Consider the following 288358-nt stretch of genomic DNA (forward strand, 5'->3'; position numbering starts at 1 on the left):
AGCGACACCCGCCGGCCATTTGGAAGAACTGCAAGGCGCTCCGCATTTAAAATGCAAAGCTACAGTAATCACCACATGTAACAGTTAGAATGACCACTAGAGAGAGCCAAGACAGAGGACTGTGTGATGAGAAAAAAAGATCTTCAGTGGCATCCTCGACATTTCTATATAAATCAGTTTCTCAAGGGTTTCAAGATTCGGAACCGAATTAAACATCCCATTAATGCATTTAGTGATTCTTTTGGTCCTATCCTTATTCTGGGATATTTGGAAGCATCCTTTACAGCTCCTCTTACAGCATTTACTTTTCAAGTGGGGTCTTATACAGACACTGACCAAGTTGAAACCTGCTTAGCAGTAAACAGATGCCAGGCATATACTGTCCACAGTCAATAAAACATATCCAGAGTATAACATAAAGCCCAGATATTTATTTATATGGATATTCTTTGCCATTGCACTTTTGTTATTTAACATAACTCTCCCAATGTCTGAGCACAGAAAAAAAGTAAATTGTTTTTCAGTTTAAAAACGATTTGTTTTAACTTAGAATTTAAAAAACTTTAGTTCATTAAACTTAAAAATATAAGTTTACACAACAATTATACATCACATTCATGCAATAACGTTTATGTTTATTTTGAATGTTTACGAAAATATTTAACCGAGTCACTTAATTGTTTAGGTTGAAACAACAAGACAATTTTTAAAGTGTTGAAATCAGATCTAGATGAACACGGGTCTTCCTGGTACAAACTTTTTTTTTCTGAGCAGACTTACTGCTGTAACATTGCAGTATCCATTGCATGTTTGTCTTTTAAATAAAAATAAACTCAAATCCAAAATCAAAAGCTTTAAACAAAATAGGCTATAAACAAACTGATATAATGGTGTATTCAGACTTGTTTTAGATATATTCATGGCCGGACTTTAGTTGTTTTCGGGGCCCCCGTACTTTTTAAAATTGTGGGTTTGTTAACATTAATAAAATATATTCTCCAATGACTAACAATGACACTTGTTCTGTTCTTGTTCTGTCGATGTGCGCGCGCATTGCCTGCCTCTAAAACCCTTCTATCAAACGTCCTTTGAAGTCCTGCTTGCAAATGTCTTCTGGTCAATCTGCTTGTTTTATTATCCAACTCGGGTCCAATATAAAAAGACAAAACTAACGCTACTGTTATTAGTGTTAAATAATATATATGTATATATATATATAAATATATCAGGCCGGTGTCATTTCCCTTCACCATAGTAGGAAAAAATTGCGATCTCTAACAAAGACTGACGTTTGCACATGCACTAGCAGACCTCCGTTACACTTCGATCGATCCGCATGCAAGTAAAGTTAACGCAATTGTTACTGTTTATTCCTAAAAGACAAATCTTATGAATACACCTTGCACAGGGCGACCGACCAATCACAGCAGCCTGAGAAGCGGAAGTTCGCTGATATGGTATGGGTGGGACATCTTCACCAAGTGGGGAACCAATCAGGACAGACCTGTTCAGCTTTACCAATGAGAGCGTTTTGGAACGAGGGACTTTATATAGACCTGAAGAAATCCAGTCGTTTTGAGAGAAGAGGGACAGAAGTGAACAATAGACTTGGAATATGTAAAATATAAAGCGTTTTTGGAATTAGAAACATGATCATCCATAGTTAATCACCCCAAAAACATAATCAAAGCCTTTGAGACAGCTAAAGACTGTGTCCTTTAAATTTAGGTCTTTGTCCCGTTTTACTTTGGAGTGTAAAAAGTGGCAATTTAGTCTGAATTATTCATAAATTGTTGTTGTTGTTCAATGAATTGAGGAAAATGTGTATTCTTTGTATTTGTTCATTTGTGCATATTTATCGTTTACGATATGTTAGCTAAATTTCTTTAAAGTGACTGTAATGAATAAATGCGAATGGGTTGAAGACTTGATGAAATGACATCCAGTACACAAAAGCATCATGACCAAGAAGGTTGATTGGTTGCTGGAGTCATTCGCAGGGAATGAATGCTGGTATGGATCATACAGTCTCAGCGTTGTGGACATAAACCAATCACAAAGCAAGAACTTTTCGAGCGACAAGCTCTGGCGCACGAATGTGGCGCATTTTACGCGCTCAGCAGCGGGAACGGATGCAGACTTGCCAAAATGGGAAAGAGCAGTATATCGACCAACTCTGGTCACTAGGAGAAGGAATCGACAGAAACCTCGTGGACACTGTCCTAAACAAGGCAACCGATGAAGCGCTTTGGTGAGGACAGATGGAGATATTGACGGATAAAGAAGCTGACGGGTTTAGAAATGTCAAGTGTTGAGCAACGTTCCTAAAGATGGAGAACGATACAAACCACACACAAGACCGTACGCACAAAACGCAGGAGAGTGAGGAGGGAGACGGACAGAACAGTGCGCGCGCTCTACTTGGGTTCGTACTCTTTCTTCTGATCGTCTCCACGCTCCTTGGGAACACGTTGGTGTGCGCCGCCGTGGTCAAATTCAGGCACCTGCGTTCCAAAGTGACCAACTTTTTCGTAATTTCTCTGGCAGTGTCTGACCTCTTCGTGGCGGTCCTGGTGATGCCGTGGGAGGCGATTTCCGCGGTGACGGGCACGTGGCTCTTCGGCCGGTTTTGCGGCATCTGGATCGCCTTTGACATCATGTGCTCCACCGCATCTATTCTAAACCTGTGCATCATCAGCCTGGATCGCTACTGGGCCATCGCGAGCCCTTTCCGCTACGAGCGCAAAATGACCCACCGAGTGGCTTTCATGATGATCGGGGTGGCATGGACCCTGTCCATCCTCATCTCCTTTATCCCAGTTCAGCTCAACTGGCACATGGCAAACGACGAGGAGGAGGGCGCCGCGGGCAACGGCACCAACTATACCGACAACTGCAAAGCCAATCTGAACAGGACTTACGCCATCTCCTCTTCCCTGATAAGTTTCTACATTCCCGTTATCATCATGATAGCCACTTACACGAGGATATTTCGTATTGCGCAAACACAGATCCGCAGGATCTCCTCTTTGGAGAGGGCAGTGGAGCACGCGCAAAACCACCACCAGTCCAACGACTGCTCCCACGAGAACTCTCTCAAAACCACATTTAAGAAAGAGACTAAGGTTTTAAAAACACTCTCCATCATCATGGGGGTCTTTGTGTTTTGCTGGCTGCCGTTTTTCGTGATTAACTGCATGGTACCCTTCTGTCAGTGCGTAAGTGACACCACGTTTACCATCTTTGTTTGGTTCGGATGGGCAAATTCCTCCCTAAATCCCGTCATTTACGCATTTAACGCAGACTTCAGGAAAGCATTCTCGTCTATTTTGGGCTGCAATAAAATGTTCCCTAGCACTGCAGTTGAGACGGTGAATTTCAGCAATGAACTGGTTTCCTATCACCACGACACGACGCTCCAGAAGGAAGCGCAGCCGCTGGCCGTGCAACTGCCGCACGCCGTCTCCAACACTCGAGAGGAGCAATGCCTCCCGTTTGATAAGGATTCGATGTCGCGGAACCATAAAAACCTGCTGTTGCCCAACATTGCGCAGCTCGAGTGCGACGGGGAGATTTCCCTGGATACGATCACACCGTTTACCACTGGACTCATGGAGTGCGAAGGACTCCCTGGTCAGATCATTAATGAATGAAACTGTTAAAAAGCGTTGCATTTGTTCAAAATGTAATTAATGCTGGTGGAATAATGATTATTGATTACTAAGCAGAGTTTTAGATCTCTATTTATTGATCTTAAAAACCCTTCTTACTTTTAGTTGACATGTCCAGGTTAAGTATCCATGGTCCCACAGCATAGCCATAAAAGTGCATGAAAAGCTTTTGGATTTTTTATCTGTACTTTTTGATCACTTGTCAGCTTGGAACATAGAGAATCATTTGCATAGTAGACGCATAAGGTCTATTTTCATCAATTTTGAAGGTTAACATTTACATGAATGTATAAAGGAGAATGTAATTGTAACTGGTTAACATGCTCATTTACATTTGCAGCATTTTCAATTGTGTAATTGTCATTGTTTTGCAATGTATGACGATTGCAAAATAATGTAATACATGGTCAGTCTGGAAAATGTTGTTTTACAGTAGTTAAAGATAAAGTATCTCACACCACTGGGCGGATAAATTTCCCAAAAGTATTTCATGTCAACCTATTTCAAACTGATACATTATGATGTCACATAATAACATATGATATTCCAGTTGAATGTGATATGTTGAATTGCAGCACAGTAGGTCACCTTCCCAAAGCTGTTGAGTTTCTTTAGAATTATTTATGTCTCACCTCCTCCCTGTTTCTAACCTACTATACTGTATTATATAATGTGTTCCTGAGCAAATGAAGAGTATACAGGCATTCGGGCATTAAGATAACAACAGCTTAAATCTCATCATTATCTTCCCGTTGTGTAAAAAGTGATCACGTAATAAACAATACATGGAGATTATTTCAAGGTTGGTTATTCATAGCAAGAAAGTAAAATTTTGTACACAAAATAAATCTTAAAAAAAGAATGTTTTGTTTTGTCTCAAAAAAATTCACCAAATTGTATAACATGTAAAAAATAATAATTGAGCAGTTTGTGTTGCTTCCAGTCAGATGTTTTTCAGCCTTGCGAGAGTATTCAAAAGCTCTTCAAAACAACTCGAAAAGACAAATAAATTAAGATGATGCTCCAGGCTCCACCTGGCAGAGAGTGTTTCATCTTGTCAGAACAAAGGCTTTGAGTCGCACTACAGCCTCAATCTGCCTTGACCCACTGAGACCCCGAAAACCCCCCTATGACCTTGCCAACTTACTAAAACACACAGCTGTGTTTATAAGATGACAATGCTATGTAGAAAGATGCCATTTTATCCAGGGGTGTGATTAAAAAATAAAAAGCATGCAGATGAAACATATTCCACCAATTGTTGTCCAAACTGTCCTAAAACAGTTCAAGTAATAGTTCACCCAAAAATGAAAATTCTGTCATCAATTACTCACCCACAGGTTGTTACAAACCTGTATACATTTATTTGTTTTGCTAAACACGAAGGAAGATATTTGGAAGTATGTCAGTCACCAAACAGATTTCATCTCCCATTGACTCAAATAGTATTTTTTTTCCCTGCTATAGCAGTAAATGGGGGATGAGATCTGATTGGTTACTGACTTTCTTCAAATACCTTCCTTTGTGTTTAGCAGAAAAAAGAAATTTAGACAGGTTTGGAACAACATGAAGGTGAGTAAATGATATCAGAATTTTTATTTTTGGGTGAACTTTCCCTTTCAGTGAGAGTCTGAATGAGGCACTGACAGAATAAAAATCAGAATAACATTAACTCAATTTTGTGTGTTAATTATACATAAATCTATAATGGACTTAACAGGAACAAAATGCAAAGTAGCATTACTGAGACAATAGATAACAATTCTTTAAGACAGTAAACATTTGGTTGTATCAGGTCTGGATCATTTTTCAGTTTTCACTGTGTGTGTTTGTGGAACGAACAAGTGTATGTGGGTGGCTGTGCCAAGGCCAGAAGGTAAATCTAAGAGGACTTCTGACAAAGAAAGATGTTTGTAAAACATCATCATTTTTCGAAAACAAGTCTGATATTTCCACACTGGTCTGTCATCATTGTGATATCACATCGCATTCTGTACTCGCTGTAATTAGCGTTGAATCCTTAGCTTTCATCCTTGGACCTCTCAGACATCCATAAAAACCAGGTGAAATGAACAAATAAGAAAGGAAATGACAGGTTAATGATTAGATAAATACCACATGAATCACATGCCGGCTTATGAAGGCAGAGATCATAGGCATTGAGGTAGTAAATAAGACGAAGACTAAATCCTAATGAACGTTCATTTAATGTCCACTTTCCCTTCAAAAGCTGTGGAAGGACATGTAATAAATATCACAGAAATAAACCACCTTACAGATATAGTGGCACTGTAATTTATTTCTGCAGCTGTGGACCGCTCACTCCAAATGAAGAGTGGTCAAGAGACAGAAGGAAAAGCCCAATTCTCCGCCGGCAATTTTAGCCCGAGAGACTGAACTGAACCACAGAGGACAGAGATAGAAAGAAATCCGCCAATTGATGGCAATAACATTTAGAAAAGGTTTTTAGAGTTGCTTTATTTCCAATAGCTTTTTTCATTTCTTCAGAATAACATCATGTTTCTATATACGAATGGCCTAAAATGAGAGGATTTTGTAAGGTGCTAAGGGCAGGTGAGAATTTAAGTTTTGCATTCTGAGAAGGTCATGATGATAAAAGGGAAATCCAGGGTCAAAAAACATAATTTGAAACTGAGGATTATAAATAATGTATTTATGGTCACTATGTGATATTGAAAAAGATACACGCTTATTGACCTGAACCGATCTGAAATCAATTATGACCACCACAAAGATGGAAAATGAATCAACCTTTTTATTAAAATTGAATGGGTTTCTTTATAAATGAAAGATGAGTGGCACAGATAGTCAAATCCCCCTTGTGTTTATGCTGCAGATAGAAAAGTTTGATTTGAAATTCAATATCATGCCTCATTTCAGCTAGCTTCTGTACAAAAAGCCACAACAAAAAGTTCTGGCAGACGTTGGTGAAATAAAGGAAAAACACACACAGGGAGAGAAAGAGGGAGAGAGATTATAAAACACTTTAACACACTTTTTTTATTACTATAATTATCACACACAACTGACGATGTGTCGCATTGATGGGAACCATACAAAGGGCATTATCAGCAGCACCTCACCAAAAGGCATCTTTTACTCAGGGAAATGTGATGAAATTGAGACACGCAACTCTGAGATGTCTCTCTGATAACGGCAAGCAAAGGTAAGTATGCTATGTATTTCTATAATCATTTATGCCCAAACACAGAGGATGCCTACCCTACGAAGCAGACCTCCTTTCCTCTATTCATATTCTTGACTGCTTCCCCCTGCATAAGGCGTGGGAAATGTCCTATTGGTCATTTCAACTGTGCTGAAATAGTGGGATTATAACAAATAGTCCTATTAAGTGAATATTTATTTTTGTTTGTTTCCATACAGTACATGGACCAGATTTTGTCATGATAAAGCACACTTAAATTAAATATTGAAATTGAGATATAGAGAAAGAAAGAGGTTTTACCTCAAATGAGACTGGAAGTTAAGAAAATAAAATGATTAAAATAAGGCTTGTTTATACAACATTAATAATTATAAAACCGCATGCCACATTTCCTCTCCCGGAAGGGAAAGATTTACTTACAACAGTAAAGACTGACCAAGACTTCTTATCTTATATAAAGCACTCTGAACATTGCCATTCCTTTTACCTGGAATGCAGCACATTAACAAACATTCCTGTCAAACAACCTCTTCCCCAGAGAGCTTATGTCTGATCGAGACTGAGCAAGTCTTATTTCTATTGTTTTGAGGAATTTTTAATCGAGCTGACAAATTTCAACCCTGAGATGCATTTTTGATTTGTGACTCCATTTTCTGTGAATTCTGCAGTGGTTGTAATGAATTTTTTGTCTTGAAAGCATGCACACAATGGGTCTTAAATTCAGCAGCTATAAAATGTTCTGAATGTTTGCTATTGGCCAAAATGCTTCTGAAAACATAATTACTTTTCTGCATCACTTGAAACCATAAAACTATAGCTGTCCTTACAACAACAATAAAAAAAAAAAAAGGAAACTGTGTAAACAAATGTCTGAAAAACATAGCAAACTCAATTGGGTTTAGTACAGCTATGAACATATGGCATAAAGAATTATGCCAAACCTGTGTATAAAATCTGAATGAATACATACAATGTAGCCTAAAACATGTGTTGTTTATTGTGTTTACTTCGACCCGCAGTTTGTGGGTTATATTCATTCAAGTTCATGTACATGATTTTCTACATTTTTTGTGTCAGTTAGCACAAACTTTTTTTGTGACACCCATCATAACTTTTTTCATGTCACTCAGCACGACTTTCAATAAACAGACTGTATGGGTATTTACATTAAAATATTTATATAGCCAGATATCAAAGGAAGTCTTACATATTTATGAAGGTGGCCGATCAACACCTTTACCTCACCTCAAACCCTAAAATCACAGCCGCAAAGGCGAATTTGACCAAAACACACAGATTTTTAAACCTAACGTCACAGGGGCAAAGTCAAATCATAATAAACAATGTACAAATGAGACCATAGGAGTTCACACAGATGAGTCACATCGTGAAATATGAATTTCCATCAGATTGTACACAAGGTGCCTCTGTAAAAGCCTGATAAAAATCACCCAACGGCCTTCGTCTTTTCATCACTGTTTAAATCAGACCTTTTCATCCAATTTCTTCCAATCCATCTCTCTTTCTCACTTCTCCTTGATACTATTAGCCGACAGAGCTAACTGTTGTAGTATTGTGAAGCACAGTTTATGTATGTGCTGTAAACGTGTACATGTTTGAGGTACTGGTTGAGAAACCGCTTTATCTAATCGTACCTGAATGGAACGGCAGTCGAACGATGTTCCTCAGGATGTTCCTCTGTTATTGGTATTGAACTTTGAGGTGGCGTTTGCATGCTCCCTTACAAAAGAGAAAACCCAGCCAATTGGTCCGTAAACGTGTCATTTTCTAAACACATTTTCTATTTTTGTGTCCCACAAATAATTAGAACATGTTACACAGCTGGATGTGGTACAGGAGAAGGGAATAGTTTTCAGTGTGTAATAAAATGATAGGTTTTTAATTAAATTACAATGAAGGGCTGAGGAAGTACAAAGATGAAGCTGGTTAAAAACGCAAACAAATATTTGCGGAGTGAAAGTAATCTGGAAAGTTATAAGTAGTTTTGCACACTCACACATTATAATGCAATCTGTTCTTAATCACTGCACAATTTATAGATCCTTCAAGTGATATTTCAAGATGAAGTGAAATCCTTCTTTCATTAGTCATCATCATATACAGTCTATAATATAACAGAGCTGCAGGTGTATTTACAGAAGCACTCGAAGAGGAGAAAGCTCAGCTCTGGAAAAGATTTCCCAGGGGACGAATGCTGTTTTTTCCCAGCGTTCTTTGCAGCATCTTAAGTGACTAATTCTGTGTAGTTTGCTCCATTTTAACTGGCATCCCATCACTGTTCCATTGAGATGAAAACAACACAAATAATGACAGATACTGTAGATCTACAGGAAACCCGCATCAATAATGCGAGACATTCCAAACAAATGTCAGACCCACAAAACTGGCTATGCTCTAAATACCAAACTTTTTGTCCTAAAACTGAACTTGATACTGCAGAAGGTCATACTGAGACTTCCTCAGGATACATACTCCTGATGTTCCAGGGGCGTGTGCCTCATAATACTAGGTCATTTCGACCGTGATGACTCTCTCTTTGTCTATTGAGATACATCATTATGTGGCTGTCTGAGAGAGTAAGAAACTCCATCACTCAACAACGCAAAATCAACACAACAGGGCGGTGTGAGCTTTTCTATCAACAAGTCAATCAAGCTGCCCTCCGAGACACAAATGATATCCCATGATTATCTAAGACTGTGAGTTTTATCAGGAAACAAACATACAAGCACGCATAATATCAACATACAGTCATATAAATACAGTGCTGTTGTTCATAATAATAATGACATTGACAGCAACTGCATACCTACAGATTTTTTCAGCAATTGGCTGTGTAACCATGGCGATAGCAGCGGCACAACCTGAGGGGTGTTGTTGGCGTAATAAATAGATTGACGTTTGTGTGTGTGTTTACGGGGGTGTGTAATTATCATCATTCGATTTTTCTGAGCACCACTCTTGTGCTAATTCTATATGCTCTTTAATTGGACATCCGTTTACTTGAGTTTCTTCAGGGGCATCATAACTGACCCTGAAAGAACATCTTGACCTCATCAGATCTTTAGGTTGAAGCAACTTTGATTTGTTAGCTTTGAGTAATTGCTTCAGCCTTTTTTGCCAGAATAAATGATTAACTATTATGTATACATCTATTGGATACAAGCTGTTCAATTTCTTATTATATATATAAAGTTGATTAAAAAAGTTTTTTTTCTTTTATGTGAAGAAAGCACTTCACCTGGCTGCAAAGGATGTAACTTTTAAACTCTGTTTCTGGGATTCACATTTGGCCTTTTATAAATTGCTTGATTCCTTCTAATTTCATTGTGACGGCTGGAACACCCTCATCAAAATCTGCTTTAGTTAGCTATTGCTTGATGCACCAACCAACACGAAACACAAGAAATAAAAAATATTTTCAAAGACAGAAACTTTGCAGATTTAGTTAATACAGAATGATGGTGTATGAATACATTTTTACATTTTCAAAAGTTAAATCAAGCAGAAATAATGCATTGAAGTGGTTGTGTGTCATTATGTTAAGGATCTATTGGCAGAAATGCAATATTATATTAGTAACTGTTTCTTCAGATGTTTATAAAGACCCTGTAATGAGGCAATTTCTTACCTTATAATGAGCTATTTCTATCTACACCGCGAGTACCCTTACATGGAATTCACCATGTTGTGAGTAGTCCTAAAATCTCCTTCAGCAAAGGCATCTTAGCTCTGTGTCAGCCTCCGTAGTGCACCGACTTTAAGGCTTCAACTGAAGCTAAACTTTTTCTTTAACAGTTTGAGATTATGTCACTCCTGAAACAGTTATATGACGCATTTTACATTTTTGTTGCATTGTAGATCCTGAAGTATTTATTGGTGGTAGAGTCTGTGATCAGTGAAGGTCAGTTTATTGTCAAGGATAACACTTCACAAACCTGGAGATAATGACCAGACGACCTTCACCAGAGCTTCAGAGGGACCGTGTTGGAGGGTTTGCTTAGAAAGAGCGACTTTGTTGTCAGGTTTTATCAGGTGATTTAAATCAATATTGACTTAATGTAACATGACTCAACATTTTTGCAGTTGTTTAGAAACAAATAAAACTTAAAGTGAGCTATTAGTCAGTTATGGTGACCCACAACTCAAATGTAACCTCTGCATTTAACCCATCCAGTTTGGTATATATGTTATCTAGCGAAAACGTATCACACAATCAACACAAAATGATGTTAAAATGAACAACACAAAAATGTGTTAATAATTAAGAGTACAAAAAGTCCTTCCTTTTAAAATAAAAGACTAAAAAGTTATTCTAGAAATTGTGGTATTATGGTTGAGTGTTAAATAGCAAATCATTTGGTTACCAAGCCAAGCATTTATTTGACACAATGATAAATATTTTTTTTTAACACCTCAACATTTTTATTATTTATGCATTTATATAATATATTTTGGTTGGCTGTAACCTTAAAGTCTGCACAGAGTATTCTGAACATTTGTATTCTTTATTTAAGACAATGACTATCATTTTTTTGGCTGAAATGACAAAAGAGATTGTCAATAGAACGAGACATGCACTAAATGTAATGTGAAGTTCATATTTGACTCAGATAGCACACTTACTAATAATTTGTTTTATTCTTTAAAATGTTAGGCTGCTAAATACGATTTAAGCAATAAAATAGGCCATAAACATAGCCTGACCTTTTACTTTCACAAAAGTAAACTATATCAAACATCTAACATCTACTCCAAGAATCCCACACAGCTGGTCAACAACAAAATCAATTTCAGATCCATCAGAGGTCATAAGGAGGCGGTTGACAGCACCAGCCGAGGTCCTGAACCTCTCTTCGGGGTGAAAAAGGGGAACGCAGCCTGCTCCAGAAAAAAAACAATACTCCACATTGCATCTCGACTGGACTATGGCCTTCAAGACTTCCCTGACCCTACACATGTCGATCTTTCACTTCGAAGTGAAGTCCTGTAAGTGGGGTGTTGTCATGGTGACCACATTCACAGGGTGATGGGTTTTTCATTTACATAGCAGACGGACGCCGTAGACATCTGAATTCCATGCATCAGATTCTGTTTGATAGGCACACGGCTGTCCAAAGTGTCTCAGCCTCCGTCTGATTCACAATTAGATTCTCCCCCATCATTAGCGGCCCGCAAGGTCGACAAAGGGTGCATCTCGCCTGCTCGGTAATCACCGTCAATGGGTCTGGATGGTGCTCACTGATTGCACAAATCTTCAGCAGATAAACTGAGGCTGAGGCTGTTCCTCATCAAGGACTCGTGTAGTGTCATCAAGCGCTCGCTGAAGAAGTTTTGCTCACATATTAGGGAAAAATATCAGAAGCAAGGACTTCTGCATTACACAAGAGAGGAGAAAAGTGTCTGAATGTCATTAATATGGAAAAGACAGAGCGACTTTTGATGATGCGTCTGTTGACAGGCGCTGGGGACACTTCACTCATCTTCCGCTCAGCATGCTGACCTCTCCACGAATGCAGAGATTACATGAATTCAGCTTTTCTATTAACACATCAAACGCATACTGTAATTATGTTGCTCACTTTTTCATCGTGAGGCATTCAGTCATTGGCAATTATTTTAGCAGTGTTACATGACATAAGTTCATATCATGTGAGTCCTTAACATCCTACAACATGCTGCAACATGTGCATTCAGTGCCCCTGAATTGAAACTTTTGTAGGTTTATTTGAACTTTTCATGGTTTTCATTTCTTAATAAAGCAAATCCTTTTAGAATATTAAACACAATATACTTGCAAAGTCTTTATTTATCAAATGAACTACACTTCATCGATGAAATAATTATACATTTACTTTTTTTGCATTTAAAGTTCAAACATATGAAATTTAGCAGCATCTAGTGGTTAGGTCACGAATTGCAACCAATGGTTAAGATGTCATCACGCTTTTGTTTCTTTGCAGAAGGAAATATCATATATACAAAACGCGCTTTGTAGAGCAGTTTGTCCGTTTAGGGAAACTGTAAAAACAACAAGGCAAATTCCAATGTATAGTAAGGGGACCTGCAGTGTATGTCAATAGAAATAGCTCATTCTAAAGTAATAAAAACATAACGCCTTATTATGTTAGGTCGTTATACACCTCTGAAGACATAATTGTGTAGGCCTTTATTATATTGCATTTCTGTCAATCGATCCTCCAGAAATCTTAAAAGATAAGCGAATCATTTGTATTTATGAAGACATAAAATGTGTGAAATTCTACTTATGGGTAACATTTACAATTACAGCTAGTTGGGTAAACCCACACACACAGGGTGAATTCAGCACAAAATGGGGATTCATCTCAATGTCAAAACAAAGCCCTATTTACCTCAGTTCACCCACCACCAGAGGGTGATGTTGCTCCTATATCTCAGATTGTTGACAATTCCTTCTAGAAACTAATAAGAGGCGAAAACAAAAACCCTCACAAATGCTCCACATTCTTCTCATGCATATTCAGAAATATGCAGAGTGTTTCAGGGCCAGAATTCATACTCACATTTTTTTTTTCTCTTTCAATGACATTTAATCAGTTGTGCATGAGCCACTTGCCATCCAGAAGGCTACTGATTCATGGCGAACAAAACGCTGAAGTGAATTAAGTTTTTTATTTTAGATAGTTTAACAATTTACCCTTATTCTCCCAAAGAGCATGAATTAGGTCTATCTAGCCATCAAAGAAAAACAGCAGATTCTGGTTATGAAATGTTTTTCATGCAGAAAGACTTTCAGTGTGGTCCACATTATTTTGAGGACTTTTGCTAAAAATTAAGTTCATTAAAGGTTTGAAATAATTTAAGAGTGACAACGATGAGATAATTTCGTGAGACAATGACTGTGGCTTAACATTGGGTCAGCAGCTGAGATGATGACTTTATCTAAAAATTGCAAATCAGAAAAAGACATGACCCAGTCCCACAGGCACAGACTATTCTCCCAGTAATGTATTTGCAGTGTACTTTTTTCAGAATTAGATGAAAGACTAAAGTGTATCCTCTAGGAATGTCTGGATGCTAATTCCTCCCAGAGATTAAGTGGGAGATGGAATAACAAAACTAAACAAGAACAAAGAGACAAAACATTGTTTGATGTCTTTAAACTTGTAGTAATTAACAGAAACTCAATATTTGTTCAACGTTATCCAATTATTTGTTATTTGTTTTCTGCGTCTGTTATTTGTTTAGGCAAGTGCTCATATTAAGCAGTGTCAATACATTCTAAAAAAGTACTATATAGCAGTAAAAGTGGTTCCCCTATTACGAGCAAAAAAACACTTTTTTTAGAGCGTGTTGATCGTTTTTGGAAAAGGAAGAAAGATGAAGAAAGTGAAGCCTTCTGTGAGGAGACAAAGCAGTGCAGGGAACGGATGGGGTGAGGGGAATCCATTTGTCTTCTCAAAAGATGGGAGGGGCCAGATTCTGGGAGGTTTAGATACCCTGTTGATGCCCCCCAAAAGCGTCCAGCATCACCCCTCCCCCAGTCACTTCATCCCTCAATTTCATCCATGAGTTCTACCCCTTCTTTCTTATTGTTCTTCACAAACCTCTCTCCCTCACAGTCCAGGGGGAACGCTGCGCTTGGTAAGTTACAGCTTTATCAATAATTATTTAAATATGAAGCTCTATTGAATACAGATGCCTTGAAGCGGTAAATAAGAAGAGGGGAAGCATGCATACTATCTATGCTAGTTTTTGCTCTCACTGTTGTGTAGGCAGGTGCTAGGGGAGGGATTTGATAACGGTGTATTTTTAGGGCTCTGACCTCACAAATATCCATAAACTGTATTTGCACACACATATTGCATGTAGACATATTTCGTGTGGGTTCTGATGTTATTCCTCCGCTGAATCCTTACATCTGTTGTAAAGTAATGAGAACGAATATATACAATTTCTCTTCACATTTTAATACATCTGCCTCATGCATATGTTTTTCATGTCTTTGCAGGAATCTGTATATCCTCTTAGTTCTCAGGCTGCTGTGAACTACTCAAAACCAGGAATTTCTCTCTGTCTACAAACTTTCATCCCAACAGCCATGAAAGGGCTGAGTCTGCTCTTCACCCTTTCCCTCCTCTTCCTCCTGTCTTTATCTCAGGCAAAAAAAAAGTCCAAGCAGCCGTCAGATGCAGTAGATGTGTCACATAGCACAAGAGTGAAAGCCTCACTGCCGTCAGGTCAGCTGAGCACTAAAGATGGGCATCGCTGTACCTGGGAGGCTGTGGAGAGAGGCACCAACATCCTCCTAATGATGAGCTGCTCTATCCCTGGGGAGGAGGGGAGTAGACCTCCTTACACGTGCCAGTTTGCCGGGAAACCATGGGAGTGTTTAGCGTACAGCAGCCAGTCCTCCCGGTACTGGAAGCAAGTGATGAGCAAATTAAAAAAGCGGAATAACGCTTGTCAGGGCGAGAAAGTTGTGAAAACCCGCCTGTGTAAGAAAGCTCAGAGCGCGGCCCACATGAAACTCACGGAAAGAAGCGAAGATGATACAACCACACCCATGAACAAGGAGGCGGGGGACGAGAGCAAACGCAAAACAGAGGTATCTGCAAGGAAAGGCAAAGGGACAAAGAAGGAAAAGGAAGAGAAAAAAGAGGAGGATGGGATTGGAGAAGTCTTTAACGATGGATACCAAAACACAGAGCCGGACGTGAGCTACTGCGCAGAGGGATGGAGTTCCGTCTGCCGCTTCTTCGTCAAGTTTTTTGATGGTTAAAATACAACACGGGGCTATCTGAGATGTTTGGATGGACCTTGTGGATAAAAAAATGTAAATGCGTCAGAAATGCATTTTTTAGTCTCCACAATGGATAAAAAAACCCAGTTGTAAAAAGGAATAGATGGATTAAATATAGTTTATTTTGTAATATTAAAAAACACACTAATCATATTAATTACTTACAAGATCTGTTTAATGTATAATGTCACATCTGATTTATGTTTTTGTAGATATGAATCTACACATTTGTATTCCACACATCACATTTCTTTGACATTATCCACACTGTAGTATATCATTTTTGCAAACACAAAAATAACTCAAACAATAAAACCAAAAATGATTAAAGGCCCCGTTTTTTCCCTGTTTTCTAACCTGATTGTGTTTTTCGGGTGTTTGACAATGGATGTATGAATGGATGATTTAAAAAAAACCTGTATATTTCACATATTTCAAGTCTATCGTCCACAGCTGTCTCTCTTCTCATGAAACGACTGGGTTTCTTCCAGTTTCTTCAAAGTCCCGCCTTTGTCGTGATTGGTTCCCCGCTTGAGTGAATGTGTGTATGAAGATGTCCAACCCCTTCCATGTCAGCGAGTTCCGCTCCTCAAGCTGTTGTGATTGGCCGGTTCCCTATTAGTGCACGTGAATTCATAAGCTTTGGCTTTTAGAAATAAAAAATAACAATGAGGCCAACTTTTTGGCTCATTCCTTTGGGCGGAGGTTATTTAAAGCGCTCGGTATAGTACTGACATCATATACTCGGGAAGTAGGGGGCTGTAGTCAATTCCAGCCGTTCACTGTAGTCCTGTGAATTCTGTTAAAGACAATACCTCGCTTGGAATTTAAATTTGAGCTTTATCCTTTAGAGGTATTATTTATGCTATAATAGCAATATTACGTACTAACTAAAGTTTGAAAAATGCGATCGCGGGGAAAGGTCGCTTTAAATAGGCGTTTGGATCTTCGGCTAAGCTGTCAATTTTTTATATATTATTCTTGAAGCACTAAATGGACATTGTACATATCCATCCATCCATCCATCCATCTTCTTCCGCTTCATCCTGGGCCGGGTCGCGGGGGCAGCAGTCTAAACAGGGATGCCCAGACTGATTCTCATTCACATTGTACAATTCATAATGCAAAAAAAATTTGTTAGATTTATAAAAGGGTTTGGCATTCACTCATTCCATCATACATCACATATAAATTGCATTGCTTAAAAAGTCATTCAACATTTTAAATTTTATGTGACTCAAGATACAAGGCCTCATACTCTACCTATATTGCATATAGACCTACTGTTTGTTTGTTTGTACATAAGATCTATTCAGTTCTATTAGATTGCAGTAATAGCTTTGTCTGTTGTGATCTCAAAGTCAATAGCTGCCTCGCCATATTGCTGCCCAGCAATGACAGACAGAGAAAATGGAGGAGCACCCACACAACTGTTCAAATCGATGAAGTCTTCCACCTTCACCTTCTTACCGATGAGATGGCCAATTTGAGAACAAGGGGGGAATAATTTTTGCTTTTTTGTTTCATTTTCTTATCCATTCAGAATTGCCTGCGACATTACATTTAATAAGCAAGTGGTGCAGTTAAATTGTTGGTTAAACCGTTTAGAGTCATTTATTGAAGGCTGCTCGCTCATTGGTCTAAACCAATCTAAACCAGTCAAGCGAGTGATGGATTTTACAATATTATGCTCAGAGACACGAATCGATTTTGTCAATAGACTCACTGAGTTCAGTGTCAGGTTTAATACAGCCGAATACCTTCAGATTAATTTCTTCTGTTAGGGAAAACTTAAGATAGTAGATATCTAAAAGCATTCGAGGCATCTTGCCTATATTTAATGAGAACTAATTGAATCTTTATATTCCATGAGTCAATGAGAAACAAACTATATGATTAGGCCTATTAAATAAAGAGGCTTATCAAAACAGTATTTATATAAATCACATACATTTTGGACATGTAATAATACAACACATTGAATATTGTAGTAATGTTTATTATTTCCGAGCAGGCCTGCATTTGAAGAGTTTGATTCTAAAATGAGATAATTCAAAATTCTTGTTTTTGTGTTAGTTAGTTGTGTTTTTTTAGATATTATGGCTTCAATCAAAACAAATCAACCTCAGTTTGATTGATATTAATTGGAATGCACAACACAAGGCTTGATCTTTGAACACTTTTAATTTTTATCTCATTTTGGAACCAAACTACATTTGTTCTAACGCAAACAGGAGAAATATTTTGAAATAATAATTTGCTTGATCTGCTGAATACGTGATTTGGTAAAAGTACAATGCTATGTATCATCTCCGATTACCCAGTTATAAATCAAAATGAGCATTATGGATAGGAGAGGGAGGTTTTAATTCTCTATTTAGCTTCATAGAGCTCTGTCTTTGCTACTGTTGCTGTATAAGGCTTTGTTTGTTCAGTTGATTTGCTGTGTGCCAAGAATAATATTACTTCAGGTTAATAGCCATTACAATCTCTCCAGAGACAAGAGAAAAGGAAATGTGATTTATAGACATATTAAATTTCTAACTAATTTGTCATTGACCAAGAGCATAGATCACAATAACAACAAGCAAACAATTTAAGAAAGTTAGGAAGGCTAATTATTTTTGGGCTGCACTGTTTTACACATTTTTTTTGTGTCTTTTGTTATCTTTTTACTTTTGGACAATTTTTCCGTTGTTCTGTTACAGGGCTGAAATGTTTCTGTTACAGAAATGTCCTCTTAATTAAACAATCAACACCCACTGTGTTTGGAGACAGAATCCCAATGAGTGAATCTTCAGCATAGTCTCTCTCTCTCTCTCTCTCTCAAGACTGGCTCTTGATCAGTGTACATAAATCAAGTAGAACAGGCATTTAGCCAGACCACCCTTTTAAGGCCCCCTTTCTCATCCCAGTCTACAGGGAGCTGCACCAGCCTCACCATATCCAATCGGCCCCCATGAGAATCACACAAAAGGTCTCAAGATGTTTCCCACATTGGAGCAGTTTTGTTTGTAGTGGAGAAGTGACCCATCCGGACACCCTTGCAATGTTTTATTCTCTAACTATGCATTGAGGTGAATTGATTCAAGTTCTGACGAATGAAGCCTGCAGAGAGTAACCCAGAACACTTAAAATTAGTTCTAACATATAAAGGTTAAAACCCATGCGTAATGTGGAAACAGGTCTGAGTGGCAAATTGCCTAATAAGAAAGTAATAAGACACCGTATCAAAATTTTAATTTAAGCAACACGTTTTCTGCATGCTAGGCATCTTGAGTCAGCCTGGAAATGGAAATGTCAGCCAAGACACCATTATTAGTTTGATTAATAATCTTGAGATCATTATGAAGTAAGCAGCAAACTTTGAAGTTGATTTATAGAAACAGTTTCAGAGCAGCACAAACACAGCACTTGTTAAATATGCATATAACAGGAGTAAAGAAATACATTAATAATGAACGACATCAGAATTAAAATTGTTTTTATTTAGTTGGCAATGTTTTTACCACTCTGACCAGAGGACAACAGTGCTCCCTGCTGGCAGAGAAAGGTTAATGCAGATAAATTATTGAGAACTTCCAGTTCACACATTAATGCACATGCAGTTAAATGTCATATAAATTCCAAAATTAATATCAGTTGTTTTGTTTACGAAAATGTTTAAGATCAGTTCGAGCTTCTACGACAAACCACATACTAATCCTTATTATCAAGTTTAGTTACACAGTAGTTGTCACGTCGGGCGTTAGCATTCATGCAGTTGGCACTCAGCCATGTATGCACTCAATCTTATATGCCCTTTACCGACCTTTCTCTGAAACTAAACACGGAAGATCACTGATATTACAAAATCCGCATGTAAAAGATGTCCCAAACACACTTGGCAAAGCATACTGACCCGTTCCAGAACTTTAAGAACAACAGATATGTCCTTGGTAATATTATTAGCCTTCAAAATATACTGTTAAGAAGGTTGCACATGAGACACAATGCGCTGCGGCGCATCCCGTCTCGAACAGCTCACAAGTATCGCACACCGGAAACATTCATTCTGTATGTGCAAGTTGCATGGTGCCTAAGTTAAAAATCTACTCCTGGTGCATGTTATTTTTATTAAACAATCTGTGGTATTTCAATGTTATTTAATCAATAGGCTCCCTAACGCGTTTGTAAATCCCTTATTGTCTGTGTCTGCAATTAATGTAGAATTGAGTAACACATAATGCTTTTTGTATTAATGAGCTGTTTTTTCGTCATTCCCAAACAGATAAACATATTTTACAATCTATAGGATGAAGGATTTTGTACAAAAAAAGATTATGTTGACAAATTACATGTATTAATGTGTGTGGCGCGGCAGGGTTATGAGCAGAGTCCAGAGCTGTAGCGGAGCGCCACAACCAGACCGTCACAGAAAACAATTAAGTTGTATTTGTTTACATTAGTTAACTACATTATTAGCATGACTAAAAATAATTACACAACATTGATTAGTTAAGATAATTGAACTGTTATCAAACAAATAAAAAAAAATCTTTGATCGTCATTTCTTATAGGCTGACAGGGAAAGGACCTATTCAATGCTTTGTTTTTTCCTTAAAAATAGAATTGTTCTTCAAAAATTATTCTGATTTTTCGATAAACAGATTACATACTAGATGATTCTATTGAGATAAATTTGTTGATACGGCACAGTGATTGGCAAGAAAAAATGTAAACGGCACACCATGTCAAAAGGTTGCCGACCTCTGTTTTAAACATACAAGGGGTCAGAAGGCCTATACAAGTTATCTTTTGTGAGAAGACAGAGTAAATTAGTATAAACACTATAACTAATAATGCAGGAAATTACATAAATACATGAATGTACATCTTTTCACAGTGCTATCAACAAAAACTAATTCAACGTAAAGGACAAACACCCAGGGGAAATTAATACCACCATATTACCCTGAAAAGGCCTGCAATTATGCAAGAACAAAATTGCCTAATGGTTAGAGAGTTGGACTTATGACCATAAGTTTGCTTCAATTTTCCGGGCCGTCTGGTAATGCCAGAGGTGCCCTTGAGCAAGGCACCTTTCCCCTACTTGCTCCCCGGGTGATGCAGTGATAGCTGCCAACTTCTCTGTGTGTACGTGTGTTCATGACATGCTGTGCGTGTGTTCACTACTCACTGGCTTGGTTAAAAGCAGAGGTCACATTTCGGGTATGGGTCAGGGTCACCATATCTGACTAATAAGTCACTACACTTCACAAAAGAAAAACAATAAACAAAATCACAGAAATACAAAAATCATATTAACCAAATGAAACAAATGTCCTTGATGATGATCTGCTGTCATGATGGGTATTGATGGGTTTCGTTCATGTTGTTGTGAAAAACATCTAGTGACTTTCTACCCACCATTTAAAAATAGGTAACATCTAATGACTTTTTCAGTTCTAAAACAAAAATTTAGTTTGTCATTAAATTATTTCAAATGACAATTTATAGCCTACTGACCTGGTCAGGGGAGCATCTGGCTCTTTGATAGGCTGAATTGGGTCATGTGTTTCTGCCGATTGTTTCATTCATAAGTCTGTATGTTCTAGAGTGAGATATAAATAAAACTAAATTGTTGGTTGTGTTATCATCGACCCTGCACACAGAGTGATGTGTTCACATGTTCCAAAGAAACAGGTCTACTGAACTATTTAAAGGCACATTAAAAGACCAAGACACAAATTGTTTTGTTTCCACAGGTTGACCCAGATCAATTTTGGAAAACAAAATGATCGATTGATTACACTATTGTTATGGAAAAAGCAGGCTCGGAAAACGAAAGAATGGATTGTGTCACTGTAGTATCCACCACATATGTTTCTTTGCACTACAAGGGAATTGCATGTTTGATTTGGCAGCACCACACATTTCATTCCAGACTTGTGTGCCAAGTGGAGTTTGGTACCACAACACAGGGCATATTTTGCAATTGTAATGTTATCCTTATGCCAGAGAAGCTGAGCAATCAGATGCAAGCCGAAACTCTGCAAGGATTTTTTTTAGTTCATTTTAAAATGTCAAACTTTGTTTAGCAGGGGTCTTGTCATAGTGGTCTCTGGTGGTACTGCAGGGGGATTCGACATTTGTCAATTATTTATGGTCATATATATATATATATATATATGTATATATATTAGCTATTTGTTGAGTGTCCCTCCCACAGTATATAATATTTTATTATAAATATGAGTTATAAAATATAATTCTTGAAATGCAATTTAGACTATTTGTTGAATAAGGTCTGTTTTCTTTGTTTATCTATTCACCAAATAGTCAGATAAAAGCAATGAGATCCCCATCTTTTACAGAACTATGGGCACAAAAAAACCACGAGAGGTTGTTTGAGTAGTATACATGCAATAGGAAAATTATAAGCAGAATTAGATTACTACGTCAAAGTTCTTCAAGAAATGTTCATGTGATTGGCATGTGGGTATGTGATAGAGAGACAGTGTGGAACTATGTGTCTCAGGTGTTATATTTACATACACTAAACACATGTCAGGTCCATTTGCCCCAGTAGGATGATAACTAATCACCCTAATCACCCATAACACATTGAACAGCCCAGCATTTGCTCAAAAAAGAAGTAAGTAATGATCATTAAAGTGGACATCAGGTCATCACTCAATCAAAGTGTTTCATCCATTAATCATTATACTCACCATGAGGGTGTTGATAAAATCACGCAGAATCAACATCGACAGCTGTTTTAATCAATGTTTACAAACATGCACTGATGTATCCTGCAAGAATTAAGGACTTTGACATGCATCCGTATGACCTGCAGTTAAAGGGCTAGTTTAATCCATATCATGCACCAGGGGCAAATATTTGACTGGACAACAAGATGGGCCCACATGACCTTTGGACCTTAAACACACCCAGATACTGTTGGATCTTCACGCCAAAGCTATTGATTGAGTTCGGTTTATCCTAATATTAATCTAAGATAAACTTGAAGTCTTCAAAAATAAAGATAAACTTGACCTACATCCACACAGAGCACAAACAACAACGGTCAATAGATTAAATCCGGCAGGGGTCCCTGTTTACTCTCATGTCGAATGTATTTTAATGACTGAGGCATGTTATCAGAAATCAGCGACAAACGATTGGATTGGCCAAGCCCGATCTATTTCGATAATGTTTGGTCGGGGAGAATTCCTGCGAATCAGTTATTGGCTAGCTGTTGTTTGATTTGTTGAATATGTAAATGAGCAGGGCGAGCTTTATTAAAGGACGAGCTGTGGTAGTTGGAGCTCAAACCGCTTCGCAGTGCGGAGTGGGTGTTTCAGAGGAGCACAGCAGGTGACGGAACTGGAGTGTAGGCTTGAAACATCGCAACTTGAAACATCTGTATTTAAAGCCCCCAGGACTTGCTGTCAATCGCCTGCTATGTGCTTTTCTCAAGACTTTTAAAGCCACGTTAAATTAAAGCACCTTTTCATGAGTCCTGCAAGGTAAGAAAGTTTTGGAAAGTTCATTATAGTAACCACAGCTTAACTATGACATTTCTAGTTAAAATAGAAGGCTGATAAACATCTTAATGTAACGACAAATTTTTTTACTACACTTTTACTGAAAATAAAAGCATTGTTCATTGTTGAAATATCGATTGATGATAATGAACCTACCTCATATAACATACTGATATTGAAAAGTGACAAGACAACGATTCGAAGACTGATTTGCATATATCTGATCAAAACCTATGTATTAAATGTACTTTTTTTAGTTCAATGCTCACGAAATTCTTTACACTTCGTGTCATCTGTGTTCTCCTTATAAATCCTTATAAATATTTTTATGGTAAATATCCTTAAGACATTAAACTCAATTGTCCTTGTTATCTTTTTTTTGTGGACTTAGAGTTCTTCATATGCTCAGTCCCCCGGTTCCAGTTATGCCCATGGATGTTGGTGTGCAGCTCTACATCACCCATTCTCCACCCCTGTGCAGCTTCCTGAGCTCCTATGAAGACTTCAGGTCACATCACCTGGTCAATAGCTGCTACAAACCCCTGAGGCCCTGCCTGAGCTCCAAAGCCCACCTGGAGCCCCCCTTACTGGGCTGGCAAACACCAAAATCCAAGGCCAAGAAAAAGGTTGTGTTTGCAGATTCCCAGGGCATGTCGCTAACAGCGGTGCATGTCTTCTCCACCTTTGACAACAGAGTACCCCCTAAACCCCGCCTGCATTTTGGCCTGGAAGATCTGGAGAAAGTCACAGCAACTCTTCGAATAAGCTCGGTCCAGAGCCAAATTCTTGATTTTCCACAGCCGGCTGGAGACTATCTGGACTTCCGCAGCAGGCTGTTGAAAAACTTGGTTTGCTTGGAGAACTGTACCCTGCAGGAACGGGCCCTCACTGGCACGATTAAAGTACGCAACGTGGCGTACGAAAAGTCTGTGCAGGTGCGGATCACATTTGACATGTGGAAGAGCTACCAGGAAGTGAAATGCACCTTTATGAATAATGTCTATGGTTGCCAGGATACAGACACATTCTCTTTTGCCATTGAATTGCCTAGCTATGTGCCCCCTCAGAATAGGGTAGAATTTTGCATTAGCTATAGAACTGGAGACCAGACATACTGGGATAACAATGAAGGCCGAAATTACGGACTGGTTTCAACATCTTTGCAACAAAACAAAAAGGGGAATTCATCAACGCAGTCAAAGAAATCAGAATCTTGGAAGACAGGCAGGAAAACAGACAAAGGGGTTAACAAATTTGTTAGTCCCCTTCACCCCAAAAACATTATTCCCAAATGGCAGTGTTGGGAGGACTTTGACACTAGTAACCCCTACTGGTAATTTATGCTGTCATAAAGAACCCAAAAACAGATTATCCCTAATGTTTTATCAACTTTATCAGTATTAAGGTATAACAGAAAAAGCATATGACCTATTTATTTAAAGCTCTTATAATAGTTTATGTGCTGTCTAACATAAATTTCCATGAGATGTTTGTAAGTCAAAAGGGAACAGTGTTTGAAGAGACATCAAAAGTAACCCTTGTTTATTTTCCAAATTAATTACATTAGTTGCAATGTAATGTAAATATTTTGCTAATGTAAAACTTCATAATCCCTTCAATACTGTAAACCAGACCTCTGTGGAGTAATAGCACATATTTTGATTGGTTCATTGAATAAAATTTGCCTTAGTCTTAAATGCCTTTGTGTGCCACGCATGCAGAATGTGCACTATTAAGAAAAATAGAAATCTAAGTGAAAAGTCTAATATTTAATACTTTAGGAAAGAGGAACAGTTAGTTTGCAACCAGGAAGATTGTCCTTCACATTGAAAGGGTAAAGTTTACTTGGTTACGAACTGTAGAAGGTAAAAAATAAATTTAATAATACATTTATTGTATTTAATATTTTCTCAATGAAAATGTACGAAAATCAGTTTATCAATGCATCTGTGCTTCAAAGTGCCTTTTTTGTTTATGTTTGTGTTGGATATGGAAATCTTAATGCTGGAATGAAAACGATACTGTGCCATCGGATTCTGTTGCAAAGGAATATGTGATGTGTAAAATGTTAAATTGTTTTAAGTGCAATTCAGTAAGACAGAGCAGAATGGTTTGTGATGTCTAGATTCAAAGATGTCTAGATCTTGACAAGATAAGAATGACTGTATTTTATTAGGGATCGAATGGATGTCTGGTTGCATGTGGTGGAATGTTTGTAAAATAAATAAATCACATTGTCAAATTCAGTGTCATTTTTTTACTTTAAACTCAAAGTATCAAGTGATAAATCTTTCAAAAGGCTCTTCGATAACATAGATTACATTTTTGCTTCATAAGAACCGTAAACATGTTCTGTTCCACAAAAGGTTCTTTGTGGTAAAAAAAGGTTCTTTAGATTATAAAAAGGTAAGAAAGAGATGGTTCTTTAAAAAACCTCAGACTTAATGGTTCTTTGTGGGACCAAAGATGGTTCTTCTATGGCATCACTGTGAAGAACCTTATTTTAGCAGAGTGTAGTTCCATGAAGGCCGGTTTGAGTGCACAAGAGAGTTTGCTGTGAAATCAACGAGTATCCATCTGGTCTGCATAATTTAAAATCTTTCTTAAAAGTGATCTAAAATGCCAAAGCAAAAATAAAAAAAGACTAATGAGATTGCTTTAATATTTTAATGTAATATCACAATATCCTATTGAGATTTGTCTAACTTGCATATTTTCCTCCTTAGAAACAAACAGTAATAATCTAATTTAGAATAATCTAATTAAACATTTTGGAAGAGATCTAACTAATGTCTTAAACTGAAAAAATGTTTCACAAATTTCTCGTTATTCAATAATCTCATATGTCTATGTGTCTCATTTTTGTCAATTATGACATTTGCTGAGACAGAGACATAGGTTGTCACCCAAACGCTTGTTAAGATCTCTGACAACCTTTGACATCAACACCATCTCCCTGCATGTACTGAACACATTGTACAAAAATACTACTGTCATGCCAAAACTATTTTAGCTGGTGATCATTAATAAAAGTACTGAACAGTGGAACATCATGTTCATAGAAGAGGTATTTGCAGGTTTTTCCAATATCAAGATCACTGTACAGGACATGATAATATTAAATCGACTGTTTTCAATATTTAAACAGACTACCTGCCCGCTAGATCCCATCCCCACTCATCTCTTCTATGACATCTCTCAATCGGTTGTTCCCAACTCATCTCTCAACACTGGACACACTCGTCTTGCACTCTTCAAAGAGGCCCGTATTACCCCGCTACTGAAGAAACCCACTTTTAATCCTGCACTGTAAGAAAACTACAGACCAGTATCCCGCCTCCACTTCAATGCTAAAACTCTCGAAAGTGTTGTATGTAACCAGCTCTCATCCTTTCTCACCCAGAGACCTCCTGGACAGTTACCAGTCTGGTTTCAAAAGTGGGCATTCCACTGAGACCGTGCTCCTCTCTGTCATTGAAGCCCTGAGCCTGGAAAGAGCTGCCTCTAACTCATCTGTTCTTATCCTACTGGATCTATCTGCCGCCTTTGACATTAAAGACTCATCACAACTTCTCCATTCAACTGGGCTCATCCACCATCACATCTTCCAGAAAGCCCGGAAACCTGGTAGTGGTGATCGATGATCAGCTTAACTTCACAGATCAGGTTGCCAGCACCACCAGGTCCTGTAGAGTCATCCTCTACAATATTAGGAAAATTAGACCCTTCCTATCAGAGCATGTTATGCAAGTCCTAGTCCAGGCTCTTGTTCTGTCCAGACTGGACTACTGCAATGCGCTACTGGCTGGACTTCCAGCTTGCACAACCAAACCTCTACAGATGATCCAGAATCCAGCGGCAAGAGCGGTCTTCAATGAACCAGAGAGTACACGTCACTCCTCTCTTCATTAAGTTACATTGGCTCCCTATAGTCGCTCACATCAAATTCAAGACTCTGCTCGTGGCCTACAAGACCACCACTGATTCGGCACCCCCTTATCTTCACTCCCTAATGCAGACGTGCGTTCCCGCCAGATCCCTGTGCTCTGCATACGAACAACGCCTTGTGGTGCCGTCCCATAACGGTAAAAACTCTCTCACGTAGGTTCTACTTATGTGGAATGATCTGTTAATGTAAATGTGGTATGTTTTAGTTCAGTAATAGTATGTTTTAAATAAAAACCCATAAGAAGCACTAAGTTAGATAAAAAGCACAAAACATGCATCTTGCAATGCATTATCACACAGCATTGGAAAATTGTGAGTCCATTTAGAATATAGGAAATATGTAAAATTGTCTATTTTATCAGAAATTAACTTTTTGTTAACATTATACATGAAAGACTATCATACCATGTATTCTATATGTTTCTTATTTTCCTGTTTTATCTGATTTCTTTTTGTTTTTGTTTTCTATTTCCCTGTATAACTTGCCTGCATGTGGTTTAATATATGTTAACTGTAAGCCGCTTTGCAACGATGCAAAACTGTGAAAATCATTCTAAAAATAAATTTGCCCTGAATATATTTATTAGCGATATTAGAAAAAAGTTAATTTTGCAACTTTTTTGTTCATGCATAGTATCAACACGCCCTTACTACAGAACCACAGGCTAAATAAACTAAACACACATTTCCGAAGTGAAGACACAATTTATAAAACTTTATATTTTGTACTGCAGTTATGTCTGTGACATGTCTAATAATCTTTTATGAGACTATTGGATCATTATGTAAAACTTTTTCCCAAGAATGTTTATTTACACTTTGCATTGAATTTAGGATTGTAATCATTGTAGATAATGTACCTTAGATGTGATTTTGATATACTTAACTAATGGTTAGCTATAAACATCAGGTGACTGATCATTATTGAGCTCATCCTTTTTTAGTCTTCATTACAGGGAATTTGCCTTAGTGCCCGTTTTTCATGATTCCAAAATAGAGGTTTTGCAAACATTGGAAGAGTGGTGTGAGAGAGACTTGCTCTGGGCGGGAGCAAGAAGCAGCCACAGAGATGGCAGGAGAACAGAAGAGCATTATAAATACGTCAAGAACAAGAGACCCTCTCTCTTAGTGAGAAAGAAACCAGAGCAGAGCAGGGAGTGGATGTGTCCATACAGCTGTGATTTTCTGCTCTGAAAAGACCTTTCCAGCCGTAAAGGGCACAGAGAGCATGTTTTTCCTGTGCTGGCTTTAGAAGTGGTAAAATTTTATTTGCCTTTTTAATTCCTGTGCACGGATTGCAAACATGTGCTTTGTGACAGAGTTTTGTGGATGTGTATGTGTGCAGGTTTAGCTATACTTTGAGGGTCATCAAAAGGTCTAATGTGGAATATTTTGGAGGATCTACTTACAGAAATGCAATATAATATACACAACTGTGTCTTCAGAGGTGTATAAAGACCTAATATAATGAAGCGTCATGTTTTCATTACCTTAGAATGAGCTATTTCTATCTACATACACTGCAGGCCCCCTTGTATGGAAATTGTAGCCCTTAACGGACAAACTTCTCAACAAGGTGCATTTAGTAAATACATTATCTCCTTCGGCAAAGAAGCGGAAACGTGACAAAATCTTAATCCTGTGTCAGCAATCGTAGTGCTTTGAAATGGTAGGGTGAGCGGTGGAGTGAGCCGTTAATTGCAATTCGCAACCTCACCACTATTTTTCAATTTTATTCAATAACAATGTCAATGGGTTTATGTGTGGCATATACTATCCAATCTATAAGCAATTTAAGGCTTTTGTGTGCCACAGGTAGATGAAAGTTTGCACGCTCCATCATTTTTTAGACCAAGCGGAAACCTGTGTAAAACTGTCCCTTTAATATCACTTCGATAACAATAACGAGCAAAACTTGTGGGACTCTTTAAAAAAACAGTTGTTTATCATTTTTATGATCCTCTTTCCAGCAATTGTGTCACACTGTAGTGATTTGCCATTTGATCTTCAACTTTTTGTAGAGGGACTTTTTACTTAAAGGAAGTAAACTGATTACCAACAACTGGAGTTTATTCAAACTCCCAAAGTCCTTGATGTTGGATGAGGTTCCTCCTCTGCTGACACTGAACATTCAATATATAATTCTAGATTTGCATTTTGCAACAACGCTTTCTTTATTTTTTCCCAACTCTGTTTACGGGTTGTGTTTGCAAGTCCATGCTCAATGAGTCTTTGTGCGGGTCTGATATGGCGTCATCCAGCAGCATAAATGGACTGGAGACTTTTAGTTTTGGAAATAATTTTATCAAGCGTCAGTAATGTGGAAATTATGAAGTCTCTTTTGGCTTTATAAACATTTTCAGCTCAGACCAGTTCAGATTTAAGGCATGGGGGAAAGCGTGTAGAATATAAAACAAAAAGCACTTTGTAATGAGAACAAATAATGCCAATATATATTTTGCTTGAGCTGGTTTTACCCAGCATTTGTGAATATGTGTATATACACATACATATGGAGCAGCTGCATTCAGGTCATGCAGTTATTTTGACAAATACCTAACGCTATCACTAAAAAGTCACAAATCTTTTTCATTTACACTTTATTTTCATTTAATAGATGAGAATATCAAAATATCATGTTGTTCTATAGAGACACACACACAGGTTCACTATTGCAAGATAATCCGAGGTTGCATGATACATGATGCAATATCATGCCAGACTGCAATTTACTACACTTACTACAGCTTTACAATTGAAATCAAATGATAAGACATTGTTTTTAGACAATATTTATAAAGATAATAATCATTAAAATGTATACAGTATTTAGAGGAAGACTAAAAACACTTTTTTGTCTTTGGTGAACTAATCCATTTTAAGGGAAAAGCATGTGTTTTAGGATCAATGTGAGAAGGGAACAAAGAACCAAGAACGAAGCTGAATTGTAATCTTAGACCTTTTAGTGTCACTCACGTGAAGAGGGCATGTCTCTGTCCACTTTATCTTCATGACCAAAACTGTGATAACCCAAAGCACACTGGCTGCCTCATTCATGTGAGCAAATATTGCTTTGTTTATGTTGGAAGCCGATGAACACTTGGAAACAGAAATAGCATTGTGACATAGATGTGTGTATAGGAGTGTATCTGTGTCTGAAATTGAACACAGTTATCTATTTACATGGCTTTTGGCTTACATGGCTTTCGAATAAAGCAACCAAAGCAAAAGATAAGTGTTTGATTGTGTATTAAAACTCTAAATATAATATTATTTTGGGAGAATTGATATGGTTATTAAAGCTCAAGACAGCACTGCCTCTGGCGGTCTCCCACTTAGTCATAGAACCACAGTTACGGCAATAACTTACGTTTTATTTCCTTACGTTCCGACCACCAGAGGCAGTGCTGTAAGCACTAGTGGAAGATAAATACCTACGCAGTCACGAGGGATCCCCAGGTTGAACTCCAAGTTGAATGACATATCTCAAATAGTAAAACTCCTTTAAACGCTGCCCAAGATTTTGCCAAAGCACAAATTTTCGTATAAACGACACACAGCATTTAGAACAGAGTACCCAGCCCTCTGTGAACACTCCAAGAGGCCGGGTGGACCCAGGGGCCACACCCACAGGTTCAGTCGATCTGGATGTGGGTGACATTCTCGCTCCTCCAACAGGCACAATCTGGTCTGCTGGATAGAAGGCAAGGTGGTCCTACTACCAGTGAGAAGAGAACCTGAAACCAAGCTGTGAGCCTCCCCGAAATGTAGCGTTGAGTGTGACCAGCACGAAGATGCCCTACACCCCTCACAATTGACCTGATTGGCTCCAGAGTTGGGACAGCCAGCATGGTGAAAGAGTTGAAAGTGAGACCTATGAAGTCGGTGGACTGCCTCGGAACAAGCTTGCATTTTTCCCAGTTGACAGCGATTCCCTTTGAAGTGGTTCAAATGTCGCCTGAGCGAACTTCGAAAAATCTCTGGGAGCTAGAACTACAGCCAGGCCGAAAGGAAGGACCCTGAACTGAAATGTTTGACTCTTGAATGCAAACAGAAGGAACCGCCTGTGTTAGGAGCAATACGAACTAAGAAATAAACATTCGGAACGGTAAGAATTTAAGAAAACGATTCAATATCCACAGGTCTAAAATCGGTTGAAACCTACCGTCTTTTTTTGTGAACAGAAAAATGCAGATGAAAAAGTGCCAACTAACATGAGGCTGTCTCTGTTACAACACATGACCCGGTTTCCCTTAACTCCCCCAAGCTTACGGCCTATCCTACCTCCCTCAAGCCCTGCTCCAGTGGCCACCATTCCCTCCTCTCTCTGCCACAGGTCCACCCTCTTTTCTCATTCACTTCAGCAGCTTCCATAACGGTGCCCATCAATGCCCCGGTTCCGGAACCACCCCCCGTTTCCTGCAACATCAGGATGCAGAAATTCAGGCTGCTGGTGCTGGACGCAGACCCTCTACCAATGCCCTTTCGACCCTATTCGGAATTGATCTTTGTAATGTGGTTCAATAAAAGGAAGGAAGGAGGCGGGAACTGACCAACATTTCTTTAATAAAAATAAACAAATAATAACACGGAAATAAAAGACCGGCAGCCACCTCACGGTCGACTGCCAGCCACAAGAACATAAATACAAACTTAAAACATGTGTCTTGGCCCAGTCCTCTCTTGTCAGCAGTCCCGTTGCTCGTCCCCGATTTCCTCCTTGAGATATTTCCTCCCGCCTCACGGCTCCCGTCCCGCCATTCTCACCACAATCTTCAATTGAACCACCCTTTAAAAGCCCTTCTAGATGTCTCCCTAAATCCATCATTCAAACTGCCTCCTCCAGGACCCTACTTTCTTACCTTACAGCAGTGGTTCCCAACTCTTGCCCGCAAGATCCATTTTCCTGCCGCGTTTAGCCCCAACTCCTATATAAAACACCTGAACAAGCTAATCAGAGTATTTATGAATTGATGCCCTCAACTTAATGCGGCGCTGCGCAAATCTATCACATATGAGATTTAAGTACCCCGATAGCGATTCAAGTTCAGATTACTCGGTACGCATGTGAAGCATTCTCACAGTACTTTCATGCGATATGCTAAACAATATGCTGAACAACCTCACACACCATAGCTCCCAAGCATCCATGTTTATCAAAAGCATACAGAGAGCCAGACTCACCCACCCAGATGCCAGACAACCCATCACCATAGATGTTCTGACAAAAAGCATTACCACCCAAGCATTTCTCAGATGCTCAGAAATCACCACCACGTCCAATTGTGATACCTCAGTTCACCCTACCATTTCGGATCTATCAGTGCACGATTCGAAAACCATCTAATATTTTCTCAAGCGAAGCAATACTCATCTGGCCATGAGGGGCCATTTCATCTATATGTTCAATCCCTAATGCAGCCTTATCAAACCCTCATAGCCTACGGTACCTCCGCTTCAGAGGATCACAAGTTAAATCTCCATATGACCTCCTCTTCGCAGAGGACTTAAATCAACCCGCCACACGCTTCTGTTTCCAAAAACATAAAAAATCCATTTTGCTCCATTACGGCATCATCGCAGATCACTTCTCCAGCCATTCTTTCCGCATCGGCACGGCATCCACAGCCGCCCAAAAGGGCCTCTCACAGCCCCAGAGCGCTCGGGCGATGTTCATCCAAGGCTTTCAAAAGTTATGACCGGACAGATTGCGCCCTCATTAGAGAAGCACACTGGACCCTCAACAATCAAATAGTTTAGCACCATCAACCATCTATCAAGCTTCTCCACAAAGCCATCAGCAGTAGCGCTGCACCAGACCTCACCCCTTCCATCTCATAATCTGCCACAGCAGACACCACCTCTCAAGCAGCCAGTATCACCACAATGTGATAAATAAAATGACTTAAATATCCTAATTTAACTAAAGCCTGGTCCAGATATGAAAAACCTTGTCCAGGAAATCACCCCATAGTGTTTTGGAGCTTTGAAGTTCATGGTGGACAATCTGAGAAACTCAGGAACCAGACAAGTAAAAAAAGAGAATAACATGCAAAACATGTGTAATTTATGAATATACAGTACCTGAAAATTAACAGGAGGATGGCTAACCGTGCGCTGATCCATTCGAGACTCAAAAAGATAATACGTTCTTCAATGTCTGATGTATTTATTTGACCATTCTTAGATTTTTTATGTTTGTTATACTTTGCTAAATATAACTGATTAGACTTTCTTGGAATTTAACTTGTGACAATTAAGGTTCACCTGGATTAATTGAATCAAGCTGATGAACTTTTGGTGACCCACTTAAATAGGGCGAATGTTCTTTGTTATGTGAGCACTGAAGATAGCCATGTGTTGAAACATTTGCTCGAGTGTCTGTTTTTATTCACTTGCACTTTGCACCTCTTGCTCGATGCGGTTTATATAATAAAAAATATAAATAATATAAACAACATGTTTTTGTAGACATTCTGAGTCTCGAGTGGATCAATGTGCAGTTGGCCACCCTACTGTTCATTTTCACGTATTCTACTGGCTCTACGCACCTGCAGTACAAGGATTTTACATTTCCTATTTGGAGGGCTACAATATTATAGTTATACAGTACATACATACATCCATACCCCCATGGCACCCATATTAAAATCCGTGGATCTCATTGCAAGTCAGGAATTTCAAACTGCCGGTGGACACACACATTCTTCTTTAAGAAGATGTTTCAAGGTTACTGTTTGTATTTGAGTGGGCGTGCAAGTGATGGGAAAGTTGAAAGAAAAATATATGCTCATTAAATCAGTGAAAGAAGAAAGATAACGAAATATTTGCAAGGGCAAAAAAATATAGAATCAGAAAGAGAGAGAGAGAGAGAGAGAGAGAGAGAGTATGCTCTCTTTTTGTTTATTTGTTGTTAGCAGGGGAAGGCCTTTTTGTGTGTTTTTGGAGTAAGGCATCTGGCTTGGCTCCTGTCCTCGGCTAAGTGACCCACTTACACACAGTCCATTAGCCAATCACAAACCATGCAGGTACCTCACACTCTTTTATCAACAAGGATCTTATATTAACATGGACTCTGCTCTTATAACAAAACAGCTCTAATGCCGCTGCTCTGTTTGTTTTCCCCTCATGTCTCTCTCTCTCTCTTCCACATATGATTGCATACTGTGATTTTATTGGGCCACTGCTGGTTTAATTCTTTACGTTTGCCGAACAAATTAACCCTAAAATAGAGTCAAGGTATAGCTTACAATTTTATATATTCATTTAGCTGACGATTTAATGCAAAGAAAGAAATGAGAGAGTGTTCAAGCAAGCATTATGTCAACAAATTATAGCTTGTCTAAATGTGGGTTTCCTCTTGAATTTAACCCATGAACTTGATGTTGTTTATACCATTATCTGAAAAAAGGAATATCCCTCTTTCACTAATTTTTCTGTTGTAGTTGTTAGTCAAAAAATTCTGTTATTTCTGTTTTATTATTTGGAGGAATAAATTTAAATCAAGGGCGTAATCTGTGCACAGTTCTTGTTAACCTTACTCGTGTACCAGGGAATTATTTATGCCAGTATGATCTGCATGAGTAAATGTTTTTACAGGATATATTTTATCACATGCCAATTTTGATCAATTAATTGCTTGATTACCCCAACAAAATGAATTGGGTCATTATTTATAGAGCCTCATGGACAGAACAGGCCATTAACAGTGAGGTCCGTATAGTCAACTGAAGCATGAACAATTCTTTCTCCACCATTACCAGACTGGGTTCCAGGTTCCTTGCTTGACTAGTCTTACACACCGCAACACACACACACACACAAACACACAACTTATGAGGTCTAGACAGAAAATGTATTACTCAAGTCGAATACTATACACACATACAAAGGGATTTTAACCCATATCTAATCCACATACAGTATATGCAGGTCATTTTGGATACACGTGGCATTTAACATTGGCAGTGCACTTTAAAGTAAAGCTGACCCGGTAACTTCTGTATTGTGTCTTTAAGAAATACACTTCCCCTTAGCTTAAAAGAAGGGTAGGTGATTCCCGGACATTTTTTTTATTTATAAGTCTTTACATATATTTACATATAAATACTGTCAGTGGAAGGTGCTGGACCATGAAATGTTCTTCCAATATTTTTTTAAGCTTGATTTAAGCATTATGAGAAGAAGTCTGAAGTCTGTCTTTGTGTGTGCGTGCGTTCGTACAAAACAAGTTTAAATGCCAAGTGGCATACTCAGAGGCAGGCAACCTTAGATAACCCTTACATGACAGGGATGTTTTAATATGTCATGCCACTTTTGGAATTCTGTTACTCAATATTGCATCTCTTGATATTTGAGGTCAATATTGAGGTGAAGCAGGCTTTTTATCAAGAAATTTGAGCAATTTAAATATTGTTGCATTATTATTATAAGCAATTTTACAAGTTTTTGTTAGAGCAAATTTAACAGTAATAAATTGAACATTTAAAAAACTTTGAGAAACGGCTAAATGGGTTTACTTTCAGATAAAACGGAAAATCTCCTCATAAAATAGGCTTGTAGTAATCAATCAAAGCTGTCCATTTCAACACTTTAAAGGTCTAGTGTGTATTTTTTGAGGATCTATTGACAGAAATGCAATATAATATAGCCTGCAGATGTCTTCAGAGGTGTGTAAAGGCCTAACATGATTACGCGTTATGTTTTTATTACCTTAGAATGAGCTATTTCTTTGTAAATATATTTTCTCCTTCGGGAAAGAAGCGAAAGTGTGATGACACATTTGTCCTGTCAGTTGCTGTAGTGATTCGAAAGGAAGGGACGAGCGTTGGACTGAGCCGTTGGTTGCATTCTCAACCTTACCACTAGATGGCACTAAAATCTCCATATTGCTCCTTCAAACTATTCAATTTCAGAATTTTTTGTTATTTAATGGACTGATCGATATACACAGTTACAAAAAAGGTGAAGTAACATGCAGCAGTTTACTAATTAAATGATTGCTTAGTTACAACGGATATCTTAAAACATGCCAGATGTTGAATTGCTGCAAAGAAATTGTTAACTGTAACAAGATACAAAGCTGTGATCTTACATCTGTTAACAAAGCACATGTGGTTGAAGACCTAGAAAGATACAGCAGCACTTACCTTCAAATGACAAAAACACTATGTCTAAGAGTGACTTTAGCAATAATTGAATATTTATTTCATTAAGTGCTTATTTCAGTAAGCTGTGTCAGGAAATAAATATTGCAGCGTAAAGCTGGCATCTGTATGTTTCTTTTCATGTGGATGATTTTGGCACTAGCACTGTTTCATATTATTCTAGCCATGACACAGTCTCTCTGTCAGCAATACGGGCAATGCTAAAAACATTTCACAGGTTAGTGCAAGCTTTGCACTCATAGGCCAAAAGATTTGCAAGGAGAGACCCGGCTTTCAAAGACCTGTGCCAGCCATGTTTCAAAGGCACACTGGGATTGTTTCGTTTTTGCCTTTTTAATCATTATAGATCAGTTCTTTGTTTTACGTAAATAGCTTTGCACAAATGAAATGCTGCATGTATTATTAAAACATATGACTATTTTTATTGTTCTGTTTCTTGTATTCCATTTGTGGGAAGGAATACCGCACACAAAGCCTGCGACATGTCTGGTGCATAAACTCAGCAGCCAAAACAAGACAAACACACCAAAACGCCAAAAATACAAAACAGCACATTACGTAACATTGATAAACATTGATGTTAATTTAGATCATTATCTGCTTTGTCAATTTTATTTTTTAAAAACCATCAATATAAATTCAAGCAGATGGGTTAAGGAAGAAACAATGAACATATCAACAATGAATGATGAGCCAGTCAAAGTCTTATAATATGTTTTTAATACCTGGACTTTGTCTCCCCCTAATGGGACAGCAAAAATATGTATACATGGACAAGGGCATAAAGTTTTTTTTAGTATAAGAATATTAAGTATATTAGTTCTAAATCACTTTAAAGGTCTAATCAACTGTCATTTCTTCAATCTTGAATAGTTTAGAGTATATGAAAAACGCTTCGAGATCTCATTTATTTATTCTCGAGCTGTCATTTATTTTTCATGTTTAGTCACGTCTCGACTGAACCTGAATAAGTAGCCTTTTTTTTCTTCTACTTGAATATTTTCAACGTGCCAGACCATAACGCTGCTTCACTGTAAAAATTACTTTAAAACTTTAGTTCGAAAGCATGATCAAATAGGCTATTCAACTTACATCAAATTGTCTTTTTTTATGATATTAAACTGACTTAAATAATGATGTTGAAAAGTTTAACCTATATGAAATGCAACTAAAAATTCAAGTGACTTTTTAAACCAATTTCATTTGAATTAAAAATTTGAGCCTAACTAAAACTAAGTGCAATTTTTACAGTATTCAAAAAATACTTACTCCAAACAGCAGGGGTCGCTAAACATTAGCACAGACTTAAAACAATTATCACAGTGGAATATTTTTTCATTATATAGCAAAAGTTTGTAATGGTGTGTTGAATGTGAAGTCTGTGCAAGATGGGATGCATTTATTTATTTTCAACCAATCCAGTTCTTTGACGGTGACTTGACAGTTCAGTGGTCATATGCTTATTTAATCACCAGGGGGCAGAACAGAGAGATCTTAGAATGTGAGTAAAAGACGTTATTCACCTGTCAGCAAGATGCATTCATGTGCAGTGGCCTGGATGGTGTGAGGTTGGATTGGAGGTGATCCATTAGAAGTGCTGTGAAGCAGAACAGGGTCATTCATTCTGGATGAAGAATCATTAAAAAGTCATAATAATATTTTCCGTACCATGACAGTAAATGGGGGATGAGATCTGTTTGGTTATTGGTATTCTTCCAAATATCTCCATTTGTGTTCAGCAGAACAGCACAATTAATACAGGTTTGGAACAACCTAAGGGTGAGTAAATGATGACAGAATTTTCATTTTTGGATGAACTATCCCTTTAAGGCCGGGCCTGTAACTTGCACACAGTTGTATATAGTGGATTTATTACAATTCCATAAAAATAGCCATGATTTATGTAGAAAGTCATGTATCACATGGACAGGTTCACAATTTTTACTAAAATGTTTACTATACGCAATTTAATGTAGAAAGGACATTTAAAGATTTAATACGCAGTACTACTGCAGACTGTTGAAGGACTCTGAGATGCAGACTGTTAAAAAATCCCTGAGTTAACAAGATGTATAAATGGTAATTCCCCAAAATGTGTACTTTTCAGGTTTCACTATCATCTTGGGTGTGTTTGTCCAAGATATATACAAGAAAACACACACATCAATGGCTCCATGTGACAAGACATCCATTTCATTTAGCCCTTAACTTTAAACTTAACTTGACATCATATGATGTCATTTTTAAAATGTGTGTTGTGATGTCATTCCCAAGGAAGTATGGTGAAGTCACTGCTAAATACGATCATATTGGTCTATGCTCTGTACCTAAATATGGAAGCCCATTTGACCTACAACATTAACCTTACAACCTAACTGGAAGATAAGGTGAGAGACGTGGAGACAAATTTTTTCACAGTAGCTTCTTGGGCAAGGCATGTCCCTAATAGAACTTCCATGTTGACACGGTCCAAATGAATCACAAAGCTACCAGAATACACTCAGCGGTCAGCCCGGCTATCTGGCCAGTAATAGATCTATAAGAAAATAGTTGCATAAGTCATGAAGGAGGTGCAATGACTTTGAATTGCATGAATGATGCAATTGGCATTTGGATACTAGAGGCTAATACACACAGTGAATGAATGATGCAACTTGAAGAAATTAAAGGAAAGAAAACAAATCAAAGACCAGTTTGTGTCCCACTGCCCTTCCTCTGCTATTCTGTTTCAGAACATTTTATGTTAAATAACTAATATGTCACACTGATAAAGCTAACCATGACCATATATTAATAAAGAAAAGAAAATGTGACATGTTTAAAAAACAAGAAATGTTGTAAATTTTTCTAGACCATCGCATATTTGGACAAAACAGCATTTTTGCATTGGTGTGTAATGTCCTAATGTTGGGGGTCCAGTCTCCATTCTCTGTTTATCAAATGAGCTGTGAATTCTTCAACTCATTCTGACTTTAAATAGGAGCTGTGACATGCCATGTTAAGAGAGAAAGAAACACCAGCCAGCTTTCTTTGTTTATTTACATATGTGTAAATGAACGTGACTGTGCACAAATGGTTTTAGCAGTCAGTGAAGAACAAATTTATATTTAGATTGAATGACTTTTCCTCTAAATCACACTACAGTAAATGTCACAGAGTATTTTGGGGGAAGAGATTAATGTCGCAATTTACAAAATCAAGGAACGCTTCCCATGTAAACAACTAAACCACCATTAATAGTTTTTGGTGGATTAAGTGTTGCTGTTACCCTACATGAAGAATACTTAAATGACCTTAGTTTTCGTGAGATGAACAGAAGGGCAAACAGACAGCTGAATAAGAGATGCACAGACTAACAGAGGAATGCATGTCACATTCCACTTCCTTCTGTGTAAGTGCTAGATAGACAAGTGAGTGAGAAAGTGAGAGAGAGAGAGAGAGAGAGAGAGAGGCAGAGAGCTGGGCATAGAAACTGTGCTAAAAGAAGGTACATTCCTGTCTTTGTTTTTCATCGTCTATGGTGTAAGCTCTTATGGACATCGATCACACGATGATATCACACTCATGGAGTGATGATTTTGAACAATGCCTTTCAACACCTTTAGAATTTTTAAGTCTGCTATTCTGGGTTTTTCTGCATGCTTTAAAAATGTATGTATAATACCGCTTAGAGTGTAGATTAACTAACACTAACTTAACTTACACTATAGGTAAATGTTAAAAATATATATCTAAATGTTTGAAATAATTTATAAAGACAACACATTAATTTCTTTCATTGGAAATCTAAAAATTAATCTATCTTTTAAAGACACAGAAGCCCACCAGTAAATGATTATATTTAAAACATTTACTTAATTTTCATAACATTACAGCTTTATTATTTATTGCGCCATCAAAATGTCATTGTACCGACATGATACAGAGTAATAAATCTTTCCAGCACCCCAAAAAAGGAGAAAATCCCATTATGTTTTTTAATATTTAATGTTTAGTAATTAAATAATAATAATAGGTCATGAATAGCATCAGGAAGCTTCTTCATGTACAATGAGACCATCTACAAGGGGAACACAAAGCAGGCAACGGGAAGTATAAAAAACAAATAAATTACCCCAAGCAGCATCATCTATTAGGAAAAAGACAAGCATTGACATAAAATTTTATGACTATAGGTTCAAATATACATAAGTGCTTTAACATACAAAAATACATTGTATTTATAATCAGAGCTCAAAGACACTTTATAGCTGATTTGCATTTTTTTGTGGGGAGGAACTTGGATTTTGGAGAGCAGCCAGTGGCCTTTGTCCTTAACAACAACATGAAGAATTCCACTGCTGAACAGAGTGCAAATGCAAGATTTTTAAGATCTATTGCAGTAGATCATGTTGGTAAAACAGATGCTGATCGGACGTTAAGTGTTTAATTAAACGAGTCATCAGAAAGATCTGATATTTCCACTATTGTACTGTAAATGTTTTTGAGAAATTGTTTGATTGCTGTTTTTACTTGAACTTTCGAAAACTCATTGTTAATGACAGCCTTCCTACCAGAGAACATTGAACAAACCCTGGTTTCACCAGTTATCACCCCCTGAGATGACCAAAAGCAAAGGAATTGTTTTATCTACTCTTTCTATATGCGCCATCAAATGTAGAGTATAATCGGGCTTAGCCACGCTCAATGCCTTAAAATGGTAAAAAAATGGTAAAAATGTTACTAAATATGTTTGGCAACTTTCAGTTTGGTGTTAACCTGGTGTTATTTATAAAGGCTTAAATGTAATAATTCAACTAAAGGCTACTGCACATACATTAACCATTGACATTATAATGTAAACAGACTTTTAAGAGTTAACCCATTGCCTCCTATAACCTTTTAAACTATCAGAACTAATCCTTAAGACATGAAACACCCAGTACTAAAATACTTAAAACAACATAATGATTGAATTACAAACTCTCTAAACATGACAATTACTTGATCAATTTACTGAAGTATCAGTTTAAAAATTGTCAAATCAAAAATGGAAATTCTGTCCTCATTGTCATTTCAAAACTGACTTTTTTCTTCGGCTGAACACAAAAGAAGATATTTTGAAGAATGTTGGTAGACGCCACTCATTCGCTTGTATAGGTTTAATGCCCATACAGTGAACGGGTAGCGGCGCTGTTCGGTTACCGATTTTCTTCCAAATATCTTCATTTGTATTCTGTTGAGGAAAAAAAGTCATAAATGTTTGAAATAACAACTGGGTGAGTAAATGATGACAGAATTTTATTTTGGTTGAACCATCCCTTTATTTCCCTTTCTATATCAAATCACTGGCCTATGCATAGCGGTTTCCTGACTCACATCTTTTCAGAAACCTTTCAGATTTCTTTATATTTTACGTAACTTTAAACAAATAAATCAAATCTTTTTCAAATATAAAATAACTGTATATTCCCTCTACATTGTTAATGAAAATATGTTTTTGTCTCAATAATTCTGATCCAAATATTTCAGCATCAACAGATGAATCTATAGCCGTATTTTGCAAGAGTAAACCACTCAAAATACACTGGAAAAGTTACATTATTGACATTCAGTCTGGGTGCAGGATTTGATTGGAATATCTTATTATGAGCATTTAAATATAGTTTCTAATTAAACAGGCAACAACGGAATGTTTACTGCTTACAGCCTGTGAGCCAAAGCTGTTCTGCTAAAGATACAGCTGGTGCTCCTCAGTCATTTCCTGTTCATTGAAAAAGTGCTTTAAAAAAATGACACTTCTCAGTAATTTGCTGTTTAAAGCATGTCTGGCATTAGTTATTGTAATGCCATTTCAAATGAGATAAAAATCTAGTTAGGGTAAATGTAAGATTTGGCGTTTGATTTGTGTGAGGGAGAAACGCTTACACAGAGTGCCTTTCAGTGCAGTTATTTTGGGACATCTATAGACCTCTCATTCAATTCCAACTGAATGAGATCCATCAATACTTCAGACCAGAGCCAAAAACACCATTGGAGAAAAATGACAGCGTGTGTGAGGGAAGATGAAACAAGCCAGAGAAAAACAGAGTATATGTGCCTGTGAGAGTGAGAAAAAGAAAGGGACAGAGAGGGTAACACGAAAAAGTGTAACTGAATTTATAAAAACAATGAAGGTGGTAAGAGACCTAACAGTAGAAAAGGAGAGCGAATGAAACAGAGATAGCATAGCAACAATACGGCGAGACATTTAGATTCGTCTCTAGTGCAAACTCTCAGACAAAACGTCTAATAAAACCATAATCTAAAATCAATTAAATCCTCTTATCTTCTTAAGTATAATTCCAACCTCATCCTAAAATTTCTCCTCTCTTATCCAGGTTGCAGTTTTTGGGGTGTGTTTTAGTTTACTGTCTGTGCTAGATTGGTGTCACAAAATCCCAACAGGCTTCCCTACGCTAAGGCGTCGTCATAGAGACAACATGCGGGGAAAGCTTTGGAGAAACGTCATTAGACTTGATGCTGCGCCAGTGGGCGGAGCCACACCTGTAAATCAGGAACACGAAGGAGGGAGGAAACACGGATAAGGCTTAAGCAGTGCACAGGAAGAAGAGAGCAGTCCTGTCAGTCATGGGGCTTTGTGTTGTTGTCTTTCAACAGAGGCACAATCATTCTGTTATTTTGCTTTTTGTTTAACTGTCAATCTCGTGACATCAGTCTGTACAGATTGGAGGAACTTCCAAAAAGCTTTAAGTGCTTTTTAACCAAAGTCGATCCGTGGACGGTATTCGAGGACCATGGGATAAGCCTGGGAAAAAGAAAACAAAACAAACTTCACATTTTCTTTTCATTTAAGTGCAGTTTCAAATTTATCTATCTCGCCTTGCTGACACTCTTACTTTGTCAGCGTAAGTCGAGGACACAAGCCTAAGGGCACCGATGTGTCCTCTGATTTTGTGTCATCGTCTAGTGTATGTGTAACTGGAGAAATATGACTCACAGATCTGTCAGTAGCTGTGAGCATTTTTTTTTCCTTATGTCCCCCCACAATCACCACCAACTTGACAACAGCTGTTCACACTTCTCATGAGCACACACACCAACATATTCAGGGTCAAACCAACTTTCAATAATTTAATGCCCAACTTTGGAATCAAACGAAACATTTTCAAAGTGAACTTAGTAAACACACATACACTTACGCTTTCTCCCTGTAATCTCCATCGAGTGCGGTAGATGAATTCAAGGGTGTGGTCTTTGCCCATGATCTCGCCATTACATAGAACGTCGAGCTGCAAGTACAGTTTAAATGTATGCACATTTATTGAAATGATGTAAGATAAGAAAACTAAAAAACAGATATTTATAGATGAATTACTAATGAACAAACACATGAATGCTTCATTTATGTATGTCTATGTAATCCTATGTAAAGCCGTGGAAAAAAATTAAGATTAAAAAATTAAATTTTCCATTTAATCAGCATTTCTAGATGTTTTGTGGCCATTCTAGCCCAGTGTCTATTGATATTGACTTAATAAGCCTCAGTAGGGACAAAGTCATCCAACAATAATGTTAAAAACTGAACATAAAAACTGTGATAATAATCAAGGTTATCGAGTTTTGAACCTTTCCTGAACACATGTAGAAATATAACTGTTTTTGTACTTCCTAAAAGTAAATATTAACTTGTTTTCTGTGTAAAATTTGAGGTCTGATAAAATACAGAACATATTTTCTGTTATTTTGACCCGATTCTCCAGTTTTCATTTTCTATAAATATATCCAAATAGAAACAAAATTATTTGAGATTTGGGAGAAATATTGTTAGTAGTTTAACAGAATGAAACAAAAATGATCATTTTATACCAGTATTTTACCTCATAAGAGCTTGGCAGCTTCAATTTTACACAGAGGAACTTCTTAATGGTTCCCACTGTAACACGAGTGGAGCAACGGATGAATTTCTTCATTAAACCCTGTTGCAAAGAGACAAGTAACAAGTTGTAAACACACATACATGCATCCAAACATATACAGGCCATGTGAAGCGGCCCCCAAAGGAGATTTCTGAAAACTTTTGTCATACATTAAAATGCCTTTGTATTTAATGCCTGCATTAAATACAAAGAATCAAAGAGGCATTTGCAAACAAATAACGCTAGTGTTTTTCTCAGAATGATCTTAACTTTTTTAACAATTTCTGCAATTATGTTAAATGCATACATCAACATAAACATTACTGCGCATGAGCACTTTTGTGACCCCAACTGAACTTCCGGTACAGTTTTACAAACAATATAGTGCCTGAAAATTATTTCTGACTACAATCTAAAGAAACCGAGAAGAACTGTTACTTGGCTAAACTTCATTATTTTGAATTTCAAAATATTTCGAATTTAGACTCCGATACCGAGCTCAAAAGCAAGATGTCAATACACCATGTGGTTTGTTTAAATGCAAAACAACTACTGTTTGTTTGTCTTTCCTAATTAGCGTTCCTGTGGCTCATTGGTTAGAGCATGGCACTATCAATGCCAAGGTCATGGGTTCGATCAGGGATTGCACATATTCAGAAACAAAAATGTATAATACAATATAATGTAAGTTGGTTTGGATAAAAGTCTGCCAAATGCATAAATGTAAATGTAATTACAATACATGCCTCATTAATGATAGTTTGTTGTCTAATCAAAATACATTTTTGCACATGGCACAAGTGTTCAAGCACTTTTAGAGAGCTAAAATATTCAACTATGTCGTCTCAATGCACCTTTACTATGCTTTCTCCAGACTGGCCATTGTTTCGCAGACAGTCCAGACAAATAGCGATCTGAGGATCACTTCTGTGGTAGTCTCCACCCTTTCCATCATCTTCCTCTTCGTCGCTCAAGCAAGGCTTCTTAGCCCTAGGGCCATCTAGAAAGCACATGAAATCTAGATTTTTAAACAGTATTAATAATGGTGATGTTTTATAATAGTAATGTTGTTTGTGACTTTGTCTGTAAGTATAGATCTCATGCGTCTATACATGTTTAACATGTTTAACTGTTTTAAATGTACCTGCTCCATTTGATTTGAGTTTATTTTTTCTCCAAAACTCACTTTCCTGTTGTTCTTCCTCTAGTAAATAAACACAATCATTTAAAGACAGCACATTAAGAATCACTTTATGAATTTAGGAACTCTTACTAACCAAGACACAACTGCAGTACAATCTGTGTTTAATTACTGAATATCAATATCTTAATATGAACATCAGTGCTGTGTCCAATATAGCTTCTGGAAATCTGTATGTGCGAATATTTTACCGTCTCTTAGTCCAGGCACCAGCTTGAAGATAATCTCTTCTAAGGTTTTATCTAGTCTGCGAAAAGAAAAGTCAGGAAACCATAAAAAACACACATGAAGTGTTTACCTAATCGGTGTGTACGAAAGAGTGTGTATGGGTACCTCAGCATCTCTAAGGGGTTGGTTTCATGGACCTGTATTCCACACTCCGGGCACTCATTGCTCTCTTCAAAATGCTGAACAATACAACTCTTACAAACTGCATGGAGAAAAAGAAGAAAGACAAGGAGAAAAGGAACAGAATTAATGTCATAATAACCTGAAGATGTATTGGAAATATTTGAAATGAACCACACAAACACCCTGACTCCTGTCCACCCTGACATATGACCTATTACACCAACAGCAGGAGTGATTGGACAGGAGGAAAAGAGAAAGAGAGTGGGAAATGAATGACTTACAGGTGTGCAGGCATTCTGTGACAGCAGTGGGCTTGATCAAATATCCACAGCAAATTGCGCAGGTGATGTGCCGGTTGAAATCACGGACCAGGTGCTTTCGCTGGGTCGCCATCTCGACTCGAAGGTCACAGAGGTCGGGAGATCACAAGCTGGAGTTACGGCACAACCTGAGGTAGCCAGTGCGATTTCATTCTTGCCTCTGTTTCAAGGCAGTTGGAACACAAATCTGAAAGCATGTTTGTTCAGACAGTGACCCTAGTTAAAAAAAAGATATGATTGATCTGTGTTTAGGAGGAAACACTCAAATTCAACTTTCACATTACATTTCATGTCTCCTTTGTGCAAGCAAGGTGTGAAAGATGATTACACCACAAATTCGGTTTTAAAAGCAGACATGAGCTATACCCCTGAATCAGTAGAGAAAGTGAGTTCTTTTTCAGTCTGACAGCTTCTTGGAAAGTCCCTGTCAGAAGCTAAGAGTGTCCCATTTCAACCATTTATTTGAAATGTTTTCTTTGGCTTGATTTTAAAGTTGTGTGGTCACTGAATAACCACTAGATACAGCCAGGATACTGAGGTCATCTTAAGCGCACAACAAGGTATTGAAGACTATTTAACAGAATCATTTTGGTGCTTATTTACTCAAGCAACTCAGAAAAGCAGATTATCGAATAATATTTTTGTGGGTCAGCAATAAATCCTGTATACAGGTATGAAGATAATCACAGGTGCTGCCTTTAAACTTCATTGCAAGCATACATGCACTGTTACAATGTGGCCGAATCACATTTCTCGTGGTGACGTAAGCTCCGCGATGATCTCTTATTTACGTAATGTATATATGCACACAACAGGAAAACATCAGCTCACAAGCTGCTACGCGATTAAAATCAGGTGACACGGAACATCCGTTGCGAAAGCGACAATAAACCGACGACCTTTTCGCAAAAAGGTTTTCACAATCGCGCTGCGTATCACACGCGGTTACAGTCCCGTTATCTCATCAGAGCGAGCCGCGCGCACAGGCGTCAAAACTGCGTGACGTCATCTCCATGACAATTTCAACACATGGTAAGTTGAGCTCGTCTCGCGACGTCGTGTTCATATTCTATATTTACGTATCTGTCCACTCCACTAGAGCTGTGAAACGGTCACATAGCCACCGCGATACCACATGACACAATTTCTCCCCTCCCCAAACTTTACACACACACTCCGGTGCCCCCCGACGCGATAACGTAGCGCAGATTCCCACGTTCCATGGCCATCCGAAATACACTTACCGCTATGAATTCCTTTGCGTCGCTCAGTGCTGGGTTGGTATTAGAGGCTGAAAAAGCGTTTCGTTATGAGCTAAAAGAGTCACATCGTTACAGCCCGGCGGTGGATATAGCGCGTGCAGGCAGTGCGTGGCTGGTAAACTCGCGGCCGACACGGAACTGGCAGTAGCACGCGCAGAGAGGAGCGCTCGCGCAGGGAAGGGGCGGGGGACGCGCGAGCCTGTTTACCCCGTGATGTAACAGTTAGATGTATTAGCGAAGAGTTTAGAAGAGTTTCTTAACACACTTGACATTATCAAGAAAAATGTCATAAATAGATCAAAATCATGCTAGTGACAGGCACCGTCTTTTTACTCTGATAATATTCTCACAAGTAAACATATTTATAAAAATGCCAACATTAATGAAATAACACCCTTAAAAAAGCAGTTAAACAAGTTTAAATAAGTTTATTAAAAATTATAGTCCATACACATCCAGACAAAACATTTGTGGATTACTCAAAATCCGTATACAAGTAGCCTCGTTCTCCTCTTAAGGTTAACTCATTCTTTAAACTCCCTGGCTCATCTACTCCGATTTCTTTTTATACTGTATACACAGGGTCGGATTAACACGGTGACGGGCCCACTGGGCACTAGACCAGTAGGGAGCCATTGGAAATTGAATGTGTATATTTTTTATTTAGTTTATTTTCTCAATAAAATAGCGCTGAATATAGGCCTACTGTGGAATAAAGGTAGGGACGGATGATGACTTCAAAGGGTTACCGCCAAGGGCCCCCCTCCAACAATTTTTTCGTTTTTTCCTTTAGCTGCTCATTCACAGTTATACAAAGTGAAAGTTAAGATGATAATGAATATTAAAACCATTCTCGATCTGCCTCAAATGCCTGCACTCTTCTAAAAAAAATCTATACAGGGTTTATAGAAGTATAATTATAGCTACACAGTGAAAAATCTCAATTCTCACCATAAAAGCCCCGTTGACACATGTCTGTAAACATCAAATTATCAAGCAAAATATTCAGAACGCAATGCAAATGTGCTGTTATTCAATTCATAAGTTAAAGTTACACAAAAATATGTGTTGCAATGATTTGTTGATTATTTCATTTTTTACAGGGTATACACAGAGGCCTTGTATATGCACTGTAAAAAATAAACCGTACATTTTACGGTAAAAAACTGGCAGCTGTGGTTGCCAGAACTTAACCGTCAAAAAGACGGTTGCACCGTTATTAGTAGTACAGGATTTCACCCACTTTTACAGTTCTTAATTGTCTTTTTTACAGTTCATTACTGTCCGATTTACTTGTTTATGCCGTAATAAAAACTGTTTATTCCAGTCAAATTCCAGGGTTTACATTGTATTAATTACGGTTCATGACTATATTTTTTACAGTTCATAACAGTCCAATTTACTTGTTTATGCTGTTCTTAAAACAGCTTATAACTGTCAAATTCCAGGGTTTACATTGTATTAATTACGGTTCATGACTATCTTTTTTACAGTTCATAACAGTCCAATTTACTTGTTTATGCTGTTCTTAAAACAGCTTATAACTGTCACATTCCAGGGTTTACATTGTTTTATTTACGGTTCATAACCATCTTTGTTACAGTTCAGCACAGTCTAATTTAAAGTTTGTTGTTATAATTACAGTTAAACCCTATAATTATTTGCTAAACATTCAGATTTAACCTTTAAGAAACTAATATATAACTGTTATACTAATTCATAAATATCTTACATTTACTAACCTAAATCAAATCATCAAAACTCATCAAAATCTATAAAAGACAAAGACATCACTGTGGTCCCATTTTTAATAAAGTCTGGCAGGCATTTAAAACAACAAATGACAGCCTTTTCTGTTAATGTGTGGTTCAATTAAGGTCAGTCAGTCCAATGCATTAAAATCATTTACCTAACTAAGCTCAGTTCAAAATGAGCATGTTTCAGAAAAGTTAACATGAACATTTACAGTATAAAAAAGTAGAATGCAGCACAACACAAGTGCTTACAGAGTTGATTATATGACTAAACTTGCATTAACAATGAACATTCCAATGTTTAAGTGACAGTTAACCCAAAAATAGATCATTTACTCACCCCTCCTGCCATGTCAAACCTGTATATATTTATTTGTTCTGCTAAGCACAAAGGATTATATTTGCAAGAATGTCAGTTATCAAAAAGATCTGCTCCACCATTGGCTCCCATAGTATTTATTTTCCCTGTCATGGCAATAAATGAGGGATAAAGTCTGTTTGGTTACTGACATTCTCACAAATATAGCTTCCTTTTGTTCAACCGAACAAAGACATTTATACAGGTTTGGGACAACCTGAGGGTGAGTAAATGATGGAAGAATTTAAATTTTGGGATGAACTATCCATTGAGAGAGTATCAACTTTGAAACAGTCTGAAGACCACCTTTACGAAGTCTCTCGCCATTCATGGTCAGAAAGGTCAGAGATTAGGGTGAATACTCTTGGGTTGACTAGGAGTCGCTTTTTGTTTTTCTTTTCCACCACCTTTGTTCCCTTCTCCGGATTGATGAGGAAAAAACACCTTGAAAAAAAAAACATTTGCAACTCTGTAAATGAAGCCACACTGAAATTAATCTCCCCACCTGAGTCTCTTTACATACCTTTGCAGGAATTCGAGAACTGACGCCAGTTCTGTAGGGTAGTGAATGTTGAAGCTGTAATAACTGCCCAACATTAGGCAAACAGCAGAGATGAAAGAAGTGATATTATCATTCACAATCTTGCGGTCCACAGCAAGCATGAAATGGACAGCAGCATAGCAGGAGGGTCCTGTAGATAAATGTAATATACATAGTTATGAACAAGTAAGATAATTCTGTATTTACATATTTGTCAAGAATATCATACAAAATCTTGTTTCTGTAGTACTGCCCTGAAATAACTATTTCACATAATATATTTTATAAATATTGGAAATAACCCAGATATATAGTTTAGATTTATTTAAACTGAGTTATTAATCTGTGTTGTTGAATATATGTAAAAAATATATTATGTGAAACAGTTTGTTTTGTGCAGAACTAATTAAAAACTGAAATTTGTATGATTTGTCTCATTTCTTAAACTGACTGATCAACAAAAATGAAAATTGTCTCATTTCCTCACCCTCTTGTCATTTCTAACCTTTATGACTTTCTTCTGCAGTAAACAATTTTAAAGAATGTTGTTAACTGGCCCCCATTCACGTGTTGGTTTTGTGGCCATACAATAGAAATGAATGGGCGCCACAGCTGTTACTTGTGTATGTATAATTTGTATTTAAATGATCTCCTTTTGTGTTCTGCAGAGCAAAGTTATTACATAAAACGATAAGAGGGTGAGTAAATTATGGCAGAATTTTCTTTTGTGGCTGAACTATCACTTTAATCTCCATCATTATTCCTACTCTGAAAGGGAAATGTCAATTTATAAACTTAACTTTATAGTTCAACCTTTAATAATTAAAGCTTAAGGGTTCTACTTTATATTAATAAAAGTTTTACTTACCACACACAATAATGCAAGGTGTCACAGGCAGGTTTTCCAACTCTACATCCTTTGCGAGGCTTGTCTCTTCTACATAACGAAGGAGGACCTCCTCTTTCTCGTCAAAATAGGAGAGAAGTAGAAGAATCATATCTTTTACATCCTCTGAGCAACCATTTCTCTGTCCTCTCAAAACTTGTAGTTTTGCAACAGCCTGTAAGACACGCTTGTTCTTGTTTGCGCAAATATTCCTCATGAAGTGCAACAACCGATTTCCTTTTCTGTCAATGCTTTCCAGGAAGGTCTCTTTAAGTGGTATTCCTGTGAGGTCTTTAAAGTGCACTTCCATTCCACTTTCCTGAAACAAAAATGGCCACTCATCATTGAGGGTTTTCATGTCTTTTCCTTTGTTTATATCTTTTCGTTGACAGTAGTATGTAGACCTCATGAGATCCTTCACTTCTTTTTCATTCCAGTCAGATGTTTGCGAAAGACTCTTCATCTTCTCTTTTTTCAACTGCAGACTCTCGGCAGTTTCACTGAGTGGCATAAATTTTACTTCCCAATTAACACAGCCATATGTATCTTGGACCACAGCTCTTTTTTCAGGTGTGGCTTCCTCAGTGTCAAATTCATCTGAATCATGAACACGCTTTTTTATTTTTGGTGTGCTGGTCCTTCTTGCATTTTCAACTCTGGTTTGAAATTGTTTGACCAAGGAGTAGTATCCAGGACCAATCACACTCTCTTCAATTACATCTTGCAAAGACTTTGGATATTTGGCAACCATTATTTTGGCGACTTCTGTTAAATTCTTCCTACTTGGACAAGCACAAACTTTCATCATGGCTGCAATAACAATCCTCACCATTTCCCTGCGCAACTGAGGACTTGGCCTTTTCTGTCTCTCAAGTGCCTGCATTAATTCCTCAGGAAAGTTTTTCCATGGGACTTCGAAGCTGTCCACCCATTTCACACTAAGAGGAGAGGAAGTCCTGGAAGATGAGGATGAAGAACTTTGGGACAAAACAGATCCTTGAGATGGACAGTGTTGCTGCCTTGGGGTTTCTGAAATTTGTGCTGTAAAAAAAGTCATATGCACCTACTTAGTTGGACCATGAATAGTTAAACCAAAAAGAAAACAATCATAACAATTTATTGCCCTCTTATAATGTCTAATCAGGTACTCATTTAGCACTACAATGGTTTAGTACATTTTTTACAAACTTGGTTTTACAGTTGCTTTAAGGTCACAATTTTTCAATCACAGTTAACATAGATGATGCATATCATTAATAGATACTTAATACAGTTAATTTTAATAACAATAAGAAATGTCCTATATATTTATCTGACCATTAAGGTTTTCGTAACTGAAACAAATGCATGGACTTACTAGTCTCCTTTAGAACAGAAATACATTTCCTGGCTTGAATTGGCCTCAGTACAGCTACAAGATCTGATTCCTGAAGAAATCGGAAATCTTCTGGGGTGTCAACTCCAAGTGATTTTAAGGTGTCCTCAAGAGATTGTTTTGTTGTGATTGGAAGGTCAGGTAATATAACATCAATGGCACTGGTAATGCTTGAAATGTTCATCTCGGATTCTCCCATTTCTGAAAACAACCACATAACAATGGTTCAATTAAATACACCTTTAGTATGATAAAATAGAGATCAACAAACATATTCAGTGTGACATTACACTGTGTTTTAGTGGAATAACCAGTTTTTCATTCATCACATATGAAGTTAAAGGATAGAAATCTGCCAGGTCATTGATGTTCACACATTGCATTACTTCAGTCTGATTTGTCAATGCGTGCAAATGGTATTCAGGAATGAATTTTGCTACAAACTTTCTCAGGAGAAAATGAACGACATCATCTTTTATGAGAACAAGTGCAAGTTCTCCAAACTCTATCGAGTCCGTATTCTTTGTCACAAGGAACTGACTTTTTTTGTACAATGTACCCCTGTACATTACTTCTGCTGACACTTTGGTATTATTCTCTGTAAAACCAAAGTGCCTCACTGCATCTTTAACAGAATCACCGTACAGCTCTTGGTAAAATTCAGTGCTGTTTTTTACTCTTAGAGTTGAATCACACATGGGCCCTTCTGACAGATAGGCCTGGAACATTTGATGCCTTTCAGAGAGAGTGAAGCACAAGTTTTTAAAATTCTTCAAGTTCCTAGCACATCTTTTAAAGTAACTGTGCTTACTTTCAAAGCGCATCGTCCACAATCTGATTAAAGGACCCAACTTTAAAATCAGTGCAGGGTAGTGTCGCAAGTAGTGATGCTTAGGCTTTAGTCTATGTCCTGGAAAGAGAGAGAATCTACAAGACAGATACTCTTGGATAAGAACATCAAGGTATGCAACATCAGGCAATGAAATCCTGTGCGCACAAATCATCTCAACAATATCTTTCAGCTGAAGGGTCAACTGCCAAACATCATCCATGGGCTCTTTCACCTTGTCACCCATGATCACAGGTTAAAGTCTTAGAAAATTCCAGTTCTGAATAGCCTGACCAGAAAGCTTTACTCCATTGGAGCTCACAGTACATGGCTTACTCAATGCATCAGATGCACTGTATTTAAACTGCTTAATGCGTCTATTCAAAATTGAATAGGTGAACCACTTTTTCTGCTTGATGAAGTATTTCAGGTAGAGGGCTAAATCATAGGAAAGGATACCCTCAAAAATGTCGTGGCCTAAACAAGGTGGCAGGCCAGGCATGCAAACATTGAAGTAATTCAATGAATTAAAGATTGACTTACATGTTATACCTTCAACGTTTTGGTGTCCCTCAGACTGTAAAATGTCTACTGCTGAATTGTAGTTTTCAGGAGTGCGTTGAGGCCCACATGCATTTGGATCCGTTTGAAAATCCCTTCGTGCTATCCGGCAATACCTGCAGAAATATTCAGAAGTACTAAAATTTTCTGTGAATCCCCCGACATTGTGTGACCCCAAATTGTCACCGGCAATGCACAAAACAGTCCCTTTAAAGGTTTCCTCTGCCACAGTAATTCCATTATCTTCCAAGTCCTTTAAGTCTGCAATTAGCCTTGAGAAAACTTTTTCATGTCCAAAGTGTTTGAAATCTTTTTCTCGACACAGCATTACAAGTGACATGTGGTCTGTACTTGATCTTATATGAGGTGGTAAATTAGCTAGAGACATATAAACAGCTAGTACTTTGTGCTTGCTTTTTGCTGAACCTAATGGGTTCACCACCTCAAAAGAATCTTGATATAGAATTAGTTTGAGACACGATGGGTTTTGAGAAAAGAACTCATTGTTTTTGTATACCTGACCATCAATGACATCACAAAGCACATCTGTGCAGGGTAAGCATGTATCCTGTGCAGCACATTTCTGCCATAGGTCAGACTCCAGTAAACTTCTCAAAGTGTCTTTCAGTGGAACATAGTGGGCAAACCTCTGTGACCTTGTTTCATCTGTTCCTAAGTACAACTTTACAGGTTCTGTGTATCTGAACATCTCTTTAAAAGTCTTTGTCCTTGAAAAATTCGTTCTCATTGGTCCATCATGACAAGTGGTGAATATGTCAGATTCCTTCACAACATCACATACTCTACCAATGTTCTCATCTGTTAAATCTAAATCATTTTTCAGGAATGCACTCAATTTTTTCAAAGAATATGTCTGTCCCAGTTCATGTATGCTCTGCATCTCTTCAACAATATTTTGTATAGTTGATGCTGGCAGAAGAAACTGCCCATGTAATTTCAAGTAGAAAAGACTAATATTTCTGAGAAAAAGATCACTGAAATTCTCTGCAAGATGAACTTCACCTTCATCAGTCTCATTTAATCTCTCTGTGGGGCCTGTAACTAAAGGTTCAGTTTCAAAAGACTGAGGAACTGTCTCTCTATAAAGACCACGTATACTGCTCAAAGAACACTGTCTGTGCTTTCTTGAGATGTGGGAAGTAAACGACGACTTTACAAAGAAAGTATGATTACATCCTGTTACCGGACATGTCACGACACGTCCTTCGGCGATATGTTCCTTTAAGTGAGCGAGTAGTGCTTTGACATCCCGACACTGGTGTTGGCACATAGATATATTACATCTTAACACCGCAAGGGTATGTGTAGTAGCAACACGTGAATCTATATTATGTTTACGGTAAAAATGAGCCTTAAATGCTCCGTGTGAACGAAACGATTCGTGGCAATCTATAGCGGCACACTTGAACACGCACCGTGGCTCATTACGGTGAAGTTTGATATGTAAAACATGCTCCCTAAGGGTTTGCACTGATATCCCACAGAACTGACAGCTAAACATTTCAATTTAGTGAACAAAAACACACCCTTCTACTGTTTCAAACACAAATTATGTTTTACATTATGGGCTGGACATCGTGAAATCAGGGCGGATGCTCCCTTACTCGTATTTAAAACGACGCGCTAAAACTGTTTGACTCTACTTAGCAATGTGTGAAGTACATAACAAACATATATTTCACACAGTATTTCTACTGATCGAGAGCTCTCACGTTTTAGAGTTTGCAAGTCTGCCTAGATGCGCTGGCTAGTTAGATTCGTTTATGCGCCGTGAAAATAATGTGCATTCGACTCGTGTTTAAAATAGCATACTGGTAAAGCTTTTTAATCCAACTTACCAACGTGCCCATATATATATTTATATAAATATATAGACAAAATTTGCATTGATTTGAATTTCAGCTCCTACGGTGCTTCACCAGAACCGTCACTGATGAAATGAGGGAACGCAAACATTACGTTACGCTGCGCTCGGCGCCAAACGAGTATTCAGCCAATCACTTCCTTTGTTCACGGAGCCAAGATGCAAACTATATCTTGATTGGATGATATTTAACGGTTATTTTTTGAAATGCTTAAAACATTTAAAATCACTGTTAATTACCTAAAAGTTATATTTAAATTCTCAAAAGTGACAAATTTAAAGGTGAATCTTTTTAGGGTTTTAGGCAGACAATTTAACATTAAAAGTTGAAAGAAGTCATTATATTACAACTTTACACAGAAAAAGATTATTCTATCACACATATTTTAAAACTGGTTATGGTGTGTCCTGCATTGTGGTGTTTAAGTGCACCCTCCATGGGGGGGGGGGGGGGGTAAATATGTTAATGTATTTTAATAAAAATAAGTTTATGACAAAAAAGTATTTTCCTTTCTTTTTATGGCAAATAATACAGTTAACTGTTAATTTTACTACAGTAAACCGTATTTCAATATGTTTTTATCTGTTATATTTACAGCCTTTCTCCGTATAGCTAATTTCAGGGTTTCACCTGTACATTATACGGTTTTCACGTGATATATGAAATACGGCCTTTTTCTGTAGCATTTCTACGGTATTTTACCGTTAAATTTACAGACATTTTTTACAGTGTGGCTATGGGATCCATAGAGGTGTGCATTACTTTCGAATATTTCAACGGACCGGAGGCAATAATTCCACTTGTACCATGGTTACCAAACCACAGGACATTGTTCAAATATTTAATTTCAATGTTTGTCATGTTATCCTCTTTAAAATGCTGTTGATGGTAGGACTTATTTCATGCGCATCTCATTTCCGTAAGAGCGAATAGACTCGGATTCTTGAGCCGTGTTTGTGTGTTATTTGTTTCTCGTATTGTTTCTAACTTCAGCATTAAAAAAAATAAACTTTTGTAAGAGTAGGTCTATCAAAATATATTTGTTGTCAGAAGCAGCTTGAAGAGGAAAACGAACCAGTGGTCTAGGCCAGGCCTGGTTCAGATATCGTCCTTAACTGCTGTCGCTTCTCCTTTAATGGTTTCGGAGCCGCCTCCGTGAGAGATGCGAGACCGGTGCAACGCGCATCTGACGCGAGTGCGTCCTGCTCTACTTAACAATGGGCCTCATTTATGAAAAATTGCCATTTATCAAAATGGACGTGAGCGGCTGCGATCACGAGAGGTCTCAGTTCGTTTTCGTTTTTCGTTTAGTATGACAATGTAAAAATAGATTCCAATTCGATTTCTTATTTTCATTACATTACTAAAGTATTTTATTTTCTGGCCATATTATATATTTAAATGCTTGAAATTACAAGGTTGACGGGTGCTTTTGTGTACAAAACTTTAATTAAATTTTAGGCAACCTAAATAATTTACGACGATTAAAATGCACAGTTAAAGGTAGCCAAAAACATTTTATAAACGACAATCTAATCAGTTTACTTATATGCAATGGGTATAGCTCCTTGACAAATACGCATTCTGCTAAAAACAGACAAAACGCATGATTCAATTTTTTGTATTTGTGCGGTGTTCGCTTGGGGTGGAAAACGCGCACTGGGTCTCCAGGCTGGTTTGTGGGGGCAGAAGACCGCTGTTTTGGTTCTTGCCTCTGAAATATCTGATAGAGGTTTTTTTAAGTAAACACAAAACAGCGTGTGCTTCATTTAAGCAGCCCGAAATGCAAGATTTGCGGCATTAGATCCTGTTTGGAAACATGCATCCGTCATCTCCGCCACACACCATTTTCTCTTAAAATTAATGAAAATTGTACAAAAGAACACTTAATACACATTTGAATGCGCCTCAAAAAAGATCATTAAGAACAAATTTACACCTACATTCGTTTTTACATTAAAAGGTTAAATTGAGATTTCCTTTACGAATGTTTGATGGATCGCAGGTCAACCCGTGCGCAAAATGATTTCGGGGGACGGATCTGCGCTCGTCTCTACGTTAGATTGATAAATGAGGCCCAATGTATTTCTTGTTTTTGAAATGCTTTGTTTATTGAAAAGACAGTAAACATGTTTCTATTAAAGTTTGACATTATGAACGTCAGATCAAGAACAGGGTGCTGTATGAGGTGGTGTTCTGTACACTAGTGGTTCTCAGCTCTGGCCCTCAATATCGGCTTCCTACCGAGTTTAGCCCTAGCTCTGATGAAACAAACCTGAACAAGCTAATTGGAAAATATTCTTGCGGGCAGGGATTAGAACCACTGCTATAAGGTTTCTGCTTAAACTTGGCGAAGTGATATGGAACTGGTCAGCAGACCTGGAACACCTTCATAGGTGTCCATTTAACTTATTGCATACCCATAGAACGTTTGATAATCAATAAGATTTAAGCATTCAGCAGCCCAGTAGTATAAACATAGATAAACATTTGTTGCACTAAACGCGCTTCATTTGAACCCTTTCCGCTCCGCTATCACTGCTTCTCTCCCGCCAAAGACACGCCGCATGAATAGCAGCAAACGCTTAATTCAACAACACGCAGAGCAGTTAAATGGAAACACAACAGTAAACAAAAGGCAGCAAATTTTTAAAGCATTTGTATCCATCAGTCTGTTAACTGTTTGCTATATATCTCTCTAACCTTTCAACCAGATTTGGGATATTTTATTAACCATAACATTTTTATCTACATTTAGCATTATTGATCAGTATGTAAACATTTTGACCCTGGGAAAACCCATGGTAAAGTCTCATAATGGAATTCATTAGTTAACAAGCAATTTTTTAAGGATGGAAATACTTATTTAGGTATACCTTTGTTTTTCTGTTTATGATGAGCATTTATTTTGTTACAATACATTTGCTGTTTGCATGTTGTCAGTAGTTTTTTTATTTACAAATATTAATTATCAGACTTCTATAAAAAGGGCATTCCCCTAAAGCGACAGAGCCTACAATACATACATAATGTGGATGTCAAAATATAAAATAAATGGCCTGATAAAATATCATATTTAATACATTACATCCCACTGGGCTTAAATTGTTTAATATTTGTTTATTTTCAAAAAACATATTGTCCGGACATTCGTTTGGAAGAAAATACAAAGACCGGACCTATTGGAAGTTTAATTGAATACTCCTGGAATACAGTCTTGTGATACAGCTGGATTTAGATTGCGTTGTGTGAGAGAGTTTTTTGAGGAAATCACAAAAGACCTCTCAGCTAAGTTAGAAAGAACTTTTTTATTAAGATAACGTTAAATTCTGAATGAAACATCATAATCCGTCCCTGGCTGTACACCTCTCTTACAAATCATTTATAAATGAATAGGTTAGTATAAATCAACTAGAAAGCCATCAGACTCTCAGTGTGTGGGTGATTGCTGTACTTCGAAGTGTGTGGGTGATAGCACAAGATCTGATGGGTGAATGGTGATGTTGCCTACTATACATACATTTTCTTTTAATAAGAAACACAAATGGGTCCTACAGCTTTGAATAATGTAAACACCCTCCATAAGTGTATGTTGCCATGGCAACACATCAGTGACGTCAACCTATTTAAATGGATTTTAACAGGACAAATAAGACACAACTATATTTGCATAATATTTGCTAAATAGTAGCACATTGTGTACACTTAATAGTAAGTTGACTACATTTATAGCAGCATTTTGTCTGAATATTAGATCTATGAATATAAGTCCTATGAATATAAAATATGTCCGCCAACTGGTTATATTGTATAAACAAGCCGTTATTTCACCAACTGTATAGAAAATGTGTTCAGAGACATTGAAATTAATGGGCTTCATTGCAGCATTTGGAACTCCATGTAACGAGTTACTTTCACATTCCATTCTTCCTATGGACATCTATGTGAGTGTCGTAACTCTGTTTTTCAATGGCTCTGCTCCTGAGGGTTCTTCTTAGATATCTGCTCACCCCGGTACATAGTGACATAGACAATGGCCATTTGTAAGTGTTGTGTGCTGATTTGATTTGTGACATCCAAAAACACTGATGAAACTGCAGTTTTAATTTTTATTCTGGGGATTTGTGCATCACACAATGGAATTAGGCCTATATGTTGTATTCCTGTGCCATTTTGCCATGGGTGTTTTTAAAAGCCTCCGTCTGTGAATGCGTATTTAGAGAGATTTTCCTCTCAAGCGGTTGGCTGTTCTTCAAATCTTTCTGATTTCACTTGCCATGACACGGCACTATTTATAGAACTGCTTAACAAAGACGAAAAAAACTCAAAACAGTAAGACATAAGGGAAAAAACCGAGGAAGGGATCACCTGCCATTTGAAAGACAATTCTCACTATTAAGTTGTTAGCATGCCTGCCATATTGGCTGTTTATTGGTAGCCTGCTTATAAAAAACATGTTCTGCATTACCATACTCTGCATCCCTAATCCGATCCAATACCTAAACCTAATGACTACCTTAATAACTATTGATAAGCAACAAATTAAGAGTTAATAGGGGAAAAGTTATAGTTAATCGTTTGTTAATAGCGAGAATTGCTCCTTAGTGAAGTGTGACCAAAATATGTTTACTTAACTATTGTGTTGTATTGGTTCACACTGCCACAAAAATCCTCATGGAATCCAATATTTTTAAGTCTGATCTGAGCCACTTCCATATGTAGTCGTAAATCAGATACCTCAGTCTGAATCGGTATTCATGTGACTTTTGCGTCATTGTAGATTGACATGCATAACAATTCTGCCAGATTTAACCCCTATGTTGTGTTCACATTCTGCCAGTGTTCGTGGTTTATGTTAAAATGTTAACTTCATCCCAATTACAAGCAATATAAACAGGATGTATGGTTAATATTGGCCCTGTACCTTTGTTATGAATTTAAGAATACACATTTTTAATGGGAACGGCAGGGGCAGAAGCAGAAGCAGTAAACGAATATCTTTATTCTACAATGTTATCACTCAATTTAAAATAGTTCAATGTGGAAAAACGTATGATTTTTCACCATAATGTTTCAGGCGTTCTCGCTTATCATTGCATATGTCATTCCAATGCTTTATTGGTAGAAAACATTTGCATTTCCAATTTAGTACCAAGTTGGCTGTAAAAGGTACAGAAAAAAAGAAAAGAAAATAGGACTACAAAATATATATTTTAATAGGAGGTGTTTGTTGTTTAAAAAGAGGTTGAATGGAAAAGATGAAAAGTCAAATTCAATTTACGTTTATTGATAGGACAAGAATTTATGAAGTTTTAAGATGTATGTCTATTTGTAATGCACGTGTCTGTAAGGGTGCATTTTATTTAGTTGGAATACATTTATGTAATTGTGTTTAAAGTCCCAGTGAAATAAAAAATCCGGATGCCTATTTTTTCATGAAATATTCCAGCGTTTATTATAAATAGTTAATCAATGTGGGTCATTCTCTTTTAAAAAATTGTTAGCCCTCATAATCTTCAGTTAAGATCTGAAAATTGTTTTGTCATATTGCATCGTGCAATATCCAGTGACAAAATTTCTTATAATAATGGATTCAATTCAAGACAAGACAATGGGACAAGTGCAATGGCTAACGTTTTAAATCTGATGCATAATGTTTGGCTACCGAGCTGTAAAGTGCACTTCCATCAATAGAATGGTATGTGAAAACCCTGGGATTATAAAATTGTGGAAACTGTAGGTTCTGTACCTTCATTGTTTCCTCTTCGTGTCTGAGCCTCCTTTTAGTATGTTTTTATGTGTGTTTGTGTGTGTGTGTGTGTGTGTGTGTGTGTGAGAGAGAGAGAGTGTGAGCACTGAGCCCTTTTTGCTCCCATTCATGCTCTTGATCTTGCCCTCTTACATCTTTCTCGCTCTCATCCTCACACAATGACTGCACAGGCACAGATAAGACTGTGTTGATTCAATAAAAAGAAAGAAACAATGAACTCTTAACCTCCCACTGTGATTACAGTAAAAGATGAATACAAAGGTAGAAATAGAAATAGAGCGAGAGGTAGTTAAAAAATACATTCAGAAAACACATTCTCAAGCACTAACAGGAAATATACAGTTGCATTTTAGAAAGTGAACAGCTTTGTGGAACCTGTCCTGTACAAGAGCCAGCGTATGAGGTGATGTCATTATTCAGTGCATGACAGCTGTATGCAGTGATGTGATGAAATTCTCAGGACCGGAATGGTTAAAGTTTCTATATAGGCCCTTTTGCCTGGTCCATTGACAACACTTTCAGTTTCCTGTCCTCCTTCACTAACTGTATCGTGAAAGAGTGATCAATTTTGGCTTAGAAGAAGGACACAGAATACAGACACATACATAGATGTGTGTTACTGTGTGCAATTGATGCACACTCAAGTGTGTGTCCATTTAGCGATTAATATCACTTCAACAGCTGCAAGAGAGGTCATAAAAATAAATTCTCAAAACCAAATGTTCATACCAATGGCGCACACACATTCTCTACGCTCTCCTTTTTTTGTGACTGGTTTGGAAACACACCAAGGACCAAGCAAAGCCAAGTGAAGTCTCAGAAACCTCAAACCCATACATCTTCTATACATCTCAATTAAATTAATGTGTTATATTGCCTTTTCTTTGACATATTTTCAATACAGGGTAGACAGAGTTTAATTTGCTCTGTTTTGTTGGAGGTGAGCAGCTCCATTAACTTAAACATTCATTATACCACCAAAATACTTTCCAAATCCAACATTTCCAGGAAAAAGAGACCACAGGTTCATACTGTATTTCAGTGTGGTTATATCAGCAAACAACGTGAGGATAGAGGGAAAAAACAATAAACAGATAAAAGCAGATCGAAATACAAAAAACACACTCACTATGTGCCTAACTCTTGTTCTCTGCTCATTAAATCCACCTCAAAAATCTACTGAGACCTCACACATCTGAGCCCCTGTGCTATGGAATACGTATTTGATGTACGATTAAGGTGGAGCTGGTTATGTATGTAATGTTTTTCCAAGGTAACTTCAATGTATTCCATGTGTAAAAATTATACATTTTGTATGCATTCTATGTTCCCTTGTATCCCATAACCTTGATATTATACTCTTAATCAACAGTAAGTAGCTATGCTTCCATAAAACCACAGGGCTAAAGAATATAAATATGTTAATGAACAAATTAGGAATACCCTCTCAGATGTGGGGATTTAAGTGATTTTAATTGGGTTCTTGCACTGATTGTTGTTGTGTTTTCTTCTCTTCTTCATGTTGTCCATTAGATTAGAATTGTGCCTGGATTTAACAAAAGTCTAATGAGGTATTCCATTGCATTTGTTAAAGGGCAGTGAAAGAGCATGAACCAATGTTACTTCTGTCATACAAAGTTCCCGAGCGCACTGAGAATGTTCAGGTGATGAGGAAATAGATGTCTGTGGTGAACACATTGATGGGATCAAGTGATCAGCATGTAAGCTTTACACAATTGTCATTCAGAGGAAGGGAAGATATTATCTTACAAGAACGCATGGGACATGGGCCACAGCTGACAAAATACAAATGCCAGGCCAGAAATTTCCAAAAACATCTTACCATCACCTCAGAGCATTCCATTCTGCGATTGTAAGAACTTGATTCCACATTTTAACATTTTATTTTCATGATGTTATACTGTCTATATGATCTCTTTTTGACTTATCTACTCCGTGGATGTACTAATCTGATTTGAGATTTAATCTTTCAGATTGTTTGCTTAGATTTCAGTTATAAGCAGTACACTAAGAAGAGTAAACAGCGCAGAATATTAGCAAAACATAACAACAGGATGTTTGATGTTATTTCAGATTTCAAGTTTTTGTTTTGAAGTCTCTGACACTGCCTTTCGGACAGCAGCAGAACATTTATCCTCTTACCTCAAATCATTCAGGTATACATCCTCTCTTGCAATTTATGTTTGGTTATTGAAATCCCCTAACAATGAGGTATCACTCGCAAGAAAATCATGGAAGGGTATACATTGAGAAAGTGGATGTAAATTAGAGTCATGAAAAGGCCATGAATGAGTTTTTTCAAAGAATCGCCAACGTTGTCTATAGGCCTATGGGTCAATGACATACAGTATCATGACCTAGTGTTGTCACCAATAATATCAATAATTGTATTAAATTAAAAATAACATATATCTACAGTATGCTTAAGTGAATGGTATTTTTAAAACATTTGTATCAATTGTATGCGATTTTCATGAAAAATAAGTTATTTTACTTTGTTAATTTAAGAACACGAAATAATAGACGAAAATATAAAATTATTACCTACCAAATCTCAAATAAATGCAAATACTTTGCTTCTAAACACTATAAAGATTTGTAAAAAAAAGAATCGCGGTCCCACCATGTGACATTTTTATGGCTATGCAAAAAACATTGAAATCACTTAATTTATTCTGCATTTGTGTGCATACCACATTCATAACGTTTGAATATCAGCAATAGATATTATTATTTATTTTGTATTTTAAAATTGGCGTGTCGAAAATCCTTATACGTCATACGTGTGTGGACAGAAAGAAGTTGCCTCTTTGTGTACATTCTAATATAAACCCTAGAACTGGACAGTTGTTTTGGTCTGGTGCCTGTTTGGTTCCACAAAAATAAAAACCATCATCATATCAATAATAACCAAGACAGCTGTTACACGTGCTGCAGAAATACAATCACAGTCATTTGCTAGAGAAAACATTTGCCAAGGCTAGTGGGTTAGAGTATTGAATCTGTGCAAACCCTCAGTGATATTAACAGATATCCACATAGTAATACGCCGTAAATAACCCTTATTAGAGAATCCTTCAAAGCCAACTACTAAATATATCTAAACCTCATCAGCTGTCAAACACGCACCCATTTTGTATAACGCAGAACAAGCAATGTGTGAGGAAACAAGTGGAATGTAAAAACTAGAAACTGACTCAAAACCAGTTACAGATTGTTTTTGCATCTTACTATGTGCGAGTTTGCTAATGATATCATTCTGGTGGCAGTTTAGCACCACGGAGAGTGTTAGAATGATGACGTCAACTTCAAAATAAATAGCTTATTTAAACCATGATTCACCTATTCATTCTCAGTATCTGAGAGAGCCTTACTGCTTTCTTTCAGTCCCAGTGCAGAATTTAGAAGCACAAAAATGCTGCATTGCGGGGAATAGTTTTCATAGGTGATAAAACAGGAGCAGGCATATTATTAGCTATTTATTTTAGAAAAACAAACCGTAAATAAATATATAAACAATACACTTGACATTTTCTTCAAAACTGGATTATGATTCAGAGGCACATAAATGTGACCATGCTTTATTTCTATTCTGCTGCCTGCACAAAGCATAAGCCTGCAATTGATCCACGCTGTTAGCTGTTATTAAAAGCAGCTCTCTCCCATAAAAAAAGCTTTACACCGCAATGTGATTTATATGACTATTAACAGACTCATATTTCCAGGACTGTTGCCTCATTGTAATGTGGTAGTACTTCAAAACACCTATCTGGCTCACTGTCCTGCAGGGTAACAGCTGCTCTTTCTGAATAAGGATCAAAACTTATGCTAGCCTAAATCAGATTTTAGGGTGGCCCATGACTTTACTGTTTAGTTCCTTTAATCACTTTAAGCCTTAATGCAATATTAAGACAAAATAGTGTAAAAACATCAAACATTTTTATTTCAGCAGTTCTGCTATTAGGATATACTAAAGTAGAGAATAAATTGATTTAAAAAAAATGAAATTAAATGAAAAATACTAACCACTTTCCCTGTGTTTAATTCGGATCCCAGAGGTCTCATGTTAAAATCTAATCGAAGAAATCTACTGACAAACAGTGTTTTAATTGGTCTTGTTTAAAACAAAACATTTAACACTACAGTTTCTCAGACGTCCAATTTGATTTGCTTTCAACCCACAGTTTGGTCAAACAGGGATACATGCAACATCCAGGATTACACAATGTGCAATATCAGGGGCCTTGCGTTGTCACCATCTGTTGAAGTCTTTGACAAGATCTTTTTTCAGGTCACAAATGGCAGGCAACTAAGTTTCATACAAATGGTCAATATATATATATTTTAAATTGATCACTTTAGTGAAGTGTTTACAAGTTTTGGTTTAGGTCAAATACATGTGGTTGAACCATAGACTATAAAATATCACCGGAAGATTTCTGTGGTGCTGTTTTGAAGCTTAAAGAGGGCGGAGCCGGCCGGCGGCATCTTAGCAGCGCTCACTCCCGAACAATCGAAAATGGGCACAGAGGCGGGACATGGTTGAGCTTAGGCAACCTGGTTGCTGAAACCACTTGTCCCTCTGGTGGCCACACACCTAATTTGCAGTATTTAAGTTAACGGGGTGAGTTAAAAAAACAAATTCCCCTTCCTTACAGTTGTCATGAAGGGTAAAATGAGTTATATACCAAAATATTTTGTTAACATGTTTGTTTTTCCTTTAAAGTTGCCCATTTTAACATTGGGGCTCAATGAGATTCTGTCAGTTGATGAATTGCAGTTTAAGTCAATTCCGTGTTGACTTTACGAGAGAGATCGGAAAGCTGCTGCTTGGGTTGAACGCATAGTTTAAAGCCCATGGTTAGAGCATTCATTCATCCCCAATTTGTGTGGTGGAGTGTTTAAAGATCATATGCAAAAGGTTACAGGTTTGAGCTTCAAAAGTAGGGATTTAAGAAAGACATTTCTATTCACTTTAAAAAATACACTTTTACTTTATTGGTCACCGTCATATCATGAGTCATGGCGTTTGGTCGTTCTCATATTGATAGAATTACTAAGTGTCTCCTTGTAAGGCAAACCTTATTGTCAACCTCAAACCCTTACGAATCATCTTGCATTTGATTTTGATTGATGGACTGCAAGCTCCACACCCTTAACAGTAAACCTCAGCTGTATCATTGACTGATCTTATGAGTGGTCACACTTGTGCGCCTGCTTATCTCGCGGTTTAAGGGAATGAGTGCCTTGCAAAACACCTGTAAAAACACGCCTGGTGACAGATGGAATTAGCTCAAATCTATCCATGGACATCTGTCCATAAGAGGTGAGGAGGTATCATAGACTACCAGGGATCTATTAAAAGCCTATATTACTGTCATCACAGTGTATTGTCGTGTAAGAAGCTCCTTGACATCATTCCATACCTTTCATGCTCACTCCAATCTTGCACAACATGAGAACGGTCAGTAAAAATAGTGAGCATTAACAGCACATGACTGTCTACCGTCAAGTATGTAAAAGGACGAGAAAGGTGACATAATACTAATAACAAGCCAATGACATGTGAAAACAAAGAAGAACAAAAAAAGGGATTTTTATGTAAATAAAGTTCTCGTGAGGAAACTGACAAATAAATATTTTTAATCTTTAATCGCTGCACTTTGTTCTTAAATAGAGGTCAATGGATGTCATATTTTTTGGGTGCATGTGTTTTGTAAGTAAAACACATAATTTAAAACCTTTTCTATTGGTTAAATATAACAAATTAACTTTTATATTGAATTTTGTTGTATTGCGTAATTATTTTATGCCTCATTGTGTCATCAATTTAGCTTAATATCTATATTATAATATTATTGTAATGGTCACTGTGACTTCTTACCCACATTATGGTGAAAATAATGACCTCAAGCTTTGTTAGAATTAATTACAATTTTTAGTAGCATCTTGCACCCACCATTTTCAGGAATTTTGACAAATATTTACCGATATAAAAATGTACATCGAATAGTTTATGCCAATGTCTCACTTTTTTATTACTTTTCTCACGCGCAGAATAGGCTATGCCGTCATGTAGTATACGATCATGCACCTGTTGCCCACGAGCATGTTCAGTAGTCGCAGGTCAGAGTGAGTCTAGCTACTGGTAGGCGCCGTCTATACCAGAATTCAAGCCATGAGTTCCTGACTTGTGCGGTCATCACTTGCTCAGAGAATCAGGAAGGATGAATTAAGGTGTCTCGTGCCATTGGAATTTTGTGGGCGGTGAAAAAATCAGACAGCACTCAAGCAATACGATCTAACTTCTTTGGTCAGCGTCAGAGACAAGAACTATATATATGAGCAGTGATGGAGCGTGACTGATCATATCATCAGGGAACTGAGCAGGCACACTGATCACTGTGGGACTTATTAGCTTGAGAGCGGACTACATCCCTCACCACTGACAGCATTACAGGAAAACAGACACTGAGGACAGAGAGCTGAAATAACAAGACCACAGACATGGGACTGCTACGTGTTGAAGACCTGGTATGTTTGTGCTGATGTATGTAAGCAATGTTGTGTATGCAGGTATGATTCTGGCTGTGATCTTAAAGGGACAGTTCACATAAAAATGAAAACTCTGTCATCATTTACTTTCCCTCAAGTTGCTCCAAACCTCTATACATTTCTTTGTTCTGATGAACACAAAAAAGAAGAATGTTTGCAACCAAATAGTTTTGGGGCACTATTAACTAATATGGTATAGGAAGAAAACTATTATGGTAGTCAATGGTGCCCAACTGGGTCCGACATTCTTCATAATATCTTCTTTTGTGTTCAACTCAAAATAGAAATGTATACAGGTTTGGAACAACTTAAGGGCGAATAAATGATAACAGTTTAATTTTTTGGTGAACTATCCCTTTAACATGTCTAAATGTTAACATAGATAGCTTAATTTTAAGATTTATGTGTGTAGACATTTGTCCATCACAAACATAGAGACAACAAAAATATTTTTTTTTCTTCTAAATATTCATTTATTGTATTAATTTCCTATATTAATACTGTATATTTATTATATATTTTAAAATATATAAGTAATACATGCTACTATATTACAATAATATTACAAGAAAAAAAGACATGAAAGCAAGCAAAATATTGGGGGTGTTGATGTTATTAAGTATCTGTCAGTGATATAAAGGATCCAGCTGCACAGGCCTTTCCTTCTATTTTAAACAACAAATGTATTAATCATTTATTTTGATACACAAAACAGCTGAACACTCCCTCTGCCCCACCCAGCCAATCAGACGAAATTAAACTACATCTGCTTTAAACTACATAGCTCTACTTTCTCTGGAGACTGTTTAATTCTAGAAACGGTATATGTAATAATAAATGTACAGTAAGTGTGACAGCTGTCATGTCATATCACAGATCACCGGGAAGAGAGGCGAGGGAAAGGAGGAAGGATGTGCCTGTGCAGAGGTGTTTCTTGCAGGAGAATATGAGACCACCATCATTCAGGAGAAACAGGATGGTCTTCCGATACAAAAGGACCCAAAGGAAACCTCCCAGAATGACATCAAACAGTGCGAACAAAGTTTCAAACTCAACGTATGAATGCATACAAGTTTACAAGAATTGACATGACTCGACACATTGAAATCAACAACTTGCAAAGTAATATGTATCATCTTTCTTTGTGTTAGGTTGACCGGTCAGGGCAGTTAAAACTAGAGACTGTCGAGGACCTCTTTAACATTCTGCAGCTGAGGAAGAGGAGGAAGGAGAGAAAGATTCAAGTGCAAAAGAAACAGCCAGAACCAGAAATCCTGGTAAGGGAGCTAAGTATATAATGCAATAAATTGATTTCAGAGCCTCAGTTTATATGTTGATTATATCCCTGCATTTTTCAGCCGGAGACAGTTGACCAGATCACGTTTCTGAAGGCTGTAACAGAAAATAAAATGCCTATGGTTGAGAAATATCTCTCGGATGGTGGGGATCCCAATGCCTGTGATCATGTAAGTGTAAACAACCATATACATACATTGGCAAAGGCTTTTGTCGTGCATTTAACTTATCAGTTTTTATTAGAATGTGTGTTCCTCATGAACCCACAACCTTGGCTCATGAGCGCGCTTTACCAATTGAGCAACAAGAACAAAAGTACTCCAATGCAATGCATGTACTGTATGGAGTTAAGCTTTCGCTCACACTTTCTCTGTTTTCTCAGTTTAAGCGCTCAGCTCTGCATAAGGCCAGTGCACAGGGTCACATAGACATCATGAAGAAACTCCTGGATAGTGGAGCATCCTGGGAACAAAAAGACAAGGTAGAACAGATGTGGCTGTCTTCCAAAAACACATTCCTTTCACTTATTGCTCCATGTTATAATTCCTAGACACCAATTTGTCATCTTTTCTCTTTATGATTCTTTATTAATAAATGTTTGTAGCTGGATGCCACAGCTGTGCACTGGGCCTGTAGAGGTGGAAGCCTGCCTGCCCTGGAGTTTCTACTCAATGAAGGAGCCAAATTCACCTCTAGAGACAAGGTAGATATACAGTACAGGCCATGCAGAACACCAGATGGTCTTTAGAGACTGATAATAATGTCTACAAATGATGTACATGTCTCTTCATATTAAAAGGACATACATTATATTCAACACATACCTGTAAGTGCACTAACTAGTGTTCTTATTGTGTATCTGCAGCTATGTAGCACTCCCCTCCATGTCGCAGTTCGGACGGGACATTACGAGTGCGCTGAGCATCTCATTCACTGTGGAGCTGATGTAAATGCTAAAGACAGGGTGAGATTTTTTGCACTTTATTTAAACATATAATTTTTGCTTCGTTTTTACAATCACTGACACATGCAGGATTATTATTCTGTCTATTTAATGCTAATGTCCTGTGTTTTTCCAGGATGGAGACACACCCATGCATGATGCGGTGCGGATAAATAGATTCAAAATGATAAAACTGCTGATGATGTATGGAGCCAGTCTTAATTCCGAAAACAATGTAAGTTCAATCAGGACACATAAAGCCTAGAAATACAAAATATTTCCTTGGTGCCATCTTGAGGGAGAGTGAATCATTACAAGATTCTGCTCAAGAGGATCTTTATACTTACTCCATGGGGGGAAATATCAAATGTGAGAAGCAGGATATTTAAAGCTAAAGAATGTTTTTGTCTATTTGTTTATATCAAAATAAATAAAAAAACACTCTACTGTATTCCTTAAAAGTTTAATATGTACATGTATACAAATTTGAATAATATATCTTAAAACTGTGTTGTTTGCAGGATGGAAAGACACCTATGGAGACACTGCATTCATGGCAGAAAGGAGTAAAAAACATCCTGAATAATTTTAATGAGGAGGCTGAACCAAAGTCAAACGACTCAACTTCCTTCCTACTATTAAACTAGACTTTGTTCTTTCTTTCTTTCTTGTTTAACAGTCAAACTGAGCAGTGCTTTGCAATAGTGAAAGATAATTGCATCGATGACTCTAATTGCTGGCAATAGAGCATCAAGATCCTTAATATTTTTTTCACCAAAATATTTTGAGAGAATGGAAATGTCAAGTAAGTGACAGTGGGTGTTTCTTTATTTGTTTATTCAGTCTATGTATTTATTAGCTATATTTTGCATTACCCTTATGATCTCATTGACCACATGTATAAAAAATGTTCATGACAAGTTTGGATCTATTGAGACACTTCATGGGCTGCTGCACTTGTAGACAGACTGGAGACAGAAATGATACAGAATGTGAATGCAGGTCTGAGAATGTTTAGTTATGTAAAGTTTTTGTGATGGATATTATTTTTGTACATTAATTGTTTTGTAATTTTGGAGTCAACTGAGAAAGAATATGGAAATGGGTAAATGGGCATCCCTTTCAATATGCACCATGGTGAAATGTGTTAATGCAAAATGTTATTTCCCCTTTAATTTAACTGTGAACCATTTTAATTTGCTGTATTTAAATAAAGTGTTTTGGTATTTGTGCTTTACACATTTTTCTGGGTCTTTGTCTGTTTAACTATTATCAGTGTATATATAAAATATATACAACGGAAATATCAATCCACAAATTAAATTAAACAGTACACAAACCGGCAACAATCTAAAAATGCGAAATGCACACACTCACCTCCACCACAACCATAACATAACGATGTGGGCTGCGCATATTGCTACGCAACTATGAGGTTCACGAGTGCACGCTCCCAGCAGCCTTTGCTGTTGATCCGCCTCTTCCGATTGGTGGAATTTGAAAATAAGTACGCGCGACTGTTTGAGCGATGAGACGACGCAAATAAAACCCATCAACGAAATCTAACGTAATATTACACACAATTTTATCAATTGACAGCCCTGTAAGTCGATTAAATTATCTTGTTCTATTGTCTTGTTCTGAATTGTTGACTTTATGTAGTCAGTTGAAATTCTGTTGTTGTGTTCGTATTGAAAGTGTCAGATTTCTGCCAAACCTTAAATGTCCGGAGAATGCCGTCGTTTGATCACACAACACCACAAAGTCTATATAAAACATTAATCGTTGCAACAAACAATACAATGCATTTAAATCAAATGTGATAAATGGGTAAAGCCCTAATTATTTATCCGCGTTACAAAATCTATTATCACAAACTCTTCTTTAGTTACCTTTAGGTTTGTTGTTATCTTTTTATTTACAGCAGGATGATGGAATCAGGGCTAAAGGATGAAACGGCAAGACCTGAGATGATAGTTGTGGAAGATCTCAGGAGAAATCTGTCCTCGGAGTTCGGCGAGTGTTCAGATTTGCAGGTCAGCTGCCAGCCAGCCATGGGTTTATAAACATGAGGATTTTAACATAAGTGAATCTGTTACATGATCAATGGAAGGGTTTTATGTTTTGGTGTTTCTTTTGAAGGACCCGGCTGACCTGGAGAAGGAACACTTGAAGGTTTATCTTAGAATAAGGCCATTTTCAGCAGCTGAAATTGAGAATGGAGAATCACAGGTAAATAATGAGAGAAAATTATCTATTTGGGGCACTTGTAAAATGTTTGCAACTTTATTGAGCCGATGCCTACAATGTATATATTCGTAGTTGATTTCTGATATGCCTCTCCTTTATCTCTTTTGCTTTTCTGAAGGACTGTGTGGCCATACAGCTTCCAGAGACTGTGCTTCTGAAAGCCCCACGATCGTCGCTCTCTGCCAGACTGAGTGATAAATCGCTGCCAGTTACAGCTCAACGTTTTCAGTTCTCTCAGGCAAGATGATCCACCAGCACACTTGGTTCATGTAGTGATGGATGATGTGAGCTTGTAGATTTTCCTGTTTGACAACTCCTTTTTCATCTCCCCTATTTCAAATTAATCTTGAGAAAAATACAGTTTTAGAACACATGTTGTGCTCTGTTTGGTCGTTTTGAGTCTTAAGGTTTGTTTGAATGTTTGACTGTATTTATAGGTTTATGGTCCAGAGACTAGACAGAAGGAAATGTTTGACGGCACAGTGAGGAGTCTTGTCAAAGATGTTCTGGAGGGACGGAATTCTTTGGTGTTTACGTACGGTGTCACCAATGCAGGGAAAACTTTTACTTATTTAGGTGTTTATATTTTGTTTATTTACATAAGTACATTTACATACTATATACACCACATCAATCTAAATCCGTTCTGAATTTAGCAATTTCCTTGGTCTTGTTTGATGTTGCTTTTTGGTTTGTGTCACTATGTATATTTGCAAAAAAGTATTTCAAATGAATTTATGAATAATGTTGTGATTGTGTTAATGCTTCAGGTCCAGATAGTAACCCAGGCATCCTGCCCTGTTCCCTCAACATGATCTTTGGCAGTTTAGAGAGTCGCATCTTTAACCAGATGTGCCTGAAACCCCAAAGGTGCCGAGATTTCATCAGACTCACCAAAGAGCAGCAAAATGAGGAAGCAGCTAGCAAACGCAACCTACTTAAGCTCTTCAAAGAGGTACTGTAACAGAAAAAGACATCAGTTTTCTCAGAGACACTACAAGGGTGTTAAACTCACTTGTCTTCCATTCTTTCTAGACTGATGCTCACAAGAATACATCTTGCCAAAGCTCAAAGTCTGATCTTGAAGGTACAATACTAATTAAATTTTTGTCATTTTCAAAATTTGTTATCAGTTATCTGTTTGTATTGCTTGTATGGGTAGTAAATATTTTTGTGCTTGTCCATCAGATGGTTCATCTTTGTGTGATATAAGCAGTACAGCGAATGAGAATAGTTTTGCTCTGGCTCTGGATATGGACATTCACACCAAGTTTTCTGTCTGGGTCTCGTTCTGCGAGATCTACAACGAGAACATTCACGATTTATTGGAACAGAATGCGAGCACCACTTCACGGAGAACAAACCTCCGCCTTTGTCAGGATGTCAAAGGCAACGCATTCATCAAAGGTAATGGAAGACCTGCTGCTGTATTTCAAACTACTTATTCAGTCATAATGTTCTTGGAACTGCAAAATAAATTTCAAGTTTAATTAGTGAATTAAACAGGAAAATTTAGAGATATGGAGACTTACACACAGTTTTGGTTTGAAATACAATATCCTTAATGCAGCTGTCTGTGCAATAATGTACGCTTTATTGCAAAACAGCAATATTTCTGCATTAAACCAATCCAATGAATATTTTTTAGTAATTTGAACTGCATTACTGGTGGTGTATAATGATATTAGTATATTAAGTTTTTTTTTGCAATGTTTGATTTATTTCAGAATAGGGTGAATCAAGGTACTCTTAATGTGCAATATTAAAGCTGGCCAGTTGTTGGAGCTAGTGCAACAACAAAGAATACTGGACTATTACAGCATTCAGACATCTAAAAAAAGTTCTTATAATCACACTTGTGTTGTTCCAATCCCAAATGTTTTAGGTAAAACTGGTTGTCTGTGCAATAACAAAGCTGTACATGTCCTATAATATAAATTAAATTTTAATTTGAAGGTTACCTCATTTGTAAGTCGCTTTGGAGGAACGATATGCTAAATGACTAAATGTAAATTAAGGTTATAGTATGCTATCTGTGAGTTGGAAACATAAAAGTTTTAGTTAACAGATATAGGATTGGTGGTGTTGGTGTTAAGCGGGTAAAGATTGAGCCTTTAATGTTTGTACAGATCTGAAGTGGGTGCAGGTGAACAGTGCTGACGAAGCATTCAAAGTGATGAAACTAGGCAAGAGGAATCAGAGCATCTCCAGCACTAAACTCAACCTGCTCTCCAGCAGGAGGTAACTGTGCATAACTTATTCTGTTATTTCATGTTATTCAGGATTGGTTCAGCTCCGTAAGAATCAAACAGATTTCTGTATTTGATTGAATGTACCTCACTCCCTCTTATTTTTAGTCACAGCATTTTCTCAGTCCGGATATTAAAAGTCGAGGATGTGGGAATACCCAGAGTGGAGTCAGTCAGCGAGTAAGTCCGTTTGTCTTGATTTGGCCTCTCTGCAGCCTGTTTATGTTGAGTTTCTAAAAGCGTGTCGTGGTTCCAGGCTGGCGCTGTGTGATCTGGCTGGATCTGAGCGTTGTGCTAAGACCCAAAATAAAGGGGATCGTCTGAAAGAAGCTGGAAACATCAACACTTCTCTGCTGAGCCTGGGAAAATGCATCAATGCACTTAGAAATAACCAGCAGGCCAGGTGTACTGACTTTTCTTTTTTCCTTTCCCATCATATCATTCCAATCTTTCATTTTTATAATCTCATTATTTGTTTTCACTTTCAGACAGCACGTTCCGTTCAGAGAGAGTAAACTCACTCACTATCTGCAGGGTTATTTCACTGGCCGGGGTAAAGCCTGCATGATCGTAAATATTAACCAGTGCGCATCCATGTATGATGAGACGCTCAACGTACTCAAGTTCTCTGCCGTGGCTCAGAAGGTGTGTGATGTGTTTATGCATCTGTTATTGGCTTTTTTTAACAGCTTATTTATTAAAGGGATAGATCATCCAAAAGGTAAACAAATTCTATCATGAATTACTCAATTACAATTACTTCTTTGTTGAGCACAAAGAAAACTATTTAGAAGAATGTAAGTAACTGAGACTTCTGGGGCACAATTGAATACCATTAACTGTTTCACCGCCATTGACGAGTTATCTCATCATTAAAAAAAATAACGCTTTCCCACCAAAGACGAGTTTTTACGGCAATCAGTGTTGGTACCGTTTTACAGCAGGTGGCGGTATTACACACTCTTGGGAAAAAGTGCAGAATCCCAGAACCTAGAACGAATATGTTTTAGCGGTTTTGAATGATTGTTCTGAGTGGAATCTGGGTGAAATCTTTGAGGAAAAAACGTTAATTATCTCAGCTGTTTAATCAAAGTGAAACCTACCCACCTCACGGAGTGATAAAAAACGAACAAATGAAGACGGAAGAATACGGTTTCTTTTGTTTGAAAGCTGAGACTCAGTTCTTTCATTTGACATTGTTTGTCCAGAAAATTTACTGTGAGCCATTAAAGTTGGATGAAAATGTAAAAAAATACTGGCAAATGCAAAGAAATTTAAAAAGGTTTGGAAAAACTGGGGGGGTAATTCATAACAGAATTTTCCCTTTGAAAGCTAACATTTCTGCGTTGATCTACTTTGTAAGGGGCTATATTGTGAACTTTGAGGCATAATAGATTGTTTTGCTAGTATACCTCAGTTAGGGTCACTTTAGAAATGCTGCAGAGCTTGAACAAATCCTTTATGTCGTGCATCAGGTGGTGGTCCTGACCACCAAAATTGTTCCAGTGGTGGTGAAGAGGAGTGCCAGAGAAGTGTCTTTCATCATCAATAATGTTGATCGCCGGGCACTGCGCCGCAGCTCGTTGGTTAGATGGGACCCCAGCCTAGAAGATGTCCAGGAAGATTCTGACACTGAGGAGGAGGATGAAGAGCAAAGTGAAATGGAGGACACCATACAGGATGCTGAGGACGAGGGAAAAGAGACTGTCCTGCTTGATAAGCAGGTTTATGAGGTAATGTTTGGCAACTTGAACTGTAATTTTAATCAAATTGTGGTGCAGGTGTTATCATTTATAATAGAGGGTATGGACATGTCATCACTTTACAATGTGTGCTGGCCGGAGCGTGCCCTCCTGGGTGGCAAAATGACTGCTTACAATATCAGGAAACGCAGTTCCAGGCAACATTTCAGTGTCCAGGAACATCCGATTTCTTTGTAAGTCGTAGAGATATCGTAAGGATCACCGTCGAGTCCAGCTGCAAGTAATTTCAGCAAATAATTGCGTGTATTAGTCCCGTTTTCTTTGTTTCTCCTATTCTCCTCAGCTATTTGCTGCGTGTTTTACCACTCATGGGAATGTGACCAGATGCTCAAGGGGGGCGTGTTCACATGGGAAAGTGACGTCAATTCATACCCTCTATTGCAGCTAAAGTATATTGCTAAAAATTGCTACATTTTGGCTTTGAATCCTTTTGTAGGCACAAAGAGATCTTTATTTGGAATACAGATTGTTCAGATTTTTGTATTGATTATTGTATTTCACAGTGAGGTGTCTGCTTTACAGTTAATTATTTGTTTTTATATGTAAAGGCCCAGCTGCAGTTGATAGAGGAGATTCAGCAGCAGTTGAGGAAGGAGAGAGCCGAACTCTTTGCTCTCGAGGCGCGAGTTCGAGAAGAAGTCACAAAAGAATTCTCCGAGCTCATTTCGCATATGCAGGAGGATTACAGGTCAGAGATCACATGCTCCCGCACCCTTTAATTATGTGTAATTATGATCAATTACAGTTCTTGGTGTATTTGGTGACCTGGACCATCTTATTTTAGTGAGCGCATATCCAGGGAGAGGGAGTTAATTGAGGAACGGTGTGAACGAAGATTGGAGATTCTCAAAAACCTGGTGGGAAAAACAGCTGGGGAAGAAGACTGTGTGGAGTCAGCGGGAATCAAATCAGAAGTACTGCATTAATACCAAATACATACATTTTTCGTAGTTGTTGTTGTTGTTGTTGAAATGTAATGATCATATGGATTGTGTTTTTTTGTGTAGGAGGAGAACCATGTATATCTGGACGGCATGCTTGACTCTATTAGTAATGATCTGGTTGAAATCAGACAGTCTGCTCAGGCTGCCCAGTCCTGCCTGGTGACCTCTGACCCCAGAGTGTCTGTGCCATTACATGACCTTGAGAAAAAGGTCATGGAACTCTCGGAACAGCTCAGTGAAGCTCAGAGTCAGCTGTCACTCAAAACACAGGGTGAGGAACGACTGCTGATGAGAAAACGGCACCTGCAGATTGCTTTGCAGGTTTCAACACAACTGAAAGGCCTGTCATTCTCAAAGTTCTGCACACCCCGCACAGCTTTTGTGATTGTTTATTGCTAAATATGCTATGCTTTCATCTAGCAAAAACGATACACTAATTTCCTGTTTGTCCAAATTTATTTTCCCCACCCAGTTTAGAATTGTGGCTGGGAATGATCAGTGTGGTAATGGCCATGTGTTGGTTATTTAATGTTTTAAGATAATTTTAATTAGTTTTTACCTTCCCCGGCTTTCTAATAATCTAACATCACGTCACAAACCCTCACAGAGCTGGAAACCCAGAGTCGACTGTCAGATGAATTGGAAGACATGAAGAAGGTAATAAACACTTTACAAACAATCAGAAGTAATATTTCTGGCAGATTTGCATTCATGCATCTAGCTTTTATTTGAAGCGACAGTGACTTGTATTTCGATAGTCTATTTTGTCACTCCTTAGAATTTTGCATGGGCAATTCGCAGTCTTGTGTTCTCCGAAAAATGTTTTGGTTGCTTTCAGACTACGGAGAGCCACGGGCAAAGGCAATGGGAGCTGACTGAAATGTGCAGCCAGAAGGATGAGATGATCTCCAGACTCCAAACAGCCTTGGACCACCATGTAGAAACTACCGCTCAGGACGTGAGTGTAAACTTACAGAGAATTAACGTTTTCAAAAAACAAAGTATTTGGTTGTGTGTTATAGTAATAGTTTATACTATTCAGGTCACAAATTTGGTCCAGTGAATAAATCTTTAGTGTTTTTGTCTTGTTGCGGATTTCCAGAGATCTCAAATCGACTCCATTAAAAAGGAGATCATCCATCTCAAGAGTATTTGCTCATGTTCAGAACATCGGCCCAGCTCCCGGACTGACACCAGGAAGCGTCGTCAGGAAGGGGAGGGGATTGATGGACAGCCCCCTCTCAAGAAAGGTACAGACTCCGCCCCAACTGCCGAAAAGTGCCTCCCTGCTTTTGTCACAACCAGAGCGGGCCGAGAAAATCGAGTCAAAAGTCGCCGATACGTCAACGGTCGAAAACGGCTCTCTGGGATAAAGAAATAAATGGGAAAATATGTTTTAAAATATGTTTTAGTTATCAGTGCATGATAAGCACTGAATCTCAGAGTACTTCTATGAAGTGTACTGTTTTTATCAGATCAACTGAATAAAGAAGTGTATTCATTTTACTCATTAAAAACATTGCATAGTGAACAGGGCAAATAAGGGGGCAGCACTTTGAAAAATGCTTCACTTTGATACCTACAGAAGGAAATAATGATACATATGAGTGTAAACAAAAAGCATTAATTGATTCCATATTTAAATCAAATAGACAAATATTTATTTTACAACTCCATGTGCAATAAACACTCAAGTATGTTGTAGACTAAATTACTGGCTTTTTCACCAGGCCAATATCAATAAGTTTGGATTGCTTAAATAAGTCAAACTAATTTGCATATGAACACAATTTATTTTAAGCACACATAAATATTCTATTTATTTTATTTCCTCCTTGTCATTCATAATAACATCACCCATATACCTCAGTGCATCCTTAATAATATTCAAACTGCTTATAGGTCCCTTGGAGGACTTGACGGTCCAAGAAGACATTGCAGATAATGGGTGTCAAGACTCCGCCCTGCTGGAGGTCAAAGGTCAGCTTGAGGGTTGTCATATTGAATCCAAACACAAAGACAAGCGGATCACAGATCTGGAGCAGGAATGCAACACTTTAAAAGTCTGCATTCAGGAGTTAAAGTCTAAGCTGGAAGAACAAAGTTCTCAGGAGCGCTTTCTACAAGAGAACAATTATAAAAGGGAAAGAAAGCTTACATCCGTGGAGACCAAACCTGTGATGAGACACAGTGATCAAAGCAATTTGAAGGCAGAGGTTGTATCCATGGAGACCAACCATAGCAGTACTACAGAACTTTTAGAAAGTGTTCATCGAGAACTGGCTGCTGCTAAATCCCAAATGGCAAAGCTGGATCATGAAATGGGAGAGAAGAACAAACTCATTACAACACTTAAACAGGAAGTGACATCGCTGAAACGGGAAGTAGAAACTATGGCTAGGGACTTGCAGCTTTGTCGCGAGGAGTTGACAGCCGCGCGTCAGCAGTGCACAGAGAAACAACAGGAGAGCGATGGAAAAGATGAGAGGCTAAAGGAACTGGAAAACCAGATTAATGAGCTGCAGTCCACATGTCGCTCAAAAAAATCATCAGCTGGTTATGATGACTCCGAAAAGGTCAACTCGGATGTCACAGCGCTCCATGGGGTCATTGCTGAGCTAGAGGAGAAGCTCAGATGCCTTCAAAAAGACAAGCAAAACGTGGAGAAAGAGATGATGCTTTCCCAAAAGGATGCAGGGCCAACAAACCAGCTAAAAAACCCCAAAGAGTTTGGATCTGAAAACAAGGAGCTTGATGGTAAGACAAACATCACACTGTCTGAAAAAGAAGCTGGACTGGTGGAGAAAGAGAAGGCTCTAGCATTAAAGGAGGCTCAGCTTTCAGCACTGCAGAAAAGTTTGAAGGAAGCTCAGGAGCACCTGGAAGAGGAGGAGATGCAAGCGGTCCAGGAGGCTCGCAGAAGGGAGGTGGAGAGGAGGAGAGAGCTGCTGGCCGTGGCAGAGGAGGCCATTGCTCAGAAAGATGCAGAACTGCAGAAGAGACAAGAAGAGATCAACCGGTCAGTTGGCTTCCTCATGAAATATAACGTTTCTAAAACACATAGCAGTGCGTTTCAATGAATGTTCCAGGTTAAGCATAAGCCAAGCTTTTTTAGAGAACATCTAGCATGATAAGCTAAAATGTGATGTATCAAAATATTAATATTACGAAAGTGCTTATATTGCAAAACACATGTCACAAGGGTTTGCGGTTAGTTTTTATTTACTGTAACAGTTAAACATATCTGTTCACTTTCAGAAGAATTTCTTTTTCAGGATAGGTTATGAAATATGCACTTTGGTTATTAAATATTTACAAGGATGTGATTCTTATGTATAAATCCGTATTTTTGGACCTCGTTCGTTTCCGTTTAAATACGTTTTGTGGATCTTTTCTACGCTCTCTACGTCGTGTACACGCTTGTTGTAAATGCAGAGCGATCGCTTCATTCAGAACAAAATTTTGCGAGTTATCTTTGTATATCAGAGTCCGTGAACAATAGACGCCAAACACAGCTGTTTTTGTATCCAAAAAAGCACGTGGTGTCACTTTAAAGGGGAACTGAACATCGTTTTGTGACGTATACAAAATCTCGAGACGGTTATATGATATGCTTAAACATTATCTTTATACAGAGACCATTCCTAAACTAATTAACTAACTATTCCGAACTAAAACCGCAACATGCATACTTTGCAAAAATCTTTAATACATGCGGATTAATGCGGACAAATGTTGTATGAATGACACATATGCGCCATCTAGTGGCTGTGTATGGAAGTCTCTTGAGGCCACAGTATTATTTACTTTTTGTGTGCAATTAGCTTAAATTACAGTAAAAGTAAGAGTAGGCCTAACATAAACTACTCAAGGGGTGCAATTTGTTTATGGCATCTTATTATACATTAGCATAAGATATTTGCTCAAAGCATCAACCTATTTTATTAAATACTGTTTTGGTGACCGTTAAACTAATAAACATTTGAACTTATATTTTCAAAACTGCTAGTCAGAATTGATTATTTATATATTTTGTGTTGCTAAGCGAAAAATATATTTTTGGGGAAGCAGGTGCCTTTAAGCCAGGTGTTTTAATCATGTAACATTGAATTAGTAACATTTAGGACTATTTTGGGGGGGTTTGGACGAGGGTGCGTCCGGTCTTCCCTCTTTTTTGTCCTTGGCTGATCACATGCCTGTATTTAGTTTACATATAATTTTAATAAAATGTAATTTTTTTTACAAAAGGAGTAGTTCACTTTCACAATGAAAATTCTGTCATCATTTACTAAACCTGTGTGATTTCCTGTCTTCTGCAAAACACAAAATACATTTTGAAAAATGTTGGTAACCATAAACCATTGATCCCTATTGATATTTATTGTACATATAACCAATGGAAGTCAATGGGGATCAACGGTTCTCTGTTACCAACATTTTTCAAAATATCTTTTGTCTTCTAAAGAAGAAAGAAGTTATACGGGTTTGAAATGACAAGAGGGCGTGTAAATAATGACAGTTTTGTCATTTTGAAGGTGAATTATTCTTTCAAGCATTAATGAATTACATTTTGTATATCGCTTTATTTAACAACCATTACATTTTCAAGCTTTTTTCACTGTTGTGCAACCCTAATTAGTAAAATTATAGTTACCAGTTTACAAAAGAGCTGTGTAAGAAAAAATGTCATTGCATTCAAAGTGGTTTTCATTTTTTTTTAGAGGTATTTGATATACAGGTATGATGAGTATTCTGTTATTATTTGCAAACCTTCATGTTGGTATACTTTTCATTTTTAACATTTTATGTATTCATTTAATGAATTCATGTTTTATTTAGAAGAGAAAAGCCTGTTGAATTCTGCTTTTAAGCACACTGAAATATTTTGATGGATTGTTTTTCCCTACTGAGGAAAGTCTTTACATAATAATTGTATTTTCCATGATGTGTGTTTAATCGCATAGAGAATCTTATTGTTTTTGGGTTAACAAAATTGACGCTAATTTACATTTGGCATTTACTTTCTGTTATCACTTAAAGCTTGTCTTAGCACTAAAAGATAAGAAAAACAACAAATATCTTTAGAAAGTCTGTTGTTTTTAAATGCAGTCTCTCAGTTGATTTATCAAAGATATCGCTCTTGATAGCTGGTTTTGTTAGATTAATGATCTTCCCACACAAAAAGACATTGATTTATTCGAGTCATTTAAAAGCCTGTTTTGTTGTCTGTTGAAGATACCATCAGCAGTTTACTCTGCTGAAAGACACTTGCATTGTTTCAACATGTTTATATATAGATTATATATTGTGCACACGGTCTGGTTTTGGTGAGATTGGCTTCATTGTTATGCGGTTATCTCCACCCAGGTTAAAAGAAGAGATTAAAACTAGCGAGCAAAAAGTGAACAATCTGACAGTCGACCTGCGAAGGAAAGACGATGATTCATCGGACCTTCGGGAGAAAGTCTGCGACTCAAAGAAGCAAATACAACAGGTGCAGAAAGAGGTGAGAATTTGCTCAGCTTGACACTTCATCTTCGGAGCTGAAACGTGTCACATTGCAATGAGTCTTGCTGTGCTGACCTTTATGTGGTCTCATTCAGATCTCCTCAATGCGCGATGCTGAGAAATCTTTAAGACTAAAGCTCAGTGATATGGAAAAGATTAAATCGCAGCTACAGAATGAGGTCTCGAGTCGTGACCGTGTCATCCAGCAGCTGAGAACCGTAAGCATCGTCCAGTGATAAATAGAACTAATCAGATCATTATTGAGTTATTGATTTCTATTAATCTCAAATAGGAACAATCTTCCAATTCCAAGTCAGATGAAAATCTGCTGCTCCATCAGAAGGCATGTAAAGGTATGTGTGTTATTAGACATTTGCTTCCTTGTTAGCGTGTGTGTTTGCTGTATTTAATTAAATGTGTTAGCTGACCCTGAGATGTTGGTAATATAATGGATGTTGATGGTGCATGTAGATTTGCAGGAGCGTGAGCGTGTTATAGAAGACATGCGGCTGGCTCTGACTGAACAGGAAGAAACACAGACACAACTTGATCTGGAGTTAGAAAACAGAGAGGCTCAGATAATTGAGCTCACTGAGGGTAAGAGAATACAGAGAGCAAAGAGCATAAATAAAACATTATTAAACATCTGTTAAATTATATCGGGGAGGAGATTTCTGTTATTATCTATCACACTAGACACCAACATAACAGTGATTATTTCCTTTATGTTTATAAGATGACAGTGACAGATTTCAGAAAGACTATATGTAGGATTTATATAAACACTTTTATTTCCAGAGCTGGCATGGATGAAAGAAGTGATCCCTGACCAGAAGAACAGTAGAGATTCCAGATCCACCCCTAATGACATTCTACAGGCCAAGCGAGAGCTCGCGCATGCCCAGGAGAGCTTACAGGTCATCTCAGTTTTTTTGAGAAATAAAAATCGTGAAAAGTTCCCCCAGAGGTGACAATTCTGTCATCATTCATTCACCCTCTTGCCAAATGTCAAAACTGTGTTTATAGTTGGCAAATGAGAAGCACCTGGCAGAGCGCAAGAAGTGGATGGAAGAGAAACTGGTTCTGATTGGTCAGGCTAAAGAAGCTGAAGAGAGAAGGAACCAGGACATGAGACGATACGCTGACGATCGGGAACGGCATGTCCGCCAACAATCCCAAATGGTTTGTGTGTGTGTTCTTACAGATGCTTACAGGCATCTTCAAAAACTGAATATGGGCTACTGCTTTAAGAATAAATAAATGTGGGTTGATTTGTGTTCGTCAGGAGTCTCTGGCTGCACAACTTTCTGCTCGTGAGAATGAGATGGAAGGTTGGAGAAAAGAAAGAGATGCACTCGTCTCTGCCTTGGAGGTCCAGCTGAAGAAGCTCATCTTGGCAAACGCTGAGAAAGACAAACAGATTCAGATATTACAGTCCACTAACACTTCCCAAACACCAGAGGTTAGTAGTGTGTTACTACTGAAGTCAACATGATGTTTAAAAACAGTGGAAATATTTTTTTTATTTCACAATTTGAAGTTTTAAAGGAATTAACAAGTTGTAAAAAAGTCTAGAATATTATGTCAGTTATACATGAAGCCTGATATCCAACTTTGGAAAATTGTATTCAGACATGTATTCAAACATATTGTGTTCAGAGGTGTATAAATCTACCTTACACAATGAAGCGTTATGTTTTTATTACCTCAGAATGAGCTATTTCTATCTACATACACCACAGGTTTCTACAGTAGCCCTAAACGGACAAACTGCTCTACAGAGCGCGTTTTGTGATACCTATCCGTAGGCAAAGAAGTGAAAACGTGACAAAATCGTAATTTTGTGACAGACGCCGTAGTGGTTTGAAAGGGCCGGGGGTGGAGTGAACAATTGTTTGCAATTCTCAACCTCACCACTAGATTCCGTTAAATTTCATACATTGGACCTTTAACCATGTTTAGTGTTTTCTTAATTTTGTACTATACACCTCATATTTCGATGGTTTAATTAAAGGGGTCATAAAAACAAATCTTGTGCAAATATGCCCTCTGCTCAACACTTTGGTCACTACTGTAAGTTAATGTTGCATATTACATCTAAGCGTTGTTTTAACGTTCCGAAGGTCACCGAGGACAGCCAAGTAGAAGCACTTCAGGCAGAGCTGGATGCAAAAGATGCAGAGATCCAGAGGCTGAAAGAAGAGCCCAGGGTGAATGTCACAGAGAGCAGCATGCCCAGGCACTCTTCCACACAGGTCAGTCAGACACACGTGTATCCACCACCTCCTCTGATTCACTGCACACGACTAATGGCATCACTGTCAAAAAGAATTTCATTTGAAGAGACTTAAAGATCGACATATTTTATATTTCCTACAATCTGTGACAAGGTCACGTGAGTTTTCTTGGTTTGCCAGAAGCTGGAATGTTTTGAATAGTCTTTATGTAGTGTTTTATTGAAGCAATAAGCGCCAAGAAGCAGTAGGTTACAGTGCATTTTATACAGCTAAGGGCGTTGTGCCACGACGTGAAGAGGAGTGCCTAAAACCCCGTAGCTTTTATAAAATGGACTGTAACCCACTGCTTGGCAGGGCTTATTGCTTTTATAAAACGGTTACTCCATATGCTTAGCAAGGTTTCATACAACAAAGTAAATCAAATGATATTTAGGCTATGTAGTTCGGTCAGCTGTTGTATATCGGGGTATTTTATAACTGCTTTGAACGCTCAGCCAATCAGAATCAAGCACCAGAACTGATCGTTTTATTAATAATTGTAAGACCTAGAAAGGATCTGTTTCTTTTGAGGAGCGTCTGTCGTGTCTTCCAAGAAATTAACTTGTCACGCAACCTGATCTGTTATTCTCTTATTCTGCTCTTTTTTTTCCAATTTGTAACATGTACCAGGCAACCTAAGGCGATGCGTGTTGTTATTAGTGAGTTGGATATAACTATATACACTAATTGTTTTTTTTTGTGCTGTGTTAGACAATAGAAGCAGAGTTCAATGATATAAAGCCTCTGAATAGCAGTACGCTCAAACACACCAGAGGATCCGTCACCAGCCAGGTACAACAATAATACACCATTCTCCTTTTGTCCTTCCACAATAAGATTTTACAATTTTCAAAATTATTTGAACACCCCTTTTATCTTTAGACTGGTTCATTGCAATTAAAACGAATCCTAATGCATTATATCAATATATGCAATATCATTCTTTGTAGTTGAGAGCTTGACTGGCCTTCATTTGGTATTGATGATAATCAAATTGATGTTAATGATGAATCTTGACATCGTAGAGTTCGACTGGTAGCTGTCCATTGGTTCTCGATTCATCAGTGATTTCCACGGAAACAGGCCGACGATCCAGGTTTCCGCGGCCAGAGATGGAAATTTCCTTCAGCCCATTGCAGCCGGATCGTTTTGATCTTAAGCGTCAGGGCGAAGACTCTGCTGTCACGGTTAAAATCCCTCGAACACGCAAGAGGAAGAGCGGAGAGATGGTGAAGGTGAGAAATTAGTGCATTGTGGGAGACGTTTCTGGAAATTAACTCTCAAGGGTTAAAGTTCAAGTGTGTCATTTTTTTTTTTTTTGTAGGATCTATTGACAGAAATGCAATTTATTATACATAACTGTGTGTTCAGAGGTGTATAAAGACCTCACATAATGAAGCGTTATGTTTTTATTATCTCAGAATGAGCTATTTCTACACCGCGGGTCCCCTTGCAGGGAATTTCTCATGTAGTTTCTGCAGTAGTCCTACAGACAAACTTCTCGGAGTAAAGAAACGAAAATGCAACAACATCTTAGTCCTGTGTGAGTCACCGTAGTGCTTCGAAAGGGAGGGTCGAGGGGTGGAGTAAGCCGTTGGTTGCAATTTGCAACCTCACCGCTAGATGCCGCTAAATGTCATACACTGGACATTAAAAGGAATAGCTTATTTTAAAAAGAAAGTTTTCATCAATTATCATTTACTCACATTCATGTCATTCCTAATCTATAAGACTTTTTTCTGTGGAACACAAAAGGTAATTTTTTCAATATAATGAAGCTCAATATAATGACTTTCTGTAAAACATGAAAGTCAACGTTGTGTCACTTTCCATGTTTTGTGAACCTAATGATACAGTAGTTTTGAGGAACAGACATGGATCGGGTTTTACTGTTAATCCTTTCTTCCATCTAGTCGCCATCTTCCCCCGGATTTAAAACTTGCTTGTTATGATGCCATACTAGTTTTGTGTGATGAAAAGACCAAAATTAAAATTGCTCCAGGGCTTCAGATAATTGGAATGACACATCCGTAGCGCTTTATGGAACATAACAGCCCTGTCCTCATTCACTGCGATTAAATGAAAAATATGAAAGAATGAAAAGCATGCAGAAAACCCATACCGGGATTGGAATGACATGACATTGAGTAAATAATGACAGACTATTCTTTGAATGCTTTGATTATCTAGCAGTGGTTCTCATTTGACAAAAGCTGACTAAAATGGACCAAAATGTTCTTTAATCGTCTTGCTTTTGTACGAGGTGACTGATCTTCTCATTTTCTCCCTTCCTGCACCCTTTTGTATAATGGGAAATTGAGTGGATTGGTTGTTAAGGCTTCTCTCTCAAAAGTTCACTCCTTTCTGGCTGTTATTATTATTATATTTTTATTTATAAATTCAGCAGACCGTCCCCTGATGACACAATTTGCAAAGCCAGCAGCTCTTGAATTGCTTTAATTAGTCATTAACAAGGCTCTAATTTTCCTCACTTAAACTTAACAATCGATGTTCATTGTGTATGGGCAGCAAAATGGCTGTCCCATTAAACATATACTTGTGTGTGAGAATTAGTTTATGTGTATGTGGTTGAGCTTGTTGCCGTGTGGTTAAAACATTGGCTTTGCCTCACACGCTACTCCAGGCGATGTAAACCACAAACAAATGTGGACACTTGTTCTGGAAGGAATAACTTAACATAGACAGGAGGAGTTCCACATGTTCATTGTTTAAAAAAATCTTTTAAAGAAATTTTAATTGAATTGTTCAGACTTGGGGATTAAACATAATTGAGAATCAACCATAATTGCTGACTAAACTTCACAAAGGTTTTATTACCGCACATTTATAAGGCTAGTGATTTATAAGGCAAGGTCAGGGTAGGTCATGCCATCCTCTCCAGAACTGAAGAAATGCTCTCCGCTCTCAATATCGCCTCTCTAATTATCAAAGAACCGGGTGCACTCGCGCGGGTTGCTGTTGGCAACAGAGACACGCTTCCACGCAGCGTGCAGCTGCTGATTGTCGGAGAGTTTTGTTATTGAAATGAATGGCACAAACTATTTTTAATGGCTCTTCTGTTCGCTTGAAGACAAAAGGAGGCAGGAGCACCACGGTGAAAAAGAAACATTTCTGTGAGCACACAACTCAGGTAATCTCTTCTGTTTAATGCACCACAGCAGGTCCTACACTGTCAGGACTCACAACCTAATGGTCTGGAACCAGACGTTCATGGCCCAGACGCTCAGGGTTTAGTGTTTTTTTTCTCAGTTCAAACCACGGATCTGAAATGTTTTATTTGCAAAGACCACAAATCTACCGCAGTTGTCATTGAAGTCCGCTTTGTATTTTCAAGACCACATTTTTTTTATGCTAAACGTGTTGGCCCCTTTTGATACGTTTGGGACAAACTTCCTTAATATAAAATATGTCAACACAAACACGAAACGTAAAAGATTGTTCAGCCAAAAATGATGCAATTTTTTCATTGTTTACTTATGCAATTCTAAACCTGTGTAAGACCTTTTGGACATATTGAGACACATTTTTGTGTGTGTGTGTTCTGTTAAAGAAGGGCAAAAATTCTGGCTGCAACCTCCAGTACGCTTTGCTTATTACAAAAAAGTGAGAATTTTTTGTGAATGTTTTATTCGGCCATTTGGTCAGAGCTCCTGGCAGTCGACATATAGTTTATGAGTCACTATCCCTAAAGCCTTTGTTTTATCACAGTTAATAAACTTTCTTAGAGGGGGCTGAGTACATTTTGCAACTATAGTTTCACAGATCCATCAAAGGAATAGTTCACCCAAAATCAACATTTCTTTCATCCTTCACACACCACCTTGACATTTTAAAGGTGCAGTTTGTAATAATTTAGCAGTAAAATATCCAAAACCACTAAGCTAGTGATATATATTTTGTTCAGCTGAGTACTTACAATATCTCAAGGGTTTACAACTTCTTGTAAATCGTGAGAAAATCGCCATTCTAAACAGTGACACGGAGCTTTGCAGTCGCCTGCGTCATATCTGCGTTCCCCTTTTGTTTTCGCCTTGGCAGTTTCTACGTCAGTAGTGTCGTAAAGGAGGTAGTAGTGTCTAGCATCTAGCAAGCCACTAACTTGTGTCGAGCAGTCATTTATTTATGGACCATAATTATACGCAAACGGGGGACCAATGGAATACCAACGGGGACCAATGGTTTTCCTTTACCAACATTCTTTAGTGGGGTCATATGGCGTGAATACTCGTTTTTCTGTTCTTTGGTGTGTTATAAGTTGCCCATGCATGTATTAGACACGTAAAATTGCAAAAATAAAAGTGTCAGAACAAAAGATAACTTGACCTAGACCGCCCAAATGTATATGCAAGTAAGGTGGGCATACATTAATAATGACAGAACTTTTGTTTTTGGGTGAACTATCCCTTTAAAGTGACTCCAGAGCAAAAGGGCAGTTGTGTCTACATTAGAAAAATGACAAAGACTTTGGAGGTAATGTTCCATAGCCATGGACCCCTTCATCTTGTTCTAGCCATGGACCCCTTCATCTTCTATCCATAATTCATCAGTCACTCAAAAATCATAACTGTTCGCATATTTTTGGGCAAAATCATTGTAATTCTCCGAAACCAATAAATTATTGTAATTAAACGTCATGTCAGGGAACGCTAACGAACCATCTTACTTCTGTTTTTATGCAATTCAAGATTTGGCAGATTCATTAGTCTGCTTTAATGTGAGCTAGCAAGACAGGGTGGGACACAGCATGGGAAACAGCAGGTGACAGGTGTGACAGACAGAGCCGCCTCATCCCTCATGTTAAGGCTTGCGAATCGTACGCGATGTCACAGTTGAGGTCTCGTGGTAGAGAGACATGGCCACAGGAAGGGAGCGATAGAGTGCGATAATTCAGACAGGATGGAGAGATTGACAACTGATGAGTCACTAGAGAGAGACTAAGCAGGCTTTCAGACTGATCATTTATTTATTCAGGAGATTTGATTATTTTTTCATGTAATGTTTCCACGTGCTAGTGTGTAGAGAGATATTGGGAGCGACACTGCAGATGCTCTCTTGTCTTATTGAAGATGCTTTAATGCATCGAGCAGGCTTGGCACTGGATGTGACGATATGTGCTCTTTCGCTCTTCGCCATTCCTTCCAGCTGACCTGTCAGCAGTTCTGCCGATGATTATTAAAGGGATACTTCACCCAAAAAACATCCTGATGAAAACGGAGAAAGATATTTGGAAGAATGCTTATACCAAACAGATCTCGCCCACCATTGACTCCCATAGTAGGAAACTGTGTGTTGAACACAAAAGAAGACAATTTGAAGAATGTAGGACAGCAAACAGTTCTGGGGCACTTTTGACTACTGTTATATTTTTTCCTACTATCGTAGCCAGTGGAGGGCAAAATCTTTCTGGTTGTAAGCATTCTTCCAAATATCTTTCCATGTCTTCATCAGAACAAAGACATTCATGCAGATTTGGAAAAACTCAAAGGTGAGTAATTATTCAGCAATTTTCCTTTTTGGGTAAAGTATCCCTTAAATGATTCAGAACAGTGATTTGGATATATGTATAATGGAACATTATATTATTCCCTATTTTGGGGTTTTTAGCGATCATCAATACACATCCATCTCATCCTATCTGACCAATGACTGCCAATGTTTCGGGTTCAAGAAAGTGCTGTTACACACATCCCGCATCTGTGGCATGTGAGCCGTGCATATTTATTTTGGCACCAATATTAACAAGTTACACCATTCATGCACCTGTTGCTTCACTCGTCCCACAGATGTTGGATGTGTGAAACTAGCTGAATGGAAATTTAAAAAATTGAAAGCTAAATCTGTTTACTCTTCTCTTCTCAGGATGGGGTAGAAAGTGAAAACATCAGGAACACAAGGAGCAGAAACACTCCTCGCCTGATGCCTCATCAGGAGGAGGTGAGCGATCCCATTTTGACATTGAAACACTTGGGTGTATTTAAAAATGTATCGATCCCACAGCCGTGGACGTGCCAATACGTTACACTAAAACACTATCGTAAATGAGAAGTAATGAAATGTAAGGGAGGAGGTAAGTACAGATAGAGAGGTTGAGATGGAGAAATAGAGAGAAAGTGGGTCAGAGGCACTATGGCACAAACAATCCTGATTGTGACAGCTCTGTAATTACTGAGTGATGATCTCTGTACTCTTTCCTCTCAGCCATCATATTCCCAGGAATCCAACTCGGGCCACAAAGGGAAAAAGGACAAAACGCTCCAAAAGATTGGAGATTTTCTTCATGGCTCTCCGACCTTTCTAGGGAGTAAAGGTTAGGATGGCCCCAAGGAGGTCACCTATTGCTGTGACGATTACTCTTTTTAATTTCCTGACTCTGACATCCCATTTATCTGACACGCATGTTCTGTTCTTCTGTGTGTCCAGCAAAGAGGATCATGGGTTTGATGAGCGGAAAGTCCCCTGATGGTGGAGGGGCTTCTTTGAAAATTAAACGTTCCAGACAAAAACACGACAGACCTGACATCTCATCGCCAATGGACATACATGCCCATCAGGTAGTGAAATGATAGACGTATTGACATTGCATACTACTGAGAAATCATTGGTCTAGTTATGTGCAAGTTGTGTATATAAAGTCTCAAATCTAAATATTTTAACAGTCTACATCTTAGAATTATCATCTAGGGATCTTTTGACAGCCGACTTTTGATCTGTTTCGTAGATCATTGGCCGAAATCCAGAGGTGAAAGAGAGCGAAAGTCTTATCAAGAAACGCCTTCGTACCAGGACCGTTAAATGACCTCACAGAGGGAATTAAAGAAGGAAATGTTTTTGCTCCCTTCTGTATTTTTTTATTTGTTTTTATCGATGCACATTTTACATAAACAGTATCTAGGTTTTTTTGTTAATTTTTCTTTAATTAGTTTATCAAATAATATATTATGCTTGAACTGTAATGAACACTATTTTAAGCTGCTAAATTAGCTTTTAACTGCAATTTTGTATGAAAGTAAAATTAGTAAAAACAACGTGAAACAAACTTTGCTGCTAGACTTAACATGGACATACAGAAATCACTACTGCTTATTTCTGAACACACAGTTTGTAATTCCACGGTTTATAGTTTACATTGTGGTTATGCTACCCTGCAAATAAATTTAAAACACATTTTTTTCCCCTCCCTAACCACTTTATAATCAAAGTTATGACACACACACACACCAAATATAGCACGGAGTAAAAGATTGCGGGTTAATTCCTGGTTTTATTGTTTATTTTCACTAGTTTTATGGTTTCTGTACACATCAGTGTGTCACAAAATTGGTTTGTTTCACTCAATGTATTAAAACTCTCTCCTAAGACGGCAGTAAAACTGTGAAGCGGTTGCTTATTAATACCCAATTTTAGTGTCGTTTGAATTACTGAACAAATACCTACATTTTTCCATCTTAGATAAGGGCATGACGCCGCTAGCCGTGAGAAAGGAAGGGAAAGGAGCTAGGAGCAGGTCTACTGTTTGTTAGTACTGAATGGCAGGATGTAAATGGGCTGGCTGTTTGCAACGATGATTCGTGGTGTCAGAAATGTGGGAGAATGTGTTGAAGACAGAATGGAGGAGGGAATACTGGCAGTGCGAGGAGGAGGTGAAGTTATAAACTCACATGTTCAGGTTGAGGTCCAGCTGTGCGTGTGCAGGCAGAATTATTGTGACGTCATAAATGCCATCATTAGAAACAAGGTCTGAAAAAGAAATAACTGAAATCACTGTGTTTTGTTTATGTGGGCATATTTACTTCCTGTGCACTTATTTTACTACGTGAGCTGTGTTACATTGCGTTGTGTGTTCTCAGTCTTTGAGGGTGCAAGGTGAGTCATTACAACTATCATTTGATTGCGTCACTTAATTGATGCACTGTGACAAAAATCCAGTCTTTCTATATTTTGCTCTCATTTATTTTTGTCAACGCAATAATGGAAAGGAATACGAGCATCGGCCGCATCCAGGCCCGGTGAACAATGCGGTAATATCATCTGCCGCACCTATAATTTAGCACAGAACATGACTACATTGGTTGTAATGATAAACAGCTCTGTTTAAATCAGCGCAGTCGCCTGCGGTAAGAGAATTGAGATCCTGCGGAGATGGTTGTAATTGCTCGTCCTCTTCAGATGTGCTTTAAATAGATTTGAAACAAAGACGTTATATCATTGAAAGGATTTTGACAACGTTTCCACTTTGTGTATCGGATCGCTTTAATCCGAGCAATTTGTTTAGGCTGTTAGAAAATGAATGTTTAGTCACACATACCATCTTGCCCTATTTGTAGCAGGTAGAAGACGTTATCTGTATCCGTACTGCTGAGTGACTATAACAAATTTGTATTGTTCAGATGAAGTGTTATTTTTTTCTGGTTGCTGGGGAAAACAATGATCAGCCAGAAATGATTGAACACAATGGTTTGTGACCTTTATTTCTTATGCTGGCCGTATTGTTACACTTGTATGGACAAAAGCCACTTTCAAAAAATCTCCTCTTGTGTTAGATGGAGGAATAAAGTCATATGAAGATAATATTCAAATGAATAAATAAATGAACTATTCCTTCAATTTTAAAAACATAAAACATGTTTCGAATTATTATCAAGAGATATAAATCTCGGCAGTGAAAGATGGCAAGACTAAGCCGCATTGTGTTCAAGTTTTACATGAGTGATCCTCTGTTTTTTCTTTGCAGATGTTTTCTTGCAAACAACCCACAGGTCATAGGAGGTTGCTTTTATTTTTTCTCCCATATTAGAAACAGCGCTGACTCATTTTGTGTGTTTTTCATATTCAGCACCTGCTGTTATATACTTTTCACACCTCCAGCATCATGCTGTTCCACAGCGCTCCAGTGGTACTGTACGCTGTGTATTTACCGTACAAACATAATGGATTTTTCATGTAATGTGGAGGGTGCACGACCCCATCTTTTTCTTTTTTAGTCCTTGACCGCAGTTTTGGAATGTTAACCATATTTTCCTGGGATTTTTATATATTTTCTTAGCAAGCCTTCTTATTTAAAGCGACTTACGAATGAGCGAGCATATAACACTTTTGGATTTTTGGAGATCAATGCAAATGAACATAGGAAAGATTCTGTATGAATAGGGTAATAATTCAGTACCATGGTATTAACATCCCTAATATTTTACTGTATCACTCATTTTTTTGTAAGGGCACACAATGCATTTTGTCTCAGATAAGAAGCCAAATTTCAAAAGCCAACCATATTTAAAGGTTTGATGCCTTTTAATAGAGTTACTTCTAAATCTGTTTAACTACAAAATGCATGCATCAGGAAGTTAATTCCCATTATCTAAACGCTCTGGCTCTTGGCAGGCATGTTTTAATTCACTTAATGGCGGTTTACCTGAGCTCATCAGGAAAGTCTGAGGAAACAGCTAAAGACCCCTCGGGTCATGAGGTTTGTCTTCACTGCAAAATTAACTTATAAAGACACCAAACTGTGTCACCTTTTATTTTCCAGCTCGCTTCATTCGGATGCTGTTCGATAGTTCTCCCTTCACAACTTCTTCTCTCTCTTTCCTACAGGGACTTGTACGGTTCAGTAAATAAGGTCAATGTAAATTTGCTTCCACTATGTTTAGGGCCCGTCATATGTGTATCATGGGGACAGAGAATAACAGAGGATAGGTTCCCAAAATCAGGCAGTCAATCAGGTTCTTGATTGTCATTGTTCAAACAAAAATATTATTCTATTATCATTTACTCATCCTCATGTCATTCAATATCTGTATGCCTTTTTTCTGCAGAACAAAAATGAAGATTTTGAATAATGTTGGTTACCAAACAACATTGGCCCCCCATTGACTGCCATTGTATGGAGATTTATCTTCTTTTGTGTTCACAGGAGTTTTACAGGGTTTGAACAACAAAAGGGTGAATAAATGATGACATTTCTAAACATAAATCAACAAATCAAAGACTCGACAAAATAGAAACAAAATAACAGCTACAAACATATTTCACGATCTCTGCTGCAAATGGTTTCAAAGCAAAACTCTGTAATGGAATCAGTTGTTGGTCTTCATTAAAGTCTAACTTTGTTCTCTAGAAAAAAGGAAATACAAAAGAATAATTTGGCTTTTCATGGTGTTACACAGCCTTTTGGCTGAGGCCTCACTTTTGTTCTGTGACCACAGAGACATAATTAACGTTTAACAGGGTTGAAAGGGGGATTTAACTCAAATGGCAACCAGACAACAAAAACACACATTTCCGTCTGGCCAGTAAAAATAAAACTAATGGTGTGCTATAATTTAATTTGATAGTCAGTTAAAATGCAATGCTATACGTCACTGGAGAGGAAAAATCTTTTGACCGGGCATTTCATTACACAAATCCAGAAACGTGTTTGTAAAAAATAAAAATATATTGCTAAAGAGCAAAACCTGACACCTGTAAAAGAGGAAAGTGTGTATAAAAAAAATCAAGTCCTAAAGTTCTGTATATTTCTGCAAACGTCTGTCTGGCACGTCTGTTTGCATGGTGTAAATTCTGGCGAAGATGCCACCCAAAGTTTCTAGACTTGTTAGTTTGAATGCATCAATGTGCGTCAACTGCTATGAATGTGCTAACAAAAAAGATTATTTAGTCATAGTAAAAAAAGAATGACAGAAACGCCTCCATTAAAAACAAATCACTATCAATTTTTTTCCTGTAATATTCTTTATCGTAGAAAAGATTCCTTGGACTACAAAAATACAAGATAGAAATAGTGCCTGACTGAAAATTTCTTCAGGGAACAAAAAATGGTTCCTCTAGCATTGCTGGCAGGAACCTACAACCTTTTTTTAAGAGCAGTAATTTGTAAGGTTTAACCTTAATGCATGAATGGTCAATGCAGTTTCCTATGAAATTGTGACTGGAGGTTAACATCATGTGGCATTTTCACACTCAAACCCCCTAAAGCATCGATGGTGCAGGAGATCGGCTTTCTGCTGATATCAGTCCGTCTGGATAGAAAGGTTGATGCCTTTATAGCCATAGATGCTTTGACCTTTTACACTAAAATGCCGTGCTCAATTTATTCATCTTTGCCCAAGTTAAAAAATTAATAAAGTGCTTGATGCTCTTTTCTCTTTTTTATTGTTCTTTTCTTCAAATGTTTTGATCATCCTTGTAAGGTTAATGTTGAGAATTTGGTCTGAACGCTTCAGATTATAAACACGACACATAACCTCTTGGCAAGATCACTCAATAAAAATCCACATATGGCATTTCATTTATAAAAAATGTTACCAGATGCAGTTGATCAGTGAAGATGTTTCATCAGATATATTTCTTGCCGCTTGAACAGTGGTCTTTAACTACCATATTGTTAGTTGTAATACTTTACCCGTATAGTTCACCGCAAAATTGTCATTTTATCATTATACACTATATCATATCCTTGTGATTTGTTCATCTAAAACTTTCAATCCCAAAATAAATTTAACTCTTTCTGCACAAATCGCAAATAAATGGTAGTTAGAGTTTAGTTCACAAATCACTCACTATTTTTATGAGATCTGAATGGTGCTTTGAATTATACAGAGTGAGTAAATAATGACAATATACTACCATTTGCGTAAGGTGGTCATCTTTCAAACTGTCATCCAAAAGCATTTATGTGAACCAGCAACACACTTATGAGACCGGAGAGAGAGCTCATCATCACAACATTCATGTCATGTCATTCTCGCGCTCTCTCTCTTCACTCCATAATGTTGTTGATTTATGCAAGATCTTTCAATACACACTTATGATTCATTACCGTAAACTGCCACCATAACCCTGATGAAGGCAAAGAGGAGGCGTGGACTTTTTGAGGGGGCTTAATCAAGATTTGGAACGGATTGAATTTGTACAGAAGGTAAAAATGTGGCGAAGAAACAGAGAAGTAATGGTTAGGAAACGAGTAAAAAGATAGATTTAGGGGAGAGAGATAGAGAAGGATAAAGGCACGAAGCTTCACTTTCAGACAAATATACTGTTCTCATTTCCAGAAGCAGCCTCATAAAAACCTTTCTGACAGATGTTTCAGTTTTGCCAGGGGGCTTCACTCTAGTTTTTTTTTTGTATTGAGTCCAGAAAAAGGACCTCAGTCGTAATGTATCTGCTGTGCACTTAGTGCTGACTGGACTAATTAAGTTAATACACTTTGCTTTTAAAGAGAAACCTTTCTTTATTGATCTGTTTACATTTAGGTTGCGTGCATGTATGTGAATGTAAATAATACGTCTAAACCTCGACAATAATACTAAAAAAATATATATTATTTTAGCAAATATGTAAACTTTATAGTATTCTAATTTTAAAAATATTTTATCTCCTTCGGGAAAGAAGCGAAAACATGACGACATCTCTCATCATTCTGTTCTGATTCGTAACTTCACTGCTAGATGGCGTTAAATTTCATACACTTGACCTTTAAGGACAAAGCAGTCTGATTAAAGTTTAATGTACAGCATTTTATTGTTTCCTTCAGTCGTTCTGTTCATTCAGGTACTCTGTCAATAGTTAAATAAATGTACAGCTTTGCTGAGATGTAAACACATCTTTTCCTTTTAGCTGAAGGTTTTCTTTAATCTGTTTGTGACTTTCCGTTCACTTTTCATTTCTTTTAGTTTGAACAACCAATGTGTGAAATAGTTTTTTTTTATCCTCAGTTTGTAATGACTAGAAGAGACATAACGGAGGTTAGTGTTGTTCTCCTTTCACAACAGTTGTTACATGTTTTCCTGTCTCTGCAACGATTTGGTACTTTTAGAGATTTCTTAAGAGGTTGGTATTTGTAATTTAACAGTTGGAATGTTGTACTCCTAATATGTAGGATGGAATAACCAAAAACTGTAGGTATGCTTTCATATTGTGTTGATTCGTGGGTTTGTGTACCTGTTTCTCTACGTGCTATGGTACAGGATACAGATTAATGTGACATATACATTAAGAAGAAAAAGTTGATGAAAAACAACTGATGAAACATGTTATACAATCTGCTGAATACGTCATACGGTTTCTTATTTGCATGTCTCAATATACACAGCACACAAAGACATCTTAAACCACTGCAAATATTGAAGAATATCAACAACAACCTTGCTTTGATAGAAATGAAGGTCTCTGGGATAAAAATAAACAATGCGTAAATCACAAGCATCAGAGGCATGAGAAACGTATGGGTACATGTGCCTTTGTGTGTAGCTGATTTGATTCAAGTATGTGTCATATTTCAGAATATTGGTCAATGATCTCAGACGACCTTTCAGAAATGACTTATCTCTGCTGTAAAAATAACCCCATTTTCACATGATACCAGCATCAAGTATCAGATATTAATATATCTTCTTTCATTTCTTACCTGAATCCTGAATATCCATAGAAGCTGTTGGTTTTTGTCCTCTGTTCACATCCTCCCTTAACCATACACGAAGTGAAAGACTTCACTATGAGTGCTTTTATGTTTACATACTGTTCTTTCATAAAATGAGGGTTTACATTAAAATGAAATCTCTTTTATCATTTATTCACCTAAATATTATATAAGTGACCCCTTTAAGAGTGACATGATTTAATGATAGTTAACAATACATTAACCTCAATTATGATTCTTCTTGGGTCTATGTACATACTGCAACAGCATTCCTGTCTCACCTCAGATATCCTGTCTCACATGCATTTGATAAGGTCATATGTTTCGGATGCTTGTGAGGTTGTCTGTATGTTTTTCTGTGCATGTGTGCCCTTCTCCCTACTGTGAGATTATGGGATGACTGTTGAGAGCACAGCCATCTGTAATCAGTCTCACAGAGGGGAATTGACCACTTTAATACTCCCAGCGCTCCCAGACACTGACATGCCATATGTGTATAGTGTTTGCTGTAAACTGTCCTACCTGAGCACAAAGATCATGTGGCTGGGAAAATGTCAGCATGCGGTGGGCAGCCTCCCATTTCCATATAGGCATCAGGTGCCTTGTACATCTTGTACAGTCTGATATCCTCTAAAACGTGGAAACAAACATAAATGCGTTGTTGAAGCATAACGTTCACAAGCTTTATTTTAATATAGCATCAGTCATGTTTATATATTGGTATTCTTTAGACATTATTGTAAATAGCAACATAAAATCTTGCCTATTTTGCTATATTTTTGAAAAAATAAAAAAATATTCCATGTGTGCATTTACAAAAAATATATATGGGAATATACTGGAAAATATAACGCAATATACTGTAATAAATTATACATTTCCATATTTTGGAACAATGTTCTTTTTTTAATATAAAAAAATATTACAATACATTCACAATGTGTTATTCATTATGTTTATATATATATAGGCTATATACTGTATAGGAGTTCATTTGCAAAAACCGAAAACTCCATTTAAATTAGTAAATTTTCTAAAATAAGGTTTTTTATTGTGTTCTGTTTTATTAGGTATTTTAGTAAGTTATCATTGGTTGTTTTATTAGATACTACTTAATCAAAACAACCCAACTGCAGCTTGATTGATATTGTTTGGAATGCACAATAAAAACATGATTTTTGAAAATGTAAAAAAATATCTGTTTTTGCAAATGAACTCTTTAATACTATATATATTGAAAATACCAGTGAGGCCTTGAAAGACCCTTTGCATATCATTCATTAAATAAGTAAATTCATACCTCATAATATCCTGCCTTCTGGTCCTTATTCAAAAGAAACATAGCATGAAAGAAGCCATGTACAAAAGATCACACAAGAACATTCCCTAATATACAGACATAATTATATTAACCATTATAATAATTATTACCTGCACAGACAATGAACGAGTCTTTAGGTAATCACATAATCAGCGCTAAGCGGAAGCCCTTCGGTTAGACACTGAGCAGCTGTCCACCCTGCTAAAAAAATCAAGAGTGACAGACGGACAGAATGAGACAGATCTGAGTGGATTTCTGGGTTGAGATTCTGTGAATGACATACTGTATTTCCATAGGGCACCAATGAGTAACAAACCTCACATTTTGGATAGCACCAAGTCCTTCATTCTCAGAAGAAATTATTCATTTGTTTTGTAAATGTTGTAGTGTGTATATGTTGTAGCTTTCCTGTAGCTCAGTGGTACGAGCACTCTGTTAACAACGCAAGGTTGTGTGTTTGATCCCAGGGGATTGCACATACCTATGTATAAATGTATAGGATAACGCAATGTAATTCGCAGCGTCTGCCAAATGCATAAATGTAAATGTATATAATGCAAATGGTAACCTTGATTGAGCCTTTGATTATTGTTGTTGTAAAATAAGGCAGCTCAAATATTTATTAGTTTTTTAAAGCAGTCCAACATAAGCTAATCAGTCTTAAGTGCGCACAAGCCTCACAGATGAAGCCTCTTGTAGTTATTCTCGGTTTCTCACTCTCTCATCTCCTTCGCGTTCTCTCGGTAGGTAGTCTGAGCAGTTTGCATGACTAACAGACTTCTGAACTACTTCATATGTAAATGAAACCCTGGCTTATTTATTTTATTTGCAGAGAAATCATGTGAGGAGTTGGCTAAGGATCCGCTTAAACTCTCTACCGCAAGAAAAGAGGAAAATTGCATTATTCTGATTATTATTTATCGTGCCATGTAAAATGGAGTGATGAGAACCCAAATGAGCTTCACAGAAAACATTTCTATGTGGATTCAGTAAAATAATTTCCATAAATCTAATGTGCTCTTTATTATCTTCAGGTTCCAAATTTATCCACCTAAAAAAAAACTGAATTTAATTATTGTTGGCTAGAAATGACAGCAGGTGAATAAATAATATGGAGATAATCTGTAATCTTGATTCAGTACCATACTTCACTGTCAGTGTCATGAAGAAAGTATTGGAGGAAAATAAACATTGATAAAATACAAAGAAAGTCAGACATTTGTTTAAATACTGTTTTTCTTTGAATTTTGTGTTTGTCCCCTTTACCTTTCCACGCCCACTCTGACTCCTATGGTTCAAAGAATTCTCTCAGTGGGGTTTAATGTAAGGGAATTATACTGACCTATAATTTTGCAGTCCTCCAGTCCATCTACCAAAGTGGCGTCAGCCTTTGTAACATTATTTTACTTCTTTAGCACAGTGGGCCAAAAAATTATTTCTATGTAGTAGCAGGGAGTCACAGAGCAGAATTTGTGTCATGAAGTAAAAAACACAGCTGTGAAATCAGGACCTCGTCATTCTTATTATCAGCAGAAATTCAGCCTCTCTTAGAATAAATCTTTGTCACCTGCGGCAGGTAGCTATCAAAGGTAGAGACGCCGGACCCCAAAATAGAATTCCCAGCAGGGTCTCAGGGAATGAGGAACTAGCTAGATTCCGGTCATATAGTGTGCTTTAGTGATTTTAAGTGAATAGAAGCACTTAACCCTAAATTAACTTGTCTTCTTCCTTTCTCTTTATCTTTCCATCCTTGGATATACAGTGTAAAAGGCGGGCTGTCCGATTTCTGAATTACTCTTGTTTAGACAAAGTCGGGCAGAGTACCAAAACAACCTTGTAGCCAATCAGCAGTAAGGTGCACAGTGCACAGGATGGACATTATTTGAGCCACGTGCTCACGAAAGCAAAAGATGGGGGTAGGGGTGTGTCTGTTTTGGTGATTTAAACATCAACAACGGCAATGAGAAATCAGACATCCCGCCAAGTATTCTGCAGTTCAAGCGTCCCACCCTTTTTGACCAATTGACTTTTATTACTATTCCTTTTTGGTCATGCATAGATTGGATTAATAGGACAAGGTGTTGCTGGGGTTTTTCAAGATCATTCTATAGACGTTTAATATGTCTGGTGCCAATCTTTTGAGAGAATAGACTTAATAAAATATTTTTAGGATGCTAATGTTAGCATGCAAGGTAGCAGAAACTTGGCAACGATGACATGACTTTAAAAATTGAACTCTTTTCAGATCTCTTATCCTTGAAAAAAAACCTTTTAAAATAGTCTGTGTCATTTAATAACAATATATTTTATTTTAAAGATCATTTCAAAGAATAGACATGCAAATAGGGAAAATCCATAATTTCTTTATTCCAATTTGCATGGGAAATGTGCACAATAAATAACATTAAAACAGGTTCAACAATGAAAAGACATTAGATATGATCTTTACTGTACATTACAGTGCATCCTCTTTTAAAATATTTACACAGCTACACAAATATTTCTTCATGTAGATTTTATTTTTACAAATTTGCTGATAATTTTATACACTGGTCATTCTGAGACAACATAATAATAAGGAATCTAAACATAATATTTTTTTCTGATTAAAGAGTATTTCCCATACTGTATATTCTGTTGCCGATGTGACACATTTGTTAAAACCAACTGTGATGACAAGCTTTCACAAACAATCTTTGCAGAATAAAACAATAAATAGCTGCCCACACCAGAGACCATATTTTTAGAATCCCATTGGTTTAGCTTTAATTACTGATCGGGGATCAGATTACCACCTGTCCCCTCAGGCTTAACCACAGAAGCAGAAAGAAGCTTAGCTGACATGAGATCTGTGGTTTAATGCGCTGTGCATCAAAGCATTAAACTTACAGCGGTCACAGACGCATTTGGTAGGGGGTGAGTGTGTGCAGATTGCGGAAAGCTGAAAGGATTTGTCCTTAGTTGTCATTTGGAAAGAGTCTGAGGACAAAGACACAAATGGATTACACTTACGGAGTTAGCAGGTGCTGACAGTTGACAAACAAGTTTCTTGCGGCTCAATATATACTTTAAAAGTTTAAACTAAGCTGAAATAGTTATCTGGCTCTCAACACTTCAGTTGTACGTCTTTGCTTAAACTTCCTGTCCTAAAGAGATTTCTCCATAACGGTGTATTGATCTGTGTTTCTTGAAAGCAAAGTTCTATTAAATCTGAGTAAAATCCCATGAATGATGTGTCTGGCTGCACTGAGTGTCCAGCAGATGCTGTGTCCATAAACTGACCATAATGCACATCTCTATTTAGTATGACGTCTGTTATTCATTCTGCACTTTGCAGATACCACACATATGGTGCTTGCAGCAACACCTTCCACAGAATGTTCAACCTGACCATTCAGGATCATGAGTTCTCGAGTCCTCCTCAAGCAAATCCAAACCTTTGAACTCTCTGTATGTGCGTAGCACGGATCAACCAGACACAACCACCTCCGGTCTTACCACCAGGCGTAAGGCCTCATGCATTCCGGCGGCTGACAACCTGCGGTTTATATTGCGGAAACGGCAGCTAAGCAGGCTTCGGTAGGTGGTGCGCAGGTCCCGGTTAAAGAAAGCGTAGATGAAGGGATTGATGAGTGAATTGGCATAACCCAACCAAAGCAGAGTTCTCTCCACCCACAAGGGCACACAACTACACTCTGTCCCACAAATGAAGGGCCGGGCCGTGGAAAGAATAAAAAACGGTAGCCAGCAGACAGTAAATGCTCCTACCACCACTCCAAGGGTGGCAGCAGCCTTCTGTTCCCGTCTGAATATAGAGATGCTCCTTCGATCTGAGCTCCTCTTGCTCACACCTCGCAGGAGGTGCGGTAGCCGTGTGCACTCTTCCACCTCCCTTTGAAGCTTGATTGCCACGGTTACGCAATCCACACCCACGGGTTCTTCCGTCCCATCACCACCTTCCTCTGCCTTCTCCTCTCTGGCACGAGGAAAGCCAGTGATGGTGTGTTTGGCGGCGCTGAGCTTGGCGGCACGGTAGATGCGGTAGTACATGACCAGCATGACAGTCATGGGGATGTAGAAAGCAACAGCTGTAGAGTAAATGGTGTAGCCAAAGTCCTGGCTGATCAGACAAACACGGTCATCATTCACATTTTGCGCCCATCCAAAGAGCGGAGGCAGGGTGATTGAAGCAGACAGCAACCACACAGAGAGCACCATTTTGGCCATACACCACCCATTTTGCCTGACTGGATATGTTAGAGGTCTGGTGATGCCCAGGTACCTGTGATAGAATGAAAACACATGAAATATGAATATATATTATTTTAAGTCTGCAGGTCAACTCAAATTATTAGTTTAAAAAAAGAAGTCAATTTCAGACACTCATGAGTTTTCAATACGCAAAGCAGTTCATTATGATAAACACTAACCAACCTACTGTTAAGAAAACTTAACTTACCGGTCAATACTAATAACGCAAAGGGTCATGATGGACGCTGTACAACACATGACGTCCATGGCAATGAAAACGTTACAGAAGAACTTGCCAAAAATCCACCTGCCACCGATCAGGTCGGTGATGCTGACGAACGGCATCACCGCGAGCGCAATGGAGAGGTCCGCGAGCGCGAGGGACACGATGAGATAGTTAGAGGGCTGTCGTAGTTTTTTCACGAAGCACACGGAGATGACCACCAGCAGGTTCCCGCAGATGGTGATGAGAGTGAGCATAGTCAGCACACCGCCGATCAGTACTTTCTCCACTTCTCCATAGCTTAGGATCTGCTCTGCGCAATGCGTGCCGTTTGTCATCTCCATCATCTCCAGGAGTACCGGGAAGATGGAAGACTTCATATCGATAGACCCGAAACCGTCGGCGACCGCCACCTCTCCAGACTCATGCGCGATTTTGAATAGCCGAGGGACAAGGGCTTCGGATATCATCATGCCGTTGGAGGTTTCCAAACTTGCAACTGTCTCTCTTGCGCGGTCCACTGCCATCAGGGTCTTCATAGTGTCTCCGTAGCTTGGCGCGACACCGGTGCTGTTGGTTTCGCCCACCACCATGCCGTGCGCCTTTTATCCATTAACTTTTCAGAGTAAATGCTCGCAGTTTACAGCTGCGCGCGCAATGCGTGATGCGCATCCGATTAGCACTCAATCAGTGACGCGCAGGTAATTCTTCTATTTTTAGACATTTAGTCATTTTTCGCACACCGTGTTCTGACCAAAAGTGATGAAATGAAAGAGACGAAAAGTGATATCACATATCTTACAACACGATATAATTACAATACAAAATAATTATTTGGCACACAAAATAATGAATCTGCCTAATATATGGTCATTTTTATGAAATGTGTGTTAATTGTCAGATTATACTAAATATGCTTGGACAGTAATGTCATATTTATAAAGAGATATAGTTTCCCCATCAAATAATAGCCTACGCTACCTAGATGTATTTGATGTTGTACGGAGAATAAACGTACGATACACAAGTATGTGAAATGCAAAGAACAAGGTGTGTATTTTGACATAACAAATTATGCATGGTACCAGTTTATTTTAGGTGTCTTTGTTAATAACCTACTTTGAGAAGTAACATAAGTCTTTCAATCATACAACTAGGACATTAAAATAAATCTCCAAGCAAACTACAGCCAGTGCATTTCTCTTGAAGGCGCGTACGCGCTCCTGAAGTTTCATTTGGAAACAAGCTACATTATCGCCCCCAAGTGGTAAAATGGATTAACTAGCTAATAAGGTATTTTATCCAACAGATTGCATAGGCATGCCTTTTAAAAAACGAAGTGTTTTAAATTATTAAATCTATTTATTAACTGGTGTTGAGGTTATGTTAGATGCGTTTCCCCTTTTCATCCTTTGTTTAAAATTATTTTAGAGCTCATGAATGTCGATTGTATGGAAGCCCGTTTCCGCCAGGATGGGGAATGTTTTTTTTATTAATAAGTCTTGTTTGTCATTATTTTGAGATACTAAGACGAAATTCCGAATTAGTAACTCATAATAATGACTTAATATCTCACAATAATGAGAAACTAACTCAAAAGTCCAAAACGCTGCTACATTCAATTCGAAAATAATTCTCGCACCTCATAATGATTTACGTCTTATAAAGCGATTTGATCGGTCAGTCCAACAAACGTAATGTTATTTACAAGGTAAATAATTATTTATCAGCAGTGCATTGCACAGCCACAGGCAATCGGTTTACGCACGCGATAGGTCGCAGACTAAAACGCGTTTTGTGCCCTTGAAAGTAGTCTGTAGGAAGGGTACACCACGTGAACGGTTGTCTCAGATAAGGGAAAACGGTGTTGTTTTTATTCATAATAATGACTTAATATCTCAATAAATCACATAATATCCCACCTTGGATAAAAGCGTCTGCTAAATGACTAAATGTAAATGTACTGCATTCATTATGTATAACGGCTATGTTTACTAAAAACAGCTGTTCATCTCCCCCCAGAACTGCGTGGGGCACATGAATGCAATTGGAATTCACCCGAAGATGTGATAATACCGTTTAGTATCTCAAAATAATGAGAAACTAAGTCATAATAAGGACTTTTAAATCTAAAAAATCCCAACCCTGGCGGAACCGGGCTTCCATACGACTGCTTCTACTTGTTAGTAATAATAATATATGTAATATATGTGACTTGCTGAAAAATAACAAGATATTTTTATTTTTATTTAAGATATAAACATACGTATTTTTTAACCTTTCATTGAAAAACGAGATTACTTTAACATCTACAATCAAGCCAACACATAAATTACGAAACGTCGGTTGTGTAAGTGTCCTTCTTCCTCCCATAGAGGGCAGTCAACCCGAACTCGCGAGTGTTGTTTCCGTAACATACATTATGGCCGCTGTAGCATTGGTGCAGGGTGCTAGCAGGGGTCTGGGGATTGAGTTTTGCAAATATCTACTCCTTAATAAAGCTCCAGCCGCCGTGATCGCAACATGTAGAAACCCGGACCGCGCAGAGCATCTGTCAGCTCTAGCCGCGCAGCATCCGGGCAGAATGACTGTCCTGAAACTAGACGTCAACAGGGAGGAGGACATCAAGAGCATGGCTGAAAGTGTCAAATCTGACTTTGGGAAAGTGGATTTGCTTATTAATTGTTCAGCTATGCTTCATCCGTCGGGTAAAGGAGAAACGAGTTTACGAGACGTGTCCGCTCAGGTAAACTTGAGAAAGTGGAATAAAGTTAATATGTCATAACCTCATATATGAATGTTTTTGTTAATTGCCCAGATTTTTTTGCATTATTAAAAATTATTGCTTAATATATGGTAAAATAAATTAATCATTGGCATATTCCAATGGCAACATTCCAATCATATTCAAATCACTTTTATTCACCAACAGCATTAGTACATTGGTGAGTCTTAAGATCAGACATGACGTCATATCAGATATTATGTATAATTAACAGTACACATTACACTCTATACAACGACAATGTGCAAAAATGATACACAATAAATATGCAGAAAGTTTAGACTGTGCACAATACAGTTGTAGGTTAATTTGCAGTGCAGTCACAAATGTTTGTTAAAAAAATGTTTATTGACTAACTTCCTATTTGATTTTTTGGTGTGTCTTGTAACAGGGAATCATTTCTACTTTGACCACAAATACTGTGGGTCCACTGGTGATGGTAAAGTATTTTGCCCCATTGCTGCAGATGGGAACAGGAGCATTTGGCCAACAGCCCCAAGAGAAAGCAAAACAACACAGTGGAATCATTGTTAACATGACCGCTAAAGTGGGATCAATAGGCGACAATGGTTAGTTACTCTGTTTTCAATAACATGAACAGCTGCAAAACACCCAAGTTATTGTGTGTTGTTATGTCTATATACTGCCATCTTACATAAGTGTTGTACTTAATTGATAGCAATATATCTAAGTAATCTACAATGTTAGACACTTACAGGTATTTTGTTAAGCTATCTTACCTGTTCTGACATGTTTATTGCACTTATCTGCTTTTATAGGCCCTTCAAATATTCAGGATCTGATATAGGCACATGGTTTGTATGCACTCAGGAGAACTTGTTTAATTTATTGTTTTGTTTCCAGCTCTCGGAGGTTGGTACAGCTATAGGATGTCTAAAGCTGCTTTAAACATGGCCACTAGGAACCTGTCCATCGAGCTTGGTCGAGGACGGGGTAAAATTGTGTGTGTGTCCCTGCATCCTGGAACTGTAGATACGGATTTGTCTCGGCCATATCACCGAAATGTTCCCAAGGACAAGCTGTTCAGCACTGAGAACTCTGTACAATACCTAATGAATGTCATAGACAGCTTAAACATTGGCAAAACAGGGAAAGCTTATGCATGGGACGGTACAGAAATTCCCTGGTAAACAATTTGATCAAAAAGAGAAGTCTGTGTTTTTTTAAGTTTGTGGTGTAATGTAAGGTGGCAGTGGAAAAACATATGAAGATTACATTTGTTAATGTATAATCACTCACTGTACAGAACTGCATGTTCTGGATATCTTTCATTGTGTCCAGCAGAACATATTGATTTATAATGTACAGGCTTGCGACAAGCTGGGGGTGAGTTAGACTTTCTTTTTTTGGCTGAACAAGGGAATGCCAAAGGGATCAGCCTCTTGTCATTTCAAACCTGTATGGCTTTCTTCTGCTGAAAAAATATATATTTTGAAGAAAGTTTGTAACCAAACAGTGCCGGCACCCATTAACTTCTTCTGTATGTACACAAAATTAATGCAAGTGAATGGGGCCATTTAACGACATTCTTTAAAATATCTTCTTTAGTGTTCAGCAGAAGAAAGCAAGTCAAACAGGTTTGAAATGACAAGTAAATGCTGACAGAATTTTTATTTTTGGGTGAACTATCACTTTAAGTCTGTTTATTAAAATAGCAAATTTTGTTTTATGGTGTAACTAACAATAAAATCAATTTAAAAAAAATGTGTTCTTGATTTGTTTGCTTTTCAAATGTACCCACATAGTTATCAGTAGCTAAAAACACAGGCATCTATCTCGGTCCTGCCTTGGTTTAACTGTTGCTTTAAACACCAAAAAAAGTACTTTAAACTGACATCTGAACTCATCACATTGTGGTAGAGATGTCCAGTTCCCCTTCGATCGTCCCAAGTAGTGGTTAAGATCACATCGGTGTCACATTCGTTCGGTTGTCTACATGGTTTGACCCCTCTCAGGCATGCAGCTATTTTGGTGCGTATCTATTCTGGCTCAGCCACGATTCAGTGATATCTAGACATGTTAAAAATGAGTTTAATGACATTTGGTAAATTTATGCTCTTTAATTATTTTTGTAGATGTGTACCTGTGTGTGTATAAAAAAACATTTCAGCAACCACTTGGTCATTCATCATTTTCTGTATGTATAAGTATATTGTTCCAAATTAGACTGTATATTTAAATATATATATATTTTCATGTGTTATTTTGGTTAATATTTTTCACTTATTTTCATCTCCTTTGCCCTCATTGGCACAAACAGAGGACATGATTTTACAATTTAAACACATCGTCCTTCTTGACCTCTGATACCTGAGAAACACTCAAGTGAAACTATGACCTTGATCACCCCCACATGAGAAACTAAATTCAGAGAAAGATAGATAGATAGATAGATAGATAGATAGATAGATAGATAGATAGATAGATAGATAGATAGATAGATAGATAGATAGATAGACAGATAGACAGATAGACAGACAGACAGATAGACAGATAGACAGATAGATAGATAGATAGATAGATAGATAGATAGATAGATAGATAGATAGATAGATAGATAGATAGATAGATAGATAGATCCTACATCCTACAAAGGATATTTGAAGACACAGCAAACTTGGGTGTGGAACGATTAGTCCTGTTTTGTACTTTGCTCTGTGATAACATTAGAAGATGGTTGTTTGTGCTTATCCGCGTGCACGGCGCAACGCTCTGAGCTGTAAAACTGGCTCGCTGTGTAGCCATTCCTGGTGACGTCATGAACCGGCTGTTTGACAGGGTGGCTGCCGCAGCGCTGCATGGGACCACAGAAATATGACCGACAATGACCTCGACCGTAGCGTGTGTTAGCTCTTAGCTCTTAATTCGACACTTGTAAACAAACGGTTTAACCATTGCTTGTATTATTACTCTTGAGTCAATTAGCCTACTTCCGTTTTCATACCTAGACAGCGAGGCACATTTAGCGCGTGTCCGTGTGTTGTAGCTCTATAATTTGCATTAAACAATGGACAAAGCCAAATCGGCGATGGACCAGAACGGAGTTGGGTATACAAACGGCGTGCACAAGCCGATCCGACGACAGCTGAGCAACGGGAGCTGTAGCCCGGTCACCACGACGGACGAAAATCACCATCACCACCAAGACCCTCAAAACGACGGGTCCCCGGCGAAGAGGTGTCGACTGTGGAGGCGAGTGGAATCTGCGAAGAAAAGCAGACCACGTAAGTAGATCATCACAGGCAAGAACTGTCAGTCTGTTTTTCAAGCGATTTTATGAGAGATCACTTTAATGAAAATTGACACAGACGTTCAGCGACATGCATGGACGATTTTGAGGAACGCATATCATTTTTTGTTATCGTTTTATCAAGGGTTAAAATCTAGTGTAATAATATATTATTGACGATCATTTTAAAACAGTAAGTGGCCTAGAATGCACATGTGGACATGTGTGAAGGCAGATTTTATGCGTAATATATGACAGATGTCTATACTCTTAACTCGTTGACTTTAAGTGACCTCGATTCCCATGATCACCAACTTTTCAACGAGGGTCCAAAGTGTCACGTCTGGGCCGAGGTCAAATAAGCGATAGCCAAGAAATGTGCCGTTTGTTTTGATTAAACCTTTGCGATTGTTCTTCTCGTTCATTAATTGGTCGGCTTGCGGTCAGGAGGTGGGATGGGAAGGCTCGACGCGTCGTGACCAATCAGCGCTTGACTTTTTTCTTCGCTTGGCCGCTTTAAAAAGGGGCAGACGGGAACGCCCCCAGACTCCACTATGCAGAATATTTTCTTGTTTCTGCCCCTTTTGTAAAACTAAGTGACTGTAGATATAATGCCGTTATAAGACGCACCGAACGTTTAATGTTGATCTCTGCGCGTGGTGGTCGGGGCTGTTTGGACGTTTGCACATTTAAAGGCGAAAAGCAGGATGAAGTTAATATGTTCAAGGAAGCCAGGTAAGACATTTAGTCATTTTGCAGCCGCTTTTATCCAAATCGAGACTTCATGGAGCAATAACATGTCATACAGGAGTAATAATACAATAGGTGCTAATAGAAAGTTACTAGTTTCACCAAAAGCTAGACCAATACATGTTGACATCACAGATTCCTGGTTCTTTACAATAGGTGTCATGCTTGCAATTTATTTTGGTGATGACTGCACTATCATACATTTGTTTTTTAAGGGGAAAATTCTATTTATTTGATGTATATCCAAGTTATTGCAACAGAAAACCTAATCCAAGTTCCTGTAAGTTCCTCATTGTTGTATTCTACGTGTCCAACAGGCTTGTCTGCATTCCACTCTTCTCATGCGTTATACTCTTTTGTTTGAAGCAATTGTTTGCTTTGTTGATCTATTTATAAAATAGTTTGAGACCCAACTACTTATACGTTTTTCTTAACAGATAACCGGTATTTTGAAGGGAACATATTGACCAACAAAAGGCATTTATATCTTGGGTGTTCCTTCTGTCTCTACTGATAATCTTTTTTTTAGAGGTGCTGACAACTTGACACTGTCTTCCATAGTACATGCACACAAAGTCAGATGTTTATGAACAGACAATAGGCAAAATTGTAATTGAATTTGCATGTTTTTCTAATCTGATTCATGTTATAGGGGTCAAATGACACGGCTAAAACGAATATTATCATTTGTTTAAGTTGTAATGCAATGTGTATACACAATTTAAGGTTAAAAAATGCTGTATTTTCCACATACCGTGCATGTTTGTATCTCCTCTTTGCCCCTCCTCTCTGAAACGTGTAGATGTTTTTAAAAAGCTCATCGCTCTGAAAAGCGAGGTGTGCTATGATTGGCCAGTTAATCAGTGCGTATTGGTTGGTCGAATACTGCAAGCGTGTGACGGAAATTTAATGCCTCTTGCCATATTTGGAACATCAGGTCCCAAAGCAATTGTTCAGACAGGTACGCCCACCTTACTTACGTATACATTTGGGTGGTCTTAGTCAAATCATACCACGAACTGACGTAGATTTGTGGGGGTGTGGTTACACGAGGCGTTTCAGGCAGGTCTGGGTGAGCATTCGCTTTTAGATTTAATTAATCTTTTGTTCAGACACTTTAATTTTAGCAATTTCACTTGCCTTGTACATGCATGGGCAACTTTTAACACACCAAAGACACAGAAAAACATGTATTCGCGCCATATGACCCCCTTAAGTTTGGCTAAGCAAGTGATGGACACATTTCCTAATCCTCGCTCTTGCACTCCAATACCCCCTTCACCCATTCTCTTTCAGATTGGCACAGAGTCGCCTTTCAATCCCCCCCCCCTCTCTCTCTTTCTCTCTCTATGAAACCCCTCTCCCCTTGCTCAAATTCACTCTCGCCGGTTTTCACCTTTCCCACCCCCCACTCGACCATACTTTCCTGCCAATTCTCTCTCTCACTCTGCCCCCTGTCCATGTCTCTCTCTGTCTCTGCTGACTGGGGATGTAAACAGACCTTTCACCCACATGGGCTGTGCTGCCTTTTTAAACGTCATTATGTCACACCACTGTCACACCCACTGTTCGTCTGCTGTCTCTGGCTCAATTCCTTTAATAAGGAATAACAAACAATAAGGAAATGACATTGAGCCATCACTAGTTTTACTGATTATTTTGTGGTTTGTCCCCAGGTTAAAAATTGGCAATAAATATTTAGTGCATTTTGTATCACCACATTACCTATTTATGTGAAACACGAATTTGGATCATTTTCAGAAATTATTTTGTTTGCAGTGACTATTAGTAAAGTTGCTATTACTTCACTTTTCCAAACTCCACTTTTCCAAACTCCAGTCCAAAATACCTCCCGATACAGCAAACTCCAATGTCTATTTTAGGGGGAGTAAAGGAACCTTGTGGGTCATTTGAGATGATGTCGTAACGGAGAATGCACTGGACACAGACCGTCATCTGCCCTGTACCAGCTGACAATGTTTTATAAATGGATCAACCATAAACCTAATCGCTCAATTCTATGTATCCTTGAGCAACCTTTTTTCCAGGTTTACTGGGTTCAGCCCAGTGGCCATGCTTTCATCAGTTTTAATGATAAGGCTGATTCATAACTCAGGTTGAGTTTGAGAAATTTGCGTGTACTGATCTCCGATTTTCATTCATTAATAATAACAGACCCGTTGTCTTTTCGTCTCTGTAAGCACTGATGCTACAGTGTCCATGTGTCTTACCTGCTAAGCATCCTTGAACAGCCATTTGCAGCCTAATGCTTGTTTCCACGGTAACTGGCTGCTGCAGTCACAGCTTCTTTTTGTTGGCCTGCTTGCCATGTTTGAATAAGCCTACATAGAAAGATAAAATGGACACACGAAAGTATGGTAGTTATTTATTCCAAAAATCTGTTTGTAGTTTTTGAAGATAAAAAGGTAATTAGTAGTAAGGCGGTGTAGCAAAATTCAAAAAAGTGAATTAAAGCTTTTAAGACCATTTCAATGTAGGTCTAAAATTAGTGATTTTGATCTGTTTTCTTTCTCTCTCTGTCTGTGTGTAATTTTCTCCAGCCTTTCCCTGGTTCGGGTTGGACATCGGCGGTACTTTAGTCAAACTTGTTTACTTTGAACCGAAAGACATCACTGCAGAGGAGGAGCAGGAGGAGGTAGAGAATCTGAAGAGCATACGCAGGTATCTCACCTCCAACACTGCTTACGGCAAAAGCGGTGTCCGTGATGTCCACCTGGAAATACACAACCTCACCATCTGCGGACGCACAGGAAACCTGCACTTCATTCGCTTCCCCACCACTGGCATGCATAGATTCATCCAGATGGGCAGAGACAAGCACTTCTCAAGCTTGCATACCACTTTATGTGCCACGGGGGGCGGAGCTTACAAGTTTGAGAATGATTTCAGAACGGTGAGGAGCTTGACCACAAATAGGATAAATAGTTTTAAGGCATTGTTAAAAAATGACCATTTGTAGTGACAAGCAATGTGCGTATCTAGACTATGTAATGGACCAAGTGGATTTCATGGTGGGCGTGGCTTGGTGATGTGATGCCACAGAACTATAAATTAAATAATTTTGTCCTTTCTTTTTTCTTTCTCTGTTTCTCATTCGCTTCTCGTTTTCTAGATGGGAGACCTGGAGCTGCTGAAGTTGGATGAGTTGGACTGTCTGATCCAGGGGCTGCTGTACATGGACTCGGTTGGCTTTAATGGTCATCCTGAGTGTTATTACTTTGAGAACCCATCTGACACGCAGAACTGCATCAAGAGACCATGCTGTCTTGACAACCCTTTCCCCATTTTGCTGGTTAACATTGGCTCGGGCGTCAGCATTCTGGCAGTGTACTCCAAAGATAACTACAAACGTGTGACGGGCACTAGGTGAGGACAGCTCAGAAAAATAAAGTGGCTTATCAGGGAATAAATCAACACTGAGAGACGGTTTTCAAGGAGGGACTTACATTACAACAAGACAGGAGTAGGATATATTTGAAGGTCCTGTGTATGAAATTTAGCGACATCTAGTGGTAAGGTTGTGAATTGCACCTAAGGGCTCTAGTCTCCACCCATTTGCCTTTCGAAGCACTACGGTGGCTGCACAGGACTAAGATGTCGTCAGGTTTTCGCTTCTTTCCGAAAGAGATAACATATTTACGAAACGCACTCAGTAGAGCAGTTTGTCCGTTTAAGGCTACTGTAGAACCAACATAGTGAATTCCAAGGGGACCCGCGGTGTATGTAGAAAGAAATCGCTCATTCTAAGGTAATAAAAAGATAACGCTTCATTATGTAAGCTATTTAATATCTCTTAAGACAAAGTTATGTATATTATATTGCATTTCTGTCAATAGATCCTCAAAAAATGTAAGTTAGGACATTTAACTTTTTTTATTAAATGGAAATACACAGAGCACACAAAATGTTGTAATTCTGCCGTGTTGGTCCGATTGCCAGCGTTCACACGTTTTTAAAAAACTGCATTTACTCCAGGGTTCCTTTTAATTGAACGAAATGTGGCTGTACTATAACAGTTTTCAGTTTGATTGACAGGAGGGAGGACTTGAACTTTGAACTGTCTGATCCTGTTCAGTTCACAAGTCAAAATATATATACAAGAGTGTTGGTTTGAGAAGTGGGGGGGACACCAAATGGGGGAAAATATTTTTGATTTGAATCCCATTTCCTGCATTTACATACATTTAGTTACTATGGTGATACAAAATGCATGAAATAATGGATTTTCTACATGAAGTGAGCGAAGTGCGGATGGAGGGCAGCAAGTGATTTTATCCATATGGAATTCACTTTCACAAACTCAAAACACTGATTTGCAACGTTTTTGATTGTTTAAATGGATTATACCAGGATAAATGGCTTGTAAACCTGAATCTCCGATTGGGAGGAGACGAGCCGGATGACTTTCTAAAACGGTTAATGAGGTTTTACGTACCTAAACAATGCATTTCTTTAAAGCCTTGTCATAAACACTAGCTGCTGTTAAAAGAACGAGTCTGATCGAGTAAACAGCTTAACAGCGCCTACCGAAACAACGACTACGCAGAACCAAATTTAAACCTTAATTGTAATAAACACTAGCTACTGTTAAAAGAACAAACTTATTCCAGAGATAACAATAGTTTCCCATTAAGCTTGTTTATTAAAGAGACCACATAACTTGGCTCAAGGCAGCGACAGACTGAGAACATAAAACGTTTATTTTATCATGTTTGTGGTTGATATCAGTGATAAACAAAATGTATTTAATTTGGTTTTCCTTGGTTGTTTTGATACGATAAACTGTTTCCTTATAATGGATATTGAAAAAGAAACAAGTAGCGCAAGATATTTTACTTTATCTGTTTAATAAGGGCTCGTTCTTTTAAAAGAAGCTAGTGTTTATTACAAGTAAGGTTTGACAGAAATTTGGACTTACCTGGTCTTTGTTCAGGACGTTAAACATAAGTATTTGAGTTTGTCACAGTGAATTCCTATGGAGAAAATCTGACAGTTAGTGACAGTTAGAAAGTTAGTGACAACTGACAAGCACATAAAATTATTATTATTTTCATAATGTTTGTTGTTTGTAATTATGAAGCTATTCTATTTTTACTAGTCTCACTGTGTTGTGAAAAGATACAGTTATTGGTTTCGGCGAGTACCAGAAACACCTATGATATTTACAGTCTTTATGTAAGGGTGACCGTAATAATCTGGACTTGAGTTATTTCTGTGTCTGACTCGAAATAGAAACTGTCTCCCCAGCAACCTCCGCGAAGAGAGATCTTGTCTTTTTTATGCATGGATTCAAAGCATGCTTTGTGCCATGAACACACAGCCGTGTCTTTTTGTGTGCTTTTCGTTTGTTTACCTTGACCCATTTTTTTTTATGATCGTTCTATATGCACATAGTTAAAATTGTGTTCATAAAGTCAAATTGTGCATATGTGTTTAGATCTAACTGTGTTTTGGCTCCGTCTCCATTTAATCCATAGTCTCGGAGGAGGGACGTTTTTGGGGCTGTGTTGTCTGTTGACGGGTTGCGAGACATTTGAAGAGGCTCTTGAGATGGCTAGTAAAGGGGACAGCACCAATGTGGATAAACTAGTGAAGGATATCTATGGAGGAGACTACCAGCGTTTCGGCCTGCAGGGCTCAGCAGTGGCTTCAAGGTACAAAGGACGCTCTATGTGTGTCTGGTGTCAGGTGGAAAAGACCCACAAATGAAATGTGATTCTGCTGTTTTATTTACAGGGTCTCATGTGACTCAAACTAGTAAGAGCCCATTCCTCTACTTACCCAATTTTGTTTTTAATCTGGAATGATTCTGGAATGACATGATTTGGAATGACATGAAAATCTGAGGTGAAATCAAAGATTTCAAAATTTTTTAATTGAGCTGATCCAGCAAATCTGCTATTATTGATTTATACATGAATTAGTTGCAGACATGAACGGGAGGAATGAACTCAGACTTGTTTGTATAAGCATGCAGCAAAGTACCAAAATACAGTATGTCACCTACATTATGCAGGTGTGGCATGTTTCTTTTGAGGGCACTGTCCCCATTTAATTATGCAAGTAGATAAACCTGTTTCTTACTAGTAGTTAAGGAGGTTCCGTTTGTGACACAATTATGTGTTGTGTGTGTGTGTTTTTGTCATAGTTTTGGACACATGATGAGCAAAGAGAAGAGAGACAGTATTTCCAAAGAGGACCTGGCCAGAGCGACTTTAGTTACTATTACCAACAACATTGGCTCCATCGCACGCATGTGTGCAGTCAATGAGGTGTGTTGTGTGTCTCTATTTACTGTTGCCAAAAGGGCACTCTTCAGAGATGTCGAAACCTCCATATCACCATCAGATCCATCAAAATCATTTTTATCATCAACAAAAGGAAACTGTTAAAAAGTTAACTACATGAAAAGTTACTACAGGACATACCTTGATTCATTTGTATTTAATTAGACCGTTTTTAGTTAAGCCTGATTCTGTTTTTCAGAAATCAGTCAAAAGATTATTTATACAGATTGATCAATACATTTTTATTATGTCATTTGTTTTTCACCTGAAAATGGGATCTGTCTGGCCACTCTGGGCTTCTCTACAGTGTTGCCTTGTAACCTGGTGATCAAGCAGCATTGTACAGGGCTTTCAGAGCGGACAGAACACCACAAAGCAGGAACATTGATAGTACTTGGACAATAGAGGACTTTAATCACATTATTCAGTATCAACAGTGTTTTAGGTTGTTTATCCCAAAGTGTCCGAATTGGCCAAAAACACACCTCTTGTCGCCCCCTGGTGGTACAGAAGGTGTCTTTCAAGCAGTTAAAAGTCCCACACAGAAGAGGTTCGCCAAGGGTGTTAATTAAAGTTGTGTGTATTCATACTTAAAGAATCAATCAAAGTATATGTAGTACCATATTTAAATGTTTACATTTTAAAGTGCTTTCAAAAGGTCAGCAGATTGTGTCTAGCAATGTTTGTAATGTAATGTTTCTGTTTTGCCCTACAGAAAATTGAACGTGTTGTTTTTGTTGGGAACTTTCTGCGCATAAACACAGTGTCAACGAAGCTTCTTGCATATGCTATGGATTTTTGGTCCAAGGGCCAAATGAGAGCCCTCTTCCTGGAACATGAGGTATTACAGTAATCATAATGTTGTTTTTGTCTTTCATTTTATCATCTGCTTTTATATGTTTGAAATATAACAATGATACAATCTTGGTGAAAATTTGTCCTTACAGTGCATGTTAATAATGTACACTTATGTATATGTGTGTGTGTTAAGGGATACTTTGGAGCCGTTGGAGCTTTCTTAGAACTGCTGAAATCATCTTTAGATGACTAAAAGAAAGACATCGACTACTTATCGACTACTTATCCACAGAAGGACTTCCACACAGAAATCTGAAAGAAGCCATAATAGTAATTACTTGTAAATAACTTTGAAAAAAGGTTTTTAAAGATATTTTTATGAATAACACGGTCTCTTTCAGACTCTAACTGAACATTTCTTTTTTCTGTTGTTTTTCATTTTGTACTGTTTGTAAATATCTCTACTGTATATTGAACAGGAAAAGTTTAACCAAGGCCAAATCGTGCTGTGTTAAAGTTTCCTTATTCTTGAACTGGCACTAGGCGAAAGGGGCACATCTGTATTTAACTGTTCTCTTTATGTGGCCCTTGCCAGATAGTGGACCTTTAAACTGCTGTTTAGACCCCAAATAATGTTTAACAATGTTTAACAAATTATTCTGGTTATACAAGTCTTTGTTTAAGATTTCTGCATAACATGAAATAACCTTTTATGGTTCGTTCTCCGTTCACTCTTCACTGCTGTTAGCGTTTTTTCATTCGTTCGTTCAAACGGGAATCAGTTCATTGTGGTAATTTATAGACGAAAATGCGCGCTGATTCACATGAAGCCTTTCATTTCTCACATGGTTTTAATTTTAAGAAGGATTTCTATGGGACCAAGTGGCCAATTTAAAATTGTCACTTCCGTTAGGAAACTACTGTAATGTCCCATGTAGAGTAGGTACATGATACTTGATATAGAACTTACAACGGAGAAAAATACAATGACTTTTAAAATTGTGTTTTACAAAATAGGCCAGTTAGCTCTGTCTGGTTTGTGTGAGCTTTGCCTCTATCCACCCTGCCTTTTTTCTGTTGCTGTGTCTTTACCGTCAAACCAAAGTCACTTTACAATCTAAAACTGATTATATAAACATACCTCGTGTTTAGCTGCCTTTCTCTGGTCTAAACAGCAGTAATGATGTACTCAGAGTAGCAGGGTGCAAAGTTTCCTCGCCATTCAAATATCAAACATGTTTAGACGGTTCAGTGGCTTTCCATTGTAGTGCCAAACTGTAAGACGGAGAGGTCAAACCCGACAGCCTGCTAATTCAAACACTTTTGCTTTGTCAGGCCATGTCCTGTGTCGCCTCAATAACTAAATTACTTCTCATGAAAGTTGCCTGCTATTATTCTTCAGATTAATATAGTTGAAAGCTGCTAAAGAAAAAAACGATCATCTTTGTATTTGTTTTTACCTTCAATGTGAGATTTTCTATGTAAAAACGGTTGTATAACTAATTTAAGCATAATAACGACTTTGTTTGGATTTGGTATTAAGAAAGTTAACATATTTGGTGCACAGTTGCAATTTATCTGATTTTTTATGCAAGTACACTGCATAAAATTGTATGTTCAAGCAAAGCTGTCAACCACTCTCTCTCATTTGCTCATATTCAAAAATCAGCTTTTTGTAAATGTGGTTGGCTTCCTCTTATAGAGTTTAAAAAAATGTTATATCGCTGCTCATGGAAGCAGTACGTATCTGCTGCCAGCTTTAACAAAATTATGATTTTAGTGGCTGAAGGCCAGTCCTCTTGCAATGCAGTAAAATCAATTGTCCACGATGTTGTTTGCATACGGCAGTTTTGGGGAGTCAGTCTGCTATTCTCAGAAAATTTCTGTCTGTGATACTGCTGTGCTAAATGAGAGTTTGAGCTTTCGGGGCAGAGGGTTCCTTTCTCTTTGAGATTTGTGTGTGTTTTCTTTAGGTTCCTGCTGAGATTGTTAAGACTTGCTTTGCTCAATACAGTTTGTGGAAAGATGTAAATAGTAATGCCTTTCTATCTCTGCTTTGACAGAAGCCACTGTTTTTCTTAGTGAAAGTTGTGACTTCACTATATAAAATGGAACACTTGATATGTGTGTGTGCACTGGATTTATTGGATGTAGAGACTCCAGAAAGGGCATTTAAGACAAATAAAATATTAAACAGATGCCGAAGCGAATGTTTTTACTTAATTATTTTAAGCTTAATCGAATATGAAAATGAATTATGATTTTATTATAATAAATAACGGGGCATATTGATTACCATTTAGTTTGACTTAAATGATCATTATTAAGGTTATTGTAGTGAGACCATAGTACATTTGTGGTTACTGTGTTGTTTTTACGAATAAATCCAAAAGAACTACAATAAACTATAGTTGTATATAAAGTTTATAAATGACAGTTAAACCATGGTTAATTTAGGTAAACTCTTTTTCTCATTTTATCTTTTTGTGTTACATATTGTGTTAATATTCTGCTGTACAGTTATTTATCTTTCCAACAAAAGCGTACCAAGGCAAACATCTAAAAAAACATAAGTGCAAAGAGCACCCATACCATCACATAACCCCCTTTAACACAACTGATAAACGCTTTGAAAAGCAAATGAACCCACCTTACCCCCTATAGGGCAATATGCAAAAATCCAGCTCTTCGCCCCCATTAAAGTGAAGGGTGAGAGGGAAAAAGCAGTAGTGTACTAGCTTCTTTTAAAAAATTATGTGTTTGAGAAAGTTTCAAGTTTAAAACGCATTGGTTGACTGCAGTTTCCGCCCTGTTGCTGTGTCTCACGCGCATGCCGCACAGTGATGCAAAAGCCTGTGCGTCCAGCGCACTTCAGAGCGGAGCAACTGTTGTTTTGGATGTCGTCAACTCTAGATGCGCTACACTAAGAAATGCAATGCAGAGTAAGTAATTGTTTCTTTTTGATCTCTTTAAACGTCCAGTCATGTATTTTCAATGTTTTTATTTGGGAGAAATCGAACAAAACTGTTAAAACTGCAAATTTATCTCGAGCAATGGATGCACTTGTTTTACACACTTTGCATTTGTGCATACGCATATTCGGAATGATGTATCACAACTATCGTGTGATTAGGTTTATAAACAAAATACATATAATAAATCAGCAAATTAGTTTTTTCCCTGCTGAAAACAATAGAGACAGAAAATCTAATGGATTTAAAGGGCTACTTCACCCAAAAATGACAATTCTGGCATCATTAATTCACCTTCGAGTTGTCCCTAATCTGTATGCATTTATTTGTTGTGATAAACACAGAGAGAGATATTTGGAAGAATACTTATGTGCAGACAGATTTCGCCCCGCATTGACTCACATAGTAGGAAAAATAGCTTTAAAATTGTTTGTTCAGTTGAACACATGAAAACATTTTGCTTTCCTGTAGCTTAGTGGTAAGAGAAGGTCATGGGTTCGATCCCACGGGATTGCACATACTTAAAAACAAATGTATAGGATAATGCAATGTAAGACACTTTGGATAAAAGCGTCTGCCAAATGCATAGATTAAATTAAAAACAAATAAATTCCTAAAGTAGGACAGCTCAGTTAGGGGCACTTTTGACCACCATTGTATTTCTGTCTGGTTATTAGCATTCTTCCAATTATCTTTTTCCGTGTTCATCAAAACTAAGACATTTATACAGATTTGGAACATCTCGAAGATGAGTAAATGATGACATGCCAGAATTTAAGTTTCTGGGTGAAGAATCGCTTTAACCGTTATTATGGAAATTGTATTTGTTTTAATAGAGATTGTAATTGTTTTGTTGGTTGGTAAACTGTTGGATGGGTACCAACGGAACACCATTAAATCCTACTGGAATAAGGTCCAGGCCCATTACATAAATCATTTTATTTGTAATGGGAAACTGTTAATGATTCATATAATAGTATTTAAAATTAAAAAAAGTTCTGTATGGTTCATTCTCCAAGTGCTTCAGTCCTTATATAATTTCATATCCATGTAGTGTGGAGCAAGTTATATTTTGAACTGTTAATAATGAATTATTATTGTTGTGAGTTATGTAAGTACCAGGACCCCACAAGAGATGACATTGTGAACATTTGTCAGTTTGTTTGTAATGTGTTAATGTGTATGAAAGTGAGTTTGTGTATGATTTGTAGGTAAACTCCACCCGACTTCAACAAACCTACCTCATTACATTTAAGCTTCTCTGATGTTCCTTAAGAGAACCCACCTGTTGCGCCTTCAAGTTGAAGATTAAAAGACATCTATGAAGTAAACAAAAACGTCTGACCGCTTTCTGGCTTCTTGGACATAGATTGAGGTGAGTCCGGGAATCTGTATTTTTCAAATCCAATTGGTCAACAATTTTGCAATAAGATAACTAGTTTAAGTCATTTTTTTGGCCCTCTCATGTGACACCCAAAAAGACACTCAGATACTCTAAATGTGTCTAGAGCAGGACGGTCCCGGCCTTTGTTTTGCAAGGACCCGACAAAACAACAGGCCTTTTCTAAATCTGTGCTGAGACAAATGAAGGGTCTCTCTCTCTCTCTCTCTCACACACACACACACACGAACACACACAGCCAGTCATTCTTTTCAGATCCTCTGGAGTGGTAAATAATATCTAAGTTACATGTTATCCATTGCTTACGATTGAGTTATGATTTGCGTACCTGTATTTTGTTGTGTATGTGAAAACAAGACCTTGTGATGGGTGAGGTAGTAAAGGACCAGAAGACAGAAAGGATGTCCAGCAAAAGTCTAGAGAAAAGTCAACAAATCGAACGGTCTGCACAGGACGGCGGATGGGGCTGGATGATTGTTGCTGGTTGTTTCCTTACCACTGTTTGCACACGTGGTGTCACCAGGTTTGTGCATGACAGAACAGATTGATATTTTTGCTTACCTGTTCTGGAATCTCTTTACATCATCTCTGTCAGATTATTGTGACACTGAGTGGAAATGAAAATTTTATGTATCGAATGGGTTATTTTTAAACTTCTTTCTTTTATTAAAGCAGGATAAGTACCTCTCAAAAAGATTCTGTGTCTAAAATGTGTTTTTGGTGTATGCTAAAAACAGCGCTCAAAAGCAACAGTGTTGCTCAGAAGTTCATCTCCGATCTGTCCTTTGCAGGTGTGTGTCCATCTTCTTTGTGGAGTTCCAGACATATTTTTCCAGAGATTATTCCGCAACTGCGTGGATCCACTCCCTGTTGGACTGCACTACAATGTTATGTGGTGAGACCCATATAAAAACATACAGTATGAATACAGGTCTCTAAACAACAAATTGGAGACTCTGAGATCTGAACTGAATCACTGTATTGATCTGAACAAAACGTTGTTGTCAGGAAGTTTGTGCTGACAGGTTCATAGTACAAAGTCCACACTAAACCACATTTAACATGCAGCCAGTGAGAAAGACGGATCACACAAACACATTTTTATATTGTTGTGGTGGCCTTGATATGTGATATCCTTATTATCCTCTTGAGAAGTAATCAGGTACCAAAGACTGTTGTCTGATTCATCTATAATAATAATTGAACTTATATCTGTATTTGCCTCACTCATGTTTTTCTTTCTATCTCCCTCTTTCTCTCTCCAGCTCCATTGGGTAGTTATATCGGGAACCGCCTCTCCTCCCGTATAGCTATCATAATTGGTGGGATACTTTCCTCTGCCGGCCTGCTGCTCAGTTCAATGGCCACCAGCCTTGAGTTTCTGTACCTTACACTGGGTGTTGTCACAGGTTAGATACAGATGCACACACACCAAACCTATACATATATAAGTATATATACACTATATAAACCTATAATTAAAGTTCCTGTCTCAGTTTTCTAACATTACACAAACATTTAAACAAAACCGAATCAAATATATTTAAAGGTCTCATGAACTGTGCTTGTTTATTGTTTTAAACTGTTATATGAGATCTATTTATGAAGTTTGCATGGTTTTTACATTCAAAAACATCAAAATCAATAAGTAATAGGCTATTTTCTACACAGGTTTTGAGACCAGCTCTGCAAATGCTCGATCGGTTTTAATGGGCGTGCCGCATTGAAGACTTTATAAGTAAACGCCCACCGCTTTGATTGAATAGCAGTTTGCATAGTTGGAGCCTTCTGTGAATATGGTTAGAGACGTAACGTTAGGTTACACATAAGCACCATTCACAGTTTTCGAACGGCATCAGTATTATATGGAGATCTCCTGTCTGCATTTGAGACCCATTATCGCGTACCGTAAAAAAGATCACCATGATAGCAGGTGTTAAATGTTACGAGAGTTTCCACGATATCGACAAACGGGAGACTCCAAGTAACTTATGGATATCCCCCAGTACCCGAAATAATACCACTTCAAATAGATTGTTCAAACGTCTTAAGAATTAAACTTTAACCCCGTATTACTAATATCGGAATCCAAAGGAAGGTTATGCAGTGACTGTATTCTTCCACAACAAGGTATGGCACAATGTTTGGCTATTTTTTAACGGAATTTTTGATTATTGCTTGCTCGCTCTATCTAGTTCCGCGCCACTTCAGAATTATCATGCGCGACCCAGTGGGCGGGGCTAGAGAATTATTCGTTGTTATTTTTCTATAGAGGTGGTGTTCAACCTATCAATGTCGTCATAGATAAGTGCATTCCAGAACTTGGCATTCGCTGGGCCTGGTGTCAATAACAGATGTAATCTCAGTAACAAGGGCATTTTCAGTTCTATCACTTACATGATGTTCGCGTGAATACGATTCCCACGTATATAACAATATATAATAATCTCCCTGTAGATTAGTTCTGAAAACAAACAAAAGAAAAATTGAAAATTTCATTATCTAGCAAGTTAAAAGTATGTCTACCCTGTATAATATTGGGTTACCAGTAGAAGTATTGTTTCTCAGCTGAACTTAATTGCAGAAGTCACACAACCCATAAAAATAAATAAACAAATTGTTTACTAAGCACAATTATTATACTATATTATTATATTAAATATTAATATAAAGTGATATGAATATAAATTGATTAAAATATTTTTTAAATATCATAACCACTAGCCAGACCGATAAACAAACAGAGCCAGGCGTGTGCGTCCGATGAAACCGTCAATAGAAAAAAACTTGACCTGATATCTGCATATATACATTATATAATTTGGGGATCTAATGTATTCATTAATATACATTTTTTTGCATCAAACCAGTGAACACTAACCCTCCTGATCCCTTGCATAGGTCTGGGATTTGCTCTCAGCTACACGCCCGCAATTGCCATGGTGGGTTCTTACTTCACCGAGAGGAAAGCGCTAGCTTACGGAATCTCCATGTCGGGAAGCGGCATAGGAACTTTCATTCTGGCTCCTGTCGTGCAACTCCTCATCGAGCGCTTTTCATGGAGGGGGGCGCTGCTTATTTTAGGGGGATTGGTATCGCACCTGTGTGTCTGTGGAGCCCTCATGAGACCTTTGGGGGGCCAGAGTAGAAGGGAGAAGATGGAGTTGGAGAACACCAAAAAAGTTGATTTGCAGAATGTGAAACAAGCAAATGCAAAACGCAATGCACAAGATATTACGCAGATAGATGGAAAAACAGAGAAGGACACAGACGTAGAGTCCGCAAGGGATCTGCAAAATGGTCGTAAAGAACATATGGGGATAGATGATACAGAAAAACACTCCAGCGAAGAGCTGAAACAGAAGATCGTAGAACATCCAAGGACGAACGAACTGAACAAAGACTTACATCTCACTTTCCGAGATTTAGTACAATCAGGTGACCCGCATTCGTGCTTTTTGCCCATCAACCGGGAAAACATAACAATCCCATTGTCAAAGTCTCAATCAATAGTTAACTTTAACCAAACCGCTCTGATACATTCAACGGTGGCAAACACAAAGATGCTGGATGAGCCTACGAACAGTATATGTTCCAAACTAAGAGATACAATATCGAGGGAAACTTCCTTCCTGTTGATACCAGACTTCCTACTGTTGCTGGTGTCCTTCTTGTTCCTTGCGTACGGTTGCAGTGTGCCGTTTGTTTATCTAGTGCCATATTCCGTTGGTGCAGGCATCAGCCCCCAGCAAGCGCCGTTGCTTATGTCCATACTTGGAGTTTCAGGGATTGTGGGTACTATCACTTTCGGATGGATTGCAGACAGAAAGTAAGTATGTTGGGAAATCACTTTTCCCTTTTGAAAAATATATCAGAAATTACACAAGTCAGTCATACCCATATTACTTAAGAGGCCTGTTGAGTAAAACATTCAGCACAAATGTGGCAGTCCCTTCCTAATCAGCTTGAAGGGATAGTTCACCCAAATATGACTTTCTTTCATCTGTGGAATACATAGATATTTTGAGAAACGTTTCAGTGGTTTTGTGTCATTACAATGGAAATCAAATAGAGGCAGTAACGTTTGGTTACCAACGTTTCTGCACAAGAAATAAAGTCATACAGCTTTGAAATGACATGTGGGTGAGTAATTAGGAAAGTGATTTTTTGGGGGGTGGTTGAGCATTCCTTTAACATAACAGTAGGGCCATTAGATCCATCTAGTGTGCACAGTAAATGTTAAAATATAAAAGTCTATGAATGTTATACCCAGATTTGATCTTTATGTGTGTGTAGGTGTTTGAGGTCATATCGGATGGTGAGCTACATGCTGGCTGTGGGGTCAGAAGGCCTCAGTTGTCTTTTCCTGCCTCTCCTGAGAAGTTTTGCCCTGCTGGTGCCATTTTCTATCTTCTATGGCTACTTTGATGGAGCTTACGTGGCACTGATCCCTGTGGTGACTTCTGACACTGTTAGCCCCAAACACCTTACATCAGCGCTGGGAGTGGTTTACTTTCTTCACGCCATCCCCTACCTCATCAGCCCACCTATTGGAGGTAAAGGGAACTGTTTTTTATTCACATAAATACACACCATTTACAACTATACACTCTCATTTACTTTTATGGTTGCAGCACATGTAACGTAGTCAAAGTATTTGATGGGATCTCTAATTTTTCTTCCTTAGGTTGGTTAGTGGATCAGACAGGGTCCTACACTATGACTTTCCTCCTCAGTGGAATCTCTCTAATCTGCAGTGCTGTGATTTTGGGTGCTGTCAGATTTATCCTCCATTGCACTAGAGGGCGCTCTTCCTTAAACTGACACCAAAACAGGCTAACAGATCTTCAAACATTAAGCATACAAAAACAATCACTTTTACGGAGCCCTTTTGGGGACATGGTGGTGGAAAAAAAATTAGAGGGAAGAGAAAAATATTTTTTAAAACTTATGCGTTATCTCGCAAAATCTTTGCGTTCCCCCGAGAAACATTGCGTTATCTCGCAAAACTTTTGCGTTCTCTCGCAAAAACTTTTGCGTTCTCTCGCAAACATATTTGCGTTATCTCGCAAAACATTCAAACGTCCTGTTATTCAGCTGCGTACATTAACAATGGAGCGGTTCATACTAGATTCCCGGACCAATAACTTGTGAGCTAAACGTTGTTATAACACAAACAACACATTATTCTTAGACAAGGATCAACAACCTAGTCTTCCTCAAAACGAGAATATAAATGTATCTCTATATGAGCAGGAAACATGGGGTAGTTCAAAGAGACCGTCTACAAATTGACTGTAAATCCAAAAAGCGTTATTAAAAAATTGTCATTAATAACTTAAATGTTACACACTGTAGTCTCACCAAATTCAGATTACACATTAATGGCCTCCTGCTGAATCTAAACTGGTTTTAGTTATACTACATTATGTAGCACTGAAGTGAATTACTATTTTGAGTAGCCTAATGATCTTCTGGGTTTGCCCTTTATAGAGGATCCCTTCGGTCTTGTCTCAGCCGGCTCCCGCCTGGGGCTCGTTTTGTTAAAATATTTAGTTCATGTTCATTGTTTACGTTACGTAGAATGAGGTATCATTTGTGTTATAAGAACCTTTAGTTCACTAGTTATTAGTTCGGGAATCTGCATATATAAACCAATGTTTAAGGAGCTAGTCTCAAACTCAGCCAGCAGGACATTAAATATATTCCCCTAATATTGTATTCTGTATTTATTCACACTGTATATCCTGCACTTGCTAATTGCACTTCTGGTTAGACCTAAACTACATTTCGTTACACTGTACTTGTATATGTGTAATGACAATAAAGTTGAATCTTATCTAATCTAAACAGGAAGTGTTTGTCCGAATTCAAAAGTTTTGCGAGATAACGCAAAGTTTTTGCGAGAGAACGCAAAAGTTTTGCGAGAGAACGCAAAAGTTTTTGCGAGAGAACGCAAAAGTTTTGCGAGAGAACGCAATGTTCCTCGGGGGAACGCAAAGATTTTGCGAGATAACGCAAAAGTGTAAAAAAATATTTTTCTCTTCCCTCTCATTTTTTCCCACCACCATGTCCCTAAAAGGGCTCCGTACACTTTCAAGAAACATGGAAGTATAATAAAAGTGTCACCTCCAGAGAAAACTGATCTATTGCCAAAATGTAGAAATATACCAGCGTTTGTTTATGGATTCTGTACAATCCATTTATAGTGATCAAGAAACTCAAATAATGCCTTGTTAGGCCTTTTAAACAAAAATATACAAGAGATTCATTTCATTTGTCATGGGCTCCTGCTGTTGAACAACTATGAATAGAAATCGGTGTGAAAATGTGTCCTATTTTATTACAACACATAGCAGGAAGCAACATACAAACATTCCACACATTACAAACAGTAGGCCTACCATGTAAAAATCGCCTTGAAGACATTTACATACTAAGCTCATTTTAAGAAAATGTTATCTTGTCTAAACATTATTATATTATTTTAAAGCACTTATGGTATCGAGTCCTCTGGGCAAAATTGTATGAATGTGTCAACATATGGGCTGGTGATGTTCTATCCACAGATTTTCTTGTTTGTCCACATACATCACAGCCACATCCACAATTCATTTGAAGATTACCGGATACAGTATGAAGAATTTAATTCCAAAATGAGATTAATTTTTTTCATCAAAATAATGCTTTTTTACTGTGCATTCCAATGAATATCAATAAAACTGAAGTTGGTTTCTTTCGATTTAAGCCATAATAACTCAGATAAATACGGCTAACTATCACAATAAAAATACATGATTTTTTTTAAACTGAGTAATCTCATTTAGGAAACTCTTCTTACATTCTTACTTTTACCCAAAGCGACTTACATTTACATTTAGGCATTTGGCAGACGCTTTTATCCAAAGCGACTTACATTGCTTTATCCTATATATTTTTTACATAGGTATTTGCAATCCCCTGGGATCGTACCCACAACCTTGCGTTGTGCAGACTAACATTGCATTGTACTATACATTTGTTTTTGACTGGGATCGAACTCATTACATTGGCGTTGCTAACGCCACGCTCTTACCACTGAGCTACAGGAAAGCTCTCTTAGCTGGTTTAACTCATGGAATGCTGTTCACATTTCCCTAAAAAACATGCTTCTCTACATATTCACCTACAATATGCTGATGCTTTAAAGAATGCCAGGTTGCATCACCTTATTTTTTGGTGTTTTCTGCTGTTATTAATAATATGGTGTGTAAACTGACAGGAACCAACGGCTAAGAGAAGAACAGGATTGGGAATACACCTCAAGGCTTGATCCTCAAGATCTTTGATCCAACCTGAACTCATTGGAATTAGTAACGATTTTATGAGATGGCTTTTTCGTATGAATCAGTATGTTGTGAATCGTACAAAAACGTACAAATACCAGAAAATAAAAAACCTAATCCCGCCCCTAACCCTAACATCAGCGGCATTCGCACTGAATGTATATGAATGAAAACGCACGTATTCTAGCCGACAAATAGCCACCTTTTAGTGCTGGGTCATCCCAGATCTGTACCACATTTACATTTACATTTAGTCATTTGGCAGACGCTTTTATCCAAAGCGACTTACAGTGCACTTATTACAGGGACAATCCCCCTGGAGCAACATGGAGTAAAGTGTCTTGCTCAAGGACACACTGCTGGTGGCTGCTGGGATCGAACCAGCAACCTTTTGATTTACCAGTTCAGTGGTTTAACCCACTAGACCACCATCTCTCCATATACAGCTAGCTTTAAATGTTTTTGACTGGTTCTCTTTGAACAATTTGTTTGATCCGATCAGCTGTTGTTTTGGCCTTCAGTTCCAGAAGTATCTCTATGAGAGTTGGATAGGCTTCATATAAACCCTGAGACTGAGACCAATCCACTAGAAGTCTGTAGGTCTGCTCCTTCACATCTCTTGGGTGGTTTATCTCATGTTGTTCAATATCAGCTTCAGACATTCCAGTGCGACGGGCAACATCTATCATATTTTTTTGTTGCAGAGTGGAAGCAATTTCATGCAGGTAAGGAACTATGTCAACAGCTAAATGGAGAAGATAAGAACACTGATTTAGGCTCCTTAGGATTGATATCATTTTAACTCATAAGATTTAAACATACCTTTTGGGAGAAGTTCCTACATGTGAAAATAAGAAAAGAGAAATGCATAAAAAATCATACATATGTCAACTTGGATTATGAACATGTGAACTACATGCATCGTCACTAGACTGTGATTGAAGCTCATAACAGGAGAATTTACCTGGAGTTTTGGATCATCTTTCTTCTGTCTGTCCTTAAAACAAAACTTTTTTTTTTGGTGTAGAAAACAAACCACCATCAAAGGCCCAATGATGAGAATGACTGTCACCACAACTACAGCTACAATGCCTCCTGAAACATAGCAACCATTGGTAGTTGTCCATCACCATTCTCTGTACTGTATTTTGCATAAATAGCAATAACAAATTGCATAAAACCGGCCACTGGGTATGCTTGCATCTAGTATATGTTCTGTACCTTTAGACATTTTGACAGCACGGCACACTGTGTTTTTGGTTAATGTGCATGGTCTTTCCACAGCTCCTTGTTCCTCACACCTGTTGGACAAATGAGAGGCAAACAGAGAAAAGACTGAATTTATGTTTAATATCCATATCCACACACCCCTATTTCTTGTTTTTACTGAAAACCCTATTCCTCACACTGTATCCTTCAGTTATCTTTATATCTTTATATATACACATACTACTTACTTGTCACAGGGTTGACAGGTCCTGCACAGGTGACCTTTGTCGCAGTAATAATTCTCCTGACATTCACAGACAGCATCAGAATTCCTCGAACAAGAATCCGTCATCTCCATTTTAGTTCCTGGAATGATGCACAAAGTGGGAAAGCAGAAATGAAGGCTCAGTTATTTATTTCTGCATACTAATCGTACCTACTTTGAAAAGTGACTATAGTTTCAATATACATTAAAATCACTTTTACATCTGGTAAATGAACATGTAAAAGGGAAGAATTAAAACCTACTCTCAGGATCACAGTCTCTACAGCGATGGCAAGTGTGTTCACTGTTTGGGTGTGTCGCAAAGAAGCCATCCTGGCAGATTTCACATTGTGTAGCAATGTTGTCTTCGCAATCAGATATAACCCGGTAGCCTGGAACACACACACACTTGATAAACATCCAATGTTTTTAAAATAAAATATTTTATAAAAAGATTTATATGAATTATATAAAAATATATTTTAAAAATTGTATCATAACCATCTGTTTTGGCAGAATGATACTATTTGTGCTGCCATTGTTCAACTACATAATATTATGGTATAATGATTAATGTAGTAAAACCATTTTCATAATTTAATTTTACATTTATTTTTTGTAAAGAAAAATATTTGTCTATAAAAAGTTCATAAAATAGCAATTAAATACTTATGGAATATTCACAAATGTGTTATAAATACTCTTAAGACATTACTTAATCCTGTTCTCAAAGTCTTTACTAGAAATGACTCACAATATATATTGTGATTGTTTCTGCCATCACAAATACATCAAAACTAGTACAATAACACACCATTTAACAATGACAATATAAAACAGTGAAGATGTTTTCAAAACAACTGATCTCACCGCTGGGACACAAGCAGCAGGTTTTCCCCAGATGCGGGTAAGTACCGTACTCACAAACGCCGCGTCTTCTGCGCATTCGCCTGCCCTCTGCCAAACCTACAGACATAGTCTAAAATAAACAAAAAACAAATTAAACAGAAGAATAACATCACAATAAAGTGGATTTCTAATTTAAACAATCGTATAAACCACATTTATTACAAGCAGAATGATCTTAGAAACTAAAAACGAAAGTAAAACCCCCTTTTATATGTATATAAGCCCAATGAGTTATTTCACGGATAGATTTCTACATCAAAACGGTAATGTTGTACTGATTTACTCACCAGACACAAGACACTAACGACAAGTTTGTAAAAATACATGTTTCAGGAATAGACACGCGATGTGTCGCAGTGTTCCCAACTATTTTCATTTGAAAGTGCTAAACGTCAGGCGTTAATTTGCATATCAGTGACGTCATCATCCATTACACGCAGATACGCTGTATGGAAGGCCAGAAGAGCCAAAACGCGTGAAACTAACGTGTTAACACGGTATGGTTTATTAGGCTCTTCATCAGTGTTGGGTAAGTTACTCTGAAAAAGTAATTAATTACTAGTTACTCATTACATATTCAATAGTGTGATTAGATTACTGTCCAAATTACTCTGTCCAAAAAGTATTTAGTTACTCATTACTAATTACTTTCTATATCCTACATCAACCTTGATTAGTTAATTGATTCAAGGATAGACATGAAATAATATAATAATTAATAATAAATAATATTATTAACTGCCCAAAGTATTACAAATGTGAGAATTATACATTAAAGCACAGATTTTAAAGTAAGACTTTGAATTTTGATGTCAATTACACTATTGCACACGCATATATTTCACAAAGTATTTCGTTTAATTACATCAAAAGTAACTGTTATTAAATTACAGAATAGTAATCCCTTACTTTACTTTTTCAAGGGAAAAGTAATTAAATTACAGTAACTAATTACTTAGTAACTAATTACACCCAACACTGGTCTTCATGAAATTTCAGGAATATATTTTGCTTAAAAACACCCAATGGCTGTGTAAACACAACCCTTATTGCCTCGTCAAAAAACAACAGTTTTGCAACCAGTTTTGGTTCATGACACTTTAAATGATATTGAGTTACAGCGCATCCCACCCCCCTTCCGTTTGGCTTGTCAACACAACACACGCGTAGTACTGCCATGGCAATCGTTTAACTAAATTATATTTCCTGAATTCCTCTGCGGTTAGTTTTGTATTAAACGTCTCACTTCATTCGTTCGGAGACAAACAAATCTGTTAAAGCAAACAGCGCTCACGTTGTGCGTGTATGCTTGCCTAAAATCCACGGATTGCGCACCTGAGATCTCAGCGGAATAACGTTAACTGTTACACACACACCGTGAAAGCATAACTAATAATCTGTGAATGATTTTTCAGCCTAAGCACCATGTTTCTGACGCTGGGAACTACGAGCTCATAAGGCAGACGTTAACAATGTGACATCATGGGCAGACGTAAACAATGTGACATCGGATTGTTAGGGGATCCCCAACAGCCTGTTTGTGTCACTGTTGTGGTTTAAAGGAGATTACAAAAAGAAGAATAGATGTAATTGTATAATTACAGGGTGTTCCTGCACACACGCTGGCGACTCAGTTTCTGGTAGATAAACATTTAAAAGTGCATTTTTCGGGATTGCTGTCCTTTAAGGTCTGCTTCATAGCTCTTCTCTCTGAGCTGTCGTTTACAAAACATTATAAAAATACACCCTAGAGAATCTATGCTCCGGTTTCATAGGCAAGGTTTAGCCTAAGCCAGACATGCCTTTGTTAATTTAGGCTATTTAAGTCACTTTTATTAAAATGCTTCAGAAGAAAACATTACAAATGTGCCTCTTGAAACAAAACAATGGGACTGACATATTTTAAGGTATGTCAGGTCAAGTATTTTTCTGTTAAGACAGCTAAAAATTCATTTTAGTCTGAGACAAGTCTTGTGTGTGAAACTGGGGCTAAAACTGATGAGTAGTTTTAATCTAATTTAATAGAATCTAATTTTAATATAACCTAAAGATAAGATACATTTTTATATTATAACCAAGCACAGGCCGGAAGTCAAATTTTCGTCAGCTTGTGTGTCCATTGAAACCGTCTATATGACAAACGTGTCTCTGTTTCCTACCCAGCCTTATAACCCTATTTCCTTTGTCAGGTTGTCAGTGGTTGTTTTCTCTTCAACCTGTGCATCTTTTTGTTCACAGGCGTCGCCACAACGTTGCATCATATAATTCAGAAACACACACACCTAGAAAGGTAACATTTACTGGTTGTGAGAGGGTGAGGTGGCAATTTCAGATCAACCCCATGCCTGAACACTTAACTTCCTCATTCAAGAAATTCAACTTTGAGATGGTGTGCTCAGACTCTTACATAACATTGTGACCATATGATTACATTTGTTCACACTTGACTTTCAGCTGTGTGACACGGTTTCTCTCATCTTCTTATTGGTTGAGCCCCTGCTGTGCATTATGGGAAGTTTATATCTGCCGTTACTGGCAGATGGCACCAGAGAACAACAAACAGACACACTCCAGCACATTTCATTTTTACAGTTATGCACATTTTTTACATTCACAAACAATGCACAATTACCCAAATAACATATTCATTTCGTTTTATATCAACAACAGAAATGTTTGAAATTGTTCATATTAAAGGAAGAAATATGCAATTACTGTAATCTACCAACATTCCTCTCATACAGAATAAGCATGCCAGCACGTGATAAAGTCACGGACATTCAGAGATTTCTCACACCTTTGCACATGTAGCAATACTGTATGGTGATATAAAAACCACAAGACCCACCTTCGCTCTAACCTCAGCCAGCTGTCACTGCTTTCTTTTTGTCCATTTCAACTGGCACTCTGAAATAAGGAACTGTCAGATAAAGCTGTTTGGATATGTGACAAGAAAAAAGACATAAAGAGCAGAAAAAAACTGAGTCTTGGGTACAACAACTTTATTCTGTGACCATCAGTCCTTCTAATATCTATTTGAAGCTTAAAGACACCATTTTTTTTACGTTCTCAGACATTGAGCAGCACTACGAATTTTAGTTCCTTTAATTCCTGCCATGCTTGTTGTGTTTTTATAAAGTTCTCTACATCCGTCCGTTTGCGCAGATGTTTTTTGTGGCTTTAAAAAATGTAAAGCTGGCAAAGTGGCGCGTAAGCGGTGATGCTGTTATCATTATCCACAAGTGTGTCTGTCATTGGGTATTAGTATAAGTGCATGTTTGAATCATGATGTGTTAATGTGTCATGCCTACAAAGTCGGAGAAGGTTTCTGAGAGGTTTTGATAATCTGGGGTCAGCGCTAAAGCCATTTTAAATCTCTTTATGATTGCCTTTGTGAGTGTATGAGATGTGTGACAGTAAGCCGGGTTCACCGAGAGGACACACTCCTCGGCGCTGATATGAGAAGTGTTGGTGCCTGTTATCTGAGACCTGTATTAATTTTCTTTCTAGCATTCTTTCTTGCATGGGCGACCGTCTCAGGGGAAAACACGACATAATCCTCCAATCCTTTCCCCTTGGGTTTCTATCTAATCAACCGCTCTTCAAAATGAAAGAGCGTACGCACGCTCACAGAATACAAATGTCGATACACTGCAAATTCTTGGCCTATAGTGTCACATCTGGCAGACTTCTTACACATGTACAAGTGGGTCACCTGATAATTGTTGAGAAATGTAGTAGTGTTGAATTATTCTTGACCCCAAAGTTAGTGTGCCACACACAAACATACAAACTAAATTTCTTCTGAAGAGATACAATAAAAATGTAACTTTCATTTTTGGATGAGCTATCCCTTCTATGAAAAGTCACAAATATACTTCCGCTGGGGTAAACGTAGTCCACCCCTCTATTTCTCTTTGCGTTGCTCCTTTAAGAAATGCAGAACCTGCCACTCAAGCCATCTAATCCCCACTTCCTGTTTCAGTCTGGGTCTAATCCAAACATAGCACATCTGTGCTCCAACGGCAAGTTTTTAACAGATTAGTTTTTTCTACTGCCCAATAGTGTAGAAAGGATTGTGAAGTTTAGTCGATAGCTTTCTAGCATGAGAACGAGAATCCCATATACACACATACAAAGATTTTATTTCCAAAGAGATAACTCCATTGTTTAAATGTTCAAAAATCATTTTTTTCATTATGTTATGTTTTTATTGGGTATAATTGTGTTAAATTAGCTGCGTTTTTTTGTTATTATGGCTTAAATCAAAACAAACCAACTTCAGTTTGATTGATTTTAATTGGAACGCACAATGAGAAAAAATAATATTTGAAAATTTTTCGAAAAGGAGTTTTCATTTTGGACTTAAACTCTTCATATGTTGTTGACTAATATGCAAACTTGTCCAATGATGTGACGACCAAAATCTATATAATTAATAAGATATATCTCTCGATTTAATGTTTTCTATACATTTGCTAGGTCACATCATAGAACACGTTAGATTTTTTCGTCAGCTACCCATACACACACATTATAGTGGAGAAATACATAAAATAATAAAAGAATCAAAAGCTAAATGACATTCCACAGTCAAGTCAAATTACGGTAAAAGGCAACTCTCGAAATGAGATTTGAACGAGACCTTCACAAAGAGGCACAACGGTTGCTAGATTGTCATTGCATTGCATCAGCGGGAAGTTTTAAGATGTAAACCAGAGACGCATCTGCTTAGGGTGACTGAACCTCTGATGAAATAGAAACTGTGCTTGCCGACAGAGGAGGACAAGAACCTCATTGGTCATTCAGGATTCGTTTCTATGACTCCCCGACAGGCAACCAATTACAGTAAAGCGGAACGGTTCCAGTCTCCATCATTAGTGGGTGTAAGTTTAGTTGGATGTTTTTATCGACACCAAGGGAGACGTAATGCAGAGTATGAAGAGAGCTTTAGGAGGTGGAAAAAAACAAAAGGAGAAAAGGAAGGGGTGGAAAGAGAAAAATAACATATATAATGTCTTTGTTATGAGATTAGAGAACCTAAAATAAATCTGGTGACTGTAGTAAAACCACATACATGAAGAAACCGCATTACCGCTGGACAACTATACACTTTATGCTCCACACAAGCTAAGATTAACCATCTAGACTGTGTAGCTCTAATGACTCAATTGTCACTTGACATTTCCTGTAATAAAACATAAAGCCCTAAATAGCTGCAAATGTCAGATTCAAATCACTCAAGTGCTGTGGCTGAACCCACCAATGGTCTTTGAATGATTTATGTGAAGCGAAAAATAGTTTTAACCAGGAAAACCTATGGAATATCCAATTTCACGTTATATAAAATTTTACATTATAGTCAACGACAAAATGTATCCAAGTTATTTTGACCCAACCCTAAAATAGATACAACTATTGAGAAGCAACAGAGTTACCATAGCAACTTATAAGTGACCAATCATGTGTCGGCATGTACTTATTTACGATCCACCACACCAGTCATGTACAGCTATGTGCACAGAAATCCGGTTTTAAGTGTAAAAAAGCACATTCGCCATCCTCACAAATATTCACCCAATGGTGCAAGTTCTTTCTAATAAGCTTAAAAAAAATCCCTGTACCAAAAATGAATGTACAAAAATGAACATGGAAAAAACATAAAAAGACAGCTTGAGGTCTTCAACCGTGTTCGCAAATAGATTTCAGACGACCGTTTAAGAGAGTTCTGACACTTCTGTTTTAATAAAAACACATCATATAGCATTTATTAAACATGGACACTGACTCCAATGACATGCACACCAATTTGTCCTTTAAATGTTGAGTGTTAACATTATTGCAAACACTGGTTCCCTGCGCTTTCGTGTATTATATTTTTTATTATCTTAGGATAAAAAAGAAGAAAATAAAGAAAAAACATCGACAAGTACATGGGATGTCGTGTTTTTCTGCATAATTTATCGTTATACACAGTGGGGGTGGGGTGGAGGGGGGCGGGGTTTGTGAGGCTAGGAAAAGGGACGCTGGCACACCGCAGCCTTTGTACAACAGCCTGAAGGACTACGTATCCCAGCAAACACTGCGCAGGAGAGGGGGTCAAGGGTCTTAGCGCCTGCAGACAGCACGAGAAGCATTCACAGTAAGGAGGGGAGGAGCGAGGGAGAGGGCGAGAAATTGATTGCAGCACTGGCCTGGATAAAGACAGGGAGAAGGAGAGATGTGTGGTCTGCTCTGCCTCTCCTCGCCTGATTGCCTAGATTTTTATCGTCTCTGACACAAAAAGGGATTCTATATACACAGAATAGCTACAGGACCCTCCCGTCCACCTCGGGTGAAAATGAACTAAACAATATATTGGTCAGGATATTTCAATTGATGGCATCTGTCATGACATAAACTGTCCGTGAGCTTTCGGAGGCCTGGAGGGGGAGGGTCCTTTTCTCTTCAGTTTGTTTTCAAGTTTTCTCCTTGTTTTATTTCACTGGTGTTGGTTGGGTTCTCTTGGTTTTGTCCGTCATGTTTGTTTGCGAGCAAACGTGTGCAGATGCCAAAAAAGTTTTCAGACTTTAGTAATCTGTGCGTGCTGTTCCTCATCGAAAGGTTCATTTTCCGGATCGGAATCAGTGGTGTCGGAATATCTGTAGTGATCGGGTTCGTTGTCACTCACATCTGGGGTAACAGAGGTCGAAGTGCTCGCTTCTGAGTTTGAGGGCTCCTCAACAGTTTTGGTGAAGTACAACTTCACCTGAAAAAAAAAAAGACAAAAAAGGAATATAAAACAAGGGCGTATTACCTATACACAGAAAAAAACAGCATGACAGGTTTTCATCAGCACATAACAGGGATTGTCTGGCTTTCACTAACATTATATATAATAAGAAAATGAGAAAACCAGAAAAACACAAAAAAGGTAAAACTCAGCACAGTGCATGGTGTTTAAAGAACAAGCAAGATTATTTAAGTAAATAATATCTAATAAATACAGTCTCCCTGTGGTCTATTTAGCATATTTTGCATTAAGTGAATGCTTGGCTGAAAAGATGTGTCTTTAATCTAGATTTAAATTGGGAGAGTGTCTCTGACCCTCAAATAGTATCGGGAAGGCTATTCCAGAGTTTAGGTGCCAAGTATGAGAAAGCTCTACCCTCTTTGGTGGATTTAGTTATTCTAGGTGTTAGCAAAAGTCTGGAGGTTTGAGATCTTCGAGAGCATGATGGGTTGTAGTGTAAAGGAAGCTCGGTAACAAACAGTACATAATACTAGCAACTTTGAAACATGGCTCATCAAACATCGATCACAACTGAAGAAAAAAAAGCCTATACTGTAGTTGTCTAAAGCCGTGTAGTTTTCAAATACCAATGACATTAATTAACAATGATTAACTTATTCTAGAAGTGAAAATGTCCACAATAGTAGGTTACTGAAACATTACTAAATTTTTTAGCTAGCCAATGGATGTCTACTTTTCAGGAAATTGATTTTTAAAGAATCAAATAACGTGTCACCGCTGACAAGCTTTTTTAGATTTTTTTGTTTTTATTAGCTTAAGGTGCAATGCAGATATTTAAGCCGCGTTTAGTGGTTAGGTGATGAATTGCAACCAACGTTTCACTCCACCCCTCCCTTTAGGAGCACTACGACAGCTGACACAGGACTAAGACATTGTCCCGTTTTTGCTGAACATGAACGCGCTCGGTGTAGAGCAGTTTGTTCGTTTAGGGCCACTGTAGATACAACATGGTGATTTCGGTGTAAGATGACCCCGTGTAGATAGAAATAGCCCAATAGCTCATTCTAAAGTAACATAACGCTTCATTATGTAAGATCTTTATACATCTCTGAAGACAGTGCTGTATATTATATTGCATTTCTGTCATTAGATCCTGCTTAAAAATACACAGCTAGGATTTTCATATTGACCGTTTAACCGATAGTACAAATTATGACTATTAGTTAAACGATTTAAAAAGTATGTTTATTTATGTTAAATAATATTGGTAATGTTTTTTTTACTATAATAATTCAATAAAAGCCTAGGATTTATATCATTTTAGATTTTCTCCAGTGTCCAGTTTTTGTATTTTTAATGTTTCACGTACCGTTGTTAACCGTCGCTGTGTCTCATTTCGAAGTCTGCGAAGGACGGAGCCTTTGAAATGAGACGCAGCATGTATTTTTATTTAATTCCAATTTAATATTCAAATCTTATCAGTTAACTGTTAATGTTTTCGGATAATGCGCTTTGGTTCTCGGTTAGGGAAATTAATCGAAATAAGCATTCCTACACAAAGCACCTTTAAGTATTTGTAAAATTTGCAGAAAAATATGAAGGGTGTCCAACAGAAATGATTTACGAAAGAGAAATGAAATATGGAGATCTTGGGTTTCTGCCTGACCACAACATAGTTTCAAATTGAGAATACTAACATTCTTTAAATGCTATTAACTTCTTTGTGTAAAGTGAGGAAAAAAAACTGGATACAAATAACATCATGACAGCATTTACTGATGCCATCTGCCAGGAAGCCAACAGAAACAAGAGCAAACAAATGATTCAAATCAATCAAATGCTCAGATCATAGTAATGGTTAAATGAGGCATGCTAAAAAAAACTCATTGATCCCAGAAGAACATCAGCTAAAATCTTCTAAATCTCACCTTGAAGTTGGGTGAGAAATATCGGTTAGCTTTATCTTTGTTGGCCTTATCAAGGTCGTTTTTCGTTAAGGTCAGTATCAAGTAGTCTTTATCTCCGTCTGCCGTTGCCGCTCTCTCTCCTCCCCTTTCTGCCACTTTTTCAAGTCCTCCTCCGACGACCCCTCTCTCCTTGTCTCGTTCCCTCTCCCTCTCCCTCTCCGCCGAAGAGCTCTGGCTTTGAGAGGAGAGGCTGTCCACATCATTGATCACTGACCCGTTCTCCACTTTCTCCCCAGCTTCCTCGGGACCCGGGATGAAGAACGTGTTTACCCAGAAATGGAACATTTTATCCTGTGCACCCACACAAGCACACAGCAAAGGTTAACATTTGGGCATTTGATGGCCATAAATAGCAAGTGTTTACAAACATAAATTCACATTCCAACAACTGCACTTATAAACATATTTATGTAGCGCTCAGAAACAGACATAGGACAGACGTGCTTTGTTGGAATAAAATAACTTTTTACATTTTTATCCAAGACGATGGCAAAACTGCTGAATCAAACAGAGATGTACAAAAAAGGAAAACCACAAACCACCAGAACGCAAAACACCTCCCTGCTGCCATGGCAATGACCCTTACAACGCATGTGGTATGACATGTCATTGCAGATAAAAGGTAACAGTTCTCACCTTCTTCATCATCTTGCTCTGTTTGTGGAAGAATTCCACTTTGATGTCGCCACATACAGGAAGAGGCTGAGGGAACTCAAAGATCATGTGCTTTTCTTCCCTTCGTGTGTGGGCCGGATTCGACGTGTGGATTTTTACCTTCAACTGATACACAACGAACTGAGGGTCTGTTTGAGAGGGATGGAGAGAGTGAGAAAGCGATGGAAACGGGAAGAAAGAGAAGTTGAAATGGAAAAAACAGACACCAATGAAAACAACATTATGGGAGATATGCAAATGCAGCACAAAGGATGTTTTTAAGGAAAAAAGAAAGGAAAACGGTGTTAATTATCAAGTGAAATAACTCCACCCCCAGCTATGACATCATCAGTCAAGACATGTCAGTGATTAGGAACAGGGTTGATGCAGAAGGAGAGAGAAAGAAAGCAGAACATACACCTAAAGACTCCTCTTAAAACCAGAAGCCCGACCCACTGCATGCATCCAGCACAGTCAGCCAGCAAGGAAGACCCGAGACCCATTTCTACTGCGAAAAACACGTTTTAACAAGGAGGTTCTTCTTTTAAATAGCAAACACTAGGGTAGATGTGATGATATATTTTACAGTATGAATAAAAGTTGTGGCCATTTCCATGCAAAGTATTTGCTTTAAACGTAAAAGACGTAAATGTGAAAAGGCAGATGCATGTGCTTCAAATAAATCTATGGGTTATACGAAAGGGTTACGAGTGTATTTCTAAAGTATGGTTTTAAGCTCTAAAAAGTCTACGGCCATTTTAAGGACAAGTTTGAGATCTTTCTGCTTTATTTTCAAGGCACCGGGTCTGTACTGAACTGAACTGAATGCACTACAAGGCAGGGCCTATTGAACATTGGAATACCTTTCCCTAAACAGTGGTAGTAAAGTAATGCTGTTTTACCCCAGTGCCAGCTGCCTTTCTTGAAGCCCTGGGGATTCACCTCACTCCTGTTTTTAAAAGTACTGTCCCCTTAGAGAAAGAAAAGGAGATTAACACCACCACCATCATCATCATCATCCCGACCAGGAGCCCGGCTGCACCACACTGGCCCTGGCCCGACAGCCACGCTCAACACGCACACCGGAAAAAACAAACTCTGAATCATTGGGAGTTCTATGATTTAATCATTACTTTTGGTTCTGATGTTAAATTATGAAAAACTTCCCAAACATGGCAGGGTGCATTTGGGGTTGGATTTTTAGTCTGGCTGTGGTGCACAGGTCCATTGATGTCAACTGAACTTACACGAGCACACTACATACGAATGGGGGAGTGGGAAACAAATACAGTACAATTCTGTGACGCACGAGACTGTGTGGTACAGGAGTCGATATGAATAGAGCCCTCAGGAGAATTTGTCAAGAAAAAACAGGAACAGTGAAAGCCAGAGTACTGATGAGTGTTAGAGTGTTAGGAACAGAGCCAAGGCTTCATATAGAGTAGTAAGAAATGTGACCCAGTCTGTGAAAACCCAGCTCAAGTATTTTTGTGATTTACCGTTTTCCACATAAAATCATCATACATAATATAAAGAACATTGTTCACAAATTGTTATTTTATTCGTTTTTTCAAGTGGCCCACATGACACCCACGGAGCAGCAGCTAATCATATGAAAATAATTTTGTGGAACAGGAAAAGGTGAAAAATATGGATTTTGGTTGAATTTGAGATTTTCATAAAAAAATAAACACATACCCTCATAAATACACATTGCCCTCGTCTCACGATCCAAATGCTCCAGGTCGTAATTGAACATCTAAAATTATCTTTCTTTGTATACGTTTTCTGAGAGGTGCACTTTTCTAAGTGTTTCCTAATACAAATGATGTGAGTCCATCGGAAGCAAAGCGATTGCGTGATCAAAAAGCAGACATAAGCAATACAAAAGTATTCCACGGAGATTAATGTATTATATAGCGAATTGATCGCTCTCTAAAATAATGATCAAATTTCATCGAATATCAATCGCACCCAAGTGTGTTTCTCACTTTCAAAAAGGAGACTAGAAACTGTCACATATTACCAAGCCATTTCGATCACAAGGGTGAATTGAATAATAAATATCAACACCATTTTCTCTTTATCTGAATTGACACTTTGCGTGACCAATGCTTTCCACTGGCGCTAATATGACTTTAAACCAGTGACTCTGGTTGGCCCAAGGACCAAAAAGAGACTATGCTGTTATCTTGATTCTGGTTTGACCAAGGATAACAAAAGACAACGCAGAGTCTGGTTGGCCCAAGGACCAAAAAAAGACTATACTGTTAGCTGTAATCTTGATTCTGGTTGGGCAAACGAATCTAGGTGCTGGACCTAAGACGCCTAAGACGGGAAAAGCGTATTCCCCACAGGAAAAGAAAACTATTCGGATTTACACAAAACACATAAATGCCCTATTTTTGATTCAAAACGAAAAGCGACTAGTTTGCATGATATTAGATTTTGGGACTTGAGTGTGGTTTTCACAGACTGAGTCACAAATGCATTTCCTTGTGAAAGCATCTACAGCCCCACATGAGAGCAGAACTAGGTGTGTTTCATCAAAAAACTTTCAAAACATCAGATGATGTTTTACAGGCAGAAAATAACCTATTTCATTTGTCATAAACATGCATATAGGGATGTCCGTAAATGGCTTAATAAAACTTACTGCAAGTGCCACTACTGAACATAGGCAGGGTCTGGAAAACCATTTTATGGAAGAGGAGGGCGACGGGTTTATAATCCAGCTTGTTCTTCAACAGATAGCTGTAGTAATGCACATACCTGCGCTGGCTGGGTATGGTTACCCCCTAAAAGAAAAAGGAAGAGTTGAATAAAAATAAATGTAAACCCAAAAGGCTAACTTTTTACTAATCCTTAAAATCACAAAAATGAAAATACCTTAAACATGCAGCGCTAAATATAACAGATGCATACAATAAAACACGTGGCAGTTTCACATCGACAAAAAATGCAGAAGTCAACTGTTTTGTACCTTTTTATCCCTGGTCCTAACTTCCCCATAAAATTCCAGTGCCTCCTGCGCCTCTGCAAACTTCTTACGATGCAAAAGGTAGGCACAGATCATGACCCCCGTGCGACCCTTGCCAGCCTTACAGTGGATGGCGGCGACATGGTTCTCGTCCTCTGACAGCCACTGGTCCAGATCCTCACAGAAAGGCTTTATTAATTCCAACTGAGGTGGGTTGTGGTCTTCGAATGGATACTGTGCCACTAAAAAAAGACACAAAGATGCAAGACTCCATACTCAAGACATTCAGGATATATCCCCTTTATATTAATTTATGAAAGATCAGAATGATTCACTAGAGTACGGTTTAGAGTTATGCAACTTGCAGACTCTTTTATCAAAAGCTCGTAGGTATTCAAACTTTACATATTATGAGTAAGAGTACTCAAACTAGAGCTTCAAGAAAGCATGTCAATGACTAAAATGTGCTGTTCTTCCGCAACTCAATACGTACATACATTTCTATATACGGAAATTATTCTTCATCATAAGAGTTTCAGTTGTCTCCTTTGGTTAAGAAATATGACAGCAAAAGAGTGTTGGGTGAACTGTCAAGATTCACTAAAGGTGATAAATATAACCCACAAAATGATCACCCACAGACAACCAAAGTCAAGCTAAGAAACTACATCTTCAGTTTAGGTGTTAACGTGAAAAAAAAGACTACAAAGAAATCATTTGAGAGTCAGTCAAGAATGAAGGCAAGAAAAACCTTGTATGTATGTAAACTTGTTGTTGGACACTACATAAACCAAAATAGGAGATTAAATATCAATGAATATATACTCTTTAAAAAGGTGGCACTAGAAAAAAAATGCATGCTTACCCCTACAGTTGAATTTTGTAGCATCATAGTGTCGTTCGGCACATCTGAAAAAGCACAGAATTTATCACAGTGATGAGTTTCTGGTTTTCGCATTTTAAACCTTTTGTACATTCGAATGTGAGCAAATACTTACAAGTTATAGATTTTATAACGGTTCTTATGTTTGGAGTCCAGAAATCTAGAAGGACAAAAACATCAACTATGAGGAAAAACTGAATTGATTCTTGCCTAGAAACAGCCACAGGCAAGCACTGTATATCGGCTGGTAAATGAGTCACTATATCTTGTAATGGACAACCGTAAAAATAGGTAAAATAGCTGTGATTCTGTGTGCATCAGTAAGAATCCAAACAGGCCATGTACAGTGAGGGAAATAATTATTTGATCCCCTGCTGATTTTGTAAGTTTTGCCTGCTTACAAAGAAATGAAGAGTCTATCATTGTTTTGGTAGGTTTGTTTTTAGAGACAGAATATGAAAAAAATCAGGGGATTTTTTTTATATAAGGGTTAAAAATTGATTTGTAATCCAGTCAGTTAAATAAGTATTTGATCCCATACCAACTAGCAAGAATTCTGGCTCCATGTGCCTATATGGACCGCAAATTAGTCCTGTCACTCATAAGTACTCAGAAGTTAGCTTATGTATATAAAAGATGTAATGAATCTGTATCTCTCATTTCAACCTCTCCACCACGGTCCAGACCGAATAGGTTTTAAAGGATGTCAGGGACAAGACTGGAGCCGGTTACAAACCTTGAATGGGCAACAGACAGAAGCTTGGTGAGGAGACAACTGTTGGTGCAATTATTTGGAAATAGAAAAAATACAAAATAACTTGACATTGGTCTGGAGCTCCCTGCAAGATTTTCCCAATGGGGTAAAGATGATCATGAGAAAGGTTAAAGATCAGCCCAGAACTACACTGAAGAAGCTTGTTAATGATTTCACGAGAGGTGGGACCACAGTTAGCAAGCAAACCATTGGAAACACGCTATGCCACAATAGATTGAAATCCTAAAGCAACCGCAAGGTCCTCCTCCCAAAGAAGGCCCGTCTGGCTCTTCTGAAGTTTTACAATGAACATCAAAATGATTCAGAAAAGGCTTTGGGGAAAGTGGTGGCACTGCTGTGAGACCCAAAATTGACTCCTGTTTTTGGAGGGAGAACACCATCACTACAGAGAAGTGTTAGAAACATTTTGCTTTAGGGCTTTTTCTCTGCTATGCGTACAGGATAACTTCATCGCATTGAGGGGCTGAGGGACATGCCAGTGTTCCCTTAAATCTTGGACGAGAACCCTTAACTAGATCACTGAAGATGGGTTGTGCATGTGCCTTTAACATGACAAAGACCCAAAACATATTGCCAAGACAACCAAAGAGGGGTATAAGGAGAAGCACATTAAAAGTCATTGCCAGTCTCTTGACCCTAGTCCTATAGAAAATCTGTGAACGAGACTAAAACTCCTATTTGCTGAGCGACATCAAAGAAACCTTGAAGATTGACAGAGGAATGGACTAAAATGTATCCTGACACATGTGCAAACCTGCTGACCAACTTTAAGAAATGTCTTACCTCTGTGCTTGCCAACAAGGGTTTCTCCACCAAGTACAAAGTTAATTTTCGTCTGGGATCAAATACTTATTTCACTGACTGAAATGCAAATCAATTTATAACCTTTATATTAAAAAAAATTCCCCTGCTATTTTTCACATTCTGTCTCTAACAGTTAAAATAAACCTACAATAAAAAAGATAGACACTTCATTTCTTTGTAAGCAGGCAAACTTACAAAATCAGCAGGGGATAAAATAATTATATCCCTCACTGTTTATATTTCATTAATAAATATCAACAATGTAAAATAAAACAGAGCAAACCTAAAAAGGGGAATATGAAGGTTTCTTTTGTTGGACAAAAAAAAAAAGTGTGTACATATGGAAGATTAATGCTTACGAGTCGGTTCAAGACCAAGTAAAAATGCTATATAATTCAAATTAGAATCAGAATGGAGTACCTCAGAGATTACGTTTTTTTTGTATGCAAACCCCGGTAACAAAATAGCATTTTAGGACTTCTGGTTCCATCGGTTCAAAGTCTATGTTTTTTTTAAATGGGTTTTTGGTAAATCCCCTGGAATATGGTCCGTGGTTAACAAAACCATTCTTTTTTTAAAATGTGATTTTTTTTTTAAGCCTTATTGTGTCTTAAAATCAGCAGTTGCTAACAAGCTGCTATAAGCGACTACTTCCTTTGGCGGGGATGTTAGACGTCATAGCGCATATAAAGCTCACAAGTAATGCAACATGGGCATAAACCTTTTAAAACATAGATGCAGATTCATTCACGAGTAATTACTTACATTTTTTAACATTTTTAATGGTTTGAAAGAGTTGTTGGAGGCTTTATGGTGGTGGCGTTGATATCGAGCGAGGCTAAGTGTTGTATGTTTATAGCATCGTGTTAGCTTTTTACTTCTGGCGATTGTATTTCAGCTTCATAGGTAACAAATGTTGTGTTCATTTGGAAAGATTATCTTTATAGAGAAAACATTTAAACATCATAAACCATTGTTAATCAAAGAGCTTATTTTTTGCGATCTTCCAAAAGTCTATGGGAAAAATGCAGAGACACTGACTTCCTGGTTAGCCTACAAAAATGTATCATAAAAAAGGTCATCTCTGATATACTGGATTGTGCAGAGGGGCGATCCACAAGAAAAAAAAGGGGGGGGGGAAGAGTAAATTGAGAGAGAGAGATAGCAATGGAGAGATGGAAACATCCATCTATGTCTAAAGTTTCTTTCTGAAGCTGGACTTACCGCACCACATCATCAATGTTGTTTCTGTACACCCCCTCCAACCGTTCGGCTGGGAAGCCCATGGCAATAATATTGGGATATATGTCTTACATGAAAGTTAAGGAACACAAGGTCATAAAAGCACTACACACTTGCAAAAACAAAAGGGAACAAAACAAACACACACAATATTACAACTGTATGCAGAATGAAGTCACAAAAAATGTTGAATGTGAAACTATTGCTACTTATCCACCAGGAACCATGTTCACAGGAGATATTAGTGGAAGAGAGATGATGCAAAATCCAGTCTAAAGTAGAAAAATACATTCTGCAAGGGCGAAATAGCAATTTGCATCAGGTCTCAAAAATCAGATCATGCAGCATGTTTTGCCAAACTCCATCAGGACCCCCAAGACAACAAATAGAAAACAAAAGTAAACTCGTGATGCAGATATCGTCGTAAATGTCAAACACCACACAAACTCACGCATTGACCTTTTAATTTTATAAAGTGGTAGACCGTAGGCAGAAATGTGGCTGCGCGCTCTCCACCTACAAACCAGGGCATCACGATCCTCACCTACATCAGCCGGGTCAAAGGTTACAGAGCAGCCGCTGCGCTCAAAAACAACTCCCACACTTCATCATGCCACAAAGACAGAGCTTTGTTTCCTGCTCAAAACTCTCCAAACTAAGCCTTGTTCTTTTCCCTTTTCATTTCATTTCGTTTCTCACTTCCTCTTTTTCTCTGTGCATCTGTAGATATTTCGACTTTACTTGCTCACTCCCATGATGTGTGCATACTCTGGGGGAGATTCACACCTTAACCACAACAGAGCCAAAAGAGAGAGAGAGAGAGAGAAGTAGGGCTTCTCTGTTCTGTTCATTTCCTGCTGAACGCTGTCAGAATGGAAAGCCAGAAGCTTTATAATTGGATGAGTCACGCTTATTTTTAGCCCAATGCCTTTAAAACGGTTTTTGCCTCAAATATAATATCAAATGTTAAATACATCTTCTACTCTTAATAGCTCTGTTCACAACTGATATGGACTGGACAAATTACAATAGGCAGTAAAAGAGACCTGCGAAAATTGCCATTGTATTATAAAGGAAATAAAACAACCTGTTTTTAACGGAAATGTTCACGTTAAAAATTAAAATTGTATCATGTTTACATGCCCTCTTGTCATTCCAAACCTTGATGATTTTCTTTTTTCTGCAGAACAAAAAAGATATTTTGAAAAACGTAGGTAACAGAAAACATACTTGGAAATTTTTTTATAGTATAAATCAATGCAAGTCGCTTTGGATAAAAGGGTCTGCCAAATGCATACGTTTAAATCTGTTGGTCCCCATTGACTTGCTTTGCTTTTTGTCCATACAATAGAATTCAAAGGGGACCAACAGTTTTTGCTTACCAACATTCTTCAAAAATGCACCTTCTGTGTTTTGCAGAAGGAGAAAAAAAAAAATCACACAGGTTAAAAATTACAACAGGTTGTGTAAATGATGACAGAATTTAAATTTTGAAAGTGGAACTATTCCTTCATGAACACAGTATTCTCCCCTAAAACAATAATTGATCAAATCTCTTGCAAACAGTGCAGTTCTGTTCATTTAATTTAAAATGGGTGCAGATCTCCATGGTTAAAAAGACTTGCAACTACGTCAAACACTTTGCAAAAAAAGCACTGTGAGAAACCCACAGTTTCCTTTATGCAATGGAGCAAAATCATCAGGTATAAAATGGTTACATAGGTCAAACAAAAGCATGCTGATGCAGCATAATAATCAGATTTAGACTTTTCCATCCGTGCACTAAAGAATGTTATCATATAATATTCTAAACACAAAAAGCTCAAAGTTAATAAAACTTAACATGACGAACATGTCCCCGTTAAGTGATGTCTTTAAGCAGGCCTGCAATGCATTCACTGCCTTTCTGTCTCTCATAAGCTAAGCAATATCTCAATGCAAGCTAAGCAAAATTTACATCTGTCACAGTAAAGCCAGCGGTTTTAACACGTGAATAATTTCAACCCAGAACGCTAAAAGGCCAAACACCACTTCTGAACATGGCTGCAGTCTGCCCTGTCACTTCAACCACATGAGCACAGCTTACAAATCTTAGAAAACATGCTAATGTGAGCCAATGAGATTGAGAAAGTGTGAGAAGTCATAGAGAGTTCATAAATAAGAATAATCCATTTGAAGTGTTCAAATATTTCCTCTGCACAAATATTTAACACGGCAAGAAAAAACTGATCTTGCAAAGTCTACATTACCTACTTGGCAAACTAAATCAGCATGTCTCTGGTGAAGATACTGAGTGGTGAACATGAGGCTTGCGTGACATTTGAACTTTCCCAGCATGCCCAGCACACCAGTGGTGTAGCCTTGCAGACGCAGGGGTGAAATTTACCACAGCAGATTGCCAGACTGCAGGCCAAGAAGTAATGCAGTACAACCATAATTATCATCAGTTTAATGGCCAGCTGAAGTTAAAGGGCACCACTTCAGAAATTCAAAATGAGTGCAAAGCAGCGATGAAGCATTTCGGGTTAGAAAAGCTAAGACTCACCAACATTCTTATTCTTGACATCTTTTTCGATTTATTCAAGCTCGCAGGACAGAAGGAGTTACTGTCTAAACAGCTGAACTGACACACTTCCTCAAATATACAAAGCCAACATTCGCTGGTGCTAAATCTGCAAAATAAAAATCGCATTTTCCTCTTCTTTTGGCCTTTTTTAATAAACACCCACAATCAAGTATTGACTATTTCCTTAATGTTTAAATGCTCAGACTCGGCTTACAGAAGCAAATCCCTAAAACTAGGGGCCCACTAAACACCTATATGCAAAACATTCAATATCAGCCAGATCAGAATGAGGAAAAGGTAATTCCGTCCATCTGATAGGGCACGCGAAGATCAATCATAATTCTTTCACAAGTGGTCATGGGTTCAAAATCAAAAGGGAATTTCCTCTAACTGCACCTGAGATTATGTTCTGCTTGGCTGTGCGTCCTATAGCCATAAACAGATTGACAACCTGCACATGAATCAACTGAAATTTCTTTAATGGACACAAAAAACCCATCAGAATCATTATCAGATGGATCTGATGACAAAGCAGGATACGAACAGTCTGAACATACGATATCTGATTAAATATGGTTGGTTACGCATCTCCCGTTGTCAGGTGATGCACCTTTACAACTGGTCCAACTTGCTCCCCAAATATAGCACTATTGAGGACTTTACGAAATGTACCAAATGCACCCCAGTGTTTGCAAATCAATTGTCTCAATTTCTAAGAATAACCCAGTTAGAACAGTCATCTAGAGGCCGAATCACACATTATCCATTAAATTACCGCACAGACCCATCATCTCTTTAAACTATGAATACTCATTAATATGCAAACGGATGAACAGATTACTCAATACATAAATGCAGATTGGTTTAAATCTGCAGAATTGATCAGGAAGCTGATGTTGTGCAATAATTGATGGTCTTTGCATATAAACGTCATGGATGTGCTGTGAAAACCACATACAGCATCTGTCTTGTAGAAACATGATGGAACCTTCAGCTTGGAAAAGAGCTGCCATTATAGCAATTTAGCTGTCAAACCAGAAAGCTGACCAGTATTGGACTAAAAAGGTTCAAAATAAAATATAACCACAGTGACTAAGCGTTTTTAAGGGATGGTGCAGGCTTGCAAGGTTATGCCTAACATTTAAAAAGACATAAAAGACGTCCCTGGTACGTCAAAGGCACTGTGCATTTCACACCCATCATTCTCACTTCTCATATCACCGACCTTTCAGGCGAATACACGACTGAGGAGAATATTCAACAATGTAAAAAGCGATAAATAATACAGGAAGAAGCCTGGAGACATTACGAATGGCCAAGGATACATGTCAGGTCCAAGTCGAATCCATCTTCCTGATACCTCCTCTTATTCCGACTGACTATTTCTTTAATTTTGGTCATTGCCATGACAGCAGTTGAAAGCACTTCAGTTTTATTCCCGTTTACAGTTAAAGAGAAAGTGGGTTACGTCTGCTCTGGATGGCTCCGTAACCCTTTCGCCCGAGTGTGTGCACGTATGTGTGCGGTCTGGCCCGGTGGGTCTCGCGCCGCGGCCCGGATTAGGGCTTCGCGCAGACTGGCCTCTATCCGATCCGGCGCAGCAGGCCCAACTCTCCTGGTCGCGCAGTCCTCAGAGCAGCCAAATAGGTCCACAGATCCTGCGGTCCGGTCAAACCGGAACACATCCGATTTAATAAAAACAATAAGGCAGAAGTCTGTGTGTCCGGTGCACGCGCCGTGCTCAGGTCCAAAGAGAGGAGCGAATCCTCTCCATCTCCGCGCGAAGAAAACACACAGGCGAGCCTTTCCCGACTAGCATCGCCCGCTAGCCACCACAGCTAAAACCCCCCCAAAACCCTCCTCCTAGCGAATGATCATCGCCGTCGCTGGATGGTCAATTTAGTTCCTTAAAAAATGACAAGTGACAGTCTCCACCTTCACCGCTTGTTAAATATGCAACGATGGCCGTTGGAGAAGTATAGAGATGTGTGATTTATCGGCGGGACTCATCTCTCCTCAGGGCGCTCCGCAGCTCCGCTCTCAAACTGCCATCATGGCTTCCCACGGAGGAAAAAAGAACGTAGATCCGGCTCATTTACCAAGCGAGAAAAAAACATATCCCACCGCCACAAGCAGAAGCAGTGCGCGGACGCGTGCCGCTTTGTGATCAAGACATCCGTTTTAAACCCTCGCGTTAATGAGAAATATAAAGCAAGAAATTAATACATGTGTAGCACACGATATACGGAGCGGATATTGTGGAAATTTCAAACGGCCTCTGTTTTAAAGCGACATTCACGCTGAAGAGCGGAAGGATATGAATGTGAGAATGTAGGCGGTTACTTCTCCCTGTCAGAGCGGTCACGTGCGCGCGCGGTGTTGGTACATTGTTTCGTTCATTGCAGAACGGCGGTCTCCCCCCCCCCCCGGCACCCCTTGTAGAGCCAAGGACTAATTCACGGAACAGGTAACCTATATTTCAGTGCACCCGGGTTAGTATTTGACAAATAAAATTACCCCCACTAAACATCATTTTCTGCAGTTTTGGAAATTACGAATGTTTAAGTATTTTAATGTTTCAGTGTATTCTGATTACATCATTCTTTGATGATCTTAACACGATATTTCAGACCAGCACTGCGTAGTTTAATTAGTTATTGAGAAATCACACAGATTGGCTTGACCTTCACATTAACTTGAACTCTATTAATATACGTATTTATTTGTGGTTCAATAATTAGCAATAATAGAGATTTTATGGGAAAGGCCATTAGACCTTATATAGCATTGCGCCACCTGTTGTACCAAGTATGAACACTACACCATCAATTCTTTAAATTAAAAGCAATGAATTACTAATTGTTATTTTTGTATTATGTTAGAGGCTTAATAATCATTGCATCTGGAAAAATAAAAGGAATACGCAATGCCAAACCTCTGTATAGGGCTATATGTGACATCAAACCCAAAGGTTAGTTTAAACTCACTGGATCTATGGAAATAGGCGAGTGTGTTCTGTTCGGTCTTCCTTCAGGGGCTTCTATTATAGATTCTCGTTTCCTGGGAAAATCCACGCTTATCTTGTTGTACAGACTCACATGTTCATGATTTGGCACCACGACTGCAGTTTGCAGATTTAAATAGGGTTACCTGGAACCTGGATCTGATGCTCTCATCCGCACTAAATATGATTGGAAATCCTTTAAATCCATTTGGGAAACCCTCGTATTGGGGGGACACTCATCCATCATCTTATACAGTTGCTCTCGCATTTTGGCGAATAATGTTCTATCTAGGCCACTAATGTTCTAGGCCACATTACGCATGCGCCTTGGCCATGACCTTGTACAAGTTTATTTTGCTCCTTGTCTCGAAGATGGAAAATTCCACTACAATGAATTTTCACAGTTAGTTAGTTACCACAACCATTAGCTGAAGTCATATTTGCATAATCAGCTATTTGCCGGATGGTGCCATCTGGTTTCTGACGAATGTGCCGGTGACCATCGGATGGCGCTAGTGTCACTATAGCTTGCCGTTGTGCATAACTTTGAACTCGGGTTACCCCATCAATGTGACTTTTGTCCTTGTTTCAGAGTACAGAAAGCAAGCTGTACATACACTCACATACTGTGAGATGCATTTAAAATGCAACCACGTGGTCATGATTGTGTAACTACAGAACAAATATTTGAATAAAAAGACAAAAATTACATTATACTGCATTATCAGTCAAATAAAGCAATTTTAATAACTGATGTCATTGTATTAACACAATACATTTAAAACAATAAATATAGTAGAATTTCCCCAATATAATCCAATCCCTTTTGGGGGAATAAATCTTTAAAACATTTTATGCAAATATATTGTACTTTTGGATACATACAACATAGTGAAATTCTTTCTGTATTTAGCTATATTTTAAACCGTTAGAACACTTCTCTGATATAAAGAGTTCATTTAGATTCCAACTCATTCCCAAGCTTCAAAAGCATACAAGGCACATTTCTAATAATTTTATCTCTTTAGGATAGGCAATCACTTGGTCCGGTTTAAGGCACATTAGTTACAATATCACAGTTGAGAAATATCTACCTACATTTACCGACTACCTGTCATGAATGAGTTATTCACAGGAAATCATAACCACTTTTGCTACCTGTTCCTAGATGGCCAGGCATAAAGTGTAGCTTTACCACATATTACTCCCAAACTGTGAACTTCTTAGGTTTTCAGTATGTTGGAATAATTGTTATGGTGGTCCTGATGGGTTGGGTTATATGTCATCACTGCTGTTTCTGCAGGGAATTGTAATAGTCAGTCAGGACCTTCCAGGCTTTTGGAGCCATGAAGCCATCAGGAGGATTCTCTCCACTGCGAGCCATCTTGCGCATCTTGGTCCCGGAAATAAACTCAAAGTCAGCATGCCTGAGAATCAGATGTATAATACAGTTTATGAAGTTCAGCTTCAACTGTATCTACTAGTTACCAGTATCATCCAATAAGAAGTCTCACCTGTCTTTGTCATAGAAGTCCATTCCCCTCTTGGTGGTATTGTAAGCGGCCACTCTAAACGGGATGATTTCCACAGATGTCAGTCCAGGGGCCATGGACAAAACTTTACCCCCATGAGATGGATCATACAGGTCCTCCCCTGACTCCGGATGTGGCATTCCAGCAGGATCACGACCCACGATGTAGAAGTTAGAACCGGCTATCATCCTTGCACGACAATGCCACTGGACCTAACAGAAACGCAATACAGATTGTTGAATAGTTGTGATGGTGGCACAGATGTGGAATGGTTATAAGATTAGGTAATTTTTTAGGAGCATAAAGTTACTTAATACTCTTAAATATCACATTCTGCTTACTTCAGTAGGTCCGGCATACATCATGGGTGAGGGAAAGATGGCCACGATGGTGGATTCTGGGTCTAGAATGCCCTCCTCTAACACTGCTGCATGCTGTTTCATCCTCCAGTCCAGAGGCACATCATCATCTTTGGTCCAGCCACCCAAAGGATGCAAAAGCAACACAGGCCTTTGATATCCACGTTCCTCTAATCGGCGACGTGTGTCCGTCATCAGCAGAGCATGGCCATTGTGGACTGGGTTTCTCAGCTGAAAGGCGAACACGGCATCTGGAGAATAGTGGAATGGTAACCATGTTGGATAGGTTACGTAGTTTTTAATTAAAGATTAATGTTTTGATCACATTTTAAATGGACAGTTTACTCAAAAATGAAAATTCTATCATCATTCACTCACCCTCTGATGGTTCCAAACAGGTATAAATTTCTTTGTTGTGCTAAACACAAAGGATGATATTTGGAAGAATAGGTTGTAACCAAACAGATCTTATTCCCGATTGACTCCCTTTATTTATGATAATGAATGGGGGATGAGATCTGTTTGGTTACTGACATTCTTCCAAATATCTTCTTTTGCGTTTAGCAGAACAAAGAAATTTATACAGATTTGGAACAATCTGAGGATGTGTAAATAATGACAGAATTTGCGTTTTCATGTGAACTGTCCCTTTAAGAACATTTACGAACAAGTCATGAAATCAGTAGCAAAAGTCACACCCTGTGTTTTTGACTTACTATCTGGTATTTCCAGCTGTCATCTTCTAAACATGTTTTACCTGCTTTCATGTCCTTAAATCTCTGATTTAGTTCCCGTGGAGTGAGGCGGTATTGATCCAGCCCATCGTCCCATCTGATTCCCTCAAACACCTCCAGCTGACCCCCTACCAACCAATCGCCGCTTTCCATTACCATCTGGTAACAGGTGTAAGAAGGAATAAGAGTGTTGTATGTAAAACACATTTTATGTGATTAGAACAATATCCATCCAATTACCAATATGGAGAACAGTTTGTTGAATGTTAGTAGTGACCATGCACAAAATTTATGTTGTGTAAACAAGACATTAAGGAAAGCGGCAAGAATGTTGGTGTATGTCAATAGAAAACACAGGTGTGCCAATAAAATGTATCAGATCCGTCACAATATTGCTTTTATGGGAAAACCAGGACTAGTGAACTCTGATTTACAGTTTGGAGTTATCTTTATTGGGAAATTGGATCAGGAAGCATTATATATATTATATATAGCCAGAGAGATATGGCTTGCAATATGAGGGATGACACATTTTTTATAATTTTATAAGCACATTTACTTTAGTTTACCCAAGTTAATAATATACTCAATGGTTGAATGATAAAAAATCAAAAGGGATGGTGTGGCAAAATTTGGGTTTGTTATAACTTTTTCAAGTTAACGAGACATTTATTTTGACGGGTTGCCGCAAAGGATGTTTGACAGTTGCTTTTCTCACATGAAACAGTTCATGTCCATGCGTTCTCTCAAAGCTCCATGAGCACACGCAAAACAATTGCAGATTGCATGTTTTAACACCATCTGATTATTTAAAGTTATATAAATATAAAATATAAATATATAAAGTTATTCATGCAAATTTTTAATTTGTTAGCTGTTCGTTGCTACTTTCTGGTTAAAAAAATAATATTCAGTTTGGCAGAGACCGTTTTCGCTGCTTATGCGAATAAAACTCAACTCTGAGCAGAAAAGCGCTTATTATCATGCAACTTTTTCCCCATTGTCCAATCGAATTAATGGAGAGATTGACCTTCCGATGTGGTGACGGAACTTTACAGTTGCTTGAAACGTCTGGAGACTGCAACGATGAAGTAGAAACTTGTGTTGGCTGACGTGGGTTAACCGAGCAAAGTCAGAGCAAGTGCCCTCTGCTTGCACCTTTTTAAAGTTTCTGATAATATGACTGTTAACAGCAACTAGAGCGCTGTGCGCTGCTCATTTAAAAGAGTCAACCAAAATGGCAGCGCTTTTTCGAACATGAAAAGCACGTTATATGTTATCTCCCGCTAAGACACCCAAAGTTTTTTTTTGCTTGTGAGTCATGCCACTCGCCTAACGCCACGTGACTCCTGCTCTGTGCTTCAGCTCGTGCTGAATCATCAGTTCATAACTGTAGGGTCCGTTCCCGACTGAACTAAATTTATCCTAGAGATCCTTTTTCACACTATGCTACTTGAAGGGCCAGAACAATCGACATTGAGGGCCGGGTTCACTTTAAAGTCTTCATATTGTTTTGGTGGTTTGTGGCACATCTGTTATAAGATGAAAAGTATTTTCAAATACCTTTATGTATGGGTGCTTGGGGCAGGTTGTTCCCCATTGGCGAGCACATCGTTCTTCCTTTCGATGTGGAAAGAACTCTGGGTTTCGTAATATGGCGACACGTTTTCCTTGGTACTCCAGAGCCACAGCCACACTCCCATTTAAATGTTCTTTAATCTTCGTCGCAACAGGAAGAACAATGGGTATCGAGAGGTTGATGGTACCACCTGCGTTTAGGGTGAAACAACAAATTGAGGGTCTAAATCAATTGGCACTTTACCACTGCATGGTACCGTCAGGTTTAGTATGACTCGGCTCGGTACAGCTCACTTCACTTTGGCTTAATTTGCTTTTTTCACAGCAGTTAAGTACCGCTTCAAAGTGGTAGGGGATTATAAACTTATCGTCAGATGCAGGGCCTCTTACACACATGCACAAGACAGGAGATATATGGAGCATATCGATGGAGGATGGCAGCAAAACAAAATATTGCTCAAATACCAGAGAGTTTGGGAAATCTTACAGCAAAGAGCAAACAACAATCATTTGTATTGCTCGACGGCACATGGGGGTTAGCTAATGTAGCATTTAGCATTGGGCTAAGGGTCTCAATTTCATCTATATTACTGTCACGAAGCATATAACGAAATGCCAATATTAAGTATTAAAATGTGTATTCATGTGTTGCAAATCCAATGAGGCTCGTAATAATTCTCTCTGCCCAATCAGTGATCTGTGTGTAAACACGTCCCATTTTAGTACTGGTACAGTACGCTTGGAACGTCAACCGAGGTGGTAGAAAAAAAAGTATCAGGCACTAGGTACTGTGCCCAGTGGAAAAACCCCCAAAACTGAGCTGTACCGCGACATACCGTGCAGTACTATGCAGTGGAAAAGCAACAACAGAGGCATATACATTATAAATATATCAGGCATACTGTATATAGGCATATATAATGTCATTCATTGTATAATTATTTAAACAAAACTGTCATCTGCCTTCTTTAGCACATAATATTTATTTTGCATTTTTGTTACTTGATTTGTATGCTTAGCTACCTACTGATCAACACCTAGTAACAATGTGTATGTACATTGTTAAGATATACAGTGTAAATATTTCACTATAACCAACACTGTTTAACCAAACAACAAGACTAGGTTTCACAAGATAAACATTTCATTGCATCACTCCTTTTCATAAAATGCAGCTTCATCACTGACACTGGCAGTTTGATATATGAAACATTCTAGAATAACAATGCCGAGCTTGGCTCTGGCTTCTACTTCTGATATAAGTACAAACAATGGCATAAGAAAGACAAACACTGCTCTTATATCAAGTCCATTAACATGACTGACTGTTTGTTTGTTTTGAACCAAAATGAGGGAGAAGCTTGATGGACATTTACAGCATTATTGGAATCGTTCAGGGGAAAATAATAATTCTGACATCATTTAGCCACTGTGTTAAACCATCTGAAATTGAAGAGCTTGAATCAAATATGGCGACACACAATAATGTCCTATCTTATTGGTGAACAGTTTCTTTGAATTCTTGTCTGTGTTTTTACCATCCAGGAGGTTATTGAAGTGCAGAACCTGTAGGTATTCTCTCTCTGTCATAAAGCCTTTAAGAGGACTAGCCCAACCTTCAGCCAACACCTGCACCCACTGCAAGTCCAACTACACACAAGAAAATACAGAAAGCTGTGTTTATTAACCGAACAGCCATTATTGCATTCATGAAGACTCTTATTAGAAAGGGTTATTAATGGCCAAATTCTAAGTTTATAATGTCTCAAAATAATAACTGCAATGACATTAGCTTTTCAGGACAGTATTTGTCTTCTTGAGAGTCTTCGGAATAAATTTGCATTGTAATTAGGAAAAACAGCAGCAGCACACTGTTCGCAGTCTGATATTCCAGTTAGGTATCATCTTGGTTTAATTATTCTTTCATATTAATGAACACAACGTTAATGAACAAGATTTTGAACTGGTTCCTGGCGGTGAGGACTACTCGAGAACAGTGATGGTTACCTTTGTGATGTTGATAGCAGGAAGGGTGCTGGCCTCTGCCTGTGCCAGCTTGAGTCTGTTCTCAGGCACAAAGAGTTCATTAATCTCCTCAACAACTCCACTGGGAACGATGTTCTGAAAGAGAGACATCATAAAGAGTGTTTGATGAAAAAGGGAAAAACATATACATGCACTGCGTTTCAAAAGTTTCAAAGGGGATTGCAAATACCTATGTAAAATGCATAGGATAAAGCAATGTAAGTCGCTTTGGATAACAGCGTCTGCCAAATGCGTAAATGAAAATGTAAGAAGCTGGGTGATAAAATACCAATAGTACAGTTTCGCAAATTCTAGGCAAAGGGTATGAAGATGCTACCATATAAATCTAATTTTTGGATGCTTTTAGTGAAAACATATTTCAAATAGTTTCAAGTGTGTTATTCTGTAGTTTATGACTGTACGGTTATGCTAAAATGTAGGGGGAAAAAATGTTAAATGAGTAGGAGTTGTAAATATGAACGATTATATATTGCATCTGGTTATTTTTCAGTCTCATAAGGCCATTAGAGTTAGCAGAAGTTGCAAACTGTGATTTTTATTATTTGATATAAGTGATAAATGTGTTGTGATAAATATGAATATATGTGAATATAACAATCAGAACACTAGGAATGTTAAGCTGAATCTATATTCTTTCTATTCAAATTGTAAAACGTAAAATATACAATAACACTCCCTAATACTGTTTTGCCCTCAGAAATGTATTCATATTCAGGTATCTGACGAAGATTCCAACCTTGGACTTCTGACTCTGGGGTACTCAAAAGATAAACGCACATGTGTAATCTGGATGTGGAGATAGCACGTGCAGGTTGTTATTACCTGCTCCTTCAGCATGTCCACCACCTGCTGGATGCACTCATTCACCGTGAGCGTTTCCGTCTTCAGAATCAGTTCAGGAGCCTCTGGCTGCTCATACTGAGAATCTATACCTGTGAAGCCTGATAAAAGATTCAAGTATGAATGAAAAAACTGAATGAATGAGATTGGAAGAAGTCTAGTTTCTATTTCTTTTCCATTGAATATTGTGCAGTTTAGACTTTTAGCAAAAAGCAAATTACCTTTAATCTCTCCAGCTCTTGCTTTCTTGTAAAGCCCTTTAACGTCTCTGCTCTCACAGACTTCCAGAGGAGCATTGACAAACACCTCGAAAAAAGGCAAGCCTGCACTTTCAATGATGCGCCGGGCGTCTGCGCGGTCCTGGAGAAGCGTTATCCGTTTTATTGGAACATTATAAAAATAATATACTAAACATGCACTACGCAGTATGCTTGAGCAGTTAATAACTACAACATACTACAATTTGTTTAAATATCTGAAATGAAATAATTTTGAACCAATTTTACTACAGTATATCTGTGCTAATAATCTTGTTTGCTTGTTAGTGGTGGTGTCGTCGCTTACTTTGGTATACGGTGAGATGAAACTAGTGATGCAGACCAACCCTGCATCTGCAAACAGTTTGGCCACCTCTGCAATACGACGGACATTCTCCTCGCGATCCTCAGAACTGAAGCCCAGATTCTTATTGAGGCCGTGACGGATGTTATCCCCATCCAGAGAGTAGCAGGGAATACTGTGGGACACCAGATACTCCTCTAACGCAAAGCCCACCGTTGTTTTGCCAGCCCCCGACAAACCTACACACATGCACAGCAGACATGACAGTTTTAATCTTTTAAACAACATAAGGTTGTTAATGGAAGTATATAGTAGTACAAAATGTTTGACTTGTTGGTTTGAGGGTGTATATCTGTACTAGTGATGTTTGTTTCTTTTTGGGGCTGTTCAATGTATGCTATTGGATCTTATTACACGGCTCGTTGGAATGCTTGATTCTGATTGGCCAGTCGCGACATTTGCAGGTTCGTTATTTCCAGATAACAACCGCTCAAAACTAATAACACTCTGTAACCCTGACGCAGCAAATAATTTTAACAGTTTATGACAAATAAAATACAAATATGTATTTTAATAACACATATGTTATTATATTTACAAATGATTAAACCAAATTGCCTGTTCCTGACATTTGAACGTTGCTTCTTAACTTAAAAGCGAAAGTACTGCATTCAGTAAAAATGAGCTAATAAAATATTTCAAATTAACATGTCGTGTACAGTTTTTTTTCTCATGTGGCAAATAGCCGTTTAATGAGCTTCGCTTCACGTCAGGTCCTGATCACACAGTCGGGGCTTATTTCTGCTATAACATCCGGCTCCTTGTACATTATCCCTTACTTACCATTTATCTACTGTACATTTACAGATTAGGTTTTTTTCCTGCTAAATTAAATAAATAAAGATAAAGAATGTGCTCATACACACTGTATGTGCTTTACCTGTGAGCCAGACTGTGCATCCTCTGAAACCGGCTCTTGATCCAACAACCTGCCCTCTCTTACTCCGACTGACATGATGGGCCTGATAGATCACATTAGTGGACCTCTGCACATCCTACAGACATACACGACACATGCATACATATTAGTGGCGTGCACAGGGTGATGATGTCATAATGAGTGATTATTTATACTGGATGATGATGCCATAGCGAGTGGTGATGTCATAATGAGTGATTATTTATGCTGAATTATGATCCCATAGCGAGTGGTGATGTCATAATGAGTGAATATTCATACTGGATGATGATGCCATAGCGAGTTGTGATGTCATAATGAGTGATTCTTTATGCTGAATTATGATCCCATAGCGAGTGGTGATGTCATAATGATTGAATATTCATACTGGATGATGATGCCATAGCGAGTTGTGATGTCATAATGAGTGATTATTTATGCTGAATTATGATCCCATAGCGAGTGGTGATGTCATAATGAGTGAATATTCATACTGGATGATGAAGCCATAGCGAGTTGTGATGTCATATTGAATGATTATTTATGCTGAATTATGATCCCATAGCGAGTGGTGATGTTATAATGAGTGATTATTTATAATGGATGATGATGCCATAGTGAGTTGTGATGTCATAATGAGTGAATATTCATACTGGATGATGAAGCCATAGGGCAGGGGTGTCAAACTCAGTTAAGACCCCTTACACTGGACACTTTAACATGACCCACATGTTGATAATAGGATTTTGGACCCTTCGACACATCCTCCAGACTGGTTAATGTGGGTCAGTGAAAATGATCTGTTACTGTAGAACTGAAGAAATTTAGAATCAGTTCATAAAACTGTGGATCAGTGTGTGTGTGGGCATTGGTCATGAATTGGTTGTCTATGGGATTGAGCCAACAAAGTGGTCAGTGTGTAGCAGTTGTGATGATGTGGCTAATCTACCCCTCTCTCCCTTATACAGTACACACACACTTGTGTATTCCTCTAGCCTCAGTTCCCTGCAGACCCACTCAAGAAAAACTGAGGTGGAAAAATACTGGGTTTCTGCGGGCGAGCTGGGGGAAAACCAGCACTCATTTATAAACAGAGCACTATATTCATTAAAAAGGAGGGCATGTGTATCAGTGTTAGACAGGAGACACACTCTTACACGAGATCAAAATGTAAATGGTGACAGTGTCACATCAGAAGAAACTGGATAAATTATGTCATGCAGGAACTTTAAGCAGTCAGATCTTCACTCTAACACTGCCTTAAATGTATTTGTGGAGTGCTTAAAAAAACAGATTCATTCAGTACAAACCCATGGTTTCCACTGAATCCCAATGACAGACCACCCCTCACACACAGTAATTTCAATGTTTTCTCTGGCCAGTCGCAGTTTTATGAATGAACACTATGTGAAATTACTGGACTAAAGGAAAGCCTAACACAATATTGCCTAGATAAACTCTGAACACTAAACGGTATTCTTGTCAGGGAATGACTCTGGGTATTTTGATGGACAGATGCAGTGTTAAGAACTGTCAAGATTGTTTTACCTTTGAAAAGGATGTTATCCTTATGGTTTAAAGTTTTACATAAAGTTTAAACAGAGTGTTGCTGTGATATACTCAAAGTGCATGATAGTCTATCCCGTGATTTGTGGGCCTCAATAACAACTGAACTCTGATCTATGAAACAGATGAACTGACATGAACTCGAAAACAGATGCATGCATAATCTCACCTCACAACCTCAAATACACACAGATATACCCCGCAATTTTCCATCTTATTTGTACAGTTCTTGTCAACATTCTTTTGTATTGTCTCATAGTGTATTTATTCTATTATATTCCATTAAATAACTTTGAATTTTGATTTTTTTTAAAAAAGTTCATTTATGCTGATATGTCTAGTTTAACATTCACTTTCACCGGCGCTCTTGCACAATATACCCCCTCAAAAGAGTGAATGCGATTAAATAACAGTAGCCTACCTCATGATAAAACATAAACTTCAAAGTTTCAGACAACTTGCTGAGTTTTAAACAGCCTGTTTAACGCTAAAGAAACTCTCCAAATAGACCACCAGAAAATCAAATTTGTGCGTAAATCTTACCGGGTTTTGTGTTGAGTTTCCAGGCATCTTTCTCCGGTGGAGTGCGCTCGGCTCTGGAGGCGGGGCTAGCGGTGAGTGCAGGTGAAGTTTTTTAAGGCGGTTGAAGTGAAGATACGGAAAAAGACGCGCTTTTAAGAGCTTTCAGAGACACGTCGAATTCCCCTCGTCCCACCTCCAGATGAGGATCATCTGCATACTAGTGAATGGAGAGCAGTGTACGGGTGTGTGACATGTTATGGAGGAGGGATCAAGTGCTGGGTGCTCGAGGGCGTAAAAGTGGCCCTTGTTCCACATTCGTGTGTGGACGTCATATTTTTTCGTACAATAAGCTTAAACACTTAACAAAAAAGTGAAGATAACTTTACGAAAAGGTGTGTTAAAATTAGTTGACTACATTAGTTAACATTGACGTGTACAGCAATAATTCACCTGAGTTCATGTTATTTTCAACATTTACTAATACATATTTAAAAGTTGAGTACGTTGAAAAACTTCGGGAAAATTAAATGTTAGCTAATGTATTGTTGAGTAATGTTAACAAATGATACCTTAAAGTAGGCCATGGTTTTATATACAACTAAGCAGAAGCACAAGTTAAAAAAATATTCACCTCAAATGAACTATAGCCTACATTTAAACAATTATTGAAAAAACATTGCCTAGTACGCTTAAAATCTTAACATAGTCAAGATTCTTAAATCTTGAATTTGTAGGTATTATCAGTAGCATGCAAAATGAAAGACCACTGGTACCAAACTATAAGTAAAGGTTTCTGTGTGGGGGAGTTTAAAGTAAAGCTATTTGTTTTGTTTGGGGGGTAAACAGGGTTTATGACAAACACACTGGTAAAAATACATCATGGTTAGCCTATTTTAATACATTTATGGGTTTTCCAATTGACTAACTTTGTAACAAATTGTCCAATCAATAGTGTGCCATGGGTGAAGGCAACCTACAACAAAAGTTACTCATTTAACTCTTTTGTAATTCTGAAAGAACAAATAGGCAAACCATAACAGTGAATTAAGGTCATGTCAAATGCATATATTGCATTACTCACATTAGTTTTAAAGCAGTTCTACAGAAAATCATCATTTAATGCCCCTAGTGGGGAACATAAAATTGACCACTGCAAGAATTAAAAACTACATAAGATGTTTGGGTGAAGAGGGAAAAAAACCTTGAGGAACTAGACTTCACACACTTCGTCTGGCAATGCAGACATTACAATAAATGTTCATGTTACATGTTACATAACTATTGTGCTGTAATATCATCTAATTCCATATTTTATGTATAAGACAATGGTTATACTGTTAACACTGTAATATTTATGATTCTTTTATAGACTGAGACAACTAGAGATGCCAACAGTGGTCAGTAAGCAGGGAAGGATGTGCACCACAAAGGGAAACCAAGATATGAAACCAAAATAAAACCTTAACTGAGCCACAAAGGTTAGAAATGTAATACTGCATATTTGCCTTAAAGGTCAAGGCATAGTTTATTAAATATATTCTGCATGCATATCTAATTTGTTATAAAAAATGCAATTATAGGAAAAATACTGTCACTGACACAGTATTATTATGATAATACACACAATACATTTATACATAAAATATACATTTACAAGATATTTGGTCTGAATGTATAAGCTTTATATATGATTAAGTAAAACTTACTGTTGTACTAAATAGCACAATGTGTAAATCATTCACTTATTGGTCAAAGAATTCAGTCCATAAAGATAGTTAACTAGTAATAATATGATGGTAAATTTGGTTATACTTCTTTGCTGAACCATAAAACTTGTGTCCAAGCCTGTCCAGTCAACCTTGGTTGGAGACTAGTCAGTGGTCCATAGAAACCAGAGTCATCAAGCATCAAGGTCAATTCTTTTGTATCATATACTTCTTTACCCGTGTTCAGACTTGAATTCTTTTTTGACAAGAAAAAGTTGACAAAGGTGCTTTTTAGTAAAAATAAATGCTGGCTGCGTTTGGTTACAAATATCAGCCAAACGCCATGACTTCAGAGGCAGCAACTGTGCACAAAGGCAGTCCGGAGAAACAGGTAGGGAGCGTAACCGAAGTCTATTTGAATAACAAACAGAGAGCGTCTTTGCAATAACTAATCACATATTTAAAAACTACAATACTAATTTCTCGCTAGAAATGCAATCAGAAGTTGTTGAAATTGAAAATTAAACTTACATTTTCTCGACCAATCGTTCCTCACATGTTATCATGAAAATGACAGGTCTTTTTCAGAGAAGTTGAACTTTTTTCAACCTCAAAAGTCGCTCTGAGTTGCAGAAAAAGACACTTGCATTTGAAAAAGCGCTCCGGGCGTTTTTTTAAAACATGGTTTACTCAATAGGATTATACTGTAAAACAGACGCTAGAAGCTTCAAAAAAGAAGTAATGTCTGAACACGGCCTAAGGGGGCATTCAGATAGAACGTGTTTTTCCATTCCAATGCGCTACTTTCCCATTGTTTCTTCTATGTAAACACGCATTTGACGGACGTGCATGATCTCGTGTCTTTTGAAGCGCCGGGTTTTTAAGACGGCGTGTCAAGTTAAAAAAAATTTACTTTTACATGCAGCGCTGTTCATCAATGTCAATTCCAAAGGCAGTGAACCAATCGGAATAATTTGGAGGCGGGGCAAGCGCTGCAAGCTACTGTTTATAGTAGCAAGTTGGCATGTCGACTGTTTTATTTGACGCCAACTTGACAGAGGAGGGGTTCTATGTTGCACTTTATAAAAACATATCTGAGCGATGCATCTCTTGTTTATAGACGCAGAGATGCGTTCTGTCTGAATGTCCCCTAATACAGTTTTTTTACAGTAAAATACTCTAACCTTAAACAATTGTTTGGCAGCTGTTCTTATGTACGTCTGAATACTGCAACACTGTCAGTCTGGCAGGTGGTGTTTGTGTAGTTAAATGTGGTCATCTTGTGTTTATGACTTGTTTATTTTACACACAGTCTCTTGATCACACCCTCTGAGAAGAGCAATGTAGTGCATCTTTACATCTTCATACTTGGGCACGGATTCATTGAGTCCAGGCAAGGTCAAAGGTTTCTCGTTTAGTCGCACCCCCATCCTTATTCCATCTGGGCAATCGTACAGCGCTACCAGCAGGTTGGCAGCGTATGGCACAAAGCGGCTACTTCGGAACGTTCTGTTCTGTTGGGTGGCGAAGTTAGTCGACTTGAGAGGTGTGTCATCCTTGAACATATCAAGCAAGGTGAGGAGGGGTATCAGCGTCTCCGCATGGCCAACCTGCACTGTTACAACCTCAGATACTGTACCACTGGAGCTGGAAGAAACAGAACAATTATACCTTGGGAAAGTTCAGTACTCACCCTGATTTCTTTTGAAAATGTAGATTTGCATCTAAAGATAAAGGAATTCAATACTGCCAATTCCTACAATTCACGGTTCTTACATTTGCACCTCCCTATTATTACAAAGGCCTAAATTCTATTCGTGCAAATCACTGCTTTGATTTGTTTCCAAGAAACATGAGTATATAAATACTGTATGACTAAGTGAAATGCTGATCACTCTTCCTGCAGTTTAAGATTGTGGAGTTGTGCTGCACAACCTTTGAACACGGTAGTATGGGCGTACAGATCCAAAGGACGTTAAACATGAATAGGGCACTGCACTTTGTAAGTCGAAGCCATTAACTTTTAACACACATTTGATACATCTTACTGAAAGCTTGACAAATATAATAAACATTAAACAAACAAAGATTTTTACTGAAACACAAAGGTTCTGTTGGCAGAGAGCGATAGATTCAGAGATTAATAAGGTAATTTACTCACGATGAGAATGCATGTGTGTGGCAATATCAGGAAAAATCTTATATTACAGTTTACCTTGACATTCTAGAATAAACAAACTTGATCTAATGTTGCAATAACATCCCCCTCATGATTTCTAAGTAGTTTTTACAATATTTTGGCTTTTGAAAAAAAGATATTTAATGCACGTTATGCTTTTAGACTATATTTATCAAATCTACATGTCTCCGCTCCTTCAAAGGCACAGTTCACCCAAAAATAAAAATTCTGCCATAAGTTACTCCCCCTTGAATTTTTTAAAATCTGTATAAATTTCTTTGTTCTGATAAACACAGAGAAAGATATTTGGAAGAATGCTTGTTACCAAACAGTCCATGGCCACCACTGACTACCATGGTAGCCAAAAGTGCCTCAGTTTGCTTTCCTACATTCTTCAAAATATCTTCTTTTGTGTGCAACAGAACAAAGGAGTTTACACAATTTTCTCCAACTATGGTAGTTAACAGTGGCTAAGTACTATTTGGTTCAATCAGAATTTTTATTTTTGGGTAAACTGTTTCTTTACTCTGTATATAAACATGATGACACAAGAATGGACAACACCTGTCACCTTTTAAGTTCTGTTATGAACATCCACATGCCAACACACCACCTTATACACTATGCTATGTTCTCATTATACTAAAGATCTGCTAAGTTATGACTTACAATCCATCCTGTTTGGTTGGAATTTTTACACTAACAGATACAAAGAAAGCATAAATTGTACACACACATACAGGAATATCTGGACCACGGCCAATCAGAGGGGGGTCTGCCCCAATCTCTGATTGGTTTAGACCATGATATGGGCCTAATGTGTGTCTGTTGTTGAATCACAGGGAGACTTTAATAGTTGCCGAGACATTTTCTCCCTCGAACGGCTGGTCGCACCGGTGCAACCTCTGATTATTTTTAGTCGCTTCATTGAGAAATAAGGTCTCATTTGCGACTAAATTGGTTGCAGTCTAGAGCGCTGATATACATAAATATGTTTGCAACCTCAACGAGGAGAGTAAAATGTGAACATTGATGTTGTACTTGTTTTGTTCTAATAAGGAGTTTTATTGAAGTGGATTAATTGTGATGTATTAAGATGGTTGTAGTAAATTATTAACTTTGCAATATGTCATTTTATTAATGGGAATCAAGCATATTCAATTTGTAAACCCCTGATTTATCGTCAATGGTTTAGACCAATTAAAAATGGCAGGAGTTGTCTCTATTTAAAAGAGGCTGTTTAGTGTTTAAGGGGAGGAAGGGATACTCTTGTCTTGATTGTGGTCACTTATGTGATGCAAGTTTTATGGCTAGTAAGATGCCAAACTTGAACATTGCCATTATTGAAAGTAGATGCTTTTGACTCACATGTCAGTTTTGTTTAAAAGTGTATTTATTTTATGCTTGTAAAGATATATTTCTGCTCTGCCTTAATTGGGAAAATAAAAAGTACCATAATCACCAAGTCTGAAATTGTCTGCTTGACAGTGCCAAAACATCAAACTCTAAAAGATTGCTACCGACGTACCCATAAGAGAGATGATGATATTTTGTTTCATTAACTCTTTGTGTTCCATGAAAGAAATACAATTCTAGACTGGAAACATGTGAGGGAAGTACATTATTTGTTATTTTGTCTGAACTATTTTTAATAATAAAAATGATGCATAATATCCATGGGAAATTCAATTTCACCACTCAGGAGAAATCACTGTGAAACTTGAATTTAATCTAAAAATCAACTAAATTAATATCAAACTGACTTATAAAATGAAGTAGTAATAAGTTAAACTAGATTTTTTAAGTTGATAAAATGCAACTAGATTTAAGTCCATTTAATACACGTTATTTAAATTCAAGTGAACAATTTGATATTCTAAGGCAACATTTGAACCAACATTTTCAAGGTGAAATATATGAATGTGGCAAGGGGGGCGTTGTTTAGCGAGGTCTGCGGCAGAAGAGCTGGGAGACGAGCGGTGAGTACTGGAACTCAGGTACAGATCCGATTGGGAAAAATCTTAGTTGTTTTTGTTATTTGGAATCTCTGTTTCTTTTAAGAATCTCTAATAAACTCCCGTGTAAGTCTCACCAACCTGATGAACACATGCTTTCTGGTGTCACAATATAAATATTTACGGAATCTGTGAACCATCAAGTTTTACGGACCACAGAAACAACCCCACACCCAAGTTTACTTAACTTTCAGTTTAACTTTCAAACACTGAATAGGATGTGTAACATACCCAGTCAAGTCAAGTATCTGACAGGATGAATAGGAGGAGTGCTGATTATATTACGTGAGAGGATTTAATCAATCCGGTTCCTGTTTAGATGCTGTGTGTTCTGCGTAATGTGGCGTGTGGGGCACTGTGTGTTAAACGGGTAGTGGGTGTGAATGTGGATTTGTGAAATGATGCTGGTTGGGCTGTAAATGTAACAAACGTATTTCTTACGCATGGTTGTTTACTCTCAAATAGAGGTGTTGCTGGCCTCGCTCTCTTCTGTGTCTCTCGTCTTTCCCCTTGATGCGTTTATAAAAAATGAGAGAAATGTTATTTACTAACAGGGTGGACTTTCAAATTGTCCTTTACATGTGGATTTAATTATGTCTGTTTGGACAGATTTTCAAAGTCAGGACTGCCTATATGTAACCTAGAACAGGGGTTTTCAACCTGGGGTCCGCAGTGGAACTGCAAGGGGTCCGCTAATTACGGTTTACCCGCAGGCAACTGTTTGATAAAAATGTAAAGCATGGGAACAGATATATAACAACCAATGTTCTCTTTAAGCTGCACACGTGCGCAGGGACATTGAAGCTCCTGCACATTACAATTTTAACCTGCGTTCGTGCAGACAAAAACATCCATTCAGGCAGAGGAAGCAAGTAATGGAGGAAATGGAAGAAATGTTACATCTGCATCATAAAAAACCGGTAGGGTTAGAATCAGTGCATTCCCTGTCTCCATTCAAATAGGTTCTGACTAATTCATAATACGCATGAAAAGGAGTTGCGTGCAAATAAACTGCATTCTCGTTTGTTTCAAAAATTCTGTTTAATTTTGTTGAAGAGCAGGTTTTCCACTTCTCTAAACTCCTACATACCGCGAGTCCAGTGTGCTCCGATTGGCCAACTGGTCCAAACAGTTGTGCGCGTCTTCTACATTGACTCCGATGGAACAGTTTTTTCACAGTTAAAATACTTCCCGGAAGTTACTAGTAACGCATGGAGCTGCACTAAACAGACCAACTGAGGTAAACTTCTAACCCATTTAACGACGAAAGCCATCTAATAAATACAAAAATTAAAGAAAAAAATTAAAGAAAAAAAGCATTTAAAGAGAAAAGATAACTACCTGCAACTATTTGAAGGCTCCAAGAATCTCGTGACACGAAGTAAACTTCATTACTTCGATTACCTTCAGTCCGATTTTGAAATAATGACAAGCAACCGTTTTGTTTAAAGGGGATCGTGACCACAGCTAAACTTTGCACACTTCACAAAACCATAATGTGAGACACATTAGCAAAGTGCTACCGTGACTAAACGTTAAAGGGATACAGTTCGTACAATACTACAACATGTAGAACGACAAGTCTACAATAAAAGCCACATTATAAGGTAAGAGTTGGATTATTAAAACAGTACCACGGATTTACGTTGTTTACATGGAAACGTAAACTGTACTACAAAAACAACACGGATTAGCACAATTACTGTTTATTGTAAGCACTCAATTCAACATGTACACGTAACGTATTTATCACACTTACAGGTTGAAGTTCTGAGACGCTTGTTGCTCCTAATAAATTTTGTATTGATTGGCTTTCAGGGTCAAGCGGCTGACAAGTCCCTCATTGAACTCGCCCAAATTTGAGGTCAGAGAGTTCCTGTTTTGCGAGAAGGCAGGGATTGTGCTGATACGTTACACTGTGACATATCAATGTTACACTCAAAAGATTCGAAAGCCTAAAGATTTGTTTTGGCGGTTCGGAGTCGACTCCTTTCTTTGAAGCCATTATCTTAATTTATTATAGACTTATTGGATTAACAATTTTGCAGATCGTTAAAATCAAAGGAAAGCTACATTACACACTGCGATGCCAGTGATTTTATGAGATTCATGAAACCTGCTCTTTGAAGCTGTAAAGCGCTAATTTGACAGGCAAATGAAACCGCAACGCTTCTGCATCTTGAACTCTGACAGAACTATCGTACATGTTTAAAATCAAATCTGCAATGATTTCTTTCGTATACAGAGCCAACCTCTACCTCTAGAATACAGGGTGTGCATAGACGTTACTACACCATGTGAACACCACGTGAGCACGCCGGAGCGAGCCCTCCTGGGCGGCCAAACAATGTCCGGAAGCGCAATTCCGCGCAACATTTCAGTGTCCAGGAATACCTGATTACTATGTTAGTCGTAGGCAAGCCGTAATGATCGCTGTCGAGTACAGCTGCTTTTTATTTCAACAAATAATTGAGTTTTAGGCCCGCTTTCTTTGTTTCTACTATTCTCATCAGCCATTTTCCTGCATGTTTACCACTCAGAGGAACGTCCTGCGCTCAAGGGGGCGTTTCCAGTCGCGTTCACGTGGGAAGGCAACGCCAATCAGTGTTGCCAGATTGGGCGGGTTCCCACCCAATTGGGCGGATTTGAATTTGATTGTGGGGGTAATAATTGGCTTGGGGGGTGCACAAAATTTGGGCGGATTTGGGATCAGGTTGGCGCGTTCGTATTGAATTTGAATGTACATTGTTTATGCTTATTATTAAACAAAATAATTGTGTGCGTGCACTCCGATCAGCAATCCTGACGTTACTGAACACGCCCACCGATCACGAGTGATAGTTGGCCACCGCCAAGGATAGTTTTGTAACCGCCAAAAAAGAAGAAGCAGCCAGGACTCAGCGGGAAATATGTCAATATGCCGAAGTTGAAAGAGCATTTTCGCAAGTCTCAGTGCTTAAAGATGTGACCAGAAAAAGAATGGGATTGTCGCTCCTTCACGCTCAGTGCTGACACGGAATGGACGGACATCGTCTACATTCCGTCCTACCCAGTGTTGGGTAAATTACTCTGAAAAAGTAATTAATTACTAGTTACTCATTACATATTCAATAGTGTAATTAGATTACTGTCCAAATTACTCTGTCCAAAAAGTATTTAGTTACTCATTACTAATTACTTTCTATATCCTACATCAACCTTGATTAGTTAAGTTATTCAAGGATAGACATGAAACGGCTTATTTAATTCATTTAAGTAAATAATAGTATTAACTGACCAAAGCAAATGTGAGAATTATACATTAAAGCACAGATTTTAAAGTGAGACTTTGAATTTTGATGTCAATTAGACTATTGCACACGCATATATATTTCAAAAGTATTTCGTTTAATTACATCAAAAGTAACTAATTAAATTACAGAAAACAAATGAGTAATCCCTTACTTTACTTTTTCAAGGGAAAAGCAATTAAAATACAGTAACTAATTACTTAGTAACTAGTTACACCCAAAACTGGTCCTACCCAACAGCTTTTGAGAAAGTTTGACTCGTCCATGTTCTAGACAGCTCAGGAAGACTGTACACAGTTCTGAAAAGTTGCGTTCAGTATCGTGTCAAATTACAAACGACATCCTGTTTCTGTTCTGCATTGAAAGGTAGGCGTAAGATCTCCCTCTCTCTGTCCGTCTATCTCTCTCACTTACACACCTGTTTATAATGAGTAAAATGTAGTAGTAATAGTAAAAATAATAATATTTGAAGTATAAAATATATTTTAATACACACTGTTGAATTCGTTATTGACGAATTGGATATGTGAATGATCTTTAAACTAAATGTACACTGTAAAAGTGCATTTTGTGTGGTTGTGAGGGCGGGTCCATGGGACAGAGATTAGAACTTCTTATGTCATTTGTTACTGTGGTTCCGTTGCTGCTAGTGTATTTCGATAGCCATAGCATAGAACATTAAATGTGGCATTTAAAATGGCTAAATATTGAGCAAATTTAACAAAATATTAATCAAATATTTTGGGCGGTTTTGTGTGCTTTTTTGGGCAGGAAACCATCAACTCTATCTGGCAACACTGACGCCAATGCATACCCTCTATAGTCTTTGTGCCATTAACCCAGAGGTTGACGAAGTACACAACTCCCTTACTTGAGTGAAAGTACAGAAACTCCTCGTCAAATATACATCCACTACAAGTAAAAGTTGTGAAAACATTCTTATTTAAGTAAAAGTACAGAAGTATGTGCTAAAAAAGTACTCGGAACGTAAATGTCCATTATGTCAGTTGTGCATTGTTTTCAAATTTGCCCCCCTTGAGTTTCCATAGCAATTTTTATTCTTACTATAAAAAGTCATTTGGGGGCAATTTTGACCGTTAAAGCGGAAATGAACCATTAGATGAAATGTTCATTATTTAGTTAACTTATTTTCACCTAAATAAAAATATATATATAACAGATTCGATACATGTAACCATTTAAGATGAAACGTGATGTTTTGTTATGGCTTTTGAAGCAAGGGCGCCGCTCTCTTGCAGCGCCACGGCATGTGACGTCACATGGTTGGTTCGCGACATTTGCAATATTACCTGATTGCACAACCCTACTTTGAGCAGTGAAGAAAAATAAGTATCTCCTTACTTTTTGAATGTGCACTTGTTTTAAATGGATGGAGACGTACTAGAATTAGATGATGAGCACATAATTAATCAACAAATATTGATTTCATAATGTAAGACACAACGTGATATAAACAACGCTTCATACAATAAGCGTTTATGTTGCATTTATGTGGTATATTCCCTTTACCAGTTTTAGCAGCAATTTACCAGCAAGTAGTAAGGTTCTTTTATATAGTAAAGTATAGAAGCCATCTGTTTGTTTGATTATTACCATTTGTATTGCCATACTTCAACTACAAACATAAACTATAGCTAATATAATGAAACTATGGTATTTTAGTTCCTATGGTTTTTCCCCCCAAAAAAGCTTAATTGGAGTATGGACCGGTTACTATATATATAAAATGGTACATTTGTGGATACTGTGGTTTTACTGCATATACCATTCCTGCTTGAAAAAAACAACAATGAATATGTGAATTAGAATGAGATTTTCTATTAATTCCCTCTTTGTAGTGTGTTTTGAATTTAATTCCAATTAGAAATTTTATCAGTCATGTAGCTCAAGGTGTGATGTTTATTTACCATTTTTTTGTAATGCAGATCATTTTCATGACAATGTCTTCTATGATCTTTGACTGATCGTAGCGCTCGTTCTAAGCAATGCATGACACATAGTTGAACCCACAGAACCCTCAGTTGGTAACCCACAGACCCCTCAGTTGGTTATCCACAGAACCCTTAGTTGTGAACCCACAGAACCCTCAGATGTGTTTACGTTAGTTTAGCTGGGAAGATCGCAGGGTTGCCAGATTTGCGTAGAAAATCATCCAAATGGCCATTTAATGCTACCCGAAATACCTCAACCTAAGAAAAACTGCACACACAGGAAAACCCGCTACATAGAAAGATTATTTACATTTTGGATCTTTTTTAAATGTAGTGGTGTAAAAAGTATGATATTTGTCTTTCAAATGTGTTAAAGTACAAGTATTTAGAAAAAAATAATACTTAAGTATAGTACAGATACTCAAAAAGTGTACTTAAATTCAGTACTCATGTAAATTAACTTTGTTTCTGTCCACCTATCCATTAACCAGGGTCAGTCGTCTCATTGAAGCCTTAATAAAAACTAAGGTTCAAATAAATGTTTAATTGTTCATCTCACAGTTAAACGAAAATGTTTGATTCTGCAAATCCCTTAAAATAATCAAGCAATCTATATTAACAATAAAAATAATACACAGAAAAGTATTTTGCGCATGTGCAACTATAACAATGTACTAATGTAATGTCTTAACATAATATTTCTGTGACAATAAAGGTTGTTTCCATTTAAAGAGCGCCGTCTACACATTTAGTATAAGGGGGTCCCTGCTCCATGCATCTCTCATCTAAGGGGTCCTTGCCTCGAAAAACCTTGAAGAGCCCTGACCTAAAATATTTCAAGATCACTTTTGTATTATCTAGAGTCCTTCAGCGACAACGCGCCACACTTAATTTAACATTAAAGATGATTTCAGTCAAGGAACATCTAATTTAATGTTAACACCGATTTCACCATAAACTGGGAAGATATATTTATCTGTTTGGGAATAACAGAAAAACAGCGCATTAATACAGTAAACATCTCGATTCTACCACATTAATAGCAGAGTTGTCCAGGAGCTAAGACTGCTGCTTTTCGAATCAAATCCCTTTATTGTCACTCAACCATACACACAATTGGAACAGTCGGTGAAACATTTGGTTGCAGTTCCGACCAACATGACAGTATGACAGATATGAGACAGAATTGTAGATTACAAGTAACAAATAACCATAGTATGACGAATTACACATAATTTACATACCTACACAGCAGCAAATGTACACAATGTGCGTAGTCTACAATTAATAATGACACATAATCCTGTCAGGCAAGAAATATTCTGTTTGGCAAGAAATAGCCCTCTGGGAACACTGAGAATGCTGAGAATTATCAAACTAGTATCGTCAATGGTTGTCTGTCCTTAAAGTTGTTCACACCGCATGCGAAAGGAGATCGTAAAAGCAGTGCATGAGCAGTACGTAGGCAGGGCAGAAGCAGCGTGTCGCCACTTTCCTTTTACACCGGAAGCGTTTGCACCGTGCTGCCTGGGTACCACAGTACAACAATGCAATTTTGCATTACGTTATTTAAATACATAAATGAGCAAATGTAGTTTCATCAGTTTTTTTTGAGAAGGTTATGATGACAGTGGGTTCCATCCTTCATATGCAATATAAGAATAACATTTAAGATACACTTTCTATATAAATTCCTTTAAATGTGCTGTTGTTGTTTTAGTCCAAAAAACTTCGAGCAAAAGAGTTTTTGCAAGTCATGGAGACTGTTAAAAACACTTTTTCCTGTCAATCCATGTGGATTTTGTCCGTAAAGTATACCGTTTAATAAGATAATATGTAAATTATCGCTGCACTGCTGCTTACACTCCGCTTCTGCGAGTACGCGCTGCTTACGCATGCGGTATGAATGCTCTCATCTGTTAATGTGCGCCGAAAAAAAAAACGTGCTGCACATGCCCGGCTTGCGTTTGCTGTGTGAAACCGGCGTTAACATGTGTGCCGAAAAAAATACGCGCTTGCTGTGTGAATCCGCTGTTAGTGATTGAAAACAATGGTCAGTTGCCATGGTCAAAAATTCCATTGATACAGCACATACAACCAAAACTCGCTTTTTCATATTTGGCGTTCCAAACATCTAGCCTACATTATTTTTCTATTAAAAACAGAAGTTTATTTGGAATCAGAGAGTTGTCTCATTTGTGCGTGTGCTAGTGTTTTTTCTATAGCCCTCAAAGACAAAACAAGAACACAAGGTGAAACAGATGTGGATTTGTTGAAATTTTCACTGTACTCCCTTTGACTGCCAAACTTGAATATCCTGTCTGTCTGTACCTGCTGATCTAATTCCTTTCATTCCTCTTTACTACAGCCATAACAACTGATACTGCTGTGAAAACAGACACCAGACACTATTCTACCCCAGAAAAGAAAGCTGGTCCCAGATTAAAGACTCTGGTGTCATCTTTCTCCATTATGGCAATTGTGACGCAGAAGCAGTATAATGGAAAATAGAGGTAGAAATAAAACAAAAGTTTTACTGTCAAGAGTTCATCTTTCTTTAATGTGGTAAAATAAGGGAGATAACAAAATGCTCTTACTTGAACTGGGCAACAATTCGGTCAAGGCGAAAGAAAAGATCACGAAACAGGATGCAGCTGGACTTTCTGTTGATCTCGTGTCCGTAGCTTCTCTTCCAGTATTGCTTCAGGTCACTAGAATACTCCATTACCTGAGAGCCACAACACACATATTTCAACGAAAGAGTCTTTAAACACCTCTTATCAGAATGCGATAATATAATCTTTAGTTAAAATTTGAAAATGCACTTCCGTCTTTTAATGTTTAAATGCGTTATTGAAAGATATTCATCTTTGATAACACATGTAAGACGGCTTGAGCAGAGCATCCGTTAACTCCAACCCTTCAACTGTCAGTCTGCTGCCAGTTCCATTTCAAAATGCGACGGCTGTTTTTATATATCCAATCAAATTGCAGATAAAGATGAAAGCAACGCCCAATATTTTATCTCCTTCAAAATTACATTTCACTACAGAAGGAAAAACTATCACAACTTCCAATTCACGGGGACTTTACATCCTTTACATCCACAAGATCTTTACATTGTCAAAAAAGAAATCACTTAATACTTATTAGTAAAAGTACTAATCTCAAATCCCCTACAACAGAAGTCTTCACCCCTGCTTCTGGAGACTCACGCTGCCTCCGAAATTGTATACTGTGACAGTACGTACTGAAATTGTATAAGTACCTACCTATCGGCAGTTAAAACAGTACGTTCTATAGTATGAGTGGGAGTTGTATGCTCCACTCTCAAACAGGAAATACGTCACCTCCACTCAATAATAAAGAAGGGGCAAAATGGCATCGCTGAGCTCTACAAAGTTCGAACTTTAACTCAAGTAATTTTATTTTAGCATCCCTACACTACTTCCGGACTGATGCTGTCTTAACGTACAATGCAAGCACAACGCATATGGCTTCCGTGAAATTACGCAAAAAGGATGAATAAACATGATGGATTTATATATTTTTGATGATCAATGTTGATATTGAGGCGCCAATGTTAGCTGATGTTGCATGAATTTCTTTAAAATTCAGGTTTAGAAAATCTGATTTTTTTATATAATCCACTGAAGCACTGAAAACCCTGATGTTACACACCCCGATAAAAAGGGGCCGACATACAACTAAACAAGTTGGTTGCGACCCGTCAATAAAGCGGACCTGCAACGGTGTTTAATGCATTTTGACTTCGTATCAGTTTTAAACAATGCCGTCTTCTCATGCTTAACAAGGTGTCTAAAAACGACTTGGGCGTATTACCTAGTATTTCTGTGCTCAATACACTCCCACAGCCATAGTACAGGATTCGTAAAGTTTTTTTCCGAAACATAAAACTGTTTTGTAACAAATTTCTTAGTCCCTTATTGGACAACTCTCCCGGAAAAGCATGCGGCAGCATGGAGAGCAGGAGAAGGAGCAGGAGAAGCGCAGACGTCACTTTCACTTGCGTGCAGGAGAAATATGTTCTCGAAGTTCAGGTGTTCGTTTGTTCACTGCATTTGGGTGATGAATGTTATTTAAATGGTGGATATAACGCTGGATTTGGAGATCTTTTGAAAAACTGATATGGAGCCGTCCCAGCGCTAAAAGATGCCGGACATGAACCGCATGTGGTGAGTGAAACTGATGTCTGTGTTTTGTTGGCAATGGGTGCGCATGTGCTTTAGTTCAGCCTACCCCTCCTCCCCGCATGCGCCATACATTTTCAGAAACAATCGTAAAGCTGTATCTATATTTTATGAATCTGATCAAACTAAATACTCAGCGAAAATACGAAGTATGCAATACTACTGTATAGGTACTCAAGATTAGTGTGTTTTGCCTGCTTTATAAGGAAAGAAGTTGAAGAACGTTTGTTGATCGTTATTTACTGCAGTTGATGTTTTTTGTAAATATAGTTTGTGTTTTTTAATCAAAACAATTAAAACTTAATTCGTAGAAATTATTCAACATTTTAGGGAGGTAGTAACATTAAATGTATTTATTGACAGAGGCTGCATCCAAATACCCCACTTGCTGTCTTGGCCACTTGAGAGTGCGTCAAGGCAACAGGAAGGAAGAGCGCAAGTCTGTCCAATGTCTTAAAAATGCCAAAGGGTAGTGCACTTAATACAAACTAAACCCACACTAGCTTGAATACCGCTTTGGAGCGGTATTAAGGCTAAGCGTATCCCATCATGCATCATGTTCTTGATATGAATCATGAGACTTTTTGCACGGGTCTCACGAGCTTGCGGAAAGCTTTACAGTGTATGTTATACACTTTTTAAGGTTATATCTTTATTTATTCTACATTTGGCTAACATGTGTTTTTCTTTTGTTTTTGGATAGAATACAAATAAAGCACTATTATTAAATCTGACTTCACTATATAATTACATATTACATTTAATTTTGTAGTAAAATGCAGTGCCACATATTTTATTGGTGAAAACTCCTGAGTTATGTATTTTGTAAAACTGCTTTTTATCTCATAATTAGAAACACCAAATTAATTAACGTTAACGTTTGTCCCATCAGGTGAGAAATACTTGATGCTCCCGTGGGATCTTCAGGCCCACTTGAACACTAGGGCCAAAAACAGGAAATACGTTATGACAGTAGTCAAGTGGTCAAGTGCAAAGACTGCAAGTCAGGGTATTTGGACGCAGCCATTAAAACAGCGCCGTTTGATAAATTACTTCCGGGTTGAGGACAGAATTAGGTGACGTACATCCACTCGGGCTTCGAGTGGAGGTGACGCATTTCCGCTTTTGAGTGGAGCTCCACTCGCCTCATCGGCTGCAGCCAGTCCCTTTTGATACATTTTGGACATACTGTGTTCGCCATGTTTTATGGTCATGTGACCCGTTTGCTCTTTGACCAATGACGTATTATTAAGAACAACCTATACGTGAGCATTGATAAAAACATAATTTAGTCACGAGAAATTCCTTAATTGGCACTTACATAAAAAATTATGAAAAGTAAACTTTACAGGACAGTGTCTGACAGTACAGTGGGTCTCCAGGAGCAGAGAGGAAATATAACAAACACAATGAGATTAGACGACCTCAGCAGAAAAATGTAAATGAATAAAAAACAATTACACCGCAAAATTACTTATATGTGATGATTAATTAATTCAATTCAATCTAAATAAGATACTTCGAGATGGCAGACAAAATGATTTCCATACCAGTGCATCTGCCTCATCAAACAACTGGCACCAGGGCGAGTTCACCCCCTTGATAGTGAACTCATATGAGCAAAGGTAGAATGCTGCTTCTAATGAATCTACAAAGCAAAACACATACTAGTAAAACATGTACTGTAACATTTGAATCGTGACATCAGTAAACACGCTTTGGGCAAAGTAGACAGCAGTAGAAATGTTTCCTGTATATTTGACAACAGGAGTAAACTGCATAATAATCTGAGATATATTTGATCTTTAATCAACACTGCCATCTATTGTTTAACATAAGAATTGCACTTGCTACGAAGTCTTTTTTTTCCCCTCTCTGTCAATCTCACTGCTGTTTGTGCATTTATGTACAGTTGCTTACATCTGCTCCAGATCTATAACTATCTGATATTAAAGACTGCATTTATAAGCAGGTGACATATATTTCTATATTATTAAGTTTATCCTGTATGTCCTTTTTCTGAGAAAAAACGACATGGCTTTAAAAAAAAAGCATCAATTGCATTCTCTTCTAAAATTGGAAATGTAAAACATTAAAACGGCTTTCATCCATTATATCTATAAACAATTATTTGTTGCCATCAACAAGATGTCATGTTAGGCCTACCTTTAAAGTTGATTGACAACACATACCATAAGTGATGCTGGAGTAAGGGACTTCAAGCCTGTCTGCCAATTTCTCCATTGCTCTCTTCATCTCAGGGCCTTCATTGAAACGTTTCACTTCATCCAAAGCGTTTTCATTGTTCTCCACCTCCTTCAAGAACCGTTCACACTGGGCAAAGTAACGCATCAAAGCGTCATTCTCTTCTATTTCCAACTCAGCAATGACTCTTTCTTCTGTGGAACACAAAAGAAGATATTTTGAGAAATCTCTCAATGGTTTTGTTTCCGTACAACCGTGGTACAATGGGTCCAATGCTTTTGGGATACCAACATTCTTCAAAATATCTTCTTTTGTGTTCTGCAGAAGAAAGTCATACAGGTGTGAAATGACATGAAGATTAATAAATGATAAAACAACTTTAATTTCTGGTTGAACTCATCTTTAATATTACAATATTTTATTGGGTTATATTAAAAAATATCATTTCAAACACATTTAGACTGTGAAGTCATGCAGGGTGTGATCTAACTGTGTATAATTTAAATCTAGATTAAAGACACATCTTTTCAGCCAAGCTTTCACTTAATGCATAGTTAATGAACAGCAGCTACGCTAATTATTCTCTTTATTCTCTTTCCGCCTCTGCCTCGGGATGCCCATCCCGAGGTAGGAAGAAGTTCCACCATGTCCAGGCGACCGACAGATGCCCATCCCCAATTTGAGATTACACCAGATACAGCTGCAGACTGACTGACCATCCCAGCTCCATCTAAGGCAATTCCACCAGCTGCCAAGAGAAATATGACCATCGGACCATCCCAGCTCAGACCACTACATCCCCAACCAAGAGCAAAGACGGACTATTTGTCTTATTAATGCTGAAGTTACAATATTTGGTATTAAATGCTAAACCTAAACCACACGTCAGCAGTCTGAGTGCAGCTATGACACGTCAGAGGGGATCTGGCCCTCCCGGTTGAGCCTGGTTTCTCCCGAGGTTTTTTTCTCCATTAATCAATCATTGGAGTTTGGGTTCCTCGCCACAGCAGGGCAGTGTTGGCCTGCTCACCGGGAGACTGCATTCATTCATTTATTTATTTATTTAGAAATTAGATGTTATTTATTAGAATGAACTTACTCGTTGTATAAATACCATGCACTGTGCTGTGTTTTAACTTTTCTGTTTTTCCTGTTTGCCCCTGTAAAGCTGCTTTGAAACAATACACATTGTGAAAAGCGCTATATAAATAAACTTGAATTGAAGTGTAGCATGTTGTGTCAGTGTGTTTGATAACTCATATTACCTTCTATATTCAGTCCTTGCATTAGTCCCGTTCTAAAAGCGATGGTACTGTTCACACATCTGTGTTTGGTGCTAGTCATCAGTTGTACGCCTCCGTTACGCACATTGTCCAAGGAGAGCAGAGATGGGAACCATTTGATCAGTCTTTGCGCTAAATACCGGTGATCATCATTGCCTTTGTCCACCAGTTGCCCGTCCATGTCTTCAGTGTACCACATCGTCCAATGTGATTTGATCTCTGACAAACAGTTCAATTTGTCGGAGGCGTTACGCATCACTAGATTATAGAAATCCAACATATTGTGTACCTTTGAATTGGACGGCAACCTCGTTCCATGACGAATTATAGCCGTCAGATGAATCGCACTGCATTTCGAGGAAGGGAGCGCCGCTATTGAATTGTTTATGGAGACAATGTCATCGATTAAATATGTGTTAACCTCTTCATACCGACCTTTGGTGCCAAAATACTTCGCAATCGTCGGTATGCTTTTTGGGGACGAGGGTATGTTACAAGATGACCTAAACGCCCAGTAACAAATAACGCAATGGAAAAGAATAAAACATATTGTTGTTACCACTTGCTTGACCATTTTTCTGTTTTGTCCTGCGTTGCTCAGCGCCTGGTCTACGTTGCCTTGTTTTGCGTAACCGAAAGAGACTACACAAGCAAAACGCTGTTTTCAGTTATGTTAACTTTTGCGCGTTCTGAATGTTGGCCAAGTAATAGCTTTCCCTGTTTTTACACATTTATACTGCAAATGGTTTGAAATCAAAAGGTTAAGATTTATGAACATCTATGATATTATGTCAAATAGCACTAGTAATATTGAACCTTGCGGAGACATTTTTGGACATTTGATTACGTTTCAGTAGTGTCTTATTCAAGTATCAACTCTTAAAATTGAGAGGGAGCAATCAAGGAGACCCTAATGAGAACAATTGTTAAAATGCATAAGAAGTTTGGGGCTTTAAATGAATGTAGTACAATAATATAAGATTTCATTATTATGGGAACGTTTTCAAAACTTGTTTGTAAAGACATTTTACATGTCCCTCACTAAAAACTCAAAAACATACAAAAATATACCAAATGTGATTTTATTGTAGATGGATTAAGAAGCAGTTGAAAACATTTGAGATAGTGTAAGTATATTGTAAAAAATATATAACATTGGCCTAGTGGTTTTCGGATATTTTACTGCACAATTCTTACAAACTGTACCTTTAACACATCCTTTAAACGTTTAACAGTATTTATTCAAATAACCTGTCTAATAAAACGTTATTTAGTTCATCAACAATAAGGTTAAAGTGATACTTCACCCAAAAATACATAAAGCATAATGCTTATATGACTGGCGTCCTGTTGCTCTGACCCCCATCATCAGCAAATGGTTTGAGGGGCTAATTAAAGATCTCATCTGTCCTGCCTCCCTCTCTGCACAGAATACAGTTTGCGTACCGCAACAACCACAGATTTCTTTCTCCCACCTGGAATAAAATAACACATATTTTTAGTTTTGGTTTGTTTTACACTATTTTTGTCAGTGATAAATATGATTTGAGAACATTTGACCAGTCATTCCCTTAGTGAAGGGAGTTCCAAACCCATACACAATAGACAGTAATGCCATACACCCTTGAAAGAGTTGACTTCAAGGACTCAGGACTTCTAAGGGAGTAGGGCATAGGGTTGCACACTTCCGTTTCGAAAATGCCCTACGTGACATGTTCCTTCCCCAAGCAGTCAGACTCTTAAACTCGTGACTCCCACAATCTACCCATTAGCACTGCACTTTATCCCCCCACTAGCGTGCACAACCAATAAGAACTCTTTACACAGTCAGAACAAAACGTACCAATCACTGTACACCACGCATATTGTGCCTCGATCACGAAACATTCGTAAAAATATGTGTAAATTCCAATTTATTTCCGCGTAAAACAGACCTTTTGAAAACTCTCCTCCGTATTCACAAATACGTCGTAAACGTCAGATTTGATATTAAACGTGTGTGTGTTAATGAATTCGTAAATAGGGCGCGCATGGCCGCACGTACCCTCATTCACAATTAGCATAATCCCCGCCTATGAATTACAGGTGCGCAAATGACGTATCTAGGAATGCTGGAATCTTCAGTCATCGTGGACTTCGTTCTCTGGTTTGGCTTCATTATATTGCATAAATGGATAAGAGACTAATAGGCTATATGCTTACCGATAAATTAATCAATTAAACTGTAAGGGTTTTTAAAAAACGACCAGCTGGTGGCCCCTTAGAACGCTTTGGAGTCACTGCGCGTTATTTGCGTTCGTTAATGCGATTGAAAAAAATCCGCAATAGTTTGCATAATTTTGCTAGTTTCTTATGTACAGAATATTACTTAATATGAGAATGCAGTAACGCTTAAAATGAACTTCTCCATTGTTGTGTAAGATGGTTGGTCAATGTAGAGTTTGTCCCGCCTCTTCTTCACTGTGATTGGACGGCTGTGTGAGAAAGGACAGTGACTAGTCTACATTTTACGGAGAGTAAAAAATGATAAAACAGGGCAAAATAACTCATGAAATATCATTGATACATAGTGCATCAAAATGAAGCGTCATCAGTTTGTCTTAAAGAATACAGAACGTTACGTGCGGTTTTACGCACTATTTATACATGGTGTGGAGCAGGTGTACATTTTTATTCTTACCAACTAACATTTTGAAAATAAGATTTTCATGAATCAGAAAATGTACGTCAAAACGACTTAACGTTCTGCTCGTGTTTAATGAATGATGCCTATTGTGTTTACATTTGCAACTGTGTAGTTATATGTAAACTATGTGTAGTAATGTGTACACAGCGCACATTGTGTACATTTGCTGCTGTGTGGTTACATGTAAATGATGTGTCATTCGTTATACTATAGTCTAACACTGTTGAAATGTTTACTGTGTAAATGTGTACAAGAAATGTCTACTGTAAATGATTGTAATTCTTTGTCACTTGTAATCTGTCATACTGCCATGTTGGTCGGAACTGCACCAAAGTACTGTTTCTCTTTTCTATATGGGTGAGTGACAATAAAGGGATTTGATTTTGAATTGAAAATGAATATTCGGTCATCTTTTACTCACCCTCGGATCGTTATTAATGGTTTCTTCTGCTGAACACAAAGGGAGATTTTTGAAAGAATGTCAGTAACCAAACAGATCCCCCATTTACTGCCATAGTAGGGACATTAAAGACATTCTTCCAAATATCTGTGTTTAGCAGAGAAATATATTCATACAGGTTTGGGACAATCTGAGGGAGAGTAAACGATGACAGAATTTTGTTTTGGGTAAACTATCCCGTTAACGTTGTGAACCGTTAATACTGCGATTGCAAACCCAGTGTTATGTTCTGGTCGGACCTGAAAGAAGAGGTGGGGCATTGCATATTGCGTCACAAGACGAGCAGTGGGAGAAGACGGGATCCCCTCCTCCGCAGGACCCAGCGCTTTTAAAAATCCTCCCACTCACGCTAGCGTACGGTGACGCGCTCGTCTCCATCTTCGCGTTTGCGCCGCGGCCATAATCACCAACCCAATCACAACACACAGTTATCCTGTTCCGACGTGGAAATATTGCGCGACAGAAGGCCTGACAAGAAAACGGTGATATTTACGGATCGCTTCGGCCTGGTTCTGTGTAGCGACGGCACCGGTTTCACTTTTCTGCGCCACGGCTCGGGATCAGCCGAGCTACAAGTCTCCTTTGGAAAACACGGTGAGTTGATCGCTACTTTCCAGGGCCTCTTGCAAAACACTTCACGTTTATTTGTACTTCTGCTAGTCCGCTTTTGGCTTGTAAACCCGCTCACTGTAAACTAGGGTGAATTATCTTTCAACTGGGTCAATTAAGTGATTATTGTCAGTATGATCTCCTTTTAATCGCTTCTTTCATCATAATGACATGTGTGGTGGAAAGTACCCGACCCCCCCGGACCAGCTGTACCGTTTCCGAAGGTAAAAATACCTTATGACACGACACCGAGGGGTAATGGCAGCTGTTGCCACGTAGGGCCAGAGAGGCGTTGATGTTTATGGCAGCTGGTGATGGCGCGAGATCTTTGTCAGTATTAAAAAAAGTGTCATTTTATTTCGCGCCAGTCAGATGTAGCGAAGTATTTTTTTGTCGCCGTTTCACGGTATTCTGTGGTTTGGTCTAATGTGAACGTGTAACGTAGGTGGTGAATTGGACAGTCTGAGTGACCCACATGTTGCTTTAAGTCGTTGTTTACGCAGTTACAAGTCGTATTTACAATCTTTTCCAAGCTAACGTTACTGACTGATTAGTCTTATTGTATTTTTAATTGATGGAGGGCGGTGGGTAATTTCTACCTGCTGAAACATGTTGTTGCTTGCCTGGAAGTTCCTTGAAATATAGACATACTACTGATCCTTCTTTTATGACTTTCTGGATAATATTTCACGTCTATTCAATTACATTTGCCCACTGGAGCATTACAACTACAATGCAACACAAATACCCTCGGTTAAAGACCACTGGACCAATTAAACTACCTGTGTGAGAAAAGCTGAAGTTAAATGTTCTCTCTTTATGATTTTATGTTTAAAAATGCTGTGTTAGTATGGGTAAAACGCCTTAATTTTCCTTACCAAGGTAGTTACTTCATTAATCACACATTCAGTGTTTAGTAAAAGCATAATGACTACAAATTAAAGGGACCGTTCACACAAAAATTACAATTCTGTCATCATTTGCTCACCATTAGATTTTTCCAAACTTGTTTGCATTGTTTTGTTCTGCGTAACACAAAAGAAGATATTTGAAAGTATGTCAGTCACCAGACCGATCTCATCCCTCATTGACTCCCATAGTATTTATTTTCCATGATACGGCAGTAAATGGAGGATGAGATCTGGCATGATTCCAAATATCTTTCTCTGACTCTGTGAAAACACAGAAATGTGTTTGAAGTGGAGATGATAGTGGACTTTTTGGAGAAACATCCCTGCACTCCCCCCACTCACTACCATGAACAGCACTGTGACCGCAGTAGAGTCATTCAGGGCACCATCATCTCACAGGACCTAAGGTGGGGCATTCACATTGAGTCTGTTGTCAAAAAGGCCCAGCAGAGCTGTCATTGAATCCGTCCTCTTCACTTCCGTAACTGTCTGGTTCGGCTCAGCTGCAAAAACTGACCTCTGAAGACTACAATGGATAGTCCGGACTGCTGAGCGAATCATTGGCACAACCCTCCCCAATCTACAAGAACTGTACTCATCCAGAGTGAATAAAATAACTCGCAAAATCACCCTCTTCGAACTGCTGCCGTCTGGTCGGTGTACAGAGCACTGAGCACCAAAACAGCCAGACATGGGAAGATTTTCTTCCCTCAGGTCATCTACCTCATGAACAGTTAAATGTTCTACTGTGAAATAAAAACACGTGCAATACACAACTATATATTCATATTTTATTATACATACGTTATTGATAAAATATTCAGCTATCCACATTACCCTGCATGACTTGTATATAACACAGTATAATTTGTATATAGCACATCTGTACATACAATATACTCCATATTATACTTTTTGTCAAATGTGTATTGTGATTCTCACAGATTTATTTTTTACATTTTTTTACCTGTGCCTTGTCACCTGTGCCTGTGCACTGGAACCTTCTGTCAATAAGACAAATTCCTTTTTGTCCAATAAAGCTGATAAAAGCTGATAAAGCTGATTCTGATAAAAGTTTGGATCAATTAAGGGCGAGTAAATAATGACACAATTAAAATTTTTGGGCGAACTAACACAAATGGTCTCACAACAATAATCACATGTTTCACATGATGTTTGTAGAAGACCTATGGTCACACAAATGATAAAATATGGTATAATAAAACCACAGTAAAAAAATGTTAAGGGTTTCCAAAGGGTATATAAACATATTTGTGTTCAAAACGGACAGTAAAAGCCTAAAAACGCTATAATGCTATATTAAAAGCAACAATGAAGACCACTGGAGCATTTAAACCACTTGTATAAGCAAAGATGACGTTATCTAATACACAGACAGCAGTTAAGACTTTGACCTTATTCTCCCTGCAATTTATTGACCTGCCCAAAGAGGATGGTGTAAAACTCAACAGAGGTAGTCTCACTGTATTGATAAAAGAACCATAAAGTAGACTCTAGACACAAATGTCTTCTCTTTTTGTATGGCATTCATATAGCATTACTTAGTGTATTGCTGTACACCCAAAGTGTTTTACAATCATTTGAAGGGGAGTCTCTCCTCAACCAACATCAGTTTGCAGCATCCAGCTGGGTGCAACTGATGCAGGCGTAAGGGGTTAGCTATTATCAGTGTTCTGGTTTTGCCTGCAGTTCCAGTTTAAGACCCGAGGAAACATTGTTTGCTTGTCTAATAAGGCACACGCCTTTTCCAGGGACCCAGAAACTGGCGTTTCTTCTTTAGGAATGAGCTGAATCTGGGGCACGTTGCGGAAGCAATAGTGAGAAAATGTGTTTCTAATTACTTGAAACGAGAGAAGGAACGCGGGAGATAACAACAGTATGAGTGAGCACCGAGCAGTGGGTGTCATCAATCTATGTGTTAAAATGACTTTGAATCTATTGGTCAGCCAGAGCAGTATCACCCTATGTATGTATCTAATCGTGAACATTCAAGATATGTGATGCTTTTGTGTCAAAGGTTAGAGTCTTGTAGAGTTAGAGATTTGTGTAGTTTTGCAATGTATGAGGATGTGGATGGTGACGTGTCTGGTGAGTCCTAAACCCCTTATAAATAAAAAGATCTCTCTCTTTTTTGAGTCACTTACTGTTTTGTCCTACTTAAAGTGAATTGTCACATAGTCCAAATATAGACTGCCGCCTATCAATATCACTATACCATTGAGATTAATTCCAGGCGTGTTGGCTCTGGTTATTGCAATGTGTCGTAAATGGATTAATTGTTATCATTCTGTAGTTGTATCTATCTTTTCTTCTATTTCTTTGCCATCTTTCTGCCCCGTCTTCCTCTTTGTGTTAACCTATTTTTTTAAAGCAATGTCCAGCTTTGTTGCTTGTCCTTGCCTTTAATCATCATCATCCTAATACCTTGCAATTATATTTGAGTGTAACGAATGGAGTTACCACTGTGTTTAGATGGCAGGTGGTGTTTTGATATGTTTTGAAGTGCAGGACTCTGGAGAATTCCGGCTAATGCACTAACTTCATTGCATAACATGGATGAAATACACGATTACTGCTGTTAAACGGAGATTAAAAAGTAACTTTATTAATGAAGCATTAGAATCTGTAGTTGGCTAAAGCATTAGTACATGGTGGTTATAAGGTGGTTATCACAATTTTTTTTTAACCAGATCTGCCCCAGAGAGCTTTAAGGGATGCGCTATAAATTACCAGCCATATCGGTATCTGCAGATAAATGGTCATTTTATATGTTATCGATAATACAATTTAGGCAGTTGATTGACTATTAATGCCCTTTTATACTGTCATGGTAACAGTATCCCCTATCATAACTCCAAAGTTTAGAGTTATTTAACAAGTGAATAGCAGGCAAAGGTAACTTGTATACATAATATTTAAGCAAATAAATAGAGATCAGGGCTGCTCCCAACTTCAAGAGTAAGTAGCATCCACCCAGAAATTAATAGTTTAAAACAACATTGTAACAATTGTAAAATTAAAACATGCATGTGATGTCTGATGTGTTATACATAGTCACAATGGATTCATGATTTCCTATAATCATATTTTTTAATCGTAAACCAAAGGCTTAGATTAGATATGTGAGAGGAAAGCGATCGGATCATGCTGTCAATCCTCCTTACTGACCCTTATTTCTCATCATAGCATATAGAGAAACAGTTCCAACTAAAAACACATAATATTATATGCTTATATTGAGCAGCTATAGGGGAACACAATCGCTTTTTGAATATGTTTGTTCGTGAGTTTATTTAAATGCTTTGAACTGTTACAGTGTGACCTGCAGAAATTAGTTGTGCTTTCTGGGACAAAGCATACACAGGTCATACTGTACAAAGGTTGAATAGGTAATGTTTGTGGATGCACACAAAGTTCTTTATTAAGGGTAATTATTGTAGGATACAAAGAAGTGCATGTGGTTTTAAAACTTTAAAGTATAAAGTTCTGTTGTTAAAACGGATTTGTTGCCTGTGAAATGTAATTTCTTGATACCAAGAGAAGAAACCCGGATGGATAATAACGTGTCTAAACCGCTTTTGTAACCAGTTGGACTTTGGTCACATTAGTGAAGGACACCGATGACAAGTCTTGCATAGCAGCAGAGAAATTATATTACATTTCAAGGTTGCATGCAGAAATGTGAAGACTTCATTTCGGGGATAATCTGTTGTCCACACGTCTTGGGAAATAAAAACTTTCAGACACCTGCCAGATCCATTCATCATTTCTTTAAGAGGGAACACCTGCTTTTAACAGATAGTGTATGTGTAGGGCTAGTGCAAGTAGGCCTGTGGATTATGAATAGTCTCGTTCTTCTTTAACTGAACTCAAACACTTTCAGTCTTACTTCATAGAAATAGAAAATGAAAGTCTGACTTTCATCTGTCCAGCATTAGCGGTTTAAAGCAACACTTTGTAGTTTCCTCGACCTAAAAATAATGTCTCTAAATCAGAGGTTTAAAGTTGTGTTGCACGGGCCAAACAGTTGTAGCACAAGTACAAGTATACATCTGTTATCATCTTAAAAAAAACTAAAGTTCAGGTCATTACACAAAACAAACTCAAATAGGGGATTTTTTGAAGGGGAATTTACTGGACTCTATGTAAAATGAAAGTATAGAAATGTTGTCGAGGCAAAATCTGCTCAAAACCTGGTAATAAAGTGTAACAAATTATCCATTCTTGTATTTAACCCATTCCTTTAGTAGTCTGAATTTAGCCTGATCTTAATGTGGAGCTGATGTATCAAAAAGTCTATTTCATTTGAGTCGTGGAGACGTACATTGGAGATGTTTCCTAATGGAAAAATCCACTCACTCTCTCAGACATTAGAGATTCTAAAGGTCTCCTCCTTCAGAGAAATGTTTGCTTTCCCACAACCTGCCAAAAAAATAACAACCCTGCTGCTGTGGCTTGTGGGAAACCAGCGAAAGCAGATTTCTCAAGGCCAGTATGATATCTGCAATTAAGGCTCCTAACATTTGAAAGTGATAGCAGTTTTGTTTGGAGGATCAATTGTCTCATACTTCTCACATGATTCTCAGAGGTCTAATGAAATCCTCAATGATGAAATATGTAGGGAAAATTGTTGTATTTGTTAATGTTGGTAATTGGGTCAACGAAAAGACAGGGTTGGCAAGATGGCATAGAATGAGAAATATTAAATATTTTATCCACCTAGATGGAATGTAAATATATTGTAAACATTATTTTAAAATATCACACAAAATTGATTTTTATAAGTTATATCTAAATATACATTTTTTTGCTAAATAATCTTGGACCAACCATGTATAAAATGGCTAAAAGACATATTAAAGGTCCAGTGTGTAATTGTTGTGATGATCTATTGATAGAAATGCAATATAATATACATAGCTGTAAAGGATTCAATGGGGAACGGTATTATTTGAACACTATTCTTCACAAAAAATTTAAGAATTATCATGAGCTTTGATCACAGTTTTAAGCAATAAATTCTCCACCACCCTTTGCATGCATTCAGTTGATTATGATCAATTATACTTATCCATCCATCCATCCATTTTCTACCGCTTATCCGAACTACCTCGGGTCAAGGGGAGCTTGCGCCTATCTCAGGAGTCATCGGGGATCAAGGCAGGATACACCCTGGATGGAGTGCCAACCCATCACAGGGCACACACACTCACTCATTCACTCACGCACTCACTCACACCCTACGGACAATTTTTCCAGAGATGCCAATCAACCTACCATGCATATCTTTGGACCAGGGGAGGAAACCGGAGTACCCGGAGGAAACCCCCGAGGCACGGGGAGAACAATTATACTTATCTTGATCAAAATTTATGATTTGGGGAAATCACTTAGCATTACGAGCAGGTAGCAAGAATCTGCATTTTTAGGGCATGAACATGAACTACAAACAACGTCACTTGTGAAATCAAACAGGACTTTATTACCTAGACTAGATAAATACTAATCAAACATACACACACATACAGTTTAGCATTGGAAGAAGGTTGAAGTTGAAGCATAGAAAAGAACTGCGCATGAATTTATGGTATATGATATTCAGAAGATCAATATCCTGAACAAAACATCAGTTCTTCTTGTAAAGCACCTTTGTTAAAAGGATTAATGATGCTCTAATATGTATGATACTTGCATGTCTTGCCCATCAAAAGAAAGAAAGTGTCCTAAAGCAGTTTGTTGAGGCTCCATTTGGTCTTGGCTGGTAGTGATCCCAGGGAACCAGTTTTATGCAGAGTATGTGTATTTGGAAATACGATGCCGCAGCCTGGCACAAACTTATGGGTCAAAGGTGAAGTCTTCTTCTAGTATATCCTGAGATGCAAAACGCAAGAAGAGAGAGGAGATAAAGAACAAACCCCCCACGAACCGAAAAACCTGAAGAACCTGAAAAACAGCCAACCAAGAGACTTTTCTGGTAGTCTTTGTTAAACTTCAAGGATGTCACATCCTACAGACGTGACTGACCCAATCAGAAGATGGCAATTTTGGAGGGAATGTTAATTGTCTTTGTCTTTCAAAGGTGTTTTGCATACGGAAGCAGATTGGATGTTCACTAAGAATTTGTGAAGAGAAGAGTTTGTTAAAACTAATATGAAAAGAGTTCTGTTATTGGTACCACTTTCTTTTAACTTCGATTATTAATTCAAATTAAGCCATATCTATCAGAAAAATCTCTGAAAGTGGCCATCCATGCATTCATAATTACGACACTAGATTATTGCAACTCCCCCTCTTATGGTATTTCAAAATCTTTACTCTCTCATCTGGAAAGAGTTCAAAATGCTGTAGCTCGATTTTTGAAAGGTTGCAAAAAATTATCTTATGTGACTCCTCTTCTAAGAGACCTTCATTGGTTACCAAATCAATCTAGAATTTAATTTAAAATCCTTTTATTTGTGTATAAATCCATATATCACCAAGCACCCATTTATTTGTCAACTTTACTCCTCCCTGATTGCACCACTCATAGTTTAAGGTCAGAAGACCACCTCACTGGAAGTCTCTAGAACAAGGTATAAGGGCAGTGGTGATTGAGTGTTTTGGTGGCTGGCCCCATTTTATAGAAATAACTCGCATACTACATTAGAACCGCCTCCTCTTTGAAAGCTTTTAAATAAAATCTTAAAACATATCTTTTTAATAGGGATTTTAATTTGTAACGTTCTATTTGCCTCTGTTGTTTTGAGTTTTTGTATGGAGTGTTATATATATGAATATATATATATATATATATATATTTTTTATTCTATATTTCTTTTTTTTATTTTTATGTTCAGCGCTTTGGTTCATCTTTACTGCTGTTTTTAAACGGGCTATAGAAATAAGCTGAACTAAGGAGAAAATGTTTATTTGTGTATTGACCTAAATAAGGTTCTTTTGTGTGTGTGTGTGTGTGTGTGTGTGTGTGTGTGTGAGCTCAAGAAGGAAGTACATTTGTATAATTTTCTACCATTTTAAATATATTATATTATAACAATGCAAAATAATGAACCTTCTTTGTGTCAAAAAGCAATGTTTTTTTGACAATGATATTAGTCTTTATTACAGTAATTTCTTTCTCTTCCTTGTCATGCACGTGTGTGAGAGTTGTGTCCTTGCGCTTTGTTAATATTTTCTAGCTTCTTTGAATTGAAACTAAACCAGGTCTTTAAAGAGGCCACAGTGTTGTAAGATGAGAGATAATGAAAACTCGCAGAGAATTCCACATGGATATTTGTGTTGTTTGAGTTGCACAGCTGATGTTTTCCAGAGAGGCACAGTTTGTATATACACTGGGTGTGGTCTAACATGCTTTTATAAATGTAAATGTTATTATTGTCCATGCTATTATTTGTGAAAACAAGCAAATGTTAAACAAACATTACCTGCACATGTTGTTATAATGTAGTTTTGTTAAATTAGATTAGATGATCTATGAACTGCAGAACAGGGTTTGTTTACTGGAGGAGGAATAAAGAAACTAGAGGGTCATGTGTTTGTGAGGCTTTTTCGATGCTTTTCTTAAAATATTGTGAGAACTGCTTTGGTCTTTAGCTAATAAGGTTTATTTACAGTCTGCCTTGTATACTCATTGTGTTTGCACATATTAGGTCAATATTCAGCTCTTTCTTTTTTCTATAGACAATCTCATAGGATGTGTGGCTGGACTGCAGTTAACTTCTGGTCTGTATTTGTTCATCGGTCTGGCTAGTGTTTAATCATATAACTATTTATATTTAATTTAATTTGTTACTGTTAATTTGTATTGATATTTTATTGTATAATACTTAACAAAAAATGTATGCTGAATTTTGTTGTTTAAGATTTTTTTTTTAATCGGGGCTCTAGACTGTAACTGAATGGTCGCATTTTGTGACTAGTTTTCGAGACAACGCAAGTATTTTTTACAAGTAAGCCTACTCGCGCATGTGCGACCTGCAAATTTAGAATTTCTTAGTTGTTATTTCATGTGGAAAGACGGAGTAGTACGCGAGCCCAATACCTGTGCTACCTTTAATAGTCAACTGTGCGGGTCATGCACATCACTGATGTTTCCCGCGGACCCGCACAATCCAGGTCGTCATTGACAAGTTTACACACACACACACACACTCATAACGTTTGCGCATTACTACGAGTAGCTCTTTGATGTGAGCGATTTCTTGAGCCCGAGGACGAACGTTTTGCATTTGGCTGACGCTTTTATCCAAAGCGACTTACATTGCAATATCCTATACATATATATGTGCAATCCCCTGGGATCGAACCCACGACTTTGGCGTTGTTAACGCAATGCTCTTACCTCTGAGCTACAGGAAAACAGGTTTGATATATGTGAAGTTTATAACGAAACTAACCGTGAAGGAGTGCTGGAGAAGTCATTTATCTATTTGAGCGCAGGATCCTTACAAATCCACTCACAGCACTAACACTCTTGTGAAGTCTTATTTGACGTTATATTTACATGTAATCTGTGAACATGAGGGAAAGTGTCCCTAATTCACATAAACAATTTGTGAGAACGTAATAACACGAGACCTTTCATTTTGCTTTAATGTGTAACACTGTTAACAATTAAATATTTACTTTTTGACAAGCAAAATTTCTGTTGGTTCAAATGAATTCAGATAACAGTCTCTGTATTTAGCACCAATCAAGAAAAAAAGCTTCTCTGTACACTCTGTCTCTTTTTAAAGGAGCAGAAACAAATCTGCGGTCAACAAATAACTTACTTGTATAATAATCGCATTGCAGGCAGGCTGATTTAAGGTGTGCCCCTATATTTATAAAATATTATCAAAAAATTTACCTGAGGGGCTACAGTGCTCCTAGTAAAAAAAGTTAGTCTTGAGCCCTGTAAATAAACAATTAGTTAAATGGGTCCTGTACACGCGTGCCCCGTGACACCGCTTTTTTCCATTGCAAAAAAACTGAACGTAAAACGTCCAAGGATGGGTGCTGACATGTTATGCAAAAAAAGTCTGTGTGGAGCATTGGCATGTGCAGAAGGAATCTTATTTAAGGAAAATATTTGAAGTGTAATTGGATTTTATTGTATGCCTCCTGTCCCATTTGTTAAAATGGAGAAGGCAGGGTTTATGATTTGTACCGCAGCAAGCCACCAGGGGACGATCAAAGAGACGACAGCTTTACTCTTCAGGACGTGCGAGGCACCCCTGGTCCTGAAGTTTTGTCGCATTAAAGAAACCGTACAAAACACCTACATCTAGCAGATGAGCTTGAAATTGCAGTCTAAATTTAAATTATTGGAGAGGCAAGTTTAGCCAAGTAACTGTTTGTTTTGCTTGTTTTCAGAAACAGAAATGATCTACAGGCACTCTATTTGCGGATTAACCAGAAGTTAAGGGAAGATGTTGCTTTGAGAACATATATAGACTGCCACATCAAAAAGCTGTGGAAAGACGCGCATACGTAAGAGCAGCATAGAGTGATTTGTAGCTTTTTTTGAGATCTGTATTACCTTTTAATCAATATTAAATTTATAGATTTTTTTTATTTAAGAGATTTCAGAATCTATTGTGCTTCATTCATTTAACACCACGTTGTGACATTTGCACACTGTGAATGCAAACAGCACCCAGTACAGGAAATAACTTCACTGAGAAAAGCTCATTATGTAGTGAAAGATGATTTTATTGAGTATATATTATAGAGGGAATGAAAGCGCTGACAGAGCAGAACAGATTGTGTTTTGTGCATTTTAAGCATGTTTACATAACACAACTCAAGCGGCTCTATATCGACCCTTGAACTCTGTGAATTTGAAAAGCCGACTGAATTTCGCAAGGACAATAAGACATTTTCAATATATATTGTTAATAGGAACATGGAGGAAGATTTGTTTCTGCTATTTAAGTCCAGTGTAGATGTTTCTTATATTGGTTTTGATATGAAACACCAGAAGACATGACATTCTCATTCTCTAACAGGGAGACTCTTTGGCATAATTCACACGGTGATGAATGTATCTTCTACATCACATCTAAACAAGAATGACGACGGTGAAAGTAGTTTTGCTTCTTGCTTACAGGTCAGTTTAGTAAATATAGATTTCTAGTAACATAGAACATCTGTCTGCCAAGAAGATGAAAGCTAATGGGAGGTTGGCAGACTGACGTAAGGTCTGTGGTTATTTAGAGCATTTCCAAGCTGCTATTCTATCATTTCTTAATGCTGAGTGAGCGATCTGCATATTTGCAGTGTGTGGTGTGTTTGCTTGTTTCTGTATAAGCGGATTTATTAAGCAAAGGTCTTCTAAACATAGTGTTGAGTCAGATACTTTTAATCTCTCTCTCTCTCTCTCTCTTTCTTTGGGTTATTAATGTGAAGCTAAAATAAAGAGCGTCAAATAATGAGTAATTATTCTACACGTCTGCCCTTTATGTATTGTGTTTTACGCCCCAATTACAATGTGAAGAATTATTAAAGTATACTTGCTGTACAGGTTACACCTTGGTATAGGTCATAATATACACGTCAGTGAGTTGTGTGTGTGTGCGCGTATGGTCCGTCCTGAGTCAACACATAGCCAGTGCTGAATATATTGATTTTTCAATAAAGTTTGTACTGTTCTAAAAATAGCTACACAGTAAACGATTTATGAGAATATAGCTTTACTGTGATACCAAATTTTTCAGCGGTTCTTGGCTCCGGATGTTTTTTTCCATTCCCTTTTTCCATTGAGATTTCAAAACCAACCAGCTGTGAGATGAATCATGAGTATGTTAGACAAATACTTTATGAGTCAATGAATTACTCATCCAATGAAACACTGTGAATGATTATTCCAACAAAAATTAATATTACACACAACTTTTTTACTTTTAAACCTTAATAGTCTTCAAGGCGGGGCGTCCGATTTCTCATAGCCGCTGTTGATGTTCAAATCACCAAAACAGACACGCCACTACCCCCATCTTTCGCTTATTGCTGATTGACTACAAGGTTGTTTTGGTACTCGGCCCGACTTTGTCTAAACAAGCTTAATTCGGAAATTGGAAACCCTGCATTGAATGATTGTAAGTATAATCAGTTCAGATGCATGTGCCTGGCCCGAAAGTAACTCCCGGTCTATGTTTGATGATCGGACTGGCGAGTAGCTAATAATATAAATGTTTGTATTTTATTTATTTTATATTAATATTTTAATGTATAATAATTGTATTCAGTAAATAATTTGTTGAATTTTATTGTATATTAATATAAGACTTTCTTTTTTCTGCAGAACACAAAGGAAAATATTTTGAAGGATGTTGTTAACCGGCAACCATTCACTTGCATTGGTTTTGTGTCCATAAAATAGAAGTGAATGGGTTTTTAAACTTCTTTTGTGTTCTGTAGAAGAAAGTATGTCATACTTAGGTCAGTAGCATCATAAAAAGATGCGTAAATGAAGACAGAATTTTTGTCTGAACTATTCCTAAGGGCTAATGGTCGGTCTGAATTGAAATGTATAATTTTGTGCTAATAATCCATTTGGATATCAAACATTTTATTGTTGTGCTTTGAGATCTGCTTTCTTCTTTTAAAACATTTTTTAAATTCTTTATTTACCTGTTTAGGAAATTATAGTTTGAGATTGTTTTACCATGTTTGCTACACTGCAGCTAGCATGACGTGAAAAGGATGCTTCCAAAATTTATGTCATTGCTGTAAACTCCCTTTGACATGTGCACCCTCCAAACCACATGCTGTATCTTGCTTTGGCGTATCACTTTGCAGAACAGGATGTATGCTCTCAAAATACGGTCACAAAACATTCTGTGCAAAGTTTTTTGTAAATTAACAGATATTTTTCTTGTTAAGGGGCCGTATGCTGGTATGCACAGAACACTTTGGATTTAGCATCATCCCGACACGACCACTTGGACCTTGGAGTGTTTTCTTCCAATGTCCCAGAGACAACATGACCGCTCTCAAAGAACCAGACTGCTAAGTGTGGGCTTGACCTCGTCCACTCCCGTTCCAGCTCCCTGAAAGGCTTTCCTGCTTTCCCACCCAGACATGAAGCAGGTGACGCTCTGGACGGCCTCCGAGGTTTCCGATTGGCTGGCAGAAGAGTGCATGCAGGAATATTCCGATGCGTTGCGAAACACGGACGGGCCTGCTCTCCTAAGGCTCACAGAGGAAGACTTCAAATCCCCGCCCCTGTCCCTGGTCACTGGAGATAGTGGCCGACAACTAATGGAACGTATCGAGACTTTGCGCTTCACAAGCCACATGAAGGGACACAAAAGAAACAACCTTGAGAACAGTCAACACGCGAACGGACACACAATAGCTACACATGCCAATGGCAGTGTCGGTGATGGCAAGATCCTCAACGGCGGGCCTAAAAATGGATTCCTCTACGAACCGGTTCGCATCTTGATCCCGCTGCCCACCGAACAGGAACGCATGCCGTTTCCCACAGAGTGGTTCAAAACGGGCGTGGCCTTCCTGTACGCCATATGCTGCTTTGTCACGACAACAGTCGTGATCTCGGTGGTCCATGAAAGAGTCCCGCCCAAAGAGGAGTCCCCACCCTTGCCCGATAAGTTCTTTGATCTGTTTGATCGAGTGCAGTGGGCGTTTTCCATCTGCGAGATCAACGGCATGCTGCTGGTGGGACTCTGGCTTGCACAGTGGTGTCTGCTCAAGCACAGGTCTGTGGTACAAACTTGTAACATTTAGTTAATAATCTCATCTTGTAAACAGCTGAATCACGAATGAAAGTAACTTCTGTCGTTATTGCCAAACAGTTCAGAATGGTTTTCTCCTTGTTGTGATCTTCAGGGCATGTGACTGATCCTGTGATGCTTTTATTCTGCCTCTGACCCTGATCTCAATCTGTTTTCAGGTCAATCGTTGGCCGGCGGTTCTTTTTCATCGTGGGCACTCTTTACCTGTACAGATGCGTGACCATGTATGTTACGACGTTACCTGTGCCTGGGATGCACTTTAAATGCTCTCCCAAGGTAACCTGCAACACATCAACAATCTTTTAAAAGCTTTCACAGTCAGGGCAATGGTGTCCCAGGATTGAACTTTTGCCTTTCAGGTCTTTTATACCATAACAATTGTATAATTGTTTTGCTCATGTATATTTAGAAGATAACATTTATTTAACTTTCAACTATTATGTCTCTTATTTACTGTAACTGCCTTTGTTTAATCCGCCAATTGGCCACAGTGCTTTTTCATAGGTATCAGCCATATTGGTTGACCACTAGATTTGATGCCACTATTTTTGCATACACTGTCTTTTTTTTTGTGACCTGCTTTTAAAACATTCTGGGTGTTTGTCTATATACTTGTATGTTTATGTGTATACATATTTACTTTTGTATTCCAGCTCTTTGGTGACTGGGAGGCTCAGTCCCGACGGGTCTTAAAAATGATTGCAGGTGGTGGGCTGTCCATCACAGGCTCTCACTCATTGTGTGGAGATTATCTGTACAGTGGACACACAGTGATGCTGACTCTAACGTACCTCTTTATTAAAGAGTGTAAGTACATAGCAATAACCAAAAGTGTTTGGCAGTGTGTGTAGACTGCTGTTGAACATTTGTCAACAGTGCCATCTAGTGGACAATTTTTGAGTTTGCGATGAATCCACACTTAAAAACCACATCAGTTTTTTGCAAGTAACAAATGAATGGTGTGGTTGACAGATTCACCACGGAGGATCTGGTGGTATCACTGGATCTGCTGGTGCCTGAGTGCGATAGGGATATTCTGTATCCTCTTGGCTCATGACCACTACACGGTTGATGTGGTTGTGGCCTACTTCATGACCACACGTCTTTTCTGGTGGTACCATACAATGGCCAATCAGCAGGTGCGTTTGGATTTTGAGATGGAATATTTGTATTTTATTTTTACATCGCCAAGTGAAGTAATATTTATGGCCTATTCTGTTAGCCTTTAAAAAATGAAATGAGAATCCATTTGTTCTTTTCAAAATAATGACTGGACTGAGCTCAGACTGAACAAAATAGTTTGACCATTAATCCATCTTGTTTTCTCTCCTAACTTGATCTGTGTCGCTCTGTAGGCTTTAAAAGAGAATTCTGCCGCCAACCTGTTTGCTCGTGTCTGGTGGTTCGGCCCATTTCAGTACTTTGAGAGGAACGTGCGGGGCATCGTGCCTCGAAACTACCAGCTGCCCTTTTTGTGGAGAACATTGTCAAGTATCCGGGTGAAGTACAACAGGCTGGACTCTCGTGAGTCGTGACCCTTGTCTCCTGATTGGTTGGAGCTCTGTGAGAAACTTGAGAGGCAAGCTGCTCTTCCCATCAACCCCTGCTAAACTGGTTGAGCACTGTGATGCATATACACCTATCGTTTTATAGTATTTGAAGAAATTCAATGTCCTTGGCAGGTATGTATTTGTAGAGCAGAGCATCGAACAACTGGATTTGATTTGCTGCTCATAGTAGTTAAAAAACACTGACAATATGAACTGTGTAATCTGGCGTTTGTCTCATATAGAACGAAGCCTTCGTGCTGGTTCTCAGTGGACTCGATCCTGCAGAATATGTAATTTATGTTTTGATCACCTGCCAAAACTGTATTGATATCCTGGAATATATGGAAAGAGATTTTCTTTTAAAGAAGCGTCTTTTTGTAATAACTTTATTAATTCTGGTGCAAGAGATTTTTCTAAATATTTCGCAGGTTTATTTTCCAAAAAAGTGACATCCAAATAGAATATCTTTTCTAGATTTATAACTTTCTAAATGTTTGGGTGCATACAGCTTCAGAATTTTCTAGTGCCTTTGTTTCATATGCTCAAACACGCATGTATATCAGCATACACGTACGACTGCACACATTGATCAACACTTACACAACGTGTTTTTACACACAATGTCTGTCTGAGTGTGGATGCTTTGCAGTAAACACTAAGTAAGACTGTATTTTTGTCTAGATGCTATGAATGTGACTGTTCAGTTCTGCATGGCATTCTACCACAATCATTCAAATCAAAACACTTATTGTTATAAAGTGGTTAGAAATCTGAAGAGTGGAATAGAAAGACAAGGTAGAGAGAGAGACGAAATAGTTATTTAATCCAGATACAGTGCTTGTTTGTTAAAGAATATGAATGTCATTAGTGATTTGTAAATTTAATTTGCTGTTCCACAAATTTAAATGATCAACATTGTTCTTCATAGAGAGTAACAGCTAACAAAATTTATTTGGGTTTTGGGAACCACTCTAATTTAAAAGAAACAGAGAAGGTTACTTACACAAACTGAATGTTTACAATATGACCTTCCTTTTAAAGGCATGCATAGAATACATGATTCAGCTGTGTGTTGAAGAGTTCGTCTATAATCTAAAAAAGGTATGTTATGCGTAGTAGACTCCTGTCCATCTTCATTCATAAAATAACTTAAGTTTCTACATTTGTAATGCCATAGCATTAGTAGTTTTTGTAGTGAACAAAGGGGCAGTCGTTCTTTATCTAAAAGGTTTAGTTTAGACTGAAGGTTTTTCATTCGTATGAAGTGTGTCTGCCCACAATGATGCTAGCCAAAGGGAAGATAATCTCTTGAGAACCAAATCAGAAACTGATGGTACTCCCTGGTATATTTGACTGAATGGTAGGTATGTCATGGGCATGAAACTGCCTGCAGAATGACTGAGTTTCTGTAGCGTGAATGTACAATCAGTGACTATACAATAAAACTGAAAAGAAAATCAAAAGCACTTTAAAATAACACCCATCCACACAAATCGTACTTTGATAAAAGTATGAGCTAAAGTAAACCTGCATCTTCCCAACAATATAAAATTACATCCTGGTTTGAGCGCACAAGTTTCACCACATAATGTAATAGATCAATGATGGGTTTTATACTGGTTTTATGAAGCTGACAGGTTGATCAGACCTTTGAATGTGCAACAATATACAGCTGCTTTACCAGGGTGAACATGCACATACTGCTTAGTATTAATATGATCTACTACAGTATGCTACGGAGTTGTTTTGTTTTGTTTAAAAAAAGTGTTGGTTTACTTAATTGGGAAGTCCAGATTGTTCAGCGGTTAATTTAACTTTGTATCACATCGCCAAATGTTCAGTAATGGATTCAGAGAAGCGAATCGATTGTTTGCTAATTTTGTCTTTGATATAATGGTAAATACATGCATGTTGTTGTTTTTGTTGTTGTTTTGTTTCCTTTCATTGTCAATTAAAAATCCAGCATTGTCAAATCAATTCATTCTTGTCTGATGTAAATCAGGTTGTATGTGCTAAACAATCTTTTAATATGAGAAGTGGAGCGGGGGCGGAGGTTAAATAAAACTCTTCATATTCTGTCAGTTGTTTCTCTTCTGAGTTTTGGTTTCTAAATTTCATAATTTTTCAGATCATGACAGTTAAAGTATCAGAATCTTAATACATTAAACATGCAAAGCTGTGCTTCATGTGAATATAAATCTATAAATATAATGCAAAGTAATGACATTATGACACTCCTTAATGTAAAAGTCCACTAATTTGGTTTTCTGAAGAAAAATGTTTCTAATATTCTTTTCAAAGAGTTTTAAAAGGTGTTGATATAAATGTTAACAGCTCAACGGTTTAATCGCTGCTTATTTTAAATTCATAGGGTAGGCCTATGTTTCCCAAAAGGTGACATAACAGGTGCATTTGCCAACCATGTTCTATGCACTCGGGTTTGCTGTCCTGTTCTGTTGGATTCTACTGTGTTAGCTTTGCTTATTTGACTAATTCGTTGCTCAGTTTTTTTCCCCTCGTGGGAAGTCTTTATTTTGCACCTTTTTTATAGTTTGTTTGTTTAGTTGTAGCTTTCCCCATTATGGTTCTTTTGTTTGTAATAATGTTTTTTAAGTGCTCCGTACCGCTGCCTGCGATTGGGTTCTTCCTTGACCTTTCTTGACCATTGGCATATCTCTACAGACCGTTTAATCAGACACATGCGCGCCTGACCCCCAGTTAACTTCCGGTTTCTGTTTGGCTAGTGTCTAATAATAAATATTTAGATTTTATTTAATTTATGTTAATATTAATTAATATTATTTTGTTACTGTATAATAATTGTATTAAATAAACAACTTGTTGAATTTTGTTCTATGTTCATTTTATAAAAAAAAACAATGTTGAATGGAACCTGTAGTTTGGTCACATTTAAACAAACGTATGGTACATTGATATCTAGCAGTTTAGCTTGGTATCGGAGTCTAAATTCAAAATATTGAAAAGACAAGATTAGCCAAATAACAGTTCTTCTATTGAGCTATTAAAGTTCAATAGTTTTGTATCTAATAGCCTATATTTTCGAGTGGAATGTGTTCAAAATTTAATGGCAATGTTGTCTAAGATTTATAAAAATTAAGTTCAGAAATCAGGATGTATTCTTACTTTACATTTTTTAGTATAAGTTGGTTCATTAGGTGAAATAAAATAATTAAATAAAATGCAAAACAAAGTGTTTGTATGACAATGACAGGCATTGCGATACTGAAATAGCATTTACCTATTAAATTAACAAAGAAATCTCTCTATTTCCATCTTTTTTTACCACAGACTGTGCTGAGATATAACTTCTTCGAATTATACCTCTTGGGAAAACTTGTAGTGGGAAAAGTGAAACTGGAAATACCTTATTAATTGGGAATTTCTTCATCACTAAATGTTAGTCAATTTCCATGACGAAAAAAAACTTCCTGTAAATCTGCAAATGTGTATGTAGAACCATCAAATACAAAGACACACCTTGAATTTTTGACATGTCTCTCACTGAGGAAGAGGTGAAATCAGAAATATTGAGTTATGAGAATCTATTGAAGACTATAGAGGACATGGGTACGAGGAATGAACGAGGATGCTAATAAATAAATTTGGAGATACACAAAAACAATATAGCAAGGGAGATTAGACCCAAATTTTATGACACATTGGATGAAGAGCAGATCCGTGATGAAGCAGATGAAAGAACATGTACGTTGGCAAAGTCATCTCAACCATATCACAGAGCAAATGAGTTACTGCAAGGTTTATTTGGATCCATTTGTCGTTGTTTAGTAAGATTGCATTTTGCACATCGTAGCCGAATTCATTTTTTCTCAAGCAATTTAGAGGATTCAATTTCAATGCTAAAACAGTCTGTAAAAGACATGAGAGGCTTTTAAGATCATGAGAACAATATGTATAAAAATAATCTTATATAGCATTCATTCAACTGCTAACTCGTAAAAGAGTATGCAAACACATATCTTGGAGGTAAAGGCTTACAAGTTGTTGCTTGTAGTTTTTAAATGCTGTTTACTTTAAAGGATTTTTTAAATATATTTTGTTAAATATTTTGTATGTTTTGCTTTAGTTGGAAAAAATATCAACCTGCTCAATGAATATTGGATTAAATTTGGGAGGAAAAAATAAAGAAAGAATGAGTGATTTTACCTAGAATTCAACATCGAATAGTCAATTGCAATACAATTATTTTTACAATACAAATGGTTTCAATGAAACTTTAATGAACATTTTACCTTGAAGTGAGCAGTAAGCAAACCAAATTAAAGGGATTATCTACACAAAAAATGAAAATTCTGTCAAAATTTGTATACATTTATAAATTTCTTTGTTCTGATGATCACCATAGTGGGGAAAAATATTGTATCTTTTTTTTGTTTTGTTCTGCTAAACACAACATTTGATATTTTACTCTAGGGCACATTATGTCCCAGAAATGTCAGTTGCCAACATTTTCCAAATATCTTTCTTTGTGTTCAACAGAACAAATATCAAATTTTAAAGCAAAGTGGTTTTAAGACCATGAGGAGAAAAGGCGACTTGTAGTGGCCATCAGAGAACATTTATTCACAGAAAGAATCAAAGTTGAATCAATTCTACAATTTAGAAGCCTCTATTATTGTTATCTTAAATCAAACATTTTAAGAAATTTAAATATTTTTGGAGTTTACTTAAAACCTGGTGACCTCGAAGCAAACTGGATAACTTAAATTAAACTAAATTAAACCTTCAGCAAATCTTCGTGTTCCTCTTACGTTCTACATGCCTTGAGATCGTTTACTATACGTTTACTATAGCTTACATTAAGTCTCTATGCGTTCACCATTAAACATTGGATAGAGCTCAAACGTAAGTAAATTTCATTTGGCTATAAAGAAGATTTGGAGGATTAAAACCACGTGAGCGCTCTGTAAAGCAGACCAAAAAAAGAGACAGCGACCTCTAGTGGCCACCAAAACCACCTTTGTCGACAATGACAGAAATTTTGCTTAAAATCTCGAAAATGGAGTGCACTTATATGCACACAGCCCTGATCTTTTTCTTTTAAATTCATATTTTTACAGGTTTAACAAAGACAAATTCCTAGAAATTACCCAGTTTACCCAAAACCTGCTGACCTCTGTTCGAAGAAAACTACTTAAATGAATCTTTAATTTCTGAATGTATTGCCCCAACTTCAGCAAATCTTTTTGTTCCTCCTGTTGGCCTACAAAATATAGCCAATGCCTTGAGATTGTTTACTATACTTATTCAGTCCCTATAACTTCCCCTTAAAACAATGGACAGTATGTTTTATTTAGTATTACATAAACACTCTCTAAAAGGAGCTACACACCAAAACAATGATATCATACATTTTACAATGGCTATTAAGAAGCTGAGCATTCCCTATAGCCGATCTGGGATCTGTGTGCGGCAAGACCATAATCCAAACAGCATGGTTTTCTGCATAAATATTTACTCATATAGGACATTAACCAGACAATAGAGCTGTCAAAGTCTTATGCTTTCCAAGAAAGGCATTCCAAAACCACGGCTAAAATATGGCTCATAAAAAGATTTGGCATGGTGGTCTTTATTTGGATCTTCTGCTCCTCTGCTGTTGATTCTGTTGAATGACACAAACTGCTGTGAAGTGCATATTCACTTGAAATTATAGTTTAGATCAATTATTTAGATGTAAATTCAACAGCATCACATGTCGCAAGAAGTTAACCATCACAAGTTAAAAAAAGAGCCATTAAGTCAGTATCAGAACACTAACATCCGTTTGAGTTTTGACCATACAAGCATCAATTATTCACGCACGAGAAGATGGTTGATAAAAGGCCACGCCTAGCTGAAAGGCACCAAGAAAGAAATCTATTAGAGCTCTAAAGAAAATGTGCTATATTATAGCACTAAAAGTGATTCTTGGATCGTAATCATAGTGGAACCACTTTAATGCTAGAGCCATATTTTGGTGCTTGAATGGTTCTTCAGCGGTTCTTTGGGATGACTGAGGTGCTATATAGAACCACTGAAGAACCAAACGTGGGCTTTAAAGGTTCTTTATACGTAAACGGATAAAAAAGAACCTGCGAAGCACCAAGATTGTTCACCATATGACTACGAGCAAATAACCAATTTGAGTGCTATAGCACCATTTTTTTGTGGACCATTTAGTTTAGAAAAAAAAGTAGGATCATGACAAATGAAAAGTATGCATTCTGTGCATTAATAGGTTAAATCAAACTAAATATAGGCATTATGTGCTGTAGGTGACTAATGCATCATAAGAAATGTCCATTGGGGCTCAATGGCAGCTATGGTATGCAGTCTAAAAATTCACACATCTGCACCTGTCGCTTCCAATGCACACAATTGGTGTTTTTCTCGTGCAGCCTACTCTCTATCCTGCATGTAATAGGCATATCTATATTGTATTCATTTCTTAACCAGGTTTGTTTTGAAATATTGTCAGTTTCCTAGACATGCACTAATGAGGTCAGCAAACTGTTTAGTTCTGTCTCTTTGCACCAGGGTGGGGTGTCCATAAAGCTCTAACCACACTGCCATGTGAGGAAAGATTCATCTCAGAAAATCTGTTGTCTCTGGCTGACCGAGAGATGTCCGTGGCGCTGGAAAAGGGTAAAAAGTCAAAGCCAAGAGGGAATTTGGCCAGATGGATTTGGCGTTCGTTTCCCCATGTTTTTCTCATCCTGTCGCTCATGTCATTTGCGGCTTTGGGAGCGATTATTTTTGAACAGATTGAGAACAATGAGTCGAACGACAAGACCAAGGAGATCCAAAGCGTAGTGCGCAACATGGTAGAAACAGTTCAAAACCACACTGGTATGGAATAGATACTTTTACGCGCGTGTCTATTTGACTAAAATGGATTTCTATAATAAGTTTTCTTTTAAAGCATCACATTTGTTTGTTGATTGTTGATTGGTTATTTGTAAGCCATGTGGTCAGGTTTGTCTTGTAAGGTTATTAAAATTGATTTTAGGTAATTCGACGGAGCTTATGAATAACGTACAAACGATTTTGGATGAATTAACAAAACTAAAGGAGATGCAGAAATGGGACTTCTATGGTTCGCTTTTCTTCTGCTGTACAGTGTTAACTACGATAGGTGAGTGATCTTATTTAAAAAGTTTGAGAAATTTGTAAAAGTTTGAATTTTGTTATTTTATAGATATTATTATTATTATAATATATAGATATATTGTTTTTTGTTCATTAATATATAGTCCATTAACTATTGTATGTAACTGCACCACTGTATGTTATTCACAGTTTCTGACCTTTGGTCACGCACACACATTTACAGAGTTGCCAGCAGTAACCAGTCTATGCTGATGCAGACATGAAGTGGCACATGTTAAAATTTGTAGGCTATAAATGTATTAACACAAAAACATGGATTATTTGAAGCTTAAATTATGTCAATGAGTGGTGGTATACAAGTGAAGAAAATATATGCTTCTACCGTCATTCATTAAAAAATTAATAGCTTAAGAGATGTGATGCCATTAAATCAGAAAACAGTAGACCCCCCCTTCAGTAGTGATGATAAGGGGTCGGAAGTCACATGTTCTGGTTGTGGTGCATGTTCACGATGTGGGTGGATCATATGGAGATCATATCAGTTATTTATGGTCTTCCATTATGTACATAGAAGCCTGAACCATGTAAGATTCAGACAAAACTATGATCCTTTCACAACTTATATTTTTTCAATATTGTTATTTTATTAGAAAAAGAATGTGAGAAATAACAGTCTTTAAAATAACAATTTAAAATAAGATAACTGTCTTGTTCGGTCTTGCACATCAGAAATAACATATTTCATTCAGTTGCAGTGGTGCATTCTTTTAATAGTTGAAGATGTGAGGAAACCAAGCACATTTCCTTTTTTCATGCTTTCAGCTTAAATTGTAAAACATTTCAGATGGTCATCTTCAGAAAATCCACATAAAAAGCTTTTTGTTCTATGAAATCGAATTAGTAGAATAGTGCCATTTGCTTTTTATTGTGGATGTCCATTTTGTTGTAAAGGAAGAGTGTATGTGGGTTTCTCTTGACCTTAATGATTATTGGTTTTAGAGTCAGCTGAAGGCTGTACCTAAGAAAGTTGATGAGTTCATTCAAATGTACCATGACTAAACATCTGGAGATTCTCTTGCAGTTTTTTTTCTGTTACATGATGCCAATGAGTAAATATTTCAATTACTGTGAACTTTTCAGATGTTTGACCAAACTACAGGTAGAGGGTGCTGTTAATCTTGGGAATGTGGTTTCACACACATCTTAGGTTGCACACCTTGTCATCTTGGCTTTGATAAAAGAATTATGAAGCTGCATACTGCATACAGAAAGATGAACTTATTAAATGGTTATAACACGCAAGTAAAATAATAGTAACCATCAACTTACTTCTTTCTTGGATTAATGAAGGCCTACAAATGTACTTACAACTATTGGTCTGATAAGCATAAACGTTTAAACTTTGATTCATTAAAATTCATTTTTCACAATATGATTTCAAGATTCAAGAGTTGAAAGATTTCTAAAACTCAGGTGTCCATTTTCATTTAACAGGATATGGGCAAATGTACCCAGTAACCTATGCCGGGAAGGTGGCGTGTATCTTTTATGCGATGGTCGGCATACCTCTCATGTTGTTGGTCATCTCAGATGTGGGCGATATCTTAGCTGTTCTCCTGTCTAAAGCCTACGCGCGCCTCCGCTTGATCCTCAAGCAAATGAGGCAAAATCGCTCTTGGAGCCTTCAAAGAGATGATAAAACGCCACCTTCCATCCAAGTACAGAATGTTGATGGTACCTACACTTTCAGGCAGGATGTGGTGATGCATGACACAATGGCCTTGAAGCAAGTAATGCAACCTAAATGGCCCCTGAAACGCAATTCCCTACAACATCATAACAACAAAGAGATCTTTGACCGGATTATTATTGAAGAGAATTTCAAGCATAAAGGTGATCTCACAAAATCTAGCTCCTGTCCCGAGCTTGACCGAATGCCACCCACACAGAAAGACTTTCAATTATTCGCAAATATTGGACAGCAGATGGACCTCCTTAATGTTCCTCTACTTGTCATCCTGCTGATGGTTTTTGGATACATGTTGATTTGCAGTCAAATGCTGAGACTTTGGGAGACAAATATTGAACCCTTCGATGCCTTTTATTTTATCTTCATCACGCTGACCACCATCGGTTTTGGAGATATTCTGCCTGGCCACCCAAAGAACTTCATGGTTACTTTTTTATTTATTATCATGGGTATGGCCGTCATGAGTATGGCCTTTAAACTGGGCCAGTCGAAAATTGTTTGCTGTTACAGGCGTTTCATAAAGTGTCTTAGTATGGGCAGGGTTGGAATGGAAAAATACCAAGACAGTAAGTGAGGGTAAGAGAGACTTAGGTTTTAGGCTTTGCTTAAAGCAAATGAAAACACTACAGAAGAGCATATCTACTTTCGCCAAAAGAAGGTAACGTGTTTTAAAGTCCATATCATTGGCAACCCGATATAGTGGGTCAAGAGGATAGAAGGGATAGTCCTGCTACAGGTGTGCAAGTATAAGATATATAAGGTCAAAATACAGTGTTTACCCCTTGTTAAAGCCAAATTATAACATTAAGTTTGTACATGTGTAAAGTGATGCTTGTTAGAAATGTACGCATCTAACAACAGTTATATAGCAGGTGTATTTATTCATTACATATATGCATTTATGAAAAATAAAATGGTTTATACTCGAATGCAAAAATTTGATATGTTATGTTATAGGATAAATATAAATAATGCCACTGTGCTGAAAAAAAGTGTGAAAAAAAGTGTGAATTAATGTATTCACCTTTATTCCTGCAGATGTTGTAAAAAACAATAAGTATATTGTTAAAGGAATGTAGCTTACATGCTATTACACAAGCTTCTAAATTCTAGCACGTGCCATTGGCTGTGAAATGTATTATTAATAATATATTATGCACTTTGAAACACGTTTGAGTGAGTGAATGAATAAATTATTCTGCCCTATTGATTCTGTTGATGTTCTCATATTCTTATTACTGTGTGACTTATGCAGGCACAGTTTTCCTTGGGTTACAGCCGTCAGTGTTAAAGGATGCTGTTTGATTTTGGGCCACAAGGTCGCGCTATTGTAACGCAGCAGGTTTTACTGTGTGGTTAAGTGCACCGCATGACTTTCATTGATCACTGAACAGCACTTGGCTTTAAATTTTAATTTATATTACCCCTACCGCAATGCAAACAAGTTATGTACCTTTATCTGGGTGAACAGCGTGGAATGAGCTTTTAAACGCATGTCAATTTAATTTCCAGCAAACGTTTAGAAATTGAATGTCAATTAAAGTAAACGGGATAAAGGTAAGCCAATAACTTAAATATCTTTGCATTTACTTGAAGTAAAAACGAAGCAGCAAAGACCTTTAGTCCGTTCCATTTTTTGTCTGACCCTTTATTCTTCCGTGGATGAGCGCACGCCATTTGAGTCCTCTCAACGTGACGTCAAACACTAGTCAAGCCACTAAAACGCTCCGCACCCAGCGTGCCTTTCAACCGGGATCTGACAGCAAAGCTCAATGCAAATGCGCGTATAAGGTAAGAACTAAACTTCTATTGGATATATACTGTATATAGCAAAGACACTTTTGTTTGCAGTTTATTCTTTTTTTTTTGAGAATTTAACCACGTAGCTTATTTCAGGTGATTTGATCTAATACAACAGAATAGTTGAATTAGGATGTGTTTTGTATTTTTTTCTCACATTTGCAGTTTTCTCAAGCAAGTTTGTCTTAACAGCATTTTGTAACATTTTACCATGTTTCTATTTTACTGAGTTTCTTTAACAGGCGTTTTCTTGCTCTGTTGCAGCAGGACCTATATCGCTCTCTTGCAATTGGATTTTATAAAAATGGGACTATTTAATGCCCTTAGAGATTTCAGTTTACTGACATGGCTAAGAGAAGAAAGACAATCTCGGAGGTTGATTCTCTTGATCGTTTTTATCGCTTTGCTGCTTGACAACATGTTGTTGACGGTGGTCGGTAAGTGCTATGGCTCACACACCTGTTACACGAGAAGAACATATGATGCTTAAGTAGCCTACACATCCCTCTGATGAACTGTTTATGCAAACTGTATATACAGTACATTTACATTTATGCATGTGGCAGACAAATTTATAGGCCTAACAATTATTGGTTGGTTTTACCACTGAATTCAAACAATAAGACTTTTAACACTGTATACATTACTGGACGTTAAATTTGTTTTTTGGCTTCGATAAAATGCCAAATATTTATATTTTGTTGTATGTGGAAAATGTTTAAAACCTGGAAGTTACATAAATTGTAAACATTGAAAACTTCATCTAAATCGGTGCGTTGTTTCTCAAATAGGCCCATACAAATTGCCAAACAATTTATAGGCTATCTGCTTACGTAAAAAGAGAGACGCAAATGTATGTTTTAGGCTATCATTCAATGTTAAATTTTAGTCAAATTAATCTCTTTGCGTTAAATTAACCAAAATGAAACATTTTAGCGTACTCATTCGAAAATTCAATGCATTTATTCTTGAAAAAAATGTGGAAAGCTAAGTGATCAAAAGATTGTTTTAATCTCCGTTCCCTTGTTAGTTTTCAATTGTCGGGAGCTCCGGTCGCTCCAGTTTATCTGAATTAAGCATCATGTCCTCGAGCGCTGTTAGTGCTCCGTCCGCGCGCGCTGTCATTAAATGTGACACTAAAACTGCTAAACTGCAGCTTCTGCCTGCGGCTCAAACTAAATCCTTGGTGTTTCGAGTCAGATCTTTGTTTGGCTTGTTGGTGTTTGCCTGCAGTGTTTATCTTACATCCACGAGAAACGATACGATGGAAATACAAACGAACAGTATGTCGTGTGTATAGATCTACATACGCCTTCATACAGATGATTAGGCGAAAACTAAACCACAAGTGCTGAATGAAAAGACTTTCAAACGTTATGAGCTGTCACTTCGTGTCCCAGTGGGTTATTTAAGCGTGATGATGTCAAAAAGCATCTAACACCCACAACAATTGTTTACGTGAAAGGTCAAAATCGGTCTTACACAGCATGATGAATTTTTCTTTTTCTAATAAGTATGTTGGTGACCAAAATGTTTTCTGTTACTAAGATGGGAACGGGATGGAATGACTGTTTAACTAGAGTAGTCTAACTATTATTCTAGTGAAAATATAGATACTAAAAAATGACCATGGTATTACCACAGAACAATGATTCAATTGATTATTTGCCTATAATAATGTTTAATTGTCCAAAGGGTTTAGTCGTCTATAGCTGTTTATAACAAATTTCTGAATAGGATGTTGATGTTGTGACACTTTAAAGCTTTAAGCTAAGCTTTATATAGAGATAACTAACCCATGTAGCCTATTAACAGATAACTTTATATGTGTTTTGTTTATTATTAGAAGCATAACTAACATCACTGCCCTTTTCCAAAATTCAGATTAGTGGTCAACCATAAAAAATTGTATTTTATGTATTGTTTTGGGGGCTGCCAAACTGATTCATCACATACAGAATAAAAGTTTGTGTTAATAATGTACTATCAGTCTGTGTACTGTGCATATTAATTTGGTGGTACTAATTTACACAAGTACACATACAAGCATATATGTAAACAAATATATAACATATGTATTCCCAATATTGGTAAATATAAATAAGTACAAAATCTTAATCTAAATATTTCCCTAATATATAAACATGTGTATGTTTTTGTGTTTATAAACACAAACAGACATAATATTATGTAAACAGCCCTAATTGTTATAGTCTTCCTGTAGCTCAGTTGATGGAGATGCTTATTGCCAGTCTATATGTTTTTATATTAAAATGCACTGTAAATTGCTTTGGATTAAAGCACTTCCTAAATGTGTATATGTTTATGTTTTTTTTTTTATGGCAGATTCAGAAACTGTTACGTTTGGTCACCTCTAAATATGTTTATACAGTCTTGGTTATTAAAACTGCACACATTGACTCTCTCTCATTTGTATGTTAGTGCCTATAATTCCCAGCTACCTGTACACAGTGGATGAGGAAGCCTCGCAGGCAGCCCCGAATCACACCATCTCCTCTATTTCCCAATCTGGCACCTTTCAGAGCATCGTATCTTTGTATGATAACTCTACACGTCTGACCGGCTTCAGTCCGCAGATGAGCACGGTCGGCCTGTTGACCCCAGCTCCTGCCTCTGCACATTCTCCTCAAAATCATTCTGACTGCCCGAAAGCAAACGACCAGCTCCTAAATGAGAATGTTAAAGTGGGTCTGTTGTTTGCCTCTAAAGCAACGGTACAACTCATCACCAACCCCTTCATAGGACCCCTCACCAACAGGTGGGTTGTTTATTATAATCTCCTAATTAAAAGTCATTCTTGCATCCAGTATATCTAAAAAATGGATGATTATTTATTGAAATATTAACATTGAAAATACAGAAAATATAATTGCTCTCTAAAGGAGAACGCCATTGGCTCTATTTGGACACATGGCTGAACTTTGTATATGTGTGATGTGAGTGTACAGTAAATGGAGTGTAAATAAAGTGAATATTGCACTGCAATTCCTTTTCTCCCGTCATCTGCCGAGCAACAGTCTTGTGAGCACTCGTGCATGTGCTGTCATTTTTACACCACGTTGCCTTACATGCTAAGGTTTGACCAGTTCACTTTAGGCTGGAAAAGCACTGCTTTGGACAGATCCACTTGAAATTTACCAAATCCTGCCTACATGTGGGATCAGACAACCATATTGCCTTATTATAGTGTGTCATTGTATTTATCTCACATTCCTTTTAATTTGCTTATTGGCTATTTATTTAATGAACTCAAAAGAAAAAAAAGAGCCTAATATAATATTATAATTAATGCAATGATATAAAATATTTTTGAGAAAGGTCAGTGTTGCAATGTGCAACACAGAACCTTGTGCTCGTTTGAACTTCTTTGAATGTTTTTAATCATAAGAAAACATCAGTGCTGAAGTGCTATTAGATAGGAGACTATATCGTATAAAAGATGTTACAAGAGTACATGTTTCTGTAAATGTAGGATAGGTTACCAGATCCCAATGTTTGTCGGTTTCTGCATCATGTTTGTTTCAACGCTCAGTAAGTAAATAATCATAATTTCATGCTGTTATTTAAACATTACTATGCAATATTATATAATGATTTTATACAATGATGCTGTCATTGTTATGATAATGAAATCTAGTTTTGTTTCTCCGGTCTGCGTGTTAAGTGTTTGCATTTTCATCAAGCTATACGCTGATGTTTTTGGCCAGATCCCTGCAGGGTGTCGGTTCCTCCTGTTCTTCTGTAGCAGGTAACTGACCATGTGCAACACTACATTATAACTCAACAGGATGCTTTCAAAAGCTGCTTTGTGCTTTATTGCCCTGCATAAAATGTTTTTATTAAGTGCACAATTTTAAAACCTGACCGCACTAAGATGCATTTGACTTTGATCCTCTCTGAAGTCTGCATGCACAAAGCCATTACTGGTGTTCTGGGCGCCCGCTTCTATTCAGAGATGTAGAGCATCAACTGTTTATAAATCTGATTCCAGCTTTCATTATATTAATAATTTATTGCATTTACTTTTCTTTTGTTACCATTTTTCTTTGTGTACATTAGTACATTTTGTACTGTGTGACTGACCTCTGCCTTCTGTAAGTGATTATTTGTGTGTCATTACACAGGTATGGGGATGCTGGCTAGTGTTTACACAGATGATGAGGAAAGAGGAAAGGCTATAGGAATTGCCCTGGGAGGTCTAGCCATGGGAGTTTTGGGTGTGTATTTTTGGAGGTTGGAAGTATTTGGGGGATTTTTAGATAGCATAATGTTCGTTAAAGCACAAGTATTAAAACCTGTAGTTTGATAACAGTATAAAATAAAAATTCCAGAAAAATTCAACAGAATATTACAAGTGAGATTTTACAGAAATGTGTTTAAGACATTTTATACATTAAGTGCTTTGAGTTTGATGTTTAAGAGGAAAAGTTAACTTTAAGTGGCCTTTCTAAAGCTCAGGAACAATGGTCAGTGTAAAAACCTTAAGTGATGAATTGAACCTGACTGATCCTCTTAGTGGTGTCTTGCTTTCACTACTTAACCATTGCATTGTCCAAGCGGATGTCTGGTTATTTTATTCAAGATAGTAAGGGATACATAATTTTTGCATATTACATTGGATACCTTATTATCAGTAATATTCTTGTTGTTATTTTAAACACTTGAGCTCAACAACAGATCAATGATTGGAATAGCTGATGTAAGCATGTATAATTGACATTAGTCTAAATTGATGTGCACAGTCGCCTGAGCGATGCAACTAACATACGTTTGATTTGTTTGTAGCTTGTTTTTATTTAAAGTATACTGGCAAAGACTTTTAAAGTAAAGATATTAAGTTTGATCTGCAGTGCTTGCATACTGTATGCTAGTAACCAAATATCTTGACCAAATGTGTGCATGTTTGTGTGTGATTTAGTTGGCCCTCCATTCGGCAGTGTAATGTATGAATTTGTCGGAAAGACGGCCCCTTTTCTTATACTGGCTGTACTTGCAGTGCTAGATGGAGGTGAGTAGATCTCACAACTCTCAAAGAACACAGAACAGTTTCCAAATTAAATATAAGCAACAGTAATGTAATAGCAAACCTTCCAGTTGTTTTGATACAAATTAGGCACCGCAATCTCTGTGAAACTGAATGCGGGTGACAGAATTTCAAATGCTAAATCAATTATTTGTGTTTTACCTGATTACCTGTGTTTTTCATTTTTATGAGCAGCTCTGCAACTATTTGTGCTTCAGCCGTCGAAGGTTGAACCAGAGGTGAGTACATTTCCTTTCTGATCTGATCCAACCTGAGCTGCTGCCTGCTTTCCACAACACTAGTTTTGGGGGTTATAAGTGATGGATAAACACAACTAAAGGTCATGCTTTGCATTAGGAGTGAGTCATGAGAGCATTTATACAAAGAAAGAAATACACAATGGATTTTTTTATAAATGTTATTCACAATATATTTATTATAAAAGATGTTGTATTTAGACCAGAGGAGGAAAAGTTTCAAGTACAATAGTGGCCAAAATTGATGTCGAAGGGTGGAATATTTGGACAGAGCTTGCTTTTAGGGTCCCTCAGGTTTAATTAAAACATCAAAATATAAGGAGTATGATACAAAATTGACAAAACATAACTTTAAGGTATTTATTTGACAAAATCATTTAGTCTATAAATATAAAAAAATGGCATGTTAGGGAAAATTGGCTTTATTTGAATGGATAGAAAATCAACGCTTACAGGAAATGAAACATAGGTTGACTAGAATTATATCTTTTGTCAATATTTGTTGGTTTTGCGGTAATCTTTTATAGTCCTTCTTAAAGACATTGTGTGTTATTTTTTGGACAAGCCTTCTTACATTCTTCTCAAATCTGAGCTTCAGTTTACACCCCAAGCGCAGTTTGCAATACCCAACACAATATTTAATGCATCTTAAATAATAAATTTGAATAAAGTGTGAAGACGTAAATTGTCCAAGCATCACTTTTGCCCAGTTCTGTATGTCAAGATAATGTTTTATTTTGAGAAAGAGGCTTATTTTTACCTACAGTCTTCTTGCGGCAATAAACTAAGAAAAGTACTTTAGAAAGATATGTTTTATGTATCCAGTAAGTAGTGCATTAGTCTGAAATGATGGTATATTTTAGTCTTATCAGTAGCATGGTGCTCTCTTGAGTGATAGCTTTAAAACTGTGTGTATTGAGGTATGAAAAAGTTGTGTTATTGCCATTATATCATATATGTGTGCAGACCCAAGTGTGTATTTTAGTGGAAGTTAGTGAAGGGGTTAGTGTTTGTATTAGGAATATTGTGCTTTGCTTGGCGTCACAGTAAGGGGAAATCTACGGCTGAGCAGCTGATCCAATCAAAGCATGACTGACTTTGATCAATGATGCTGATGGGTATCAGTTACTACGGAGACCACAAGGCCTCCAACAGACAGTGTGCACATAGGCAACAACATTTTACAGAAGTAGATGCTATTGTGCAGGAATAAGGATGCACAATTGCAATTCAGTAGCCATTGCTTTATTGCAAGGTTTCTTAAAGAGATACTTCAGATCTGTACATGAAGAGAACATTTACTCGCCCTTAAGTTGTTCCAACCTATATAAATGTCTTCGTTCTGTTGAACACAAAAAAATGAATTTGGAAGAATGTTAGCAATTTTCAGTTCTGAGGCATCATTCACTATCATAGTAGACAAAATGATTGTATATTTTTGTTCTGTTCAACATAAAATTAGTTATTATGAAGAATTTAGGAAAGCAAACCGTTCTGGGGCACCTTTGACTACCATTTTATTTTTCCTACCATGGTGGTGAATGATGTTTTCAAACATTCTAACAAAAATAAAGTAATTTTTACAAGTGGGTATTGCAGCAACTTGAGGGTAAGTAAATGATGACAGAATATTCATTTTGGGTGAACTATCCCTTTAAAAATGATGCAACAGTTAAGCAGTTCATTGTCACCTATATATGGAGTAGCCCACCAATATAAAGTGTTTCATGTGCTTGAAAGGGTCTTTTTCAAATAAAAGGACATTTGTATTGGTTAACCAAGGTCTTGCCTGATAATTATGTGTCATAAAGATTTTTAAATCAGTTTCTTTTGTTATTATTCTAGTTAGACAGTCTCTATTGTCTCAAATCAATAACCAATCAAATCAGTAATGCACATCAAATAGTAGTTAAGCTGAGACGGATGGAGATATCAACCAACAGCCCTCATGAGTGTCAATATCCAGCGGGATTATGGCTAAGGACAGCAGTGAGTGACAAAATCTAATTGTTGGGGCTGTGTTCTTCAGCCAGATCATTCCCAGCATTAATTAACCTTGTTAGGCCAGCAGACTTGGGTTGAAAATGAAAGTGTTTTTGAGTGAAATGACATGTCCACAAAGGAGCAGAATGTGCAGTGAAGTGGAGTAAAGAATAGCCGCTGATATAATGAGGGGGTTGATTGTCATCTCGGCGACCAATGAGCTCCATCAACACAATTACCTGATAGAGAATGTCACTCCAGGCATCACTTATATTACGTCAGCATTGTACAAAAAATACAACTAGACTTTCTAATTAAAGGGTGAAGTGTGCACTCTTATCTAATCGGAGTTGTGCAAATAATGAAAAATTATAACTCCCCCGTCCTAGTTGGATAAACCACGGTCCTGCAAATTGGTTGTTGTATCTGGTTGATGATGTCTTGATGACATCAAAAAGACAGTTATGTACACTTTGAGGCATTTAACCTACAAACGGCGTAATTTTGCTAATTAAGATGGAATAGTCGGAAGTATTTTAACAACAACAATACAAAAAATTGGGGCTGCACGATATTGAAGAGAAAGGCAAAATACGAAAAATTGCTAAATAATGCGATATATATATGATACTGATACGATCATTTAATTATATATTACACAATATGAAATATACTTCAAAAGTGCAATATGCAGAAACTTTTGCACAAGCAAGGTGCATGTTCAATGTTAAAGGGATAGTTGACCCAACAATGAAAATACTGTCATGAATTATTAACCTTCAATCTGTATACATTTCTTTGTTTGGTTGAACACAGAGAAAGATATTTGGAAGGAAGCTTGTAACCAAACAGTTTTTGGACCCCATTGACTATGGTAGGAAAAATTACAATGGTTGTCTAAAGTGCCTAGAACTGTTTTCTGTCCATTTTTCCAAATATCTTCAACAGAACAGATGAAAAGATAAAGTATTTTTTCCTGTGGTAGTCAATGGGGTCCAAGAACTGTTTGGGTATAAGCATTCTTCTAAATAACATTCTTTGTGTTCTTAAGAATAAAGAAAATTATACATATTTGGAACACCTCGAAGGTGAGCAAATTATTAAATAATTTTTATTTTTGGGTGAACTATCGCTTTAAAGAGATACTTCACCATAACATGAAAATTCCATCATCATTTACTCTACCTCGGATTGTTCCAAACCTTTAAACATTTCTTTGTTCTGCTAAACACAGGAAGATATCTGGAAGAATGTCAAATCTCCTCCCCTACTCTCTTCTATGGCAGTAAATGGTGGGTGAGATCTGACATTTCTCCAAATTTCATCCTGTGTGTTCAGCAAAGGAAGATTTTTTTTTTTTATATAATCTAAGGGGGAGTAAATGATTACAGAATGTTAATTTTTGGGTGAGGTATCCCTTTAAGACTGTTACAATTCTTGTCACACACAAAGTTGGCTGTGATACTTTTCTCTGATAGCTTAAGGGTGTCATAAATGCAACGCATGCACATGGGGATATACTTGCAACATATTGTTTCCCTCATTTTTTCCTGTGACACTCAAGCATCCTATCTCTATGGGAACCGCTGCACGAGGTTTCCCAAATGGCAGAGTGTCAGCCCCACACACCCTGACATACAACCCTTAATAAAAACCCTCAGGCTGCTATCTTTAAAAGAGAGCCCGGATCTTTGCAATGGGATACACTCAGTACCAATGATGTTCAGGCTCGTAACATTTGAAAGACTTCATGTTTTGGGTCTCGTTTTGAGTTTAATACATTAAATTTTTTCAACAGAGCCAGAAAGGAACTTCGCTGATTGGCCTCATGAAAGATCCTTACATTCTCATTGCAGCAGGTTAGAACAGCCAAAACATACTGTAAACATTATTCATTCTTATGGTGTTTTATATAAATTGTCTACGTGGACAGATCAAGATAAGCCTTTGAATTTGTGTGTGCTTTCAAGAGGCTGTGGGTGGTCCATATTACAGGGTGTCATTTCTCTGTGAGAGATGGATGAACGTGTGTCAATGTCTATACATGAGTGAAAGAGAGAGAGAGAGTGAAGTGGTTAAGAAACGTCTGTCTTCGTCTCTGCCTCCAATTACAGTGGCCTGAGAGCAGGGCAGGGTGATGCTGTTTATTGTATCCTGAAAAAGGAAACGGAGAGAGAGGTCTGTGGGGGGGTCATAAAGATGAGGATGAATCCACTTACTCTTCCTCATTTCTTATTGCAGGTTCCATTTGTTTTGCTAACATGGCCATTGCTATGCTGGAACCAGCTCTGCCCATCTGGATGATGGAAACTATGTGTCCAAGGAAATGGCAGCTAGGTTGGAGAATGCGCCTTTTGTCATTACCTGTATACACACAATTTTTATTTTGTTATTTAACTATTTTTGTTATTTGACTATTTATAGTGCATAATACAGTATAAAATGCAACCATGTAATTGTAGTAAAAATAAGAAAAAAAGACAATCTCATATAAGTTCTAGTCATTTTGGATACCTTTTTATGTCTTTTAGTAAAATTGTATCTCCCAATGTGTGGGTGTGACGAACAGCAGGACATTTAATCCGTTCCTTTGTTTCTTATTTATGTGTCCTCGGACCGAGTACAGCACCGCTTACTGTGGTGTCTTAACTGGTCCAAAATTCAGCACCACATACGAGTGACTCTTTTCGAGTGACTAGTGGCTTTTCACATTACACCAGTTAGAACACAGAATCCAAAATATTTTCCATTTATGAACCCTGGGTTTCTCCCTGCTGTTTAGGAAGCTGACTGATAATAAAGAGAGAGAGAGAGATTAGTAAAAGGGTAAAAGGAAAGGCAGAGCGTGAAGCAGGAAAACAGTGAAAGAAGGAGAGAGAGAGCTGGTAAGGGAGTGTCTTCTGTCTGGCAGGATATTGAAGTGTCATTTGCAGGCAAAGGAGAGCAGGCTAACTAATGAAAGAGAGAAGGAATGAGAGAATGAGAGAGGCAGCTTCATAACCACGTCTGTGAGATTCAACTGATAGCGTGTCGTCTTATCTGTGTCCTCTTCTCTCTCTCTCTTTTCTCTCCACATTTAGGAGTTGCATTTGTGCCAGCCAGCATCTCATATCTTATAGGGACCAACATCTTTGCCGTTATGGCTAACAAAATGGGGAGGTAGGAGAGGGAAATGAATGTGTTTTTCCCCCACTTCTCCTTTCTTATCTTCATCCGCTCCGCTATCGGCTGGAGAAGCTTTAAATGAGTTTCTGTGGGCACGTTTTGTATTTTTTTTCAAGGATCTCAGCATGCTGATTCCCATTTCTGTTTGTTTGTTGTTTACATGCTGCTTATAGTAAAGTATAAACACATTAAACATAAGATGCATGTGCTTTTGTTTCTCATTGTGAGAATATGTTTCTTCAGCATGACATTCTCTTGAATATGCCTGGAGATGTTGCTAATAAAAGAGTAGAATGTCTGACAGAAATTTCTTCGGAGGGGTCTGCAGATTTGCTCTTTGACATTTTAAGGACTTTATGTGTCTCCTTAAGGACTGCATGTTTTGCTTTGCCCTGTGTTCCTTGGGTGTGTTACTAAATGTCCTTACAGGAACCTCTGGTTCAGAGTTTAAGGTTTTTGTTGGCTTCATCTACAGACTTTTTTCTTGTGTTTCTCTCTCTTTTGTAGATGGCTGTGCTCACTCATTGGAATGGTGCTGGTTGGTATCAGCATTCTCTGTGTAAGTTATTTTGCACTAAATCCATCACAATTGCCTCTAGAAACCAATCTTTAAAGTGATAGTTCATCCAAAAATAATATTTCTTTCATCGTTTACTCACACATTCATCATTTCAAACCTGTATGACTTTCTTCCGCAGAACACAAAAGAATATATTTTGAAGACTGTTGGCGCCCTTTAACTTACATTGTTTTTGTGTTTATACAATAGAAGTAAATAGGTGCCGGCACTGTTTGGTTATAAACTTTCCTTAAAATATCTTATTTTGTGTTATGCGGAAGAAAGAAAGAGATGATGTCAGAATTTCCTTTATTGGGTGAACTATCCATTAAACAACACACTACACTGGACTGCTTTTATATTTATTTCAACACAATTTGACTATATTGATTTGAAGCATATAGTGAATAAAAGCCTGATATTAAAACATACTGTACTTTGGTGTTGTTGATACTGTGGTGTTTCCTCTAACATGATAAAGAACTAATGGGTTCTGGCTGGGTGCGGAGGATATTTGAGGCCCTGGTCTCACATGTTTTGTTCCCCACTGACTGTGTTGAGGGCTGGAAAGAAGGTTTATTGTGAAAACAGAGCTTTGATTCTGCCGGCCCCACATATCCTATTTAGCAAAAAGACATATATCAGATTAAACTGGAAAACCAGTTCAGATTGAAAATCAGAAACCTAAATAAAAACTTGCTAATGGGGACATTGTGTGGTTAAATGATCAGAACTGGTTATTATAAGTTCATTTAAAATTGATAAAGTACTTATAAGTATTTATTTATGTGTTTATACTTAGTATTTAAGAGAATAAAAAATGATAAAGTAGACGTTCTGTAAAATAAAAAAAAATGCCTTACAGATCCACACCTTCTATAGTAAAGTCATTAATATGTGTTGTATCCTCTAATTGTGCTTCAGGTGCCTTTCGCAAAAGACATATACGGACTGATTGTGCCAAACTTTGGAGTCGGATTTGCAATTGGTACGTTAAACAAAAAATGATTCTTAATCAATGCATTTATTAACATCTGAAAGTTATTTTAAATTTTTCATCTTTTTGTGGAATATGTAAACCATATTTAAATTATTTGGTAATGCTGTTTGATTTGCAGGTATGGTGGACTCCTCCATGATGCCCATCATGGGTTATCTAGTGGATTTAAGGCACGTGTCTGTGTATGGTAGTGTGTATGCCATTGCTGATGTTGCATTCTGCATGGGCTTTGCTTTAGGTAAGAAACAAGGAATTACAGTACATTTCACATTTAACTGTACATTTGCTAACATTGATGCTATCTATATTAGAGACTCGATGAACGTGTGTTTGTCATGTAGGTCCATCAGTAGGCGGGGCGATCGCGAAGAGTATTGGCTTCCCCTGGCTCATGACCATCATTGGTGTGGTGGACATCCTGTTCGCTCCACTTTGTTATTTCCTGCGAAATCCTCCCGCCAACGAGGAAAAGATGGTCAGAGTCCAGCATATGTCAACATACAGTACATTCATGACACACATGGAAATTAAGGAAATGTTGAAGCTCTTTCCATATACACAGCTGAAGATAAATATGTCTACATTTATAGGTGTACTGTGGCCATTCTAGTCCAGTGTCTGTTGAATTTCAACAAAATCAAACCTCAGGAGTGACATAAAGTCATCCAATATCAATGTGAACGATCACATACATTTTTTTTAACTGTTTCTAAATACAAATAAATATTACTGCTGTATTACTTAAAAGTGAATATGAAGTATTTGAGGTTTTAATATTTTAGGTTATTTATCTTTCTTCAGTTTTAATGATATTTATATTTGACACAAAAAGGACAATTTTACATACCTATAAAATACAAATAGAAAATTTTGAAAAACTGAAAATAATATTTTAATGCTCTCTTAATTTTTCTGCGTCTGTATTAGCTGAATGCAAAAATAAGACCCGATGCAAAAATATTATCTTGTATTTTTAATTTTTTAATTTTTGATAAACAGAAGAAACCTGCACACTGTCAATCCTGCAAAAGTTTCACAATATATTTAAATACATTTTGATACTTTCTCAAGATTGATATTGTGCAAGTTTCTTCTGTTCTTCCTGATTACTGACCATTTTTGGTCTTTTTCTGACGCACTTATTTCCTGCAAGGGGGTCACTGATTTATTATTGGTTTAAAATGATTATTTACCATTTGAAGTCAACATGATGACTCAAATCCCTATTATCATCATTATCCCAATAATAACAACCGCACGTTCGCTCTCCACCTGCCATTCATCCTTTCATTTAGATTTTATCTCTGACTTCAAACCACTGACATGATAGAATATGACCAATACAGAAAATTATGTTACATAATATATACAAATAAAGACTATGCAGGATGCCCTTAGGCTGAGATCAAAGATTGATGCTGATCTAAACAGACTTGTGCATATGCTCTCAAATGCTACGTGATCAAAGCCATCAGTGTTTCTTTCTCAAGAGGAGCACTATGCTGCTCCTAAAGTGTATTAATGTGCGCTCGAAAAACAGATGTACAGACACGCCCTTTAGCACCGAAATAAACCCACTGTGTTTTTCACCTTTCCTCTCTCAGGCCATTTTGATGGACTCCAACTGCTCAATGAGGACGCGTTCCTATTCCACCCAGGGCTCCAGCTACCAAATGGGCGACGATCTGGACCCAGAGAGCCCTGAATAAGTCGCGTCACTACCCTCGAACATGTACAGTATGTCACCTATTTTGTTGTATGAAAGAGGTAAACAACAGACTTTGAAGAAAACCATGATGCCAATATGTAAGAATATCAGATATCTGTCCCATGCTTGTCCTGTGGCTGTGATGGTCATGTTCTACTGAAGCAAACCAAAGCTGTTCTCATTGATGTTTGTTCTCAGTGTGAGAGAAGTTAATCTAACCAACAGCCTTATTAATATAGAAAGCACCTGCATGTGATTCCCGAGCAGGATTTGAGAGAAAAACAAAGGGGGCAAACAATAAATGTACACTTTTATTTTGTGTAACAAAATTAAACTATTAACAAAGATCATTTTATTAATTTATATACAATGGTAGAATCCAATGTTTCACACGATATGACTTTGTGGACAGATATGTGTTGGATATTTATTGTTTGTCTGTGATGATTGGGAAAAATGTGGTCTTGATGTATCTATCGGTCCTGTTGAAGTCTGTTTTCATAGGAGTAAATGTCAGGTGCATTGAGATAAAAACATTACAACTCACCTTGAAATGGGCCTTAAAATGTTATCATTTGTAACATCAAATTTGAGGATTTTTTTTATAATGTATTGATTGCTTCAAATCCGCTCAATTATTTGACTGCATTGATGCTTTGGTTTCAATTCAGGCTTTGTGAGAGCAGGCGTCAGATGTTTTATCTTTGAGTGCAGCACCTTATCATGCTCTAAAAATGCATCATGGTTTCTTTTTTTCTGAAAGGCATTAGATAATCAAGCAGAATGTCAACACGTCTTACTGTCTTTGGAAACGTCATATTTGTGTGACTTGCGTGATGTTGACAAAAAATCATTGTAATGTACTTTCAACAATGAGCCACGCCTAATATTGGTTACACATGGTGACAAACTGTTTCAGTTTAAAGGAAAATAAATTATTGCTGTAAAGCATCCAGATACTTTAGATTATATTTTCAGTTTGAAGTGTATAAAGTATATATATACAGTATATATATCTATATTTTAGTAGGTCATGAATCTGTTCATTTGTAAGAATATTTCAATATGTCTAATTTTACTAATTGTTTGCTATTTTTGCTTTAAGTCAATATTTTTATTCATCATAATTTACTTAAAAATCCAATTAAGGATTTGGGCAGATCAATTATATGGTGTCAATAGTCCTTTTAATACTAAATGCATTCAATGCCTTAAAATCGAACCTTTTGTAAACATCATTAAATGGCAAGTCTTATCTAACTTTGTCCCCAATTATGGTAAATATAGCAAACAAAATTTAAATCTTGTAGTTTTTTGTTAAGTATCAAGTGGGCATAAAGTGCCAAACAGATTGGCCTTATAACTCCTCGCCGTTTAATTTTTCCCGACTCATACAGATAAAATAGAGAGGAAACAGATCTTGAGCATCGATTAATGTTTGTTTATTTTCTGTGGAAAACTTGTTTATTATTGTCCACAGCAAAAAAAAGTTATTTGATACAGAGCTGCAATACATTTATTGCAACAATTTTGATCAGAAGTGGCCTTTGATAAAAATCTTGTTAGTTCAACTTGAAGTATCTGGACGACTGGAGCTTGTTTATGTTAGATACGAAGGATGGAGCCCTGCTCTTAATCCTAGAACTGCAATTACGGACAGACCAAATGCACATGAGTCAGCAGAAAGAATCGAACAGACCTGCATTACAGCCTCATTCTGCTTAAGATCACAACCAAACCCTGTTTATGGAGATATGAAACACCTAAACCTGTCAAGGTACAAAATAAATGTGTTACGGATACTAACACCAAGTTTAAAAAAATAGTTATAATGATAAAGGTCTTGCTAATGTTTGCCAAATTAATAAATTGCACCAGTTTTCCTTTAACCCTGTAATTAAATTATAACACTGTTCATCAAGTAATGATTCAATTATTGGAGTGTTATGTATTTTTTTATTTATCAAAGCTTTGTGTGTTCCAATGTCAATGTGTGCCTTCAAACTGATGTCTTTTGTTTGTGTTAAACTAGGTTAATTGATGGTTTTATATCCAGTGTTTCATCTGGTGGTAATGAGTGTGACTGCACCAGACAATAAATGTTTAATCAGACGTAATGTTTGCCTTTCCATAATGATTTTCACAATGCAGCAAAATTAATTTTATGATCGCTTGTGCAGCAAACCAACCTTTCAGGTGTATGCGATCCAGATATTGCCAGCTAACCACAATTCATGGCACTCCAATCAAGCTTAAATATGTGATATTGATTTTTACAGGTGCATATGACTTTGCTTTACCGGTATTGACTGTTTGGAGTGGCAATCTTGTTTAAGGCTCCGCTGACTTACAGAATGCCACCTGTTCCCAATTGTTTTATTTCATTGCAATATGACCATTTAGCAAGTTTATGATAATCCACCGGTAGAGGAATTAAATGTAAGGTGCATATTTGTTATAACCAAACCCTAATTGAGTTTTTGTTAGAAAGACACAAGAATTACAACTTTAAATTTCTAATAATTTATTTATCTCAAGTGCATAAGCAAATATGATATGTCAGTGCGTAAAGATCTTGCAGCAAGTTTAAAAGCTGTGCACTTTTTCAGTAGATGCCCTTAACCATAATTAAAACCCACAAACGAACAAAATCATATTTACATGAAGCAAAAACAACAACAACAACAACAAAAAGTTGAACCCACATGTTGAGCACTATATAATAGTCCAGGGAGAAAGAGCAGGGTTAAAGTGACACACTGCTAGGCTATTTACAATAGCGCTTTAAACCATGATACAGCTTCCATTAAGGACATCTTTCCCAGAAAAGCTTAACCACAGTTTGCCAAGGCGGATGTGATTTTTTATATCAATTGTTTTATACTTTTTCCACTGTGAGATAACTGGAGAAATATTTCAAGAGCATTGAGTTTTGAGAAGCACAGAATATCAACTGCAGCCACCAAGCTGTAATAGAATAAAAACAGCCAAAACAAATGTTGTAATTTGGTGAGTTTAACATTTAAATGTCATTCCCTTAAGTGATTCATCAGGAAAAAGACATTGTTTCCCCTCTGGTTGCAGTGGTAACAAGAACATCATATAGTAAACACTGCACAAGCAAGAATGTGAGTTTGCTTCTACACCAGCTGAATAAATGTTTTAGGAGCGTGACTGTCATCTGTCTTGACCAAAAAGCTTTAATTCATGAACACAGATCCAGTAATGCCTTGACATATTGTATGTACATTGGAAACATGTGAACGATAACGGCAAGAAAGCTCCTTTTGTTTTGACCAATCAAATGAAGTTGGAAGATCATTTGAAGAGATAGTTCACCCAAATATGAAAATTGTGTTATCATTTATTCACCCTGTATCTTTATGTTGTGATGAACACTGAGAAAGATATTTGGAAGAATGTTAGCAATTTTCACTTTTGGGATGTTGTTGACTACCATAGTAGGGAAAATGTAATGGTAGTCAAAGGTGCAACAGAGGTGTTTGTTTTCCTTAATTCTTTAAAACATCTCATTGTGTGTTCACCAGAACAAATAAATATACAATATTTTTTCTACTATGGTAGTTGATGATGTCCTAGAACTGAAAATTGCTAACATTCTCCCAAATACCTTTCTTTAAGCAAAGACATTTATAAAGGTTTGAAACAACCTGGGGGTGAGTAAATGATGACAGAATGTTCATCTTTGGGTGAACTAGCCCTTTAAGATCCCTTTTTTTAATCTTTGAAACAAACCTATTTTTGTCTGTGGTTCCTTAAATGCAGAAATAAATGAAAATTGCCCAGCTATACATAGACAGAGGCCACAACAGACATGGGTTAGGGAAGTTTTGCGTTAGCTTCGGGAATTAAGGAATACTGTATGTATTGACTAAAGAGTTTTAATGCAGTTTTAGACTGTGAGAAATGATGTGTTTTGAGAAGTGAACGGAATAATGATAGGAAAGTGAATCGCTTGAGAGATACATTCATAAGTACATTTGTGAAATTAACTTGCAAAAGTGGGGAAATATCCCCAAAAACAAATATGTGATACTGAAAATATCTTTGCATCCATAAATGTTACCAAACCACAACTACAAAATTGACAATTAAAGTAAGTAAAAACTTGCTGACACATTCACACAAATCAACTGATGGAGAATAAAAAACATGCATCAGATGATGAGTATACAAACCCAAAGTAACTGGTTTGAGGAAAAAACGGCCCCATTTATGTTAATCACAGAGTCTCAGAACAAAGTCAATTGTGAAATCACAATATGAGATGGAGAATATGATGAAACCGATCCCATGTATGCTATTTAAATATCCCCCCCCCCCCCCGAGAAAGAAAAAAAAGTTATGTCACGATGGCTTGGTGTGACAAATCTAAATTAATAACACAAAGAATGGTCCCTAATAGTATTTTACTATAACACCAAGATTGACTGTCCTATCAGGATTCCCTCTGAATTAAATATTTAAACATTTAAAACAAAATAATCAAATTAAATGACAGAATTGACTCTCCTGCAAACGAAACATAATGGGTGCTTATCACTAGAAGTTAAGAATCAATATTGGGGCAATCGGGAAATAAAATGGCATGTTCCACTTTCTGGACATCATGTTATCTGGACTACTGTTCAGGACTTAATCCTAATTTATGTGCTGGAGTTTTAGGCATAGGGGCTTGAAGCTCAAAACAAAATAAAACTGTGTATTTCCAACTATGAATCTAAACAACAGTGGAAGTTTATATGATCCAGTCTGTAGTGATGTACAAGGGTTAAATGAAAAGAGATTTATACTTTATAATTTAAGCACATGTTGCTTCAAACTCCTTATTTGAAGCAGTTTTATGATTAAAAATGAAATGCACCTTTTAGGTATGGCAGGTAAAACTGTTTGTTCATCAAATCCATCTATTTCTTGTAATACTGTTGAAAGTCTTAATTGATAAGTCCTCTACAACAGATAATAAACAAAAGATGAGAAAAATAATATTTATTTAAAAAAATTAAATAGTAAAAAGTAAACTGACACGCACATAATGCCACACAATTTGGTTCAGTTATATTCTGGTAAATTTCCATGAATACTTATGCAAACCTCACATTCACCTGTGTGATGTTCACAGGTCATCCTAATCTATGTCATACAGAAAAATCTGTTGTTTTTGAGTCTCAAGCCCCTGCCACCCTCATCTTTAATGTAACGCCTCTGCACAGATCTGCTCTTCTGAAATCTCATCCGGCATCTGAACATCAACCGGACTGCAAATGTCACTGTCGTTCACTTCCGCGCCCATCAGAGCCTCCTCTAGACCTTCAGCTTTCGCTTTTGGAAAACCGTGCTGCTCTGAAGGCGAGGTGCTTTCTACAGATTCTAGGTCTTCAATGCCAGCACGATAGTGAATCATGAGCAGAGTCAAAGCTTGGAGGCGTTCTCCAGACTTGGCCAGAGCAGCAGAGATAAGGGCCTTGCGTCGGCTGTCAATCGTATCTCGTTCCTCCACCATCATTGAGTTATTATGCTCCAACTCCTGGTCAATCTCCTGCTGCAACTTGTCCAACATAAGCTCCAGTTTCTGCGAGCGTTCATCTGTGGGGAGGCCACGGTAAAGATCCCGACCAATCTCTTTTACAGCTATGAACACGCTGTCGTCCAGCCCGCCTTCCTTGCGCACTAATTTGGAGCCACTGCTACCTGGTGGCTGTTTGGAAGGACTCGCCCCAGTGTATGTCTCTGTGTCACTGCTCTCGTTGTCGGATGTGTTAGGCGTATGCTTTGGAGAAGGCTCCGCCACCACTGGTCCCATTTCTGCCACTTGTTCTGCAAGCCTTGCTTTAGGCACCTGCCTCAGATTGAGGAGCCGGGAGCTAGTGTTGATAATGTGACGCGTTAGGCCTGTGGTAGCCCGGTTGATTGTAGATTTTGCCTCAGGATCTGCTCCACGGCGGTTTGAGGCCGCTACGCAGGTAGGGTGCTCAGTTAGGCACTTCTCTTGACATTTTTTATGACAGACGTAAGAGCAAGTCATGCACTGCGAGGCAGCCTTGGTCCACACCTTCTTCTTGCAATACTCGCACCAAGTGGGATTCTGGAACTGAGTGTCTTGAAAATTGTGCCGCATGTCTCCGAACTGTATGCTGCTGTAGCTTGTCTCGTCGCGGGTAACCATGAGCACCTGCTCCCGTTCCCTTTCCCTCTCTTTAACCTCCTCTTCCTGAAGACTCCCCTCTCGCTCATGTTCCGTTGGTCCACTGGTCAAATCCGGCTCTCCGTCCCCTAGGTAGATGAAGTTGAGCGTAACGTCTCCATAGCACAGTTTCTCATTAAAACCTTTGTGAGTGCTCAAGCTCCGCAAAGCCGTACGGCTGACGCTGGCCCTAGGTTCAGGGGCACATATACGGAAGGTACTCTGGTGTTCTGCAGAAGATGTAGATAAGCATTCCAGTGCTATGTGTTCCAAGCGTAAGCTGATGTGCCCCAAACACAAGAGACTACCAAGCTTGAAGGGGTCCTTGCACCAAAGTGCTACATTAAGGAATTTATGGTTGTTTTCAGCCTCAAAAACAGTTGAGGCTTTGTTCCAACGAGCACATCTGTTGCGGTACATGGTCTCAGGTGATTCCCAAAGACCCTGTTCATCTACGCTGTCCCTAGTGTTTGATGAGCTCTCTGATATCTTGTCTTTGGCTAAGTCTTGCTTGTTTGTGGCAGGAGTATTTGGGATCTCCTCGGTTGGCTCTGGGTGTTTACTAACAGGCTTCAGCTCTGGTAACTTAACAGGAGTTTTTTCTGTTGGTCTGTCCCAATTGCTAGCATTGGGCTGCGTTTTCTCTGGACTTTTTTCAACCACAGGGTCACTACCTTCCACTAGGTTTTGGATTTCCGACGAGGCTGATGTGACCTTTATATGGGGCCTAGGAGGAACAGGAGGCCGTGCAGGAGGTGGAGGAGGGGGAACTGTTGGTCTCTGTGGCTGTTCAAGTGGTTCACCAATCTTGTAAGTTGGCGCCTTTGGTGATTCTTTGGGCTGGGGCTTGAGTGGAGATTGAAGGTTCAGTCTGCGGTTGAGAATTGGCGAGATGGAACCAAGGGGATTGGCCAGGTTGGCCACAGTCTTTTTGGGGCTTTGGTTTACAGAAAGAAGGAAATCCTCTTTAGTGTCAACATTGAATGAAGCTCCAGGGGGTTTGGACTCCACAATCAACTCTTCGAATTCAGAGTCAATGTCTCTGTTTTCAGTTATGTCCATGGTGGTTATTGGGGCTGGGTCCTCCTCATAGCCCCCGGGCTGAGGAAGATAGCTGGGCTCTTCCATGGCCCCTAGACTTTCTTGCAGTGGCCCTAAGCCCCCAGTAGGCACCTGGTGCCGGACTGGCCTTTCATACAAAACGATCACTCTCTCTCCAGCTTGTTTAAGCAGCTTCGGCACTTGAACAGAAGACGTCACTTTGACTCCTGTCCAAAACATATAAATATAGACAGTGTTATAATACTTTTTACTATCAAAGTTTACAGTAAGAGACCACAAGTAACTTTGCACATGTGTTGTGTGTCTTTTTTTGTTACCAAGCTGAGCCTCAGTTGATAATCCAAACACACCAATGAAACATGTTTACACAATTTTGAATGCATCTAAATTTACTTTCATATTTTTTAAAATTCTTAATTCATTTACAGTCTATTTACAACGTTGCACATAAAGAGTAACAGGCAGCAGTAGAAAGAAACCTAGTGTCTCTGACCTCCAATAGCAATGAGACGATCTCCTTTCTGTAAATCCGCCAGGGCAGCTGGAGAATTTGGGGTGACGCTCTCTATGCTCACATGGACTGTGTCACCATCAGTAGCCGGAACATGTCTGAATGTCATTCCCACACTGCCAGACGGTCCTTTAATCACCTCAGTCTGCAACACACAAATAAATAAAAACAAAAGGAAACAATATGATCTTTGCTCGCAGATTGATCCAATACTCCTAGTATTATAGATTGTAACGCCTTTTCTTTTCACAGGTGTTTTTCCAGCAAACCTGACTTCAGGCTATAAAAACATCAAGATGGATTTGACAAGACCCAAAAGTTAGGAAGTGCTTTCGTCATCTGGACATTTTACTAGTTCAGAAAAACTGTCAAAGACTTTTAAAAGCTTAGCTTTCCAACAATAGCAGTTTGTAATTTGGGCGGACAATTCATTATGAAGTGAACAAGACAGCCTTCACTTTCTATACAAAGCTCTCTCTACCCATCACATCCTCCAATTTTCGTGGTGATAGAACAATTCTCTCTGAAATGAATGCAGGGGAGGTCTGCAATTACTGCTAATTTTACTCCAAACTTGCAAAGACGTAGCAGCTGCCATTTCTGGGTGCCTGCATCACAATATCCACCTGCAACTCCCATGAAGCCCCTCATGAGAATAGATACAGTAGAAATGAAAATCACGATCTGGGCACTAGAATAGGTGTTTTGCATTGATCGTTTATACAGTAGTTGTTGGCAAAGAAATATGGGCTGATCTTTTCATGATATTCTCCAAGTCTCCACTTGGTTTTGCTTTCCATTTGTGTTGGGGGTGGGCAAGTAAGACAGGATGCAGATCCACACTGCCAAGATGGATGACTGTAATTTTGCTGCTGTCATTTGTTATAACCCTTGAGAAGGGCACTGATCGAGTTAAACATGGGATGAAGAAACAGACAATCTACTCACGCTAGCAAAGAGGAAAACTGACTTGCCCAGTTTTGACCAACGACTGTGTACAGATGCAGCCCTAGAGTTCTTAGAAAGCAACTCTCCAAAATGTTTAACTGAAAAATGTAACAATATAAATTAATATATTTCAGAACTAAAAGCTGTGTTTAAAGTCATTCTTGAGACTGCTGTTCATTTCTATACAATGGCCAAGTTTATATCTAACCTGGCAATTGTAAAAAGGGTACTATCAGACACAAACTAATATAAACTTAAAAGAGCAATTGTATATTTAGATTATTAGTAACAATCAATCTAATTATTAATTAATCACTGGTATCTTTGTTTTAACACTGTTGCCATTTAATCCAAGCCATAAACTACATTATGTACATTTCCTCACCCGTGGGCTATTGGCTTATTGCATTAATACCTCAAAATGTTTGATTAGAATATTCACTTTTTAAAATTGTAAAACGAATACTTAAAGAGCTTTAGGGCCAAAACTGATCGAGCTGGTTTCTGTAACATAAATATGTTACACACCGCATCGAGACAAATGGCACTTAACATTTGTGCCAATAGTATCTGCATTCATGTCAGTAAACTGAGACACTGAAGACAAGTTTGTTCATAATAAAATACAGAGAAACACAAATCCTAATGACTGATTTGTTTAACTCTCTACAGGGATTATTATTTTCGAACATTACCACCCCCAAAGCACAACAACTCTCCACAGGGATTTCTCCCTTTAAATATGTCAGAGAGAGTTTGTGAGAGAAAAACAAAAGAAGAGAAGCTTCAGGCTTTTGTGAAACGTAGTCTTGTTTTGTTTAACAATGTTTTTGAGAAATATTATGACATTTAAAAAGAGTATTTTATAAAAGAGTACACCATTCTAGAACAAACCATTTTTTTTGTTTAAATAAAATAAATAAGACAACCACACAAAACAGATCATTGTTTCTTTGTGATCCAGAGTCTTGGATCTGATGTTGACCTTAGCGATAGAATTGCTGTAATTAAAAAAACTTTAGTTTTAGATCAAAGCCTTCCGAAACAGACACATATTGTATCTCAAAACTGGTGGGTACAATATATGATGCAAAAAAAATGACTGGAAAAGACAGATTACTTTTCTATACTGGCACACCCGCTCTATTAAAACAAAGTTTGCGCAGACAATTTTAAAGTGTTTAGGCATTTATCGACTAAAAGTCAAATTTGTCAACATTGAGGAGTACACTCGAAGTTAGATGGCCTCTGAATCGAAAACACATATCCACCAAACACTAAAAGCCACCAAATTATTGACACTTCAAAACTGCATAAACAAAATCTGAACACTGAAGTGTAGGAGTAAACTCAACCATGGGCCTTGAAATAACAACAAAAGAATTTGGACAAAAACTAAAAAATATTCTCTCCACAACAGAATGATACAAGGATAAGAGAGAATAAATGAAAGAGGGAAAGATAGATTTTTCTGACAAAGGAACCAAGCAGCGACATTGAGCGGCAATTACAGGCGATTTCTGTAGCCGAGCGGTGGCTAAGGGGTAATTACACAACCACAGAAGGACACAGCAGGAAGAACACACACACTCGGTATGTGTTAACTGTGTTTGTGTGTGTTGAGTGCAGGTAAACGGACTGTTGTCGCTGTGACTGGTACGTGAGGATGCTGTTCATTTGTCAATTTGCTGTCTGTCTCACCTCATCACCAAGGTTGACACAGAGAATCAGAGAAATCAGAGAAATCAGAGAAACAGCTCTTACCTCAAACAAACACAGAAGCTCTGTGGGACATTTACAGGTCATTCCATTGATTACACACAAATGTCAGTTCTAAAACAGATGCTTGCATACCATTATATCCATTCAACAGGACACAAAAGAACTAACCTAAAAACACTGATTTAATAAACTACTGTATATTGCATTTGGTCAATAAAACCCAAGAAAAACCTTAGAAGTTTTATTCTGATAAGACCAAATAGGTTTTGTAATGAAACTTTGTGCAAAACCTGTAAAAAAAGTTTTAAATAGATCATACAGTGGAATACAGACCACTTTATAGCTCCAATCTGTAACTTTTGTGTTAACTCAAAAATCTGTTATTAAAAGGGTTAGTTCACTTAGAAATGTAAATTATGTCATCATTTCCCTACGCTCTTTCAAACCTTTAAGATTTTCTTAATTCTGCAGAACACATAAGAAGATAGTTTGAAGAATGATAATAACGAACAACAACAGTACCCATTCCCTTCCATTGTATGGACACATAACCAATGCAAGTAGTGAAACGGTACCACTAGGGCTGGGCGATAAGGCAAAAAAGTAAACTCGCTAGTTTATTTCTATATTGAATCGATAACGATATTTATTTCGATATATAATTCATTTAAAAAAGCTCTTTTAATCTATAATAATCTATGTAAATAATCAATATTATTATTTATTAACAAAACAGTCTAACAAAAGTTATTGATATCACCTAATTAGACATGTACTGTTGCAACAAAGAGGATATTAGGCCATAAACAACATGTACCAGTTCATTCAGTCTCATTTTGACTCAATTGACTCATTTAGTAAAAGAGTGTTTATTCAATACATTCAACCAATGAAAGGGCTCCGTTACTGCGTACATTCGAACGCTATTGGCTCAGCACCTGTGCACATATATAACGCTGCCATAATGTCTTGCTCGAGTACTGGGATTCTTTCAAAAAGACATCTTGCATAAACTGTAATACATTTATTTAATAATGCAAGCATCTTTCATACAAGGTTCAAATTTTTTATGTGCAAACGAACTCACTTCATTACATCTGTAATCTGTACAGGGCAGCGCTGGTTTGTTTCATATGCACCAAATCATGTTAGCAGATATGTTAACGTCGGATATAAAAACCTTGGTGTTTGATATTAAAAGTAACTCGATTGCAATTCCGCCTCAAGTTTGTTTTGTTCAACCGGCGATTACGAAGGAAAATAAGAGACTTGATAAACCGAGTGATGACAACTCAAGGTTAGTTTCACTTTCGTTTCCGGTTCCAGTGATGTTTTCCTCCTCATGTAGAGTTATCTTTGCCAAGTGCAGTATGAAATGCACTTTGTACTTTGACGCGACTGCTAAGTTATTCTTATTTCTGCTTTCTGTTAAAATGGCAATAGCTTATCATCGTTATCGAAATAAATCCTATCGCGATTCGATATGATATCGTTTATCGGCACCAGGCCTAGGTACCGCTACTGTTCGGTTACGACATTCTTCAAAATATCGTTTGTGTCCTGCAGAAGAAAATGTTATACAGGTTTGAAATCACAGGAGGAGTCATTATCTGAACTAAATTTTTAGTTTTGGGTGAACTATGGCTTTAAGGAAGTTAAAAATGAAGTAAATTGAGGCCAATGTTGTCTGGTTACCAACAACAACCAAAACATCTTCATTTAAGTCCTGCAAAGGAAAGTCAGCCATATCTTCGACTTGGACCATTTCGCTTTTAATAACGATTTACAATTTGAGCTGTCAGACACATTTTTTTATGTGGCAGAAGTTTCATATTGCAAAACTGAAGTGGAATTGATTTACTTTGATTTAGTTACATTTCATTTTCTTCCGAGGCCTCTCTCCACACACAGCACAAAAAATACAATAGTATGCTTGGTCACCCTAACGCTGCCTTCTGGATGGAAACAGCCAATCATGGATGGAAACAGCCCATCAAACTGTATTGGGCACTCAAAGAGACAGACAGACGAATGAAGAACAGCTCAGATAAAACAAACTTGTCACAAAACATCAATTCTACATTCTCACATCAAAACTAATTGTATTTCTGTGAAAAAGTTAAATGAAGACTTTTGCAGGAGGTGAGGTCTTACTTGCGGTTGTCAATAAATGCATAGAGGTTCGTAGGTGGAATAGATAGAGTGTGTGCGTGTGCTGGCAGATGTGGTTATGTGCGCCTGTGGGATCGTTGACAGATGCCTATTGAAGGTATCGTGCAGAATGGACAGTTGCCTTGTGTGTACACCTGTTGCTGGAGGAGTGACTGCGCTCAGGCAAACCGCCCACTCTTCATCTCTCTCTCTCTACTTTTATCATTCTTTGTATTCTTTCTATTCACTCATGTTTCCCCTTCCTCCATCTCTTCTTCCCATAACCTTTCGCAGAAGCTGACTTATGTAAATCTTCTCTCATCCAAGGGAAACTCTCATCACCTAGGTACATCTCAATTTTAAACCACACATTGGTGTGTTTATTGAAGGTACATAAAAAAACGTTAAAATAAAATAATGTATCTTAACTACAAAATTTTACGTGAAAGCTCAGGGACTTCAATATTTGTTATGTTTTACAATTCGAAGCTACATTTTAATTTCTCTTGGCTTTCTTACTCGTTTTCTACATGACTTTGTAACTCTTTTCAACACAAGATTTCTAACACAAGATTTCATGAACTGTAACTGACTTTGTGACATTCAGGTTTAAAAAAGAGGCTGCGATGTGACACAAATGATGATGCTCAACACACCATCAACAAACTGTCCTTAGAGGAGTAGTTCACTTTCAAAATACAGTTTTATGATAATTTACTCACCCTTATGTCATCCAAAATGTTTATGTTTTTTTTCTTTAGTCGAAAAGGAATTTAGGTTTTTGATGAAAACATTCAAGGATTTTTCTCCATATAGTGGACTGCAATGGACTCCACATTTGAAGGTCAAAATTACAGCTTCAGTGCAGCTTCAAAGGGCTTTAAACAATACCAGACAAAGAATAAAGGTCTTATCTAGCGAAACGATCAGGTCATAAAAAAGTATATGCTTAATAAAGAGAAATGCTCACCTTGCTGTGTCCTGCGATGCGCGTTTATGACTTCACAAAATACATAATTACGTTTAAAAGGTCACGCCGATTGTACCGATTCAGTGTTTACAAGTTGAACTTGCAAGTGTTCAACATAATTACATATTAAGTGAAGTCATGAAAGCGCAAGATACCCTTATTCATCATCTGGTATCGTTTAAAACCCTTTGAATCTGCACTGAAACTGTAATTTTGACCTTCAACCATTTGGTGTCCATTGCAGTCTACTATATGGAGAAAAATCCTGCAATGTTTTCATCAAAAACCTTAATTTCTTTTCGACTAAAGAAACAAATACATAAACATCTTGGATGACATTGGGGTGAGTAAATTATCATGAAAATGCATTTTGCAAGTGAACTACTCCTTAAAGGCAAAGCAAAACCCCGACGGAATCAGCGATTATCCAGATCACACCTGTGGCTTCCAGATCAAACATACAGCAGTCCAGAGGCCGTGCCAATGCAAACACACTTGCCACGGAAGACCGTGTGATGAAAAACAGGTTCAACAATGACGGAGCAGCAGGTTTATTGTGCGCTTTATGTTGAGTGAAGAAGCCGTTCGGTAAAGAGATCCATCGTCAAACAATGATCTAACAGCACACTGGATATGTAATTCGGTTTGATGCGTTTCAATGGCTGACTCAGAGCAAACAGTAAGGACCGAGGCAGCAGCCTTGAGCAACGTCATGATCCATATAGATGCATGAATTCGACTGTCAGAAAAAGTCAGGGTGGGGCTTTTATTTATATACTATAGAAACAGGATCATGGCATCATAAGCTATTCATATATAATACATGTCTGGAATGCTTTCCATAGTTAATGAAAACCGAAGTATTATACATTCTATTTTCTTGGATAGAGCTGATCTAGAGCACAATGCCTGAGTTCAGTAACCAGATGTACTAGTGAGAGCTGTCAGAGCAATGGTCAGTAATCCAATCATCTGGCACATGTCAGAGAGATTAGTGTTAGGGTATAGGGTAGCAGTCCCCGCAAGGCAGGCATGCGCACACACACACACGCACAGACACACAGCCCATATGATAGCTTTAGCGATTAATTGTCTGCTCTATTTCAAAGGGAGGTGGGAAGAAAGGTGAAGGAGATTTGAATGGGAGAGGCTTAGATTGATTAGTTAAAACATATGGATGGAAGATTTTGGGAGCATCTGGTGTAAATACATTATACCACGAGTAACGTTTGAAGATTTCTAGAACTGTTTGAAAAGTTATTATTTCATTTTTTGTAAAATCATTTTTTATTATATGCCTGTTAAGCTTAAATGACATATGCACACAAGCTGGCATGGACTTAAAAATAAATATTAGAGCATAACCAGATGATTTATGTTATTATAGCGTGATTTGACAATGTGCAAAAAGGCATGTTTTGGGCTTGTGAAATGAATGCAAGGAAATCGAATTATTGATATGTTACATTTGATTCTTTTCCTAATCATTTTATGTTGCTTCATTGTATAATTTTAATAGCAATAAAAAAGACATATGTTTACAACTAACATGTGTAAAGGGGCCTCAACGATTTATTATCCTCAAACAACAAAACCAGATTTACACATCCTCCAAAAAACATTCACGCTAATTTCTTCCATCACTAATGGTGTTAAATATTAAACAAACCTCTACTGAGAAATTCAGTTTGATGAAAACTCCTGTCAATTTCCAACAATACCTCAAAACCTGTGACAACCAACGGAGGAAGGAAATGAGAAATTAAGCAGGGTGCGTTGCTGTGGATTATTGCGTGTTGTATTAAATTGTCTGGTTTGACTCACGTGCGGCATAATAACTGATGGCGTGGTGAAATATTGTCAACACTGCCCTTTTCTAATTCTCACCTAATTCAATCACTCAATCGTCTTTTTCATTTCATCCATCCTCTATTCCATCCAAATGAACCAAACACTCCTTCAAATTATAGTTACACAACATCAGATGACATGGTGTGATGTTTTCCAAAAGCTACTTTATGTACAGTCTCAAAGTTTTGAGTCCGATACAATTTTGAGCAAAAACTAATTGTCACGAAAACTTAAAGCACTACCACACACCGTTTAAAACACAACCCCACACTTATGTTAAAAAAAAACCTAAGCTGTTGTTTATAAGGAAGAAATCCTCCATCATTGCAGCAAGTATCACTAATTGTTTTTCATTTTCTGTTCACAGACGAATGTATTCTAGGAAACACTCTCATTTGCACTTGTTCAAAGCTGAGATGAATGCAGTCGCGTCTCATCACGGACCGGTTGAAATTTCATGTCGCCGCTACGTTTTGTAATAGGAAGGTGCTTTTCAGAGAGCACCGCACAAAAGGGAGGGTTGTTATGGCGACTGGGACATTCAAAAAGATCAGACCCTTCTCATCCCCTCATTTGCAATCGTTCATAGGGGCATGAGCGTTCTTTAACATGCGTCCGAGCCGGCTCCATTTTTAGCGCCTTCATTGTTATTCAAGCGCTCGAGATCTGTCCGCTCATCTGCGCGTATCCGCCCCCAGTTTAACCCCCGCGCGCAAGAGAGGTAAGGCAGAACAGACTGCACGAAAGATGGAGAGGAAAATGAAGAGTCTGTCCTATCTGCACTCAAAGGCCATCCAACACACTCTCTTATCACACTGGCATTTTATTTGTCATTTTTATTCCTTTTGCGTACTTAAAAGTGGAGTTTGAAATGTTCCCATTCCAGGCAATCGGCAGCTGTCTGACGTTGTCAGAAGATTCATGGCTTTATAACTCTCCACAGTATTCAACAGGTGACATTTTACTTCAAGAGCGATCGACTCGGAATGAAGTGCACACTATTGAAATGCCTGTTCCGATGACTTCAAGCAATTAATAGTCATTCTGTGTCCAACATGAAATGTTCAGTGGAAAAAGCTGAGACCAGTCAAAAAGCTATATGAAAATGCCACGTGCTTCATTATTATAGCTTTAGGATAGGATACATTGTGGCAGATTTTGTATTATAAAACTACATCAAACGTCAAGCAAAATCATACACTGTAGGCTACAGTATATAAAGACAACATAGTCCCCTGTTCATCAATACTATTTTGTATGAATGCCAATTAGTAGAATCCATAAACAGACACCTGACAGGACTTATCATAAATGTCTTGTGCTTACCACATAAAATACTGTATCAGTCCGTATATGTACATTTCTATAGTATTTTATTTGAGGCTACAATGTTAGCGCTGCTCCTGATCTCTGTCTATTGACGTATCTCGTTTTCTTCAATCCATTTAGTGTCCGGGCGAGCAGAGAGCAACAATAAACTGCCTAAAAATGAGATTTAGCTGCAATATACTTCAGCCTGCATCAAATCGTAACGGCATCGAGAAAAAGCAGCTGGCCTGTCAGTACAAGCAGCCATCGACTAAAAATAACTGCGGGCAATAGATCCATCACAACAAAGTTTAAGTCACTCAGTCCTGACCACATACACTTAGCTGGGGATCAAGAATCATTCGCCTAAAAATTTAACTAAACAACTGGTTAAATAAAAGAATGTGAAACCTGAGATTTTTTCTCTATGCTGTCTTGCAAATAGATTTTGAATGGTCTATGACAATTTATAACTAATCCTGAAATTATGCTGTTGTTAAAATGATGGTTCTCCAAAAAATTAAAAGTCCGTCCTGACCATCTTTGTTTCCTGTGGAACACAAAAATAGACCTTGAGCAGAATTTGAGAAATCGACAAAAGACCAACATCGTTTCATCCGTCTGTCATTCATGAAAAATTATTTTTAATAAGTAAATCAACCCTTAAAGATCAACAGGTTCTTTGTGTCCGTGAAATGTGTTATGCTTGTACATGTTTCGATTACAAATCCATTAAACTGACCAGCATACAAAAAATTATACTGGTAATTTCATTAGGTTATGACATTCCTGTCATTTGTGGTGACGTGCCTCATCTTTCAAAATCTGTTGAAGCTCTGTTTGCATGTACATGCGTCACACTGTACCAACCAATCCTGATCCTTCTTTTCCTTCTTTTTTGTTGCTGTGCGTGGAGCTAGCAGGAGATACAAGATTTATTTGGTGATGGGGCCTTATAATAGAAATTTGTGTTTGTGACGTTAAACGAGCATTAGGTCATGAAAGTTGTAATGTACAGATAATAAGGCCATCACACGTTCCATCATGCACAGGGACGCCTGTTAAATCAGTCGGATCATTGTCATCAACACACGCTGCAAAATCAATTGGAAATACATACCGGCCAAACAACCTGGGAAACCATTCTAAATTTAAAGAGCCAGCTTGAAACACACAAACGTTCGCTCAAACTAATAAACTCAGAATGCCACACCTTAAAAATCGCAATAACGCCAATATAAATGCTGGCGACTCGATTGAGACAGTGATACGACAAGAGTCATTATGAGAGATGTCTTTATCTGAATAAGCTCAGATGAATATGGCCTGTACTGATATCCTGAGAAAGCAGGTATACAGAGGGATATTTGTCTCTGGTTTAAATTAAATCTCACTGGGAAAATAGACACGCACATATACAGGAGATGTGCAAGCCACACACAACAAACAGAGCAAAATAAAAGAGTGTGTTGACCAGCATATATCTGAGATGATATAAACAATATATAGCTAAATGATATAGCTGCTGTCCTTCTGAAAAAATATTTCGTGCTTATGTTTGATGAATCATTATTATTTGTCACCATTTATGTTTGTCATTGGGATTTGGAAATATCGACCCAATAAAAGGTACTAAAAAGTGCTTGTTAGCTTTGAAAACAGAGTATTTAATCATTTAAGTACAGTGTTTTTTTCCATTTCCAAAAAGGTTTTATTTTATTTTATTTGGACATCCAAGGTTCAGAAGGACAGTGACGATACAAAAGGACTACCAAAGTAAAACAGACAGGACAAACAGACACTCAACTGACAGTAAAGATAGAGCGCATATTAATTAATATCCTAAAGAGAAAAGAAAACAAAACAGATGAAAGTAACTGATTTTACTCAAATGATGAGAGGCAACATGTATTAAACAATGCCACGACCTTATAAACAACAGTGTCGGAAGGAGCCCAGTTGCAAAGCTTGATTCTCATAACACACACTCACAAATGTCCATGCAAACACAGCACATATGCCCCCTGCAGTGCACTGTAGTGGTGTTTTCATTGTAAGGGCCTCACACAGACTGCATGTAAAAGACGTTATTCCCACAGTTATCTATAAGTGCACCTGAAATAACAACAGCACAAAGAAATAAATGATAATGAGTAAATTAAATAGTAGACCAAAAGTCTTTGCCCTTATAAGCACTATCACTCACACACACACACACACACACACACACACACACAATGTCCACAATGGATGACCAGATCGAGCTGTTAATAAAAGGAATGTAAACTTTTACATCGGAGCATATGGTCAAATCAACTAAAACACACATCAATTTACTGCACTTTAAAAAGAACCTACTGTACAATACCACTGAATAATGTTATTCATTCAATTTATAAGGCAATTATAAATTATTATCATTCAATGATGTGTATATGCATCACTAGGCTTCCCGCACTTATTAACTAATGAACTTATTATTTAAAATAGGGATGAACAATAAATTATTGGTATTTTAATGTTACCGGTATAGCGATATAATTCATAAATCGTTTCCTCTGGCTAAACTTCTTCAGCTGCACGCTGCACACGGGTAAAATACAGTACAGAACTGTCTTTCTGTCGTGATCATACACTTACTGCTAAATGCTAAATATTGTTGATGTAGGAACAGTTTATAGAATTATGAAAGTGTAAATAATAGAAACAAAAGCATATTGTTCAAAGCAGATTGCTGACTGAATGCTTTCTGTCTTGAGAGCTGTTAGACTTATTGCTATTGAGGACACTTTTCTGGGTTGCTATGGAAGATAACTAATAATAAGAATAAAAGTTATACCATAAAAGTTTAAAGAATCTTTAACTAGTGAAAGAAGACTTGGTTCACGATTTTTTGCGAAAAAAGCGAACTAGCTAGAATTTTAGGCTTTTGTTTTATTCTCAGAAAATTTTATAATAATATTTAGATACGGTATATCGGTCAATATATCAGCTTCCAATTTTAAGGAATTATCGGTTATTGTTATCTGCCAAAATTTACATAACGGTGCATCCTTACTTTCAAAGTTAAATTTGTTAGTACAGGATTTTTTTAAAATATATTATTCATATATTTTTTAAATATGAATCTACAGATGAAATAAAAAATATATATAATTTGTAGCTGATAAATTAAATGGAGCCCAATTTAAAAATTGTATATTTGTATATTTGCTCCAAACATGTATTTTATTTATTAAAAAAATGCGTATGAGTGTTTAAGATTACAGTCTTGTCTCCTCATGAGAAGATACCCGTTTCTCAGGCCTCTATCCCAGCCTGACCCCAGATTAGTGTTTGAGACAAGCATCTCTAGCTAACCACATACATTGAAGAGGGCTGGAAATGGGCATCGGTAGATGTGTGACGGCAGGGCGATGCAGGTCGATGGAGAAAACGACTGGAACAGCAGGAGATAAGAACAAATGAAAAGACCACAGAGGCTCAGTATCACTTCGTTATTACTGATAACAGTGCTAGACTTCTGCTCCAGAGGCACATACCATGAAAACATGCTAAGGCTCACCAGCCTGCATACAAATCCCTTCTGAATTCACCGCACGTGCAAAGCATGCTTCTTGCACTTACAAAAAAGTACCATGTTTAGACCAAACTTCGAATTGGTCACGTTACCATGGTACGATGATGTTCCACAGTTATATCATGGGATTTGGAAGCATAATCCAAATTTTAAAAACACAATCTTAACACATCCAATTAAGGTCAAGTGAAACTATGCTTTTATTCTGGTATCTACCATAGTACTATGGTATCAACATCTGATACCATCTTTGTACCATGGTACCTGTTTGCATTCAAATGCTGTACAGTACTAGAATGTAAAAATTTACAATATGAGATTTCCCCAGAGAGAGATCCGATAGAGCAAGGAAGAAAGACAATAACACGAGAGAGAGAAGGAGAAAGAGACAATGACCTTTTCCAGATGATATCAGTACTAATCCTGTGTTTGAATCCCTGCAGAGGTCCTTGTATCTGAGAGTCTGGGAGAAGCTGATAAATGGAAGGAACATACTCACGGTGGCCAATGTGCATCCTCATGCACAATTTCATACTTCATACAGACATGCCTGCATGTTTGCACATTCATATGGACAGTCAAGCAAACAGACACGTGCGCTAGCATGCACACACACGCTTTGCAACTTGATTTAACCCAACACTGTGTGACTGGTTAATGCCATATAAGTGATCTCTTAAAACCATAAAGTATACAAACACATGCGGTGTTACTGTAGTACTGACACATGCCCGTTGCAATGATCAGATCACACAAACATTGTGTCTCAAATAACTCTAAAGTCACAGATACAAGAAGAAAACATTTCTTTAGCTTCAGCTGCTTATTACTGACATTTTATTGTCATTATATAATATACTTGCTTCTGAGGCAAAGATGAATACGTACTTTAAGACTCAGGTAGTATGAAAATCATTGTCTATCACGGATTGATTTTAAGTATATAAATGAAGAGTCAATTTGCAAAAACGGATCAACAAATTTTAAATAGTGTTTTTCATTGTGTATTTCAAGTAATATCAATGCACTTGGGTTGTTGTGATTAAGAAATAATAACTCAAAATACGGCTAACCAACACAATAAAACTAACTAACATAATTAAAATGGAGTACTATGTTTTTGCAAACAAACTTTTCTAATATAAACAATATATCTCTGATATACAGAAGCCTCTGGTATTTTGTCCTACTTAGCAGAACCTGTAATGATCAGGTTTTGAGATAAATAGAAAATGGTGATGCATAAACCTTTGGTGAGAAAAAATGTGAAGCTATACTCCATTCATCCTCTGTCTGTTGCTGGAGAGTTGAGGAAAAGAAAAAAAGGAGAGGAGGAGATACTAAATAAAATGACTAAAAGAGAGCAATTAAAGTTGACATTCTCTAGCCGCTTGACATTGACTGTTTTTTGAAATAGTTGCTCTCTTGTAGGCAGAAAAGAAGATGTTGCAAATATTAATTTGCTTAAATTGAAAGTTTATACGATGTCGTTCCTCCGACAGCAAGACAAAATGACATTTCGAACAGGAAGAAATAGATTATAGATTTTTTAACCCAAAGCAATTCACGAAGTTGTTCATTTTGATGGACAAGGAACAAAACAAGCAGTGACACAAAATACTCTACACAGAGATTTCATTGTGTAAAGCTATAAAGTACTCTCGACAATGTACTTGCAACCATAAAACATTATCAACACCAAAACAAAGACAACCCTGCATATACTGTGTCATTCATTTCTACACAGCTCTGACTCTACCTTATGTGCGCTCACTAATTTATTAATGTGTACCACTAAAGCGTGTAGATGTGCATAAAACTCAGAAGTACACATGCAGCAGGGCGTGTAGAATGTACCTCTTTGATGGAGCTCCGGGTTTTTTCTCTCCACTCGCTGGCACTGAGCTCTATGGTGCAGTGAACATATGTCTCCCTTTCGTATGAGCCCAGGATAAATAACCTACACAGGGAAAACATTTTGTACATATTGAGAAAAATGTGTTGAAAATGTACAAGTGATAATATTACACTCTAAGATGATTTGAATTGGCTTTTAAGGGATAGTTCACCCCAAAATAATCCTGTGATCATTTATTCATCCCACGTAGTTAAAAACCTGAATATGACCTGTATTTTTTCAGAAGATATTTTCAGAAATGTCTAATACAATTCAAGTCAATGTGTGGAATGATGTAGGGTTACCAATGTTCTTCAAAATATTTTTGTGCTCTACAGATTAAAAAAAGTAAATCATACAGGACCGGAGGGACATAAGGGTGAGTAAATATTGAAAGAATTTTTGAATGACATGTCCCCTTTAAAACTGATGAAGAGCCAATTGGTTCAAACAAACCTAAATAAAGCTACTGCTGCCATCTGCTGGTCACCACAGCAAATAGCTAATACAAAAAGATATAGAGCCAGGTTTCAAGCATTCCATATAAACCCCATTCACACAGACTGCTGATCCCAGAAAATTGCCCAAAAATTGATTGAGTGCCTTCTGTGTGAACTAAACGCATCCCCGCTTGATCCAAAAAGTAAAATCAAAAATATGAAAAAGGGATTGTAAGGTATGAATAGAATCATGGTATGGTATGAATAAGTCTTAAAGGTCCAGTCAGTGAAATCTAGCGGTAAGGTAACGAATTGCAACAACCGCTCACTTCACCCCGGGTGACAAAACATGGTGAATTATATGCAAGGGGATTCGTGGTGTATATCGATTGAAATAGTTGATTCTAAGCTAATAGAAACATAACCCTTCATTGTGTAAGCTATACACCTCTGAAGACATAGTTATGTAAATTATATTGCATTTCTGTCAATAGATCCTTCAATAGCATGAACAGCTAAAGCATTACTAGATCACAGTTTGTTGTGTTGATGAAAAACCTCACACCACCCCACATAATAAAAATACACTAAACATACCCTACATTCATACATCCTTTCTAATTCTGAACACTTATTCATAGTCCACTGTGGCCCTCTAGTGGTGGAAGCACCCAAACACCGCTTACATACAGCAACAAACACTCCAGATATTACTCAGTTTTACAATCAACTTAGTGCCATATGTAAAGATTCGGTGTACTGATGATTTTTGTTTCAGAGTTGAGTCGGGTTTGCAATGGTCAGAGTCTGTACATTATTAATTGCAGCCCGTTACGAACACTATTCAACTCTGTTCCTAACCTCAGGGAAACACAAAAGACATACAACACATGCAACTTTTGTTGTAGCAATAATGTGTGTGTGTGCTCTTGAACACAACAGCTTGCAGCCAGACCATTTAAAATTTCATTGGCTTAGAAGGGTGTGTATGTCGGTCAGGTTTTTTTGTCTCAAAAGCATAAGGAAAAATGAAAACTACATAGTGCACCACGCATATTATAAAGTTCATTAGTATACTGGCTTTTAAAATGTACCACATTTATTTACATGTGTTTGTGTGTGTAAGTAAGCACAAAAGAATGCAAAAATATTGTTTCAACTACTGCTGCAGGTGTGTGAACATACACACCTATAAAATTCAGCATGTTTATTAATATTAACCTTTTAATATACCCGATCAATTGTGCTGGTCAAACCTACAACAACATATTCTGGGTTTCCAAGATGCCTACCTGCTACATTCAACAAGTGTGACACGCAGTCGTCCCTCCACCAATAGGGTGTCTCGGATGGACATATCCAAGTCACATGACGACACCAGAGGTGGCTGCACTTGGAAGGGGAAAAAGGGTTTGTACCTGTCAATCAAAAACACATAAAAGTTATCAGACAGCTAGCAAACAACACTTTAAAACCGTACTCATGCCTATTCTTGTTATAAAGACATTTAGTTCTTTATTTAAAGACAGAGTTTGTTATTTAACATCTAGGCAATAAGTACCTACACTGTTAAAAATATTTTTAAATCTCCAAAAATTCGGAAATTACACGAAAATGTATGCTGTATTATTATAGACAAAAGGACCACGTTTAAAGTTTTGTAAAGTTACAAAATAACACTTAAATAGAGACACAGACAAAGAATTTGAATACTAAGAAAATAGTTTGTACACGGTCATTTCGGGCGTGAAATGCTTTTGCCTAGCCCATACCGGAAAAACATGCATTTCAGCTATCTGTGTACGGTGGTCCACCCATGAAAAAGCTAGTGTAAAGAGAGCAGAACAACAGGTTTAGTTAAATAATGCAATGACTTTTAGCCGCCTTTACATTATGCAATGATTCAAGAAGAACTAGCTCATGTCAAAATAAATAATGCTACGATATACAGTATCTCACAGAAGTTAGTACACCCCTCACATTTTTGTGAATATTTTGTTACATCTTTTCATGTGACGACACTGAAGAAATGTCACTTTGCTACAATGTAAAGTAGTGTATACAGCTTGAATAACAGTGTAAATTTGCTGTCCCCTCAAAATATCTCAAAAGTGACTACACCCCTAAGTGAAAATGTCCAAATTGGGCCTAATTTGCTATTTTTCCTCCACGGTGTCAGGAAAAATGCTATAAGATCTCCAAGACCCTGAAACTGAGCTGCAGCACCGTTGGCCAACACCATACAGCGGTTTAACAGGACAGGTTCCACTGATAACAGGCCTCGCCACGGTCAACCAAATAAGTTGAGTGCACGTGCTCAGTGTCATGTCCAGAGGTTGTCTTTGGGAAAAAGACTTATGAGTGCTGCCAGCATTGCTGCAGACGTTGAAGGGGTGGGGGGTCAGCCTGTCAGTGCTCAGACCATAAGCCGCACACAGCATCAAATTGGTAGCCACTTCTAAAGATGATTCACAAGAAAGCACACAAACAGTTTGCTGAATACAAGCAGACTAAGGACATGGATTACTGGAACCATGTCCTGTGTTCTGATGAGACCAAGATAAACTTATTTAATTCAGATGGTGTCATGCGTTTGTGTGTGGCGTCAACCAGCTGAGGAGTACAAAGACAAGTGTGTCTTGCCTACAGTCAAGCATGTTGGTAGGAATGTCATGGTCTGGGGCTGCATGGGTGTTGCCGGCACTGGGGAGATACAGTTCATTGAGGGAACCATGAATGCCACATACTGAAGCAGAGCATGATTCCCTCCCTTCCGAGACTGGGCCGCAGGGCAGTTTTCCAGCATGATAACTACCCCAAAAGAATCTGAGGGTAAAGGTGATGGACTGGCCAAGCATGTCTTCAGACCTAAACTCTATTGAGCACCCTTGGGGCATCCTCAAACGGAAGGTGGAGGAGCGCAAGGTCTCTAACATCCAGCAGCTCTGTGATATCGTCATGGAGGAGTGAAAGAGGACTCTGGTGAACTCCATGCTCAAGGCAGTGCTGGAAAATAATGGTGGCCACACAAAACATTGACACTTTGGCCCAATTTAGACATTTTCAGTTAGGGGTCACACACTTTTGTTGCCAGCGGTTTAGACATTAATGGCTGTGTGTTGAGTTATTTTAAGGGGAAAGCAAATATATACTGTTATAGAAGCTGTACACTCACTACTTTACATTGTAGCAAAGTGCCATTTCTTCAGTGTTGTCACATAAGACAAAATAAAACATTTACAAATATGTGAGAAGGGTGTACTCACTTCTGTGAGATACTGTATATAAATTGTTAGACCCCATCTAGATAAAACGAAACCGTATGCTTTAGCTTGAGGTCTCACAGATTCTACTCCCCCCTCCAGCATTGATCGAATCACTGAGGGAATTACATCATATACTTCAGTGATTCAACTGTGATCTACAGTAAATACTGAAATAAAAACTCTGAAATAAAACTCTGCTGAAGATGGATAAAAACCAATAGCCTTGTGGTTAGTGCACTGACAAAGCACTAGCACGCTCACGGTGACCCAAGATAGATTACCGTCTCAAACTGTCCTTTTACGATCCTGCTTCCCTGTCTTTACCCAGCACTTCCCTGCCACCTCTCTACCATCCTATCACAAGAAGGTCAAAAAGGCCATAAATAAAACTTTATATCACAATGTAAAGTGATTTATTTTTAGAAAACCTTAGTTAGTTTGGGATCCATCCCAATCTGGGTTTTGGAAAGTGGTACTTAATGATTTTACTTTTGTGCATGACTGTCTATATACTGAAACTGTTATGGTGCAGAAGTAAGAATCTCACATTGTGTAAGCAGTTTTTCCACAATAAAAGCCGTTTCACAATAAGAAAATTGCCCATCATGTGTTCAATAGCTGGCAGGAACAGGACTGAATACTAGGACCTTTAAAAGCAGGGCGATCCCTGATGTGGGATGCAGCACTGACAGCTTATCAGCACTCCCCTGAATCTACAATACTATTTCAAGAGTCCTAACCGCTCACGATAACCCAAGAAGTTTTGTTTCTAAAACAGGAAGCGCCTCTATAGACATAAGCCTTCCGCATTGCCCTTGCAAAAACACGACCAGAAATTGCTTCATGCTTTGGGCTTTTCTGAAAGTATAGACAGACCGTTATCACCATGAAAACTCACAAGAGACAATTTTCCCCAAAATAGAGGACACCATTTCAGAAACCCCTTTTCTTTGGGCTTTATGTCGGACCTAAATAAATAGACCATTATAGAGGTTTAATAGAGGTAAACCTGTTTATATAATCCCAGAAAATCCCACGCTGTCTCTCATGGAGGTTGAACCTTAAAATTCATGTGAACAGAAAGTCGCGATAGACTTCACTTTGATAATGTGACACCTTTCAGAGTGACATAGAATATCGACAGAGAAAAATAGAAAGCAAATTGATTGTATCTAGAAAAGTAGACGTTTCTATATTTTGATTTCATGGGGACTTATAAAACTGCTCCTTTTAAATCACACACACGAACAAGAAGAAGTCAATTTCATTAAACTCTCTAATGCAAACATTCGCCATTCACAAGATAAATCCAGAGATTTGTCCACGATTTAGTGCAGTCACATGGATATAATGCTTTGTGAAAATAATGTCCAGAGCAAAATCAACCGGCTACAAAGCTGGTATGCAAAACACAGCAAACCTTAAAGATCTAATAGATATTACTAGAGATGCCTCTGACAGTAACAAAGAAATAGTGAGGCAGTTTATTTAAATTCAATCTTTGTCTATACCTATCATCTCTCATTCTCATCGCGCCATCTGCACAGCAGGCCATTGAGAGAATGTAGGAAATATAAAATAAAGAGACTGTACACAGTGTAGACAAGGAGAAAATACACTGAGACTGCCTTTACAACCGTTAGAGATACTTTAAAAAAAGTTTTACTTTATTTTACACGAACTTAAGAGTCAATCATTTTTTCAACATTCTTTACTTACAGCATCAGCATTATACAGATTAACCCTTGATGGCTTCAAACATAAAGCATCTGGGATTGTGACACAAACAGCAGCATGGGATACACATTTTTCAGCATGTAAAACTCTGAACAGACGCCCTCAAACCTCTCCCCCCCCTCTCAGCTGCTTAATCTCTCTCTCTCTCTCTCTCTCTCTCTCTCTCTCTCTCTCTCTCTCTCTCTCTCTCTCTCTCTCTTCCTGCTTAATTGCAGGACATGACTGCATTTTGTTCCAGAGCAAACACAGGGCATAGAGCACAGCCCTATCACTTACCACCGACACATCCAGCCAACAGCATTAAAAATACAACACTCACTCACATAACGCACGCACGCACACACACACACACACAAACACACACACACAAACACACAAACAAACAAACATCAGGACTAAAGTGATAAAAGTGACAAAAATAATATTGAGAATCAATAAAATGACTTGGGCTAAAAAAGTGTTAATTTAGGTAATTTATTTAAGTAACTTATTTTATCCCATGGCTGCATTAACCAGTTTTCTATCCTTCTATTGACTATGTTGGGATTTATCTTTACTGTGTACAGTTCCTAATGCTGTTATCTGGCTCGCCAAGTCATAAATGTTCAGCATATTTAAATTTGGGGCATATAGATTGCTCATGAGACAGGTGAGAACCATCAGTGTTTGGAACCACTAGTAATTCTAGTAAGTAAACGTCTGGGCATAATATTTCCACTCTGTCACTCTAAACCTATATTGCTCTAGAAATATATTCTGATGTCTAAAGGGACAGTTTAATCGGTCAACACCTTATTCACCCGTATATATTACAAACACACAAAAAATATTTTGCGTTTGAAATGTTATGTGTACACATATAAGGATAGTCAGTAGGGGCCGATGTTGTTTGGTTACCAATGTTCTTCAAAAAAACTTATTTTTGTTCTGCAGAAGAAAGAACTTTTCTGGCATGCCATGAGTAAATAATGAAAGAATATTTATTTTGGTTAAACTATCCCTTTAAGCTGTCATTAATGTGTCATCTATACAAATGCTTGACCCTTTACATTTCCCTATATAATACAGAACATTTAGTCCTAGGGGATGTTGTCTGCTCAGTGAAGTGAAATGAACACTTAACCAGTATGTGGTCAACCTCTTGGCTGTTTGAAGTATGTTCAAGTGGTTACGACAGAAGTGCTAGAATACTTAGGGAAAGCATCGGAGTGTAAAAAGGCAGCAAATGACTATTGACTGGGAAAGCCTTGTTCTGTCAATCACCATCTATCTTACTCTGCACTCCTGAGGTAAGAACAAGAAACGTTTCCTATTTCAGGTCATCTGTTAAATCAGATATGACTGGAAATGTCATGGTTTGCAAAGAGACTAACCACAAACCCAAATGCATACACCTATGAACACATAACAGAAGCTACACTCAGCTGTTAATTCTCATATTGTTCTTAAATCCCATTTTAATGATTATATGATTCCTAAAAGCTAGTGAAATATTAAATATTGAACCCCAAATCTTGTTTATCTAACACAAAGATTGTCAAGTTATCAAGTTATAAATCAACTGACCACAAATTCCCACTAAATAATGCTTTTTTTCTCTAGGACAAATAAGGGCCACAGACACATATTTTTATCATGCGCAAACAATCATGAGTTGAAAATAAAAAAAAAAGAGTATGAAAGCATTATGGTTAGAAAAGAGTTAACCCACACAAACACACCTGCTCTGTCTTTCAATGAGTTTGAGCTGCGGACTGGATTAAAATCAATTCGCATCACCAGCACCTCTCTAAATATCTCATATTCTCCGTACAGGCAGGTCAAAGAGGACAAATGAAATCAGCTTTGTTTTAATGTGCAGCCAGAAGAAACTAAGACTTTGCTGATCGGGTGAGAAGGCTAGGAGATTATCGTGTTTGCTTCTGGAAACGGAAATAGAGAAATTAAAAATTTCTTATTTCATATTCATTCTTAGTTTAATTAAAGTTGAGCATACAGGTTTCGAACAGCATGAGTGTGAGTAAATAATGACAGAATTTTTACTTTTAGTTAAACCTTTCCTTTATAATAAAGAGACATTATTTCTTGTAGGCTCAACAGAAAGTTAGTTGACACTTTCAAACAAATGCAGCTGACATTTCTTGATTCCTCCTTTACCAGACATTCAAAATTTCGAACTCTATCATTGTCACACGGGTGGACGGATGTATTGAACGCAGCGTCTTTTTCTACTGAGAGTGTGTTTCTCTATTGCCTCTGAGGAACTCGAGCATTAAATCAGCACAGTCAGGGAAATTTGTCCTGAGCCGCACACACACTGTATCTGTCCTGCTCAAGGGCAATGTAATGATAGGGTGTTTGCCTCTCAGTATTTTACAAATCATCCCCAACTGGGACAGAAGTGCCTGAAAACCTGCAGGAGGCTGGAGTCACTCGATCTTCTACAGCACAAAGCTGTCACTAAACACCTATCAATAACCATTGTGCATGAAGAGACACCACCAGACGTGACATCAACTGGGGTAACTGGAGACCAGTTTGTCTTTTTTACGAGACAGATATTACAAAAACTGGTTCATACATGCACAAACAGAAAGTTATTAGCTACACCATACCATATATCAAACATCCAAGACCACCATTCATAATTGATTTGTGATAATATCCTTCACCAATGATGATGGAGAGAGGCAAACCTACACACATCTCTAATTACAACATTCTGAGAAGTAGTAATGCGAAACACACACACACAAAGTTTAAAACAAAATGGTAAAAAGGGTTTTATCATTTCCTTAAATGTATATGAGATTTATGCAAGACGATATTTAGAGGAACGCTTGTAATTAAACAACATAGACCTCATTGACTTCCATTTTATTGACACAAAACCACTGAGACGTTCCACAAAAGAAAGACTCATACATATACAGTTTTGAAGGTAAATCTAAACTCGGACAAAACAGAAGTGTTACTTACTGGACCGAAAACTGCTATGCGTAACAACCAAGAATACTGCTTAACGATTGACGGTTGCTCCATAAAATCCTCGTCATCAGCTAAGAATCTTGGCGTTGTATTTGACAGTACTCTCTCATTTGAAAGCCATGTCGCAAACACCTGTAAAATTGCATTTTTCCATCTTAAGAATATATCTAAATTACGTCATATGCTGTCACTGTCAGATGCAGAGAAATTAATTCATGCATTCATGACATCAAGACTAGATTACTGTAATGCACTTCTAGGTGGTTGCCCTGCGGGCCTATTACAAAAACTGCAACTGGTTCAAAACGCGGCAGCTCGAGTTCTTACACGTACAAAAAAGTATGAGCATATAACCCCGGTTCTGTCAACCTTGCACTGGTTACCTATAAAGCATCGCATTAACTTTAAGATCTTGCTTATTACCTATAAAGCCCTACATGGTCTAGCGCCGCAGTATTTGAATGAACTTCTATTGTATTACAGACCACCACGTACATTACGCTCTAAGGGGTCCTGTCAGTTGGTAATACCTAGAATTTCAAAATCAAGTGCAGGTGGTAGATCCTTTTCTTATCTAGCGCCTAAACTTTGGAATATTCTTCCCTGCACGGTCCGGGAGGCAGACACACTCTGTCAGTTTAAATCTAGACTAAAGACTCATCTTTTTAATCTTGCATACACTACACCTCCATAATATTAATCCTCAGAGGATTTAGGCTGCATTATTTAGATCAACCGGAACCAGGAACACATCCAACAACAAATGATGTACTTGTTGCATCAAAGAGTGCAGAACAGTACTCTACTCTCAGCCAGTCTTGTCTCTTTGTTCCAAGGTTACCGCAGGATGCAGTTCATGCCCAGACCTGATGGCAGAGCTGAGAATGGGAAGCGGTGACCTGACAAGTGCTAAGAGGATAGAGCTGGATAAAGGACGCGACAACTTTGTTTTTTTCTACAACATTTCAAATGCTATTAGATTGTTAATGATAATCTTTAATTTTTATATTTTTATTAAGCCTTGTTGTGCAAGCACTGATGAGCTTGTGCAGAGGCAGCAGCTTTTGCCAGAGGGGAACTGGAATCCCCTGGTTGGGCCTGGGTTCCCCTGAGGTTTTTTTTCTCGATGGGAGTTTTGGGTTCCTCACCACCGTTTGCATATTGTTTTGCACTATCTGCCTGGCCGGGGGGGCTGCTTTAGAATTCATACTTGTATTAAATGTGTCTCATGTACAGCTGCTTTGTAACAATGAAAATTGTAAAAAGCGCTATATAAATAAAGTTGAGTTGAGTTGAGTTGAGTAAATAAATGATGACAGAATTTTTCGGGGGGTGAAGTATCTCTAAGTAAATAAATGCAGACAAACTCTCAAGTTATAGCCATCTGTGACATGGAGCCCATCCAAGACTGCACCATCACACTGTGATGACATCACACTGCGTAGGGGGTTTATAGATTCCCACACAGAGCTACAGCTATCCAATACACTGAATTCCATTATTTTGGAGCAGGATATTTTACCTGACGATAAACTGTAAAGCGCTTCACTGTACTTGACCGCATATGACAGAATGAGACGCATCTATAATAAAGAGACATCACAACGCTGCTATAGACGTAAATGGAGCTATAGCTTTGTTTAAAGTTAATACCTCCAGTTGACCTGTCTTTAAGACTGTTAAGATTCTACATTTGGATAAAGGAGTAGGATCAGCATGATAGGTTTACAGCACGGTGTCTGCTAAGGAAATGATCACATTTTGTTGTTGAAAAGCATTGCCGAATATGAGTCAGCGCAAACTTAGTCAGCATTCGTTTAATAAATAAGTTGTTCATTCTACTTTCATTGACACAGGCTCTTGTCCAGTTCTGAACACCTCCTCCATCTGTAACAACCATCCACACATCCATCCCTGGGCGATGTAACTGCTCTGTTGTTTGCAAGTTCAACAAATTTCCCTTTCAAACGGTTTACAAGAGAATGCCATCACCTTATCTAAACCTTCCTCGGTAGAACTTAAACAGTCGGTACTAATCTCAATCCCTTAAGAAAACACCATTAAACTCTAAGGAAAACCATGACTAGCACATCAATTCTGAGCTGACACAAAAAGTGAAAAGCACAAATTGGGTAGATATAACTTGAAGTGAGATTTCAACCGTACAACTCCTTCTCAGACTTTGAGTGCTTACAGAATAATGTCACATGATTTAAGGGTTCACCACAAAAAGTAAAGAAACAAGTGTCTTTTTGTATTAGTTTTGATCCTGCAGTCAGATTTGGGTATTCTGGATACACGCAATGGTTTACAAAATATTCTGTGCTCAACCACTAAATGAAGAACTGTACCCATCTGCCAATTCAAACGTCAATGACATTTTGTACCTACTCTGGCCTGGGAAGGTAACAATACTTAAAAAAAACATTCAAACATCTCACATCGAGACATAATAGTTCAACCTAAAATGACAAATCTATCATCACTTACTCACCTCTTGTCATTTCATATTGACTTTATTTCTTCCGCAGAACACAAAAGAAGATACTTTAATGAAAGGCGCCGGTACCCATTCACTTTTATTGTATGGACACAAAACCAATGCAAGTGAATGGGAGACAGTTAACAACATTCTTCAAAATATCGAAGATATAAATGTTGACAGAATTTTGGCTGAACTATCACTATAGTTTCTGCGCCATGGGTCCTTATGGTGTACAACAGAGGGAACAGCATCTAATGCCACTTTGCTGAATCAGGAAGTAAGTGAAATGTTATTAAAAGCCAGCTTTAAAAAGGGTCACTGTTAAAGGTCTATAGTATAATCACTGATCAAGCTCTTCCACTGTGACACTTTAATCAATAAATAAGTGTGACGCAACAGAAAGTGAACTGATTTAATTTACGACTCCCAATTCCGGCTGTGTGGGGTCAAAGTTCAAAAGATCCATCCGCACTGATGAAGATTACAGAGTTATATCATCTAGCCGTTTTTTCTCTTTCACAGACACTATAATTACCTAAATAAATGAAATCACTACTGCTGTCAGTATGGAGTGTGGCTCTGCTAAACGTTGTGTTTGACTTGACAATAAGCACTCTGATTGTACACAGTCCCAGTATGTCAACAACACCATCGTTGTGCACCAAGTCTATTTGGTTCTTATCAAATGAATTATAAAAAAAAAACACTACTTAGATGACTAAATGTGTACTGGCTCCCATTAGACCCAGATGTTTAGGTGGACCAAGTTTTGCTGAGTAATATAGAGCAGTAAGATGTAGGTGGATGGATCTGGCAACTAACTAATCATTCAAAGGCTGGGCTGAACATCTTAGTCACTGAATTTATACAATTCTCAGCTAACAGGAAGCAACTCGAACCTGGAGATATATTCACTTTTAACAGTAGGAGTAGAGTAAAAGGGAATCGTGAGCAAAAGGAGGAAGGTGGACATTTTAGGTTTCAGATGGGAAAAGGCACCCAAAAAACACTTAAAGGAACATTTCTTCCAAAAATAAAATTCTGTCATTTTACTCCCCCTCAAGTTGTTTCTAACCTGTATTTTTTTGTTCTGTTAAGTACAGACTGGAAACTACACAGCTGCGGGGTACCATTGACTACCAAAGTAGATTGTCTACAGTACTTTGCTACTAATATAGTAGTCAAAAGTGCCCAAGAAATGTTCGATTACAAACATTGTTACACATCTTTTTTGTGTGTGTTTGGCAGAATAGCAAAATGTTTAAAGGGTTGAAACAATTTGAGGGTGATAAAAAGATAGAAATCTCATTGTTGGGTGAACTACCCTTTCAAAATAAAAATCTTCTTTAAAACTCAGTCTTTCCCATTCAGAAAGACTTAAATGACAGAAAACAAAGAAAAGGCACAAGATGTTGCAAAAGCAATGCAGATCACCCCAAAAAGACATGGCGATTTTACCTTATTTTGTAATTTGGTAAGGTGTGCTTCCTCTTGATAACTCTCTTGAGTTGGTTCACTATGATAGAGGTGAGCTGGGGCAGGGGACGACCCTCAAACTGAGACTTCACCTCGAAGTCTATGACCGGGTCCTCCAGGAACGAGAAGGACCAGTGCGTGAAAGGCATGCGGGTGAACTGCAGCTTCAACCTGCCCGCCACCCGTGTCATTTTGACAAACAGATAAGCGGATTTACCAAACACTAAATCAACATCAATTGCCAAATGGAAGCCGCCGTTGTATTCTAAGTCGACCTCGAAATTCAGCTCTTCTGGCATGCTGTCTTCATTGACAGCCACGGGTTTCATGAGTTTGGCCGTTTTGAAGACGGGCACAGAATTACCCAGAGATATATCCCGCAAGCTGAGCCCCTCGAGCAGACGCCCGGCTGTCTTGGTTTGGAGGAGCTCTTCAAACTCCACCTTGATCTTTTTGGTGATCCAGTTTCTGACCACCGGAGTGTCACGCAGCTCCCGGAATAAAAACAGAAATATGGCATTGAGAAAATCGCACGTCTCCGCTTTGGAGGTATGCAGGGAGTCGCTTTGACAAGGCGGTGGCGAGGACGGCTGTTGTTTAGGGCTGCTGCCGCCGCCGGAGACGGTGGTGTCTTGCTGTCTGGGAGAAGCTGCGTCTGGTTGTTTGGAGGCGGATGATGTGATGTCTTGTTGCGGCTGCGTTGATTCGGATTGTTGGTTGCTAAAGTAATCCTTAAGTGCGGGATCAGGAACTGTTTTGACATACTGCACAGTCCTAGCGATAGGCTCGGGGCTCCTCCGGTACAATAGTAAGAGCTGCAAAAGGACGGTCACGATGGCCCCGGAAAAGGCAGAAATTAATATGAGATAAATCATGTTTGTCCCCGGATCCCCGCTGCAGTGTGCGGGTTAAAGTGTACTCATGATCCGCTGTCAGCCCGATCAAACAAAAGCGAGTTCCACCTGGCCGCTCACAAAGCTGCCATATCATCTGCTTCTTTCCTGGGCTTCGGAAACTGCTGCTGATTGGCTGGACGTAAAGCCGCGTCAAAGCGATGGAGTCGTGCGTCATGACGACATCTGCCGGCCAGCTACCGTATTGCTGTGAAGTTGAACTCGGCGTGCCAAGGTAACGAGGCCGTTGGTAAGATGAATGGTTGTAAGAATCGTAATATGTTTGTCTGTTTGTTTAAGTGAAACAAATTGACAAAGTAAACTTTGGATCGTCATAATATGCATTTTGTATCATTACCTTCCACCTGTTCATCACCTGAACTTTTCACTGTCTATATTACTTTATTAAAGGGGGAATTTTCATTTTCACAGAATAAGACCTTTGGACCAAATGGCTAACGCTGTTATCATGAAAAATCTGTCAACATTAACTCACCTTCGAGTTTTCCAAATCTAAAAAAAGTCTTTGTTCTGATCAACACAGAACGATATTTGGAAGAATGTTTCTAAACCAGACAGATTTTGCCCCCCATTGACTATTATGGTAAAAGTACCCAGAACTGTATGCGGGCCTTCTTCAAAATAACTTATTTTTAACTTAATTATAAAGTAATTTTCCTATGGGAGTTAATTGGGGGCAATATATGTTCGCTTATAGGCATTCTTCCAAATATTTTTATCTGTGTTCATCAGAACAAACAAAAAATATATACAGATTAGGAAAAACTCAAAGGTGAGTAAATATTGACAGCATTTTCATTTTTGGGTGTCCCTTTAAGTATCCCTTTAAAGGATGTATATTTTACTTTACCTCATAAAATCTTTTAAATAAATATAAGGGTCAAAGACTTAGAAAAGTAGAAAAAGTGTAATACTGCTTTAAAAAAGTTTTCTGTTTAATTCATGCATTTTATTTTTCTGAGCAAAACAGAAATATCATAAATTTTTCCTTGATCATTCCTTGTAACAATCTTGTGAGGCATATTTACAACAAAAATCTATTCATGACATTAAAAGACTTGTCACTTTAACCCCAAATGCTAATTCTAGGTTTTGCCCATTGGTCAAGAAGAAATAAATGTGATATGCTTCTCATATATATTTTAACTATATGTATCATATTTATTTTAATGTGCAAGTCAGAATAAGATTTTTGTTGGGTTTTGTACCTAAATATCGTGTTACAATGAATGACAATTTAACATTCTTTCAACCAAATTGTGACATTTTTTTCTCCAAAAACTTAGCTGAAACCATAAAGTTTCTTATTTAAAAAAGTTTAACTTATTTAAAGTGCTTTCCACGGACAAAATCACTTTTGTAAATTTCTTTTGATGGGGACATCTTAACGTCTCTGTCTGTTTTTGTTTGTATAATATAAACATTTTGTAAATACAGTATTTATCATGACATGATGCTGGTGTGTTATATCAAGTCTCTCAAAATATGAGTTTACTATGTGAAAAAATAATTTTCCAACACTAAGCTTTGGAGTGCTTTTGTGTTCAGGAATAGCAATACATTTATTAAACCACTGGGTGGGCATCCATTAACTTGATTGAAACAATTAATCCTGGTCTTGGCTGGCTTCAGGACTCTCTCACAAATCCCGTTTGATCTTTATCAACTCGTGTTTCACTGGTGCTGGAAATCTGATATATTTCTGTCCAAGCAACCTCCAGAGACACACATTTATAATAGATTACAAAAGTTGTAAACTAGATCCAAATTGAGGTAAAAATGCTGCAGCGCCATTTTATGGAAAGACAAAGATTTGTCAAACAACTAGACCATAACAAAAGTCCAAGTATGGTTTAATTCAAGTGATCTACATACTCTATACATTACAATGTGTTCAATTGGTTTCCGCCAGATCCCACCAAAGACAAATATGGGTTTAATTCAAATCAATTTTAATCCATTATAATTTCTAATTTCACTCACATTCATGTTATGTAACTTTTTACGTCCATTCGAAACAATCCTGCATTACACAATTAACTCTTTATTTAACTCATTTAAACTATTTATTGCTTATAATTAACATATGCAGTTCACAATACAGAAGAGTAATTACCACACGCTGTAACTACTGTCAGGATGGCCGAGCGGTCTAAGGCGCCAGACTCAAGGCTTAAAGCCTTCTCAGGTGAAGAGATTTCTGGTCTCCGAATGGAGGCGTGGGTTCAAATCCCACTTCTGACAAAAACTTTTTACAGAAATTGGATGTAGGTTATTTAGCGACGTTGTGTGTATGAGTGATTAAAACCTTAAGTCACGATTCGGTGTACCGTTAATTGTTACATTTAGTCACTCACTATTTATCGATCATCAATCGTCTTTTACCCGTATGTGCAAGCAGCTTGGCGTCAATTTACTGAAATTAAATACTAAAAAACAACACCTCGCTGAACGTTAAATAGCCAACAATAATATTATGACAAGCAGGAAATCAATGACAAGCAAGAATACAATCTAAAAAAGAAATGAAATGCGCACATCGAGTCGGTGATAGATTGTTTGAGTCTAGCGTGAAACACAGTCAGATCGATGTGACGGGTGGATTGCTTAAGTCTTGAGTGTGCACCCGTTCTTCTTCCTGGTGGTGGATCCTTTAAGCATCGGGGTTAACTTTGGTCTGAAAATAAAATAATGTCCCAGCCTCCACCAAAACCATGGGAACGCCGAATCCCAGGAACAATACCTGCACCCCTAAACTATCGGTTTGTGGAAACTCGTTTCATTTTCGTTAGCATATCGAAAACACTGAGTGTACGGGCGATAGCCAACTTGTTAACGTCACGTTAGCTGTCGAGATATCCAAATTAAAAAATGCAGGTCAAATATGAAAGTACAAATTGCTATTTAATTATAATACGCATTGACTCATGCAGAGAGGCATACTGTCCAACTGAGTTTTGTCTTCGTTGGTTCTTTTTGTAGGTGTGTTGTTGATGTTATGTAAACCAGTTAGTGTTTACATGTGTCAAAGTTCAGCCGCATGTCAGCCTCTCACTATCCACACATTTTACACTCCGTGTGTCCCATGCTGTCATTTTCTTTTTGCTTTCAGTATAGAAGACAGTGACAAATATAAAAAAAATCTTAATTAAAATTACACTACTATTTTAGATGTGTGGTTGACAGTTAATTTTCTTTTTTTATGTCTAGCTCTCCTGACTTTGGATCATCAATACAAAGAGGCCCATTAGTGTCTGGTCCTCCGGTTCTAACACGCGTGGCACCACCCATCCCTCCCAGAACTGTCCAACAGACATACCGCCCTACCTACAGCTCATTTCACTCCTCATACAGCCCTTATGGGAGCTCTATTTATGGGGGTTTAGGCCCTCACAGCTACGGCGGTTACGGAATGGGAGGTGGCATGGGTTATAACCGTTACCAAAACGATGACATCCCACCCAGCCAGTTTGTTCAGCAGGCAGAGGAGAGCAGCCGGGGAGCATTTCAGTCCATCGAGAGCATTGTCCACGCCTTCTCGTCGGTCAGCATGATGATGGACGCTACGTTCTCTGCCGTATATAACAGCTTCCGTGCTGTTCTAGATGTTGCCAATCACTTCTCTCGTCTGCGCATTCATTTCACAAAAGTGCTGTCTGCTTTTGCCCTGGTGAGGACCCTTAGATATCTGTATCGCAGACTACAGAGGCTGCTGGGATTACGTGGGGATTCGGAGGTGGATGACCTGTGGGCGGACAGTGCCACCTCCACCGTGGTGTCAGCTCCAGGGGGAGCAGGAATAGATGACCCCAATGTGAATTCTGTCAAATCATGGCCCATTTTCTTGTTTTTTGCTGTAGTTCTCGGGGGGCCATATTTGATCTGGAGGCTTTTGAGGTCTGCAGAGGGTTCTGAGGACAATGGTGAGAAGTTGGCCAATATATTCACTCTTTCTTTTCTCTTCGTTTTCTGACATGTATTTTATTGTACCTTTATTGACTCATCCTGTGTGCATCAGTGTGTCTGAATATACAGCCTCATGTGTTTGTTGGGACTGCTAAAATGTCTGTGCGTTCTGTATTGTAGCCACTAGCTGGGCAAGTGGGGAAGATGACCATGTGGTAGCAAGAGCTGAATATGATTTCACGGCTTCTTCAGAGGAGGAGATCTCACTACAGGCTGGGGACATGCTTAACTTGGCTCCTAAAGGTAAAATAATGCTTTTTTGCATGGATGTTATAACAAACCAGTCCCATACCTTATTTTTGTAATATTTTATATCTGGCTAATGTCAAGCTCTGATTTTCATAAAGTCAGTTTTGTCTATGTTACTGACAGATTTATAACTTGTACATTGTGTTTTTGACTCTGGTTTCTAGAGCAACAACCCAGGGTACGTGGCTGGCTGTTGGCCAGTGTGGACGGACAGACCACTGGACTTATCCCTGCCAACTACGTCAAAGTGTTGGGCCGGAGGAGAGGTCGAAAGCATGCAGAATTGGAGAGGCTTGCACAAGCCCAGCAGGCTGCCCAGAACTTGCCATCATCCCAAATTGATCTAAATTCAGCTTCTCTTTCAGCTTCCAACTCCACTCTTGCCTTCCATGGCTTATCAGACCCACAGGAGCTCATGGAATCTGCGTATGTGGAAACACATGACCCTCACAGTGCCCTGGGAGTACATCCTTCCACAAATGACAGCAGGAACAATGTGGACACAACATCAGTAAAGATAGACTTATAATTAACCTGTGTGTTTGTGAAAAGCAGAGGTGAATGGTTAAACTCAGCTCCCTGATAATCAGTGGAGTTTATAATTTGAGGTTCACAGCTGTACAGTAGGTTTTTATTCAGAAATGTCTTCTAGACTGTTATGATCTCTGTGTTTTCAATATTTGTTCAAATGTGCTTAGTATTTCAGCATAATGACCTAATAATTTATATTGAATAATAATTCAAACTAATATTTGTATTAATCTAAATATGTTCACATCAAGCATAAAATTAAAAAAGGTTACAAATATGTTGCTATTCAAGTATGCAGTGCATATGATCTGGTTCAATTGCGAGTTCTCAGTCTGTACTTTCATTTCAATTTGATTCTATTTACAAAAATCGCTGTAGGAAAATAGTTGTTCATTTTTCTGTCCTGTTTTAAGTTGTCGCATCATGTATAAATTTGTGTATTTTAGTGTATTTTCATGTTTATCTTATAATTTCCTCAGTGTGCAGTTATGTACATATAAGCAGTTATGTTCTGAGTAAATCATTTAAAAATACCGAACTGCTCTGTTTTGAGGAATTTGAGGATTATGTACTTTATATTAAAATGAATAGAAATTAGTTTGCATGTAAAGTCTGTTATAGCTACTTACTATGTTTATTCATAGAAGTATGAGGGATATGAGGGGATAGGGATATGAGTCGCAAAACCGTACTTGAAGTAACTAATAAATCTAGTAATATTTAATCTAGTCAAAAAAATAATAGTCAAATAATAGTAATCTAGTCTAGTCAATAGATCAAAACATTTTTAAGGTAACAAATGATCGCAGTAGTATTTTTACATCTCTGGTCCCCAGTTTAATAAAAAAGAAGCTAATGACTAATCAAATGTAATGTTGCTGCTGTTTATGTTGCTACGTAACGGGGACGCCGCCTGGCACCTGCTGCACTGCGGCACCGGAAATACACAGCGCAACACAACCAGAGAGCAGGAAACGCAGAATTAATCCTCCGTCCTGAATCAGCCTTGAACATATTTGATCGTTTTCTTTATTAAGCCTTTAGTTGGCGCTGATACAGTTCTCAGTCCGCCCATCACATCTCAGCATTCAGGCAGGAGTGGTTTAAAGCGTGGGAGGAGGGAGACTGCATCTGAAACATCATCATGCCCGGACCGGTGTGCGTGCACGTTGCAGCGCTTTTTATCAGATACTTGGCATTTTAAAAAGATCCGAGGACGAGAATACGAGTCTGCGAAATCATGCTCAGTAATGTTTCGAGCAGGCTTGTAAAAGCTATGCATTTGTTTTTCTTGTTATTCATAAACGCTGTCTGAATGTGAACGTTGCTATCCACAGCATTAGTTTAATGCTATTTATATCCAGCTCGTCTCATCTGCGCTCAGCTGGAATGAAAGGGGAGCGTCGCTACCAGAAGAAACAACGCATCACTCTGGAAAAGGGTAAAATGTGTGATGTGGCTGTGTGATACCTTAACATTCTCATTAGAGACATTAAAAAGAGGGGATGCGGAGGCGCTATGACGTTTCATTGCAAGCTATTATTGCAACTCCACTTCTTAGCATTGTTTTTCTTTTTTAAGCTTTTGAAACACATTACCTGACATCAATGACAATGGTCAATACTTATATTGTCCCTCTTTTACATAAGTACAACGATACAAAACATATAAGATGTTAAAGGGTTGGTTTATTTTGTAAAGTTATTTTCTCTCTGCACCACAGAAATGAATCGTGTTTGCTCTGTTAATAATAACTTCCCATATGACAACAACCTCCTGGTCCTGGATATGGTCCTGAGCTCCCTATGGGCAACGCCTCAGCCAATCAACTGGGAGAATGTTGCCAAGTTGGTTCCAGGGTTCACACCAAAAGAAGTAAGTGATACAGAGAACCTCATTAGTGTGACTCCTATTATTCCATTTAAGGGATAGTTCACCCAAAAATATTTTCGGGTGAACTTTCCCTTTAAAAGAAGCTTGTCCACATTTTTTTTCAGTACTCTTTGGCACAGTTTTTTTTACATCTCGAGAAATGTTGAATTTGATGGGTTCGGTTTATCATCCTATGTTTAACAGTGTGCACAGAGATTTGAAGAACTGAAAACTACAGGCAGTTTCCCTCATCTTGACGACCAATGTAACCCGCTGACCGGAGCAGTGAGCTCCCCACCAGAATCATTTTCCTCATATATCAAATCCAACCTCCTGGATAACGCTGAAGAGACGGGAGAACCAGAGTCCATTCATAGCGCTCTTTTGGTGTCAGGTGAGTCAGTGGGAGGGGCTTTGGCAAAAATACCCGAAACCTTTTATTAAGTGCTGAACTATATTGAATTTTACATGAAAATACATTTTGAAATACATTGAGTACTTTATTAGCAGGCCACACTGTGGTTTCTACTCCTCGAGGAGCCTACGTAGAGAATGAAGATGAAGATCCTGCAGACAAGGTGGAGGAGACAGAAGGGAATAATAGGTGAGGTTCATTCATATTGATCAAACAGGGTATGAAAAAATTGAAGCTCCTCACCTCTGGCTTTCCTTTTCCACAGTCCCAACATGGTAATTCACGTATGTGACGAAGCAAAGAACCTGAAGCAGGACTTTGTGTGTCCAAGAAACCTCCTGGTGAGAGAGATGCGTTACTTTGAAGAATATCTCTCTGTGGACCCTCAACGCTGGGACGAGGTGGACATCTCCGTCCATTGTGATGTCCAGATCTTCGACTGGCTCATGAACTACGTCAAGAGTCACAACACCGAACATCCGCAAGGGCAACACATCGACAAACCCAAACTGGGTAATTGTCTTTTAGGAATGGTTAGAGACAGTCCTTGTGCTTTTGCTGTTGTGTTTAAGATTTCATGAATCAAAGTTACCATTGAAGGTCTTGTGTACAGTCTCTGATATGGCTGAATGGTGTTTGTAAGTGGTGGATGGTGTTTCAAGTGGTTGTGCGTTGGCTGTGAGTTTGACGTTTCGCTGTTTGTGATGTTGTCGGTTATGTTATGTGGTGTTTGGTTGCAGAGCACAGCAATGTCATCTCAATCCTGATCTCCTCCGAGTTCTTGAAGATGGAAACTTTAGTAAGTCATGTGAGGGTTAACAGTTTTTTGGGTAACGTAGTAAACGTGCTCTGAGCTGGGGTGATGTTTAGAGAGTAGTGCACGTTAAAAGCATGATGCATGATGGCTGTTTCATCATTTTTGTGTTATTCGGTTAAACAATTCTATGCACTGCCCAAACAAGACTTTATATTGTAATTCTTATCAAACATCTGGTAAAGACAAATGTATCCAAAAACACCAACAGGTGTTAATTTGTCATTTCAGTTTGATAGTTGTGATGGTGTCAGTTTGTCTGAGCAGTGTACAGTGTAGACAGCATGTTTGTAGATTGGTGCATTTATTGAAATGACTTAATTTAGTAAATTTTTCATGTTTTGTGAACCCGAAGGTTGATGAGTGTATCCGATTTTGTCACACACACATGAATGCCATCATAGCAACACCGTGCAATATGAGCTGCATCAACAACAACCTGGCCGGACGCATCGCTGATCTGTTTGGTCACAACGAAGCAGATGACCTCAAGGACAAAAAAGACAAATTCAAAAGGTGAGAACATCAAAATCAATTTAAATGGATAGGATAGTCTTGAATACATTTCAAACAAAATGTATTAACTTGTCTCTTCACTTCCACAGATACAGATAATATGATATAAAGTATGAATAGATAATGAATAAACTCATTTTGTGATGATTTTCCACTTTCACCAGCAAACTGTTTCAGAAGAAGATCGAGAGATTGTTTGACACTAAATACCAGAATCATGACTCCCTTCATAATGCATCTACTCTGTACAGGTAAGACATTAGTGTATTGGAGGAGAAATTGTAAAACTGTAAAATTATATAAAAAGCATAAAATATTAGTGTACTTAATAACATCAACAGGACTGACTGGTCAACCCTTTTTATAGAGAAATACTCATCCACACCCATTATACATTCACAAATTGTGGTTTAATTTCTGCATTGTACGGGACCTGTCAGGTATTATCCGTCACATCGAAACTCTGCATTAATAGTGAGAATCAAGTGTATCTAAATTGTAAAAGAAATTGTGAAAGTTGTCATCGTATTTGTATTAAGTTTCAAATTATTCTACTGGTGAGTTGCAATAAGACATGATGGTTCCATTTTTTTTTTCAGATGTGGCCTTTGCCTTAAGCTTCTAACCAAAGAAACTGAGAAAAAAATCCCTTGTGTTCCAAACAAAATCAACATAGATTCCCGAGGAAATATTATATTCTCTCACACCAGGTTATACTATACACACTCTCTTAAAATCACATACACGTCAATTTCAGTTAAAAGATCATGCTGTGATTCTAAACTTATAAAAGCATGCATGCTGTCTGTTGTGATCTGTCTGCGCAGACATAAGGCCTGGGAGGTACATGAATATGTGACTGGGCTTTATGAAGAATTAAAGTCCTGGGTTTTGGTCTACTGGAGAATCTGGGGCACCATCAACTTCCTAACATGCTCACGCTGCAAACAGGTAAGGGTTTTCTGTTGCAAAGAGCATCTAAGTGCTTGGACGCAGGAAAGTTTAACAAAGACATATGCTTAAGATTGTTAATTTTGTAAAATAAGACGTTTTTATTCATTTTAACAACATTTATTTAATTTAGTGTGTCCAATATTATTATAGGACCAATACTATTGTATTCCTTTGGCAGGCTTTCCTGTGTACAGAGTTGGGCCAGTGCAGGTACCACCCAGAGGCAGTTGTGTATCCTGGTATCGGGGCAGATCATAAATGGCATGGCATAGGTCTTTACCCCTGCTGCAAGCAGAGGGTCCTAAGATTCGACCCTTCCTCCATTCCTACGGTTCGTTTTGTTCATTTAGACCATGTTGTCAAGCTTGGATGACCTTTCAACTTTCCTCACGTATCTGTGTGTGCTTGTGTCTCTGTACAGGGCTGTAAAACAAGAGACCACATTGTGAGTGCGGCAGATGGTGGAGACTGCAGCGATCACATTGTAAACTCAACCCAGACCAGAATACTGAATGACCTGCTGCTGCACAGAGAGGCTATGTGTGTGCCAGAGAGGTCAGAATACAGTAAAATACTACAGGACACTCATTTGGCTGGAAGCATTTAACCAAAAGTGTGTGTGTGTGGGCGAGGAGTTATAATCAAAACTATCTTAATAAAGCACTAATCTGAATAACCGGAAGATTTGGTCTTTATGGCACTAGTTACATGCCATATTTGATTCATTTGATCCTCTGCCCAGTGTGGGATCGCTTTGGTCCTGTCGACTATGTTTTGTACTCTAATCTGTGCTGTTTTGTAGTAGTCCTGAGAGCCCTTCTGCAGGCAGTGATTGTGTGCCAAGTTGTGATATAATGCTTGATCCAGGGGTGCTTACCGCCCACAGACCAGGGGAAAACACTGCTGTGAGTGTTTCACTTTCCTCCTGAAATTGCTTTTTTAATTAAGTTGCTTACGTGTTGAATTTTATGTTTGCCAAACATATAGTATGCCTGTCTTGATCACATTTAAACTTTGTGATCTGTCCAATATCAATGCAGAATTTTCTTTCCTGTTTTTTCTAGAATATTGTGTCAGTTTATTGCACATTTTAATTCATTTGTCCAATCTCATTATATTTTTTCATTTTCAGTTTTCACTGTTAAAAAACTGGAGTCTTCACCGGGTGAGAAAAAAAGTTCTTCAAACATTAAATGTAACTGTACATTCACAGGGGGTGTCCGCGTTAACGCTTCTCATTCACTTTAAATGGGTGACGTCATGAATTGTAGACACGCCTTCCCACAAGTGCTGACGCCCCGTGTGAATGTACTGTAACATCATTGCCACACACATGCACATTTCACATTGGAGGGGTCACGATATTCTCAGTGTTTAAATGTTGTTTGTCAAATTCATCTTTAATTTTTTTACAAATCATACTTATGTCACATGATGTCAATAACAATGATGTCATCATTTTCTTAACCTCTTGTCATTTCAAACCTGTATGACTTTCCTTCTTCCGCAAGTCACAAAAGAAGATTTTTTGAAAAATGTTGTTAACTGTAGACTATTCATTTGCATTGGTTTTGTGTCCATACAATAGAAGTAAATGGGGTCGAGTGCTGTTCGGTTACCAACGTTCTTCAAAATATATTCTTTTGTGATTTGCGGAAGAAAGAAAGTAATATAGGTTTGAAATGACAACAGGTGAGTAAATTATGACGGAATTTTTACTTTTGGTTGAACAATCGCATTAAAGTCACCATAAAACGGAAGACTTATTTTCCATATCGTAACGTATATCCGAGTGAAATGGCTTCTGATATTAGAAAAAATGTGCCTTTCCCTTTTTGATTGATTTGTGTGTGTGTGTGTGTGTGTGTGTGTGTTTGAATGTATATGTACCATTAACAAAGTATCTATAATCTTTTTTTTTAATATCACAATTTTGGTCAATACTGGTATATTGTGAAACCCTTGTTTAAAATATTAATTTGTGGTTTCCCAGCGGCCACAGTCTCTGCTGTCTGAGGATGAGGAGTACACTACAGGGTCAGAGGTCACAGAAGATGAAGTTGGGGATGAAGAAGACACCTCAAAAAAGCAAGGTGAAATAAAATCGATTCACAAAAGTATGACTAGTAATTTTGTGATGAGTAGTACCTCTTGATGGTCGGCAGGTGGCGGTATATAATTTATCTTGTTGGGGTTTGTGACCTTTTCACACAGCTGTAAAGAAAGCCAGAAAATCTGGCAAACCTTTGAAAAGACAAGTGTCCTCTCCGAATTTCCAGCGTAAAGAGAAATCTGGAGAGAAGGTGTGTGGAACTCCTTTCATTTTTGTCACTAGTAAAAGTAGGGATTTGAAAAGCTTGTCCTGTACATTTGTGCTGTAAAAATAATTATGTTTTTAAAGTTAAGGCCGAAGAACCTTTCCAATTTTTTTGTTAAAGGATTAAGGACCTGTGGCACTATACATTTTTGTGTCCCAGAATTCCCACTTTATATTTTCTACCAAAAATGTGAAAACCTATTTTGGTTGCATTGTTTTGTGTTACTGTTCTCTCTTCATTTATTGTCATTTTGTCTTAAAGGCGCCCTCACGAGATTCAACCCCATTCATGTGAGTTAGTCTAAAGACTTTCTGTTCTCTCTAGGAGTGATCTCAGTTGTAGATCTGTTTAGCTGATTCTGTATTGTGTTGGCCCTCCAGCTTAGTCATGACACATGATTGAAGGATTTCTAGGCCTATGAATAAAACACGTAGCACTGTATCTTTTGTCTATTTCTCACGCTTTCAGTGTCAGCATCCAGAAGAATAAATGGGATAGCACTCGCTCCATGAGGTACAATCAAGACGCTCAGAGAGAGGAGGGTAGGAATGCATTTATACAGGTCTTCTTTAACAAAGACCCTCACAATGACACAGTGGTTGGGCAGTTGTTATAATATAAAGAGTCGTGACTTGACTTCACGAGTATTGAAATGGCAAATGTGGCATTTATTTATGATGGTATCTTTTAAATGTATTTGTTGCTGTGCTTCTGACATTCTGTAGGATGATCTTAATGGACGTGTCTATACATTGCTCTTTCCAGATCAAAGGAGAATGGAGGAGATTATAGCAAATCTCACAAAAATTCGCTTCGGGGACCAAGAGCAAACAAAGTTTAAAGACTCAAAAGAGGTACAAAGCAGGCCGTACCTGCTTAGATAAACCTCACAAAACCTGTTTAATAAATCTCTAAAAGACTCTTGTTCTTTTTTGTGGACTGGAACTTTTGTTGACTAAACTACTTCACATAAACCTTCAGTAATTTTGTTGCTATTTTGTTATAGTTTTTATGGTGGTTTTAGTAAATATTTTGCATGTCTGTGTGGTTCCAGCCTGCAGGTGGTCTGTACTCCAGACTGGAGGCCCAGTTTAAAGCTTCTCAATCCAGTGGAAGAAATAGCAGCACCGAGAAAACACTGAGGTAAGTGCTAATGCGCACTACACAGACAAACCACAGAAACTAGTTTTGAAATAATGGTTTATTATATCTTCACGAGAGTCATGTTTCCAAACTGGCTTGTCGGGGAAATTTCAAGTTCCCCATTTATCATATGGCTTTTGAATTTTAGATTATTGGACAGCCTCTTGTACTTTCTCCCTTTTCTCTCTGTTCCATTTTTAACCAGCGCTTTGGTCTGTTTATAGAGCGAAGACACGCTCGGGGCCGTCGAGACCGACTTAGATGAGTTTGTGAAAGGAGGAGTAAAGAAGTTGCTGCTGTTTGATGAGGCAGAAGAAGTCTCCCTCTCTTCGTCCTTAACCCCTTTACCCTGGCCAGACGAGGAGAGAAGAACGAAATTTTGGCGGAGTCAGTGATGTCACAACTGTAGCTATATTACATAACAATGGACTTTATTAAGACGGTTGCACTGCGAACAATACAAGCTTTTGGCTGCTGTTGGACTGGTTGCACCCACAAAAATAAATCTTTGCATATTTTCCTTCTGCATCTGCGCACGTCCCATAAATGACCTTTCGCACCTTTTACTTTATACCGTGTCTCTCTTTCTGGCTCAGGTTCCATTTCAACAGCAGCTTGTTGCAATGTCTGTGCCCATGCTTCATATACTGTAGTTGACTCAGGTGACCAGACAAAGCTCATCTGCACCTTAAGCCGTACTAATGCAATGACTTTAACTTGTATAGTACGCAAATGAATCCCTGGGTAGAGCTTGAGACGGACAAAATATGTGGACATGTCTCCAGATCCATTTGTGCCATTTGGACCAATGTGTCATGGAATGGAATACAGAATAAATAATCATTTAAAATGAAGTGTTTGTCTTTCTTTTGAATTGTTTTAAGTTACAACATTGTGAAATGTCTTATTTGTTATTATCGTAAGATTAGTTATTGTCTAATATGGGGAAATTGTCTATAAACACACAGTCTCCTTTTACACAATTATTTCACATGGTTGCTTTTAAAAAGGAAGGTATTAGTGGTTTATCATATCAGTCGTGTCATTGAAGAGGATGTTCAGAACAGTTATCACCATGACAACTGGAAGAGGAAGTAGAATGGTGTGATGCATGTGTGGAGGGAGGATTGAGCTTTGATGAGTTGTTCTGCCTTTTTTGGTGACAGTTATTCAGTCAGTATTCGATTGAGCTCAGGCAGGTTGGGTTACAGTACCGGGCCACCTGCCAACCAAGAACACAAATGATAGTGTGTTTATTCCCTCTTAACTGGTGGGAACCGGATCCATCGCAGCCCCCACAGTTTAATACGACTGACGTGTCTCTCACTTTCCAAGAGCTCTCTCTTACTCTGAAATGTGAGTTTACAGTTCTTAGGAAGAAGACCCAACAGTTGTAACTAAAAATGAAACTCGTGACAATCAGACAAACTGATTTTTGTTACTTTTAGATGTCACTTTTTCTTTTTTTCTATACCTGTTTTGTACACGGTCCTTTGTTAAATCAGAGATTCATGAAGAACGATATTTTTAAGAATGTTAGACATTTTCAGCTCTGGGACATCATTTTTTTTTTCTTTTTTTGCTCTTTCGAACTTGAAGGATTTGGACAAACAAACAGTTCTGGGACACCTTTGACTACCATTTAAATCGTTCCTGCTATGGAAATCAATGATGTCCCAGAACTGAAATTTGCTAACGTTCTTACAAATATCTTTCTCTGTGTTCATCAGAACAAAGTATTTATACAGGTACAAAATGACATGAAAGTGAGTAAATGATTGGCGAATTTTCATTTTCATTGGGTGAACTATCAGTTTAAAGGAGGATGTGTGATGGACAGTGGTTGCTCTCATTCTCTTAACACTTGGTCAAAGGTCATATCCTGCTCCTTCAATGGCGCTTTGTCTATTGTTTCTTGTAACAAAGGCTTTGTAAGGATTGGTGTTATGTATTTGTTTAGAATGGAATGGATTTGTTTTCTTTAAAAGACTACAGCACCATACTACAATCACATTGAATAGTTCCAGAACATTTCTGGTATTAAAAACTATTATATATGTAAGTCTTAAATATACAACTACTGTATGAATAGAGCTAAACAACTCCATCATATCGTTCACTGTTGACCATTTATTCTAAAGTTAATCATAAACCGTAATGAAACGGGTTCACAGACGCGTTTGACTGAATGGAAGCCACAATGTCATTTCTAGATCAAGGAAAACCTTAATAACGTCCGTTTTGTTTTTTTCTACCGTCGCTAGAGGGAGCTCTTTGTGGCTAAACATTGTCCTTTCCAAACCAAACTTCCTGTGCTGAGAGGCCTGCCTCATTGTTTGCCTTGATGTTATGAAGTTCACCTTTCAAGAAGGACACAGATATTTATAGAGAGCTCCCTTAGTAAGACACCGCTGTGAATAACACAGGCTAGAAAAATGGCTAATATTGGTTTGTTTTTCATAAACAGTTTACAATTTGAAAATATGCCAGGGAATAATTACATAAGCCCCAACCACAATTGCCATGTAAATAATTATTATCTTTTTATTAGAAGATAAACGTCACATTTTCTGCGCATGCATGTGATGATCACTTTACAAAAGTATAGATTTAAGAAATTTTTGATTTAAGAAATAAGTCAATTGAGCTATTGAGTTTTACTGAAAACCTCCAAGAGTCACAGGTTAAGAAGACGACAATGAGCACTCTGTCAAACGTGTTTGAGTGACAGGGAAGGTGCAGTTCCTTTTGGGTGATGTCGTGATAATATATGTAAATAGTAGGGTTGGACCAGATAGAACGGCCTTAAGCCAGTCCAATCCTGATCAGAGCAGCCCACTGCGTTTCACATGTATGTTCTACTATGCACGTGCAATGCTTCTCCTTTCGTCTTCTCCTAATGTTCACTTCAGTAAGATGACCTCTTTCGGACGGTCCTACAACCTTGCTAACTCAAGACCTTTGGCATGTGTTGATTGATGACATACTTTAACATAGGAAACACATCAGTCTTTCATGTTGATTGCTGTGACAGAGGATTCGCCCTTTTGTGACAAAGATGCATTTACTCATTTTGTGCATGTGCATGATCTGAGACCGCCTATAAACAATACCAGATGTGGTTTTACGTTTCAAAGGTTTATTGTTTTGTATTCTCCTCCATTGAAAACAGCTGAAATGACATAGCAAGGAATCATTGCTGTTACACAAAATTAAATAATAGACTGAGGAACATTTGACATTTCTTATTTCATTGACATTAGTCCATTGCCTGATCTTTAAAGCTGTTACAATCTTTGTTTAATTTACAACTATGCTAACATAGTCTCATGTCTCAATGTTGCCCTTAAAGTAAACATTGTAAAAAAAATATATTTTAGAACAAATGGTAGGGATCCACTTTTACTGGGTTAAAATGGTTTGGTTGTGACTTATCACATTTAAAAGATGTACAACACACTGAGCTACAAAAAAAACAAATAGTTGATAACTTATTTGCTTAAAACCTGAACTTGAAGACAACCCCACATTGCAAATGTAAATAAGAATGCAATGTTAATCAAAAAACAGCTCTCTCCCTTGAACATGAAGCTTCACGGGTTCAGATAATTTAGACTACGATTCCTGGAAAGCATAATGACCTGTTTTCCAGACATTTAGGCTGTGGCACTTTACTCACAGCAGGTAAACAGGAATTACAACTACTTTATTTAAACCAGCTCACATTTATCTGTTTCCAAAGTTTATGGCACCCTGTGACCTGAATGTAATAAAACATAAAAACAAAACAAACATTGAATATAGATCTGAACAACACACAACAGCTGATAATCAAACTATGCCAAATAATATAGACAAAAACGACATCTAGTGTGGCAAAGCTGGTGTCACTGAACACCAGCTGCCATTGGATTACATGTTCACCTTCACTGGACGTAAAATTAGTTTGTGTCGGTAAAGGCTGAGCATATCATTTACCAAATAACTGTTTCTCAACTGCTGTAATACTAGTTATTTAAATAACTATTGTCAAAGACATGCAGCATGCACCAGGTGCCAATGCTAGACCCTCACCCTACATAAGATTTTCAACATGCAAAACTAACATTTATTTTTGAACTTATGCAAGTACTTTTCAAACACACAAACTGCAATAATGTGTATTTTCTTCTCTCATTCTTTGTTAAGTACATGCACTACAGTACATAAGGCACACAAAATCCAGTATTTTTCCATCAACTGACGTTTAAGTGGCGTTGCGTCACGTGACGTGCAAGGGGCGGAGGGGACATGCACGCATTGCACGTCCTTATGAACCGTCACAGGGGTAATTGATTGTGTTTTTTAGTGATTAAACGTGTTTACCTTCAATTCATACATCGCTCCCTTTTTGGAGTTGATTTCGCGGTAGTTAAGTTAATAGCGACCATCACAAGGCAATTGTATCAGGCTCTGACCCGTGCCATGCGTATCATACCCTGATTTTGAGCAACCACTCCCCTTCGTGGCTCGTGGAAAATTACCAGCTTACAATCAGCACAAGTACAAGCTTCAACATCCGCCGCACGGACCCGATGGCCCCGAATCTTCTTTGGTCCACCCGAGATATATATTCCACAACATCCATAAGTTTACCAGGCTGCCAGTGTTGCAAAGAAACACGGCTGCTTAAAAAACCTTGCGTGGAGATAAAAGCTATACGACGCGTTTTGCAAACACGTTTTGAGAATACACATCATAACGGAAGCAATGTCATACCATGCATTTCTTTTCAACAACAAAAAATAAACAAGCCACGATCACAATATTATCACGAATTACAACTCCATTCTGTACGCAGTTTGCCTTTTTCTCTAAACAGGCGGAGCGGTAGCAAGGGCGCCCGAAAGAGTTTGGTTTGATTGACGTGCGCCCGCTCCAATGAATCACGAGCAAGGACGTGTTTAGCAACGGGGCGACCAATAGCCTCCTCCGATGGGCGTGACGTTAATCCAAACTTTTCGCGGCGCCATCGGCTGAAAACTAAACCGAGATGGAATCTCCCAGTCTGAACCGGTTTCAACCGGTTAGGAGTTTGTTGCTTGTGAGAAGACACACACGGGCTCACACAGTCAAATACCGCCCTGGTGCAAAATTGACTTCAGTACAGGGCACATTTCTAAATTAAGGTTAACTTTGTTTCGTAAAATGAACCGGACTGAAAAAATACTTAACTCGCCGTGATTGTTGGTGCGGAAATCACATCCTAGTGGTCCTTATATCAAGCAACTAGCTCGCATAGCCTTCAAAGAGGAATTAGTGTGACTGGCCAGTCAACGGCTCATCCTAAATCTTTTTTTATTTGGCTAGAAAGCGTGTACAAACAGGCACCAACGATACTGGATCAAATAAACTTAATTTTAACAACTCTGGCAGACAAGCCCACCTTCTTTCCCTCAAAGGCTTGGACTTTAGGTAGGTAAATGTGGAGTGAAAACTTCTAGTCAGAGTGGTTTGGTTGGTTTGTGCTCGGAGAAGAATGATGCTGTAAGGTTGTGTGGAATTGCCTTGAAATGCACGTATGAAGGTTAAGGTCGAAAGAAAGTGAAATGGCTTTGCTGGGGGTTTGTGAAGGATGTTGCGGGTGTGTTGCGTGATGGCTCGTGTTCAGAACTAATGTCACGATCGATCTGCTTTTGTCAGTTACAACAGTCATAATATATCTCGCTTATAATTAAAACGAGCACAAAACAAATACGTATAGAACGCAAAGCGTAATCACAACTCCAGTAACGTCAATTGTTAACCATCCGATCAGTTTGACATGTTTAACGATGTCAAATGTATTTTAAATATGACGTTTTCGAGCTGACATCGAAACTAACAGCTTATCAAATATGCACAGCCTGCTTCTTACCTGGTTTTCTGCTTCTAAAGCCTGCAAAGCTCTCATGTGCAGAGAGCATAGCATGGTGTTTGTGGGAGGGGTTGCTCCGGAGTCTGGGAGGGAGAGCCTTGCAAAGTCACCCACGTTGGAGTCGCTTGAGACGGGCGCGAGCATCCAAAACGTCGGGTTGCGTTGAGAATGTTAGCGTGCCTTTTAAGACACGCTTGTTCTGTTTTAATAGTCACGGACGAGTCGTAGATTAAACCTTGAGGTTAGCTGTGTATCAAATTATTAGGTAAACAATGAGTTTAAATCGTTTAGTTTAAGGCTTTCTGTCAGACTCATGATTTGTATTATTACTCGACAGTGCCTGTGAATTAGTTTTAAAAAGCGTAAACGTAAACAACACACTGTGTTGAATAGGTAAAACGCGTTCAATTGTTTGCCAGACCGCATCTGCAGTTTAAATGGTTGGTTGTTTTCGCTCTTGTCGATTTGTGCCGGTTCCTATCCAGCAATATAAATAATCACTTGGGATGCGGTTTATATAACATCTGAAACCTAATTCATTAAGAACGTTTTCTCAGCGTAGGCATGCATATCTTGTGAGTTGTATCTGCGATGTGAATGACATAAAGTGATGCGTGTCTTCACGATGCAAAAGGAGGAAAAATGCGGGCAATCAACAGGTTGCGCAGTAACTAAAGACTAGGCATGACCACTTTATTTAGGCCCCACAAAGCTTGAATGTGGTGTCCAGTCAAATTCTTGAATCGCTCCTAATGCCATTTATATTTCTTGGCTGCAATGCGTACTTCATGTTGTAGTGTGGCTCCAGAGTACGTGTGTCATTCAAACTGTTATCGTTTGTTAAGCGATCAACAGTTATACGAACTATTTCCGCAGTCCGGTGATTAAACGGTAAATTGCAGTAACATAGTTTCTAATGCAGCGTGGTGGATACGCCTCTTTTCTTATATGTAAACAAAATGACGTCAACTAGAAGGCTGCCTAGCACGTGGTCTCATTGAGAGAATAATGGCTCGTGTGATCACGAGTCCAGTGAGTGGCTCTTGTTCACTCAAAAACATTCAATATTCAGACCTTAGTCATGAGGTTGAAATCAAAGTTCACACAACCCACACATTTTGATTCAGGAGTTATCAATCTAACCAGCATTGGTGTGTTCATACAGGCCAGATCATATAAGGCTTTTTTAAAGTCTGTGTTGGGGTGGGGAGAATGGTCAGCTGTTTGGATTTGTGTACCCAAATGTTCATATCACATGACTTTGCCCCTGCTGGATGTTTCCTCCATGTGCCCCACAGAGCTTTATGCCAGCAATTATGACAATGTTAGCCGACCACGCAGCCAGACAGCTGCTGGACTTTAACCAGAAACTGGATATCAACCTGCTGGATAATGTGGTCAACTGCTTGTACCATGGAGCGGGGCCACAGGTAAGACTATTTAAAAACAGGCCATATTTTAAAACCTAAAAGTTATTTGTATCTTTTAAGTAAAGCCAATATTTATTGTATGTGTTCTGTTTTATGCATTATTGCAAATGTTTCTTAAATTTTAGCAAAGAATGGCCCAAGAAGTGCTCACACACTTGAAGGAGCATCCAGACGCGTGGACACGAGTTGACACCATTCTGGAGTTCTCTCAGAATATGAACACCAAAGTAAGCTTAGCCTCAACCTGCTCCGGTGGAGGGTCATGGTTTCTATACTTTGAGGAAGCTCTGATCTCTTATCACAAAGACGTTCAAATGAAACGTTCAAACACCATTTGTGGGGGTTTTTAATCATAAACCTGAACAATTGTCTTGAACCCATTATTTAAGTGTGGTGGATCATTTATGTTCAAGCTTATTTTTGATTCACGTCAAAAAGTCACAACAGTTCCTTTGTGCATCTGAGATCACATTTTACTACCTCCATTTTGCTGGGTAACCCAAAATCTAAATTTGGAGTTAAAGTTAGTGTGTGAGGATCCTCTGTTGGCAGTGAAATACCTCAGTATTTCTATCCGTACAGCTGCTTGAGGTGTGATAGAGACTGTTGAAAAAATATTCACACCCAGGATCTACAAAGCACGTCAAAGAGCTGATCCATGGACTGGGAGAAGAACCATTTTGAAGCAAAATTCTAGAATTTGAACATTTCTAGAATCCTGAAACAAAACTTCTACTCAAATCCGCACCAATACTGATTGAATAAAAACATTTTGTAGATGATTGGGGTTGTTTGTCCTCCCCAGTGTGTTAATAGACTTCCTCAAAGTATTCCTGGCCCAGTTAGCCGTCTGCTTGCCTTTTAAGATTGCTCTTAACACTTTGGTCATTACTAATGTTTGAGTTGATTTATCAACAGTATCTGTAATTTCAAAATGATAATGGCCCAAAAGTGGGGCCTCTAGAAGAACTGACAGGAAAAAATAAAGAGCAGGTAAATTCTTTGAATTTGTCTAAATTCATCAAGCAAATACAACATTTTTTTAAAGAGAAAACGGAACGAACAGAGAGAGTGCATTAAAGCACTGAACATTTGGCTTTTTTTTGCTTAATATATTTATTAGGTGAAAAATCAAGCAAAAGAGAATTCAAGTTGTTCATATTTGATGTTAATCACAATGTTCCATTATGTTGATTGCTTGTAATAGGACGAACAGGGGTGTGTCTTCCTGTGCACCTTGACACAGCTAGGCTTTGGCGGCAGGCCTCCACAAGGTCTACCTTTTCATTCCCTTACTCTTAATTCTGCTGTGCCTCCATTCACACTGCACATGCCTCATACGGAGCTGAGAGACAACATGCAGATAGACAGATCGCGTTTTTTTACTCCAGTCAGGGCTAGGAACGGTTATTTCCACTGTAGGGATCGTCAGCGTCTCTGTGTGGTGTGGTTCTCCTTTTCCTCTCTAAGCATTCAATGTTCATCTTTCCTAGCCATTTATCTGTTTCAGTCATTGACCAGAAAACCTTGCAACATCAGTGAGCAATAAATACTTGATGCTTTGCAAAGTGTTTTTCTGTCTTCTCTGTGTCTTCTTTTCCTCGTTTAAACATACATACGATTAAAGGTGAGAGGATTCTGGTGTTTTTAGAAGATGAAATGTGTCACTGTTTGTCAGTAATTTGCTTCTTTTTTACTTCGAGTAACTCAAGACCTCACCTTTAATGTTCTTACACAGTATAATAACTTTTTTCTTTTTTTAACACATTAACATTTTGCTTCACATTGATGTTTCATTCTTGTGCTTAACTCATAATCCCTACAGTTGAAATACTGTTGTTCCAAATAACAATAGTGACAATAACAAGAATATTAATGCACCATGAATAACTTTTTAAACGGCATATAAAACATCTTAGGGCAGTGTATAAACCTTAACCTGTGGTTTGTCTTGCTGTTTTTGAGACCCACACCAGCTATTGGTAGGAAACAGTACCGTCACTGCCGAGCAGCATCATATAGCAATGTTTGAATGACACAGTAAGGGTTATGTTTCTTTCTCTTAAGTTGACCAGTTGGAAAAGGTTTTGTGAGTGGACGTTGACTCCTAAAGGGTCCCTCGGTTCTTTTTGCTATCGGACATTTTTTCTGCAATCGTTCCTCCAAGCTGCTTGCTTTGTTGTGGCCGGGCACAGAGTCAAACCATTAGCTTTAGTTTGCCATTAGCGTCTCTTTTTCTGTCTTTCACATTCTGGTGTGACATGGCCAGAAACAGCAAAACTTCTACAGAATTCATCCAAACATTGTGTGTACAGTTATGATGGGGGATTTTGGATTTTTGGTTCTCTTTTTTTTGAGTTTGTGTTGAGATTATCCCATAGAAATCAAATCTGCATGACTTTTCTTTTTTAAATCTAAATTAATTGAAATAAACCAATGAACATACAAAAATATATTAGGCAGGCAAAGTTAAGAGCAATGTTTTTGTTTTTCATGTGTGACGGTACAACTGTGTCTGATTGGCTGGTGAAGGTTTGGTTTATTAACTCTTGAATTGTTGTTTTGGCATTACAGTACTATGCTCTGCAGATTCTGGAAACAGTTATTAAAACAAGATGGAAGATTCTGCCCAGAAACCAATGTGAAGGTAAGACTGATTCACAAAAACACTTCACACTATTTTTCTGATTCAAGTTCAATTTGAATTCAGCAGACTTTTTTAATTTAATTCTTAAATTATTGTTAGTCCAGACACTGGATTGAGACAAGGAGTAAGGGATCGCTTTGTACTCTGACCGATTAAACTCTTCAAGGCATTTCTAGCTAGCCAACACATTCATTAGAACCAACTGTATGATTGCCAAGTTGAGCTAAATTAAAAATGCACGGAAGGTCGTCTGCTCAGCTGAGTGTTCATCTGTTTTCTAAAAGATCAGGATCTGCTGTGTGAAATCACATACGCGAGGTAAAGTTAAGCTCCTTCAACTAATACAAATATAAAAGGGATGCTTTTTACTCTATAATTTACACAGTAACCAAGATGTGTCTCTATAAGCTGCCACCTGCTTTAAAGCTGCTAGTTGGTACCCATGAGAACATGCACCGATTCTATTGCCGCACAACAGGACAATTGACAAATTATTATTACAATATAACTTAGTGACATAGAAGATGAGATGACAGTATTTCTCAACATTTGTAATAAGGTTCATATAAAAAAAACAGTTATTACTACCTTCAATAAAGAGTCAAGTTGTGTATTGGTTACTTAATCTGTTCTGAATGTCACTGTTGACATTTATACATGCATAACTGTTGGTTTGGAACAGGTGAGTGTGCATTTGATAGGTCTTTAAATAATAATATAATAAAATAATAATAATAAAATAATAATAATAAAATATCTTCTTTTGTGATTATAGAATTTCCATTTTTGGGTGAACTATCCCTTTAAAATCAAGTTCAAGCCTTTTCAAAATATTTAGCCAGCTCTGGTAAAGACTAGAAGCTTTGTTGTGCCTTTATTGTACTTTGGTTGTTCATAGATATTTTTACTATGGTAAGCACGTTGTTTTTAAAAAGCGTCTTGCTCGTACATCTACAGATCACCACTAGTGGAATTATTTTAGCTTTTAAATGTATGGCTTTTCTTGGTGGAGTGAAGATTATACATTAGTAATGGCTCGAACAAAAAGGAAACAGGTCTTTTTATCAACACCTGTCGACACTTAAATCAACACTTGTGTAAAGGTCCCTCAATGCACTCAGTGTGAGAGCACAGTTAGAATGATAGGTTTACTGAAAATCAACATTAGCTGAGTGACAGAGTGCTTGTAAAAAGACCCTTGACCACATTGCTTTGTTTTTGGAGCTTGAACTGTTACGTAATTTTTTTTATAGCAAAGTGTTTTTATGTGGTTTGACTTTTCTAATCGAAGTAACTTTTAATCACCTCCAACTAAATTGTTGTGGACCACTCAAAAAGTCAAATGCAAAAGTTAAATGCAGTGCTAGAGTATACTGTGCAAACTGTAACAAACAAAGTACATTATGCTTTCATTATGCTTATTTAAACACGTTTGTTAAACTAAATGTATGTAAGAGAGATAACAAACTAGATAAACTCTAGGTCTTCTAATTAACTTGCTGGTTGTTAGAAGGTGATTCCTCCTTCATTACTCCAAGTCAGCAAATCTATAATGTGCTGATTCATATGTGCACATGAACATACAGTAACAAGTCCTTTGAGACAGGCTGCTTCCACCTGGATGGAGAACTCGTGAGGTTTTGTGCTGTCTTGCTGTAAACACTGACACTCCCTCACTTTGCTCTATTTCAGGCATCAAAAAGTATGTTGTGGGGCTCATTATCAAGACCTCATCAGATGCCGCCAATGTTGAGGTCCGTGAACCTTGTCTTTTTTTGTTTATGATCTTCATATTGCTGATATCCGGCTGTTTGTTTCATGCTGTCCTCTGCCTCTTTGCAGAAAGAGAAGGTGTACATTGGAAAACTCAATATGATATTAGTACAGGTAAGTTATTTGACTGAGAGATTCGTAGCTACTGGTCATTCCTTTTACTTGCATGGCTAAGAGTAAATGTCACAACACGATGACTGAAGTAGTAAGGGTCTTGTAATGTGTGTGTGTTCAGATTTTGAAGCAGGAGTGGCCTAAACACTGGCCCACATTTATCAGTGACATTGTTGGAGCGAGCCGCACCAGTGAAAGCCTGTGCCAGAACAACATGATCATTCTGAAGCTCCTCAGCGAGGAGGTGTTTGACTTCTCTAGTGGTCAGATGACACAGGTGAAGGCCAAACACCTGAAGGACAGGTAAGACTTTTAATATTTGCATTTATATTTAGGCATTTGGCAGACATTTATGTGGGGGGGGTCATTTTTTTATATTGTGTCCCATGGGCATAAACCCCACAAAATTGTAGCTTGTTACTACAGTTATATCATATGTTTTTAAGATTATTATTAAATGAGGGCACACAAGGGGTACTGGGCAATAGTAGTAGATGTGTTTGTGTCTTGTTTTTGTTATTTAATCAGTTTTGTTGTGTGATCGGGTTTCTGTCCACAGCATGTGCAACGAGTTCTCGCAGATATTCCAGCTGTGCCAGTTTGTGATGGTACGTATCTCATACACAAAGACACATTCCAGCTGTTTAAGTTTACGAATGTACATATAGACCACTTTAACAATTATATATGCACACACTGCTTTTGTTTAGTTGTAGTTTTTATATGGCATCATCATTTTAAAGAAGAATCTCTTTATTGGTTTTATATTTTATATTGAAATGGATGATTAAATAAGTTTTTTTCTACATTCATCAGGAAAATTCCCAGAATGCCCCACTGGTGCATGCTACTTTAGAAACACTGCTGAGGTTTCTCAACTGGATTCCATTGGGTTATATCTTTGAAACTAAACTCATCAGTACTTTGGTATACAAGGTAATATCTGTAGATTTTCAAGCTCTTACTGTCTTGGTCAAGTTTTAGGATTACACCATAATCTTTTCTTTTAATAGATGAGTAATGCTTTTTATTCTAAAAGATTAATTATATGTAGACTAGATTTTTTAAATTGCATTTGTAGAAAGAGAGTGTATGGATGATAGGTGAGACTTAATTGTGCGTTCAGACCGTCAGCGACTGTGTCGCTGTGTGTCGCTAGTCTCTTGCTACGAGGTCATTAGAAGGCGTTTCTAGCTTTGATTTCTCTAGTGACATTTATAAAGGAACCCTTTAGTGACTGACGAGAGACGGATGATGTGAGCTCCGCTGCTTTACTCCTATTGGTTGTCGCTCCCGAAAGTCGCTCATCATTTGGTAAAAGTTGAGCAAATCTCAACTTTGACGCATCACTAGACACGCTAGACACTCCCACTTCCTGTCAC

The 288358-nt window shown here is 37.8% G+C and overlaps 22 protein-coding genes, 2 long non-coding RNA genes and 1 other non-coding gene across 43 annotated transcripts in view; 16 read left to right on the forward strand and 9 right to left on the reverse strand.

Moving 5' to 3' along the window:
- Positions 1-2230: 2230 nt before the first annotated feature.
- Positions 2231-3653, forward strand: LOC130437096 (D(1C) dopamine receptor). Its single transcript, XM_056768241.1, has one exon. It carries the CDS (start codon positions 2331-2333, stop codon positions 3651-3653), a length of 1323 nt encoding a protein of 440 aa, XP_056624219.1. The 5' UTR covers positions 2231-2330.
- Positions 3654-14367: 10714 nt separating this feature from the next.
- fgfbp3 (fibroblast growth factor binding protein 3) lies at positions 14368-15997 on the forward strand. Its single transcript, XM_056768249.1, has 2 exons — positions 14368-14505; positions 14873-15997. The coding sequence occupies exon 2, from the start codon at positions 14963-14965 to the stop codon at positions 15641-15643; it is 681 nt and encodes a 226-aa protein (XP_056624227.1). The 5' UTR covers positions 14368-14505; positions 14873-14962; the 3' UTR covers positions 15644-15997.
- Positions 15998-22980: 6983 nt separating this feature from the next.
- Positions 22981-25435, forward strand: ppp1r3ca (protein phosphatase 1, regulatory subunit 3Ca). The gene is made up of 2 exons (XM_056767948.1): positions 22981-23175; positions 23585-25435. Exons 1-2 carry the CDS (start codon positions 23162-23164, stop codon positions 24528-24530), a joined length of 960 nt encoding a protein of 319 aa, XP_056623926.1. The 5' UTR covers positions 22981-23161; the 3' UTR covers positions 24531-25435.
- A 14722-nt stretch (positions 25436-40157) lies between these two features.
- On the reverse strand, positions 40158-47718 carry pcgf5a (polycomb group ring finger 5a). Of its 3 annotated transcripts, none has more exons than XM_056768387.1 (9): positions 47323-47718; positions 46040-46265; positions 45741-45837; positions 45599-45654; positions 45351-45410; positions 45061-45206; positions 44168-44266; positions 43484-43579; positions 40158-43095 (listed from the first exon to the last, which is right to left on the reverse strand). In XM_056768387.1, exons 2-9 carry the CDS (start codon positions 46149-46151, stop codon positions 43048-43050), a joined length of 714 nt encoding a protein of 237 aa, XP_056624365.1. In that variant the 5' UTR covers positions 46152-46265; positions 47323-47718; the 3' UTR covers positions 40158-43047. The 3 variants fall into 3 exon arrangements, with proteins under 3 accessions (XP_056624365.1, XP_056624364.1, XP_056624366.1); XM_056768386.1 differs by having other exon boundaries at positions 46040-46294; positions 47323-47717; XM_056768388.1 differs by having other exon boundaries at positions 43490-43579; positions 46040-46294; positions 47323-47715.
- A 1416-nt stretch (positions 47719-49134) lies between these two features.
- Positions 49135-55955, reverse strand: LOC130436430 (uncharacterized). 5 transcript variants are annotated; one of them, XM_056767074.1, is made up of 6 exons: positions 54162-55953; positions 53636-53760; positions 52237-52455; positions 50862-51920; positions 49976-50144; positions 49135-49896 (listed from the first exon to the last, which is right to left on the reverse strand). In XM_056767074.1, the coding sequence occupies exons 1-6, from the start codon at positions 54188-54190 to the stop codon at positions 49761-49763; spliced, it is 1737 nt and encodes a 578-aa protein (XP_056623052.1). In that variant the 5' UTR covers positions 54191-55953; the 3' UTR covers positions 49135-49760. The 5 variants fall into 5 exon arrangements, with proteins under 5 accessions (XP_056623052.1, XP_056623050.1, XP_056623049.1 ...); XM_056767072.1 differs by having other exon boundaries at positions 53066-53760; positions 55504-55952; XM_056767071.1 differs by having other exon boundaries at positions 53636-55955.
- An 11770-nt stretch (positions 55956-67725) lies between these two features.
- Positions 67726-71352, forward strand: ankrd1a (ankyrin repeat domain 1a (cardiac muscle)). Of its 2 annotated transcripts, XM_056768240.1 has the most exons (9): positions 67726-67855; positions 68753-68932; positions 69028-69153; positions 69235-69342; positions 69555-69653; positions 69777-69875; positions 70038-70136; positions 70252-70350; positions 70637-71352. In XM_056768240.1, exons 1-9 carry the CDS (start codon positions 67829-67831, stop codon positions 70760-70762), a joined length of 963 nt encoding a protein of 320 aa, XP_056624218.1. In that variant the 5' UTR covers positions 67726-67828; the 3' UTR covers positions 70763-71352. The 2 variants fall into 2 exon arrangements, with proteins under 2 accessions (XP_056624218.1, XP_056624217.1); XM_056768239.1 differs by lacking the exon at positions 67726-67855 and having other exon boundaries at positions 68497-68932.
- LOC130437095 (uncharacterized) lies at positions 69120-71556 on the reverse strand. The gene is made up of 4 exons (XR_008909134.1): positions 71493-71556; positions 69997-70125; positions 69536-69634; positions 69120-69268 (listed from the first exon to the last, which is right to left on the reverse strand). It is a non-coding gene; the product is annotated as an uncharacterized LOC130437095 (long non-coding RNA).
- A 72-nt stretch (positions 71557-71628) lies between these two features.
- kif20ba (kinesin family member 20Ba) lies at positions 71629-93645 on the forward strand. Of its 2 annotated transcripts, XM_056768571.1 has the most exons (35): positions 71629-71718; positions 72040-72151; positions 72258-72347; positions 72484-72603; positions 72803-72941; positions 73136-73320; positions 73401-73452; positions 73554-73772; positions 74495-74606; positions 74723-74794; positions 74871-75017; positions 75103-75259; positions 76090-76347; positions 76926-77065; positions 77162-77291; positions 77385-77592; positions 77929-77978; positions 78160-78279; positions 78424-78571; positions 79224-80340; positions 82689-82827; positions 82925-83047; positions 83122-83182; positions 83301-83426; positions 83628-83746; positions 83856-84011; positions 84115-84291; positions 84953-85084; positions 85817-85897; positions 86131-86340; positions 88197-88256; positions 90986-91060; positions 91325-91433; positions 91547-91677; positions 91845-93645. In XM_056768571.1, exons 2-35 carry the CDS (start codon positions 72044-72046, stop codon positions 91920-91922), a joined length of 5349 nt encoding a protein of 1782 aa, XP_056624549.1. In that variant the 5' UTR covers positions 71629-71718; positions 72040-72043; the 3' UTR covers positions 91923-93645. The 2 variants fall into 2 exon arrangements, with proteins under 2 accessions (XP_056624549.1, XP_056624550.1); XM_056768572.1 differs by lacking the exon at positions 88197-88256.
- Positions 93646-102254: 8609 nt separating this feature from the next.
- htr7a (5-hydroxytryptamine (serotonin) receptor 7a) lies at positions 102255-104999 on the reverse strand. Its single transcript, XM_056768133.1, has 2 exons — positions 104321-104999; positions 102255-104143 (listed from the first exon to the last, which is right to left on the reverse strand). Exons 1-2 carry the CDS (start codon positions 104926-104928, stop codon positions 103330-103332), a joined length of 1422 nt encoding a protein of 473 aa, XP_056624111.1. The 5' UTR covers positions 104929-104999; the 3' UTR covers positions 102255-103329.
- Positions 105000-106735: 1736 nt separating this feature from the next.
- zgc:65997 (uncharacterized protein LOC794398 homolog) lies at positions 106736-108868 on the forward strand. The gene is made up of 3 exons (XM_056768057.1): positions 106736-107081; positions 107512-107689; positions 107985-108868. Exons 1-3 carry the CDS (start codon positions 106758-106760, stop codon positions 108269-108271), a joined length of 789 nt encoding a protein of 262 aa, XP_056624035.1. The 5' UTR covers positions 106736-106757; the 3' UTR covers positions 108272-108868.
- A 1031-nt stretch (positions 108869-109899) lies between these two features.
- pank1a (pantothenate kinase 1a) lies at positions 109900-120424 on the forward strand. Of its 4 annotated transcripts, none has more exons than XM_056768503.1 (8): positions 109900-110365; positions 113682-114034; positions 114254-114507; positions 116619-116795; positions 116878-116898; positions 117290-117413; positions 118144-118269; positions 118420-120424. In XM_056768503.1, exons 1-8 carry the CDS (start codon positions 110149-110151, stop codon positions 118477-118479), a joined length of 1332 nt encoding a protein of 443 aa, XP_056624481.1. In that variant the 5' UTR covers positions 109900-110148; the 3' UTR covers positions 118480-120424. The 4 variants fall into 4 exon arrangements, with proteins under 4 accessions (XP_056624481.1, XP_056624482.1, XP_056624483.1 ...); XM_056768505.1 differs by lacking the exon at positions 109900-110365 and adding an exon at positions 110935-111105; XM_056768504.1 differs by lacking the exon at positions 116878-116898.
- Positions 120425-121000: 576 nt separating this feature from the next.
- slc16a12a (solute carrier family 16 member 12a) lies at positions 121001-129409 on the forward strand. The gene is made up of 9 exons (XM_056768710.1): positions 121001-121168; positions 122410-122573; positions 122958-123123; positions 123392-123495; positions 123866-124009; positions 125502-126429; positions 126897-127156; positions 127288-127473; positions 128692-129409. The coding sequence occupies exons 3-8, from the start codon at positions 122966-122968 to the stop codon at positions 127422-127424; spliced, it is 1731 nt and encodes a 576-aa protein (XP_056624688.1). The 5' UTR covers positions 121001-121168; positions 122410-122573; positions 122958-122965; the 3' UTR covers positions 127425-127473; positions 128692-129409.
- Positions 128924-132716, reverse strand: fas (Fas cell surface death receptor). The gene is made up of 8 exons (XM_056768712.1): positions 132596-132716; positions 132270-132378; positions 131663-131791; positions 131383-131500; positions 131147-131226; positions 130890-131020; positions 130748-130763; positions 128924-130670 (listed from the first exon to the last, which is right to left on the reverse strand). Exons 1-8 carry the CDS (start codon positions 132632-132634, stop codon positions 130378-130380), a joined length of 915 nt encoding a protein of 304 aa, XP_056624690.1. The 5' UTR covers positions 132635-132716; the 3' UTR covers positions 128924-130377.
- A 5454-nt stretch (positions 132717-138170) lies between these two features.
- ptena (phosphatase and tensin homolog A) lies at positions 138171-152964 on the reverse strand. 2 transcript variants are annotated; one of them, XM_056767126.1, is made up of 10 exons: positions 152238-152964; positions 148329-148413; positions 145641-145685; positions 145508-145551; positions 144646-144884; positions 144319-144460; positions 142565-142633; positions 141645-141811; positions 140970-141299; positions 138171-139056 (listed from the first exon to the last, which is right to left on the reverse strand). In XM_056767126.1, exons 1-10 carry the CDS (start codon positions 152317-152319, stop codon positions 138871-138873), a joined length of 1389 nt encoding a protein of 462 aa, XP_056623104.1. In that variant the 5' UTR covers positions 152320-152964; the 3' UTR covers positions 138171-138870. The 2 variants fall into 2 exon arrangements, with proteins under 2 accessions (XP_056623104.1, XP_056623105.1); XM_056767127.1 differs by lacking the exon at positions 142565-142633.
- A 1673-nt stretch (positions 152965-154637) lies between these two features.
- Positions 154638-164848, reverse strand: papss2a (3'-phosphoadenosine 5'-phosphosulfate synthase 2a). The gene is made up of 12 exons (XM_056767125.1): positions 164634-164848; positions 162507-162621; positions 161570-161805; positions 161227-161365; positions 160988-161106; positions 160127-160240; positions 159658-159769; positions 158105-158310; positions 156565-156700; positions 155790-156058; positions 155431-155660; positions 154638-155343 (listed from the first exon to the last, which is right to left on the reverse strand). The coding sequence occupies exons 1-12, from the start codon at positions 164658-164660 to the stop codon at positions 155202-155204; spliced, it is 1845 nt and encodes a 614-aa protein (XP_056623103.1). The 5' UTR covers positions 164661-164848; the 3' UTR covers positions 154638-155201.
- Positions 155941-156931, forward strand: LOC130436474 (uncharacterized). Its single transcript, XR_008909087.1, has 2 exons — positions 155941-156076; positions 156596-156931. It is a non-coding gene; the product is annotated as an uncharacterized LOC130436474 (long non-coding RNA).
- A 1255-nt stretch (positions 164849-166103) lies between the features above and the next one.
- Positions 166104-185452, reverse strand: minpp1a (multiple inositol-polyphosphate phosphatase 1a). The gene is made up of 6 exons (XM_056768137.1): positions 185388-185452; positions 183436-184928; positions 182158-182364; positions 181516-181613; positions 178352-178482; positions 166104-167965 (listed from the first exon to the last, which is right to left on the reverse strand). The coding sequence occupies exons 2-6, from the start codon at positions 184025-184027 to the stop codon at positions 167605-167607; spliced, it is 1389 nt and encodes a 462-aa protein (XP_056624115.1). The 5' UTR covers positions 184028-184928; positions 185388-185452; the 3' UTR covers positions 166104-167604.
- Positions 185453-186904: 1452 nt separating this feature from the next.
- On the forward strand, positions 186905-204511 carry sgms1a (sphingomyelin synthase 1a). Its single transcript, XM_056767689.1, has 6 exons — positions 186905-187193; positions 200006-200844; positions 201039-201156; positions 201534-201687; positions 201853-202019; positions 202236-204511. Exons 2-6 carry the CDS (start codon positions 200204-200206, stop codon positions 202413-202415), a joined length of 1260 nt encoding a protein of 419 aa, XP_056623667.1. The 5' UTR covers positions 186905-187193; positions 200006-200203; the 3' UTR covers positions 202416-204511.
- A 4563-nt stretch (positions 204512-209074) lies between these two features.
- Positions 209075-211937, forward strand: kcnk18 (potassium channel, subfamily K, member 18). The gene is made up of 3 exons (XM_056767641.1): positions 209075-209300; positions 209461-209586; positions 211056-211937. The coding sequence occupies exons 1-3, from the start codon at positions 209075-209077 to the stop codon at positions 211883-211885; spliced, it is 1182 nt and encodes a 393-aa protein (XP_056623619.1). The 3' UTR covers positions 211886-211937.
- A 1136-nt stretch (positions 211938-213073) lies between these two features.
- slc18a2 (solute carrier family 18 member 2) lies at positions 213074-228944 on the forward strand. The gene is made up of 16 exons (XM_056767026.1): positions 213074-213102; positions 213379-213548; positions 215554-215890; positions 216605-216663; positions 216797-216880; positions 217257-217349; positions 218051-218140; positions 218351-218394; positions 222194-222254; positions 222637-222732; positions 223476-223554; positions 224068-224119; positions 225044-225107; positions 225238-225357; positions 225461-225594; positions 226724-228944. The coding sequence occupies exons 2-16, from the start codon at positions 213416-213418 to the stop codon at positions 226826-226828; spliced, it is 1551 nt and encodes a 516-aa protein (XP_056623004.1). The 5' UTR covers positions 213074-213102; positions 213379-213415; the 3' UTR covers positions 226829-228944.
- Positions 228945-229334: 390 nt separating this feature from the next.
- Positions 229335-262608, reverse strand: pdzd8 (PDZ domain containing 8). Its single transcript, XM_056767905.1, has 5 exons — positions 261407-262608; positions 250765-250890; positions 248993-249095; positions 234588-234750; positions 229335-234300 (listed from the first exon to the last, which is right to left on the reverse strand). Exons 1-5 carry the CDS (start codon positions 262297-262299, stop codon positions 232040-232042), a joined length of 3546 nt encoding a protein of 1181 aa, XP_056623883.1. The 5' UTR covers positions 262300-262608; the 3' UTR covers positions 229335-232039.
- Positions 262609-264471: 1863 nt separating this feature from the next.
- On the forward strand, positions 264472-264582 carry trnal-caa (transfer RNA leucine (anticodon CAA)). Its single transcript has 2 exons — positions 264472-264509; positions 264537-264582. It is a non-coding gene; the product is annotated as a tRNA-Leu (tRNA).
- A 379-nt stretch (positions 264583-264961) lies between these two features.
- Positions 264962-267681, forward strand: pex13 (peroxisomal biogenesis factor 13). Its single transcript, XM_056767957.1, has 4 exons — positions 264962-265100; positions 265549-266261; positions 266425-266547; positions 266718-267681. The coding sequence occupies exons 1-4, from the start codon at positions 265030-265032 to the stop codon at positions 267080-267082; spliced, it is 1272 nt and encodes a 423-aa protein (XP_056623935.1). The 5' UTR covers positions 264962-265029; the 3' UTR covers positions 267083-267681.
- A 346-nt stretch (positions 267682-268027) lies between these two features.
- Positions 268028-275970, forward strand: sanbr (SANT and BTB domain regulator of CSR). Of its 7 annotated transcripts, none has more exons than XM_056767157.1 (22): positions 268028-268242; positions 268422-268525; positions 268808-268959; positions 269161-269350; positions 269464-269560; positions 269637-269884; positions 270112-270170; positions 270541-270701; positions 270866-270952; positions 271301-271411; positions 271529-271652; positions 271834-271986; positions 272077-272210; positions 272458-272560; positions 272788-272820; positions 273649-273748; positions 273870-273958; positions 274235-274263; positions 274442-274515; positions 274739-274827; positions 275028-275116; positions 275341-275970. In XM_056767157.1, the coding sequence occupies exons 1-22, from the start codon at positions 268229-268231 to the stop codon at positions 275375-275377; spliced, it is 2277 nt and encodes a 758-aa protein (XP_056623135.1). In that variant the 5' UTR covers positions 268028-268228; the 3' UTR covers positions 275378-275970. The 7 variants fall into 7 exon arrangements, with proteins under 7 accessions (XP_056623135.1, XP_056623137.1, XP_056623136.1 ...); XM_056767159.1 differs by having other exon boundaries at positions 272461-272560; XM_056767158.1 differs by having other exon boundaries at positions 269467-269560.
- A 2336-nt stretch (positions 275971-278306) lies between these two features.
- xpo1b (exportin 1 (CRM1 homolog, yeast) b) overlaps positions 278307-288358 on the forward strand; it is an 18780-nt gene continuing 8728 nt past the window's right edge. The window contains exons 1-9 of the mRNA XM_056767155.1: positions 278307-280570; positions 282311-282442; positions 282568-282669; positions 285017-285089; positions 286782-286843; positions 286932-286976; positions 287098-287279; positions 287536-287584; positions 287793-287912. Of these exons, the coding sequence (XP_056623133.1) occupies positions 282317-282442; positions 282568-282669; positions 285017-285089; positions 286782-286843; positions 286932-286976; positions 287098-287279; positions 287536-287584; positions 287793-287912 (759 nt within the window). The 5' untranslated portion in view covers positions 278307-280570; positions 282311-282316. The remainder of the gene's footprint in view (positions 280571-282310; positions 282443-282567; positions 282670-285016; positions 285090-286781; positions 286844-286931; positions 286977-287097; positions 287280-287535; positions 287585-287792; positions 287913-288358) is intronic.

This window comes from Triplophysa dalaica, chromosome 15, assembly GCF_015846415.1.
Source record: "Triplophysa dalaica isolate WHDGS20190420 chromosome 15, ASM1584641v1, whole genome shotgun sequence".
Lineage (NCBI taxonomy): Eukaryota > Metazoa > Chordata > Actinopteri > Cypriniformes > Nemacheilidae > Triplophysa > Triplophysa dalaica.

Coding starts and splice junctions, on each gene's coding strand:
- LOC130437096 (XM_056768241.1), top strand. CDS start 2,331: ATGGAGAACGATACAAACCACACACAAGACCGTACGCACAAAACGCAG.
- fgfbp3 (XM_056768249.1), top strand. CDS start 14,963: ATGAAAGGGCTGAGTCTGCTCTTCACCCTTTCCCTCCTCTTCCTCCTG.
- pcgf5a (XM_056768387.1), bottom strand. CDS start 46,151: ATGGCGACCCAGCGAAAGCACCTGGTCCGTGATTTCAACCGGCACATC. Junction 45,411..45,598: donor GGTGCCTGGACTAAGAGACG/GTAAAATATTCG, acceptor TTTATTTACTAG/AGGAAGAACAACAGGAAAGT. Junction 44,267..45,060: donor CTGGAGAAAGCATAGTAAAG/GTGCATTGAGAC, acceptor TCTTTGCAACAG/GGTTTAATGAAGAAATTCAT.
- LOC130436430 (XM_056767071.1), bottom strand. CDS start 55,166: ATGTTTAGCTGTCAGTTCTGTGGGATATCAGTGCAAACCCTTAGGGAG. Junction 52,456..53,635: donor GGGACACCAAAACGTTGAAG/GTATAACATGTA, acceptor GGTTGTTTTCAG/AAATGGGAGAATCCGAGATG. Junction 49,897..49,975: donor GTTCTCGAATTCCTGCAAAG/GTATGTAAAGAG, acceptor TTTTTTTTCAAG/GTGTTTTTTCCTCATCAATC.
- ankrd1a (XM_056768239.1), top strand. CDS start 68,714: ATGTACAGTAAGTGTGACAGCTGTCATGTCATATCACAGATCACCGGG. Junction 69,154..69,234: donor AGCCAGAACCAGAAATCCTG/GTAAGGGAGCTA, acceptor TGCATTTTTCAG/CCGGAGACAGTTGACCAGAT. Junction 69,876..70,037: donor AATTCACCTCTAGAGACAAG/GTAGATATACAG, acceptor GTGTATCTGCAG/CTATGTAGCACTCCCCTCCA.
- kif20ba (XM_056768571.1), top strand. CDS start 72,044: ATGATGGAATCAGGGCTAAAGGATGAAACGGCAAGACCTGAGATGATA. Junction 72,604..72,802: donor AACGTTTTCAGTTCTCTCAG/GCAAGATGATCC, acceptor CTGTATTTATAG/GTTTATGGTCCAGAGACTAG. Junction 78,280..78,423: donor TAGAAACTACCGCTCAGGAC/GTGAGTGTAAAC, acceptor GCGGATTTCCAG/AGATCTCAAATCGACTCCAT.
- htr7a (XM_056768133.1), bottom strand. CDS start 104,928: ATGGTGGTGGGCGAAACCAACAGCACCGGTGTCGCGCCAAGCTACGGA. Junction 104,144..104,320: donor TGCGTTATTAGTATTGACCG/GTAAGTTAAGTT, acceptor ATTCTATCACAG/GTACCTGGGCATCACCAGAC.
- zgc:65997 (XM_056768057.1), top strand. CDS start 106,758: ATGGCCGCTGTAGCATTGGTGCAGGGTGCTAGCAGGGGTCTGGGGATT. Junction 107,082..107,511: donor TACGAGACGTGTCCGCTCAG/GTAAACTTGAGA, acceptor GTCTTGTAACAG/GGAATCATTTCTACTTTGAC. Junction 107,690..107,984: donor GGGATCAATAGGCGACAATG/GTTAGTTACTCT, acceptor TTTTGTTTCCAG/CTCTCGGAGGTTGGTACAGC.
- pank1a (XM_056768503.1), top strand. CDS start 110,149: ATGGACAAAGCCAAATCGGCGATGGACCAGAACGGAGTTGGGTATACA. Junction 117,414..118,143: donor GCATGTGTGCAGTCAATGAG/GTGTGTTGTGTG, acceptor TTTGCCCTACAG/AAAATTGAACGTGTTGTTTT. Junction 118,270..118,419: donor CCCTCTTCCTGGAACATGAG/GTATTACAGTAA, acceptor GTGTGTGTTAAG/GGATACTTTGGAGCCGTTGG.
- slc16a12a (XM_056768710.1), top strand. CDS start 122,966: ATGGGTGAGGTAGTAAAGGACCAGAAGACAGAAAGGATGTCCAGCAAA. Junction 123,496..123,865: donor CTGCACTACAATGTTATGTG/GTGAGACCCATA, acceptor TTCTCTCTCCAG/CTCCATTGGGTAGTTATATC. Junction 124,010..125,501: donor TACACTGGGTGTTGTCACAG/GTTAGATACAGA, acceptor TCCCTTGCATAG/GTCTGGGATTTGCTCTCAGC.
- fas (XM_056768712.1), bottom strand. CDS start 132,634: ATGTATTTTTACAAACTTGTCGTTAGTGTCTTGTGTCTG. Junction 131,227..131,382: donor ACCTGTCAACCCTGTGACAA/GTAAGTAGTATG, acceptor TTTGTCCAACAG/GTGTGAGGAACAAGGAGCTG. Junction 131,021..131,146: donor TGCTGTCAAAATGTCTAAAG/GTACAGAACATA, acceptor GCTATGTTTCAG/GAGGCATTGTAGCTGTAGTT.
- ptena (XM_056767126.1), bottom strand. CDS start 152,319: ATGGCAATGACCAAAATTAAAGAAATAGTCAGTCGGAATAAGAGGAGG. Junction 145,686..148,328: donor AACATTGATGATGTGGTGCG/GTAAGTCCAGCT, acceptor TTGTCCTTCTAG/ATTTCTGGACTCCAAACATA. Junction 141,812..142,564: donor GAAAGGCAGCTGGCACTGGG/GTAAAACAGCAT, acceptor CCTCTCAAACAG/ACCCTCAGTTCGTTGTGTAT.
- papss2a (XM_056767125.1), bottom strand. CDS start 164,660: ATGCCTGGAAACTCAACACAAAACCCG. Junction 161,806..162,506: donor ATGCACAGTCTGGCTCACAG/GTAAAGCACATA, acceptor GCATGTGTGTAG/GTTTGTCGGGGGCTGGCAAA. Junction 161,107..161,226: donor AAGAGCTGGAGAGATTAAAG/GTAATTTGCTTT, acceptor ATCTTTTATCAG/GCTTCACAGGTATAGATTCT.
- minpp1a (XM_056768137.1), bottom strand. CDS start 184,027: ATGGTCAAGCAAGTGGTAACAACAATATGTTTTATTCTTTTCCATTGC. Junction 182,365..183,435: donor GCAAGGACTGAATATAGAAG/GTAATATGAGTT, acceptor TGTGTTCCACAG/AAGAAAGAGTCATTGCTGAG. Junction 167,966..178,351: donor CGAATTGTTGCCCAGTTCAA/GTAAGAGCATTT, acceptor TGTTTCTTCCAG/CTCCAGTGGTACAGTATCTG.
- sgms1a (XM_056767689.1), top strand. CDS start 200,204: ATGAAGCAGGTGACGCTCTGGACGGCCTCCGAGGTTTCCGATTGGCTG. Junction 201,157..201,533: donor ACTTTAAATGCTCTCCCAAG/GTAACCTGCAAC, acceptor TTTGTATTCCAG/CTCTTTGGTGACTGGGAGGC. Junction 201,688..201,852: donor GTACCTCTTTATTAAAGAGT/GTAAGTACATAG, acceptor TGTGGTTGACAG/ATTCACCACGGAGGATCTGG.
- kcnk18 (XM_056767641.1), top strand. CDS start 209,075: ATGTCCGTGGCGCTGGAAAAGGGTAAAAAGTCAAAGCCAAGAGGGAAT. Junction 209,301..209,460: donor AACAGTTCAAAACCACACTG/GTATGGAATAGA, acceptor AATTGATTTTAG/GTAATTCGACGGAGCTTATG. Junction 209,587..211,055: donor TACAGTGTTAACTACGATAG/GTGAGTGATCTT, acceptor TTCATTTAACAG/GATATGGGCAAATGTACCCA.
- slc18a2 (XM_056767026.1), top strand. CDS start 213,416: ATGGGACTATTTAATGCCCTTAGAGATTTCAGTTTACTGACATGGCTA. Junction 215,891..216,604: donor ATAGGACCCCTCACCAACAG/GTGGGTTGTTTA, acceptor CTGTAAATGTAG/GATAGGTTACCAGATCCCAA. Junction 225,358..225,460: donor CTGCATGGGCTTTGCTTTAG/GTAAGAAACAAG, acceptor TTTGTCATGTAG/GTCCATCAGTAGGCGGGGCG.
- pdzd8 (XM_056767905.1), bottom strand. CDS start 262,299: ATGATTTATCTCATATTAATTTCTGCCTTTTCCGGGGCCATCGTGACC. Junction 250,891..261,406: donor TTACCAAATTACAAAATAAG/GTAAAATCGCCA, acceptor TTTGATTGACAG/GTACAAACCCTTTTTCCCCT. Junction 234,301..234,587: donor TCGTCTCATTGCTATTGGAG/GTCAGAGACACT, acceptor TGTTTTGGACAG/GAGTCAAAGTGACGTCTTCT.
- pex13 (XM_056767957.1), top strand. CDS start 265,030: ATGTCCCAGCCTCCACCAAAACCATGGGAACGCCGAATCCCAGGAACA. Junction 266,262..266,424: donor AGAGGGTTCTGAGGACAATG/GTGAGAAGTTGG, acceptor TCTGTATTGTAG/CCACTAGCTGGGCAAGTGGG. Junction 266,548..266,717: donor GCTTAACTTGGCTCCTAAAG/GTAAAATAATGC, acceptor TCTGGTTTCTAG/AGCAACAACCCAGGGTACGT.
- sanbr (XM_056767157.1), top strand. Junction 270,702..270,865: donor AAAAAAGACAAATTCAAAAG/GTGAGAACATCA, acceptor CACTTTCACCAG/CAAACTGTTTCAGAAGAAGA. Junction 271,412..271,528: donor ATTATATTCTCTCACACCAG/GTTATACTATAC, acceptor CTGTCTGCGCAG/ACATAAGGCCTGGGAGGTAC.